The sequence below is a fragment of the Talaromyces rugulosus genome, chromosome III, assembly GCF_013368755.1.
Source record: "Talaromyces rugulosus chromosome III, complete sequence".
In the NCBI taxonomy this organism is placed as follows: Eukaryota; Fungi; Ascomycota; class Eurotiomycetes; order Eurotiales; family Trichocomaceae; genus Talaromyces; species Talaromyces rugulosus.
The window spans coordinates 2,904,198-3,135,086 of NC_049563.1; the positions used below are offsets into that span (position 1 = coordinate 2,904,198).

Sequence of the window (230,889 nt, forward strand, 5' to 3'; positions counted from 1 at the left end):
TTCTTCTTCCTCTTCCTCTCTCCACAACCTCCCCCATTCCGACACCACGAGCTCCCTCTGTGACCGACCGCATCGCCTACTATATATACGTATCGCCAATGACTAGCCGCCCAGCTGATAGCCTCATCCAGCGATAGCATTCAAGCTTACTCGCCAAGTGGATCTGCTGCCCGCTAGCGCCGCGCTCTGCAGCCACTTAGTGACTTGACCGCCTGGGCCCCATTCGAGTCACCAGGTGTGTGAGAGTGTGGGTGTGCGTCACAGGCCGCAGGTCGTCAGTCGTCCTCCATCCCATCTGCCAACGTCCTCGTGTGTTTGTTTCCGTCCTCTCTCATCCTCCCCTCCCCAAGCACTCTCTCCCCTTTTGCCTCGACTCTGCACAGCCTTGCTTGCCATGGATTGCTGAACTGTGCCGCTTCTCACACATCGTGAGGAGGCACTGTTCCCCATTGACTGCGGTCACCACCCAACTGGTGCGGAGAAAGCCCTTGAGTGACTAGCCCCGTCTGCAACTGATCTTTGCCAACCGCACCACCAACTGTTGCCTGGTATCCTGATTGACCTACAATGTGCATCCTTTTCCCTTCTGCCTCCCTCGACTTCGTTTTTGGTTACTCTCCCGGCCACCAACTCGTGCTTTTCTAAAAGCATATCGTCCACAACTCAGCCTCGTTTAGTTAGCATGGCAGGATATTGCACCTTTCCTTGTCCCGCCTGATAGCTCAGTTTTGGCTCCCTTATATCTTTTTTCCTCAGAGTCCTGACAAATTCGGATCTCAACCGTTATCCGTCTGGTCGTTTTCGCTCCCAACAGCGAGGGTGGAAGGCACCCGCCAACACATACAATACAATGCATCAGCATCCACGATCACCGCTGCCCTCACGGCAGCCTAATCAGCGCCAACCAGGCCCTGCTAGGGACGATGCCCCTAGAGATCAGGACGACGATAGGCCGCCCACAGGAACTGCATTGGACACCACAAGAGGCCTGGGTATTGATTCTGGTGTCGAGGCCGTCGCTCCCGCAAAGGAAGCCATAACGAGGCTTAATCAGATCATATTTGTGCGTTGGCCACCTTTCAAGCTACGTGTATATTGGCTAACTATTCCTCCTTTGAATAATAGAATTACCATACGAAAGCCGCCTTGATTATATTACGCGCACGAGTTGACCTTCCACCGCTTTTCAGCAAAGGATCGGACAAGCCAAAAGTCAACCGCTGGGTAAGCCCTTCAACATTCTTGCTGGTTTCCCATCTGCGCTGTCAAATAAAATAGCATTTGATTAACTTCGTTGTTTTGTTTAACACAGTTCAACATTGATATCGACGAAACCGACGAATATCGAGAAAGCATCCGAAAATGGAAAACATGCGATGCTATCGACAATCGGCCGCCGCCAATGGTGATCGAAACATACCTGGATGCCAAACCGTTGACGAACAGCCAAACCTTGGTTCTCATAGACGAGAACGGAAAGCGCTGGGATGTATTGGAAGCTCTGGCCGCCTCGCAAGATCCCGGGGTGATGTCAAGACCAAAAGAAGTCATTCTAGAGAGGTGGAGAGTAGAGCTAGGCGAATCATCGTCAAAACTACCGTCGGATTTGGGTGTCATCTTACCAGCGGTCTATAAAAAGAGTATCGTTCTCTTCCGGTCTTTACATGCATATTCAAGATTCCTCCCAGCCTGGAAGGTGATCAAGCGACCTGGTATTATGAGGAACAATCCTGTGCTACAAATTCGATATCGAATTCGCGAAGCCCGAGATGAAGATCGTCTGTCCACTCTCGATAACCTAAGTATCCCCTTGCAAACAGGAAACGAAAAGATTGTCGATACGTATTCCTTTGGCGCCACCGATTCACCTGCTGGGCCCTTCTCGATTCAAGTGACCTACCGTCGCCATGTTGATTTCAGGGTTGATGACTCCGAAGCTCTCTTGAGTTCTCGGTTTATGGGTGCTGATGACACCTATTTCCTGCCTTCGTTGCCGTCTGAAGAAGCCAATAAACCACTTGCACAAGGATCTCTGCCTATTGCTGGTCGGGGCTTGGGGCAGCCAGATCGTACTCAGGCTTATGGAAGTCTCTCAACCTTTCATCAAGTAGGCCCGACGACCGGCGCCAGCCCCATATCGACCTTGCGGGCAGCTCGCGATCTAGGCAACCCATCCCCGTCTTCGATGTCTCCTCCCCGAAGACTCCTTCCCGCAGCCAAAGTTGGGCAAGGAGGCCGTACCGCCGCCTTGGCCAACGAAAGTAGTTTGAGCATGGCCAGACGACCATCGGTATCATTTCATCCTTTTAAAGCTCCACCGTTGTCTGCATCACCATCTTTAGTGGATCCTCCCCTGGGCGCATCGCCGCGTACAACGACGGGCCGTGTTAATACGACGCCAGGGAGTGTGAACGACCCAAGAGCGATGCCTCCACCAGCTGTACCAGCCTCTGCAGGACGGCTACCAGCCTCAGAACAAGCTATATCATCGTCAGCATCCAGCTCTCCGAGACCTGCCCCTACATCAAAATACAGTAGTTCCTTCAGTCATCGACGGGGGAGGTTATCTTCTGGTGGCAACGTACGTATAGACGAAGACAATACATCGAGCGGAAAAGCCAGTGCAACTTCTTCCAATGCCCAGCCTGGATCTGGGATTTTGGCCGAACCAGCAGGCAACAGTGGAGAATCTCTCCAGACCGATGATGAAAACATATCCGATTTCCTCAAGCTCTTGGACTTAAGAAAAGATCTCTTGAATCCTGTCAAAGCTGCTGCCGTGGATGCTGCAACTCGCAGAACATCTGCTGCTCTCACTCGATTCCAGAAAATGCGAGACTCAAATGCTGCTCTATCCGATTCCATGTCGTCTTCCCTGCTAATGCAACGCTCATCAGCATCGTCTAGTCGACAATTGTCCAGTATCCCACCAATGGTTGCTGGTACATCCATCTCCACGGCTTCATCTCCAGGAAAACCCATTTCACCACATACACCTCATACACCTGCGATTCCCTCTCGTTTAAGCTCGAATAGTATTGTCAGTTACAATGACCGGGAACGAGACTCGCCCTTGCGACAGGCAGGTGCCGAACAAGACTCTCAGACTGAAGAGAGCACAAGCTACGACACAGCACACCGTTCCAATCGTCCAGGTGCAATTGACATTCCCAAATCTCCGAGACCCTTGGGTCCCAGCTACCGACGTTCGAGCTCCGCTGCTCAAAATCGTCGAATTAGCACGGGTGGTGGTGGTGGTGATGAGGAAGAAATATTTCCTTTTGCAATGAGAAGTGTGTCTCTAGGCGCAGAAGAGCGGGCTAGTCTGAGCCTGAGTACTCGGTTACGCCAACAAGATAATGTCGATGCAGGGGATACCACCGGTCAACGAAGCTCAGAAGCAGCGCCACCAACCGACGAAGGAGCTAACAATGCTCTGCAAACACCGAGCCCTGCCCGAGACTTTGGTTCTCAGCGTGGAGCTTTCGTGCCCGGCGCGGCGTCATCAAACCACCCATATCAGACTCCCTTGTCGCACAGTCGTGGACGAGGCTCGTCTGCGGGGCCACAATCACATAGTTCTGCCTCCGGAAGCCTGTCACGTGGAAGTGCAATTCCGTCACACTTGGCAGAACGTGAGCGTGACCGTGACCCGAGTGCTAGTGGAAGCAATAGTGGAAACTCAATGATGGATATTCGACGCGGAGCAGCCCAACGATCCGGCCCTGGAAGATCGACAGCACAGCATGCCATGAACTCTGAAGAGGATGAGCCGCTTTTATTTGCGATGAGTGATTTCCATTCATCGAGAAGAAGTCTTGAAGAAAGTCGACGGGGCAGCGTTGGTGGTGAATCGAGTGCAAACTCTGGAGGATCCAGACGCGGTAGCGGAAGACGAGGTGCTGGCATGCCAAGTTTCCATGCATGGCAATAACGACTGTAGCTGCTTCGATGAATGGATTATGTTATCCTAAATGGCCTATCGCACTCCTACGACTGCCCACGACTTTGCATTACTTCCAAGATGCAAGAAGATTCCCGACAGCACCCCCTCATCCCATATTCTACCCCCCCCCCGGAAATGGGGCTTACTCAGGGAACTGTGGAAACACTAGTTCTAAAATCTATATGTTCACCTCACTAGTGCTCACCCCGTTGCACAAATAGATTGTGCGGGTGAAGAGCACAGAAAGATTGTTATGCCGCATGCTACATAGAAGTTTACGACTCGAAAGACTATTGTTTTTTTCTTCGTTTTGTATTTTTTTTTATACTTCGCATTCAGACAAGTCCCAGCCTCTGTCTTCATTTAGCATTGATTACTGGAGAATGCTGACTTTTTATTTGGGTTAATTACTTTTTATTCTTCGCACCCATGTCTTGAATCAAATTGGTCGGAACTGTGTTTGCATGCTATGTTTTGTTTGAATTGTCACTTTTGATATCCTTTTACCTCGATTGGCATGACTTTTTTTTTGTTTGGCCGGTGTTTGGTTTATTCACTGGAAACCGCATGGGAGGTATAAAAAGGTGATCATTTTTGCATGAGAGGACCCTTTTCGTTTATGTCCTTTTCCTTACAGTTTGGTTGAATTGTCTGAATCTTTACATTGATGAATTTCAACAAATCTAAACGGGTATCTCAATCAATCTATCTCAACTTTTTATCTCTCCACGAAGAACGGTCATCTCTGGTAAATAAATTACAGTATTCAAAAGTTAGAAAGCATGTGATGTCTCGCTGCGAGTAAGGATGAGCACTGTGGGTGCAACTCAAGTCCCTATTTCTGGTTGGATGATACAGATATCATCAGGATTTGATCACGGGTGTGACAGACAGCAGCTGAGACATCTGGTTTCATTATCATATCCACATGCGTCGAGTCTTTTGGAACATCTTCGACGACCCTAGAAATGTACTAATTCATTATTTCTTTTTTCTCCGCTCCTTCACTCCGCTTTTTCACATGCGACGGAAGGCATTCCCTGATGCGCTACGGCGTGCCTTGCTTCGATAATCCTCGGCCAGTCTGACAGGCTCTGCTTCTCGAGACTTGTTGTTGTTAGCCTTTGCGTTATGAGGCGTAAAAGTAAACTCTTTCTCGCCGACAGCACTGCGTCGACCAGTCCTATCCCTATTGTTGGTAGAAGGACGCATCTTTTGCGCGCGAGACTCGAAGGACCGGTCCCGGGAGGCGCCGGGTCCTGCTCGTCTAGATGACGATGATGAGACTTGCATTTTTGTGTATGGTTTTCGGCTGCGTTTGTAGGATATGTCTTCTGTGGCCTGCTGGGGTTTTGTGTATCGTTTATCGTTGTCGTCTACCTTGTTGGCGTTGTCGTTGTCGTCGTCATCATCGTCGTCGTCGTCGCTGCTAGATCCTGGTGTCTCGTCGGCGGCTTCTTGCTCGACAGCAGTGAGACCACGTTCCTTGCGTTCTGCGCGATCTCCGGTGTTGGGGGTTATGTTGCTGCTCGGGTTGAGCATCATGTATTCATAAGACGTTTCGTCCACGGCGAACTCGGTGTCTTCGAACATCTGCTTGAATCGACTATCACCCAACAAGCCCTTATCAGAAGATGTCTCAGTAGTAGTGGTGGCAGTTGTATCCGCAGGAGCATCTTCCATTTTCTCATCGCCACCTTGGTCCAGCACGCGTTTGGCGTTGCGACGCTCGACTTTTTCTTGCTTGTCAAGTAGCTTCTCGGCAAGTTTTCTGTTAACTTTGACGGCGGCTTTCTTCTTCCCGCGAATCCGGCTTTCGCGCTCCAGGTCGATTTTCTCTTTGACTCGCTTCGCGCGTTCTTCTTCCCAGATGTAAGGGTTTGTGATGAGTCGCGCTTCTTCGTACAGTCTTTGGGCGACAAAGTAGCCGTGCATGTATGGTCGTAGCAGGTTGGTTCGTCCAATCAGATGGTCCAGGTTCAGAGTGCGCAGTTGAGCAGTGGTCAAGAATTTATAATTGTCGTACACGGATGTTGCCTGGTTTCCGGTGAATGCTTGAGGATCGTTGGGGTCCTCGGCCATTTCTTCCACAAGGTTGTCCAGGAACGAGCACCATTTGGGAGCTGGGCCAAGCTGGGGAACGAAAAAGGCATGCTGTTGCCTTCCCTCGTTTGCTGTCAATATCATACCGCTATCCTGGCACCACGCAACACTGTTAATGTCCACGGCCGGTTCGACCGAGGTCCACGGGGCTCCGTTCCGAGGGTCCCAGATCTTGATAATTCTCTTATCCGAAGAAAGTATTTTTGGTTCCAGTGTTTGCTCGCGTGTTCGCGAAGATGGGTTGAGAAACTTCAACGTGTGGATCGGATAGCCATAGCCCTGGTCCTTCTTGAGATACGGCACGGGGGATCGTAGATCGTACAGGTGCATGAGCCCATTGGAAGACCCCGTCACCAGATTCAAGCCCGATCTGTCGAATTCCAAAGCAGTAATCTCGTGTCGCATCTCTCCCGGCTGGGACTGTGACGGTGGCAGCAAAATCCCCGCGCGGCCTCGAGCTCTCGAGTCCCACAGTTCAACAGTGCCAATCGAAGTGCCAAAAGCGAGAAGGTTGTGACTCTCTTCAGCAATAGTACCCGTATTAACCGATCCTGTATTAATGCCGCCTTGCAAAGTACCGCCGCCGGTAGAGTGAAAATCGTCTCCGCCCACGTCAACTTCAAAGCTGCGCAAGTATCGACCTGCTTCTAAATTCAGGCGGAACACCTCACCGCTGCCATCTTGATTGACTCCCACTGCTGGGACAAGAGCTTCGGTCGACTGTCGGTCGTAAACGAGATCGCGACCGTAGCGGGGTAGTCGCATTGTATAGTGACATCCTTGGGGGGTGTGGAACTCGAGGGATCGATCTGCCTGCAGATGCAATGACTTCGAGTAATCGGAAGACAGCAAAAGAAACGTCGTATTGAGCGATATGGTGTGGCGGGCGAAAGAGAGCGACAGATGTGGCAAATAATGGGTGTGCATTTGCGGTTTGTATGTACCTGTAATAGGCAAGCTTAGCACATGAAGATTTTTTCTTTTTTATGAAAAAAAAAGTGAAGAACAAATTACCTGTGCTCATAACCCATTGGCCATCCTCACTGACGCGAATACATTGGCTAGCTTCTTCGAATTCAAAATCTTGCAGCAGCTCGACCCTGTTGGCGTATTCTGGGTCGTTCTTCAGACTGCGCTTCCTCCGCCTGGCAAGCCATTCTGGAAGTGGCCGGGCTGTCGAGGAGCCTGAAATCGTATAGACCGGAACAGATGACTGAGTTGAGAGTTTCATTTTTGACGACCCGGACCTCCTCCCATCGGATGCTGATCAGGATAAGAAAAAAAATTCTCTGTTTCTAAAGCTTCTCCAAAAAAAAAAAAAGTTCGGAGATAACCAGAAACTAGAGAGAAAAAAACCGGAGCAGCACTAACGGCAATCGGCATGGCTTCCCCTCCACGTGACTCGGCCTCTCCACACCTTCGTCCACCGAATCCCGCCGGAGCTGATTGGGCGCGTTCTTGCCCCGGGGCAACATCAATAATAATTTGGCGGCGTCGACAGGACATAAAAACAACCCTGCGCGGTCCTGTTGTTTCAGTCTGGGCATATTTTTCATCGCCTTTATCATTTTTTTCTACTAGAAACTGCATTTCGGCTCTTCTTATCCCCTCGTTCCGTCCACTGATTCAGAAGCTGATGTTCCTCCGGCATGGAGACGCTCGGTAGAGGCTCCTGATCTCGGCCTTGATATCGATGTGGCAACAGCACAGTTTTCTACCCTGTTTCCCTCATGTCTCAAGGCCTGCAACAAATGCGCCCGTGGAAATGAAACCACGTGCACAAGTAGAGTCCGGTTTCTTTTTTATTTCGTTGGTGAACGGCCTTGATCGTCCGGCCGGAGAGCCTTTGTCATTGTGATGATGGAATTTCCAGGTGACGCCATCACTAATATCAGTGTTATTGTGAGTATCACATTTTTTTAACATGTCAGGATTTGTGCCGGGGCTGAACTTTTGCGCAGAATGGCTTTTCTGTGATATACTGGAGAATCTACAATGAAGAGACCAACATCAGCACTCAGGCTTCGGAAACTGTCGCAAGCAACGGCTACAGCATTTTAAAGCTCCTGAGCAGACTCAAGGACCTAGAGATCAAACTGAGAAACCTTGGCTGTCTAGTCTCATACTATCCTAGACGGCTTGGTCTATGGATATTCTCTTCTACCCCAGGTTTTGAATGTGTGGATTCGCTTGCCCAGGAATCGCCAAACCAAGACTTAAAAGACCCGGAAAAGTTACTTATTGGAAGCACTTCGCTCAAGGGCAAGTATCTCGCGCTAATCCAAGATGTCTGCCCAAGTTTGCTGACAATTTCAACAGTCTCTGCTTCAGGTAGTATAACGGCTACTGACCTCATTAGGTCTCTATCTGCCGACCCGTCTTCAACTTCCGGTCGGACAAATTCTACTGTTCTCTATGCATCATTTGTATCTGCCGTTGCGGGACTCGTCAGTCTGCAACTTGTGCGTCGTCTTGATGCGATCCCATTGGGCGCTCGGACATTATTTACGCCAATTGAACCGAGCTTTTTCGGCGGTCTGGCAATAGCCGATGGCAACGCAGACACGCTTCCTGCTTTGACTACTCTACGAATAGAACTTTCTTTGACCGGAAAGGTCATCATCTCTCTGCATACCGCCTACCAAGAAGGGATCTCGCGGCTAGGTGGATATGACCTTACAGAAGTAAACCCAGCCGACGTGAGACCCAACACAGATATCTGGCTCGCCCCGAATGGGACAGTCGCTCGGTTAATAACTTTTAATGCTGAAGAATCTAATGTTTTTGCGGAGAGGCAAAAGAACGATGGTACTACCCGTCAATTCGTGGAGGCCAGGCAAAAGATTTGGAAAGACACGGTTGTCGAATGGATGAGAGATGTTGGTATGTCGGTCAATTCGTCGGAGGAAGAACATTGGGTTGAAGTGGAAGTGTCGGAACCATTTTATGCACGGTTTGCAGCTGATTACTTGCGTCAAGTGGACGATGTTCAAACGGTGTCTCCTCTCAAACGAATTCTTTGGCCATCCAGATTTTGCTTTAGGAGGGCTAAGCTCACCTCTGCATCCTTGATCGATGATCTCGATCCTCTCGTTACCGATTGCGATGACCCCGTGAATTTTGCTCAAAATTGGATCGGGACTGCTAGTGCCCGACAGGGAAAGCCCGTACCTAGCACCTCACATATGCAGCAGACGCCGCAGAACAAAGATTCATCAACGCCTAGGATTGATTTTTCCGAACCGATCGAGAGTCTTGCTAGGGTGGCTCAATACCCAGACCTTCAAAGCGCCAGTACAGTGTACCCTACGCCACCAGATGGCGCTCTCGCATCGGCCATGAATCAAACGGCTTCTGAGGCGTTTGGGTCCGATGGACATGACATTAATATGTCACATGCCCCAGGAGATGGCGCATTTCCAAGGCGAGGGGTGCAGATGGCTAGGAACCTGGGTGATGCAACGGCCGCCCGAGTTAAAAGCGAAGCGGAGATTGCAAGCGGTCTTTACGATACTACCGGTGACGAAGATTTGTTTGGGGATATAAATGACAAAGATTTTGGACCAAAAGGAATTACGGATGATGATTTCAACTTTTTTGATGATCCTGAGATCGATGACTTCGATATGGACAAACCTGTCGCTGAACCTGCCCACGAAACACCACAGCAACCGCAACTAGAAGCAGCCGACATTCAAACTCCGCATGCAGTTATTTCTATAGACAAACCCCAAGATGAGGGCGTTATGCAGCCCCCTATAAAGTCAGACCCACAGAGTGACCAGGTGCCCGAGTCTGTCTTGAACGTCGAAAAAATTGAAGCAAATGAACACCAAAATATTGCTACTGCTGCTTCCCCTGGCAAATATTGGACTCTTCCGGAACAAGCCATGAGCCCTCCTCTCAGTCCAGTCGAAGTGAAGAAACTTCTATTTTCAACGGCAGACACAGACACAACAGAAGCGGGGAAAGATTCCAAACGTATCGATCTTGATGCCGACAAAAAGCAAAGTCTTTACGATTCGATCTCTTTCCAACAAGGACTTACTATGTCCGATCAGAAATATTCTAACTCCGGCCATTTCTTTTTCGCGGCCCAGAAAAACGAAAACCCAACAGCAAATCTCGCATCCGAGATTCCAAAAGTGGGATTTCCTCGGGGCCGCAAGCCAATCCCTTCTCATCATTCCGAACGCCCGAATGGGACACAGCAGTCCCCTTCGGCGACACGAATTCCACGCTCAGCATCTGTTTCCAGCAGTGAAACAAGTTTTGATTCTAGCGATGACGACTACGAAAGAGAGTCGTCGCCGGCTCGACTGACCAACCTGAAACGAAAACGTCCACTTTCCGAAGCAGAGCGATCCACAACATCTTCGTTAGAAAGACTATCTATTGCGTCTGAAATGGACACCAACTTGACAAGAGAAGACTATTGCGTGTTCTTAGGGAACTTTTTCTCTGTCATCACTGACTGGTCGCTGGCTGGCTACTTTGCCTTTAAACAGAACCAGTATTCTCCCGTCTTGATTCGAAGAGAGGACCATGTCCAATTGGCACAGCTTATGGTGGATCAGCTTGCTCAGTCATCACTTTCTCATAGAATTGATGGCTGGAAAACAACTCCAGACCTCGAAAACGACACGGTCCCACTTCACACACCTTTAGATGATACCCCCATCCTAGGAGAAAATGAAAGACTGGATTTTAAGACACTGGTTTCTCTGCACGACAACATGCAAATGACAATGGAGACGCCTTCAGCTCGGCCAAATATGCAACGTAAAGATGCCAAAGGATCGATTAACAAGATTTCGCTTCCTCATCTACATGTGCACCGTGGAAAGGATTATTTAGATGTTCTTCCCTCGTCTATGTCGTTTTGGGAAACCTTTGGGTTGGAACCTGCCAACGGACCAAAAGACATTTCTGCTTATTGCATATACCCACATTTCGCAACAGAAGGTGCCGATGCCTTTATGACACGCTTGGGACTCGTTTATTCCAGTTGCAGTTTTGGTCAGCATGTTAGAGGAGATCGACATAAGACGTTTGAAAATGGTTTAGGGGCTTGGAGTATCGCAAAAGGAGATGGGGCATATGTGCGGACAATGCAGTCGTTGAAAAATCTGTGCGAAAATCTTGGTATGCTGCTTTTTCTTTTTTTTTTTTTTGAGATGTAATGATTTTTCTAATTGGTCCTAGGAGCCGCGTTGTCCAAAGCCCCTTCTGCCAAGGAGAATTTTGTCATCTATGTTGTCAATCCTTTTACACATGGAGCAGCCTTTGCCGACATTTCTGCTGCATTTTTGCATCTTTTTCACAAGTACATCGGCGATGTTGATCGGAACTATGCAAAGAGCCAGATGAATGAACTTGTTTTGCAGATTATTCCGATGAGTTTCGTGTATTCTCCAACATCGATAGCAGTGCCCACGCAGTGGCAATATCTCAATCTGGCTCTGGAAGTCTATGGTCGATGCCCACCGAAGGATGCCAGTAGTGGCATTACAGGGTATGCACCTCCAATCGTTCTCGCAGAGGCTGCTCCAAAGAGCCTTCCCTTTAGAGTTACCTCGGAGCGCGTTTCTCCTTTTCAAGAAGGCCGGTGCCTTCATTTAGCAATCTCACGAAGTGTTGATCAGCGCTGGATTAGCGCGGCATGGTCTGACAGCTCAGGTTCTTTTCAAATATTGATGTCGTACTGTCTGCGAGCTCGAGGTTCAAATGTCAACCGAACTCTGTCAGAAGTACGGCAAGAGATATGGGAAACTACGAAAGATATCATGGAGCGAACACAAACCAGATCAAAGGTCTTTCTTGTAAGGACGGAGCCGATTGACCAAGAAGAGGCTGAAGGTATGTCTAGATCTATAAAGTAAAAAGTAGTACTTGGAGCTAATCTTTTTGCCAGCGTGGAATGGACTTGCTGCACGCTACAATCAATCCAAGGCGATGCCAGTCGAACTGACGCTTTTCAGCGTCAATGTCGCACCTGGGCTACATTTGGAACTTCCAGCAGCGCCAATTTCAGCCAACATGATCAACCCAGCGTCAACCCCGGTGACTACACCATACGGCGGAGTCTCATCGCCAGACCAATTTGGGGTTGGGACCCCAGCAAGTGGTGGTCAGGGACCGATGAATGCCGTGACCCCAACAGAGCTCTCAGCTTATGTTGAACCTGATGCAGATGCGGTGCTTATTGATGCACATGACGAGTCTTGGGCAGTGGTCCTATCACACCGTCTTAACAACTCGACCTATATAACAGAATACAGACCAGCCCTTATCAGCGGGTACCTACTACGCCGAAAAGGCGTCAATGACAGCCAAGGAGTTGCAGCCATGTCTGTGAACCTGGTCCACACCTCGAGACCCTCTGGGGCATATGAAGCTGTGCTTAGAGAGGCCCTGAGCAGCTACCGAGATCTGGCGACTCTCGCCCGAGCCAAAGGCACATTAGCCGTACAGCACAACACGCTACCATGGCATATTGCCACTGCCGTAAAGGGGCAGGAATTTTTGAGCTATGTATTTTAAATGATTATTCTACATTGGACAGGCGTTTTTGAGGGTAGCCATACATGTCATACAACAGTTGCATGGGCGTTGGGTATACCACATTATATTTTTGATTTTGTTAAATATATTTCCATTATACAAAATATTAATAGCACCGCTATTGAAATGGTTCATAAGAATTATCGTCTGGTATCAATATTTAACCCAATATTTGAAGAAAAGGGAAACAGAGAAAGTCAGCTATTGATCAACCAAACACGGTGTATCAAAGTATCCAAACCCTTTGACAACACTCATCTCGTCCACAAAAGCGTCTTTGGTCTTGAACGACCACCCGCCAACTTTATTCTTGATCATTTCGCATGTAGGCCGACGACCACCCTCATTAGGGACGGACCTCCAGAGACAAGTGCCAAAAATTCCCAGCTCTGACACGACATCACCGGCGACGATGCCTTCGGAGGACATTAGCACATTGAACACGCCCGGTGGCGAGCAAATCCTCTCCATCAGCACGTATGCCGACCATTCCGAGCGGGGAATAGTGTTTAAGAAATCCGGTATATCATCTCCATAGAGATTGTGCCCTCCACCTTCTAGCGACGGTTTGAGTATGTAGTCTACTGCCGAGACGTTATTAGTCGCGAGCTCAACGCCCTTGGCACCGGCCGGTGTGCCGTCGTCCAATGGATACAATTTGACAAATGTCTGTCGAATCTTGTGTGCGCTTTCGGGCGTAAGCCAGCGCTCTAGCACTCCTCCTGGAGCAGCCAGTGCTTGCTGGACTTTCTTAGTAGTGGTGATATGGCCCAGGACAGATGGGAACTTGATAGCGCGCGAGAGCTCGAGTCGGATCCGCGTTTCGATGCCGTGGTCGCCGGAATACTCCTTGGGCTCGTAGCCCGCGCGATGGTAGACAACGCCGATCTCGATGGATTTTCCGTGTGCTTCTTCTGGGTGGAAGAGTAGCTGGCCTGTCTCGGTCAGAGTGGTGTATTGCAAGACATCCTGCCACTCGACGCGGTATGTCGGGATGGGCGAGCCTCCGTCTTCCCAGTTCCACAGCGCGTATTCGATTGGTCTTTCGTCTGTGGTGTTGAAGTTGTGCGGCTGCACGACCATCAGTACGGCAGTGGGTTGCCTGTAGGAGGAGGAGGAGGAGGAGGAGGAGGAGGAGGATGATGATGATGACCGGTACTCTGTGAGCGCCGCGGCTAGCATGTATGCGATTTTGTCAATCGTCTTGTTTTTGGGTAGCGAGTCTTGCCGAATAGGATTTTCGCGTGTGGATTGCAGGTTCATGTCATCTTCGCCGAGTGGGAAGTCGTGGTATACGTGTCTGCGAACGAGGAAGCGGTGCATATCAGCGACTTTGTTTGCGTGGACGCCGCCGGCGCATGAGTATGAGTTGAATTCAACTTGTTTGAGGGTGACTTTGTTCATCCAGTGCAGGCCGTCGTTTTCCCCTTCTCTATTTTTGTTGTTGTTGTTGTTGTTGTTGTTGTTGTTGGCTTCATCTTCGTCTACGTCGTCATCCTGCCAATGGAGCATATAATCAGACCGAAAGACACCGCCAGACACATTCTGGACCGGAAACTGAGCAGATCCATCTCCTCTCCGTTTCTGCACTTCCTCATACACCGTCCACAGAGCATCAATCAACGACTCTTTATCTCTTAGCGGACTCGTAACTTCCTGTAACCACTGCACATCCTCTGCCACTTTGCTGTACAACTCGTCATATATCCTTTGCAACTCGACCGCCTCATCAAACAATTTTTGTGGAAACAGTGTCGGAAACACGCTGACCCCAACTGGATGCAATCGCACGCTGTGTTCTGTTTCCGAGCCGATGACTTTGATCAATGAGCCGTGGTTGGCTTGGTAGTCCTTGATGTGTGCGATGATGGACTCGATTGTGGCCTCGGGAAGGTCTTCGGGTGGGTATGGTTTTGACATTATTTTTATATTTTAATGTTTCCCACACTTCCTTAATTTTGCCCAGCTGGATTTTAAATGACCATGCGGGTTCATTTAGGAATTATGCAGCAGATCCACTTGGGTGAGGTGGCAGGATGCGAAGAATAAGCTGTACCGTGGCTCCATATGGCGTGCATAAGGTGAAGCGCGGATTGTGGGGGCAAGGCTCAGCAGTGCAGCGGTGAAGCCAACGCATAACAAAGAGTGGAGAGGGCGGAAAGTTATAATAGACGACATCTCTCAGAGTGATGGTCTTTGAATTTTTTTATACAGTGGATATTTCTGTGTATATGTTTGTGTGTATGGCATATCAGGCTTAGGTGGACTAGGGATGGATATAGGGACTAAGGTTGCACTTTTGCCTCATAAGATGGTTACTGCCAAGGCTAACTTTGACAAAGGCATGTTACAAGTATCAAAGACGACAAACAGAGACTACAAGGCATACTAGGAGAGGGGGTGAGGGGACTGAATGATGTAACCCGTGGATGATCATAGCCAGCCTCGGATGAATTTCCAAATGCCTCAAACCGGAACGATGGACGAGTGGCAAGAAAGACAAGAAAGCAAAAGACACGAAACAATATCCAAAAAGAAGCAAAAAGCGGCGCAACCAAGTCCGATCCGGTGTATCAATTGATATCCAAGACCCGTGATCGTCCGAGGCAGAGCGGGGACGGACTCACTCAAGAGTCAGGATTAGGAATCAACCTCCGGAGTCACTTCCAAGAAGAGAGGAGAAAGAACGGGAAGAACGGAGAAGATACCAGAGGCATTTTCTTCCCCTCTCTCTCATCATGGTGGGTGGGGGAGGGAGATGGTATTTTGGCGTGTCTGGTCATGACAGGTACGATACCATCAGACGAGACGAGACTGGCACATATGAAACGCTACAAGGCAGCCGCGCAAGATCAAGCAATCAGGTGAGTGATAAAAGACCACCCTTACAAAAAAGCAAAAGAGCCAAGTGGCATGAAAAAAAAAATTCTGTCCATGACGACGTCCAGTCAGAGAGAGAAGTGGATCGGCAAAAAGTCCACCGATGATTGGATTTGTCAAGACGTTTGAGAGGACAGATTAGAAACGACCAACGAAAATCTCCTCATCGGCCCGTGACCTCGACAAATAAGGCAGATTGATTATGTATTATGGTTGTGACTTACAGGCAGCAGTTCTTCAGCAAGGCTGACTCAACATCTGGAGCAAGACTAGGGCTAATTTGTCGCTAGTCTGGTGTAGACTCGTAGGATGACGCCTGGCGGACTCCAGCTGAACTGAATGCGCCACACAACCAAACATTACTAGTATAAAAAGAACATTAATAATAATAATAACGCAAAGAAAATTCTGACTGCCCCTGTCAGGCTATAAATGAATAGTTATAGCGACAAAGCCACACAAGAGGGGCGAAGGTGGGGGCGGCTGAAAACGAGGACATTTGACGTTTGACAATTAACAAATCAATTGACATCAATTGATAGAATATGTAATATGATCTACAACAAATTCCAAGACTAAGTTTACTGCCAACGGTACATGTAATTCTTAAAAAGGGTGCTTATGAAGGAACTCTATATCCGACATCCGAATATATTCCATTGGCTAAACAGATATAAAATTGTCCACCATGGGATCATACGGTATGGTTTTAACTCTATGTTCATGTAGAAAGTAATTGCAAGCCAATGTTTGCAAATCTTGCCAGATTCCAAAGCCATCTCCTTGGAATCCATACTACCGCCAAGAATATAGTGATGACATTAGCATAGAAAACTCCGCCATCACCCTCGTTATAGTGGAATCAATATACTTATTGACTAACATATGCTATAGATAAATCCTACATACTAGTCAAGACTGTTCTGAATATCTGATACTTGCTGCTCTGTAATCTTGTAAAGAAAAGAGCCTCCCTACGTCATCAGACCAGTTGCTTACAGCTCAGCTGGCAGACACCAGCTGAACGGGCGCATGGATCGCGTCAGCGACTCGTATCACCAGCCAAAACTCCAACAGCCCAACAGCCACAACAGCCACAGAAACACCAAAGCCACAGTGCGATAATGAAGGATTTTTAAATAATATTTTGTTTTTCTTCGTCTTGTGAATAATCCGGACGACGTTATTATTATTCTTCGGCCGAAATGAGCGAGCGCAATCTCGTGGCGCGATCACGTCCCCCGGGGCTAATTATAGAAACGGATCAGCAGCACTTGTCCCCAGTGATTGTCGAGTAAATACTACGTGCTCCATATGGAGTGCTCTGTGCTCTGTGTTCAATTCAATCGCAACATAAACAAAATTAGAAACGGGTGTTCTATTTTCAGTCAGAAGGCCCGAGTGGCAGACCGTTTCACGAGATGCTGCCCCTCCGGATCGGTAGGCTGGTCGTGATCGAAACAGGCTGCATAGCCGCCAGAGCGAACAAGACGAAACGATTCTTTAGAGAGGTTTGATCAAGGAGGTGTTTTCTATATGCGGCGTCTGGAGATCCATAGGACGAGAGAGCTGCTTTTCCCTAGTGCAGGGGCGCGGGCGGCTAATTCTGACACGTTTAATGTCGAGCATCTTGCATTCGTAGTGTGGGAAATTTCTCCGATGGACGGGCGTCTATGCAGGTTGACATGGCGCGATGCATCGTGAACAGGCGGTTTTGGTCCAACCAAGCTGGTTTTCCCACTTGTTCCTGGCAGGTGTTCGTAGGATTCGAGGCGGAGTCGCACCAACTTCGCTTGTGACGCTCCAAGCCCCGTGAGGCTGAAAAGCCCTGATTGGCCGGTGGCTGTTATCAGGTCCCCACCCACCCCGAATGCCCTCAGGGAAATTATATGGTCATGAAACAAATGCCGCCATATTTAGATTTCTATGCAAGCTCCTGCATGGACGACCGTCTCAGCAGTCGCCAGAGTCGGCAAATAGATGGAGGGCAAGAACCAACATGAATTGATGGTATGGGGAATACGGAATACAGAATACAGGCTGCAAAATTACAGCAGAGGCATTTTGGAAGCTTATGAGTGCATGATTGCGTTCGTATACTAAAATTTAGAGTACTTAAAACTCCGTATAAAATAGAAGATTAGTAGATGATAATGGACCAGCCACAGAGTGAGAAATTAGCAGAAAATAGAAGCCACAGCCTCCCCCGAAATACGAAGACGAAAGCCACATCAACTATACCGTTTCGGGCCATAGTGGAGCACATGAGCAGCTGTCAGCGAGTCAGCGCCATGTGCCAGCCCGTAACAGGACTAGCGCGCGGGAATGTGGCGCGTGCGCTCTCTCTTTAGGCTTCGATTAAGTCCTGCTGAGCCCCGTATCCGTTCGTATCGTACCGTTACAGTACCAGACTAAGTGTTGCCTGGGGCCCTCCACCGCCTGCATGTATCATAGGCCGGAGCTTTAAAGAGCATCCTCACCCCCCCCTCCTCTATCATTTTGTTCTATACACCATCTGGTCATTCCACCTGAAAGTCATATAAATCTGCTGATCCCCCTCGACTTTCACATTCAGTCTTCTTCTCCTTTACACTACTCTACGTCAACCCTACTATATCATCTTCCTACTTCTCTTCTCAACAGCTTCCACAAACACCGCCAAGCTGTCGCCCTCTCATAGCCCAAGACGCTCTCTCTTGGACTTGACCATATCCACTCGCCCTCGTAGCGACTCGTTCTACGACTACCGTCCTCCTCAACGCTCGCCCACCATGCCTTTTCTCGGCCACGACGATCCCGTCACGCGCGTGCGTGATCTCGCTGACGACGAGACTTTTGTGCTATCTGAATATGAAGGCCACGCCAGCAAGTGCTCGCGCTGCGTAGATGCGCTCGACACCTTCCGCGAAGGCCGCTCTCTGTGTGAGCGTGGCCTGCAGTACGCCAGTGACGTTGCCAACTACGTTTTCAGCAGGGACGGCAAGGCCTTCTCTGCTGTCGACAAGGAGCGTGACGAGGTGATGCTGGTGCGCATCCCGCGCGGCTTCAAGGCATCGCGTCGTCTTTTGCTCGCCATCGAAGAAGGCTTGCGTCTACACAACCGTGACCGACCCGTCATCAGCTACGACCAGAACTACCTGGTTGAGGCCCGACGCCCCTCGACCACCGAGCCCGTCACTGAGATCATCGAGCGTGCCCCGCGCACTCGCCGCCGCGTCATTGTCTACCCTCGATCGTCTCCCAACCGTGGCTCTCTCTACGAAACCGACCGCGCTGACCGTCAGGAGCGCCGCCAATACGTCCGTGTGCGTCGGTGAATGAATCCATTCGACCGTTTTTACAAGCTATTCTTTATACGCCCTAGACATGGTTTTTCTTTTGAACCTTACTGTCACCCTTGATCATTGGTGCTCCTCCGATCGGTCCCAGCTACATGCGATAGCAACTCGCACTGTGGCTCGTCGTCGACTGTCTACGGCTGGTTTGATCAGAACTGACAAACCAATGCAAAAACGCCGAGACGTCCTCCCTGATATACACGTATATCTATTACCTGATCGTCGACTGCTTAATTGCTTCATCCCCTGCGGTTATAGAGAGTTCTGTATGCATGCATATACGTACTACCACTACCTCATTTCCTTTGTTCCCATTGGCCGATGTGTGACTACAACGGCCCGTGCCGTCCAACCACAACACTGCTTCGATTTACGTTTGTTTACGTTGAAACGTTCTTCATGATTCAATCTATTTACTCCTGTACTTTTTGTTTATGTATTTAGTGTAGCAACAATACATGCACAATCGTCAAAACTACTTTCTATTTTCATCGTCATAGCAATCTCCGAAGTAGTAGTCCTCTGCATTGTAACTCCACCCGAATCAGCCTCGAACTAACAATTGACGCTAAAAGTGGCCAGCCCCATATGCATAGCCAATACACTAGCCTTTTACGGTTAGTCTCCCCGTTAGTCGTGATTACGTATCCACCAAACTAAACTACTTTTGAATTTAGTGTACTATGAATACACAGCCTCCACTGGCCTGGCCCACCACCCTTGTCAGACTTCAATGCACGATTTATTCCTCTTTTGTATCCCGACATGGTTGAAAATGAGTCACTTGTGTAGTTGTTCCTCTTGTAGGGTTTTTTTCTCTCTATTAGTTGCATATGTATTTCCACTATGCCAGTTACATGGTGAAAGTTCGCTGTAATACATACATGTACCCACAACGTAACTACCACCTAGCAGTTTAGTACATTATTGTTGTTATCTGTTATCGATAACTGGCCTGAAGACAATGACTCACACTTATTCGTCTCTGAATTGGATCACTTGATTAGATGGTGGTTTGCTGCTACTGTGCGGGTTCTTGCATATTCAGTTACCCCGCACATGAAAAAAAAATCAATTGTACTGTATTCGATTAGATAGTGAGTCATACTAACAATTCGGGGTCCTCTTGGGGAAATATATATGATTCATCAAATTTGTTTGTTTTCATCAAATTTGTTTATTGTTGTTGTAACACAATACCAGATGTTTTGAAATGTAAATTCAGCTACTCGCTATTAATATTACTAGTACTTCACTGGCAGTATTGATTTACCCAGGGGTGCATTCTTCCCCTACATTTGTTAAATGAAAACCATCAAAAAGTTTAGTAGAGGTTTGTATATATTCCAAAACAACGCTGAAATGATAAGCAAACGACATCAGGCGCAGTTAAGAAAATAAATGTACGTAAAAAAGTCTACAAACAACTACGTAGTTACCAACAAGCACTAGACGCGCATCCCCGATCTTCGGTTCAGCTGCCTCTGTTGCTCTGCATACCACTGTGGCTGGTGATGCCGCTAAGACGATTAAGTTTGTGCGACACTTGCATCATGGCGTCATGGCGTCAAAGATATAGAGCTGAGGCGAGGTCGGCTGACAGGGGGTTTTTTGTCTCCCTTTTCTTTTTTAATGCTTGTGTGTGTGTGTGTGTCGACTGGTGTGGTGCTGTATTTTCGTTACGAAACAGATCTTTGGCTTTACCATGTTCTTGATGACGCGTCATGTCTTATCTTGAAAGTTTCATTCTGTCTGTTTCGATGCTTTTCTATTTATTTCTCCAGATGTCGCAGTGTGTCAAACTAGTGGGTGTAGACTGCAGCGGAAATGACACAGGGCGTATGTTTTGGACTCTAGCAAGTCTCGTGCATCTTGATAGCATCCCCGCATTAAGAAGACATTTCTATCGGAATTAGTTCTCTTTCCGTGGTTACACATGCGACTTTCCCGTTCTAGTGCATGCATCTTGGAGATTTTCTTACGGTTTACCCGTTTTGATATGTATTCTTCCTTTTTTTTCTTTAACCACAACGAAAAGTGATCAATCCTTTCTTCCAATTTATTAGTGGGCTTCCCACTCTATCCTCTGATTCCATTCTCCTAATCCTACTACCATAAAGTATTGAGCTATACCTTATACCAAGTCTTTAGAGCCTTTTAATACTAGTAATTCAAAAAGATATAAGCTAGCGCATCGAAAAGTCCAGAAATCATATAAATATATTTATATAATATCTTTATTAAAGAGCTTCTGAAAATAAAATCCATTTAAATAATATATAATATTAAACGAATAAAGCGGCAAGATAAAAAATAATAGGTGGACTGAGCGCTACTTCAAAGATTGTACCTTACCGCCGACGCCGCCTTGGACGAGCTTCGCTCCTCGCGTGCGACCCCTACTATATATTTTTTTGACCGGATTATCTCTTCTTCCTGTAATCTGATGGCTTCCCTGGCTAAAAAAATCAGAAATCACAACGTTTCAATATGGCGAAGCTTTGTCAATGATCCGGGTTCCACCAAAAACTCCAGGGGCCGCCGGTCCCAGATTCTCGTACCAGGAGAACTCAAGAACGATCCAAAATATGACAACCTTTCAAGAGTGTGGCTTGACTTGGGAAGGTATGCGAGAGATACCCTGGCTGCTCAGGACTCACATCGTTTTGTTTTGGGGCTCACTCTCTGCGGGCCATTCCTCCGCCTGTGGGAATTCGACCGCATGGGAGGGATAGCATCGGAGAGCTTTGATATCAACATAGATGGTCTCCGATTCATAACCATCATTCTTGGGTTCCTCCTGATGAGCCCGGAACAGCTTGGATTTGACCCCACCATCATCACTATTGGAGGCCAACGTTACATTGAGATTGAGAAAGATGGTGGAAAGGAAAGACTTGTTATTGATGGCGTAATTGGGCGGGCGCGCTGTATTGCCGGTCAAGCCACAACTTGTTGGAAGGTACATCGCGAGGATGACCCACGAACCCCGCTGGTGGCCAAGGACTCATGGCAGTATCCAGAGCGTGATGATGAAGGGGAGCTTTTGCGCGAAGCAGCAGAGAGTGGCGTCACCAATTTTGCTAGGTACTACCACCATGAGACCGTTCGTATCGACGGCAAGATCGATAAAATTTTGAGTATTCGAAGAGACCTAAGCATTCCGATACTGAAATCCGGACAGGGTAGCGTGAAGCCAACCACAAGCCGGAACAGGTCGCTCCTAGGGCGAAAGGACCAAAATAGTGCTTCTGGACAGAAAAGGTCTTCTGACTGTGTGGATATCCTGCTTCCTCCTCCTCCCAGTAAACGTACCCAGTGCTCTTCTACCAAATCCGGCGCAAACAGCACCCCACTAAATCGAGTGCACCGCCGTGTAACTGTCCGGGACTATGGGAAGCCAATCTACGAGAGTAGCTCAAGGGTGGCCCTACTTGCTGGACTGTAGGGATGTATCAAAGGGTATGATTCCCTCTATCAAAACGCCGGGATGATCCAATGTGATATCTCCCCGCGGAACCTACTGGTGAACGAAGACGATGATAACCCTTCCTGGCGGGCTTTTTTGGTCGATCTTGACCTCGCAATCAGGGTGAAACGGGATGGTTTCTCCGGAGTCCGAGGTAGGACCGGCACCTGGGCATTCATGGCTTTGGTGTGCTATACGGCGAAAAGCATTCCTTCATGCACGATCTCGAATCATTTTTCTGGGTGCTTTTTTGGATATGCATTCACTTCGAGTCGCCGGGGAAGGGAAGGATTGTCGAGGGCTTTGAGGAGTGGAATTATGTCAACACAGAGAAACTGGCCAATGAGAAGAAAGGGGTTATAGTTGATGAAGAGGATTTCCTTAGAATTGCAGAGGAGAATTTCACTCTGTACTATCAGCCTATGATCTCCTGCGTTAACCGGTTACGCCGGATTGTCTTTCCTGATGGCGGACGCTGGAAGACACCAAATGCGCATCTCGGTTCGGAGATGATAGACATACTTTGCCGTGCACGAAGCGATTTGAATGCCATAGACCAGGGCTCTTAATGAAGTGATAAAGAATTACTATCTCTCCTAGCACCGAGCAGATCCTGAGTTACCTATGTAACTCTACCAAGTCTAAAAATAAGTAGAACACATCCCACTAGGAAAGGCTTCCGAGAAAGCTAAGAAACTTTAAACACTGGGCATAATTCTAAAAATGTATGCCCCTTGGCTTTTTATAGTAACATGCGGCGACTTGCTGATCAACGAGACCATACCTTTCCCAGATCTCTGCGGGATGCTTGCGGGATGCCTGCGGGATACGGGATCGTTAATTATATGGATTATTTAAAAATAATTGGCCGATAATTAATTGATCTAGAATTGTTGGCTTTAGCCCCTTGTGCTATGCTCCAAATGTCACTTTCGCGGCCCCCGGATTGTGTTTTATGGGTCAGCCCAAGAGATCGGCAGAAAGAACATTTAGAAAGACGAATTCAAAAAGAAGTTACTATAAATGCAGCATAAGTACATGGGAAAAAAAACGTCCAAGCAGTTTCCTCAATCCGACAGCAGCAATTATGTTTTTCAAACCCATTATCGCCTTGATGGCGATGGTGGTGGGCTTCGTCTCGGCCGGCGCTGTTAGCTACCCACGCCCATCAATCTATAACAAGTCGGCACACTTTTCATTGAAAGTGAATGGCACGGACATGTACACTGTCAGCTATGCTGGGTTTGACTATGTCCATCTTTCCATGGACGAAGGATATCCCACCGAATTCCGCATTGCGGTCACAGACCAAAAGTCGGTCGACACGTACTATATTTCGCCGCGCAATCTGTCTATCGAGGCCACCAAACAGGGAAAGGAATTGGTGTTCTCGCTGACAGAAGCGCAATACCTGATTGTGAAGATCAATGACGAGAAAGAGTTTGTTATCATGGTCGACCCTGCCGAGGTAGATGTGCCCGATCCTTCGGCCGATGGCGTTTACAATGTCCTGGACTACAACGCGGACGACAGTGGTAAATCAGTGACCAAAGGTATCCAAGATGCCATCGATGCTGCGTCTAAAAAACCCGGTAGCACAGTCTATGTGCCTCCTGGACTTTACCAAATCGGCAACCTCCTCATTCGCAACCAGACTTCTTTATATCTTGCTGGCGGTTCGGTGTTGCGCTTTACTGGTAACCCATCTGACTACAAGACTCTTTACTCCAAGTCAGACATTGGACCCGGTACATGGTGGATTCAAACCGAGTTCGGTTCCACAGACATCAAAGTCTACGGCCGCGGCACCATTGACGGCAATGGCTACAATACTCGCAAAAACAAATTCATGGCAGACCTGCTCGTCCCCGTGGGTACCAAGAACTTTGAATGCGATGGTATTATAGTGCGAGACAGCAGCTTCTGGGCGGTGACCCCTATTCAAGTCCACGATGCCCTCTTGACCAATTTGAAAATTCTTGACCGCCATGACGTTACCCAAAACGATGGAGTCGACGTGGTCGAGTCTCAGCGAGTGACGGTGAGGCGCGCAATTGCAATCGCCAACGATGACAGCTTTTCGGCCAAGACGTGGCCATACAAGGTGGGCACAACTGTGCCTTACCCATATTCTCCAAAGCCGCAGTATGACATCCTTTTCGACAACTGTATCGCTTGGACCACGTGCTTTGGCTACAAGATTGGTCAGGGTGTCTGGGAGGTTCAAGACAACGTAACCTTCCAGAACAGCGTTGTCTATGACGGCGGAGTAGGCATTGGCATTCACCACGAATTTGGCTCCGAGACAGCTAGCAACATCACCTTTGAGAACATTGACATTGAGCATTTGCATGGAACCCCTGGTGGCTTTGGCACTTGGTTAGCCGTGTACGTTCAGGATTCTCATGAAGGCGTTGGACCGGTCACGGACGTTACAATCAAAAACATTCGTGCGCGTCAGAAGGGAGCGCGCAACGCTTTTATCCAGGGCCACAACGAGTCTTCTATTGTTAGTGGAGTGACTATCAGCGACGTTTACATGTACGAAAACACCACAGCGGCGACGACGCTGGAGGAGATGACGGCATACAACACCACTTGGTCTAAGGATATCAAGATTATCAATTCTTGAGGACGACATCTGTACATTCATTAACTTCTAGCCATGTATATAACTTAATTAGTACAAATTTTTATACAGTATAAACTTGTCGGTGCCATAGTACATAAGTTGCGTAGGTTAATGACATGACATCAGTGATATCTGAATTTTTCAGCCCTAACCCTAACCCTACTTACCGTATGGGTATACCGCTTTGCAGGACACAGAAACCCATTTTCTTTGTTTAATCGTCTTAACCTAGTTAAGTCGCACTAGGCAGACTCTTCACTCCATTTTACATAATACTCAACCGTTGGAAAGGCTTGACATAATGATTTGCACATACTAGGCAATGTCAGCCGCTGTACTAAAAGACAGAAACTTTTAGGCAAGCTGATATCTGGTATATGCAGGATGAGTCATGGATAAATTCCAAGGAAAATTCCAGATATACAAAGATTCAATGTTGCAAAGATCGCAAAGCCCGGTATCGACATATAAATATACTATACTGACAACCTCACTCGATTCATCAAATATGGCGCCTTGATTTCGTTGATTTAAAGTCAGTGGCGTTACCAGCGTGTTAGGCGACATCAATAGCGTCGACAAGCCTGCCAAGGATTACTTCAAAGCTAAAAGGGCCAAGAAGGGTTCGAAGGAGAAGAAGCGTGATGTCAGCTACTAAGGAGGTTCTTCGGTCCGCTACACCTACTCTGCCTCCTCCCCCGGCTGTGGTAGTTCCAGTTCGTGTACGTCCCCTGAACCAGGCTCAGCCCCTACGACTCAAGGTCTTTTCCGTCATCCCATTGAAGGTCCTGCTAGTGTAGAGGTGATCGCTAATTTTTTCCCTGCTTCGGTTGCGAACCATATTCAAGGAAGAGGAATGATGGCCACAGATTGAAGGACAATGTTCTTGGTTTCTGGCAGTTCCAAAAACCAGACGAGATCAGCAATGATCGTATTCAAACCCTCAAACTCGAAGCCCTCACCAAGGTGTCCCACAACCCGTTAAAACCGACGGCAGCACCGAACCGTCATTCTTGTTCTCTGAGTATGAGTATGACAAGTGGCTTTTTTATGACGGGACGAGTGACTCACGCCTACGACTTGAATACCGTTACATCGCTGCAGCTAAAATCATCCAGAAACTGTTACGCGGCGAACTCAAACGGGAGCATCGCCAGCATATTCCAATATTGACCAAGAAGACTTCACCAAATTAGTAGCGCCGACTCACGTGGTCCAACCATGGGCCCACCGGTCCTTATCAGCGTACTAAGCATAGTTATCAATGGACATCCTTTTGTCATTCCACCGATTAGCCATAACAGCCGATGAGTAGACAAAAGAAAAGGAAATGGCAATCAATTACCAAATCTATCTCACCCTCACCCAGATTCGGAGAGCCAAAGGCATGAAGATATCACAGAATATTGGAGTCGTTCGACAGACTACTGTCAATTGTGGAAGGAAACAATAACGACATGAATACCGGGTACATCGCCAAGCATTACCTAGGGAATAGCTTCAAATCCAGTCATTCCCAACACATTTGCCTGAAAGTCTTCAAGATAGCATTACCGGGACTTCTGCACCACACACTCCTAGGGTAACAGTATGTATCTCTTTTCAATTAAAGATAGCTAACCATGCTAATAGCTGTTAGTACCTCAACATCCCAGCCATCAGGAATGATTTATATCCTGTAATGTACTTCGGTACATCTAATTGAAACTTGATTCATCGTTTCCACAAACGCATAGGCCTGTCTTCTTGGATATGATGGAGACAAGATAAGGGATATGAACCGGAGGAAGTAGCAGTTGATGCCGATGGTGTAAAGCACTATGAGGTGGAAGCGATTATCGACGAGCGAGTTATACGGTGCAGCAGAAAAATATACACTTGTCAAGCAGTACAGAGTGCGATGGAAGGGATACGGCCGGAAAATTTTTTTCTCGTTCGGTCAACACGCGTGACGAGGCATACGAAGCAGGACTCAATATCAAAAATATGGAAGAAAATAATGACTGATGACAATATCGACGCATCATTATTATTCTCCAACCTCGAATACGACAAATGGATATTTTACGACTGAACACAAGACTCTAGATTCCGACTTGAGTATCGCTCTATCTCCACTAACGAACTTTCCACCATATGGAGAGTCAACTGGTGGATTTAGCGCAGTCAGAGATCGACATGTTCGACCACCACTTGACTGGTAAGAGCTGTCATGAAGGGGCCGTGCTTATGCCATAGTTTGGATACGGGCTGTTCCAGCAACCCTTTCAGAGGGGTCCTGTTCTCTATGTGATTCAACAGTGTCTCCGCAATATCGAAACTGACAGCGATACCATGGACTTGAAGATATTCAGACTTCCACAGCCAGTCCTTTTGGCTCAAGGGGCTTAGAACGAACTTTCTGCCAGTCATATTAGATATCGAGCTTTGTAAAATACCAGCCCGCCTCTGGAGACTTGATTTCACCGCCCGAATTTTTAGAGCTGTGTGGATGGTATCTGTTGAGCGCCTATCGTCGAGGAAAAAACAGGAACTGTTGCTGAATTTGTTCATTTGGCCGCAAACTACGCCGGTCCCAGTCACCTAGGCGAAGCAATACTGCTATAAACACCATGTCATCGACACTCATGCCGCCTATAATGATAAATGGTATCATTCTATGCTGCTCTGAATGTTACCTACGGAACCATGGGAGCTGTGCTACGCAAATATCGTCTCTGACGCTATTAACATGATAGTATTACTTCTTTCTTGCGAGTGAGCAGTCCGATGCATAATTTTATACACAAATCTTGACATCTGGAGTTGCTGAGGCATCCCATAGGTAAAATAGAAAAGCCTGACCATGAATGAGATGAAGGAAGTTACATCAACCTAGCCATATTGTGTAGATCATTCATATAATTTTTCATCAATTATTAGTTCCAAATCTAAAGACTTTAAATGTTGACTTGTATTGCTCAAGTCTCTGTAAACAACGATGCCGTGGATAATAGAATTTGCTTCAACCAAAACTCCTTTTTAAACGGCCCTTATTCTCGTCAAGTAATATTTCTTTGCGCATGTATTATTAGTGATAGAAGCTGACCAAACAAAAGAAAGACGAAGTGATATACAGTAAAACACGCGCTAGTCCCAAAATAGAAGAACACGTGATTTCCTGTCAACTTTAATTCGCACCTTGTTCCTTTGCCAGCACCACAGCTCCGTCATCGCAAACTGTTCTCGAAACACACTCGCGCACATTGTGTTTCGCCCCTTGTCCAGCCTAGGGGATTACTCTTCTCGGCTGACATTTACAATATATCTCTATACGCAGCGTGCCGGATTGAACTCGTCTCCCCCGTGACCGGTACCTACCAATTCAATTTCAACACAATGGCGAAAAAATGTTTGTCCATTTTCTATCTCTTACTGTCCAATTTCTGGAAGAAATATTACTAACTAGTTCTTTTCCTTACATAGCGAAATCCCGAACTATCAGCGTCCGCCTCATCTCAATGGCCATGACCGGCTTTTACCGAACAATGATCCGACCGCGAGTTCATCGACCGCTGAGTATGCTCAAATACGACCCTGTGGTGCGGAAAAAGGTGCTTTTCCTTGAAGCTACCAAGGGTGGAAAGGCCAAATAAAAGAACAACCAAAAAAAGAAAAGAAGAAGAAGAAGAAGAAGAAGAAGAAGAAGAAGAAGACAACCAATTCTGGGCTGTATTTTTAAATGTTTTTTTGGCGGCGCACAGGGAACATTTTTGCATTGGGATTTTATTTGAAAGCATATTCATATACACTATTCGACATTATTCACACATATTCACGATATCCCGAAAAGAAAAAAGAAAAATTGGAGCGATTGGCTGAGAGATTAGAAGCGGGATAAGACATTAGCAACATTATTGGGGGGGGGGGGGGGGGGGGGGGGGGGGGGGGGATTCGGCATGATGTACATATACGGAAAAGCCGATACTTGAAGCAACCAAGTCTAGTCAAAATGACACATTTCTTAATAAGCTTGCGGCTTTTATAAATCCTGGCAGGAATGTAGGAATCCTTTTTTGCGTGGTCAGCAAATAACCGTAAATACTAGATGCCACTACTTACAAACTCAAAGAGATCTTAAAGGTTTAAGCTGTGGACGCGTAATGCAAGGCGATATCCGGGGCCAAAAACTTGGTCCGCGGTAGGATAACGTTGTGGTAGTAGGACTAGTTGCATAGGGCTAACAAGATCAAGGGCATTGCTGTGGATTCACTTATCTCTGCGTTCCATTTGTTCGGTAAAGCCGTTAGCACACGCCCGTGCAAGTTGAGTCAATGAGTGATACAACCAGGAAGACGGGAGTAAGCAGCTTGGGGCATAATGCCGGTATGCCGATGTAAGACCGGTGGTCTATTATTATATCTACGAGAAATTACATTTCTTGTACAACGTACGTCTTGTATCCTGGGGCATTCTAGACGTAGGACAAATCCCACCTGTGGTCGCGTGCCGAGAGTGAAGCGGAGAAGCAGATTATTCTGTTTTCAGATGTCAACTGCTTTGTTGACAAGTCAGTTGAGGGCCGAGCATTCGCTTAGTGGAGCGTATCAGTGTCAGCTAGAGGGGCAATGTCGGTTTGCTGGCATCAAGCGGCGGCAAATGTAGCAATCACATCGTATATGTACTCCGTACTAGTAAAGTAGTCAAGTAGAGCAGAAGAGCATGTGATCGGTTGCCGAGTCACAATGGCGGTGGTACTCTGAACAGATGAGCGGTAATTGCTAGTAGCATTCTTGCGTCACCTTGGTGTTAGTATATGGACCAGCTCGAGGGTGATGGTGGCAGGTAAATGATCGGTAGATATCGTGGCACGACAAAGGAAGTGCAGTAGTAATATCAAAGACCGGATTAAGATCTGTCCGGAGCTACCTACCGAGGCCCACTACGCGATGCCAGATGGGCATGGCATCGGCGAACGAAAGCCTCACCGTTCGGAAAAGACGAACGCTGGTCGGGGTGATAATAAGGAACCCGTCGCAGTCTGCGGTAGGGGGTATGGCCGTGCACGAAGGAGTGCGTTAAATTGCCAACGGTCAAAAAGCTACTGCCATAAGCGAAGTAGCCTCCGCTTGCGACAGAGAATCCCCGGGCAGGCCGTTTCACGTCTGTATAATCATAATCCACTGAAAGCTCGAGCCAGCCAGGGACTGAGTGTACGTACTACGTACACGAGTGACGATACCAACGAGGCTTGCATAATGGGCGCGGAAGGAACTCGAAGGAACCGAGACTGTTAGTTAGGTGGTTGGTGGTTGAGTGGACACGCAGCACAGCAACGGGTCGAAGTTGACTGAACAATGGCGAGCAGAGCAGCGGATGCGAGACCCACGAGGCCTGCAGCAACTTCAAGAACAGACGGTGTGGGACAGGACCAAGTGCTAGTATCACGATGCACGATGCAGCTTGCCGGCGGAAGTCTGCAACGTGTAGAAAGCAGGTGGGGCTGCGTGCCGCCCGCCTATTGGTTGGTGCCGTGTTTGCTCGGTTTGCCAGGCTTCCACGTGACCATAATGTGTGCGTGATTCGGCCAGATGTGGATGGGAAAAGTGCATTAATTAAATAATAATAATAAGAGAGATAATTAAACAATATTAATAAGAGAATTCGTCAAGAGAAATTTCACGTGATTGCCAAGACCGCGAAAGTATGAGCTGGGCGGCCAATCACAGCAAAGGGGCCGTTGAACTTCACATGGCCGGCCACGTGATTGCGGTCGTTCTGCAGCTGCCGTTTCTCTATAATAGCAGCAACTATTATTTTTATTATAGCACAACAATTTCTACAACAGGCTCTAGCCTGCTATAATTTCATCCAGCATATACCCCGTACACAATTCCAGAATATCGTCTTCAGCTTCCGCCCCAAAAGCGCCCCCAGGGCTCGGCGGGCCAGCCGAGAGACTAGCAGAACCGTCGCAGTCCACAGCAGAAAAAGGGATCAAAAGGATAGAATGCCAATCATGATAATAATTACTATATTTTAATATAGCAGATGATAGAGATCGACTGTGACAATTAATTAATATTATTACTCTGTGATAAATACTGAGTAAATACTACTAAATACGAGACAACAAAGCGGCCCAGCAAGGCTCCGCTTTAATTAGTTAGCCTGACATGCCCATTATTACTCCTGCTGCCCGCTACTACTGCTAGCCTCTTGTCCTCGCTCCTCGCAGTCTCCTCTCCAGTCGCCAGTCCTACTACTCCCCTGTCACAGCCGCCTAACAAACCTCACTAGTTGGTTAATCATTAGCTAATACGTGTACGGAGTGCTCGTTGTCCTACCGCCTCATCCTCATCCATCCATCGTGGTTGCTGTCGCTCGTCTCTCGTCCCGGCCCTTAATCACCACCACCACCGTGCTGCGCTCTCCGCCCCCTCCTCGACTCGTCTGTTCGCATACTGTCCTCGTCAAGTCACAGATCGACCTCCCTGCATATTCGGATTGACTACCGCTACGTACTGCTATACCGCCCTCCGCATCGTTTTTCAACCCCCCCTTTCGCCCTCCGCACCCGACCTAACGGCCAACCAACGCAAAGTCAAGCGACTACTTCGTCACTATTGAGTCTATCCCCCTAGCCCAACACGAACCACGCCGAATTGGCTGTTGTCCAAGTCGTTTCCGATTCGTCGCTGGCTTTTCGTCACGCCTGCCACGCCTGCCACTGCCTCAAACTCCTGTTGTCGACCTATCATCATCCAGTTTCGACTCGTCTTAGGCTTCGCTGCATGGTCCGCGGCAAGGAACAATCTGCATAGCCGTCAAGCCACACTCGAAATTCGCCGTTGGAATCGATCTAGCGTCCGATCTCGTTTGTTGTTGGCCAATTGGTTTGGAAACGCCTTGAAAAAACTGTGAATACCAGCAAGCTTTCCCAGCTTCATGACCCTACGCGAGTAGTCTTGTTTTTTCTTTCTCGCCAGTCGAACTTGTAATGCCGGGATTCGCCTATTTCTTTTCAATTTAAGCTTTTTGTACTTTGTTACAAAAGATGGGAAATTCTCAAGGGAAGCCGGTGGTCTTCACCGATGCTGGTTTGTTTTCCCTCATTCCCTACCTCCTTGAACTGTCTGACAATTCTTTCCACAGTCAATCTCAACCACTTTCGTCTCCTTCGCGTCGTTGGCAAAGGCGCCTTTGGCAAGGTCAGGATTGTCGAGCGGAAGGATTCAGGCTTGACCTTTGCCCTGAAATACATTCGAAAGGAAGAAGGTACGTTTCTTTCCAGAGAATACAGACGGTATCCCTCTAACTGATCAATAGTGGTCCGATCTGAAAGTGTCCGGAATATGATCAGAGAAAGACGCATGCTGGAACACCTCAACCATCCTTTCCTATGTAACTTGCGCTACAGTTTCCAGGATATGGAATATATGTGAGTTTCCCACTACAATGTTCCGCGCCACTTATTAATCCGCAATCAGATATATCGTTGTCGACCTCATGAACGGCGGTGATTTACGATTCCATATCTCGAGGAAATGTTTCACAGAGGAGGCTGTTCGTTTCTGGGTCGCTGAATTGGGATGTGCATTGAAATATATTCACTCACAAGGCATCGTTCATCGTGATTTGAAACCAGACAACGTCCTCTTGGACTCCCAAGGCCACGTTCACTTGGCTGATTTCGTAAGTGTCAAGTCAAAAGGGAGCCTGCTGTATTAGTACTAACAGGACGTGTTATTAGAATGTCGCGTCTGATTTCAAGCCTGGAAAACCTTTGACAAGCAAATCCGGAACGTTGGCATACCTAGCCCCAGAAGTCTATGAGGGAAGCGGATATTACAGCGAGGTGGATTGGTGGTCATTAGGTGTGACATTTTATGAATGCATTTACAACAAGGTAAGGATTTTGTTATGCGGCCCTTGCCAATGAAAATGGACAAAACTGACACCCGCATGTAGCGTCCGTTTGAAGGTCGCAGCCAGGATGCCCTCAACGAGTCCATTACCAAAGCCCAACCAAAGTACTACGTCACCAATCCTGCCGTATCGGTCCCATGCTTGCGAGCCCTGTCCGCCTTAATGGAAAAAGACCGAAGCAAACGAATCGGAGCAACTGGCTTCGAAACCTTCACGTCACACCCGTTCTTCGCCGAGATTGACTTCGAGGCTTTAGTAAGAAAGGAAATCGACCCAATCTTCACCCCGTCAAGCGACAAGACCAACTTTGACGCAACCTACGACCTAGAAGAGCTCCTATTGGAAGAGGCGCCATTGGAAGCACGCGCTCGGAGACAGAAACCGCGAGCCGAGTTGCGGGACGATGCCACTGCCAAGGAGATTCGCGAAGATGAACTTCATCGTATAATTGAGACGATGTTTGAGCCATTTGATTACACGCAGATGTCCTATCGCGGGTGCGTACCAAAATCATCCTTCATAACTCGGGATATTCAATACTGATGCCCAATTTTAGCAATGCGGCCGCCGCATTGGAAGCAGCAGGTAATCCGGAAGACCATCTTCCTTTAAATGGCACCAACACAGGCACCGGATCAGCATCCCTACACTCGCGTCAAATGTCTCAGTCGAATTCTCAGAGTGGAACGTCTCCTCCCAACTTAAGCGAGAAGTCGTTCCCCAATCCCAATGTCGTCCCCGCCGCTGCTGGATCTGTGCACGACGAAGAAAACGTATCTCCTTCTTCCCAGGTCCGTCCATCAGTGACTTCGGCACCTTCGCCAGTTTCGCAGAACCCCGGCGCCCCATCTTTCAGTCGTCCACTTCCGCCATTGCCCGCAAACTATCGCCATCAGAGAGGAGGAGCAACGCGGAAGATGAGCAAAGGCGGCGGCGTCCAAATGGTCTTGGAGGAAACGGGCAGTTGGAGCGAGCTTGCGGATCAAAGTTCTACCCTACCTGCCGAAGGTTATGAAGCACTCATAAGCAAGGGCCAGAAACCGCCGAACAGCGGCATGCTGTCGTTTTTGAGCCGCAAGAAGGGACGCGAGCGCAGTCCAAAACCCACGGAGCCTGGAGTACTAGGCAAAGAAGGCGCACGCCACATCATCAGTAGTTGAACGACAGCTTAGCAAAGCTCTCAATGCGCTAGCGAGTCTCTTCCGGTTTCCTTCGCTGGGCTCTTGGCAGGAAGATTTCGTGCATGCATGCAATCGATGTCCGTCGAGCAACACGGCGAGAACATCAGGTTGACTTACCAATCTGCGGTTCGCTGAGTTGTGCAATTCGGTTGTACTGGGGGAGCAGCTGAAATCTCATGTTCTGGGCTCAGAACTTCTCTTCTCCGCTCCCTTGTCCAGAAAACAAAAACACGTATCTGCCCGACTGTTGTTTTACGACCTACTGCTTCTATTCCTTTTGTTCATTGGCATATCTGCGCTGGGTCTATCATCTATCTGCATGATCGCTATGTCTCTGACACTCGAATCCTTTACAAACACACTACGATGCGTTTCCGGTTCTACCAGATGAGGTTTCATGCCTCTTGCTACATTTGCCAATTTCAATTTCTTAGTCGGCATATTCACCGATCTGGACCGACCATATCGGCTGCAATCATAATATCTGCATGGCGGGTCTTTTTTTTGCCTTCTTGTCTTCTTCTGTCATGACTTTTGTCTTGTCTGGCGTCGTATGCTATATTTCACTCTACAATTTGTTGCCTTGGTTTCTTTTCCTTCGTGTTCTCTCTACGGCGGCCACCTGACGATTATGTGCATACCCCGCAGTTGCGCCTTGTCGATGAATATTACTGTTATGTAATTATCGATCTCTTTCTTTTTTTTGTTCAGTTTCTTATTCCCCCTGTAAAACTGATATAGATGTGCTCGACTGCTGGAAATGGAATGTCCCACTTGCGGGCAGGGCCAATCAAAATAATCAATCAATATCCTTCCAATTTCTATCGTGATTCCATTCCTTCGTAGAAGCTTGGCGGTCGATCTTCTCCTTCAACAAACTACTTATCGTGATATTCCGTCTTTATTATTATTCTCGTTGCTTTAATTGTTCCAGCTCACTCGACCTTTCTTTCCTTTGTCAGTGTCTAGTATCTACTGGATCAGTCTCACCCGTTGTCCCGGCAACCACCAGCTAATATCAGACACTTGGCCGAGGGGCCTAGACGTCCTTGGCATCATGGCAGTGATCTTGTGCCTCGCTACGTATTGGACTATTGGTTAGCCAAGGCAAATCGCCAATGCTGAAGCAATCCCCGTCGACGAATTTTTTCCTTGGGTTGTTTGCGTGAAGACCGAGCACGAGAAGTGCCTTTTTTTATTTATTTATTATCGGGGTCTGCATCGGACGCGCGTACTGCTGAGCAAGCGCTGCGCTTTGTTTACCGGGGGGGGGTATATCTATCGTCCAAGGTTCTTTTATCAGCCTGATTTATTCTTATGTTGGTCGCCAGATTCTAGCGTTTTCTTTTCGCTTCGTTTCGCTTCGCTTTTTCTCTACAATTCCATCGGGAACTCAATTCGACGGGTTACACCAAACAACAAAACACATAGCCGCTGCGCTCATACATGCCCAGCCAATCGCGCGCTCGCGATCGCGAGCGTGAGCGTGAGCGCGAACGGGGGCATAGCTCTCGCCGACGATATGATTCCAGAGACGACAATGTCGAAGACGAGGAGGATGGCGGCCATTATCGCCGACACCGTGCTACTACTGCTACGCGGCGGGATCAGTCACGAGCTCACGACTACCACGAGGTGGAGGTAGAAGACCATGAGGATGATTCCGAGGAAGAAGAAGAGGAGGAGGAGGAGGAGGAGGAAGAGGTGATAAGAGTTCCTGCAACGCCGACAAGACGATCAAGACCGCCGAGATCCCCAGAGATGGAGCGCGAACGCCCACGGTCGAGTTCGCGGCGAGGAACAACGAAGACGAGGGAAGGAGCAGGAGGAGGATATAGGAGGGAGGGTTATAGAAGAGAAGAGTTTCGAAGAGAGCGGACGCCAAAAGCAAAAGAGTCGCCGGCCACGTCGCCAAAGAAAAGGATGGATCGTGAGGGACATCGAAGAGGAGCCAGTCGTGTCCGCGATGGAAGTCCAGTCAGGGAGCGAAGGCCGCGGGCTAGGTACGACGAAGGCGGAAGCGATAGAGAACGTGAGCGTGAGCGTGAGCACGAGCGAGAATTACGCAGACAGCGTCGTCGAGAGCGAGAACGGGAGCGCACGGCAGCGAAACATACCAGCACGGACTCGACCAATAGTGCATCTCAGTTGCTCAGTGCCGATGCTCTCGCCAAGTTGAATGATCACTATGAGCGAGGAAAGAGAGACGACTATAAACGACCAAGCCGGGCAGATCGTGATCGCACTCGCAATGTGCCTGATGAAGATATTCGGGTGGAGAAAAGACGACAGCGTCGACGACAAGAAGTTGTTAATGAAAAGACGTATGACGATTATGACGAGCCTCGGAAGTCTCAAAAGAGACGATTGGTCTCGGGGGCTATCATGGAAGAAGGTCGGAGCAATAAACTCCTATTTTGGAAGCGTATGGGAGACCGTCCTCTCTTCGGTAGAGGTGGTGGTGATGGCGGTGGTGGTGGAGACGATGATGACCGCGATGAAGGGGAAAAGGGTGACGATGATGACGGTGTACCATTTTGGAAAAAGCGAAAGAAGCTTTTAATAGCAATAGGTGCCATAGTCTTGATTCTTGTTATTGCTATCCCAGTCGGAGTTGTCGTTTCCAAGAAGCAAAGCAGCAACAGCGACAGCGACAATAGTGGGAGCAGCGGTGAGGATTCGTCTAGCAGTTCATCCAGCTCAGACAGTTTAACCTCGAGTTTGTCGAGTATCTCGAGAGACAGCATACCGGTAAGTCCTACACAGGAAGTGTTCTTTGTCATATAGTAGCTCTGACCCTTTTTAGACTGCCGCACAAGGAACGTACTGGGATCCGTTTACATGGTACGACACCCGGGACTTCAATCTGACCTACACGAACGAGACGGTTGGCGGCTTGCCAATAATGGGCCTCAATTCCACCTGGGATGATTCCGCGAAGCCAAATGACAATGTGCCAGCGCTCAATGACAGCTTTCCGTATGGAAGCAGGCCTATCCGAGGCGTAAATATCGGAGGGTGGCTGTCAATCGAGCCGTTTATCGCGCCGTCCTTGTTCTCAAGGTACCCAATCACAGATGGGGTCGTTGACGAATACACTCTGTGTCAAAAGCTGGGTTCATCTGCAGCTTCCACCCTTGAGGAGCACTACGCCACGTTCATCCAAGAAGAGGATTTTGCGCAAATGGCCGCAGCCGGACTAGACCATGTCCGCATTCCATACTCATACTGGGCCGTCACGACATATTCAGGAGATCCGTACGTCGAAAGGATAGCGTGGCGATATCTGCTGAGGTCTATCGAATACTGCCGAAAGTACGGACTGCGCGTTAATCTTGACTTGCACGGGCTTCCGGGCAGTCAGAACGGCGAGAATCACAGTGGCCAACAGGGCATCATCCGGTGGCTCAATGGTACGGATGGAGATTTGAATGCACAACGCTCTCTCGACATACACGACCAGCTATCCCAATTTTTCGCGCAATCTCGATACAAAAACATCGTAACCATATACGGTCTAGTAAATGAGCCTCCGTTGCTATCCCTTGATGTAGCCACAGTGCTCAACTGGACGATCAAGGCAACGGAGCTTGTGCAGAAGAATGGCATCAAAGCCAAAATCGCCATGGGCGACGGATTTTTGAACCTGGATAAGTGGCAATACATGATGAAGACGGATGTGCCGTCGAATATGCTGCTGGACACTCACCAATACACCATTTTTAACACGAATGAGATCGACCTCACTCACACTGCCAAAATTAACTTGACCTGTTCCTCCTGGTTAACAATGCTGGAGAAGGTCAACAGCACGACCAATGGGTATGTTTTATTTTCCCCTCTTTGAGACATCCATCAACTGACTAAAAAAAAAAAAGCTGGGGCCCAACCATCAACGGCGAATTCTCCCAATCCGACACCGACTGCGCCGTATACCTCAACAACGTCGGCGCCGGAACTCGCTGGACAGGCAACATAGGCTCTACTTCAGACCCTCGCTGCCCCACCGCAGTGAGCAACAGCGACGAAACTACCTCCACTACTACTACCCAATCCTGCAGCTGCAACGACGCCAACGTTGCTGCCTCATCGTACTCTGACGACTACAAGAAATTCCTCCAAACATATGCCGAAGCACAAATGTATGCCTTTGAGAAAATGATGGGCTGGTTTTATTGGACGTGGCAGACAGAATCAGCACCGCAGTGGAGTTATAAACAGGCCTGGCAAGGCGGATTTATGCCCAAGTTGGCGTATCAGCCGGATTTCAAGTGTGGTGATGCTGTGCCGAGTTTTGGGAGCTTGCCAGAGTATTATTAAGTTCTTTTTTAAAGGCTTTGGTTTGCATTTGATGAGTTGGAGTTACGTTTGAAGCCTTGTGTACATAGTTGACTCTTTTTTGTATATAACGTGCATATTTACAGCATCATGACATATCTATATCTGTTTTCGAAAGAATATTGAACTGGTTGGCCATATATTAATTAACATATCACCACGATAACTAATGCCAGAGCCTCCAGCGCCCCTTCTATTCATTATTATGTACATATAAACACAAAATAATATACACGTCTCATCGTATACTGTACAGTGTATGTGCAAGCCAAAGACAACCAGGCAAACATGAGATGATATTGTTAGTCAATGGCGAAAAAAAAAACAAAATCCCAGTCACTGAAAAAAAGGGGGGGGTTCAAAACTCCATGTTTCACCGACCAATGCTGTAGTACCCGTGTATTATACGACAAACAAGATTTTTTGGTTGGAAAGAAAAGAAAATAAGAAAGAAAAAAAACCTTGCGTATGCAATAGTCACCAACCTAGGGCAACCAATAACTAGAAATTCAAATGTGTCGGGTACGGAAGAGGTCAAGGTGGTCGTGTATATAGATAGATCCATTTCATCAAGTCTTTTTGCACCAATCATTTCGTGTCGGTTTGTGGTGGTCCTGAGGATTGCCGTGGAAGCCAACCGCCGTTCTCCCAATTCCCGGGCAAATAGGTAAGAGCTTTTCGTTCCGGTTCGCTTTGAAGGCTGCAAAGAAGCGTGTTGACGCGTTTAAAGTCAATGGGTTTCATTATGTAACCATCAAATCCCGTGTCAATGTACTTTTGAACGTCTTTCTCAAGTAGCGATGCTGACACGGCGAATATAGGTATTCGGTCAAATAGTGCTATTTTTTCGGACACGGTATTTTCGGAAGTGCTCTGTTCAAATTCTCGAATCATTTTCGTTGCAGTCATGCCATCAACAATAGGCATCTGCAGATATTTAGCGTTAGCTGCAATCAGAATTCGGTTTATAACTAAGAAAACTCACTTGAATATCCATCAGCACCGCATCGAATTCCTTCGGATTCGCTTTGAATGCACTGGCACACTCTTCGCCGTTAACAGTCAGGTGCACGGAATGTCCAAATCGTTGCAGTCGTTTCTGGACAATCTTGCTATTGACTGGGTCATCCTCGGCAACAAGCACGCGAAGCGAACAAAAGTGAAAGTTATCCGACGACATTCCTATTGGGGACGTGACCGTCGTAGTGGAACTCTCCGACATCATGGCCGCAGACCCGGCCCTGTCTCGAGCAGTTTGTTTAGGGGAGGGTGGTCTCTGGACATCAACTTCGTCAATTCGTAACGCGCCTATGGGTATTCCCGAGTCTGTAACGGGCTCTTGTCCCGGTTCGGCAGGAGATCCCAAAGGCATCATATGACGCAAACCTGGGCTGGGGAGACTGAGGGGACCGGGAGACTTGGAGATCGAGGGGCTAACAATTGGCTGGTTTGCAGTAAGTGCTTTACTAAAACTACTTTCGCGGCTGCCATGTTTACTCCTTCGAGACTCGGGTGATTTGACCAGTGCCGGCTCTTGAATCGCACTGATGAGACGATCAGCTTCGCTCCGGCCGCTTCGATCACTGCCCAGGCTACCTCCACTTCGGTTGCTGCCACCACTATGTCGTCGCTGGTTGCTCTTCTGGGATGCGTTACTATCCAGTAACATCACTTCGCCGTCTACCACAGGCGGTGTAGCTGATAACTCGGCAATTTCAGGGATAGTCGAATCATCGGGGACAGACATGATTTCATCCGCCGGCACAGGGAACTTGAGCATCATTTTAAACCGACTTCCCTCGCCTTCCTCGGATTTAACGCTCAATTGGCCGTGCATGTTCCGTATAATTCTAGCAACCAATGCCAGGCCGAGACCTAGGACACGTTTCCCATCTCCTTGTTGAGCGTGCTCTTGATCACCGTCTTTGTCGTAGTAGTAGCTTTCTTCTTCTGACGAAACCTGTTCAAAATCTCGGAACAAGGCATCGACTGTGGTCTGAGACATGCCAGAGCCCGTGTCGTGGACAGTAAATTCAACATCTACAGATCCACTTTCCTCGCGTTGCACGGGACACCGCCACATCTCTACTGATACAGAACCAGATTCGGTATAGTGTATGGCATTTGAAATGAGGTTAACAATGACTTGACGAACGCGGCGCTGGTCCCCAAAGACCGATTTTGGAACACCGGGGTGTGCCTTGATGTTGTACGTGATTTTCTTGCGCTTGGCCTCACCGTCGAACATATCAGTAGCTTCCTGAAAGGTAGCAGCAAGATCGAACACTTCATCTTTAATTAGATTCTGTCCCTTTTCAGTGTTAGTTAAATCTAGCAAATCGTTGATAACATAGATCAAAGATTTAGAAGCCGAATGAGATTTGGCAAGATTATCCCGAGTTTCAGCGTCTAGATTCCCTTCCAGAGCTATTTCTAGATAATTGACGATAGCGTTCAAGGGCGTGCGGACTTCATGTGCAGAATTGGCTAGCAGCAGCCTAGTCAGCTGGGTACTGTGCATCGCCGCCTCCTTTTGACGCCACACTTCAATGAATTTTCCGTAAACGAGACATAGCACTGCGGCAGTTTCGATGTCGGTCTCTGTCCACTCTCTTGACCGGCTCATGACAGTTTCACGCCAAGTTTGAAAGCTTTTACGGGGCTCGAGAAAACCAGAAGTGCCTTGCTTCAGCGTCTTCTCATAGGGATTTCCCGCCCATTTGATTTCGGTTAGTTGGCCACGCCTAAAGAAGACAATAAAGTCCCTTCCACCGGTAGAGAGTGGGACATAGAGCAGTCCGGAAATGTGTTTGAAGCCCGGTGGATAGCGCAAATCTGGAAAGTCCCGGCTCACATCGTGAGATGCTAGAACCGAGTTTAGCTGGCGCATTTTCAGATACTCTAACAAAGCCAAGATTTCCTGGGAATGAATTAGGCGTCCCAGAATCTTTGTCTCATCACGAATAGAAAGGGCGCCGTAATCGGCGTCAAAGAGTTTCAGAAGATCATCCGAAGATGCGATAATATAACCAGACGGGTTAGACTCGGTAGGGACAGTATTGATCAACTTGCGAGCCTGAAGACGAGACGCATAGGACAGCCTTTCGATGTTTCTCGAAACGTTGTCACCGATTAAACGACACATTTTTCGGACGGGAAAAGAGACGCGCATGCCAGAAGCTCCGTAGGAGTGGCAAGATATCAAGCCCCATAATTCGTTAAAGGCGTTTATACTGATGGACATTGAAGAGCGCACATCCATATGAGCCAGATATTTGACGTGGATGGGAGACATAGCCCGTAGATAGGAATGGGTCATGTCGAGTGGCGTTTCAAGATCTTTCACCGTCCGACAGACAAGACGAGAAGTTATCATGTCTCGGTCGTATAAAAGCCTAACCTTATTGATCTTGTATAATTCTCGCGCCTGTTTCGGTATATCTGATGCAGGAAAATGAAGTCCCTTGTAAATATCTTTCGTAGCTCGTGGTTCTACAAGCTCGGCAACGACCATGCCATTCCAGCTGCTATCAAACTGATAGATCAAGACGCGATGAAAGCCAGTCAACTCTTTGACTAACCCGGTTGCGATGTTCAACAACGCCTCTAAAGTGGGAGCAGCAGACAATTGCTCTTGTATTTGGGACAAGATGTTGAAAACTTTCATGGCAGCTACTTCACCTCTTCCTTTCCGAGCATTTCGCAGAATACGCAAAGGACGGCTTGTGTTGACAGTACTGCCCGCCAATTCTTCGGGTGTTGGGTTTACTCCCAAAGTATCGGAAGGCTCCTCGGGAGTGGTTTGCCCGGAAACATTCAGAGGGTGGATTGCATCGTCTTCGAGTTCAAACTCGCAGATGATCAGGTTTTTATTCATTTCATTCACATGAATGGCACACCAAAACTTCCTCGTTTCCCCCGTAGGAGTGGCAATGCACAAGATGAAGACTTCTGGACCGTGTACCTTGGGATCACACGATTCATCTCGGATGAAGTCAACATGGTCCAGAAGATTGTCTTCTTGTTCTTCGGTGAGTATTTCAGTGAAGCTTTCCAAGGCAAAAAGCTGCCTAGGCGTATAGCCGATCAAGGAGGCAGAATTCTCGCTAGCAACACGAACGACTAGTTTTCCCTCTGATTCCTCCTCGAGAGCAATTAGCGCACCAAAACTTTGGACCGCACCGGGAATGTGAATTGGCTCGTCTTCGCAATACTGGAAACTGTTACCATCACGGCCTGTTATGATGGCATGGCCAGCGTCGGTCACAACGTGGCGGAAACGAGACGTCATCAGATCCGGGTCATCACTCGCTTGTGGGATGCTCCGAGGAGGGTCCTGGCTGGTAACAGGGACACCACCATCCGTGTTATTTCCATCACTAGAGATGTTATCTACCGTAAGATGGTTGGAGGCCGTCCCCGTCAACTTGTCCTCTGCTTTATTTGCTGCACCTGATTGTTCTTTGGTATTGTCAGACTCCTCCGTCGGCAACTGCTCAAGATCTTCATCCTGCCTATAGGGCTGATACTGCGTGTTTTGCTCAGTAATCGAGAATTCCGTAAATCCCTCATTGCTAGGAGACAGAGCTTGGCCGTGGTATTGCTGGGGAGGCGGCGACCGAGAGACGGAGGAATTCAACACGGTTGGGTCAACAGAAATGACGGATCGAATGGGGAATACCCTATCTGAAGCGTCGGAGTCGAGGCGCGACAATCTAGGCTTTGATTCGGAGGGCAAAGATGCAGTGATATCGGATGATTGCCCTTGTAAATCCTCCGTCGCCACAGACGTGTTTTCGGCGGGGTTGGGCGACGAAAGGGCATCGGCCTGAGGCACCTCAGGCGGAGGAGATGGCATTGAGGGGATCCGTAGACGAAAAAGCCCTTCCTCCTCGCTGCTGTGGGATATCTTTCAGGTAGATAAGAAAATTAGGCATGTGAATAGATCGGCTTGCTCGAAAAATGGTTGTTGAGTTATAGCTGCAATTTCGCAAAGATTGAAAGAAAAGCGAGTCTCGGGTCTATATAGAATGAAGGAGTCGTCCAACCGAAATTCTTCAAATTTTTGTCTCGTAATGACTAAAGAATGGTGCGATCTCGTCTTGAAGGGATAGGAAAGAATATTTCCGGTTGCCCCTCGGCGAATCGAAAGAGAGCGGGAAAAAGCACACAGGTCGAGTGAATGGCGGTTAAAATAATAAATGTTCTTTTATCGCACGACATCGACGATCCAGGCGCGGTGTCGAGGGGTCGAGTAGAGGCAGCGCAGAGAGGTTTGAGAGAAGGCGGGGTGTGTCATCGGAGGAAGAGAAGATGGCGGCAGGTGGGACGGCCAGGCGGGTGCACATAGCTTGGTTCACTGCTGTTGGTGTTCCGCAGAACAACGATGCTAATGATTAGTAGTGGCAAAGACACGACGCCTTCGAAATCTCTTTACTGTCTTGGCTGTCATGCCGTGGCACGTATTGCCTAATATTCCCATCTCCACCACCAATTTAAATGTAGCTTTGGATTTACTACAGCCAGATTTCAGTGTACAGCCATTGCTCATGATACAGTCACTACCCACCAGTTAAATACTGGGATAAGAATTAACCGGTACCGATGTATACTAGATGATTTTCAGATTCATTCTATATCAATATTCTATATGAATAATATTCTACATATATAATACTGTCATGATATAAGACAAAATAGACAAAATAATTGAAGGGTGCAAGCTCTCCTCGACTAGTCTGGAAACGGCATAGCTCACCGTTAAAACAAGATTGAGTACCGATTTATGTGGGGCTAAACTAGAAAGAGCCAATAGGAAGTCCCGTCGGACCTGTTCCGGAGGCTCTATCCAGCCAATCACAATAGTTAAATTTATATTGGAGTCTGGACGCTCTCGCGAATTCCACCAAATAGGAATATAGGAATAGACTGGCAAACATTTCGCCCCTGACTAACTAATACATCAGGTGTTGACACCGAACAGCCTGGCATTGGCATTGACCGTTTTCTGCGGCCGATCCGATCTGTAAAAAGTAGATGCACTTGGCGGGGTTGCGGGGTATATCCGCTTATATCCGCACGATTGGCCATCCATAGGCTTTGTGGCCGTTTTGACTTTAATCTGGAAAAGCTTCGACATGTGCTCATTATATAAACTGGTATTTAACAAATAATCCAGCAGGCCTGCTGCCAGATTGACAAACAAAAAACAAGCAAATTACAATTACAGTTTATTTATGTCGCCCCAATGTAAAAACCCCTCCCCAGCCTGTTTTCGACGAGCTGTCCGATCTGCTATTACTACTATCCACCGTCGTCGATACCGTAATTTTCATATTTCCCGTTGATGCCAGCTCGATTCCGCGCTCTATATCAAAGTTTTCGTTGTCGTGGTGGGGGTGTCCTCCCCACTCCCAGGGCATCTTGTGTGCTTCTTCAAAGCGATCCGGCTGAGGGGGAGGTCTCTGCTGGTTTGCCAGCATCTCGGCCGTACGCGGTGATTTTAGCTTGGTCATGCCCCGTGATGAACGCCTTCTTTGAGGTGTGATGGCTTGTGGTGACCTGGTAAATGGCGATTTGATAGCATCCATGACACGGCGAGCGGACTTGGAAACGGCTTCTCGGATATTCCACTGTCTGCGTTGGGCGATGACATATAGGATGGATGAGCTAACTGGGGGAAAAGTCAGCCTTTCTTTCTTTCTTTCCACTCTTTTTTGTTGGCATTTGTTGAATTCACGCACGCAAAACAAGAACAACCACCGACAAGATGATAATCAGCACCCTCGTTTTGTTGCCCATCGAGCCATCACTTCCAGAATGCGTGTCTGTACTGCTCTGCTCCAGAGGATCGTCGTAATCCGGATCTGATCCGTTTTGTGCATGTGCTCGTGATGACTGCGGCATCAGGAACAGGATCAGAGATATCGACATCCACGCCGACATCCATGTCGACGCGCTGCGCGTAGTTATCATTGTTGAGCCAGGAAAGCCGAATATTAATTGGTGTCTTGACTGACGTCCGTAATGAGAATCGCAAATATTAATACATTAGATAAAAGAAAGAATTTCGGTGTAGATATAACGCCAGCCAGTGACTCTATTGAGCGGGTAACGAACGACGACAAGGAGAACGGGGATTCGAAAATGTCAGAACTATATATTAGTATAAACCCAAGAGAAAAAATAAGACACTTGAAAAAAGAATCATCAGCTGAATATGCATGTGCATATCAAAAGGAGGTTTATTCAGAAAAGCAAGAAAGAAAAGAAAAACATATGACGAAAGCACATCAATCAATACCACCACCACTCAGGGAAAAAAAAAATTAGCAACGGTCGCATTCCCGAATACTACCCTCAAGCAGCAGAGACCCAGAGAACTGGGGCACACCGACGATTATCGCAGGCTATCATCTAATCTCATCGCATCTCCCTACACCCAACCACATGTATGGCCTGCATAGTGGCTGCACGAGCGGCCGGCCAATGACCGCCGGGAAACGCTACTTCGCCACCCAAGCCGGAAATACAGTTTGCCAATCACCAGCCGGAGTTGGCCTTCAGCTCATGCATCTGGCATGTGTCTGTCTTTTTCTTAAACTGTGGTTTCACGTGTCGTTTCAGAATCAATGCCAATTTAAGGTTTTTCTTTTTTTCTTCTCATTGTTATGGCGCAAGGCTGATTTCACTTTTGCATGTGTCCTCAACCAATCACACCCGCCACGTCGCCCTGTGCCTCAAACGGCCCTCAACACCATGTCTCACCCTTTTTTTTTAATGTTTGTGTCGATCAAAACGTATGCATACATCAGTCCCAGTCTAGAAAGCTGACTGGTTATTTGTTGGTGGCGTTGGGTGTTTGCGCTGTCGATGCTAATCTGTCAGCTCTGGGTCCGATCATCCCCAGACCATTTTGATGTTGCATGGTTCATTGCATTATTACATTATTATGTAGCACTGGAAAAAGGAAGAAGTCTATTCAGTAATGAAAAGAATAAAAAGAAGAAATTGAAACTTGACGTGGCACCCAACGCCATGCAGATCGGAGATCTACCCTGAATGCCGCCTGTGAACCCTAACCTAACCATACCATTTCCTCATGCGGAAATTTTCCCTCCGGCAACCATGTGATGTAAATAGATAAGAACATTGAACATTTAACGAAGAAGAAGAAAGAAAGAAAAAAATTAAAAGCTCGGTCATGATCATCACCACCGTCTTCCATACACCGAGTCTTCCCCACGGCTGCTATCCGGGCCTTGCTTGCGGCCCTGCGAGCTCGACTGGCTCGATGGCATCGACCAGCCATCCCCACCATGCGAATCTAGGTCCGTCTCATCCTTTGAGGCGAGCAACCTCGTCTTCTGGCTGAGATCAGGAGCGTCGCGCTCATGCTCGAACCGGGCTTCCGCCTCGCGGCCGAACAGCGCCATCATGTCGCGCATGGTGAGCTTGCCTGCCGCCGTCTTGCCTTCAATTGCCGCGTTGGCCAGTTCTCGTTTTCGTTCTTGGAGAGCCAGGATTCGTGCTTCCACGGTATCCTTGACGGTCATCTTGTAGATTTTGACGTCGAGGGTTTGGTTCAGTCGGTGCACCCGATCTATCGCCTGTTCTTCTACAAACTAAAGCACAGTTAGTACTGAGAATTCAATGATGTTATTTTTTCAGTGACATACCGGATTCCAGAACGGTTCCAAAATAACCACGCGGCTGGCGGCAGTCAGGTTGAGACCCAGCGCCCCAGCCCGCAAACTGCACAGCAAAATTCGCGTGCTTGGCCGGCTCCGCAATTGCTCGAGACTGGCCTCTCGAAGATCGTTTCGCATGCTGCCGTCATAACGAGCATAGCCCAGATTTGCCCGCTTCAAGAACGGCTCAATCTTGTCGAGCATGGTGGTAAAGACCGAGAACACAATGAATTTGAATTCGGGGGCCTCGCGTTTGAGGATTTTCATGAGTGCTTGGACCTTGGTTGAGGGGAGGAGTTGGTTTCCGTCGCCATAATCATCATCGCTAATGTCCTCCTCGTCCTCTTCGTCTTCGTCTTCCTCTTCGCCCGAGTCCGAGTCATGTGAGCTAGAAATGCTAATGACTTCGTTCGCTTCGTTCTCGGTATCCGAGTCCTCGGATCTAATCCATTCGCCTCCGCCTTCGGCATCCTCGTCATCAGAGCCTCCAGCTTTCCCGAGGTCTGTGGATGTCCTCTGACTCTTGGGGACGACCCATTCTCCATCTTCTTCCTCTTCGTCGTCGCTGTCATCTATCACCCTTCTGTTTCTCCTGGCACGATCTTTCCGAGCTTCAGAGTTGCGACGAGCAGATGAAGCTTTAGCTTTCTGTTCGACTTGCTTGTTCGACTTGCTCTTGGATTTCTTCTTGTGCTTCTTTAGGCTTTTGGTTAGATCAACGTCCAGATCTGCGCATTCACCACATCTGTTGGACTCGCTCTGGAATTCTGCCGGAGTGAGGTCTACTTGGCAGATGTCGCATTTCTTGTTGACAACGCTAAGACCGCCCAAGAGATCTGCAACGCTGTCGACGTCGTCTTCCTTGGAGGATTTTGACTGTTTGGAAAGATTGTTCATCAACACGTCTCTATCTTCCGCGAGATCGCCGTTGACTAGCTCGGGGTGGTTGCACGCCTGGCGGAGACGCAGCAACATGACCAAGGCACTCGCATAATTGAGACTTGACCCGCCCATCATCTGAGAAAGACGTCTATCCGTTCGCTGCTCCAGCCGCTGGTAGAATTCGAGCTCTGCTGGTGTAAAATCGGACTCGATCTTGATGACTTCACGCTTGGTAATCTGGAATCCGTTTGAGGGCTTCTTGCTGCCCTCGCCATCACCAGACTTTTCGCCAGACTTGAAGTTGGCGTTTAGTTTGAGGACATCCTTAGTGCGTCGTTTCATGAAGGCTTTCAAATAAACCTGTAGGCGTTTGATGGCGAGACCGCCGCGTCCATTGTTCAACGGGCGAGTGATTTGGTCTCTCCAGGAGGCAAGATCGTCATATGGCTTGATGCGTAGAAATTTAATCAAGCTCTGCAGTTCGTCGAGGTTGTTTTGGAGCGGGGTCCCTGTAAGACACCACCTGTATTGAGCATCCAAAGCACAAGCGGCCTGTGTGGCCTTTGCATTTCTGTTCTTGATTGTGTGCGCCTCGTCCAAAATAATCCGATACCAGTGAACGCCGAAGCAGCCAACGCCGCCTTTGCCGCTAGCAGCAGCATGCTCGGAACTCAGTGTGCCGTAGGTTGTGATGACAACGTCGTAGTCCTTCAGCTCGTCGCTATATTTCGATCTGCTGGGTCCATGGTACACGCATACCCGGAGTCTGTGTGACCGCTCAATCTTCCCCTCAATTTCTGCCTCCCACTGCTTGATGAGAGCGAGCGGGGCAACAATGAGTGTGCCATTGTCGACACCCTCTGGTATCTTTCGCTTCGATTCTGCCTTTTCTCCGTCCTTTGCCTCGTGGACAGATTTCGGATTGGTGAGAATCAAGGCAATGGACTGGACGGTTTTTCCCAGACCCATGTCATCTGCAAGAATACCTCCTTTGGGTAAAACACCTTTGGTTTTCTTTAGGCCATTCTCTTTATCACGCATCCAATCCACGCCTTCGATCTGATGTGGTAGCAATTTGACCTTCAGGCCTTCTCTTGTACCGTCGTCCTCCTCTTCCTCCTCTTCTTCGTCTTCCTGGTCTTCATCTTCGTTCTTTTCTTCTGCATTTTCACCAACAGAAACATTTTGAAGCTTGCTAGCCAAATCGTTGATGTCTGCCTCGATCTTCTGCTTTCGAGCTCTAGTCCTGGGTTTTTTATCTTCTTCATCTTCAAAGGCACCTTCAAGCAATGCCTTAATATTCTCTTGAGCTTGCGCCGAATCAACAAATGAGTGAGCGTCAATCGACCCAAACTCCTCGCGCTGGTACGAAAGCGACCCGCCCGTAGTTGGCTTGGGCCCAGGCCCGCTGCTAGCGTTTGTCAAGTCGATGAAATTCTGTAGAGTCTTGGAGGAACTCGACTGCTTCATGCCACCAGACGGCTTTGACGAAAAGATTTGGCGGGGAGCCTTTGGTGTGGACCATGTGTGGTTCGTCGGGCGCGGAATCTCAATAACATCGTCGTCGCGGCCAAGGGGTGCGCGATGGCTCGTGTAGGCGGACGGGACGACCGGCTTGAACGGGTCAAAGGGTTCTCGTGATTGCGGTGGTCTCTGGATAGGGGCTGTAGGGCGATTGCTCGAAGGCACACGGTGATGCTCGACACGCGGCTGGTTGTTTTTTGGGATGTTGAATGGTAGTGGTGCTTGGCCTGGTGGCTGCATGGCGGTGGGCTTGCCAAACTCGGGCGCAGGGCTTGCTTGGTTTGGCTGCTCGTTGGGCCTTCGTGACGCCAACGGGCCCTTTGGAGGGTTGACCTCGTTCACCATTTTTGCCGTTTGTCTTATTCAAACTATGGTTAGGTGGTGGTGGTGGGAAGGTTCAAAGTGGTGTTTTTTGTTATCGATAGCGAGCAGTTTGTTAGTGTTTGGGCTCCGCTGCGGGGTGCCCCAGCAACGCGCCCAGCACTAGAGCCAGCCAAATAATATTCAATAAACTATGTATCTTTGGTCTACACGATGGGAAAAGCAACTTGTTAATGTTAGTTGTATGTTTGGAATCTGTATAATATGACTAATAAAATCCAATTTTGATCGCTGCAGTTTCGTTAAAATAAAGTCATCCATCAGTTACATGTATATAATGTTGTATATCCCCTTCAAATCTCTCCAATGACGCTTTTCAGCAACTCTGGCACAATCTCACCAGCATCGCCTTCAAAAAACCAGTCGCCCGGTTTCAATCCTCCACCCCGGCCAGGAGTGTCGCTCCGATCCATATTGACTACAGCGACACGCGCGCCCTTTTCTCGCGCAACGTCAACGTATCCCGCCGCGGGGTATACTTGAGAGCTTGTGCCAATGACCAAAATCAGGTCTATCTGAGGAGACTCGGCGACCCACGCCTTGACCGCACTGATCGTAGCCTTGGGTAGAGCTTCGCCAAACCAAACGACACCCGGTCGAAGCAGGCCGCCGCACTGCGGACATAGAGGTAGGTCTTTGGCATCGAGTTTTGGGATGGGTACGTTTGGGTCGGCAATGTCTACCTCTTTGCGTGCGTTCATTGCTCCATACAGCGCCTTTGTGGCTTCTTCGCCGGTTCTGTCGTCCTTTGAAGGGTCCGGGTGAGCTGCTTCAGTAGGGATTGCGAGAGCGGGCACAATCGGGTCTGTGAAATCGTTCTTTCTCGTGTAGTCGCAATAGAAAGATGTGCATTTTATATCAAACAAAGAGCCATGCAGAAGATGTAATTGCTCTGATGGGTGTTCTGCTCGGGGCGATAGACCTGGAAGGAAGTCGTAAATATATGCTAGTATACGAATCGAAATACACTTAAAAAAAAATACTCACCATCCACATTCTGACTCAATGTGACAAAGTTTTTATTCTTTCTGGCCAGCTCCGCCAGTGCGTAATGCGCTCGATTTGGCTTTGCGGTGACTGCCATGTGTCTCCGGAAGCTGTAAAACTGCCATACCAGGCCCGGGTCATTCTCGAATGCCTCAGGCGTAGCGAGTTCAGTAGCATCAAAGGCGCGCCACATGCCCCCAGCACCTCTGAAAGTGGGCAGGCCCGAAGAAGCAGATAGTCCAGCACCCAAAAGCGCAAGTATCCTTGTGCTCTTGTGGAGATGCTCCCTGAAGGACTGGAGGTCAGCTGCGGGAATCAGAGCCATTGCTGCTGGAAAAATATGTTTGGATCCAGCCGATTTTGCGGACAACAAGGTGTTTGTTTTTTCTATGAGAAGATATCCTATACTCGAGGGTATAAAAAAGGAATGTCCACAACGCGCGAGGGCTTTTTATACGTGTTTGTATAGTTAAGCAGCCACCTGGCGCGGTGACGTTGGTTGTCGAGTCGGCAGGCAGCCGCCCCGCCAATCACCCACCAACGGTTACATATCAGCGTATTTACATCAGTCTTTTCCCCTTGATTGATGTTTAGGTACTTCAGTGTTATATATTTATTTAGGCTACAGAGTTTTGATTAGAATATATGAGAATATTTACGAGTCAATACTACAAACCAAGACATTTTTTCATCAATGTCGGGAACATTGAGGGTTGCATGTCAAAATTTCCCCCCACACCTGATCAATTGATGTCGTAAATACATGTATTGATATATTATCCAGTCTTCTACCTACAAGTAGGATTGTCATTTTAGAGCTAATTTTTGAAAACAATATTTAAATTGAGCATGCACTCAGTGCTGTCTGAAACTTCAATGGAATGTCTTTGGTCACAATGTCAATTGATATAAACGAATGTAATTGGCGATTAAACCCATACGCAGTATTAATGCTGCTCCTCCTTGGGCAGATTAATCTTCGTAGCGGCAATGGCGTACTCCCGGCTCTCTTGGCTACGACTGTCCACGTAGGATGTGATGTAGTCTGGGACCTTTGCTACCTTGTTAAGCGAGTCCGGAATAGGCTCGCCCAGAACCTCGTAGACAGGAACCACGCCAGTCCAGACACGGTTTGTGACAGCCTCATCCTGATAATCCTTCTTTTCGTCCGAAACAGCTCCGTCGCGGACCTTTCCGCTGCCCGAGACGATTCTAACCTTCAAAATTGAAGTCGAGGACAGCTCGCTCTTCTCCGGCGGTGTACGGCTGTTGTCCCATCGCTCTGGGACCACGGAGTTGGTAATCATCTTCATCGCCCACTCCTTCTCCTCGTTGTCGGTGACCAGCTTGGCATAGCCATGGAGAACAGCCGAGCGGTAGTTGTAACTGTGCGAGAAGGGTGTGAGGGAAAGGATGAGTCCGTCTACTTTGGTTGCTGAGATGCAGACGGGGAGCCCTTCCTCGGAATCACGGGCGATGTTCGCCATTCGCATGCTGACATACCCATGGATATAGCAATCCAGAGGCTCGCCAAGATCAGCAGAGGGGTATTCAAAAGAACCCATCTGGCCGATCATAGGCAGAGTTGTTGGGAACGGGTCCTCTGGGCCTGGGTTGAAGGAGACATGGAGAACCTGGCTTGAATTGACGATCGAGTGAATGGCGGCTACATCGTACGTTGCTGAGGGGGTTGGTTAGCAATATGGTTCAGCTAGAGGAGGGGTATTGAGATGATACCTCGATGAGCATAGCGCTTGACCGTATTGGTGCTCCGCTTGGGATAAGTAAAGGTCTTGCCCATGATGACTGATAGTTGATTGCTAATCGATTGATATATCAAAGAAACTGATGAATTCTATATATCCTGGTCAATTCATGGATGTTTGACACACTTTATATAGGGCTCAAGTGAGTCACAGGGTCCAACTTACACACCTCACCTCGCAAGCAGCGATCACGACAGCGGATCTTGTTGCGAGATACGTAGGGATCGCAGCCCAATGATCGTATAGATCTCGTCGACCAAGTTGGTGGTTGTCGAATGGATGTCTCGACCGAGTAATTACAGTGACACCGATTGGCTGTTGTCGCCGAACCAGACTGCTGGCAACGCCCTAATTATTTGCAACATTTTTGCAGCTGGGAGCCTCGCACTAGCCCCGCTTTAGGAAGGGCGATGCGGGAGCTAATGTTTTGCAGCTTCCCCGTCGTAAATAATTCCTTGAGCATCTCAGTAATACTACCTGCCTAGCCATCACCCAACCAACTGCTCTCCGACGCACACTCTGAGCTCTTATCTGAGTTCATATGGATTGTTGGCACATCTCAATCTACCCCGCACCATGTTGAGAGGCACCGTCGCATGCCTACGCCAATCACGGCATCGTGGCGCGCAACTCCGACGTTGTGTCGCCCAACTTACAACAACTCCTCGTGGACATCGATGGACAACCCCCGCGCAGACAAGGACGTACGCGTCTGTTTCGGCGGCCGAACTGCAGTTTGGGCAGCCGATCCATGAAACACACCCTCATTTGCTAGGTCCTGGTGAACGTATGTGTTATCGTCTTTTCGACTGTGGAGAAATTTCCAACCTTTTCCGGTGCTGACAGTTGAACCCTCCAGTGACGCCAGGTATAACCGCGCTAGAGTATGCTCACCGTCGCTCGAGACTTGCCAATCGACTGCCGAAAAATGCAATTGCGATATTGTCAGCTGCCGACATCAAGTACCGCGCTTCTGGCATCTTTTACGAATACCACCAAGACTCCAATTTCTTCTACCTGACGGGTATGCGCCTGAAACTGCTACAATTGATTGATGGAGATTGGACAATGCTAAGGCGTAAAGGACAGGTTTCAATGAACCGAATGCGCTGGCTATCATTGGTGAGATATTGATGTGTTCGTGTAGTCGAGACGGAGGTTTTCTGACATGGAGTAGCGAACGATGGGTCCGGCGACAACCATGTTTTTCATCTCTACGTCCAAGAAAAGGATCCGAGAATAGAGCTCTGGGAGGGAGCACGTTCAGGAACACAGGCAGCTGTCGACGTTTTCAATGCAGACGAAGTGAGAAACACCACGGCAACGATTCGTGCTTGAGAATTAGCAAAACTGATACGCGGCGGGGAATAGACTGGAAATATCGAAAGAATAAAGGAAACGCTCCTCCCAATTTTGTCCGAAGCGAGCGAAGTTTATACCGACATCACATCGTTATCTACGTCAGGGTCCAAACTGGCTCGACTTTTATCTGCCAATGAGGGCCAAACCGAAATCCAGAAAATATTGAAAGAGCGGACCGTCAAACCCCTTCGCCCCATACTCAACGAACTGAGAGTTTTTAAAAGTGAGAGCGAGGTGGTGAATCTCCGACAAACGGGCCAGGCTTCAGGACGAGCATTTACGGAATCCATGCGCCATGATTTCAGCATGGAAAAGGACCTGGCCGCATTTATCCAATATCAATTTAAAGTAAACGGCTGTGATGGTAGCGCCTTTGTCCCTGTTGTGGGAGGCGGAAGGGTACGTGCTGGCGATGAGAGCAAGAAATGTCGTGCTGACTGGAATAGAATGGCCTTAGTATTCATTATACCAGAAATGATGACGTTTTACGGTGAATATGCCACCCTAACCACATTCAAGTTCAAAATGCTGATTACTATCATAGAGACGGAGAGCTTGTGCTGGTGGATGCTGGTGGGGTAGGTATTTGCAGTGGCTTCTACAGTACAAAGTACTAATCTGCTTCCAGGAACGCGGTGGCTACATTTCAGACATCACGAGAACATGGCCCATCAATGGCAAATTCACCGACCCGCAGCGCGATCTATACACGGCCGTCTTGAACGTCCACCGGAGTTGCGTGTCTCTCTGCAGAGAAACTGCTGGCCTGTCTCTCGACCGTCTCCATGGTATTGCAGAACAAGGACTCAAAGACCAACTTAAACAGTTGAACTTTGACGTCTCCGGTGATGTATGACCACACGATATTCAAAATTATATGTACAATAGTTGACTGTGAGCTGCAGGCCATGAGGACCTTGTTTCCACACCATCTCGGCCATTATATCGGACTGGATGTGCACGATGCCGCTGGCTATCCACGAACTGGCAGCCTCAAAGCCGGGCAATGTATCACCATTGAACCGTGAGTTCCGGCCACCTTTCCCCCCCTTTGAAGATTAACTGCTAACACACCGGTAGTGGTATTTACGTTCCTGACGACGAGCGATGGCCGGAAAAGTTCCGCGGCATTGGAATACGTATCGAAGATAGCGTATGCGTGGGAGACGAGGATCCTATAACGCTCACAACGGAGGCAGTTAAAGAGGTATGCCAGTGATATTCACAAGGTCTGGATGAAGTATGAAATGCTAACACTAACAATGCTAGATCGACGATATTGAGGCACTCCGCTCGTAGGCGCCGGCCAGGTAGATTTTATGATATCCCACTGTATCAACACATAATTGTATAGTCTGTAAAATATATGAACAAATGCATCTCTATGACATCTGGCATATCCACACTGAAATGAATGAAAACAAACAAATACACATGTAGAATGATACTGGAAGGGTTCCGCGTCCCCGGAAGAACTTGACAGCAGTTCGCACAAAATCTTTTCCCTTATAATAAAAATTCAAAAAAAAAACCAGCCTCGAGCTCAGCAGCACGACTTCATCAACGCGACCAAGAATGTGCTGCGCGATGGTTGCTGGAGATGCCAAGTCGGCGTCGCGCTACTGGTGGTTGTCCGGGCCAGGACGGACCCGCCCAAACAACTCGCGGCTGACTCCACCAAACAACAAGCTTGCGTCCAGCTTCCCGCTCTCTCACCAACTCTGCTCTCGCAAAACAACCCGGTCATTGTGCTCTTGCTTGCGACGCTACACGGCCGTCCAGGACTTTATACGGCCTCTATCCATACGATATTCCACCTCTTGTGCCAAAAACACGTCCCAATTATGGTCCTTTAGACTCGATATTCTCGCGGCGTTTGGTTACGTCGCGTGCTCGCAACACCAGTGACAGACCCAGCCCCTCTCTCACTCGGTCCCGGTTCTCTGCAATATTTGTTATTCTTTTTGCCGTCTGTATCCATTGTTACCACATGGCAGCTATATTTGTACCTCCGTCTCCTCAAACATCCTTCGCCATGTCTTCCCACCGACCCCCTTTGGCCAATGTCCCCAATGCCGCAAACTCTCCTCACCATGGCGGCTCCAACGCTGCTGGAGTAAAACGGGCGAACTCAGTATCTCACTTGGTCACTGTGTTTTCACAGCCACCTCCGAAAAAACGCTTTCTGGAGAAAGACGACGCGGCGTCTCGCTCTCCAACCAAAACAACACGAACGACCATCTCCAGCCAGACTGCCGAGTCCAGAGTGTTCTCACGACGTACTCACCATACCCAGGCCACTGCCTTTGAGAGGAAACTGATTGCCGCGAGAGAAAAAGAACGACAGTCTCAGCCCAGGGGCTCTAAATATGAGAAAACCTCTGCCGAAACCATGGACAATATCAGACAGTGGCAAAGACATTACCGCAAGGCCTTTCCTGGGTTTGTTTTCTACTTTGACAGCATACCTACAGATGTGCGGAGTCGAAGCCTCAGGGAAGTGCTTGCGTTGGGTGCTGTAAGTTTTGACCTTTGATTCGATACCTCCCTTGCCCGTGAAGTTTTCCCCAAGTGCTGATTGAACCGATAATTTAGCGTGAAGAAAGGTTCTTTTCTAGAACAGTGACCCATGTTGTCACCTCACGCCCAATCCCTGACCCAGATGCTCCGAGTCCTCTTGAGAGCCCGACACTGGAACAGCTTCCAATCGATGGTCAAATCCAGACCGTGAACCCGTCGTTGCTAGAGAGGAATGACCACCGCAGGGACCAAGGAAACAACACTGATGTGTTATTCCGCGCACGACAGATGGGTATGAAAATCTGGGCGATCGAAAAACTGCAGCGTATGTTGGCAGCGATCAATGAAGCAGATACTCCTACGACTTATGCCGGTGGCCGGACCGGCCTTTCAACCACCAGGGCGCGTGGAGACACCGAGCTTTCTCAAGTTCTTCGCAACGAACGGCTACATGGCCCCTCTGATCGCGATCCATCACAGCTCATGAAGGACCTGCTCCTGTTTAAAGGCCCGTACATTTATATTCACGACATGGATGAGAAGACCCGGCCTGTCATGGTGAGAGAATATTCCAAAGTTGCCAAGAGGCAGGACGGTACTTGGCCACAATTTCGCAGTGCACCTCTCGGGAAATGCCCCTTCATTGAGGAAGCTCCGTCGAAAAGGGAAATCGCACGCATGAGAGAAGAGAGAAAGAAGTCCGCGATGGCCACCATCTTAAAAGCAGAGAAGACAGAAAATGTCAAGAAGCAACCAGTACAGGAACAGGAAAACTCTCGCCAGCACGATAATGAAGCCATGGTTCCTCCTGCGAAGGTGGACACTGATGTTTCTGCCGTGGCCTCAGGACAAACGGAGCCAAAGATGTTTCCTATTCGGCCAGGTTCATCTCGCAAGAGCTCCGAAAGCTTCATTGCGCCTGCCTTGACTCGGACCGGCCCATTCCACCTTGGCCGCGAGCCCACTGCTTCTGGAGTTCAACCCTCGAATATTACATCGGCAATTCGGTCTCAGATGATTTCGTCCACCACAGCTGCTCCTGGAGCCAAGGCAGGGTTGAGCAAAGAAGTGCATGGGCTGCAACGAAAAGTGCTGGAGAAAGGAAATGTGGGTATACCTGGCGGTAGTTTCTCGTCACATCGATCCGTTGAGATGCCCGCCACTGCCGGAGCGTTGGCAGATGTGCCTTCAAGACCCAAGCAACCAGCAGAGAAGCAGGGCCCTATCTTGGAAGAAGACACAACGCAGTCCGAAGACAATGGCAGCCACAAATTTCAAGTCGCCCAGCGAAAGAACTCTCAACAGGAAGAAGTCAAGGAAAAGAAGCGTGACCCGAAACCGGGATACTGTGAAAACTGTCGCGATAAATTCGACGACTTTGATGAGGTACGGTTGTCATATTTGATAACATTATGAGGTCCTTGCTAATTTATTTGACAGCACGTAATGACCAGAAAACATCGCAAATTTGCCACCACCTTGTCCAATTGGACCGACCTTGACGCACTTCTAGCTAAGCTTAAGCGCCCAGTAAAAGGACAATACGACAGAATGGAAGTGTGACGGCCTACTTCCATTGATTTCTTTGCCTTTTTTTTTTCCTTCGCTCATCATCTGCGTTCTCGTCTTACTTCAACACTTTCTCACAGCGCTGACTGAGCACGTTTTCTTTTTTTCTTCATTTACCTGCATTCTGCTGTCTATTCATCGTATGCAGCATTTTCGAGGCGTTATAGTCCTCTGGCCGAGGACGGGCTGTTAATGTTTTTTTACTCTTCGTTTTCGAACAATCTGGAGATATCAAACGAGGGTTACGATGGCTGACATATCACCATTCGTATACTGTCAAGGGGGAAGGACATGGCGAGACTACACTTAATCTCGCCACAACACATTTAGAGGCATTCGAACATGCATCGGATGGCTCAGTTATCACATAGCTACAGATAAAAAGGCAACATAACATTGAACTCGAGGGGGATTCTTATACGTTGCAGGGGGGGACCACATGCATACCATACCTTATATATACTTGACTTGTCCGTCAAGGACATTCACTCATCACTGTTTTACATGTTTACATATGTACATGTACTAGGAGGGGAAAGGGGGGGAGGGCAGTAAGTACAGATTGTCGATGTACTGTTTGATTACCATTCTCTTCGCTAGCTACCAAGTCTTTTTATTCTTAGTAGGAATATAAACTCTTTTCTACAGTCAGAATAATAATAATTAATTAATAATAATACTCTGTAATCAGCGATGAATTGATGTTAATTCCGCACTTGAAGCGGACCATTTCCGCTCAAACAAACAGGCTTCTATCTCAACACATCCAAACATGACCAATATTGACCCAAGAGACGACACATTAGCAAGTTTAAACCTCGGATTTTGCTAGATTTGGAAAGTTTGCATTATCGAAATGGCCCACATGAGCTGATCCTTCAAGCTTGGAAAAGCAAAACAAACTCTGCTGAATAATAAATGTGGGATAGAGTGGGGCCGGATGGGAGGGAATGCGATTGTGATATTATTATCAGATTACATCTAATCGGCTCTTGCGGGAGGTGACAACACCCGATGTGTGCATTCGTCATGGGGGTCGGGATATGGTGTGCTTGTTTAGTTGGACAGGGGGGGGTGGTGGGAGGGCATGTATTTAAGAGGCGTGGTGAACCCCTCACTTTTGTTTCTTGGATTTAATCAATCAATCAGTCAATCAATCAGGATAGGATTTCTTATAGTACGCTTTTCTACAGCTCAGCTTGTTTAGTGACAAAAAAGATTTGTTTGCAATAATGGCAATCAAAAACGTCGTCGTCATCGGTGTAAGTTAGCCCTTTTTCCCAGGGGGTCTCTTTGGTTGTGACTGATATTGGGTTGTTACAGGGTGCAGGAAATCTCGGGTTAGTTATACTCCCTTAGACCAAAGCAAGAAGAAAAAGAAGAAGAAGTCAAAACTCATAGAAGAGACTAGTCCTGCAATCATTAACGCCCTGGCTGCCTCCCCACATGGATATTCCGTCTCCGTACTCTCACGAGAGTCCTCCACATATGCACCCCCGGCGGGAATCAAGCTACTAAAGACAGATTACACGCATGAATCGCTAGTCGACACGCTCAAGGGCCAGGATGCCGTTGTATCTACCATTGGCGGTGCCGCTATCGATGCCCAAAAGAAAGTCATCGACGCGGCCATTGCTGCGGGGGTCAAGCGCTTCATCCCGTCTGAGTTTGGGTCTGATACGTCCAACCCACTCGCGCTGAATTACTTTCCTGGATGGGCCAAGAAGGTTGAGGTCCGGGAGTATTTGGAAAGCAAGCAGGACCAAATCGAATGGACTGCGATTTTCACCGGGCTGTTCTTTGACTGGTATGTTTTCTTCTTCTTCTTCTTCTTCTTCCTCTTTCCCCTTCTCTTTTTTTTAAAAAAGCTAGTCATGAATAACATTCCATCCGCTTTCTTTCAGGGGCATTAAAGTGGGTTTCATCGGGATCAATGCCGCGGACAAAACCGCTAGGATCAATACCAAATATAAGGATGTCGTATTCTCAGCAACCAACCTGGGCGACATAGGAGCAGCCGTTGCACAGGCGTTGTCACCAGCCATTGCCGCCAAAACGGCCAACCAGATTCTGCGTGTGCACACGGTGACGGCTTCGCAGGCCGACATTCTGGCTGCCTTTGAGGCCGCGAGCGGCAGCAAGTACACCATCCAGTCCGTCGATCTCGACGCGGAATTCGCGGCGGCTCAGCAGAAGCTGCAGCAGGGCGACTTTAGCGGTGTCGGCGCGCTGATCACAAGAGCCATTGTCGACCCTCTCACGGGGAACAATTTCGAACAGGCCGGACTGTCAAACGAGTTGCTGGAGCTGCCGGCCCGGGGCCTGAAGGAGACAGTGCAGGCGCTGGTGTAGATTGCCGGGAAGTCAAAGTCGTACAGGGACTCATGGCCTTTTTGTTGTGTAACAAAGCAGTACCACTAGCCATGAATAAAGAATGCATTGATATTGCAAAGCAGACTGCGCGTTGAAGTAGAGAAATTCCCCGGGCTGCAGGCGCCCTTGGCGCTAGAGCCAAAACAGGCAAGAGCCTCGGCTGTGCCTGAAGCGGACAAGCGGCAAGTGGCTGCCCGCGCCGCCGTGCGACAAGACAAACGCCGCCGCCAAATGCTCCATCCTACGCGGCATATACCAGCACAGTTGTGCTGAATTCTAAAGAGTCTCCCTTCGCCCTTAAAAAGCCCCTCGCTGGCCACAATGGTTCCCTTTCTGCGGCCGACGTGCTTTTTCCCTGCCTCTGGTTGAACTGCCCTTGCTGCGAGTCGTACCTTGCATTCTTGGACATCGGTCTCGTGACATCATCAAAGCTTATATCAAATAACCTCAAAACTGCAGAACCCTTTTTTTTTTGTTGGGAAACGCACAAAAAAAAAAATGAGCCGCCAACGTGCAGTCGGTGGGCTCACCACCTCGCTACAAATGCTGAGACGGCCATGCATCAGCACCATTGCTGGAGAACTGTCTCTCGCTAGGCCTTCCTGGTGTCTTATTCCCTCTACCGCTACCACGGCTCCTGCATCCTTTTCGCAAGTGCGATACAGCGCCCATGCGCCCATGGACACTTCTCCGCGCGCTGCAGCCCGCAAGCCCGTGACCATCACGTCGTTACGCAGCATGTACAAAAAGGGCGAGCCGATTGCCATGCTCACCGCTCACGATTTTCCGTCTGCGTACGCTGCCGAAGTAGCCGGGATGGATGTGGTCCTGGTCGGGGATAGCCTGGCCATGGTGGCTTTGGGCATGACTGATACTAGTGCAGTGACCCTGGACGACATGATCCTGCACTGTCGAAGCGTGTCTCGAGCGGCCAAGGCTGCTTTTGTGGTATGTCAACACCCTTAGTTTTTTTATGAAACGCAACCTTGCTAACATTTTTTTAACAGGTTGGTGATCTTTCTATGGGTTCCTACGAGGTTTCTCCTCAGCAAGCAGTCCAATCTTCAATTCGACTAGTCAAGGAAGGCCAAGTCCAAGGGGTCAAGCTGGAAGGAGGAACCGAATTTGTCCCGGCTATCCAAGCCATCACGTCAGCCGGAATCCCAGTTGTTGCGCACATTGGCCTTACGCCCCAACGCCAGAATGCACTTGGGGGCTTCCGTGCACAGGGAAAGACAGCTGCCGCGGCCTTGAAGCTCCTCGAAGACGCCTATGCTGTTCAAGAAGCCGGTGCGTTCATGGTTGTCCTTGAGGCTATACCCGCCGAGATTGCAGCCATAATCACGAAGAAGCTATCCATTCCTACGATTGGTATTGGTGCCGGAAACGGTTGTTCTGGCCAAGTCCTTGTGCAGGTCGACATGACAGGCAACTTTGAGCCAGGTCGTCATCTGCCAAAGTTTGTCAAAAAGTACGCCGATGCCTGGTCCGAAATTACCAAGGGAATTGAACAATATCGCACTGAAGTCAAAGCCCGCGAGTATCCGGCAATAGAACATACTTATCCCGTTCCCGAGCAGCAGGTCGCCGAGTTTCAGAAACTGGCTGATGCTCGTGGTGATCAATAGCCTAGAGTCCGACTGATTTTTGTTTTTTGATGATTTACGAGAAAAACCGCATGCCCTCTACTGAGATAAAACCTTCACATAATTTCTATGTACATACCCTTGCATGAAAAGTAAATGATACAGTGAAGTTGCATATTGGAATTGACATGACTATTTTCAAGGAATATTTGATTTGATCTAGCCCTCGTAAATTTGCTCTATAATTACTCGTCTCCACTGACTTCCTCATTATTATCACCGACCGATATACCCAATGCAGCTTTCCTTTCTCTCTCTTTTTGCCTTTTTCTGATCTTCTTTTCCCGGTTCTTCTTATTACGCTTCTCAGCGTCCGTCATGCCCGCAGCGGCCGCCCTACTGCGCAAAATGATGCGCCTCTTCTTGCCTGGTTTCGATTTTTTCTTTTCCTCACTCGTAGATATACTTAGTGCCGGCGGCGTTGGCTTGGGCACCCTGTGGTCATTTGGTTTTAAATGGAATACCCGCCAGGGTAAATGGCAACCGGGTGTTTTTGTCGATTGGGCCCATTCAAGTAATTGAGAGCCTGTAACTGCGACATCTTCGTATTCCTTGCGCCTTGTTTCTTCCACGCGGGCCTGTTCTCCGTCGTGAGGTAGTTGCATCACCTCCGGTTTGGTAAAATAATACTGCCATCCCCGAAACGGGACAACGAACCGCCCATCTCCGGCCTTTATATCTTCTGGCGCTGGAGAGTGTAACCGAATCTTGAGTTTTTGCGTTGTGATTTCGGAATCGGGTTTATCTTCATGGTTCTTTTGCTTGGTTGTTGTAGTGGGATTCGTCGGGCCGCTGAATAGTCGGAATTCGAATTCTTGTTCTTCATCTTCTTCTCCGCCCTCCTCTGTTTGCTGCCCATTTGTGTCGTCGGTTTTGTCAATGGTAAATGTCTCAAAAGCTAGCAGCTGTCCGAGTTTCGAAAACGTCTCGTTGTTATCGTCTGCTGAGGGGATTTTGGGCGAAGCTGCAGCGGAAGATGATCCAGAGCCAGCAGGCGAGAGGATTTCGTCGCGACGGACTCTGTGAATTCCTGTCAGTTTGTTTTTTCTATTATTTTAGCCAATTTGAGGGGGCTCGTGCGTACCGCTTTGCTTCTGGTACTTCGAACATTGCGACTCGATGTTCGTTGCTGCAGAGGTGTTGGTTTCAATGTGATTGATGGTGACAATTGATGGTCGGTGCTTCTCAAGAATTAAACCGTGTGGGGTTGCCCGTTCGGGTCGACCCACATCTAATCGTCCTGCCCTATACAGTACATGTACCCCCTGCTACTGAACAATATTTCTTCCAGGATGAAAGATTCTCTTAGTATACTTTGCCGGGTGTTTTGAAATTAGGCCAGAGAAGCAGGCTACAACCAAATTCTAATATCAATGGATGATGGCTTGGTGACGACCGACTTTGGAAAACCACAAGTTCGATGAAAAGAGATGATGTCTTTTCCCAAGTATTTTAACGGTTAACCCAGGTTTTAAGACAGATAACCATGATATTTGGCAGTGATACCCTGGGTCAAATGGGATTATATATTCCATCAGCCATTCTTTGACGAAGGTGGTTCAAGCTTTAATGGATGCAAAAATGCCAATACAGTCATGGCATCGCTATCCGACGTTTACGGGAGCGGAGGCCCGGCATACGACAGGTCGCATGATCTTGTGATAACCGTCGAACGAAATTTAGGAAACGGGGAATGGAGTGATGGGAATTGGAAGCTTAACTGTTGCAACAGCTCAGAGCCAGAGAAGCAGCGATTGCTCCCTTTTGGCGATGACCATCGTTTAACAATACCTAGAACTGGGTTTTAAAATAAGCCTGATTTATACAGTTGTTTCAGACTTGCTTAAAGAGGAGAAGCAATCATGGTCTTGTAATCAATAAATTGCTTTCATCTATGTATCCATGTGTCTGTTACATGTAGTGACATTTCATGACTAATTATACGACAACAAAAAATCAATCATATTTTAGGTCTAATGTCAAACCCCGTAGCAAAAATGCATGTTTTTATATCAGGAGGCGCTTGTACAAGCCCTTGAATTGCCTTTCCGAACTCCTTGAAGGGCGCAGACTGCGCATGGGTCTTAAGTGCATGAACATTTTCATACCTGCAGCAGATTCACCGATTTTTTAGTATTAGCCCATTCACCTATTAAATCAACTAGCAAAGATAAACAGACTTTTCAACAATTATGATGTGATCCTTGCTTTTGGGCTGCACGGCATAATAGAATAGAGTCTCAGGCTCGTTAGCCTGGACATACTGAGCCAGCTTATCGAATGCCTGAAGAAGCTGTATTTATGGTTTCATTAGAATAAACTTCAATAGGAATAGATATAGGAAGGGAGCAATAATATGGGGAAAAAAAAGGTAGACGTACATCATTGAATTTGCCACTTTTCGGGATAAGCGTTACAATGTTATGAATAGCGTCTGAGGACATGGTGAATATGTCTAACTTCTCTTTAAACCGTAAGAGAAAAACTGCGATAATAAAATTAAACGAATTATTATCTAGTATTCGAATCTTTAAGTAATTGAATGGTTGCCTTTTAAGTTAGTTCACTAGTTACTAGTTAAGTCGGTTAGCATCGTTTGTACTACCTCGGCTATATAAATTTTCAACCTATATTCTGGATTTTTATATTTTCATCCAGTGCAGTTAAATCCAATTACTGATTGTGATATTATATAATCTGACGTATCGGAAGAAAACAACCGTCTTCCATTTTTCATATATTTACTGAAGAGTGAGATCGAAGTTTGATATTATAATCATTGATCTACCAAGGTACAGCCGAGGTTCTTGGTAATTCATGATGGTGTGTGGGCAAAGCAAAAAGGTTTATATGTCGCTTGTGATCCTTGTTCTTCATCACAGATAGACCTTAATAAAAATCACAACTACAATAATCGAAGGGCACGAAACGGGGGAATGCGTCTGATACTTTTGCACCTTTATTGTTTTAGGCTTATTTTTACTTAAAACAAAATCTATAAATTCAAATATTTTTTCACAATTTCAAGACCACACTAGTCCAAGCCACATATTACAGCAACCGATGTGAATAATTGAAGGAATGTATTAATTTTGAATGGTGTGGAAATATGAGAGTAGGAATAAGGATAAAATTACGTACATGGCCTCGATTTCAGATAACAGATCCAAGATCTGTTAAGAAATATTGCTACCACTAAGCCTTTAATACTTGCCGAGGAAATTGTTGTATTATCGTAATCTTCATTTACGGAATAACCCAGTTGTGATTATAATATCCGAGACGATGATATAGTACTGTTGATTACATTATCTCGGGACAACTACGTTTTGATAGGCTTTAACTGTTCTATATAACCCCTCCCAGAGAAGAGATTAGGGCTAGATACTGTAGTTAAACATATTCACATTATTAGTCTTATATCGAAGCGTAATTTTCAGAACGAGAGGATACCATGGCAAATCCAACAGCCCTTCCAGAATCGTACTCCTCGCTTCCCTTCAAGGACATTCTGATTTCACACGTCCCAGAAACATGCCTTTCCCCTACGAAGGTTGTCCTGTTACGGCTAAATCGACCGAACAAGCTCAACGCCGTGACTGCGCACATGATCGAAGAACTAATAACTGCATTCCATTACTTTGAGGTCGACGATCGAATCAAGGCTATTGTGGTCACAGGCGTGGGAAAAGGATTTTGTGTTGGCGCCGACCTCGAAGTCGGGTTTTCCGGACTTCTTGAAAATCTGAAGGGTGGTCCTACTGCAATCAATGCATATAGAGATGGGTAGGTATTTTTTCTAAATATGTCCTGTCTTGGCTGTTTCCCACAGGGGCATGGTGTGCTAATGAGCATTATAGGGGCGGCAGAGTTGCACTCGCAATCCATAATTGCCGTAAGCCGACGATTATGGCTATTAATGGCCATGCTGCAGGGTTTGGGATAACAATGACACTCCCTGCTACGATCCGGGTTGTCTCTGCGACATCAAAGATTAGTTTCGCATTTTCAAGACGCGGTCTTGTTATGGAAGCCTGCAGTTCCTATTTCTTACCTAGACTTCTCGGGTTATCGCGCGCGCTGCACTTGGTAACAACTGGTGGTAGCTACGCGGCATCAGACCCATTACTCGCCCAGCTCTTTTCAGAAGTGTTGCCTACACCCGGAGAGACAGTCTCTCGAGCAATAGAAATAGCAAATGAAATCGCAGCTCATACATCTACTGTGAGTACAGCTGTGATGCACGACATGATGTACAGGAGTCCATCGACCCCTGAAGAGGCGCATTTGTTGGAATCGAAAATCTTTCTCACTACCTTGTTGTCGAGAGACAGCAAGGAGGGTATGAAAAGTTTTCTGGAAAAGAGAAACCCTGGCTTCACAGGTACAATGAGAACAGATGCTCCGCAAGGATGGCCGTGGTGGAAAGCCACAAATGTAACATCTCGTATCGGAGCAAACAAGACCAAATTATAAATGCCAATTGATTCCTAATGTGACTATGAAAGGACAGACACAATTTTGACTATGATGTCCATATTCGCAGAGTGAAATTAGAACATACACAGCCTAACGTGGTGTTGAAAATTATGAGACCACGCAAAAAGCAGAAGAAACAAGAATACCTGAAGCGTCTTAGGACACTTGGTGTCTTAGTAATGCTGACTTGAAGGCACTTTCGACATCGGCTAGTCTGAAGCCTGGCGTCCGCCCAAGAATAATAGCGCCCCTCAATAAACCTAATAAGTTAATTATACGAATTCTCATGTTACCAGGTTCATGAACGGTCAACTTACGGCTAAAGAAAGATTCGATGTCTAGAACGAAACGTATACGTCCAAACGCACTAGGTCTTAGAGATCCTGCGGATGATTAATATATTGTCGTTTTTTTGTAGTTGGTAGAGAGTACCTTCATGAAAAACTTCAGGTCGTACACGTTTTACAACTTGAGGGACGGTAGTTCTACCTGTAGGTACGCTGTGAACTGATATTAAACCAGAAGTATCTGTCGGGCTATTATTCCCTAGTTGATGCGGCACGGTAAAATTTGGTGTTGACCTAGGGCATGATACATCCGCATATAGAGAAGAACCATCGAAGTTCACTCCTTGGTCTCTGAGGTAGCCTTCCACATCCGTGCAGGTAAACCACTGACCATCGAGTCCGAACGTCCCAAGGTATTCCTGCGTACCTTGACCAGAACTGAAGTCTCCAATGTCCCTAGTTGCTGATATACCAAGAACTCGCCTTGGTAATCGTGTGTTTGATGGATAAATGGGATTCCCCAAATGATCCTTGACAGGATAATGAGTGCCAGCGCCACCAATACAATACAGTGGAAGGGCCGGGAGTTCCAGAGGATCGTTAATTTTGCTGCAAACGAGACGCTTGAAGTACGGGTACATCTTTGCTCTGTTTTGCATGCACGGGACCAATCTGAACATTCTGTAGACCGCCGTTGGATGAGCACGCGTGTCACTGAATAGAAGGAATGCGTATTCTAGACAGTATCGATGCAATCTCCTAGTGAGTGTAGACTCATGGAAGGAGTAGGAATAGCGAAAGTTGTTTCCAAACGGTCGCTCGATGCTATACCCACACGCAATTGTCTTGCTATCGCTATCTCTAATCCCGACTGGATATGACTCGAAACAATTGTCGGATCGTGCGTATTCTTGGTCAATTTGCATAGTTTGATCTAGACTCTTCCTTGTAGGTTTCTCCAAGGTCGTATATCCAAAAATCACATCTGACGACTTGTCAGATCCATATGGGATATCAGTCTGTGACTGGAGCAGAGTTTTCTCTCTAGTCTTCACAGTCTGAAATATTGTTGCCGGCCTTTGTGACTCTGGCGCTAAGAGACCCCGAATCTCCTCCAGATGACTGACCAGGGCTGCATGGTTGTTACTGCAGTCTGACTGAAAAACAGCATCATAGAGCGCTGTGAAAGATTCTGAAATTCTGACAAGCTTTTCCTCAAGTTCCGTCAAATGTGCCTTGGTTTTTTGGGTTGTAATCTCCTTCTTTCGTCTGTATGTTCTCTGGGCGTGTCGAACTTGCATCCGCCGGCCCTACTGGGTAGTCAGATCGTGATCTATACATTTATGGATGTGTGTTACCTCTGATAGCACTGCTGCGCCTGCAGCATCTAACCTGGGCCTTCCAGCTCTCCTGGTCGAACGTCGTCTCGGCATGTCCACAGATGGTCTCCTTGAGATTTCCTGCTCGGCTATTATGCGTGTCACGGTACAGGAATCTTTGTCAACCGGTGAGTCACTGTCTTCCTGACCGTTCACGATGTCATCTTCACCGGCTGAGGGATAGCGACAGGCCGAAAGGAGCTCTAACAGTCGAGAATCTGGACCGTCCATTCTTGAATCCACCAGCTATCAGACGGGACGCAGTGATGGAGGACTTTGATAATATAAATCATTCGTCTTCCGACAGGACCGAAATCACACGAACGTCGGGCAGTGCATCAGATAATTCATTCCTGTTCCAGACTTTGATATTATAATCAGTATGTGCCTCGGCATGGCCGTAGTGGGGCCCTAAGACTACTGTAGTTTAGTGCCTGCCGTACTGTTGAGTCTTGGCAGACTTTTACCACCAGACAGTCGTACATATTCCAGCTGAATACGGTTATATTTATTCAGCTACGGGGCTGTATATCATGAGAAATAATTGAGGGCTTGGCTTTTATCGTGGAGCTTCGCTCTACTATCAGTAAACTAAAAATGTGCTGATTGGCTGTCAGAACGCCCTAAACTCTAAAAACAAGTAAAATTTCCTTTTTAGGTTAGTTATCTTTAATTTTACAGGTCGATGGGATTTTTACTAAGATTTTATATATTGATGCTAAAATTTGAAATCTCTATTTTTAGTTATCTATTACTCCTTATGATATATAAAGATTATATGTAAATACTAAAATTATCATTTTTTTTAATGAGGTGAGTGAGATGATTCACTGGCAATGAATAGGGAGAAAGGTATCTTAAATCCGCCATCTATCTTATACAGTGTCATTGTTTAATCGGGAGCTCAATTTGCCAAAAAATTTATTGGTTTTCTTCTTTATTTTTATTGTTTAAACATTTCACACCGTCTGTATAAAAATGTCTGTGAAGTCTTTTTTTCTCTCCGGGGCTATTAGGGTCAATGCAGAGACCCATATTGATCGACTATCTGAAGATACCTGTGGGTTACTAGATATGGTTACAATGGAGAGTATTAGGAATCTATCTCCCTCTCATCCGAGTGCAAGGGAAATCTTGAAATTACCATACCCAGTTGTTAGTTTTACTGCAATTACCATACCCATTGATAGCATCCTCCTCCTTCTTCCTCATACATGTATATCCAGAATACATAACATCAAGAAAGCCAGTCTGGCACCCCCTACTAGAAACTCTTTGTTGACACATATGTTTCGTAAGTGAAAATTGCCAGTGCAACACCAGCAAAAAAGTCGGTAAAAATCGTAAAAAGCCAAAACCATGGGATCTGGGGGATCCCTCCGAAGAAATGAGCTGGTGTCCGAATACCTAGAGATGCGTAACTAGCGAGATAGATAATCGAGGTTCGCAAGGTAGCAGGTTTATATAAGTAATATCCACGTATCCCGCAGAACGTGTGAAAAGGGTAGAATACAATGATTCCAATTCGATATGCCTTTGATGACGTGTAGATAAACGGGACTGGGGGGTAGTCTTCAGCTCGCAAGTAATTGTGGGCGTAGTGGATAGTTGTTGTAAGCATCAAACAAAGCAATAGAATTCGCAGGCGACTCAGCCGGAGGGGAAAGGAATGTAGGTCTTGATTTGGCATGGTATAGACGCAAAATTAGATCTGTTTAAGAAATAAAACCAGAAGAATCTGCAATACCACGAAATGGAACGGGTACTTATTTAATTTCGCTTCGACCCAAAAAGCGGAAAATTTTCATCATTGGATATCCGATAATATGAACGACACTTATACCAAAATCACAATGGATTATAATATCTCCACATGACTTTTTATCCCATCCATATTGATATGCTGAGCATGGCGCCGAAATATATGTTGGGATCCTCGGGAACCTACCCAATTACTACTTGACTGGATTATATTATCATCGTTATCAGCTCTCGGAACCTCGGGTTGAAAACACTGAGCTCAGCAATTCGTCGCCAGTATTAAATCTAAAGATTTGTTGGGGGAACTCGTTTAAAGTGACTAGGAGCTCAATTTTTCCCTTCCACTTCGAACTCTTAAAGTAGCCTCGACCACCCTTAGATTCTTCTTCATTCCGAATTGCACCAAGATCTAATTTTGCGTTGAATACCGATCGAGTTGATAACGAACAGCGAAATACTATTTGAATGACTTTCAGAAATCATGTTTTACGCGACCGATTCGTCCAAGGCCCTGTGGCTGAATAATCGCTTGACGATCGTCGTCGTCTTCATCGGCTATATAGCACTGGTTGCGCTTCTTCGGTATCGTCGTATGACAAAGATTGAGGCCTCATTCACCCTTGGCAAGAGAAAATTATCAAGCATGACGGTCAAAGAAGCACATGAAATTATAACCCAATTACAAGAGCTCGAGTTTCCATATGCATTTGCCAAGGCCCGTCAAATAGCTCTACTAAAGGTATGACAAGGACTCGTGACAGTGAAGAATTCAACTCAAATTACAAAAAAAAAATAGGCCGGAGGTATCCCGACCATGTCCAAGCTTTTCGCAGTCACAGGCCAAAACAATAGGCGCAATGCAGGGAAGCGCGCCGTTGACACGGAAATTCTCCTACGAGAGGCTCAATCTAAGCCTCGAGATTCCGATCGGTATGCGTCAGCGGTGTCGAGAATGAACTATCTGTAAGTAGAACTTCCTCGTGAGTAGATACGTAAGTGTCTTGATTTGTTCACTGATCCGTGACACATTATTAGCCACGCTCGTTACCGTCGTGCTAACAAAATCACCGATACTGATCTCCTGCATACCTTGGGTGATGGTCTTGCCGAGATCCTCAATGTTGTTGAGAGAGAAGAATGGCGCAAGTTTACTGATGTTGAGAAATGTGCCCTTGGCGTCTTTCACAAGAACTTGGGAGAAGATATGGAAATCCCATTTAGTCCACTTCCGTCCAATGCACAAGGCTGGAAAGATGGCCTGCACTTCGCGATGGAACTGAGAGACTGGACAATCCATTATGAAGAAGAAGTCGCAAAGCCGACAGCAACGAACGACCAATATGTTAGAGTTTATGTTGATGGGGCGATGTCGTCGCTTCCTAGTTTCATAAGAACACTTGTGCGACAGGTGCTCGGTGCTGAGTTGGACGATGTCATGAGGGCAAGTCTTTGGTAAGTCTAGAGAATGATACTAACGGGGTGTATTTACTGTATCTTGCTCACATCTCCAGTCTCGAGCCTCCCGGCCTTATGTTATCTCTTTTACTGGCCCTCATCCGAGAATTACGAAAATTGTCCCTTCGATACCTTGCACCTCCGCGTCTCTCCTCCCTTGCTGTCAATCTAGTACATGACACAGCAAATCCTGAAACGCATTTATACAACTTCGAAAGGAAGGGCCTGCAACCATGGTACGTCAAACCTACCTTCTGGTCAACATGGGGATCTGGGGCGTTGCTGGTCAGAATATTGAGAGGGAAGGTACCTGGTTCACGCGGAGACCGATATGAACCACAAGGATACAACATAATGACTATTGGGCCAGCGCCACAGAAGGGGAAAGGACAGGAGGAGATGAGGTTGCAAATGGAGGTAATAAAGGCAAAGGGCGTGGCTACATGTCCGTTCTCGCAAGCGAAAACTGGTAACTTCAAGTGAATTTTACACTAGATCTCATACTAGGAACTTGTCAAATAGTCAAACAATTCGCGGGGGTCTTTGTTGTCCACGTCAGAATATAAAGGTTATAAAAAGATCACGATACGATAACAACAGCGATGATAAATAGCGACCTTGGACCCAATTTTTAGACCTAACTCCCGGCCATAAAAATGCATTTTATTATTTATCAGAAGGTATATTACTGCTTACAGCCTTGTAATAAAGCATCTATGAAAGCTTTAAGACGAGCGATTAACATGAATCCTAGATCACCCACGCACCTTGGTCATCTGCGTCTTTGATATTGAATTCGTTCGGTTCCAACATGGCAAAATGTCCTTAATCCGCTATATAATACTGAAAATTGGCCAGGAAAAAGTAGAGCAGGCACACCAATTGGATGTTACTTAGCGTTGTATTTTTTTTTTTTTGGGTTACAAACTCGAGCAAGTGGTAGAACTTCCTCTTATACTTGAATTACTATCTAATATCTATTCTGTTTCAAACAACTTCTAAGTCGTAGCTTACATATATCATATACGAGACTGAAAATCAGCTCGGGGACGTAGAATGGTCTGTTGTGTCATACTAGCAATCAGGTGGCCAGAATCATTCCAAACTCTCCCTTCGCTGAAAGCTCTCGCATTCTCCGCCGCGATTGTTTGTTGCTCGATAGTATGCCAATTCTCAAGGTTCAATTTATGAGTAAATATTCGAAGGGAAAAGTCCAGTGTTGCGCAAGCACTGGCTTCGGAGAGTTCGTATCCATTGTGATTTGCAGGGATATAAGCAAGCCCCTTGTCCAAGTAAAATGCAAGCGCTGACATGTTTTCAGCCTCAGTTTCTAGAGGCCCTTTGACTCGAAATTTCTCTCCAGATATCCGAGACGTGGCTGGTGTTTCCTCCTCATTTCCTCCGATGCTGATGGACTGCACATCAGTGAAGCGTTCAATATATCTATAAAGAACGTGACGTTCCGGGACAGGGTCATGTCGTAAAGGTTCATAGTGACTGATCTGTGGCCCTGACCGAGGCGGAATGGCGTAAACTACCATAGACCTAGGCTCCTCGATGTGAAAATCGGCGGAAGCGATAAGACACAGTACAGCTGATCCATCTGCAGCCTTTTGAATCACTTGGAGATGACGGGTTTCAAAAGTCCTGGTATTGCGAATTCTCTGCACTTTACAGATCAAATTTCGGTCGGTTGTCGCTGGCCGTATAAAATGACCAGATATGGAATAGAGGTGATGCGTGGTTGATATCGTTTGGTAGGCAGCATTGACCGCAATTGCCAGAATATTTCCTCCAAATACAGTGGCAGAGAGCTCGCCCATGCGAGTTGGTTTGATTACTGAAATGTAACTGTCGGGCCCTTGAGGCTTGACCGCAATCTGTTGCTTTAAGGTGATGGTGGGATCCTGCATTTCTGACATCTTTTGTTCATTGTTTTTTGTGGCCGGATTTGAATATCTCTTCACCTAGTCGAACCTGTGATTTTGTAGATACCTTGCTTTTTTAAGGTGCCAGCATCAACTAGAGCGAGAATGGCCGAAGTAGCCGAAACTCCATCCAGATGATAATATCAACAAGTTTGTAGCCGAGGCCCAGCGATCTAAGTAAGTACTTGGCGAGAGCCTCCCGACATGGAGACATCAATGATAGTAATAAATCTATCTCTACTGTGATGGATTCTTTTAATATCACTGCATAACTACAAGTTGTATACATAAAGCCCTAATATTAAACACTTGAAGTATATTCAATATTAATATAGATATCTATATCTATATACAGGTTATAGAAGGCCAACAATCAGGTTAATTATTACCTATGCTATTTATTACTGTATAATGAAGCAATTTGCCTGCTTTCTCATTATACTCTTTCACATAATAATAATAGATTGAAAATAAATAATAACAAACCACAAAGTTGTATAGCTGTAAAAGCCCCACAGGTGCACGGACCACGCGGTGTCCAGCCCCGGAGAAACATCGGTCTCCTGCACAGCAACAACCTCGTCATGCGATAACCGCATTTCGCCGCCAACATTATTTGTACATCCCCTCAAATACACACAGACAACAGGCAGTGGGGGAACGACACACATCTCAGATCGATAACTCCATGTCGATAAAACCCACCTTCCCTCAAATGCGATGAGGTGTTGTGGTAGCTCGTCAATCATAAGAGAAGCCTCTTGATTGCATTCCTTTGTTGTTGTTTTTTTATCGCGTCAATCTGGTGGAAGAAATCAAAACACACACACTGGGCAGTATTCTGCTCGTTTAGGCTGCACAGAAAATGGGTGCTTGTCAGTCTTGTCTCGGCCTAGGAAGCCGAGAGGAGCACGAGGTGAGACTGATTCTACTTTTCTTTGTCTAGAATTTTTTTACCCCGGGCTCACACGTGGGTTGCAGGAGGCGGAACATGCCCGGCTTATGGACGATGATCTCTATCCCGGTGGATTTGGCTATGGATCTGTGAATCACCCAAACCAGGGACAATCAGACCCGGAGGATTTGAAGAGAGAGAGGGAGGCTTTGGAGGCTATTTGCCAACGCGCATCAGAGTATGTCTGCCATGTATACACACACTCATCACCTTTTATATTCTCTAACACGTTTTCAAAACAGCTCGGTAGTCGATATTTGGTCGTCGCACACCCATCTTCAGCCCCAGGCCACTTTACGCAGTAACGGATCCGGAACATCTTCACGAGTACCCAGTAACGAAACACAACAAACAACAACCGCTGACAATACCACCACCACAACTACAACTACAACAACAACAACAACCACGCAACAAGGAGCTGCAGGAACTTTGAAAACTAGTCAGCGACATCTGGCACCGGTGCCCAAGAACTGGGGCGAAGTCGTTATATCGCCGCGTCGCAAGGGCAAGAAACTGGCGTCGCAGAATGATGGCGCGGATATCTTTGGAGTTTTGAACGTTTCATGAGAACTTGAAAACGTACCTACTAGTTTCGTTTCGTTTCCTTCCTCTCTCTCTCTCTCCCCCTCTCTTGTTACTCTTTTATGTTTACCGACTACCATAACCCTGGCGCTTTCCTGTATTTCCTCACGCCGACTTGTGTTCCCAAGTAAATAGCCTTACATTAGCAGAAATTTATTGATTCATATAAAATTAACATTTGGGGAGTGCTTCGTGAATATATGTTATTGTTGAAAACAGCCAAGATAGTACAGAAGTAGCAACATCCAGTAAAGAGAAGAATAAAAACAATCTTCTCCTGGCTCTGTCCGTACTCGGTTGTGCAGCTTTGTTGAAAGAGAGAAAGAAAAGAAGAACAAAAACTCCACCTGGGGGGACGCCCGCTAATTCAAATGATTCCAGAGGTTCCTTTAAAAGTCGTGATAAGAAATATGCAGGTTGGGAGCCATACAAAGTGCTGCAATACAGAACTGAATATAGAATCCGATCAGACGTCGTCCATGGTGCCGGCGGGCTCCTCGCCCTCAGACTCGTAGCTACCGACAGAGCTCAACTCGTCGTCCGACTCGGTCTCTTCACCTCCTTCATCGGCTGCTTCCTTGCTGGCATATTTGGCGACGTAATCTAGAAGAAGAGGAAGAGTAAGCAACACTCTTTTGTCCAAGGTGGCCTTTCACCCACTAACCTCGGACTTTGTTTTCGTAGTTCTTTGGGTCACGCATCAGCATGGCCGCTGCTTCGCCATTCAGCGGGTCGGAAGGGTTGGGGTAATGCAACAGCTGCGGTAGAAACACTTCGAAAATATTGACCATGTCGTACATGGGCGACCAGGTCTGGTTAATAACATCCAAGCACACTGAGCCGGACCTTTTTTTTTTCAACCCGTCAGCGCAACCGTCACATTATCTCAGCTCTTGACATCTTACAGCTCATCGATATTCGGATGGAAAATGCGATTCACAAAGCCAATACTGGGGCTTTTGTATGGGTACTGATCGGGTAATTCGACATGGATCTTCCAGTGGCCTCCTGCAAACGGGGCTAAAGCACGGTTAGCCTTTGTCTGTTCCTTTGCGGTGGCGACGCTCGACGTACTGTCTTCAGGGCCCTTGAAGCGGACGTAGAACTCTTGCCTGTAAATCGAAAAAAAAATGAGTATGGGCTGCGAGCTGTCGACGAGTCAAACGGTTATGGCATTGCAAACGTACACTATACGGCATACAAGTTAGTATGTGGTTCGGTCGGAGGATTGTTGGGGAGGGTTTGACTGACTGTTGTCATTCACCAGCGTCACTTCATAATCGCTCATCAACATCCTAGAAGGTCAATACAACCAAGCAACAAATTAAACTGTCTGCAAAGAATAGGCGTACTTCATCACCTAAGTTGACAATCCAGCGTCAGCAACTAGAACACTTTGTCTGCCCAACAAATGCCTGTAACTCACATCCGTTTCGATCCTCCGCTTTGGGCTACTCATCTTGAGACGGTTGTTGGAAGTTCTTTGGGGAAGGAAGAGCGGTCTTTGACACAGTCTCCAACGGTGGCGAGCGGGGTAGCCGGATAAGAAGGTCTGGACTCAAATTGAAAGGATAGCGGGAGGCTTGACCGTTCAATACTGGGATCGGTCTGAATTCGAGAAGAAGACGAGTGGATTGGCAGCGGTCAGGAATGGCGAAAGACTCAGTGTTGAGGAGGGTTGTGGAGGAGGAAGAGCGTTTGGCGTCGGAATGCGGGCGGGGACCAGGATCGCCGTTGATATACTACGATAAACTGCTGTTGCGGCGGCGGTCATGTGCTCCACTCGTGACCAGACTCGTCATCAACCTTGGGCAAACGCCGTCTGACAACGTCGGTGTTATACGAAGCTGGCTTTGACAACTGGCGCTTTGTTTGCTTGTCGGATTCATTGACTGGTGCTGGCAGTGCGAGGCCAACATTGAACTGCCCAAAGACACGACACCACCACCATACGTCATACTACTACCATCGGGCAGGATTGTTTGCATGTGCCTGTCGTGTCCCTTGCTAGATAATGCAAGCTGTGCATTTCTCTGCAGATCTTAGTTGATCTATTATTATTCTTTTGCTAATCGTAGTATTCACCAAGTTGCTCGGTGAAGTAACTAACTAGTTAGTTAGTTGCTACGGCGGAAGCTAATCGCACCTGCCGCATTCTGCCCCGACTGTTTCTCAACACTGCATCACCTCACGTCTTTTGTTCTTGACATCAAGCAGAAGCCTCACGTCCTAGGGGGAAAAAAGGTCAGACGGACCACCAGAGCCAGCAGACACAAGCTGCCAGACACGGCCAGGTTCGCCAAAGAACCTCCAAAATGGACTCACCGTCCGACGGCTCGCGCCGCAACTCCCCGCAGCCAGCAATCGCACAGCGGCCAAAGATCGTCGGCAGCCATGCCTCGAGCGCTGATGCAGGAACAGCCACTACGGCCGCTCCTATTCCAGACGAGGACCATGGCGTGGATCTGCCTCTGACTATGGCAGCCTCGGTCGTCTTGACTGGGCTTCCCCAGGATGCCCACCGAGCCTTGGCTGATGCCGAAGCCATTGATACGGGAAAAGGTATATAATCCTCTTAAACTCTCTTTTCATCGGTTTATACACATTACGTTGGACTGTCACTTGTATCTTATTATATTCGATTTGTATTTACTCCCTTATACCATTTCGTCCACTAACCCCTCTCTGCCTGACAGTCACAGTTCGGTTTCACCCGCTTCCTTCGGCGCCGATTTTACGAAAAGCCGTCTTCAAAATCTCTGCATCCCAGAAGTTTGAGACGGTCGTCAACTTTCTCCGCAAGAAACTGGACTGCAAGGAGACCGACTCTGTCTTTTGTTACATCAACAACGTTTTTGCCCCGTCGCTTGACGAAGGTATTGGAGGGTTGTGGAGAGTGAGTACTTTTTTCCGCCGACGTCGAGGGGTCAGTTACTGAGTAATCTTAGTGTTTTAAAAACGAGACCGACGACCAGCTCTGGGTGCAGTATTCCATGACTCCATTCTTCGGGTAGATGGAGACGTTTATTCTGGATCATTCTCACCACTGGAATGAAGTATCGGCAATCGAATCAAAGGGTGTGATCGAAAGTAATGAAAATAATGCGTGTGAACACCCCAGAGTGTGTGGCCGGCGTTCCGTTTATTCGAATCGGAGGGAATATGGACATTCCCGTATGGCGGATCACGATAACTGGTGGTTTGTACGGAAGAAAACGTGATCTCGCCAGCCTGGGTAATCGTTCTGCCTTAGTCGTACAACATTGCGAGGGAAAAAAAAAACACATCGGACCGAAATCGCCGTGAAGATGCATATGCTGAAATCCATTGGGTACCGCGCCCTAACGCCACAAATCATGCACAAAAAAAGGAAATTTCAGGAGATGAAGGTCGATTAGTTCTATTTCAGAATCCTGGTTAGCGGCAAAACTTTCGACATTGAAATGCAACCATAATCAGACAGAGAGAGAAAACGCACCTTGTGGTAGTGTTCCATGGCCCTCTGCATGTCCTCCAAGCTGCTCTTGTCGCCGTACGCCTCCATCAACATGGCGTTTTTTCGTAGGCGCTCTTGTTCTTGCAAACTCTGCTGTTGAGCGTGATTTTGGGCTTCCATGAACGTGGAAATGCCATAGCCGAGGCCCACGACGGCAACAACCGGGACGCCTCTGTACACCCAAAAGCATATATATCAACACGCGCACCGCTTCCACGATTATCTAGGCTGAGAATCAGGGAGAAACGTACATCTTCGCGAGACGGCCGAGCTTGAGCATTTGCCTGGTTGCTGGGCTCGGACCAGTCGGCAAGGGAGACGATCCGCTGGGCGAGGCAAATTGTTCCATGTCTGGGTTGTTTTGTATGATAGTGGTTTGTTGTGATATGGCTTCAAGCTCAGATAACAAAGTTATTCCGAGCTGAGCAATGCCTATGACCAGTGATGTGAAAGAAGAAGTCGGGCTGGAAACTTTGAAAATGGTGGAGCCAGGGGGGTTCAACAGGCTATATACCGTATCCGGCTGTTTGTCCTCCGTACTAGTCAAATTGAGTACGTATTATTGGTACGTGCAGACAACATGATGCGGGGTGGAGCAGCCAAGCCATGCATGATGCATCGCCCGTCTGGGGGATTCCAGGTGGGAAAGTGGCGATAATCGGAGCCGAGGAAGCGCCGTTGCGGGTGACGTCGGCTGGCTCAATTCTTGCTTGTGATGTAACGTTGACGGGCAATGATTTTAATTAATAATGTCTCTTGACTCTCTTTTGATCAGCGGCCTTGGATCCTTCATGCCAGTGTCGCGTGACATTGGGCGAACATCAACAGACTGTCAGACTCTGGGGAATATGGAGAAATCCACTTACTCCTACTGGGACTAGTACATCCTGCAAGGACACCACCCTTCCTAAATCGTCGTAGTCTTGAAATCAAATTTCCTAGTAAATTCTTAGCAGTCTTAATCATCTAACTACTTATTTATTTCTTATACCCACAATCCCCATCTTGTATACAGAAAGAGGAGAAAATCAAAATACCGCTACATATTGTGGTGGAAGATATGACCGCCCCGTGGAATGGGCCAGTATTTCTCATCAATTTAGGTGGTTTTGAGGGTTTAGAGGGCTTATATTCAATTACTCGCTCCGTTACATAATATATAAACATAGTAGAAAAATAATAGACTTGAATTTAAACTACCACTTTTATAGAAATAGAAATAGGTAGTAGATAGAATAAATAAATAAAATTAAATCAACAGACTGTCTGTTGCTTTTGCATTATGATAGGGTGGGGTGGCGGAGAGACGGGTAAATTTATTATTGCATATAAGCACGGCCGACTTATTAGCTCCAGAATACAGTCAATGAGAAACTACAGGGATAATAATCCGGGGCAAGGTTCGAGTTTTTCGTCAGTTTCTATAGCCCCGTTCCGTTTGTGCCCTTCGCATGCGTAACTAACACGATAATGTTTACAGTTATCTTTTCATAGTCATTGGATACTTGTATCTAATTACTGTCGCATATATTAATAAATTACGTTGCCTGTAATACGTTTGCTTCTTCGCCCAGGGTTTTGGTGGCTTTGGGCCACCTAGGGTCTAGTCTGACGTATACGACTCTAGAATTCCGACCATCACCCATAGCCGCAGTGGATATATCATCCAGTAGCTAGCTGAACTATTATCGTACCACTCTTTTCATCTCAAATTTCAAAATTCTTTCCTATGAAATGCGTCGCTCCTCCCAGACTCGTGTGATTAATCGAGATCTGATTACATTGCCTTCATTCCTTCAAGAGTGGCGAAATCGCGTGACCCAACCTCTCAACTCTATCTTTTTTTCTATTCTCATATATTGGTAGATAGAAAAGGTCCAGTTGCTGTTTCACAGATATCTTCATCGTGAAAATGATCCGATCCTGCTTAATAGCTAGGTATTTATAGCATGTTTTCTGAATAGGTCGGCTTGAGGAAGCAACTCTTAGTTGTGTGCCAGTTGTGTCTACTTCAACATGCGATATTGGGATAAGCCAGACATTATTAAAGAACAACTCGCCGTCTGTGGCTTTCAGAGCGATGCCCGTATTAACAACAGTAACCCAATCGCCTTATATCATAGAGGTTTGGGTAGAATTTGGACTTGGCATCACTATTGTTCTTATACGGCTGTTTTCAAGGTGGAAGTTGATGGGATTTAAAGGATTCGGTGGTGATGACTACTTCTGCATTGTGGCAGCTTTATTCTGGACGGTGAGTACAAGTGGAGAGCATAAGCTGAGAGTTAAACTAACGTGTACGTATAGTTAGAGGTTACCATAATCTACCTGGTTGGTAAAACAACCCTCCCCACGTCCTGGGATGAAATGTCTTTTGGGGCTCATTCCTTTCTAGGTCGAAACTATGGCGGCAATTCTGGATGGACGCCTCAGGAACGGAGCAGTTTCAGTGCAACTGAAATTAACAGAATTATGTTGGGCTCCAAATTGACCATAATCGGGTGGTTTTCATATATTAGTTTGATATGGTTGTTAAAAGGCTCGGTATTATTTTACTATGAACGTCTCACGTTAGTCAGAAAATATGCCCTTTTATTGTTGGAGTTTTTCTGTTAAGCAACACCCGGACACAGTGCTGGTATCTTTCAACGAAAGACGGTGAGAGCAGCTGCCATCCTCTGTTGCATCTCTTATGTGGTAGTCGTCCTCACGTTTGCCCTTCACTGTCGACCATTTCACCTGATTTGGCAGGTTAATCCGGACCCTGGTAGTAAGTGAGCACCAGACGAAGAGAGCACCTATTCTAACCTTTAATTTAGGAGAGTGCACAATGCACTACAGTGCCTATCCTGTAGTCGCTAGTCTCAATATATTGTATGCTATATCAGTAGTTCTTTTCCCGTACGATATCCTGGTCGGCCAGGACAATACTAATTAGTTGTTAGTACTGACATGGTGATCATTGCAATACCTATCCCAATACTTATTCGGCTGAACATTCAGCAAATAAAGTTACGTGTCAACGTGACCAGTGAAATTTCAAAAATTCGAAATACTAACATTCATGTACTTAGGAAACTAATAATTGGCGCCTTGTTATGTTCAGGCATCTTCATTATGATCTCTGCCTTGCTACGATGTGTTCTCTCCCTTGTGAATATTAAAAATATCAATGTGGCAGCAATCTGGGCAGCGAGGGAATCAGTTAAGCCTATGTCAATTTCCAGGCTTTGGTGACCTCTTTAGCTAATCTATCTCTAGATCGTCGCCTTCGTTGCGGTCAACGCACCCATAATTTACCCGCTATTCAAAACATCAACTTGGGTCAACTCCTCGAGACCAGACAATTCTAATATCAACCACAGAGATTTCCCCTAAAACAATGCGGGAAAAAAAAAGCGCGCCTTGCATCTAGACAGGGCGAAGAGTATCTATATGAATTGGGATGTATCAGACTCGTTAACAGAGGCCGGCAGTCATGTTACAAGAGGTGCTAGTGATGTCAATTATTAGACGGCTTGCAGATAGTATAATATTAGTAAAAAAATATAATTATTATTTTTAAAATTAACTATATAAAAAATACTTATTAATATATATTTAGAATTATGCGATTGGATTAAACTACTGAGGAAAACGCCTATAAAAACCGATCCAATGGCCATGTAAATTAGAATCCCATGCTCATAGATTTTACCAATTTGACACATATTTTTATCCCCAATTTGCATGACAGTAGCGAAGATGGATAAAAGTCCCCTTAGTCTTTTCTGTGTTCAATATGTATAGTTGATAGAATCTGGACGTCTCTTCAAATAGTTCTATCTCTGCCTATGCGGTGTTGATTCCAGGTTGGTCAAATTCATCATCGGTTCTTGAACTAGTCCTGACCAAGCATCTAGGAAAGAATAATTCTCGTCGACCAAGAATTGACCAAACTCGTTCTGCAATGGGGATTGCGTGCTTTCATCAGATATAGAAGGTACAGCGTTATTGGGTAACAAATTGAGAAATGTTGTACCATCTTCGGCTAGTTGCCGTGCAGAAGCATGGTTTCGGACTGTAGGAGAAGTAAGTGTTTTGCTCCATCTGCGAATCAGACAGACGAGCTCACCTAGTAGTGTTGATACCTGAATTATCTTTCTAAGGTATTTTGAACATCTCCTTACAATTCGAGTCTCTTTCCCTACAACATCCAATGCTTCGAGACCGGTCTGGAGGTACATGATCAATTCTGCTGCTGGTCTTGTTTGAACATCTGTCTCTTCCAAGGTTTGCAGGCAGATGACGCCGAATAAGATCAACGCAGAATTGAAAACTGTTTCTCCTATCAGCAATCATCTTTGGCTTGTTTCACGTTCATACACACCGTAGTATGCTGTATACCACCAAGCAGGAAGCAGTTCCGATCTTGCCCCAATCCTACGAATAATAGTAATCGTCTGAATACAAGAGTCTGCGCAGGCTTGTATCATAGTTTCTCCCACGGGTAATGAGCAGTTCATATGGTTAGAATGGACGCTAGGCTTCCCAATTTCATCGAGGGAGTGCTCCAAGACCTTCCGGAAAAGAAGAGCTCGCACGTTGAGGAAGCGAAGCGTAAGTACTGTTTGGACCTTGGTGTGCGCCCAATTCTCCACATCCATATCTTCGATGGAATCCAGGGGTAGTAGCCCGGAGTCCGGGTGCAGCTGACTTTTCCACTGTGTCAAACCGTGATCCAAATGAATTATTTTACTGAAAAGCTCATCCAGGCGAAGAGGGTGAGCAGAGACGATATTTTGGTTGTAAATGTCGCGAATGATATCGCCCTGTATGATATAGAGTTTGCTATAGGCAGTTAGTGGATGATGTGATTTACAAAGGGTATGGGGACGTACATGCTTGGAATAAATATCAAGTCCAATGGCCCCGAATCAAGTCTTTGTGGAAGTTCAAAATTGGAATCGTCTTTTGGTAACTGTTCAAGCTCGATATCAAGCGGCAGCCCAATCTGTATCAATTCGTTATGGATAAGCGGTGGCCTCCCAAAGGTCGTACTGAATATCCTAAGTACAATTAGCGTGGTTGGATGTTTCTATTGACGTACTCGGGACAAACCGGTCAAGTATAATGCATGTATACCAGGTTCTCGTACGTACTTCCTGCTCGAATGCTGGTAACCTGGAGTTGATTTCTTTGGTATGGACACCGACTTGAAATGCAGCTTGCACAAGCAGGCCATGCAGTCTCCAAGTTTGCGCTGATCTTGACGTGCCTTGTAAGTATTGTGTCATGACTGTAAGTGCTTGTACTATTTACGGACATTAGCCTTAACTGCAAGCGATGAAAGGAGTGTATAATTGCCTACATGCTTCAAGGTTAGCTGTATTAGAAATAGTCCAGGGAGACAGAATTAAGGCTCTCTGGAAGAAGATGTCAGATTCCACCTCCCTCGATTTGACCTGATGTCCACTACCCCCGCCGAGAAGACTTGTGCTCATGGCTAGGATAGCGTTGAGGAGGCATAGCCATGATCTTCGCGTACCACTAAGCCTAACCAAGTCGAGGTCTTTAACCATCTGCGTAATATGACATTTTGAGAGATATGGAAAGAATTGGCCTGTGAAAGAGAAGAAAACATCTATAAGTCTTAACATTTCAGTGCGTGATGGTAACTTGTAGGGATTAACAGGACTGCGGTCCCCTCTCCTCTGGGGGGTCGGAGATGGTGGTCGTGACATCCTACCCGCCAGGTCTCGTGAAAAATCTCTACCGTCGGACATTGTGCCTGTCCCTGAAACCAGAGCTCTGGCAATGTTACTGAAAAATGACGAGTTGGACGATGGACCAAAAAATCCTGAACTGGATTCGTCTGCGAAAATGATGCTCCCCATTCCATCCACAGTGTCGTCCTGTGTCACAGATAGGAGGCCAGACCCGGACTCTCCCCACTGAGTCCTCGGTTGCCGCTGTTGGAAAGCATCAAGTCTGGACATGGCTGATATAGAGGCGTCCTGTGCAGCCGATCCTCCCCTAGGGCTGCTGGCAGCAGGTTGGGCTGCGAACCGCACACTGGGCCCGTCGCCATTATCGCTGACCTGTTCCTTGTTCGCAATGGCACGCAGTAGGTCTTCGAATTTCTGCATCCTCTTTTCCATTGACTGCATTTCCCTCGACTGGGCTCGAGGAGTTGGAACTGGACCTTTGTAGACACAGTCGAAGCCGAGATCATTGCATGTTGCACAAATTGGGCGTGCGCCATTGCATCGAGATTTCCGAAACCTACAAGAGTTGCAGGCTAATGCCGTCCGCTGTCGCTTGTGGCCAGGAGCATCCTCATCGGAGGAAGAGGGCCGATTGCGTCTTGTAGCCCCGGATTTAGAGTGTTCTCCCTGCTCGGGTGGCCCGATCCACGAGGACATGTCTGTTTTCTTCTACTGGCCAGTGGTGAAGAATCCCGATTTCCGACGAGGAAGCGAAAATTGAAGCCGACGCTACGGCTCAGGAGGTCGGAAAGCAGAGTGTAACCAGAATACATCCGTCGGGGGAGGTTCGCATTTTATCCCAACCGAACTACGGGGAAAGTTTGTTGCTTTTAGGGTTCGGTGCGGGGAAGCGCTTGTTTCCTGCATTGGACTAAGCGCCATTTTTGCAGCCAGCATCTCAGACTCTGGGGAAGCATGATTTTCTAATTTGCATTATTAGATAGTAAATCTCTCATGAATCCGATCCAATCGCATCCATTCCAGTCAACCAGCGACCATTTGGTGGCCGATTCTCGCTTAGTCAGCTTATGTTTAGGTCGTCATTGCCAAGTCGGAACCGGATGACATCCGGATTGTTCCTCTGGGTCTATCATCGTCATTGCTATTCTGGGCTCTACGGCTCGCACTTGTCAGCCAAACATGCATCCTTCGAAGGATCTGAATCATTTGCTTTGAGTCGATAAAAAACATGCTAAGCTAGTTAGTCGATCTACTGTATTCATAGTTTTACATGTACCGCCTTGCGCTGCGTCAATTCAACCATCTCCTCGAAACAGTCTTCTCTTCCTATACCGGATTGCTTGTATCCCCCCCAGGGCATTGATATGAAATGCGAAGCCGAAGTATTAACCCACACAGTACCCGCCTCGATGCGTCTGATTGCCTTTTGTGCCGTCGTTATATTCGACGTGTATACCGCTCCTGTGAGGCCATATTCGACAGCATTGACGTGTCCAAACATCTCCTCCTCGTCTGACCATTTCAACACCGACATGACTGGGCCAAAGATCTCCTCCATGGCGATGGTCATGCTCTGCTTAACGTCTGCGAAGATTGTGGGGAGTACAAAATATCCTCCCTTCGTGTCTTCAGTGCTGGGCGGTTCCCCTCCAGTGACAAGTCGAGCGCCTTCTTCCTTGCCGATTTCGATATATCGCAGGACTCGGTCTTGGGCAGCTTTACTCACGAGCGATCCCATAGTCGTCGCCGGATTCAGAGGATTTCCGGGTTTGTAAGACTGGTTTAACTGAGCTGTGACCAGGTCCAAAACTTTGTCGTGGAGGGAGTCGTGCAAGAACACTCGTGACGTTGATCCACAAGATTGACCACACCATGCCCAGTTCATACCAGCCACGATTCCATCTACTAGTTTACTAATATCTGCATCAGGATACGCAATCAGCGCATTTTTCCCCCCGAGCTCGAACCCTGTTATCTTGAGCGAGTCGGCAGCTGCTTTCTGAATGGCGCGACCCACTGGTAAACTGCCAACCAGCGTTACCTTTCTGACGATGGGATGTGTCGACAAGGTCTTTCCGCAGTCAATGCCACCCGAAAGCACGTTCAATACGCCCGGAGGGAAGATGTGTCCCACCAATTCCATGAACCGAAGCGCAGACAAGGGCGCTTGTTCGGGTGATTTGATGACCACGGTGTTACCCATGGCAAGAGCAGGAGCCATCCTGTTTCCAGTAAACATCAACGGATGGTTCGACGCCACCAATCTTGCCACTACTCCAAGAGGCTCCCGTACAGTATAATTGAAAGTTTCGTCTCCGAGGTGATTGGTCTCGCCCACAACAGCAGGAATTAGACCGGCGAACATGTCAAGGTGCTCCGCCGTAAAATGGGCATCTGCCGCCATGATCGTGATGGGGCTACCAGTATTCGCCGCGTCAAGAACGGCGAGCTCGACGGCATGGTCTCGAAGTATCTGGGCGGCCTTTTTCAACAGTTTTCCGCGCTGCAAAGGTGGCGTTGCTTTCCACGAAGGAAATGCTGCTTGCGCCGCCTCCAATGCCGCTTCGGTATCCTTTGCACCTGCAAAGGCGACTTTCGTAATCACAGAACCATCACCGGGGCTGAAGGTTTCAACGTACTGCCCGTCAACGGGCTTGTGCCAGGTGCCATTATAGTATAGGCCTAAGTTCTTCGGTAAACACTCCTCGAGCTTTGGCAGTGTGCTTGGCAAAGGGATGTTCATTATGATCGAAAATGTCTGTGGTAGAGTGATTTTGTGGATGTTATTCGTCGCTGCAGTGAGTCGGCCTCTTAAGCCAGCAGATTGATATGTAGAAGAGCTTTTGAAAGGGTTAGGGTTACTAAACGGAGGGCGTTCCGATATACCCGGCCCGCGCGGCTGATGCACTTGAGGCCGAGCCAGGAAAGTATTGCGACGGATATACGCGAACTAAACGTCATGGTACATACTTTTTGCGAAATAGTATGCTGCGGATCACAGACACCTGGAAACGCGCAAAGCGGTCGTTATATCGCAAAGATTCCCTGTGTGGTCAATATCCTTCCCTGCTCTATTAGGCCAGCATCAAGATCTTTCACCCGTTGCCAATTTTAAACACATCTTCTACACAAAATGTCTGCAATAAACACATTGACATCTACCAATGACAATATTGACGGCGAAACGGTGGTAAATGGAGAAACGGAAACCAAAGCATTCTATGAATTGCTGCCCTCTAAAAATGTCGAGCCACTATGGCTCAAACTCGAAAAGTTCGTTCCTCCTAAACCAAATCCAGTCTCCGTCCCAGCCATCTGGCGATACAAAGAGATCCTTCCATCCTTGATGGAAGCAGGCCGCATCGTTCCAGTAGAAGAGGCTGAACGTCGAGTTCTCATGCTCGTCAACCCAGCCATGAAATCCCCACACACTACCGACACCATCTACGGCGGTCTTCAAATCGTCCTTCCGGGAGAAATTGCTCCTGCTCACCGGCACTCGGCGTTTGCCTTGCGCTTCATCATCGAAAGCACCAAGGGATACACTGCTGTTGAAGGAGAAAAGGTTATGATGAAGCGAGGGGATGTTATTCTCACTCCAAGTTGGCATTGGCATGATCATGGTAATGAGGGTGACGATCCGGTGATCTGGCTTGATGGTCTAGATCTACCGCTTTTCGGAACTTTCAAGCTGAATTTTTTCAATGGCTACCCAGAGCCCAAGTACCCGAGTCATTTGGTTGACAACTGTGCTTCACAATTCCCCTGGGAGTCGGTGGAGAAGGCGTTGAAGGAAGTGAAAGGTGGCTATGCGCGATATGATTACAAGCATGCAGACGGACGGCATTTGTCAAGAACCTTATCTGCACAAGCAGAAAGGCTTTCTCCGAACCGTTCATCGCCGGAAATTCAAGAGACAGTATCGTTCGTGTATCATGTTATGGGGGGTGATGGATTTTCTGTGATCCGGGTACCGGGGGAGAATGAGTCGCGTAAGATTGAGTGGACTACCAAAGATACGTTTGCTATTCCTGCATGGAGCAGTGTTGTACATACCAATACCTCTCGGGATGGAAAGGATGCGTTTTTGGCTGCTATCAATGATCGCCCTATGGTTGAGGCATTGGGTTTGATGAGGAATGCCGCGACGTTCACAGGTCTAGTCGAGTAGTCCATTCCTTGCGAATAATCAATATTATGGATGTATTTCACCTGAGACTTCGTGCACTACGGCATAGCCCAGTTCTATAGAGTACTCCATAATTTAATTTTGAGCGACTTCTCTGGGCTTACGGCAGCCTCATGTAGCTGTAGATCGGATTCCATCACAAAGAAACGGCTTGCCAGAGCGACAGACACTCGATGCCCCCAAAACCATATTATAATGCAAAACTACTTCATATGATATTTGTAGAATTGAAATGTGTTCACAGATAACTCGATACACAAAAACACCCCATATATGAGTACTTATTCTTCGTCACATTTGTACAACTCGGTCGCTTCCACTTCTCGACGCCACAAACCCCAAGCTCTGCTCCAAGCGGTCTGAACCATTGCCCCTGTATCTTCCAGCTCATCGTCTCTCAGATACTGAACTTCCGTGTCTTTGCCGCCACTAAAATGTGCGAGCCCTAAACTTGTTGTCTGGATCGCAGCGTTCTCCCTGGCATATACGGCCCTGTATATTGCGTCTTCGGGACTAGACCCGGCAACTGTATAACCATGACCACGCATTAGCACGATCGAATGATCGGGTGCGGTACTAGACGCAGATGTCGATGCAGAACCAGGTTTTGATAAATACTCTGCGAGCTCGCCCCCAAGTCTGGCATTCCGAATTAGTAGATCCCGAACATCGTCCAACGCGTAGTGCTTGGAAATATCAAAGACAGGTACGTCCCGGCCTATTTGAGCAATGTTTGTCAATTTATTGAACTGAAGAAATTATAGAACTATGGAGACAACATGGGACTTACCTATGAACCCGGCCATGTGGATACAGGGCCGTAAGAGTGACGATGTGATTGTGTAGGGAATTATCTCTGGAGCGTGACTGTGAATCACTCCGTTGACCTCTGGAAAACGCTTGTATATCTCGCTATGGATGTAGCGCTCCACATAGCCAGGCGGACTATTTGAGTCCACTGGAGAAGCATCCACCACGCGGTATTGAACCAGATCCTTTGGCGAAGACACATTTGCTGGAGCAGTATTGCGTGGCATTATAAATACTTCAGGATTGGTTGGGTGACGGGCAGAGAGGTGCCCAAACGCGTCTAGAACTCTACACCCAAGAACATTTCTTAATGCCGTTCGAACATGGAAACTGGAGGTTTAGTTCTGTTTCTCACCCATTATAATGCAAAATATGACTGCCTGTGATGCAGGTGTGATAAATGCTTTGTAGCTTCTCCGAGTCAGAAGTCACTGCTAGTTTTGGCTGGTTAGCCATCGGAACCCCTGTTATGAAAAGTGGGTGGGCGTAATAATAATGAGACGGAAAAAGACAAAAGCTATGTGACAGCTGGAATGTGGATTAACATTGCGTCTAATTTGTTCAGCAACTTAAATCATTGTTTCAAGCCAATCGATTTGCAGTCGGGTGTCGCGGGACTCATACCGATACTCGGGGAACATGAAATTATTTCCAGGGAACCAGGCAAAAAAATAGCCGGCCTCAAAATATGCCCCTTGATCACTTTGAATCTATATTCTCATGAATACAATTGCGAGGAACAATACTTTCACACAATCATGGCTGTAGTACTTGGAGCCTGCCTATGCGGAGGCATCACATTCGAAGTATCCGGCTCACCCGAGGCTGTATTGCAGTGCTACTGCAATCATTGTCAAAAGAATGCCGGCGGGCCGTTTCAAATTGTAAGTGTCACGATTCATCCCACGAATATAGTATTTAACGACTCTACAGGTTGCCAAATATGATAAAGACTTGGTTAACATAAAGACGGGCACGGATTTGCTAAAACACTATGTCCTCACGGATACTCAGAGTGGTTACCCCAAGCATAAAGTATTTTGCAGTGCATGTGGATGTACTGTGTGGACGGTTCCTATGAGACATGGTGATGTATATCGTATCGTACGGGTTACTTTGCTTGAGGATGGGTGAGTGAAGAGTTCAGCGAGACTTACAGGAAGAAGACTGACTACAAGACCAGGTTGAAGAAGTTTAAACCGGATAAAGTTTTGTTCGAGGAGAGAAAGCTAGATGAATAGATGGGTCCATAACATATACTGTAAAGCCTTCATATACAAGAATTCTAAATTGGGAAGCCTAGTTTATATATGTCGACATTCTGTTGTCATTTCTACTTACTATTGCTCTATTATCGTGTATAATGTAATCACTCGAACCGCATTCTGTTTTTAATGCTGCCCAACTGTTCAATCTTTACCTCGACCACTTGTCCGTCTTCAAGGAATACCTGAGGATTTCTCCCCATTCCCACTCCTGATGGAGTCCCTGTCATAACTACTGTCCCTTTCTCGAGTGTCGTGCCCTGACTGATGAATGAAACCACCTTTTCAACCCCAAACAGAAGATCCGAGGTGTTCGAGTCCTGCATTACCTCTCCATCTACCAATGTCTGAAGTGCTAGATTATCTGCGTTGCCCAGCACCTTGGGAGACACCAAAACCGAACCCAGTGGCGCCCACTTGTCGAATCCCTTACTGAAGCACCATTGCGGAACACCACCTGCGTATGCAGGATCTCGTTGCCACTTGCGAGAAGAAACGTCGTTAGATACTACATAGCCAGCAACGTAATCGAGTGCCTCGTGTTCTTGAATGTTTTTGCCGGTCTTGCCAATGACAATGCAGAGCTCCCCTTCCCAGTCGATTTGATGATCTTGACAGACCTTGGGAATGGGAATATCTTCGTCGTGGCTCGCTATCGAAGTCTTTGGTTTGATGAAGAATGACGGGAAAGGTGGAGGCGTCCGACCGGCTTCCTGGACTTTTGAAATTCTCAGTATTACTATGGAAGACCATATTTCCATCTCTGTCAACTTACTGTGCTTCACATAGTTCAATCCGATGCATTTTATTATCGGAACATCGTTGGGATATAACAGCGGCAGTAGTAGCTTGACTGTTGTTGTTTCTTGAAATGTAGGTTCTAAATCGAAAGGCCCATCACCAGCCAAAACCTTTGCTGAAAGCCTCCCTTGCTCGAGAAGCACCTTCACGTCATCTGCATTATCAACAACAGGCTCCCCGAATTGCACCCGTCCTGCCTTGTCCTCAAATCGTATCAGCCTTAGCCAGGACATTTTTGTTCTGTTCCTAGCTTGAGAATGTATTCAACACCCGAAATTGACGGAGCGGAAGTTTGAGTCTATTTGTACATCAGCGATAGATGTCGAGATCCTGTAGAAGGTTTAAAATCTCATTTCGGTAAAACGGCAAAGCCGGCAGCCACGTAGGCATGGAGAAAGCAGCAATCGGAAGCCGGTATATGAAAGCCGTTATGCGCGGGTAGTGCTCCAAAATAGTGATGATTAGAATTGAGAACCCGGGCAAGTCGGATATATTCGCCATCTGCTATTACTCAGCCTTCGCGGTACATACTGCATGGCTCGGGGAACTAGATTAGATGAAATTGCAGCTTCCACGCATATAGGGTCAGAATTTCCACCAATGATAATCTGAGATAATTCTAATATGCTCGAATTAAGTGGGATATTAGCACCACAAAATTTGAAGTTCTGCTTAGAGCAACTACTCTTCTCGGGAAATGTGTATTTACAAAGATCATGCATGTATTTATTGGTAGAGTGCTATGGGGTGCCTGGTTCAATGCCGGCTTTCATGTAGAGACACAACACTCAAAAAGTTCCTAAAAAAAACATGGATCGAGCTTCTTAAAATGCTGAAACTGGGCAGTAAGAATATACAGTCTCATTTAAGATTGGTAATGTTGGCTGAGTATGCTGTTGAGATCCTTCTTCCAAGCCTTGTCAGACCACCCATTCAGACTATCCGGGTACTGTGGCATTGTTCCAACCAAGAATGAATCGTGAGCAAGAGCTACGAAAACCTTACCCAGCTTCTCTAGAGTTCGTATCTTTTCAAGAGTCTCTCCTGCGACTTGTGGGTTCTTATGGAAGCATCGTCCCATGGGTCCCGAAGTCACACTCATAGGGCGATTTCCCACCAGCAACGAGCGGTGGTGGCAACAATCTCCTCCAAGAAATACCCATTCGTCCAGTCCCGTCAGCGCGAGGCCACCAAGATGTCCTGGCATATGTCCAGGAGTATCAATCAGGTAAAAACTGCCGTCCCCAAAAAAGTCGTATGCTCGATCAAACGGGCCCAGCGGCAGCCATTTCTCTACCTCAAAGCTGAGTTCATGGTACTTGGGATGTTGGACAAGTGCGCTAGAAAATGGTGATTTTGGATCAACTGGCCATCCTTCTCCATTTGCATCTTTGCTGCCTGGACCAGCGATCATATATGCATCTGGAAATTTAGTGCAATCTCCAATGTGGTCAAAATGCAGATGGCTGAAGACGACCGAGTGAATGCTGGACGGTGACACCGGACCTCGGGAGAGGATATCAGTGGGATCTTCCGCAACAGTTGGCGAAATTACGTGAAAAAGGCTTCTTATGACTTCAGGAACCAGATTGAAGTCCTGACCTAATCAGCAGACGTTCGTCGCGAAAGGATATTGCGCACCTTGGTAAGACCTAGATCGAATAGAATATTTTTGCCAGAACGATGCTGAATGAGAAAGCTGAAATCTGGATAACGGTGCCTGGCCTTCATAATATCCTCGTCGCCATCTTCGAAAAGCCATCGGTCTGGATGATGAAGCTGACCTGTGGCTAGGGCGTGAACCCTAACTGGCTGCACCCCATTGCTGGACGGAAGAGAAACCATGGCTAATTTCAGTTGGATTTTACACGAATGTATCGTAATCAATCAGGAAGTGGAGAGTGGTGAGAAGATAGATTCCCGATACGAATTTTCTTACAATGGTCCTAACTTAATTTTCTAGCCTACCTCTAGTTATCGGCTCGGGGAAAGGGGGTTAGGGTTTTCCATTCCACGGCTCAGCAAGATTGCACCCAAACCCCCGCAGCTCGGCTTGGGGGATGCGCCATCTTTCCGTCCCGCGGATCAGCTGGATTATCCCCGATACACCAAAACCCCCGGCGGGCATCTCAACACCTTTTGTGGCTAGAGGCTCAATCAAGAGCAGGATCTTGCAGCTCACTAACTTGATACAGCGCACTCTCGTATGTCTGTTTCTGTGTTTCTCTCAAGCTAACCCCAAATGTCCTTCAAATATTAATATACAGTATACGGTATATGAATATATTCCAGCAGTGTTAGATTTTGACAGCTGAGTTAGAGTAACTCACACCAACTGATTCAAATAGAAATATATCAATGGCTAGTAGCGGCATGGTTCAAGTTTTTACCAAGTTATTTCGACCTAACTATATTAAGTGAGGCTTTATCGCCTTTGGTCACAGCAACTTTTACCATCTTGGACTGCTTTAATACCGCATAAACCTTCAGCGGATAATGTTTCCCCTTTCATAATTCCTTCTCATTGTTCAGGAGGACTCAAGAGGCCGTTGGTATGTAATAATATTTCAATCTGTCATTGCAGTCAATATGATCCATGCGCAACAAGCCGGAATTGGTGTTTACTGTAACTTATGCAACGACATCGGTAATCTTTAATAGAGCTGCAAAAACAAATCAATCACCTATTTTCTAAGGTTGTGTGAGATGCTTCTAGTAGGTGGATTATGGGATGGAAAAACTTGTCACATAGCTATCTACATCTAGCGTCCATTTACTGATGTGGCTACTGAAGATCCAGAACAACTCTCCCTTTGGCCTGCCCATCTTTCAACATTTCAAAAGCCTCTCCTGTCCTCTCCATCGGAAATAATTGGGTTTTAGGCGTTATGTCATGGAGTGCTGCAAAGTCCAAAGTATCTTGGATATCTTTCAGGCTGCTTGCATTCACACCTGTTATGGTGTACCCGCCAGTGATTATGTCAATCAATTCAAGAGGCAAATAGCAGGAATCCGGTGGAAGGCCAATACAGACGAGAGTTCCTGCGGGTCCTAACATCTTAACCGCCTGTTCGTAAGATGAACGACTACTGGTTGGCACAAGCACTCCCTTTGCCCCACCACCTGTGATTTTGTGAACTTCATCTGGTGCATTGGCCGAAGTACGAAAGTCAATGAAATGATCAGCACCCAAGGACAAACAAAACTCCTTTTTGTCACCCGAGTCGATGCCAATGACTTTGATGCCCATTTTGTTTGCGAACTGGATTCCCAAATGACCCAGGCCGCCACCAGCACCGGAAATAACAATCCAGTCTCCTGATGAAGCTTTAGTCATCTTGATCCCACGAAATATGGTAACCCCGGCACAAAGAAGAGGCCCTGACTTGTCGATCGAAAGGCTGTCTGGAATTTTAGGCGTGGTGAATGCCTGGCAAACAATGTACTGCTGCAATGAGCCTGGGCAAGCAAGTCCGTAAACCTGCCTCTCACGACAAAGATGGTCGTTTCCTTCTTTGCAGTAATGACAGTGCCCGCAGACACTTCGTAGCCATTTTGTACCTACTCTGTCACCGACCTTTAGGTTGCTGACAGTGGCACCGATAGCAACGACATGGCCAACACCCTCGTGGCCGGGTGTGCAGTTGCCTCCCATCATGCCAAAACCTAGCTGATTCCATTCGCCATATGCGAAAGCAACGTCAGTGTGACATATACCGCTGTAGGATAGGCGAACGAGAACTTCATCGTCACTGTATGTGGGAAGTTCGATCTCTTCGATAGAGAAGCTTGCATTTGGCCCAGCATCCTTGACGATGACAACTTTCTGTAGTTTCGGTAGAGACATTTTTGCGTCCATCTAAAAAAAATTCTGGAATCCTGGTATATGCTTCCCAATATATCATTCATCACTAGTTAGACAAAACTCGACTCGAAAGAGAGGTCAGGACTTTACCATGACTCTCGCGGAAATCTCGGAAGAAGGTTGAGACTCTTCGGGGGACGAGTCACCATCCGCCCGGACAGTGGTAGGAAACGATCCGCCGACTGAAAATGGATTTCCGTGAGATAGGCTCGGATATACTGGTTTAGTACCTTGTCACCGGAAGTGTCATGCAGCGCATTGTATCTGGGGGAAGAGATCACGGTAAAGAAATCAGCAAAGTCGCACTAATTTCCTGCCCTTGCTGCCATTCTAAGGGAATTTCTTTCTCGATGCCAATATTTTGGACCTAAGAAGGTCGGCGATATCCGTCATTAAAGCTTGTATCTTTCCATATAGAGCAAATGCAAAGAACAGCAAAATATTCTATGTATCCTCACTTTGCTCATGCTTCGAGACGTTCTGGTGCCAGCGTATATCCCTAGTAAGAGAGAAGGTCAAATCTACGAGTAATACTCGAACGTTCGGTTTACAGACCAACTCTAACAGTTTCTCCCTCAATGCAATATTGGCGCTAAGGGTTCAACACACTATGCCATCTATAGTAACCAGTTGTTGTTTGTTTATTTGGGCTTAATCACATAGAAGATCGTAGCTCAGAATAGATTTGTTTTGTTCATGAACAATACTCATGGACGTAAAAACACATGCTTATTGAACATGAATTCTTCGACTCCATATCCTCCACCATTGCTCCCCCATCCGGAACCCTTATACCCTGTCACCGGAGTCGTCGAGGTCACATTCAAAGTAAACGCATTGACTTGAACCTGTCCAAAGTCAAGATTACGCGCCAATTTCAACGCTCTGGCATAATCCTTTGTGAATATCGACGCCGAAAGCCCATATTCAGTGCTATTCGCAACCTTTACGGCCTCCTCGTCGGTACAGAAAGTCGAAAATGATGCAGCAGGCCCCCAAATTTCCTCTCTATTGATGCGTGACTTGGAATTGATGTTTGATACAATACATGGCTGAAGAGAAGAACGACCGACCATTTCATTCTCGCCAATAATAACTTCGGCACCCTCGACTACAGCCTCAGAAATGAGGTCGTGTGTTCTTTGGGCGCTTTCAGAAGTGATAGCATGTCCTGCAGGGGTTGCCTTCACAGCTTTGACGAGTTCTTCCAGGAATGCATCCTTAATCTTGTCTTGGACAAGAATTCTTTCGGTGCCGAAACAGACTTGGCCATGGTGGATGAATGCTAGACATATGTTCAGATGCAGTACTCAGAAAACCAGTCAAGCTTCTTACCTCCGAGAACACACTTCTCCGCTGCTAGTGTAAGGTCCGCGTCTTCTAGAACTATAGCCGGACTCTGGTCGCCGAGTTCCATTAGGATAGGCTTGAGGTGTTTTGCAGCCACGCTGCCAATGATCTTTCCGACATGCGGGCTGCCAATAAACTCGATCTTTCTAAGAGAAGGGTGACTGATGACAGTTTCTGTGACGGCAGCTGCATCCTTCCGAGAGCTCTGGATTTGATTCAGCACACCGTCTGGTAATCCTGCCTCCTTGAATACTTCTAGAATTAGTTGATGTGACCACGGGGATAGCTCTGATGCTTTCAAAATGAGTGTACAGCCTGCAGCAAGCGCAGCACTGATTCCTCGACAAGCCATGATCATAGGTGCATTCCAGCTGGCGTAACTAGTATGAGCAAATATCACGTAATTTTATTTAGTCTTGGTGGGGAATCTTACGGTGGAATAATCATGACAACACCCACCGGCTCTTTGAAAACAAGAGACAAATTATCAGGGTCATCGGGGGGTGGAATCTTGCCACCAAGAGTCATTCCAGTAGCAGCATTTTGCCGAATCATTGTTGCCGCCAACGAACAGTCGAATGGGGGCCAGTGATCGTCGCTGCTCGTCTCAATGGTGACTCGCTTCGTAGCTTCGCTAGCCTTGCTCTGAAGGATGTCTGCTGCTCGGTTGAGGATGTCTCGACGCTCAGTCATTGGAACCCTCTTCCATAACTTGAAAGCTTGAGCCGCGGCTTCCACCGCCCTGATCGCGACGTCGACAGTCGCACTCTGAGCATAATGCACCGTCTTTCCAGTTTTGCCTTCAATGACAGCAAAATTCTGCGTGTCAGGTAGTGATACTGCTTCTCCATTTATCACGCATGGCACTACCATGCCGGAGGCGGATTTTTGGCTGTACATTGTCAAGAGTCTTTACCACTAGGCTTGGAAGCGTTGTTTTGGTGTTTAGTTCTCAAGTCACCAGGATCTTGATAATGCGATCATCGTGCATGAGAATTTGCCACTATTTATGCAGCCCACCTTTCTACAGGATCCAGGTGGGAGAGCAGCGCTTTGCCACAGCTTCCCCGCTAGGGGACAGAACGGCTTAACCACACTACGAGCTCGACGACAACAAGTCTAGAATTTGGAGCTTCGGTGCAACTCTCGGGTATCCGAAAATACACCGGCCAGGAGTTATTAATACCCTTGAAAGTTTATTTCGTGACAAATGTCCTCGCGGAAACCGGTCAGAGTCAATATCAACCGAACCGGTACGGTATTGGCAGCCGTTCCCCGGGTTGTGGAAGTGAACCCGACATTAAACCGCTTACGGGTAAGTGCTAGTGGTGATTTTGAATCATTTTGTACTTATTTGGCTTGAATAGGCCGAGAATCTGCAGTCATTTCTCGAAACTGTTTCATTGTACTGAACACATAGCGGAAAATAACGCCCAAATGGCGGGTATTAATCATGTCAATGGTACTCCTGCAAGTTGATCCGAGGGCATGGAGATCAAGCTGACTTGTCTTTAGGTGCTGGTAAAACCGAGGGGCATCATAAAACTCAACAGCCTCTAAAGATCATCATTGTGGGAGCAGGTATTGCAGGTCTAGCGCTAGCTGGACTGGTAGGGCGTTCCGGACACGAAGTCATCGTCCTCGAAGCAGCACCGAAAATCGCAGAGGTTGGCGCCGGTATAACGTGCGCCCCTAATCTTTCACGTTTGCTCAGCAGATGGGGGCTCGATAGCCGCTTGAAAAAGCACGTTGATTCACTCACTCATGTCAATCTGAGGCGGTGGGAAGGTGGTCAGTTTCTCGGTGCAGCGCCTCTCATGCCCCAAGCACAAGTCAGGCATGGTGCTCCCCAATATGTGATCCATCGCGCAGAATTACACAAAGCACTGATGGAGGAAGCTGAAAACGTGGCTGAAATCCGTGTCAATAGCATGGTCGTCTCGGTCGATTTTGACAAGCCTTCGGTGACGTTGCTGGATGGAACTATTCATGAGGCGGACTTAATTGTCGGCGCAGACGGTTGGTTCAGGACGCTTTGCTACGAGGACATTGCTGAAAATATTAGGAATGAAGTCTCTTTGTCGAAAACTGATCTATGAGAAGCTTGGGTTGGTAGATAAAGCGACTCCGACCGGAGATGCTGCATTTAGAGCCTGCATCCCTCTGGAAAATGTGACCGATCCTGAACTTCGGGCTTTTGTGACGGAGCCCGTGGCGACAAGGTGGATGGGCGAAGGGAGACATATTCAAGCATATCCTATCCGACAGGGAAATCTTTACAACATGGTTTGCATGGTTCTATTCTCTTGAGTGTGATTACATGTACTGACTGTGGCTGGAAGGTTTTGTGTCACCCAGACCCCCAGATTACGGAGGAATCTTGGACAACTAAAGCATCCAAACAGAGTATCCTGGATCAGTTCGGTTCATGGGATCCGCATTACTTGCAAAAGCTGATAGATCTCATACCGGATGATAATGTTATGGTGTGGCACTTGTACCAACATGACCCGCTGCCTACATGGGTAATGGGTAAAGTGGTCTTGCTCGGAGACGCCTGTCACCCTATGCTACCGTACGTCGCACAAGGAGCTGCGCAAGCTGTTGAGGACGTTGCGGTCCTCCATTTGGCGTTAGATCGGATCTCAACGAAGGATGATCTGCAAGTCCTCTTGAAAACATACGAGCTGGCTCGCAGACCGAGAGCAGAGCATATCATGAGTGTGGCTGGCAATAACCGAACTGTCTTGCATCTTCCTGATGGGCCTGAACAACAAGAAAGAGACACGAAGTTCAAGGCCGTGACGGAAGGAAGCGAGAATCCAGACCTCTTGGGCGATGTTAAAACACAAAGGTTTTTGTGGGATCATGACCCGGAAAAGGCATTCCTTGATGTTGCCGAAGGTAAGTTCACACTCGCACTTTTTAAGTTATCGTATTGTGCTAACTCTCTTGATTAGACTTAATTCAGCAAGCACGCAAGCATTATACAGACCATGGGCTGTATCATTGAGTGTCAAACTTTTCGATCTGCTTCTGTCCGTGATACAACTGGGATGTTTATATTGCCAGAGTGTTTTCTAACAGTCCAGAAAAGACTGCATAGAATAAATAACAAAATTATGGTACTAATAAATATACACTAAGCTTTATACATGATAAATACTAAGATATTTTATACATTTTGAAAAGGATATACTACATTAATATTTATATAAAAAGTAAAAATGAAATTAATAAAACTTTTTACTTGAAGGTTGAAATATTTTAGTATTATTATATTATTAATTAAATATAATAATATTATATCTATTCATAATATAAATTTCATTTATTTAACTCTATAAAGTAACTTAGATATCAAATTTATATTACTTTAGTCTTAGAAACAATCAGTATTGTAGCTTGTTTTGTTTTGCTAGCAATACCTAACACCGTGACCGTGATGATAATAACGGTATGTTCGATCTGCTACCTTTATTGTGCGGATTAAGCATTTCCAGTCCTCTCAACACGCTTCAGCCTTACATTCAAGGCGCCCTTGTCCCAAAATGATAAAATCTTCTGCTTGTTCCATGCATAACTTTCTGGCATTAACTCCAGATCAAAATTCCATAGAACGCGGGTGAGTATCAATCGCATTTCTACGTATGCGAGGCTAGAAAGTAATCAGTATTGTGTCAAGAGTTTCGAAGCAGCCTGGAATCGTACTTTTTTCCGAGACAATTACGAGGACCAAACTGGAAAGGCTGCAGAACCTCTTTGACATCGTTATCGAAGCGTGGATCGTTGAGCCAACGCTCTGGGATGAAGTCATCCGGATAGGCAAAGTTGCGACTCGAATGATAAGAAGCCCAATGCGGCACTGACACAACAGTCTAGATAGTGTCAGTCATGAGTATACAAGAGAGTCACGAATTCTTAACTTACACCTTCTGGCATCCAGTAACCGTCTACAGTGGACCCTCCAGGTGGAGATATTCGACCCAGACCTCCTGGTGATGGTGGGTAAATCCGAAGACCTTCATTGAGAACAGCAAGTAGATACTTCAGATTGTTCACCGATATGGAATTGATCTCTTCCTCTTTCATGAATGTTGAACGAATTTCTTGTACTAAAGTCTGGTAAATTTTAGGATTCCTCAGCAACCAGTATGTTGTGCCACTAAGGAGTGTCGCAGTTGTCTCGCTACCAGCGAGGATCAAAATGTTACTATTTTCACCAATTTCGTCAACAGTCATACCCTTCTCATCGTTATAGCGCAGAATGTAGGTCATGAAGTCGTCCCTATCAGTCCTTCCGCTTTCAAGCCGCTTCTTTGCCTTCTCAAAACTTAGTCGCAGGTGATCGACCTGACTGGTGATAAGACTGCGTGGAATGAACTGTCGGAGAAGAGGAGCAACGATTGGTAATCGTCTTATTGCCTGATTGAATACAGCAAGTCGGAAGCCGTCAAATAACTTCGCAACCCAGGGATGATAGCCTCCAGCTTCAAGGCAACCAAAAGGCTCACCGAATGCCAAATCTCCTATGATGTCAAAGGTGGTGAAGTTGTACCATTGAACCATATTTGCAGCCCTTTTAGACTCAGCTTCTACTGCTAGCTTACTGATCAGAAGATTGAGGTAACCGTTTAGTATATCTTCTTGGCTACGGAGGGCTTTTTCTGAGAAGGCGTGGGAGAGTAGACGCCGTTGGCGACTGTGGTCAACATCATTTGCCAACAAAATATTGTCAGCCGCTGTTAGAGAACTCCGGTAAAGACGCTTGTCCTTCTGGAAAGAGAGTTGTCCGGCCTTCTTGTGACCGTATATTGTATGCCACGCTGTGGGTGTTATATATGATACGTCGTGGGGTGTAAAGCGTACAGCAGGGCCATAGACGTCGTGGAGTTTTTTTACGATGAATGGCCAGTGTCCTGAGAGGAGCCCGGCAATATATGGTAGACTCGAAGCTGCATAAAGTCGCGGCCCCGGGACCTTTGCCAGTGGGTGAAAGAAAGCATTATATATACATTTTGCAGCAACGGCAAGGAATATCTGCAGAAAGTTGTCAGCCGCATGGCTGTTTTCGTGGGCAGAGAAGTACGCTCTCGTTCGATTGGACAATAGTTTGACTCAATTGAATTTAAAGGGAGACCCTTACAAGCAGTATAGTCAAGCCGATGAGACCAAATGCACTGTCGAGAGCGAAAGGCAGAACAATTGAAGCCATTGTGAAAATAGCTAACTCATGTAGTTACCCCGAATACGAGAGTCAAAATGTCAGAAATGTTTAACAACGAATATAATGGATAAAGTCTCCATTTAAAAGACTGAACGATCTTCCGCTCTTACCAACTCTGCATCGGGGCTGAAGTATGCGAGCCGGAGACACCGGGGATGGAGCGGGAAGTTAGGACCGTCCGGCTATAGGAAATTTAAATGAGGGGTGAATCAACAGCGCAGCCCTTGCGGAATGTTAACCAAAGGTTGAGCTACTCAAGGAAAAACTCTAACTTAATGGTATCTCCAAATTTCCCCGCATAGGACCAAATGTAAGCACTCAATAATCACCTCCGCGTGTTGATATCTATGCCGTCAAATAAGTCAATTGTAAACACTCCAACGCCCCAACGCTCCAGATCAGTCGACTATGGTTGGTAGTACCAATTTACCAACCGGTAGCCAAGTATACAGCACAAATATATACTGTAGATCAAAATAATACGGGAGCTCTTTCTAAGGAATGAGAAATTTCGCGGAAATATAGTTTGATGCACTTAATTCTAAAGCTATCCAGAACCGTGTGTTACGAGTACATGATCACATTTACATTTTGCTTGAAGGCCATTATCCAGCACAATTTCCTGAACTCACGATTTTGATCAGTCGATACAATCGACCCCTCAAGCTTATCGCTTGACTGGTATAGGCTTAACCACAAATTTAGCATCCCAAGGCCCTGCAGCACCCCGATCCTTTTGTCTCATCATCTCATCAGTCATGCATGGATCAATCTCAACATCATACTGCTGATACAAATGCGCGAGTGTCAAATGCATGCCAATATCCGCCAAATGTTTACCAATGCAATTTCTAGGTCCATGGCCAAAAGGCTTTGACATACCTCTCATCTCAGCGTTAGGGTTCAACCATCTTTCTGGTATAAACTCAAGAGGATCAGGAAATATCTTGGCGTCACGGTGAGTTGCATAAGACACGGTAGCGACAACAACACCCTTCGGGACGAAGTGGTCACCGATTTGTTTACCAGGGGAAACTCGTGGAAAGCCTACGTTGAATGGACCCCGTATTCTCAGAGTCTCTTCAATGCATGCATTAAGGTATGGCTAGACAGCATCTATTAGTGTCGTAAAACTTGAAACAACAAGTTTCTAACGTACCAGTTTTGAGGCCTGTTCATATGTAGGCATCTGTTCAGGGTCAGGGAACGCTGTGCGAATTTCATCGACCAACTTCTTCATCACCTCTGGTCTCTTGCCGCACTCCCACATCAAGTACATAGATGTGATAGCGGTAGTGTCACTACCAGCAAGCAAGAAAATGACGGTATTCTCCACCAGCTCTTCAAAGGAGAGCTTGCTCCCTCCGGTTTCATCATCTCTAGCATCGATTAGGTTGCGCAGAAAGGTGCCTTTAGCAAAACTATCACCCTGCATCTCGAGCTGTGTTTTAAACTCGCGGACAGTCCTTTGAACGAATCTCACTAACTTGTCGAGTCCACGGTAGGCGTCTTGGATTTTGGGAATCGGGACGTATTTCAAGTAGGGGAAAAACGATTGTACAGGAATGACGACAAAACTATAAAGATGAATCAGATCAACATTGTGTAAGATTAAAAAGAAACGGTTTGTGGCTTACAAGCAATCCATGTCTTGATGGCTGATCTCTCCACGTCCTGAGACAGAATCGAACGAGGTTCCGAAACTAAAGAAGCTCGAGATGTCGAGAAAATGACACATCATCTTACTAAAGATATCCACAGACTCCCCCTTTGCCGCAGCAGGTTTGAAAACCACATCGTCAAGTACCTCAACCCTTTTCTTTACAAGAGTTTCATCCTTGAGGAGGGCGTTAAGGGAGAAAGCATGCGAGAGCAGACGGCGAACTCGGGCATGCTCTTTCTTGCCTTTCTCGTTGAGCACACTGGTGGCTCCAGTGGCGCTCAGGTGATCGTAGAAAATTGACTCTTTTGTACAAGGAGCGGAGCTCTGGCCGTATATATCCACCCAAGACTTCGCGTCAGAAAAGAAAAGTTGGTTTGTGGAGGCCCGAACCGGGCTACCGTACGTTTTCAACATGTCGTATTGCCAGTATACTCGTGTCATCTTGAACATGGCCACCATGGGATAGATGTCGGTGAACTTGCTGAGGAATGGGCCAGGATATTTCGCAAGAGGGTGGAACCAGACTCGGTAGATGATGATGGAGAGCACGTAAATGGCGGGCAGTGTCCATAATGCTGTGACGATGTCCAGGGACTGAAATTGATTTAGCATTGCAATAACCGCCATGTTTGCCTTGAATAAAACGAAACAGTTCATATACAGTATCAGTCCATATACAATATTAGTTCAACCCCATTACCATACTGCGGAGCTAGTATATATTTAGGGAGAAGCTAACATGCTGCATGGGCTCGGAACATCAAACACACCTCTCGTGTTCCGCCGTGGAGAAGTCTGGGGAAGGCGTTCACATACCTAAACCGGGGAACGCCTCCGGAGCAGCCGATATACCCGCGAGTCATCTTTGACTGGTAACCCGCCACGTGAAAGACATGTAGTCGGGATAAGGGTCGACTCAGTTTTATGGTATATAGTCTGAACTAAGTCGTACAGAAGTTTAACTTCAAGATACTCAGCACCTTCCCTCTACTCAACTTTATTCCAGGATGACTACCATTCTCGACCAGCACATTGGTCCGGTGGGCTATGGCCTCATGGGCTTGACAAGACCAGTTGGCCCAATACCCCAGGAAGATGCATTTGCAGCAATGAATGCAGCTCTTGAAAGTGGTGCAAACTACTGGAATGGCGGAGAATTCTACGGCACCCCCGACCACAACACTTTGCATCTTCTGAACGCATATTTCACAAAATACCCAGAAAAGGCTTCAAGCATTGTGCTCGCTATCAAAGGAGCTCGTATACCTGGCACATTGATCTTTGATGGTAGTGAGAAGGGCGTTCGGCGATCGGTTGACGAATGCAATCGGATCCTTGAAGGCAAAAAAAGCCTTGATATCTTCGAATGTGCTCGTATCGATACGAAAACTCCTATTGAGGAGACTGTTAGAGTGCTAGGGGAGTTAGTGAAGGAAGGTAAAATAGGTGGTATTGGCCTCAGCGAGGTCAAGGAAGAGACGATTCGTCGGGCAGCCAAGGTCCACCACATTACTCAAGTGGAAGTGGAGTTGTCACTGTGGTCGCCAGACATTCTGCACAATGGAGTCGTACGAACTTGTGCTGAGCTAGGCATCCCAATAATGGCATATGCACCTTTGAGCCGTGGTGGCCTTACAATGGAACTGCCGGAGAAGGCGGAAGACTTGCCGCCGCACTTGCGAAATTTCCCCAGGTTTCAAGGGGATGCGTTGAAAGCAAATCGACAACTCACGCAAGAAGTTCAGAAACTTGCCACAGAGAAGGGCTGCTCGGTACCTCAGATCGCCATAAACTGGGTTCGCGCGCAGAGTGGAAGGAACGGGAATGGTGTCATTATCCCTATACCAGGCGCAGAGAAGCCAGAGTGGGCGGCAGAAAACTGTAGACAGATCAACCTCACAGAAGAAGACTTGCAAAAGCTGGACGACATCTCAAAACGCATACCTATTCAAGGCGGAAGATATGCTGAGGCTGAAAGTAAATTAAGCGAGGGATAATTACCTGCTTTTGAATATTGAGAGCTCGCTCCGTTGAGTAGAGTAATTTTCCTGTTACTTGCAGAGAATTGCCGAAGAAGAGTGATGGTTTACTAAGGGAGATACTTGAGATGCCTGAATAGTAAAATTCAGCTTTAGCAGAACGGTTATAGACGATTATTTATAGGTGGTAATGTAGCAAAATCGAGCTATTGTTGAGTTAGCCTCCGGAGTTGTTCATGATGTCTTAGAAGATTACAGTTGGCTAAGTAGCCTTAGGTTAGCGATTGAAGTATAAGTCCATGCTATTCTAGTTTTTAGAATGCTTAAGAAAAGTTAGAATAATACTGTCAGCTTCAAGTTATTTTAAGTTATTTATTAATCTACTGTGTGAGAGTGCAGCAGAATATAGAATCCTAGGTCTGGTATAATGATACTTAAGAAAGAGTCCCAGGCATAAGCAAAAGAGTTGGGTTGATATGTATCCGCAGTTCAACCTGGCTCACAGAAGAAGCGGATTAAGGTGGGGATATTGTGAATGATAACATTATCTGATTAAAAATCTTTTTCTGGAGCATGTATTGAGACGAGAAGTTGCAAAGCCAGTCTTTTTCTAGGTCGAGCTGGGTCTGGTCCTACTTCTTCAATGAAGTCTCTGACATGTAAGTACAGTATTTCCGGAAATCGGAGTCACCACCTACACTCTTTCATTGTTTCTCGAACCCTAGAGGACCTTGTGTATTAGGAAATCAAACAGAATATCAATATTTCTGTATATATTACGAATCAGATACCAGTACAGATGTTTACTGAAATACCGTAAGCTACAGTACATACCTTTTGTCTCACAAGTGTGTGGGCGATCAATGATACACGATACCGTGCCCTTTGCTTTGCAGTCGTCCCACACCTTGTCGATGTTGGTGCCTCCCAACGTAAGATCCACCCTCAATATAACTTTTCATACTTTGCTTCATACAAAAGGATCTCCAACAGTATCAAACAGAAAATGCTGTTCAATAGGATTACAGTATTAGAAGGTGGGATTTCGCCTGATCTCCTTTTATTTCCAGGATTTTCTGCTCCTCGTGCTCTTCTTTGGCTTTGTTTCTCCGCCTCCCTTCTCTCCCCACATTAAGTACCGAGTCTTTCTAGAGCTTCCCTATTCTTAGCCTTCCTTTTTGCATCACGAGCCGATAATGCATCAGTAGCTGAGAGCTGTCACTCCGACTTAGGCTACTCACGCTGGGTCTTGAAATTGTGGTTGTGAGCGCGTTGAAGTATAGGTAAAAGATTGGATATCACGATACTATGGGTACTGTAAGGACTTGCTTGACTTTGCGTTGGAAGTCGGGAGTGATCTTATCCTCAGTGTTAAGATGCTTATAGATATTATCCACACGTCCTGTACACTACGAGGTGGTTTTATGGTAGCAAGTTAAGCAGACTTGATGTCTCTCGTGGAGTCTAGTCATTAATACAGATCTAAAATCGGGCACTGGGTCGACCTTCGCTTCAAGTCTTTCTATGACTTAGTCGGGATTAAATAGGTTCTGCTGGAGGATCTACTAGTAATGTATGACATACTAGCAAAATCTCATTTATTCATAGACACTCGATCATAGATAGCCTTGCGGGATTTACTTAGATTGACAATTACTTGGGTTAAATCCGTCAGCCAGGCAATCGACTGAGAAATTGAGAATCCATTGCCGTGTAACTGCATTGTTTGTATCGTAATGCTACGGTGATAGAACAGGTACAGTAACAGAGGCTTAGACCTTCATCTCCTCGAGACCGTGCTTCCAGTACGCAGCAAAAGGGGTATTGCCATCCTCGCGGTAGCTGAGCAGAACGACCCTATATGCAAAGTTATTAGTATAATAGTTCCTTATTTTCTCTATTCGCGCAATGCACCGCATTAATGATAGATATAGTTGAACGTACATGCCATTTTCATCCATGGATTCGCCGGTGTAGAACTCCCAATCTTCAAAGCTATCAAGAATTCTCTTCCTGTGAGCTAAAGCTCCCCTCTGGAAGGTAATAACTTCTTCGTTAGGAACATTCTTCCACTTGAGCGCATTAACGACCTTCCGAAGATAGCCTACTGAGAGCTCTTAGAATAGTCACGATGTCTTAAGCAGTGGCTTTTAGCCCCTTCAGGTAAGCAGAGTGATCCTTATCGTACCTCTAAGATAGTCCTCGTAGGAGGCTTTATCGAAGCTGGAGGGCTGAAGGCGGAAATCTCTAACGATATCATTGACTTTCTGGGCAGCGTCACCTTTTATAGGTATAATAAGCAGGAGAGGATATCGAAGGGGGAAAGGGGACCTCTCTAGGTAATAGCTTTAGCAAGCTAGAACAATGAAGAGGATACGCACCGTTTTTCGACAATATCTACCATGGCGCAGTCAACTTCGTATACAACACCGTCGACTTCCTTAATGCTATAAGTGTCCGACAATCATTCGTCACAAGAATCAGTAAGAACGTCCTGTTGAGTTACAAATATGCACGTATTAGCTTATTTGCCCAGATCACTGACACGCATAGCGGAACAAAAGCGACTTAGGTCTAGGGAGGCAAGCAAAGGGGTTTAACACGCGTGTCTCCTTATGCCTGCCTACCCCTGCCTCTGGGTTTTGCCTGGTGCTTAAGTAGGCGTAAATGGGAGATAGAAGGCGTGAGTTAAGATCAAAACAAACCGTGTAGATTATCATCTTGGTGCTTTTTATATGGATGCTATCAATAGACCGGATGAAAAGAAGAGAAATGTTGGGGCTGAAAAGGAACAGAAAAGAGAACTCCGAGGGCGTGTGGCAAATTTCAACGAGAGACCGTGATAGCAAAAATACTGCTGAGATGCCTGGTTAGGGGATAATAAAGGAGGTGACGTTACGATTCGCGAGGTTCAGCCAGCCACAATATTTTGGCATGTACGTAGCGGGTAATTTTTTTATAGATATCGCAGCGGATCGTGGTGGGTTCTACTCCCTTCACTCCCTTTGGTCGTTTCAGGGCATTCATTATTTTTACTACTACTTACTGTCTTTGTTATATTTATTACTTTTATTATTATTACGGACTGGATGCAGAAAGTCAAGAGAGCAAAGGCATGGTTCAATTTCTAACTAAAATGGCAACTAACTAAAGAATCTATCTAATAAAGAAAAAGAAGTAAGTCTATTTATATCTACTTCTATTTAAAATTTCTATAGAAATTATCTTTTGTTTATTGTAGCTCAGAAAATTAAATAAAAAATAATAAAAAAGGAGTAAGCCTCATTTCAATTAGACATTGAAAAATACGTCTTACAAGAATTAAGACATCTGTAATTAAAGAAAACCAATTCATTAACACATATGTCTTTTCTCTCTAAAGACAAATATCTTCGAAACATGTCACAATATATAACGAACCTTGGCTACGTTTTCGGCAAAAATATAAGTTTCCCCAGAACTATCCATGTACAACCGTGGTTTTCCGGAAACGTATCCACCCGTATACTAAATTCCTCCTCCGTAATCCGCAATCGAGCTTCGCAATGCGGGAACGCACGCCTCCAAATCCGATTCCGATTCTGATTTGATTCTTCACAAACCTTTAAATGGTTGGTACGCACCATGTCGGATGACAGCGAAGAGTATACAGACGGTCTTAGGCGCCTGCCTCCCATTGCGACAGAGGAGACGCCGCTCCTGGAGGACGACCCCCCTCAGGCCGAAGACACCGACGGCACTCCCATCGCCAGGGAACCAACAGCAATTGAACTGACGGTGGTCCTCGGCAGCATCTGGGTAGGCGTCTTTCTCTCGGCCCTGGACGCTACTGTTGTTGCGACTCTTTCGGCTCCGATCTCGTCGTCCTTCAATTCCTTGTCCCTGTTGTCGTGGGTCGCGACCTCGTATCTGATCTCCAATGCCGCCTTCCAACCTCTGAGCGGCAAGCTGACCGACATCTTCTCGAGACGCGCCGGCCTCTTATTCTCCAACTTTTTCTTCGCCCTGGGAAACCTGATATGCGGACTGGCAACGCAGCCATGGATGATTATCGCTGGCCGCGTCGTCGCGGGCATTGGCGGGGGTGGCCTGACAACCATTTCTACGTTTATCACGTCTGACCTGGTTCCTCTCCGGCAACGTGGAGTATGGCAGGGGGTTGGCAATATCTGTTACGGTACCGGCATGGGGCTTGGAGGTGTCTTTGGAGGCTTGATTAATGACACACTTGGCTGGCGCTGGGCCTTTCTCATCCAGGTCCCCGTCATTATCTTCTCCGGCATTCTGGTCTCCTTTACTGTGAACATTCCCGTCAAGGAGACTGACCGTTCGCGCATCAAGCGAGTCGACTTTCTCGGGGCTTTAACCCTCATCGTTTTCCTTGTTTTACTGCTACTCGGCTTGAATGCCGGTGGGAACTCGGTGCCTTGGAATCACCCACTGGTCCTGACGAGTCTACCTCTGTCCGCCGTCTTCTTTTTCATCTTTATTTATGTCGAAGATAAAGTGGCATCCGAGCCAATGATACCCGTCCGTCTATTGCTCGATCGAACTGTCGGCGGCGCGTGCATCACGAACTGGTTCGCTACTATGACTGTGTTTGGATCACTGTACTATGTACCCATCTACTTCCAAATCCAGGGTTATTCGGCAACAGCTGCGGGAGTGCGCCTGATACCTCAAGCTGTTGGCACCGCCATTGGGTCCTTGAGCACAGGTATGATAATGAAGAGCACTGGCCGGTATAAATTCTTGAGCCACCTCACAATGACCCTAATGGTCGCCGCTTCGGCTGCCATCTGTACATTCCGCGTGGACTCGCCGGCATGGCTACCATTTGTGTGCCTTTTTGTTCTAGGCTTGAGCTATGGTGCTATGCTTACGATTACTTTGGTCGCCCTCATTTCCGCGGTCGACCACCACTACCACTCCGTCGTCACCTCCGCCTCGTATGCATTCCGAAGCACTGGGAGTACGATTGGCATCACTATTGCTTCGACCGTGTTTCAGAATGTCCTCAAAAAACAGCTGTGGGCTCGATTCGGCGATCGCGACGGCGCTGAGGAGTTGATTCCCCAAATCCGCGATAGCCTGGACGAGATCTGGAAAGTGCCCAGCGATTGGTACCAGGGCGTGCTCGGTTCCTACGAGACCGCTCTTCAAGCACTGTTTGCGACACTGCTTGGCCTGGTTATCTTGGCCGCGCTGACGAGTTTGCTTATGAGACAGCACAAACTACACAACAACCTCGCTCGACGTTAGCCCTAGGAAACTTTGCTGCCAGCGAATCCAACGAGATACATATTGTTTTCGCCACACAGGAAGGAAATGTATACATTAGAGTAGCATAATTATTCACAATGAAAAAAACATATCATATTGACAGCACACCAAAAGACTTTCAGTCTCTTAGGCAATCAATCTATGATTTATCCTCAGGCACCGACATATCATGATCCCATTCATTACGTTTAAAACATGACCAGCAAATAATAATAATAATATTTCCTGCAGGGCCCTCAAAAGTACATGTATGTGCTTGTCACATGTCGGAGGCGGTGAACCCTTGGCTAGTTCCTTAGCCACTAGATTCGGCCTCATTACTCTTCTTTCCTACAGTTGACCTCAGATGACCCCAGGTGACATGTCTTACGCCTAGTCTACTGCCAAAGATGCAGCAAATCGATTATTTTACTAATTAACTAACCATTTGTTCCCTGTTCTTCCCCGCTTTCTTTTTTGGCTGCAGCTGGGTCGGTCACCCACTTCCAATCAGAGCCCTGCAACCTTGTGGCGATTTGATCCACGTATGACGGCTCAACAACGCGACCAAGAACAGCACAAGTGACAAGAGGAGAACAGGTGGCAACGCATAAGTCCATAGCGGTCTGGATTCGCCTTTTTTTTTCCCGAGTTGTTTCAATAGGGGAGGTTTGGTGGATTCGTTTTTTTGGTGCGACGGTCCAGCTTTCTTCGACAAACACCTTCTTTTGACCAACGTTTTGCGATAAGATACTTTCCAGCCTTGCTGGTATCACGTTTGTGCAATACGAAAAGGAAAACGGAATTCGATTCGTTTCCAGGAGATATATCGGCTGTTTGAGATACACAAGTCTGTTTGGTTACCTCCGAATCGCCACGATACCCAACACGATACTCCCATGTTTGACAAACACACCCCGGCACAAATAATTCTGGAATGGCCATCGCTTTAAAGACCGAATGCTTCCCCGCATCAGCAGAATCAAAAGCGTCCGGCACACACAACCTACGAGTCGAGAAGATTGCGATGGACAACGATGACACTGCGAGCACACTAGAGAAATCGCCACAAGGAACTTCCTCAGAAACAAGCCACTATGCGCCCAACCAAATCCCTAATCGCCGAAAACGAGTGCTACTCTCGACCGAAAGTGCCTTCGCAGCCAACTTTTTACCGCCGTTGATACAAAGCTCAGAGGTCGAACTGCGCCTGATTACCGATGAAGAGCCGTCGGCGATACTCACGGGAGCGAGCAAGGTGCCACACTATATGGATTCGGTGGATAACCATACCTTTGACAGCAGGACTGGTTCACGGAAATGGCTAAGAGTCAAAGCAGCAGAGCTGAGCGAATGGGCCGACCTTCTCATCGTGGCTCCGATTGACGCGGGTACGCTGGGCTCTATACTCTACGGCCTAACAAACACTTTAACGCGTTCGCTTCTTCGAGGTTGGGACTTGAAGAAGCCGGTTATCCTTGTTCCTGGGATGACTGTTTCGGAATGGAAGAATCCGCTTACCAAGTGCCAACTGGATGCGCTTGCCCGGGATTGGCCCTGGATTTTCACCATATCGCCTCTTTTGTGGGAGCTTACGGGACCGGAGGAACTGACAGAACTGCCATGGGAAGGCAAGGAGTGCTTTGAGGAACTGCTTCACAAGACGCTCGGATTAACGCCCATTTCGGCAGCCCGTTCAAAGCCAGTCCCCCCTCTATCAGAGAAGCTCGAATCTAGCCAAAGCAGTAGCTCCCTCGCAATTCCAAAGCTCTCTCAGCAAGCTGCCAAAAGCCTTGACGAGTCGCGAAATGGACGTCCCAAATCGTTGCCGCTGGAGCTCTGGTTGAATATTTTTGAAGACCACCTTAGCGACTGGGAAATTGCGAAGGCAGTAGGTATCCCAACAAGGCTTCCTGTGCCCAAACAGTGGCAGCCCCATATTCTGAAAATGTCTGCGCCTGCCTCTCTCGAATATACAATTCTCCGGGGCTCGTTCACTGCCATCACATCCAAGATCAAAGAGCTCACACCTTATACACCCTTGCCCAACCTGGCATGCCATTTAATCATCAAATTCTCGCGAACCGACATCTTGACGTACTTGCTAGAAAAGCACCCCAGCCTCTACAGCACAACCACACGCTTCACAAACCTGCCGTATCTCGCCTCTGCAACGTACGGAAACCCCGCTATTTTAACATGGTGGCGCGATTCATCAGACTCGTCGACAAAGGAACACAGCGCCGATGCCATAGACGGAGCATCCCGTTCGGGTCATACCAACGTCCTAGACTGGTGGCTATCATCCGGCCTACCACTCCGATACACCGAGCGCGCTCTAGAATCCGCCAGCGCCGAGGGCCGAGTCGAAGTTTTGGAATGGTGGAAACAAGCAGCCGCATCGAAGAAGAAGCGCATACAACTCAAAGTTGGCAAGTCTGTTCTTCTCGCCGCCCAGTCCGGACAGACCGAATCCCTCGCATGGTGGGACGCATCGGGGATTCCATACACACATTCCGAATCCGTGGCACGCATCGCCAGCACCCACGGCCACCTACACGTTTTGCAGCTCTGGCAGAAACTCAAAGGCGCCAAAATGATTTTTGACAACCAGGTTCTTGTCGGAGCTACAAAGAACGGGCACGACGAGATCCTAGAATGGTGGCGCACAAGCGGCCTGCGCGTCGAGTTCAAAACTTGTGACATTGAAGAAGCGCTCGAAGACGCAGACCCGGCCTCTGGCGCAGAGCAGCGTGTGAGGCAGTGGTGGTCGCGCAACGGGCTCAATCTGGGTGTTGGCACGAGCGAGTGGATGAAAGTGAAGGTTTTGAGTTGATCTCTCTCTCTCTCTCTCATATACACATAAAAACTCACATATACTTACTTGAATATATACCCCTTGTTCATTTTGTACATGAATTGTTGATTTCTGGAGTACGAGGGTATATTGCATAAAGGTGAAAAGGCGTCTATTGTCTTTTCTTGAATACTTGGTTTTGCATTAGCATGGAGAACAATTTTAGGATTTAGTTAACGTCTATATTGGATATACATCAATTGATGAGTTTGGTTTGTACAGTTTAATCATAACTATCAAATATATACAACATACTTGTTTACAATATGTATACATCTTAGCTAAAAGTCCAAGCTCATCACCCGACAGTGGTCCTGGTCAGGTATACTGTCATACCACGGCTGCGGCCACTGCAGTTTCGCCAGCTGCCCCGTCTTGGAGCCGTACTCCTCTAACTGGAACCGGCCAAACAGCTCTGCCGTTGAGTTATACCCTCTGGCTGCGAGGTATGCCTTGTCAGGATTTGGGTTACCAGTCCTCGCAAACGCGGTCCATATATCCTGCACAGCGTTCGTATAGTAAATATCATCGGCCACGCGCACGGGCTGGTCGAAGAGGTAGTACGTGCCAAAGACTTCGTATAGGTCGCTCGAGTGGCAGCGGTAGTACGGTGTGTCTGGTTTTCCGACAGGGAATGTGCACAGGTTATAATAATCATAGTAAGAAAGTGCATAGCCGCGCTGGTGCTCGTATACCCATAGACTGTCAAAGGCATCGGGGTTCCCTGCTGGAGACGAGCCAGCGCTGACGAACTCGGTTGAGTAGCAAAGAATAATAGCGTCTGTGACTAGATTGGCGGTGGCGTTGTAGATGTTGTTGTAGTCCTTGGGCACGTCCCAGAGGCCGGAAGCTGCGATGTCGTTGATTTGCGTTTGGTTGACGGCGTTCATCTCAAGGAGAATATCGAGCGAGGCGTTGAAGTTGGTTGCGTTGGGGGCAATTGCGGTTGCCATGAGAGACTGGCCTTCCTCGGGCATGAAGCCCAGCATCAGGTTGACCGAGTTGATCTTGCCCTGGCTGACCAGAGATAGCGGCTGCTCTGGCATGTAGACGGTGTCAATCACCGTTTGCCAAGAAGCTTTGCTGCTGGCATTGAGGAGGGTCTCTGTTGGAACACCTTGAAGGCATTTCAGCATCGCCTCGCCCGTGGAGTTATGGCAGAGGGGTTGCAAATAAGGCGAGATTTCTGCTGCTGCCACGCTTTGGTTTTTAACAAATCCACCGATTGACTGCGCAATGGCACCGTTGAAGAGGCCCTTTGCCTCTGGCGAGACAACCAAGCCCATCACCGATGCTGCGCCTGCAGACTGGCCAAAGATGGTTATGTTGCCAGGGTCCCCACCAAAAGCAGCAATGTATTTCTTGACCCATTGCAACGCAGTAATCTGGTCCGACATGTGGTAGTTTCCAGTGATCGTGCCGTCGTTGAGAGTTAACAGACCGAAGATGTTCAACCGATAGTTGAAGGCCACAACCACAACGTCACCTCGACTCGCCAGACTATCACCGTCAAAGGTCGAATCGCTTGATGTACCAGTAGCCAAACCGCCGCCGTATATCCAGACCATCACGGGTTTCAACCCCTTTGAGGGAACGCCCCCGACTGGAAGGGATGGAGTAAAGACTTGAAGGCTCAAGCAGTCTTCGCTGTTTCCCCATGGATTAAGACCTTCAGAGTTTCCATCGAATTGGCCAGATTGCAAGCAGGCCGGTCCGTATGCTGTCGCATTCACCTTGGCATCTGTGTATTCGATGGACTGCGCATACTTGAACCGTAGGTCTCCAGTGGGCGGCTTGGCAAAGGGAATGCCCATGAATCGGAAAGCCATGTGATCCCGTAGACCCTCAAATGAAGTGCCTTCAATCTGAGGAGTTTGTACGCGAGGGAATCCAGAATAGTCCGTGTCGACCTTTTTGACAAACGGGGCCGTGTTGGTGCATAGAAACGGAAGTTCTAGACTGTCTGATCCAGCATGGTCTTTTTCCAGCGCTCCCTTGGAGTTTATTGGCGCTGATGAGTTGCATTTCGACCAAAACAACAGCCCACTGGCGTCATGGTTGTACTCTTGGTACGCCAGATCGTTGGCAAAGGCACCGAATTGGTCACAGTCGAGTAGCGTCTCGCCATAGGAAGCGCAGGTAGCGACTGCAGCCTTGTGCGTGGCAGGCTGGTTCACAAACAGTGCACTTTGCTTTTGCTCGTGGGTTGTCCAGTCTCCATCATTATGGAAGAGCACCGTGACTGAAGAGGCGGTCTTCGAGGCTGTCGCGGATAGCAAGCATAGCCCTAGAAACGAGGCGAGATGCATTTTGACCACTTATCGATCAACAAGCAGATGGAAGAACTCCAGCGGCGAACGACAGGCTATATATACACCAACACATAGTACCCCATAGTCGCAGCCCCATTTCTTTTCTCCACATGGAGAACGGCTGGCTTCGCAGAAACATCCGCTAAATCCGGTATTAGCCCACTACTAAGCATTAGCAAGCAATGTTGTAGCGCGATTTTGAAAGTCGGGGTAAACACGAGGATTAATTTATTCAGAAAGCTGTGTTGGTAAAGAACCATAGCAAATCATAATGACTCTTCATATGTAAGTTCATCATTCCCCTAAATCGAGTCAATTGACAACTTCAGCAACTTTTCTGTCGCTTCACGTCGATGGCGTCGAAAAAGAAACACGGGATAAATTTGCGCGTGTTTAGTTGCGCAGGAAGATGTGGGGCCAACTTTGGATTGAGGAATGAACAGTTCTCAGCTAGTTTTTTTTTCCTGTCATGGTCTCTTGGAAAATGTCCAATGCTGATTCAGAACTAAAATGATAGACTAAAATATGCGATATGACCAAATAAATACACGACGTATAGAGCGCAACGGACCAATAAAATATGCAACCATTTTCTGATGCTCGGCCTGTATAAATCCTATAGTTTTCAAAGATGATGGGAATAACATCGAAAGTAGATATGAAATACCTCGTGAATCATAAAACCAGACCTTCTTCAGGCACCAGACCTGATGAAAGCCAGCATTGTTTCAAGTTGCTACCATGGAATAATGGTTGCTATAAAATTCGACGAAACCCTGTAAAGTAGACTGAGGCCTGCAAAAGTCATGTTAGTGAGAAACCCCAAACAGAGCTGTTGCGGCTCGCTAACCTGCTAAAGCAAAAAGAGGCATCACCCATCTAGGGTTTTGGACGGCAATAATGGATAGCAGCAAAGAGGAAATTGTCCAGGCCGAGATTTTTATGCCAAACAAATTGTTCAGTGCCGAGATGTCGTCAAACCTAGCTGCCGTCTCTTCCAGTGCAGTCTCAAGTTGAGTTGCGCGGGTGGTTAGTCTGTCAACCATTGCATACGCGACCCTTGTACTGGATCCCAAAGCCTCTTGGGCTCGGGCTTGTGTAGCAATAGCTTCGGCGTGCAAAGTCTGTGTTTGAAGAAGCTCTTTTGCTTGATCATTTGAATGTTCCAAATGAGCTTCGAATGCGTGAAGACGCTTAGAAGTTGTTAGATTCTGTCTTGATCAAAATACAGGGGGCTTACCTCAGCTAGATGGCTTTCTTGTTGCTGAATAGTCGCAAAGCGCCCAACTAACCATTCCTATGTAACCTCGTTAGACTATTCTAACAGCAGTGACTGTAGAAATACCAAAGCTCCGTCAACGCCAGATACTGTCTGTCCTAGGTCATCAAGGGACGATCGGATAGTTAGGGCCAATTCGTGATTGGACTCCATGTCCCGAACGTCCCTTTCAAAGGAATCTCTAAACCTAGAATTCCGTAATTCGACATCGTTGTAGAGGTCGCGTATATCGGAGCGTAACTGGCTAATGCCGTTTGTAGAACCTCGAATTTCCTAACCTAGTTAGCGTTTAGTTTATGCGGTCTGTCCACGGGCATTACCTCGTTCAAGCTCGCAGAATTCAATTCCACGTCCTTCAGTTGTGAAAGTATTCTGGATATACTGAAGCCTACTGTTGCTTCAAGCTCTCGAAAAAAGTTCGCAAATGTACCTCGAACGCGACTCTGGTCTTCTTGAAGGTCGCTCACTGTTTGAGCTCTCAAGTCGCGTACTGCGTCGACAAATGCTTTGTGCCGGGCTCCTTCCAAGCTGGCATTACGTAAAGCATCCCGGAGTCCCTTGTTCATGTTTGCCATATTTTCGACGAGTGACTGGTGCAGGTTGAGCATTTCTTCTTTTTCCACCTCAATGCGTGCTGCTTGACAAATCACGAGGGCATTTTGCCTGCTGTTACTGTAACTAGTCCACCATTGGGGTCTCGATTCTAGTGTATTGAGGCAACTTTGAAGCACAGTCGACGATGTGCTGTCTTCAATGTTCGGAGAATTTGCTGTGTTGGGCCTGTTTGTGGCGATGTGAAGCGGTGAGCAAGCCGTGGGAATCGGCGTGCCAGCTCCGGTGAGCTCACATAAAGCTAATCTGACTGCGTAGATTGATTTGATCTGATCGAGGGTAGTCATGATGTCCGACTCTTGCGAATTCTCAGGCGCATTTAAGCTTTGACAAGACGTGAGGAGCTTCGTGGCGGCGATTTTACTGCAAGATGGCGAAGACTTCATCGATTCGAGTACTTGAAGAGCATTTGAAAAGACCCGGTCATGCTGCAATGTTCGTGACTGGATAAAGTCAACGAGATCCAGGTTCTCCCCCAACTGAGTCGGGTCTGCTCGGCGCAAAGTCCACTGTGTGTTGGCACTCTCATTCTGCACTTCTAAATTGGCCTTGCCCTTCGGTATGAGTGTTGTATACGAGTCAAAAAATGATGCAGAAGCGGGAACCACAAATATATATAAATGCGCCAAAGAAAGCTTCAGCTTCATTGTGTTCTGCTCACTACTGTTCCTTTGAGCGAAGACAAGGTTGAACTCTCTGTTGCAGGATCCAGCGAGGTCTGGCGTAGCAAATGTGTCTAGAAGCCAGATGGCAACCAAGGGATGTAGACAGTCATTAATAGCGATCAAGTTCAGAAAACATAAAGGTGTTTTGAAGGAGGAAGAAACAGTAGTGATGGCAAGGCGAGGCCGAAGAGGAAGGAGCTCCAGGTGAGGCCCGGTTGACACGAGAGAGACAACACCACGACATGCTGCGTCGCGTGACTCCAGGCACAGCGCGCCTGTCTACTACGTTTGGGACATCTTAAATAAGTCAAATATTATGTTTTCATTCATGCACTCTAGATGCCTGCCCATCAAAGGATGGCCCTGCAGATCATGATTTATATGATTATATCAAAATACACCACGTGACCTACTTGTCCCAATTGGGCAGCCGCGGCGGAAGAAACAATTTCGACCAGCTTCGGGGCTACAGCTCTTCCTACAACAAACCAGCCAGCCATGAATTGTCGCGCTTCACAACGCTGCCTGTTGCAGCTTTTGCGGGAACCGGTGCGCTCGCGCTCCGTCCCAACTTTTCTCGTTCCTGCGCTTTCTCAGCCATTGAGATCGCAATGTTTTTCGACTACTCCCGCAACGCAGTCCAGAATCGGGAGCGCTCCGGTTTCTGTGCCCGCAGAAGTCAACTTGAAGTTCATCGACCTTCCTCACGCAAATACTCGCGATCGTTCAAAGGAAATTCCGAAGGTGGCTATTGAGGTGAATGGACCATTGGGTATGTCGCCTTGGAGTACTGCGTTCTTGGAATCTCGACTAATAACGATACCGTGTTTACAGGCCAATTAACCCTCAACGTTCCCCCCTTTGTCACAGTCAACCACGACGAAGAACTCCGAAAGGCTACTGTCAACATTCAGGATGCAGAAATTGCGCACCAACGCGCCATGTGGGGTATGTTTTTTTTTTTCTGTGTATGATGCCGTGTCGCTGGTTCTAATATATTCTGCGTTATCCAGGGACGACACGCGCGCTTCTTCAAAACTACATCCTTGGTGTTTCCGAAGGCCACATTTGTATCCTCAGTCTGGTCGGTGTCGGTTACAGGGCAATGATCGAACCCACGGCAACCACCAAGGAGCCGGAATACCCCGGGCAGCAGTTTGTATCGTTGAAAGTGGGTTACTCTCACCCAATTGAACTGGGTGTGCCGAAAGGAGTGAAAGCTTCGACCCCTCAACCTACTCGTATTCTTCTCGAAAGTATCGACAAACAAGTCGTCACCCAGTTCGCAGCCGAGATTCGAGCATGGAGGAAACCAGAACCGTACAAGGGCAAGGGTATTTTTGTGAATGGAGAGACTATCCGCTTGAAATCGAAGAAGATCAAGTGATCGCTTTTTGGGTGTGTTTTTACTTTCAGCCTGTATGTTCTGGTGGTTGTATATCTAGGTATGATATGTGCATTAAATTCGGGAATCATGTACACTATAGCTTCTTTTGCCACAAAATGTTAAGATTGCGATCTATTTCAAGTTCAGAACCACTTGCACAGCATCAATGACTTGGTCTTGGAGGGCAGCTGGAGCAGCGACAACTCCCTTGTTATCAGCCAAGGTTCTTCCCTTGCTGAAATCAAGGCGCTTGCCATTGACATCAGTCACCTGCCCACCGGCTTCACGGACAATCAAGTCCCCGGCGGCATGGTCCCAGATTTTTTCCTGGTAGTCTTTCTTGACGGGCAATCGGAGGTAGATATCTCCAGCGCCTCGGGCGATCGAGCAGTATTTAGCTTGAGAATCCAACCTCACACTCGGAGCAGTGATTCCAAGACGTTTTGCCACGGCGGCATTGTCACCCTGGTTAGAGTGGCCAGCTTCGACACCTTCACAGAAGACAGCCTTGGATGTGTCTGGGACTGGGCGCATCGATATGGGGTTGCTCGGTGCAAGGGCGGCGTTTGTGAGGGGGCGGCTCTTGGAACCTTCTCCTTTGACAGCAGAAAACAGAACACCTTTTCCTTCTGCGTCTGATTGCTGGCCTCCGATGTCGGCCGTAAGAGATTGGGCATTGTCGACTGGCAGGTTGGGACATCCAATGACGCCCACCTTCACGTCGCCATCCACGATCAAGCCGAGACACACGGCGTACTGGCCTCCTCTCAAGAAGCCCTTGGTTCCGTCGATAGGGTCCAGGGCCCAGATGCGGCCCTTTGGTCCGCCGGGAGAATTGCCTTTGTCGATAATATCCAGCATCGCTTCCTCACTGGGCAACGGGCCACCGAGCAGTTCATCGCTGGCCTTGTCGTCCAACTTGATGTCCTTGACTAGATCCCAAATCTCTGCCCGGAGAGCAGATTCTTGCCTTAACTCGCTCGCTTCTTCTTCTCCCACGATTTCGTCGTCGGGGAAGTTCTGGGCAATGGCCTGGATGATAAGAGCCTGAGCGCCAAAGTCTCCCTTTGTGACAGGAGACTTGTCGTCCTTGGCCAATTCACCCTTGGCCTTCTCGTTGAAGACCTTCTTGGTGAGCAGAGAAGCTCTCTGGACGGCGAGTTCAGCGACTCGAAGTTCCTGTTCGTACGCCATGCTGACAGTGGTCACGAGGGGTCTTGGAGGGGTGATAAGATGCGAGGAGATAGCCTGGAGACGCGGTCGAACTCTGGCGATAATTGCCAAGGCCAGGATTATTACAGAGAGTATGAAAAAGGTAGAGAAACAGTTTCTTCTCTTTGCAATGGCCAGCATGCAATAAATAGGTCAGCAAGTAGTAAATAGGGCCAAGTATTCAGCAGAGATTGGCAGCGGGGGGGCCAATAATGCGCATTGCGCAGCCTTGGGGTGTCCCGCCCTAGGCTGCTTTAGGCAACGGCACGAGGGGCTGATGACGGCATTGGCGAAACAGTGACCGGCCGCGGTCTGTTTACTCCCTTCATTATTCTCGCTGTCTGAAGCTGCGACTGTGTCTCCATCCACTGGTGGTGCCGACTGCCCCTTGCGTCAGGTCATTCTGTCGTGTCGAGTCATTGAGGGTATCGCGGGGTCACCACCTGCGTCTTGCTTATTATTCATACCTCCGCCGCAGTGAGCTGCGATTCCAATCCACAGCTCCTTTCAATTTCGACAACAATTTTGGCTCACTTTACCACCAACGCATTCGGTAAATATTGCCGTTATTACTGAAATACCACCATGTTCAAATCCGATGTCAGTAACATTTCTGTTTGGAAGAGCCCATTTGGCCCGAGACTGATGTTGTCACCTGCTTTCTAGAAACCATATTCGGCGGTCACCGTCCAGATCGAGAGTCTGACGAGCGAGCAGTATGAAGTTGACGACTCGAGCGGTATCGTTGACTTGATAGAAGTCGTCCAAATTCAAGCAACCGGTCCGACAGAGGCCAGCCGTGCATTGCGGAAGAAGCTGTCAGTTTACTACATACACCCTGCTGCGTTAAACATTTCTTATTATCGTGTAGCAAATATGGCACCGTTCACAGACAACTGAGGGCTCTGACCATTCTCGACTTCCTCATTCAAAATGCCGGCGAGCGATTTCTGCGCGTATTTGCCGACGAGCCTTTACTTGAGCGCCTTCGAATTGCCGCAACCGATTCCATTTCGGACCCAGAAGTCAGAAAAAAGGCCCAGCAGCTTTTTGCACAGTGGGCAGCAACCCATAAAGATACCCCGGGCATGGCCGGCATTACAGGACTGTACAAACAGCTTCCAAAGAGGAAGCAACCGGCACAACAGGCACATGCAAAAGTCTTGAGAGAGCATGCTCCAGTAGCGGAGCAACCGATGGGCCACTCAGTTGCTGTGGCCGTAGGAGAGGGCCCGTCGACTCCGCTATCATCTGCAAAGGCTAAAAAGTCAAAACGTTCTTCAGCTTTTGGCTCTTCCAGTTCGAAGAGTACCAAGCGAAGTAGCTCGAAGCCATTTAACATGGAGAAGGAGAAGCCCGAGATCCTGCAGACCATTGCAGCTTCGTCAGTTGCTAGTACAAATCTACAAAACGCCTTGAAGTTGGTGAACCGAGAAACACACCGGGTTAGCGAGAGTGAAGATGTCATGGTCCAGTTTGAGAAGTGCAAAACTCTACGGCGACAGATTCTACGCTACATTCAAAACATCGAGAGTGGCGATCTTCTGGGTAGTTTGATCCATGCCAACGAAGAGCTAGTCACGGGCTTAATGGCCTTTGAGGTTCTTGACAAAAGCGTGGATTATGATAGCGACAGTGAAGATGAAGACATCATCCTTCGAGGCTTTGATGAAAATTTCGCAGGCTTATCCGTTGTTCCTCCGAAGCCACCTCGCCCGACAAGCCTACCCAATTTTCCAGATCCTCAGAAGCGCTCACCTTTCAATTTGGATGAACTAGAGAGTGCAAGTGAATCGGAGGAAGAAGACGAAAACAATCCTTTTGGAGACATCAATGAGGTCGCGACTCCGGGCTTGGAAAAGCAGCAGCCGACATGGTAAGGAACCCAGACCATCTTAAATTTACCTAAACAAGCAGAATAGAACTGACGTTTCAGCAGGCGAGAAGTTTGATGTCCAGAGATCTGAACAACATACCTTTTTGTGAATTTTCAGTGAAGAAATTGACGTGAGAATTTGCTTATAACTTTCTGCGCTGGACTAGGCAATTCAAGCTTCGTTATGCGCTATTGGTGCTTGGTGATGTGATCTCACCATACAACAATTGATATACCCCTATTTTACATGATATTTCAGATTATTTGCTTTACAATGCTAGTTTAGCCAATTTCCTTGGTTTGTTGCTAGGCGTTTATTTCGTGTAAATATATGGTTTTCTTTGATAGCATGGTACCTGAAAGCAGACAAGCAGCACACAGCTCATATTTCACTCCAGATGTTTGTTTGCTTTTCAACAAAAAAAGAAAAGAAAAGAAAATGCCCCCCCTTCAAGTGCAACCTTGATAAAATAATAGTCCAGACCAGTCCATCCATCTTCACAGATCACCGAGAAGTTTTTATTATTGCTGCCAGAATGTCGTGGAAACAGGACGAGTTAGGATACTTCTACCCCGGTCTCAAAGACGAACATTCATTCCGCCTTCCGCATTTGGCACCGGCAAGAGACAGAAGATTGTCACCTTCTTTATTTACCCCGCTCCATCTTATCCCTCCCCATCATCTCGTCGTCCACCGACGATCCCGCTTCATGCGATGCCTGTCTGCACTTAATATCGCTGCATTCGATATGGCTTCTCGATTCGCCCATGAGTTAGTTCCCTGCAGTGGAACCGAAGCTCAAGGTGCCAGAGCACATCTGCGACGCTGGGGTGACAGCTGTCGCCGGAGAAGGGATGAAGAAGTTCGGCAACAACGTTGGCACGCGGAAGAAGAAATGGGATGAGGCAAAGGCTATAGCAGAGTAACTTGGTTTCAACGTCAGCAACCTGGACGACATGATCGAGAACGAGAAAACTCCAGCGTCTCGCGTCTTCGACCCAGATGACTACCGATCCTGGATCTGGTACAACACAACACAGCACAGCACGACTCCTGGAAGAAGGAACAACGCCTCCTAGCTGCGACAGAAATAGTTGCGAATCTCCCAGGCGTCGCCGACAAGCTTTCGAGCAAGCCTCAGAAACCGACCACCAAGATGGCCCGACAAGTTCTGCCTAGCGACACCGAAAGACTTATAACTTCCGCCAAACGGCCTCCGACTCACAGCAACGACACTCCCGCACCGAAGCGACCGCTTATCCCGGGCCTTGTCGCCCAAATAACCGCCAGTGACCAACAGCCTCTCGAAGCGATGATGGATACTGAACAACCACTTCGAGCGACAACGGTTACCGATCATCCATCTCCCACAACCGCATCTCGTCGCCCTACCTCTACTTGGATGATCGCCAACTACATCGAGCTAGCCCTGTCCGAGATGCCAGACCATGACGGTGTCATCGAAGTCAAGGAATGCTTGCAACGCATGGCTCAAGGCACCTACGCAGCAGACCTTCCCTTCTTGGATGGCGATGACATCCCCATGTCGATTCGAAACGAATGGGAAGACACCTACCGATCGGAGCTTCGTCATGCCAGAGTCTGGGAGTGCAATGAGTTGCAACGAGAAGTCTTCAACATCCATTGCAAGACTTGGCTATGCGATCACTGGGCCATCAAGGAGGAGAACGGCCCTAGTGCATCTCGCTCGTTGCTGAAACTCAAGGGAGCAAACTGGGCCCAGTGCGTGCTGGTCATGTATTTAGCAGCTTAGCTACGGTCAGTGAGGACACCGGCATTTTTTTTTTTTCGTTATGTAGTGGGATTTGGAACGCCGATAGCTTTAGTCGTCCCGTACTGGGACCGGAATAGGATCATCCTTTCTCTCCCATACTATGCCTCACAATATGTTAATCTAAAAATAGTTAATTTTTATCTTAGAGGTACTCTTCTTTAAAATAATAAGTATCAAGAAGGAATCTATCTATTAAGATTATAAATAGACTTTATTTTATAAGCTTATATAATAGGCTTAATTCTTTATAACTTTGAGATAAGGTTATTTCTAGATCTAATATTGTAGGTTAGAGTTATTCCGTTGTTGTAGCCCACTATTAGCGCGTTGGAGGAGCCACCCAACCCAATTCGATAGGCCAAAACAAACAGCTCTGGTTATCATAGAGAACGAGTCTTCTAATGGCAGAGCACATCAAATTTTTGACACCGACACTGACACTGAACTGACACTGACCTGACGGAGGCGGTCAAGTTTTTGATCACACACTAGGGCATTGAGTTATAATTAGGTGGTTCCCATCCAATTCCATGTCCGCATGCGCCATTTTAGAAGCAATCGAAGCCACATGACTGGCGCGTTCGCACTACTCCAAAGAAACATTTCGTTGTTTTTTTTTTGTCTGTCCTAGGAGCTTCGTGCTTCGTACAAGATAGGGGGATTTAAGTTTTATGCTAATTCTTCGGTGCTGTCGTCACTATTCCCAGCCCACTCTAGGCTCCAGCCGTGGCTAAGAAACTCTAAAGCACACTAACCATCGAGCAGCAGCCCTATTTGGAAATGGAGCGGATTCCTTGGCACGGAGGAAGACTGCCGCCCCGTCCCGCGTGCCCGCGGCTAACTCTAATTTTATCCACCCAACAATATAAAATGTGATACATCACAAAATGCTCCAGGCACAGCCATTATTGTCCTTTTGGTTGGCAGATCTTGCCTATTTAGGGGTAACAATAAATACTCTCTTATCGGTGAATATTAAATACGCATTCAGCTTGTAATTTAGCGTGGAAAACAAAATGAGTACCTTCAAACTATGAGTCAGTATTTCCAGAAAACATTGAACGATTGGTGAGGCTGAATTTTCCGGAAGAAAGCACGGATATATCTAACCGGTCGAAATTTAATCCCTGCATCTTCCAAATTTTGAGTATAATAATAATCCACTACATGCCGAGGATTTAAACTAAACTGGCAGTGATAATGGATGAATTCGGCCGATTTTATACGCCACCTAGTAGGAAAAACCAAAATGTGGCGCTATTCTATCTGCAGTAACGGAGTGCTATCACACATAGAGATTGTCCTAACCCCCATTTACAGGTCTGAGTCATAGAAGAGTTGTGGGGGGGGGGGCTTATTAAAAGCCGCAGTGGTGAGAAACTTCCCTAGATAATAATTATCCAAACCTGTGCTATCCACCTATTTTAACATTGGTGAGAAGACTGCCTGAGAGCTCACATGTGCAGTCGAAGCTATTCCCAAAAAAAAACCAATCATGGAGCGAGATCAATACCAACATTCCCTTCCGAGGTTTATTTTACGGCCATTTTCTAAAGATGATATCCTGTTTGTGACACGAATCTGCTTTTCTCTAATATCAATGTTTGAAGGCATATAAGACTAACCACAAACTGCACCATGGAACAAAACAGCAACGTTTATAATCTCTCCCTCAATAAAACACGAGAGCAGAACCTAAACGAAACATTTGGAGAAAAGAATCTTTACCGATCAACTTCTGGAGACGAAATCGAGAAATTGCTCATGAATTTGGAATCGGATACCAGTCGTCCATTTTCTGCCATGAAAAAGGAAGTAAATTCGTCAGGGAACGATGGGGAAGATTGCTCGATCACATTATCTGACAGGGACATCGTCTCGATCAAAAAGTTCTTCGCTGTTTCAGCCTTCAGAACACGGTTTTTTCGGGATCATTTGGCCGATCCACATGGTGTGCTCCAGACAACACCGTTCATGGAGAGGAAAGAGACCTGGATCAACCTACTGCGCTTGATTTTGAAGGGTTCTTTGGAAACTCTTTCAGAGTGGAAGGAAACCGAAAGACCGAGTGATGATGGTGCAAGTAATGAATTCTATAAGAAAGCCACACACGCGATTGAGCTTTATCAGACCATTAGCAACACGCAGCTGCATATCTGGAAGACAACCGGTGCGGAAGAGTTCCTACTAGGAGACCATCTTGTACATATTGAAGGTTTTGTCGGGGAAACAAATGACCAAAGTCGGCCAAAGGCAGCGCACCTACTCATGCCTATTAGTCCATCTGTCATTGTGGCCGCTTGCAACAGCCAGTACTGTCAACAAGCGAGTATGCTGTCTAAATGTCAGCATGCATCACCGAGAGAACAGACTTTACCTGGCAGAAAAAAGCCAGGCAAAAAGGGGTACCAACCTCCAAAAACTGTTTGGATATACCCAATTACAAAATGTGAGGAGCATCAGGTCTTTATCATCAACAGAACAGTCTTCGCATCCACACGGATTGTATTCCGCAATGCTGCAGCTTTTAGAAAGGTTGTTGACGGTGTTACGGCCTCTCACCATAAATCCGATTCTCGCAATACATCAACCGCTACGATGTGCGAGGATCACTCTGAATTTTCTCAGCCCAACCTAGCTGATACAACAAGCAAGGCCTTGGGATTACTTCTTTCATTTGCCAAAGCGTACACAGAACGCATGGACAGCCCGCTTCGTGAAGAGGCCATTGGATTTTTGCGGTGTCTTGTTTACGCCACTAGATTCTATACTTCGATGGACTCACATTTTGGATGCCAGCATTGTGCTGATAACATTATGGCCGAAATCAAGGCTCTGTTGGGATAATTTCGATAATTTACCTGCGGATTAAAAGTTTAACACGCAACTTTTGTTCAATGGCGTGGTAATTGATACAAAGGACTGTTCCCATATCCAACACTAATAGGGGGAGAGAGAGAGTCCGGTTTCGAGGTTGGATGGATGCAACGACATACGACACATCCTCTATTATTAACTGAAAAGGAAAATGGAATTTGCACAAGCAGGAGGAAAAGACAGTGGACCAGAAATAGAATGTACCATATGCTTATTTGGGTTCTACACGAAGAAAAATTACATATTGATACCCTACTTGTTTGATAGCTATACGGTTGGTATTCGAATTCTATTGTACCATCCCAAGCTGAAAGCTATTTACCAGTTGACCCATATAAATCTGCAATCAGTAGCTATTGCCCCTAGTTACATAGACGGTGCTAAGTGGTTCCAATGGAAGACAGGGGCCATCCATGGTCGTCTCATATGGCACTTAATACAGTGCTCGTTTAGAACAGCCAGTTTCAGTAGCATAGAACGCGACGGAAAAGTCTATTTCGATCACATGGGTTAAAAGCATACCAACAACACCAAACGCGCTTTATAAGCATAAAAGAGCTAGACAAAATCTGTCTAAAAGACTCTCCATTATATTAATAAAAATATAAAGCATCTTAAAGCCGAGTTTATTATTAGATTTATTATTGGAGCGTGATTAACTGATTATATTGAATAAGAATACAAATCTAAGATGTGATTTGTCAATTGATAAAATAGCTAAGTTATTCGCTCTATTTTTTCAAGTAAGCTTTTTATAAAAGAGAAAAAAAAATAAAAAACTCAAAATAGTAGAGATTACTTTATTTTTATAAAAGCTTCTTGGAATTATCTTTTAATCTATCTCTAGGTAGATTACCTATGACTCATAAACAAAGAGATGGGGACTATATGACGATTCAATATTTACATCTGTTTCAGTCGACACACTTCCACGCATTTTCATCCGTGTAATTTCCCGGTCCAACATAGATGTTGTGTTCAGGATACTTGCAGTGCTTGCGAGACCACTCCACAGACCCATTAGCCGCCACCGAGCTGCCTCTGACAAATTCGGGGGCAATGCTCTTTTCCACCCATTGAACTAGTGCCATCAACACATTGTCCTGGGGATCGAGGCTTGTTAAATAAGTCAACTGATTGCCTATTGCAGTTGCTCCATCACCCCCTCCACAGTGGCCCATCCCGCTGATCCGGAAATATCTATAAAACTCATCCAACTGAGAGGATTTCAGGTTCATAGTCTCCGATACCCGATCGTAGTATGTTTTTGAAATATCAGAACTGATTATTTGATCGGCCATTCCGTGGTACGTCAATACTTTGCCACCGGCTTTGCGGAATGGCTCTAGATCTCCATTCCATGTTTCGATATCGAACGGGTTTTGGGCTAAAGCAGCCTCGGCATCTTTGGAGGTGAGGCTAAGAGGATCCCATTCCGGGTTGCTATAGACCACGTAACGGTACCAATCAGTGCTGTAAGAGAATGGCTGACCACCGTACATAATATAGGCTTCTTCGGCCTCGACGCCTGGTTGCATGCGTGGGTAGAGAGCTTCACCGTGGACTCCACGGAGAGGTTGATATGTTGATTTGACGGTATGAAGCTGGGCATCAGACAGGCATGTTGAGGTGGTAGTATTATTAGAAGCACATCCAAGGCTGTCAATCTTGGGGAAGCAGAAATCCGGGTCCTCTATAATGCCGTCCTTGGCACCGTCAAGACCATCGCATTGATCAAGGACCAGCTCGCCCACAGCTGCCCATTGTGCCGGGGTTACGAATGTCGAGGCATTCGATGTCCCAGTCAACGGATAAAAGTGGCCGCTCCATGAAATCAGGTTGACGAAATTGAACGCTGGTGAGCCGACTAGTACGCCATCGAAGAGATCAGGAAAGCTCTGAACCATCTTCCAACCCTGACGTCCACCAGTCGAGCATCCCAGATAATAGGACCTGTTAAATCCCTCATCATAGAATTGGTCGGTCAACTTCTTGCCTACGTCGACCCCGGTATACAAAGATCTCCAGGCAAAGTCCTCGACAACATCGGGGTTTTTATAAAATGCTTCACCAGAAGTACCGTTGTGGCCATTATTGGCGCCAACGGTGGCGAAACCCAAAGATGCAGTATAGGCCAAGTCATAATATTGAATACCTAGACACGTATTAGCTTTTCTGGTCTTTTGATTTCCATTTGATAAGCAAGCTTACATCCAGAGATTCCTCCATTTCCTGTACTCAGAAAGCGCCCGGTGTAGTTCCTCGGAAACCATGCTTCCAATGTAATCTGACTCCTGTTCGATGTAGTGACTGCCATTGCCACACGGCATGTATCTGTCAATACCTGCTGACTGCTCTCACCACAGGAGGGGGGACTATCCGCCAGAGACAGATTAGTGCCCCCAGGAATATAGGATGCAAAATTGACAGTAACATGGGGAAGATTAATACGATCTCCGAACCCAAGGCATTTTGTCACAAAGGCATCTTCTGCGGCCGTCACTGAGCTAAAGCCCAGCCACAGGCAAGCTGACAGGTATAACAGTAATGTCGACAACATCGGAAGGTGAGCGGTCGCGAGCGTTCTAGGTTTTAGTCAAAGACTTTCAAAAATGGATATCTCTGCAGTAAAAGTCGAGTGAGAAGCATGTGGTCTTTTGACAGCGGGTGACTACGTTATGTATCCATCGAGCGGAGATGTAGGATGGTATATGTCTTTCTTCAATTGATGGGATCCTTCGAAATCCCATCAATCAAAGCAGACCATGCAAAGAGGGCAGATGCTATAGATAGTCAGGCACACAGAAAAGCGAGTCTGGGGATCCAATTAAACAACACCGTCAAAGTGTGGGGTACCCCAGATAAGTCGATTCTTGCGCCGATCGGGAGATTCGGTATTTCCAATCGGCAACCATGGCGATAGTGGTGGCCGCGATCCTCGGCTCTCTTGTCGTAATCTGTTCTTCAGTCGCAAGTTGGTGTTGTTTTCTGATGATAGCTGGTATGACATCATTAGGGTTATAGTAAGTGTAGCTTTCTCACTACATATTATAATACGAAAAATACATGTTATTTCTATATAAATTGTTATTTAATTCATAATGTATCTAGAAATATAAACGTCTCAAAATTTCTGTAACGTAGGGTCATTTTTGTAACGTCACTACATTCTTGGTACGTCGCAGGATGTCACTACGTATAGAAATCTGTTACGCCGCGACATTTGCGACGGCCCAGTGTATGTAACCAAGTTGGTGACCTGACGAATTTTTCAACGTCAAGGAACGGTAACCGGTACTAGATCAAGTATGCATATGTATAATCTTGACAGCTGCACCCCTAACCTCATGGGCAGTCAATCTACGGCCTATACTCCCCGAGCTGGAAGGCTGACAACTACCTCGCTTTTGCCTTTTCCTCCAAGTGCTCCTGTTGCACATCAAAGGCTTGATTGAGGACCCATTCTCTTCATAGACGACGTATTCTCGGTCAGCGAAATTCCAAACCTAGCGTTCTTGACCATTTTGCCGCCAATATTGTCGGTCTGGGTTGCCCAGTTACGGTTTGGGCTCTGGATTAGACAGCTTTGCCTGCCAAGAATAACTGAATTGACGGTATAGGATAATTACGGGATTTGTGGGAGGATCACCTATAAAAACTGTTTTCGTCATTAGCTTGCAACCGACCGCAGATTGGCCAGGGGCATATAAGCCAACAAACATGAATAAAGCCAAACCCATCAACGCCCACAACACCTCTATATGGCATTAAAGCCATATACGCCTTCAAATCGGTGCCTTCTGTTGCCTCTTACCAAAAATGACTAGCCCGCCCTTTTGTGATTTCGTAAAATAGAGGCCGTAATCATTAATCAACCATTACTCTGATAATCAACTCTCTGCAGTCTCGCGACCATGCGAGGCCGGGATGCGAGCAGGTTTTCATCTGGGCGACGAGTACCGGTGGCAGTGCTGGCGTCCATGATGCTACCATGCGAGGGCTGTCGGTGTAGCACCTGTGGGCGAACAGTGATTGTAGTTGAGGGCGAAGTTGTGTATTGCGTTGAGGAACGGTCGAGTTATTGGCGTTTCGTGTACGCTTGGGGGTGGGTTCCGAGGGCTTATTTTGGGCGTTCTGGTTCGGGGTGTTGGCCTAGTATCCAAGTGATCGCCTGCTGAGCGTGAGATAAATGGTGACCTGAACTATGTGCGCACTTTCTTTCCACTTTAGGGCCATCTTTGTCCAGATCCACAACTTGCCTGCGCCTGGTAAAGTCGTAGCTTTAGTCAACAGGCGCCGTAAAGCCGACGACCCGGCCAAGTGCCCCAGCAAAAAGGCCAAAACCTGTAGCCCAGCTGAAATAACTCCGGAGGACGATTTCGATATGAGTGCGTGTCTTGTGGTTTTCTATTGTAAGAATGCTGAGTTCGCCATCTGCGAGGACCACAACCCTACCTTGCTTGTCTTGAGAGGAAGCCCTGAAACATAATCCCAGCCGCTAGGTAAATAGTGACTGTCGACACTGGATATCTGAAGAAGGCTTTAGGCAGCCCACACCTTACTGTGCCGATCCAGCCTTCGTGGAGGTGGGATGAGTACAAACTTGAATGTATTTCCCTTTACCGACGTCACAAAAATCCCCCCTTCCTGCCACAGTGAAGCGAGCCATGGTTAAATCAGTTGTGTTGGATATCGGGCGTGCGGAGTGAAGGTATAGGCGACGAAGAAGATGTCGAGGTCGAGTCATCATCATCACCACAAAACTAATCATCGCTGTCCTATCTTCCCTAGGTCATTTCTGTGGATCTCTAGAAAGTGATATTCTCGCGCCGGAAATTGGTAGGTCACAGAATATGATTGTAGTCATAGTTGAGGTGACTAGTATTCAACATCAAGACGGCTAGCATTCAAAATCGCAATGGCTGGCGTTCAGCCTCGGGATGGCTAGTGTTCAACATTGGGATGACTAGTATTCAACGTTGAGATAGCTGGCGTTCAATGTCGTTAAAATTTGCTTAAATGGCACTCTCTTTCTGAGGGCGAAACATGGCGAGGGTATTTGACTTCTCTAAACGATCCTGGACTAGTCACCCCCTTAAATTCACCCACTTATAGATTTGTCAGTGTCAGTGTGCAAAAAGAGGATGGAGTACGTACTGGTCGTCTTCTACTCCAGATTACTCTTGACTAGCTGGAGCAGAAACATGGAGAGAACGACAAGAACAATTGAATACTGAAATACAAGCGATATCTCTTGAGTTGTGAGCCACCATCGTGACTTCTTTAATACATAATACATAAATACCTCCTCATTAACGACGCTGTCTTCATTTTCGGTCGGTCCATCTCTTTTGGCGATCCTGATCATGGCCATGGTCACAAAGGTGGTCACGGAGTTCCTAATGGAAAATGTCACGAATGTTTTCACGTATGTTGCCAATAAGATCACGTCATAGGATCGCTCTGGGCCCCGTGAGCAGAAGATGGCTCGACTGGGGCAGGTTTAGGCAAGTCGGACTGCTTGACCTCTGGCAATGTACCAGGAGAAGTTGTTGGCGCCAGTGTTGAACCGTAGAATGACTGCCCAAGAGATCGCTAGTCTTTCAGTGCAGCTGTCACCACACAAGTCATCTGAAATCAAGAGGTCGACTGATGTCAGATCCATAGTCAAATTCTGACGAGTCAGAGCTAGGTTCGACGGGTTCTTGGGCACGGTGTAGATCCAGGTGCTGGTCATTGTCCCGTCGGTTCGCTTGTGATCGTAGGTAGCTGAACGCGAACACATTGAAAGCAATTGATAGAGGATGCATAACTGCGGTGAAATGCTCGAAAAACCGTCACGCCTCTGTGGAAAAGAGAAAAACATCGGCGTATCAATGTACGATGAATGAGTGAGGAGAAGGGAGAATGTTAGTACATGAAGAATAATGGCATCATGTTCGAAGATTGACCAGGCCATTTTTGAAAGAAAGAAGATACTGGCGTGACCTTCATGGTAGCCCCTTCGACCATGTCGGAGCCTTGCGCGAGGAACTGGTTCATCTCGTTCTTTAGTGCTTCTAGAGAGGCAAGTTCTTCAGAGTCAAGTGCTTCAGGAGTCGGCCTATTGCAGAGCAGAGCATCCACATTCATTACCAATAGACAATCCCCGTCGTAACACGAAGGATCCATTGAGGACTAGATGAGTGATGTTCTAGAAGATCTACTATCATCGGATGGAGCATCTAGATCCCACATACTATTCGGCCGGCGTTATAAAATAACTAGATGCCAGTATAAACATAGCGAATAATCATTAGCCCATGAAAAGATACAAGAAAACAGCATCAATATGCTATAACACTGCGTGCGTGTAAGCCAGTTATAATTCAATATGCTCTCTTACTTCCCAAAAGAGAGCAAGCTTTGGCGCAGGATAACCCCCAATGAGGGCGCACAGAGCCCCACTCGGACGCCTTTTTTTGGCTAAAAAGGAAGTGGGTACGAATCCGACACTGACTCACCGCCTTTGAAGCTGGGGCAAAATCAGGACCACTGTGGGCCGCATATATCTTTATTCTTTGCTCGTTATTCAACCTATTATTCTTACTATTGAACATAGCGAACCTTTTTGAATTGCAAATTCTCGTTTGCTGTACTTCTTGCGGTAGTACCGAGATATATACCTCCACAGCTTTTTGCGCTCCCATTCAGTGAACTTGGAAAATTAGATATTCGCCGCCGCGCAAATAATCCCCCTTTGGCGCGCCTCAAGACGGCCGATCTACACCGAAAAAAAAACGCGCTCGAAATGGCTGATACGTTAGCTGACCCTACTGTCGCGGTCGACGAATTTGCCCAGACACGAGGGGCGGACGATCTATTCGATGACGAGATCGTCCCTATCTCTGGGGAGCAACAAATCCAACATGTGCATGATGATGAGCCATCCGTCGAAGAACCCAAACCGATAGAGCCTGCCACGCAAGAACCGGCCCCGTCACGACAGACTCGAGCACAGGCTCGCGAAGGCGCATCCGGCGATCGTGGGCGCGGCCGAGGGCGAGGGCGAGGGCGTGGCGGTCGAGGTGGCCAGGATGCTGGGAGCAAGCATGCAGCTGTCGCGAAAGAGGACAAGGCAGAGTCTGGGCCAAAAGACAGCAGCAGTTCCAGCGAGCAGCCTGAAGTACAGGCAGCCGAAGAGACCGACGAGAATGCTAGCGAAAGCAAAGGCGCTGCGGCTAAGACAGAAGCCAACCATGTACAGGCAGTGCGAGGAGACCGCAGTAAGACCGGTGGCATCAAGAAGGTATGGGATGAGTTTTCTACCCAAACAAGCTATCCAACAGCCAGTACCACTGACACTTCACACAGCCGAAGCTCACCGACGAGGAACTAGCTGAACGCATGGCAGCAGCCAAACTCAACGCTGCCAAGCGATCAGCTGCGCATGCTCGCGCCGAGGCCGACGAAGCTTCATTCAACGAGCGTGAGAAAGCTGCTGCCGCAAAGCGCCGGCAGGAAGTGTTGAACCGCAAGGTCATGGACAACGAGCGCGAACGGAACAGAATGCGCAAGTTGGGTGCACAGACAGGGCGTGAATGGGACGCCGAAAAGAAAGAAGAGGATTACAGTGGCCGCCGAGGTGGCGGCAGTCAGTTTCGAAGGGGCATGCATGGTGGTGTTACCGGCACCCCACGGCGCGAAAACAACAACGATTATCCCGAAAGAACTGAAGAAAGTCCTGGTCCTCGAGGCCGTGGACGAGGCAGAGGTGGTCGTGGTCGGGGACGAGGAGGCCGCGGTCATCAAAATCGCGACGAGAACCCAGCTACGACAGAAGCCCGTTCGGCACCCGGTGTTGATAACGAAAGCGAATTTCCGTCTCTTCCAGGAGGCTCTTCCAACGATGCTCCAGCGAAGCTTACGACAGATACTGTCAAACCGCCGGTGGTAGATCCGTTTGCTGCCCTGGACTCACCGGCTGAAGGCACTTGGGCAGACCAAGTTGACTTGGCCGAAAACAGTTAATTTACGCCCTTATAAACCCTGTACTTATATTGTTTATACCTCTTTTTTTTTTTTATGGCAACGATCGTCACGTAATATTTTTTACTATACATGGAACTATAGAGTTATTGATCTTGGCTCGACTATAACATCCCTTTGTACACGCAAGAGGAATTCGATGTTTTTTATATCAATTGATAATCTCTAGCCCTGACCCAGTTCATGAAGGCCTCATTCCAGTTAATCGCGAGCGATTATTGGATGCCATACCCTATACGGTCTCTTTCGAATTTAGTAGCCCATTAGAAGTGGGTTATGTTAAAACATGATTCTATACTGCGTTCTGCGTCCCCCTGGCGTTTATGCGCCATCAGACTTGTACCTAGTATCACAGTCACTTTGACCGTGTTTTCTCTAATTGTTTATTATATACTGGATTTGGCAATAAGTTTTGCCGACCATGGCAACGCGGTTGGTGATTAACTGATGACATAGCCTGGTGTCGTTCGCTCACAGTGATATCACCGTTCCTTGTACGCCACAATCAGGAAACATGTAAACGCTGGATCCGACCCCATTTTTTACAAAAAGTAAAACCCCCGTTTTGTATCAACTATCAAAGCGTCAGAAATAGAGCCCCCCGAAAAAAACTTCCAGCACGCACCACTAGTATTCAAAGATGACGCTGGGCGCCGGCGAAGAACAAAACCACCCCAGGACCTCGATCCCAGGAGGCACCAGTGCCTTTCCCACCCCTGCCAACAACACCGACGGCGGTTCTGGAATTGGAGATAAAGGGTTTCACAAAGGTGGCGGCAGAGCTGTCTCAAGCACCGGTCATGGCCTTGGACACACACCATCGCCGAACCCGGCAGCTTCGTTTGGTAACTACTTGGGACTGAGTCAGCAAAAAGAAGCAGCAGGGAACAACGCGGCTCGACAGTTTGCAGAGGCCGGGGGGTATAATCGGACTACGTCAACAGGAGAACCGACATGTGCAACGGAAGATCATAGTTTCATGAGACATAAACCTGGGTGTCCGGAAACGTTGACGGGAACTGAATTCCTCAAGGGAGTTATAGGGCGGTGAGTGTTATTTCCTTGAGTATAGCAGTTTCTTGAACTGATTTTGTTTAGAATCACCAAGTATGACCGTGGAGAATGATCCAAAAAGAGGAAGAAAAGGGATTCGGGAATACTTGAGATATTTTTTTTTTTATCACGTGGAAACTTGGTGTAGTGTACAATAAATTACTATAGTATTTTGACATCATCTGTATAAAGCTTATGATTAACGCTTTTAATCTTAACTAGTCTGTTTGGATGTTTTCCCTTTAAACCGATCACGCAGCACGACTAGTCTGCTCAACAGTCGAGCTTTAAGACTCTGCGCACGAAGAGCCGGTTCATCAGCGGGAATAAAGCGACGAACGAGCAAGTTGAAAATGCTTCCGAATCCCAGCGCCATGACGGTGCTAGTCAAGATGATAACGTTATAGGGCATACTAAAGTCTGGCGTAGGAAGTGAAAGTAATAACCCGGTTGTCCGCAAGTAGACAGACAACTGATCTTCTTTGCCCAAGATGCGTATCACCGCAGGGGCGACATTGAACCCTCGGTTTGCATCTGGAGGATACTCGGTGTATCGCAGAATAGCTTTCTCGATGTCGTATATCAAGGTCACAGTTGAATCGGCGGGAACGGAGAGGACCAACTCAAGCTGGGTGCCTCTTTCACGATCAATAGCAGGCCGGTAATAGATGCCTTTGATGATCTCTGAGAATGGCAACTGGCGCGATACCCCATCATTCCCTACTACTGTGGCCTGTAGAGTGTGGAGATAAGGACGCACAAACCAAGGCAGCGACTCGAAATAGATAAAATCGACCGAGTCAACAGGAGATGGGTTCCTGAAAATCACCCGCATGCCTCCCCGTTCCTGTCCATGCCCGATAATGGTTCGCTCGGTGTGCAAGACTTCTTGCTCCAAGGGAACATGAGTTTTGATTTCCTCTTCCGGTAAAATAAGGTCGAAATCATTAGAGGGTGGTAAACCGTAACATCTCGAAAACTCGTCGGAGCCTCTTATCTCAGACGCGCCCTCTGTGACAAACACGGATCTATCACTAGGCACTTTCATACAAACAGTTAATGACCCATACCCTTCGTCAGTCAAGGGACAGTGGCCTTTCACTGAGCGTCCGAAGACCTCGGAAAGCGTCCATCCAATTTCGGATTTCCTCTCAAGAGGATAGCATGTATCGTCAGAGTTGTATGGTTTGGATGGGTCGCAAACAAGTTGTTCTGATGGAACAGGGCGAGGAATTGGGTTATCTGAGTAATTTATCAATGTTAGAGGCAGTTGCACATTTTCATGGTCATCATATACGTACCACGAGGGCGTTTAGATCTGTCAATGTCCAAAACCATGTCCACACTCTGCTGGATTTCAACCAGGCACTCCTCGTTTCCGGACGGACAGGTAGGTCGGACATCGATAGACATGCTTTGCCAGGAGGCATCAAATAGCTTGTGTCCATCAAAGAGACTAGAGATGCCCGCCTTCCCCTTGCACGGAAGCATTTTAAGGAACGGTGTGAGGTTTTCGGTGCAAACCACCTCGCCAGGCAGTGTGCCGTGAAGCAGGTGCAGCTGGCTAGAATTGGCATGATCTCCACGAGGCTCAAAGGAGACGACAGGGCGAGTTGTCCGTGTGCTATCGATGAAATTCAAAGAGGAACAAAACAGGCCGGAGAGGGATTGCGTCAAAGATATCCACTTGGCAAACGCACTGTATGGTTTGCAGCATTAATACATACACAATCCCAAAAGCTATCGAAAATTGGCTTGCACTCACTCTTTTTCAGATTCGGCCTCGACCCATGCCCACAACTCAACACCCGTTGCGCCTTCTTTATACCCTTCCCAAGGTCTTGTACCCCAACTCTCAGCATCCCATCGACCGGTCGTGAAGCGAATGTGAAGCTCCTTTGTCTGCGTATGTTGTAGGATCTGGCCTAAAGAGCGAGGGAGATAGCGAAAATGCTGCTTCTCAAACGAAGACACGGACGAATTACTGCGAAAGTTGAACGAGGCCAGCAGCGACGAGCCGGGCAGGGGCTGTAAATCAAGGCGTTCATGGTAGTCGGACGCTCCCAGACAGTCGGCGACAAAGACCGCGAGAATCGCGAGAAACGGGAAAAGGAAATTCATCCCGGCATTGTATGCGAGGTGGTGTTCTGGGACTGGCCCACGAGGTTGTTATTGTTATTGTTGTTCGTAGTATAATAATGACACTGGAGAGAGTTGGATGGGGTAAACTAGCTGAGAAAGCTCCGATTGGGCAGAGCCCGCCTTGTACTATGCGCTCACCAATGTTTCTCCTTCACCGAAGAGTACTCAGCAGAGTATTCTAATAAAACATACCTGTCTTATAATTCAAGTATATTCATACCAATCCATCTCTTGATGGTGTTCTCTTGCCCAAGTGTAAGCGCCAATCTGATTGGCTGCCAGAAGCGCAACCGCCACTAGCGCGCCGAAAAGGGACCAGGAATCTTTTGAGGTCGCGCTTTCACCTCTTGTCACAACCAGTTCTCTGTCGTCCAGCTGGAAACTCAAAAAACTACAAGGAGAGCTTATATACAGTCGTCTCAAAATGGCAGCGGAGCAGAGGAAGCTGCTGGAGCAGCTCATGGGAGGTAAAGTTTCTCTGCGATCCTCAAAATCATCACAGCAAATGTACTGACTTTTCCCCCTCGAACAGCCGACCAGCTCATGGGCGGGGCAGCATCTCGCAATGCACAGCTCACCATTAGTGATCCAAAGGTCTGTCGATCATACCTCGTCGGCACGTGTCCCCATGATCAGTTCACCAACACAAAACAAGATCTGGGCCCTTGTCCGAAAGTCCACAGCGAAGGTCTGAAAGCGGAGTACGAAGCTGCTTCTGCAAGCGAGAAGGCGAAATGGGGCTTTGACTACGATTACATGCGCGACATGCAAAAGTATATCGATGAATGCGATAGGCGTATCGATTCCGCCCAGCGTCGGCTTGAGAAAACGCCCGATGAGATCAAGCAGACAAACAATTTGGTATTGCTCCTCAGATCCACCTTTAATAGCTTACCTAGGCCTATTGAACTAACACCCGTCTAGTTGAAACAAATATCGGAGCTTACCAAAACGATTAACTCCGGCCTTCTCGAAGTGTCTGTGATGGGCGAGATGGGTTCCGTATCACTGGCAATGAACGAACTCTTCAAGATCCGCACCGCCAAGCATCAAAAGGAAACCCACGAACGCGAACTCAAAAATCTATCAGACACATCAGGCCCGTCTGGCCACCAGAAGCTGCAAGTCTGCGATGTTTGCGGTGCATACCTGAGTCGACTAGACAACGATCGCCGGTTGGCCGATCATTTCTATGGAAAGATGCATATGGGCTACTCGGACATGCGCAAGACCTTTAAAAGGCTCAGGGAGGAGCTGAAAGGCCGTCCACCACCAGCAAGACATGATGATGGCTATGGCGATGACGGTAGCTGGGGAGGACGTGGAGGAGGCGGCGGTGGCAGAGGATACGGAAGATCTGGCGGTGGAGGTGGAGGGTACAGAAAGAAAGGGGGTGGTAGATGGTAAGGTCAAACTTTGTACAGCAGAGATTTGATTTTCTTTTTCCACTTGACGACTCCGATGTTCTTTCTTATATACCTTCCGTTCAAAATGTTGCATAGCGCAGGCGTTTATCAAAACAGCAATTCAACCGTTTATTACTACTTTCTTTTTCCTTTTTTAACTGCGTAATTCAATATTTTGAAAACTAATATCAATGTTAAACAACTGCTTGTCACGCTGAAGTTACTCGTCGAAGCTTTGTTCACTAAAAAGCCAACCCGACCAACTCCTAAACGACAATGAACTACATACAACATATTTATGTACAGGCATAAAAGAAAAACACAAAATAACCCGACACGTTGAGCGCTATACTTTTTAAATATTGCTAGTAGACAATAAAAAATTGTAGTCATTTCCATAGTTGCTGTGCATATCTACTTCACGACTCCTGGTGGTCCACCTTGTGATATAGGTGAACCAACCAGAAATGTTGTTGTGATTCGACCCTTCAATGGAATTATGAATGTCGTTTGAGATAGCGCAGGTAATAGAAAGTAATACGCTAGTCGGACAACCAAGATTAGTGTCCTAGCTGGCCATTTTGACCAGGCGACGTGTATTGCTGGATAGCAGTCATCAACGAGGCATAATCATTGGCAGCAGAGGGATTCTTTGCGATTATCTCTCGAACTATGTTCAATTGTGCAACATCTGCCGAGGGAGCCTTCTGTAGAAGCTCCTCAATCGCCGGCGATTTTGCCTGGGGTCCGAGAACATAAGCTGCAGCTGCAGCCCCGGTCAAGGGCACTTGCTGTGGCTGGCCATGAGCTTGCTGCTGCTGCTGTACTTGATATGCATTGCTGTGCCCCTGTTGAGAGAGAGCGTGGGATAAGGGACTGGCGTTGGCAATTGAGGGATCAGGTGCTGGTCCGGTCACCGGAGTCGGTGCCTGCGAAACCTGCCGCAGTGCTGGCGAAGGAGAAGCGTACTGGCCATGCTGCTGTGTAAAGGGGGTTGAATTCAATGGGCTAGCATGGTAAGGCGTAGCTTGTTCAGACGGTGGGTGGTCATCGCTCTTAACAACGAAAACAACGAGAAACATTTGATCAGGCGTTGGATCCTCAATCGAATTGTTCTCAAGGAGTTGAAGAAACTCCGGTTTCTGGCTCGCTCCAGCCTCGATGGGGATGAGATATGTGTCTTTCACGGCTGCAATGGGATGCTGGCCAACGACACCATACCTTTTGCGATCAGTGAAGTAACTGAAAAGTTTACCGAATTCCGCTCGTTCAGCCGGGGAATCCGGGGCTGGAATTGCCACCACCGATACATCGGTCGAGTTGCTGAATCTCAATCCACAGAGATATTTGCTGGCAAGCTCAATAGAAATGCGCCCATCTATTACGAGATTTGACGGTATCAGCTCGTTCCACGGGATTTTGCCACTCAAATCGGCGCCTGCAACATGCTTGGCAGTCGAGCCAAAGTCAGCAAGGGAGTTCATAGACACTCTTCCGCGCCAGATATCACTGCCTTCGAAATCCTTAGGGGAATAAGGTGGAGATTCCGTTCCTTCATCCTTAAGAAGATCGTCAATCTCCTTGTCGGCCTGGACTTTGCCACCAGGGGGTGGTGGGTGGTGCAGTTGCGGTGAAACCTCCGGGAACATGTGGTCTTGGTTTGTCGCTCCTGGAGAATGAGAACGACCAATATCACCATTCGCTCCGTTTCCTTTTCCGTCGGCATTGAACTCCTGTGAATGCCTAGAGTTGGGGTTCACGAAGCCTGGTGCAGACGGGCTCTGAGGGCTGGGGTTTTCAACGTCGGCGGCAGCACGATGAACAGCCGTCGATGAAAAGATCGATTCCGACGTACCAGCCTGGCCATCCCCTTCAATGACCTCCTCGCCCTTGTGTGTACGTCTGATCCGTGGACCTTGCTCTTGCATAATGATGTGTTGTTTTTCGGCCTCCCGTTTGATTTCGGCATCCTTCTGCTGTTGTTCTGCACTAGCCATGTCCTGGGAGCTCATAGTAGCAAGAACGCCGGGGGCAAGGCTGCCAGTGAGTAAACGATCACGTAAAACAGAATTCTTCTTGACGTTGAACATGATTGTTCGCAGCTGGTTCCTGTAGACGTCATTGGGGTCGCCAGATCCGCCGCATATATTCACGTACATAGCATGCTCAATCGCAAGGCCGATTGGCCGCGCGATATCCTCTGCTTGCTTGTCGGCTGGTAGCTTATAAGCACCTTGTTTCTGAGCCACGGCGACTTGGTCTAAGAAAAGATTCACCAAATGGATGGCAACCTTCTTGCGAGGCTCGCTGTCAATGTCCTCTGGTTTCTCAACAACATCCACAGACCCTTTTTCTACAACCGAAGCTTTGCGAGAGTTGGGTTCAGCAGAACTGGTTTTCCGAGAGTGGGCTGGTGAAGATTTCTTCGCCTTCTCGACAAGCTTATTTGGCTCTGAAAGCTTCTGTTGTTTTGACTTGGGGCCCTGTATTTGACAGTTAGTTACGCAATCACATTGTAGGTTTTATCAGGAATATGTAATTACTCACCACATCAGGCGTAGAGGGTTCTTTTTGGTCTTCGAACTTCCGTTTCTGCGTGCTAGGGGGCTTTGATTCACCGGCCCCCGAGGCCAAGGCTGGTGCCGGGCTCTTATGGTCTTCGGTAGCTGTCTGTGATGTCGCTGTAACAGAATTCTCCTTAGTAGGGCTCGGCGAAGTCGGACCTGGTGCAGGAGTTGACGGCGCACTCTGTTGTGACTTGACATCACTTGGCCTGGCACCACCTCGCTTGCCCTTCTTTCCCTTCTTCCGTTTGGCGGCCCTCTTTTCCTCGATCTCTCGCTGTCGACGCTGTGCAACTTCTTCCCAAGGCCTCTCTCCACGGTTCATCTTTTCCAGAAGAGCTTTGTGGTCCTCGGGCTTGCACTGCTCGCAATAGTATTCGTCAGGGGGCGCGCCTTTGTCGAATGACAAGCCCATGCAATCATTATGCTGCCAGGCTAAGCAACGGTCGCAGCAGATCATGTCCCGTTCAATGTCTTCCTCTTCCTCATATTCGCCACAGATGCATCGAATAATCTCTTCCTCCTCCTCGCTGGGGCCTGGCGTAGGTTCGGTGGATAGCTTTGAAGACCGGTCTTTGCCTTGGCCCTTTGTCCTCGACTTCTTCGAAGGCATATCTTGGACTAGGTCGAGGTTTTTGTGTTGCCCTTTCGTGGCTCGTCCCGATCGTCGAGGCTCATCTATTAAAATGCGGTCAGCTCGAGGTTCCAACAGAAAGGAGGTCCCAGGTCATATTATTAGCTCCTCGCTAGGACCTGGGAACTGGTGGGGAATGCGGTGCTCGATGTTTTGCTTACCAGCCATGGTCGATATATTGTAGTTGTCAAGAATAAATTGTAATTCTACGTGTAATTTGAAAAGCTTGTTTGCGCAAATTGCGCTGACCGCGGTTTGACCGGGCTTTCTACGTCATGAAATTGCTAGACAAATACAAATTGCAATCCTAAAACGCGGGATTCACACTCGGGCGAACAGGTATATTACTTGATGCAAGCCTGTCCTTTGTGATAACCACACGCTAAATTGACTGCAGTCTGTTGCTGACGCGCCTCCGACCTTGCCGCTGGGTAGTATTTAGGGCTAAGTGGGTGTACTTCGAGAAGAAGACGGTCAAATATGGGTGTCTGCGCTACCGCGATATTATATATGGCGCGTGGTCGGGTGAGTATCGGTTGTGTGGCGAGACGGATGGATGAGTAGCAAGAAAGAAGACGGTTGAAGGCGCTGGAATCTCAGGCGCGAGGAGCAGAGTATTATTAAGGCAGCCTAGCGCGGTCATGTGACCCCAGAAAGTGCGGAGAGCACCAGCCACAAGTCTCCGGCATGTAGCACCAGCCACAGGGTGCGTCCATTCCTCTTCTGGCAGTGGTGATGGCCCGAGCGCAGCCCTTCTTAGCGCCACATCTCGTCATAGGCGGCTCGGTGTTCAGCTGGATACGAAAATAATACCACCACCCCCCGTTTGCTGTGCTGTTTCCACCTCATCACCGACTCTTTCCAGTCTTGCAAAATTGTCGACATTCTCATTCACAATCATGGCTGATGTCCGGTCTTTACTTCGAAGCGAACTCGCGTCTCGATCGTCTGCGCAGAGTGGAAGTTCTGGAACGCGAGTGACAAAGAAGAGAAAGATCGAGGCCAGCGATGATGTGACGCGCAAAAAGTCGCGACCTACAACTCCTGGGCTTGATCAGACTCCCGAAGCTGCTGATAACGCGAATATACCGGGACCAGACCAAAACATCGAAGTTACGACGGCGCACGACAGCCTTTCAGAAGATGAGGAAGCCGGTCCTACGCTCGAAAACGAATTCGATGACCAAGACAAAGAAATTGACTCGTCTTCTACAAAACCTCAACAACAAATAAACGAGGATGAGTGGGCGGCCTTTGAACGCGAGGTCGTTGCACCTACACATAGAGCGCCACTTCCTGCTGCCGCGGTGGCGGCTGCGACTATATCTGCAGCGCCAGTCACTGCTGACGAGCTCGCCGCCGAACAACAAAAACGAAAAGAAGATCAAAGCCTAGAAAATGAGGATGCAGAGGGCGAAAGGGAAGATGCTGCCCGACATTTAGAAGAAGAATTCGAGGAAATGGAGCAGTTGGAAGAGCGAGTAAAACGGCTCAAGGCCAAGCGCGAAGAGTTGAGGCAACATGTACCCGGAGAAGATGGTCTTGCCAATGCCACTGTCGAAGCCCAGAATACCACCCAGCAGGAAGGATACGAAAGTGAAGAAGAGGATGAAGCTGATGCTGACGGTGACGCCGATTGGGATGACTGGAGGTTTCGGTGAAAAAATATACGAGCATGAGAATTCCTGCTTTTGCATCTACACATCGATCTTCTGTATTTTATGTTGGAAGAAAAGACTCAGATACCCAGTTCACATTTGAACTTAGTTTGTAACGTAATAAGTTGACTTCAGTTTTGGCCCGGGTGACTCGGTGAACCGTTTACATCAATTCAAAATTTGAGTAGCTGGGACAACTATACTATTTAACTTTCCTTTTCGTTCACACCTTCATCCATGTATTTTCTTAATCCCTCCTTGCCCCTAATTTGCAATGCATCCTCGATCTCAGCTGCTTCTTGTCGCAACATACTCTTCCCACGGAGCAGATCACCTTTCCGACGCCGCTTCTCTTCTTCAACTCGTCGCTCTCTTTCTGCGAGAGCCTTTTCACGTCGTTCTCGCTCTAGTCTTTTCCGTTGACGCTCTTCCTGTTCCTCGACAGAAAGAGCAGCCAAGTCCTCATCCGGAGGCGAGGGTAGAGTAGAGATATATGTCTCTAGCAATGGGTCGCGAATCTTGGATGGAAGAGATATATATCGAATATCAGTCAAGATTGCTGAAGGGAGAGATTCCAGGTTTGATGCGTTATTCAGTTGTTGCGGTGGGATCGATTTTAATAGTGTTGACAGGTCGGATTTTTTGGTACTCTCGCTGAGTTTCACTCGCGCAATGTGATCGCGGTAGAATTTCTCGCGATCTTTATCCGACATCTGAGTGCTCTTCATCTCGTCTTCCTTCCGGTATTTACGCTTAAATTCAGGCCAGTACAACTTGGGCGTTGCACGTTCGTGAAGAAAAGCGAGATACTTTATCCGTGGATCTTTCTTTTCCTCCTTTTCCTTGCGCGTTCTCGCTTCCTGGATTCGATCACGGCTCCATGCTGAAAACACTTCTCGTCGTGATTTCATAGTAGGCAAAACAGTGTACCTGGTATCCTCAATGATACGGCCCTCCTCGATAACTTTTTCCCACGTAGTAAAAGGGTTGAGGCGGAAGTCATCAAGCAAATCTCGGAAAAGTGCCGTGGCTTCTTCGTCTGTTAATGAAATTCCTTCTGCTCCCTCTTCCCAACCCTCCTCGTCAGGTTCTCCGTACTCGCCGGGGTCCAACCCGTATTCTTCTCCCATGGCCCTCAGCTGATATTCAATGTCGTCCTCATCAAATTCAAGGAGTTTATTTTCGTCATCACCCTCACTTCCTGTTCGTGGTCGTTTATTCGAGTGTTCCCCTTCTTCTCCTTCGCTATCAGTCACTTCCACTTCCTCATATTCATCGCTGTCTTGCTCATTAGCCTCGGCAGCCTCGGCAGCCTTGTCCAAGTCTTGAGCTTGTGGTGTATCTTGTGGTGTATCTTGTTTTTCTTGGTTGGTGACAGGTTCTGGTTGGGGCTCTTCTCGATCTTTATGTGTCTCTTTCTCTTTATTCTCTCTTTGCAAGCGGTCAAACTCTACCACTCCCTTCAAGACATCTTCAGGAAATTTCCAATAGCTTTCGTTGGTTTCCGGGTTATAAACAAAGCGTCGACCTAGCTTGGTCATAACCAGAAGCCATGGGCTGCAGTCTGGGATAACATGTTTCTTTTTCGGCCGATCCTCTGGCTGGCGATGTCGCCGATCTCGAGTATCTCTCCCACCACGGAAGCCACCCCGAGACTGCTGGTTCCAGTTTTCATGAGTGCGTGCGCCGGGGAAGTTACTCGCTGCAGGTCCATATGGAGTGGAAGAGAATGGAGGAAGGTTTTCGGGTTTGTAAGTAGAGTCGACTTGGACTGGAGGCGGTGCCGGCGCAGGCGCAGCGGCTGGACGTTTATAGGTGGATTGCTTGGTTTCGGAATTATAATAATATAAGTGACCTTTAATCAATAGAAAAATAAATTAGTTTTGCGTCCTCTACTCATTTTTTTCAGTTTAAAGGATGGTATCTGACCGGATGGAGCTTTATGCTCTGTCCACCCAGGTGGTAGCGGAGGGGGCGCAGGATACGTGGACTTGAGCATTCTCAGGACTTTGGGCAAAAATCGAGTAGAATACCAATTAGTATAAAATTCCTGAAAGCCGCTGTTCAGTCATCAATGGTCATATTTGGCGTAGGGCTCTGGTGCGAGACTGGACTGGCATGCGCAAGGTCTTCGTTACGACATTTGATGCGGAAAGCTAAACCTACAAGGTGGTCCGAGCTTGGCGGACGCGACTCCCAAGTTGCCTAAGCCTACGGGAGCTCCGCAGCTTTCCATCCAAACCAACCCCCCCAGAAGCTCGTCAGCATTGAGAGATTCCAGAATTTGCTTGTTCAAAATTCCCTGTATTGTTTGTGAAGTCGCCATTCGACTATCAGAATCATGTCCAGACGCTACGACTCACGGGTGAGCATCCCGACCTTGCATATTGAACTTCGCATCGGACTGACTGTGATGTAACTTGCAGACTACGATCTTCTCGCCCGAGGGACGTCTCTACCAGGTCGAGTATGCCTTGGAAGCCATATCTCATGCCGGTACAGCTCTTGGAATCCTCTCCAAGGATGGAATTGTGCTCGCCGCCGAGAGAAAAGTGACCAGCAAGCTCCTGGAACAGGATACCTCTGCGGAGAAGCTTTACATCTTGAATGAGTATGTCGTGTTGGCAAAGCTATTGCTTTAATATATAATAAATGCTGACTTGGTTTTGCTCGACAGTAATATGATCTGTGCTGTCGCCGGTATGACAGCCGACGCCAACATTCTCATCAACTACGCCCGACAGGCTGCTCAGCGGTATCTGTTAACATACAACGAAGAAATCCCGTGCGAGCAACTCGTCCGTCGTCTTTGCGACTTGAAGCAGGGCTATACCCAACATGGTGGTCTTCGACCCTTCGGTGTCTCGTTCATCTACGCAGGCTATGACCCTCATCGACAATTCCAGTTATACCAGAGCAACCCAAGTGGCAACTATGGTGGTTGGAAAGCGACTAGCGTGGGCGCCAACAATGCTGCGGCTCAGAGTCTTTTGAAGCAGGACTACAAGGAGGATTGCGATCTGAAGGAGGCGTGTGCTTTGGCAGTCAAGGTTCTCAGCAAAACAATGGACTCCACAAAGCTGAGCAGTGAGAAAAGTAAGCTCCATAACCCCAGCAACTCATGGCATATATGCCCTTGCTAACTTCTTTCTTCCTCTTCTAGTTGAATTCGCAACCGTGGGCCAAACCAAGGACGGAAAGATTTACCACCACCTCTGGGGCGCTGACGAAATCAACGCATTATTGAAACAGCATGGCCTGGCCAAGGAGGAGGATACTGAAACCTGATAGAGAGATCAATGAAGTTTCGATGTCTCCCCCCCCCCAACTATTTCCGGCATTACTACTCCATTTGTTTCGAAGTCTTTAGCAATAAGATATATGAACTAGCAGCCTATGAGGTTTTGAATTCGCCCGATAAACGGTCACGACAATAAGCCCCCAAGGCAGCCAAAGCGTCTTTTCTTATAGATAGTATTCCTGGTAAATGTGACGTGGCCACTACTGTCCTATGTATTGGACGATAGACAAATAATAGAGGGCTTTCAATAGACCTCCGTAGGAGTGAGAAATTGGTTGTAGTAGTAGTAGTAGTAGTAGTAGTAATCAAGTTTATTGTCCCATATGCAGCCTTAGGCTACGACAGACACCTCACTAGAGGCCCAATTTATTATATATAAGCGGCCTTCTCAGAGCTATGTTTGTTCAAATAATCTCAGATTTAAAAAAAAATGGAAGCCTTGCACCCGTGCCTAGAGCTCTCTGCAAATTTCAATAGTCCAGTTGTAGGTACATCTGTATCTAGTCTATATTGCAAGGTCTATTTTTCTGTGATAGGTTGGAGTCAAGATATCTAAAACTAGCCATTCTTAATCTCCCCAACCCTACTATATCATTCCAACATGCATGAAGCTTCTGTAACGTTAGATATAATAAAATTCTTCCAAAACAACTGCGAAAACCAATCTAGATAACTCGTAATTTGCCCTGCTGACAGTACTGATGCCACACAGATAACGTGTGGACCGCCTTGAAAAAATTACCGATCTTTCTAAGCTCCTCTCTCTCTTTTTTACGCCACACAGTACCGTCTGCGGCCTTGACTAGCTATTTCTAGGACTTCTATCCTACTGACTATCTCTGCAACTCTACAGTTCTTTTTCTCACCTTGACACGGTCTCGATAAAGCCCTCAACACTACCAAAGATGACGCCATGAGGAAGAGAGCAGCTACTGCCAAAGGAGGAAACTAACGTGAAGGGGTTTATAGCCCCAAGGGGTGTTGGCGCCCCCCTCGAGGAACTATTCATCGAGCCTAATAACATCCAAAATCTCTCCAATGGCCATCTTGCTTCTGGTAGTCATATTATAGAGAGACAACTCATTGGGTTACATATTACATCCCCAAACACCATTCTACCGGACAAATTTGAAAAACACTTGGTCATATTTGACCTCAGCGGTGTTTGGGAAAATCCAAAGCAACTCGTTAATGCATCTAGTGAATTTAGTGCATTACTTCGCCTATTGGGGATCAATTTCCCAGTCACCAGCGTTTTATGAAAACGACACAAATTTCCCAGGGTCATTCAAGCCAGCCAAATGTGCTTTGGAGCGGACCAAAAGCGTCAAAGTGCAGATCCAGCCAAACATATCCTGTCAGAATACCGGAAGACTGCCATTTACCGAATCCCCAAAAAGGGTTCCCTTTTTGGCGTAGTGGTTACAAAGTCTTACATATCCTCTCAAGCGCAATATTCCTATTCGCGATTAACCCGAAGCGGCTCTCAGCCAGCCAAAGTGCACAAACCAAAACTGAGCCTGAACACATTGACCAGAAATAGTGGCAAGAAGCTTGCGGAGGAGCAGGGCCAGCAGCAGGAGTACCAGCTAGGGGGAGGGGAGTTGGATCGTTCGACCCAGGTTACGCGGAGGGCGTCGAAGAAGCGGCAGATGAGGTCACTCCCAACACGGCCATCATACTACTACTACAAAGCATCACAGACCTAGTGAAAATTCCACGAATGAATGGATATTCGATTGTGAAATTTACGGCAACGTTTCGCAGAGGCCACTATAATGCTTGTACAGACGGGGTCTTACGACAAACATCACGCGAGAACATTCTGGCAATCGTCGAGGCCAAAAGGTATAGAGGTTGGAAAAACGCGAAAAGATAATGAAGCAAAATACTCATCTCCCAAAACTACGACGAGACCTGGGTAAGTTTTATGCACCATCATACGGACTATATTCAGTATTTGGAGACGGTGGGACAAGGTTTAAGAACATGTCGCCATAAAAATATGAAGAATATGACTAAAACATCATAATCCCCACTAAGGGGACCCTTTTTGGCCTGGTGGGAATTTTCAGGTCGATAGAACAATTCCGTTTCATTAGAGTAAATAAAAGTATTAAGGAGGAGGTTCTGTCATAATAGCCGTGTTAATAAAATGTTATTCTGTAGCCCAACACGTGATTCGCAGCTGCCATTGGGCGGCACCTGACGTCTGGACCCACCATCAGGTTGTCTTCAGCTTTCCCCGCGTTGAACATGAAGATGTGCACTTGCCCACCTTTTACCATTTCCGTCCACAGTATCCAAGGATTCCCACGGCTTCCAAACATGTTTGAAACTGCTACTTGGCAAGGACGGACCACTCGCTCGCTCGCAAGCTTGCAAGTTGCCGCCGACCTGAACGACCGGCGACGTTCTTTGGTCCCTTTGCGAATGGGCGCCCCGCTCTCCGATAGCAGGGCGCTTACTTGCAACGACTCTTCGACCTAGGACTCGCCGAGTGTATCCAAACATGTCACAAATGGTATGTTTCATTGGCAGAGACTCATTAAAAAACAATATTATGATGTAACAGATTTTCCCCATACACCCGTTCTCCGACGCCGTGAAGACATCCTCCATGTCGGATCGGACCGTCACAAAGCTTGAACGAAGATAGTGAAAAAAAAAAAAAAGGGCCAGACCCCGAAATAACAAGTGAAACAAAATAAAACAACCAATCATCAACCAGAAATGACACCTTTTGCGCCGGAAATGATACTACTCCTGCCCACCCCCTCGGCGGGCCCGCCTGCGACTGGGTTCCTCAGCACAGGGCGTTTCTCTTGCAATCTCGCTCGGTTTTGAGCTGGTAGATCTCCCTTTCAAGATCACAGACTAGCTTCTGTGACCGATTCATGGTCGCCACCAGGCTACCTCCTTCGCGCTTCCAGCGGTCCAATCGTTCCAGTTCTTGACTTTGCCGACGATACTTCGTTTCGATTTTCTCGCAGAGCCGGCATTGCTTCGTCTCAAACTCTGTTTTGTTCACAAGTTTGATACCGCATGTTTCACCAGTGCGGTACTCATAGTTGCACTGGTGGGCAAAATTGGTCCAATTCCAGTCGCCGCACGCGAATCGTTTCTGATTGTAAAAGCACATTCCTTGCGCATGCGTCAGCATCGTAATGGTTTCAGCTTTTGATCAGGACCTACTGGAAAGTCGCAAATGGCACTTCTTGAAGCTTGATTGGTTTCACTGCTGCTTCTCCTTCGGTAATATGGTGTGGGCTAGGGACTTGGTGTCGGATCGTTGTGGGTTTGACGCCTCAGATTGAGACCTCTTGATAATGATTTGAACTTGCTATTCGCCGTTTATTTTGAGGATAGACCCTTGAAACTGAACTGAAGCAATCGAGGTTCGACATCAGGGAGTAACACGCCATATTTATGTCCCATGGAATCCTTAGGTGGTGGTCCCTCTGGCTTCTGATCGACGCGTGTCCACTCTTGACTCCGTCGTTTATCAGTGACCATAAGTTGGCCTTGCAGATGTTTGTTGCCCATATCCCGGTCCACTGCACTGGTGGCAGACGCGTCACAAGACTGTGCTCCGAAGTGGTCTTCGGCTCGCCACCGTCGTCTCACCGGCTGCGTTGCATATGCATCCATAGGATGTTTAGACTCTATCTTGTCCACTCTTTACGTTGCTCCGCGTCTTGAAAATCCCTCACCGTCTCTCCGGAGTTTCGGCCTCGGTGCATGGTACGACCGTGGTAACATGGCCAGGCCATATCTTCGCCAATTTAATCCAAGGCTACTATCGACCCTAGTCCGTTAGGACGGTTTGCATTCAAAGCTAGCCCATTGAAGGGTTACCCCTTCCTCCCGAGCTTGAGGAGCTTGTTGTCAAAACAAACGATATCCAATTGACTTTGAAGCTCTGAAGCTTTGTGAGATATCTTCCCCTCTCTCGGCATCGGGTGACAAAAAGTGTCTGCGGACAGGATGAAAATCTCAAATCCCCACCTCCATCTCCCTGGCCTCTTTCTTGGGTTCCTCCCTATTGTGGTAAGTGTACTACATAGTGCTCGCAGGTCGGCAAAACTAGAGCTTAGCTCCATCAAAATCTCTATGCTCTTTTCCAATGGATTCTGGACATATGCAACACGCCCCAAGCTCCGTCAGCATCAGACACCAACACCGATGTTCACTTCCATGCATGCGGTCCGACTACTGAATTGAGTTATGACACCACTTTGCCTCCAATCAGCTAAGGCGACGAACGGCCTGGCCGCACGATGTGGTCATCACTATCGTCTTCAGTCGTCATCGGGTCGGTTATCACGACTGCTAGATGCCTATAGCTCCCCTGATCCCAGTCCCGGAGGGTAATCTCTTTCCAAGCTTCGTTACTCACTTACTGTATTTTCCATCGAGGGCCAATGATGAATACTGGAATTGCCCTTCTCGGACATGGCAGCCGAATTCATTCAGCTGATCAGCGACACCTGCACACAGCTAGTCCCGCATTGACTTGAACTCAGGTGCACGGTCTCACTTCTTTCCTGGCAGACTGCGTACTATCTGGGTCCAAGCGGTCGTTATCGTCTCTTTGAGTAGAAAGATGGCGTTCCTTTCATATGCAAGCACCCTTCGGCTTGAATCTTCTCTGACGTGGCAAACTGCGTCTGGCCCAACATATGTGATTCCATACTTCCTGGTCGCATACAACCATTATCAATTGAGGCGAAAACCCATTTCATACCCGTCTTCGCAGCTAGCGAGCAACACCCTGTGGCTCCCATGCAGGGTATTACTCGCTTCGCTTGGATGAGTTTACGTGAAAGACATTTTGTGCAAGTGCTCAAAGCTCCTACTCCACTGGATCCTTGCCAGCTTTCAGGCCTTCATCATTGGGCATATCCTAGTTGGCTCCTGCATGTTTGTCATATCCAACAGACCGCCAAACTTGAATTTTCGCGCTATGCAGAAGGCGAGCACCCTCTAGCTCTAGTGCTACCTTATTGATTTGCCACCACCATCCGAATTTTCAACACTTTGGCCCTGTGTGCTCCGTGTATTTTATTGAGATGCACTTCGTTTCTGCTAGTGTCTTTTATGGCTCTGTTGGACCATCAGTTAGTCACTGCAACCTCCACCTTAGACAAGGGGAAGCGAACGTGTTGGATGGTGGAAGTACACTATTTACGAGAACGTTGGATTTGAATTTGAACTCCACCTGCATCTTTCCCGAACAGTCGGAGCTGGTTGACTCTCGTGACCGAGACGTGACGGGGCGTCCCGCACTTCCGCATACGGGGTTCCTCACTTGCGACAAATAGGGTGATACGGCAGGGACCTCATTGCAATAAGGTACAAACGCACTCTCTTTCTCAATGGTTCTTGGCCAAACATTGGTTTCCCACGCATGTCGCCGCATCTCTTGGCTCCACTATTTCCTCCAATCACTTGGTGGTAGTCAGCCTACTTCTTGACCTCTGACTACGTACATGCTGTGTACTTCGGGTCAAGTTTTTCTCCCTCCTTTAATTGGAGCTATTTTAGTGTGCTTCTGACGCTGATCCGTGAAGCATGCTGGGTTTTCAGCTTCCACTACCATGCATCTTGTCGTCAGCCCTCAAAATTGCACGACGGGTCACAAAGCAACCAACATACCTCGGTGTGATGCCTTAGCTTATCAGCTATGGTTTGTCAAAGTCCGTGTCCATTACGTGTTTACGAGCCCGGGCTATGTCCTACATTGGATATTGGATGGATTTCGCCCCCTTGAGGTTGCAGCAATCCCAGTCAAAACAACTCTCGCCGTACATGCAGGTGGCGCGGAACACATGATATTCCATAGCTGCAGTGTCTAGGATCAGAGTCACTAGCTAGCGATGAAGGACTAGCAAAGCTAGTTGTTGTGTCCACCCGGCGGAGTCTTCGGATATGCAAGGATGAGTTGATTCTCAATTTTTCAAACCTGCATTACTTTGTTCGCTGCTAACGCAATGGACTGCTAAGAGATAGCTTGAGAAGCTGACCTTGGCCTGGCTCGAGCCTCGCCAATTGATTGCAAACTAACTTTAGGTCTCGTTCACCCTGTACGGCTCGTCGATTCAATGTTGGCATGACGTGGCTGATGCTGGTCGTTAGCGGCCACCACATTGTCACGCCTAGTAAATCCAATTTATTATTCGTAAGAACGGTTGAGACTGTGTCACACTCGACAGCTGTGGGAAAGCTATTGCTTTTTTTTTTTACCCTTCTCGCGTTCCCAGGTAACGATTACGCGTTTCTCGACAAGCGTATGTGACATGTAGAAACGCTCCCTCATTTTGAAAAAGTAGCACACGCACATTTTAATCTTACTCATTTTTCGGACTTCTTTTTCTGTAATAGGTAAAGGGCAAGGTACGGTTGGTATATATGGTCATGTGATCATATACATCGATTGAATCTGGGTTGGGCCAATGACGTCAACATGACGGATTCCCAAGAGCTCATATAAAGGAAAGGGGATCTTATTTTAGCTCACGAATGGAATTTTTTCAAGCAGTATTGGATCAATTTTTTCTAACAAACATTCATTGAAACCGCATAACCATTGACTGGACATCAAAATGAGGCCTTTTCTTCGTCTTCATCATACTACCAAGAATGTCACACGACACTTCAATTGTCAATCAAAACCACAAGGGACTACTACTGTTTCCTCATTGTCTTCACAACAAAAAAAGTGTAACCTGACAACATCGGCAATACTGTCCACCGAAAGGCACAATGGCGACTCGGATACCCTCCTAAACCGCCATTCACTCAACCCATCAAGGGGAGAAAACTCCCAGAGTGGCACAGACAACGAAGTAGCCAGCCACGACGCCCCCTTTGATCCCTCCAACACAGCCCCCGAGGCTGAGATGGAGGCAACGGCCAGGGAGTCCTCGCAGCGGAATAAACAGAGTAACCCTCTTGACGTCAGTCCGGCCAATAAAGATGTCAACAAGGCACGCGATCCTTCAGAGGACAAGGCTGAGCGCGGGGTTGAAAGACCTCCAAGCGCGCGAGGATTCACTCGCAAAAACAAGCCAGTGAATTAAAAGAGGACTCGTTGGACGGTGCTGTTATTCGGCTTGTGCAACTGATTAGAAGAGCTGGCATACTAGAAATGATCGGTCTGGGATAGTGAATTTGTTCGCATATTAATTGATTGGTGACATTGGGGGTATATGGCATTGCATCTCTACATGTATGGATAAAACACACGACACTAATTGACTCATAAATATAATTCTTAACCCTCCGAAAGTCATTAAAACGTAACTTTTCCCCCGATTATTTGACGTAAATATCAAATATCTCACTTCCACTCAGTGCGTCCAAGACGAACAACATCAGCTTGCTCTAGAAGCCAGACTTTCTCACTCCCTGCAGGCACGTCTCCGGCCAGAGCCTTGAGGCCAGAGTTCACGCAAGCCTTGGCAATAACATCGGCGTCCTGCGCCCATGGGTCTTTCAGTGAGGCGTGTAACTTGCCAAATGAGCCAGCAACAAAGCGTAAAACAGCTTCAGCGGGTCGACTGCCTTCACGCTGACCAACGATCACGCCTGGACGGACAATAACCGTGCGCTCAAAGCCCAGCTCCTTGGCTGCCTCTTCGCACTCGCCTTTCAACTTGGAGTAAGGTATATATGAAGTAGGATTGGCGCCTGAGCTAGAAACAAGGACAAAGACCTTGGCGCCGGCATCACGGGCTGCTTTGGCACACTCGATGTTGAGATCAAGATCCAGCTTGTATTGGTTGGCCAGCCCCCCTGCCAACGCGCGCGTCGTGCCCAGTGCAGATATATAAAGGGATGGCGGAGGGGAAAGTTGAGAGATTTGGCTTGCCCAGCGCGACGACTCTGGTTCAACAAAGGTAGTTAGTTTCACTTGTGGCGACGAGCCGGCGGAAGTCGGCGTCCTTCGAGATACGGTATCGACTCGTGCGACGGATGCGTGAGCGAGGAGGTTGGTCAAGATGTAGGATCCCTAGTTTATCGCAGGTGTTAGAATCCGACGTTCAAATAATAAATTAGCTAGGGAGCTGGTCGGTCCTTACCACCAAGCCCGTGGAGCCCAACAAGGCAACTCCGACAGCATTATTAGCCATTGTCAACGATATATGTGGTTATCAGGAATATGGTGAGGTGTCTTATTCGTGATGAATTGGAGGCGTAGCATACCACATAAGTTTGGGAAAGTGGCGATGACGACGTTCGCCAAAAGAGGAAAGCTGCTAGCCGCTGCACGTGATTTGGGGGGGTATACAAACATTGAGTGATACAATTACAAAACGTGGTACGCTTCAAATTGTGTTTAATATTTATTGGTTTGCTATAGATTATTCGATTTGAGTATTTATATTTTCACTAGACTTAAAGAACGATTGATTCATAGGTTTTCAACTATCTTTCCATCAACATTGGCCATGTGTTAGCTATGTATATATATCCGCCGACACCATATACCACCGATCACAATCAACTTTTCATGTTTTTATCCCATGACAATAAGTCGCACCTACATTTCCATATAAAATGGTAAAACCTTAACAGGCTGATAATTTAGCGGTCTACTCCGTAGGGGTTTGCGGCGCAGCTCAAACAAAGCAATGCGGTATCTAAGGGGTTAATCCATAACAGCTATAAAAGCCTCCCGAACGCGACTTTTCTTCTTCCTTCTTCTTCTAACAACTGTTTTCTCACATTGGTTTTCAAACGACCATGCCTCCCAGACGTCAACCTAGCTCTGCCAGGCCCAAACGCGGCGCGCAGAATATCGAACTGCACAACACTGACACGAAAACTGCTCCGAAGACTGTTGGGCGCAAAAGGAAAGCCCCAGAGACCACCCACAAGAATACAACAAGCCACAAACGACAGAAAGGTAATAACAAGCATATCTATGGTAGTGATATTACTGGCTAATAGAAATCGTCAGAATCTCCTTCAACTCTAAATAGCGCGCCGAACCAGCGACTAGATGTCTATGTATTTGGGACCAATTCCGGAGGCGAACTCGGTCTAGGAGATGCAAGCAAAAATATTGCGATATCGAGTCCAATTTGTAACCCAAGCTATCAGCAGAGACTATTGGAGTTGTTCACATCGCTATAGGTGGAGTACACTCTGCTGCGTTGACATTTGACAATCAAATCCTTACCTGGGGTTCAAACGACGATGGAACACTGGGTCGTGATACAGAACAAAAAACCAAAACGACCTCTATAGACGCTAAGAGCGATACTAGCGAGGACGAGGACGATGAAGAGGACGATGAAGTGGATCTCAACCTCAAAGAAGCCAGTCCGTTGCCTGTGGATCCCTCGCATTTCTCAACTGGCACCTTTTTCACACAGCTAGTTGCAACGGATAGCACAACCTTTGTTCTTACTGAAGAAGGACTGGTATATGGTTGGGGGACATTCAGAGTAAGCGATTATTCTAAAATAGTTTAGAATTTACTAACGAATTGCTCTAGAATAATAATGGCTCTAAAAGATTTTCTCCTGAAGTCGAAACGCAAGCTGTTCCTATCTTGATTCCTGGCTTGCATCATGTTACGAAACTTGCGGCTGGTGCTCAACATGTTCTGGCACTTACATCAAATGGAACTGTTTTTACATGGGGCTCTGACGAACAGAGCCAGCTTGGTAGACGCCCAAACAGTCGTCTATATAAGCTTCCATGGCTTATTCCGGGACAATGTGCGCTTCCTCGCAATATAATTGATTTTGGTGCTGGATTATACCATTCACTTGCAATCCAGAAAGGTGGCAAAGTATATGCATGGGGATCAAACAACTTTGGGTAGACTGGGATTTTCAAAAACGCTAGGCAAAATGATGCTATAGTTCTCTATCCCACTAAAGTTGAAAGTTTAGGACAAGCAAATATTACTACTGTATTTGGTGGAAAGATCACAGCTTGGCATTGACTGACCAGGGTCATTGCCTGACATGGGGGCGCATCGATAATAAAGCTCTCGGCCTAGCGATCAAGGATATACCGTCATCTGATACTATATATGACACTTATGGAAAGCCGCGAATCCTGAAGACCCCAACACGCATCACTGACATTGACGAAAATATCACTTTAATCACTATAGGTACAGATCATTCTATCGCTATAACTAACGATGGAAAGGCATATAGCTGGGGGTTTAATTCTGACCACCAAGCTGGACACCCAACCGGAGAAGAGATTGAGAAACCAACCCGTATCGAAAACAAGCATGTGAGTGGGAAATATCTAGTCTCAGCCGCTGCTGGTGGGCAGTTTGCTATGGTGGCCGGCCAGAGCGAATTTCAAATAAATGGTTCATGCAACTATGAATGAGTTGCCCTCTGGTACCCCAGGAAGCTTTTCTATTGTATATGTTTTGCTTCAAGAAGTTCAACCATGGTGAAAAATCACGTTACAAGAATGAAGTGGGGCCACCTAGTCAGAAAGTCATGCTTAATTCGGGAAAAAGAAGGTTCATATTCTGAGATCGCCGGGCTACGATCAATATAGGACATGATATCTAGTCAAAAATAAAAATTTAAGCTCTAGCAAAATCTTGGCACAACTCAAAATAGGCAAGTGTTTCCAAAAATAGTAAAGCGTACAGGTAAATCACGTGCGTGGCGGCGCTAACCCCAAATGTGGATATTTGCCTTATCGATAAGAAATTGAAATTGCGTGATTCACGCTAGCCGAATATGGAAGGCGTGCCTGTTCTCGGCCGACGAAATTGGAGAATATTTCGTCTTTCCCTCCGGTGCTGAGTGATTTCACTTCTGTCATCTCTGTTTTCGATTTCAGTATCTTCATACCTGTCTTGTTCTTCGAATTGTCAGAATGGGCAGTGTTCCGGAGCTGGCGGCCATCAGTGGCCCGACATACGCCACGGCGCAGACCCTCATTCAGCAGGTATCTTACGCTCTGTCGGATAAGATCTTCTCATACTCTCCGGAATCATTCGACCTTGATTCTGCCGTCAAAGAATGGGCATCCAAAGGTGAACTGAACGCCAATGGAGAGAAGACAACGAGCCAGTCTCTTCAGACTCGCCAGGGAGCTGGATCTATTGCCCTAGGCTACCTGTTCTCGAGAGACTTTGACTTGAAGAAGCGCCGCATACCGCAAGGAATTATAGCTTCTTCCGCCACATTGACCTATCTTCGAACATCTCTGGAACAGCTGTCGTTACTTTACGCTGTTGCCAGCCCTGTAGTCGCCCATGTTGCTGCCGTTGACTACGCCGGAGGACGTCTAGTTTCGGATTATGCAACTGCATTGAACCTGGCCGAAGATCTGGGCCTCGGTTTGATCTCCAGCTCATCGCCCCATGAGGCCCAGCACATGGCCCTTTTCTCAACCCTCGTTGCTGCGATCCTGCCTACCATCCATATCTATGATGGCGTTCGCGTCGGACGTGACAACACTCGTGTTATTGACGTCCTTGACCAGCCCGGCCTCAACCGCATATACAAAGCCGTTCAAAAGAGCCTGGAAGACACCCGCTCAAAACATCTCGATGACCAGGGAAAAGTGCTCGAAGTTTTGCAGAGTCTCAATGGAGAACTTGGCACGGATTATGGTTTGTTTGAATACCACGGCCATAGCGAGCCAACCTCGGTCTTGGTGGCTTTCGGCACTGTTGAAGCTTCTTTGACATCCAAGATTGCTCGTACTCTCAGTAAGGATAACGCACGAATTGGCGTCATCAACGTGCGAGTATACCGGCCGTTCGTGGAAGAAGAGTTCCTCCGTGTTTTGCCAAAATCTGTCAAGACAGTGGGAGTCCTTGGCCAAGTCCGTGACCAGCAATCTGTCCAGGAAGAGGGCATTCACTCTGCTTTATACGATGATGTCCTCGCAGCTTTGACTTTCGCCAGTGACCGAGATGATGTTCCTTCTTGCGTCGATATCAAGTACGAGCGGTCTCACCAGTGGACAGCTATCAATGTCGCTGCTGCGTTTCAGCGTATTGTTGACAAACCTATTTTGCAAAATGCACACCAGCCGGCTCCTCTTCAGCTTCTCGATCGGGTCAACGTTCAGGAATATACTTTTTGGGACTTGGATGATGGACGGTCTTCTGATGCCTCTGCGGCATTGACAGATGCCTTGGCCAAGGACCCTCTTGCCAACTTGACCACTAGTACCACCTACGACAATTTGGTTCAAGGCGGTGTCGTTCGCATCGATGTCCGTAAGAGTAAGAAAATTCTGGACGCTCCATATTCGATCACCACCGCAGATGTGGCTTACGTCGGCGATATCAAAATCTTGAGCGAGGTTGATATACTGGCTTCTGTGAGAGATAGCGGTGAAGTCGTTATCAAGGCACCAGGGCTGAAAGACGACGAACTCGAGAAAAAGTTGCCTGCTGTTGTCCAGCAACAAATTTCCAAGCGCCGAATTGTGCTTTCTGTACTGGACACCTCAAATGCCAGTGAATCTCTTTCAGAATCTAGCATCACTCAAGCTGCTTTCTTGCAAATTGCCAAGATCCCACTGGACTCTATTAAACACCAAGATTTGGCCGGACTTGAAAATGCTCAAAAACAGCTTGATGGCCTATTGCGAAAAGTTGAAGTTCCGGAAGCATGGGCTTCAGCGGAAATCCCCTCTGAGGCGCCACAGCTCGCCCAAGATATCACTGCAACTAGCTTCGCTCCCTTCAACAAGAATGAAACCGAGCCCGCTTCGTTGCTCAAGGATTGGAAAACGGTTGCTAAGGGGATTGCCTTCAAGGAAGCATATGGTGCCCAGAGCGCATTGCGTCCCGACGTCAATACCAAGACATTCACTGTCCATGTCAAGGAAAACCGCCGATTAACCCCAGTTACTTACGACCGTAACATTTTCCACATTGAATTCGATCTCGGTGACTCAGGTCTTAAGTACGATATCGGTGAAGCACTCGGCGTCCACGCGGAGAACGAACCTGAAGATGTTCAATCGTTCATCAAATTCTATGGTCTAGACGCCGACGAAGTTGTCGAAGTCCCTAACAGAGAAGACTCGAACATTTTGGAGAATCGCACTGTATACCAGGCTTTGATCCAGAACATCGACCTCTTTGGTCGCCCTCCTAAGCGATTCTATGAAGCACTTGCAGACTTCGCTACCGACGAGAAGGAAAAGAAAGAGCTCCTGACATTGGGTGGTCCCGAGGGTGCCGTTGAGTTCAAGAGACGCGCAGAAGTCGACACCGTCACGTACGCTGATATCTTGCTGGAGTTCCGCTCGGCTCACCCCAGCTTCCACGATATTGTGCGCATCGTGAACCCGATGAAGCGCCGTGAATATTCTATTGCATCCTGCCAGAAAGTGACACCAAACTCGGTTGCTTTGATGATTGTCGTTGTGAACTGGGTTGACCCGAGAGGTCGTGACCGATTTGGTCAAGCCACCAAGTATCTCAGTGCTCTTAGACCAGGCGCCCCAATCACTGTCAGTGTCAAGCCTAGCGTGATGAAACTGCCGCCCCGCTCGACGCAACCAATCATCATGGCTGGTCTGGGTACAGGCCTCGCACCGTTCCGTGCCTTTGTGCAACACCGGGCTCTCGAGAAGGCCCAGGGCAAGGAGATTGGCTCCGTTCTTCTGTACATGGGATCGCGTCACCAGCGTGAAGAATACTGCTATGGTGAAGAATGGGAGGCTTACCAGGCCGCCGGTGTCATTACTTTGCTAGGACGTGCCTTCTCTCGTGATCAACCACAAAAGATCTATATCCAAGACCGCATGCGCCAGACTATCCCAGAAATCGTCGACGCTTATATCCGCGAAGAAGGCGCATTTTATCTGTGTGGTCCTACTTGGCCGGTACCGGATGTCACCGCAGTCTTGGAAGAGGCCATTGCTACCGAAGCTAAAGCCACTGGCAAGAAGTTGGAACCCCGCAAGGAGATTGAAAAGTTGAAGGAGCAAGAAAGATACGTTTTGGAAGTGTACTAGAACGCACACAGCGTATGTCACGTACATAGATAGCATGATCTTTATGTCTTTTATAAGCAAATATTGAAGGCGACGCATTCAACGAGCGATTGTTTCCTTCTAGTTACGCGCTACTAGTAGATGAAAAGCATTGAAATATATCCAAACCTTCAACCCCATAATATACACCTCTATAAACTCCATGTCGCTAAACTTCCCGGGTATTATGCAGATAATGATGCTTCGTAGCATTGATATATAACCTTAACATCATGTAGACATCCGCATTGCAAAATTTCAGCCATCGTATAAAAAAAAAGGGGGGTTCAAGCTCGGCCCATTTGACCTAATTTGGTCTTGCCGTAAGCGCCACCTAATTCTTTTCTCATCTCCAACGCTTTCTTATATGGAGGCGCTGTTGGAGGCTGAACTGGGTCAAGAGTAACGTATCCCTCTGGAAGGGCGTACGTTGCATCGGAATCCCATGCAGAGAGATCTCCACAAGCGATAAAGGCAGGAATCCAGCGAGATTCGTCTGGCTGTTTGTGTTCGGTTGTTTCAGAAATGCTAAGTTGTTCGAGAAGTCGTGTTTGGACTATACGGTTTTCATCGGCAGATGTAGTTGTGTCTGTTATAATAGGCTCGACTTGCTTCGATTGTTGGTCATTTTCGTCATAATCTGCAGGCACCTCGGCTCCAACGGTATCGTCTTCGTTGACTTGCGGATTAGCGGCGCCTCCAAACATAGGATTCTGGAGCGCGCGAGCCGGGTCACTGTCTGCAGGCGGCATGAATCCTTCACAAACGACAAAGGCCTCGAGACTACTCGCACGGCTGCTGCGAGGTTTGGCAACGGAAACTTTTCGAAACACCGTTCGAAGTTGGGCATAAAGTAGGTCGACATCACGGCCACGGAAGATTTTGGCAACGAATTTGCCGCCAGGGCGAAGAACTCCGATTGTCAGGTTCAGCGCTGCATATAGTAATTGTGATTGAATGTAGATGTCTAGGTCATGGAGACCGGTGACATCTGGAGCGCCATCTGAAATAACTAGGTCGACAGGATGAGGATGTCGAGAAGGGAGGGATGATCCGGATTTCTCCTGTTCTGTGGAATCCTGGTCATAATCTTCCGGATCTAAAGCGCGAAGTAGTAGTGGAATTGTCGAAGGATGAGTGATGTCTGCCTTTAATATGGTGATTCCTTCTAATGGAGCCATTGGCTGGAGGTCGATCGAGACGATTTTCACATTTTTTCTAGGCTTTAGGATTGTAGACTCATCGGCCTCATCCTCACCGGTTTCTTGCCCGCTAGGAACACTGCCGTCAGTCTCCAGCTGTTCCAAAGCTTTCTGGTCTCGCCGGCGCTTCTCCAGCCACGCTCTACGCCCAAAGCTTTCTCCTTTGATCAGCACTCGACTGAGGACTTGACTCCAGCTCCCAGGCGCGGCACAGAGATCAACGACTCGCGTCACACTCTCCGGATCTGTATGAGAAAATAGATCGAATTGTTCGTCAATCTGGATCAATTTGAAGGCCGAACGGGCTCGCCAATTCTGCTCCTTGGCAAGTCGATAATAAGCATCTCGCTTGTCTTTGGAAGCCTTCCCCATGGTTTTTCGTTTGAAATGACAGCAGTGTGCTTCTAACCCTATATGCGAATTGCTCGTGCAAAAATAGCGAATCTTTTTTTTCTCTTTGGCTGGATGGTGGTGGGGTACGCATAATTAATTCGTTTGCTGATAAGATCGGACGGAGGGCGGAGTGGGCCCCAATTTTTTTTTCTGCCGCCAAAAAACCGAGCTCTCCTCCGCGGACACCTTGACTACCAACAACAATTGATTTAATCGAGTTATTACCATGGGCTTGAAGCGCGGAAGAGAAGGCCGCGGCCCGGCTGATAAATCGAAGAAGAAACCGAAAGTCCAGGCGCAATCTGGCGCAGCAAATCCTGACCCAGCGCCATCCCAGATTTTCGGAGTCGATGATCTTAATTGGAAATCCGTGCCGCTCCCAGACCGACTCGATGATCTAGGTGGGTTTTTTGGGTTGGAAGAGATAGACGGGGTCGATGTTGTCCGACAGAAAACCGCCGGAGACATCAAATTCAAGGTAGATACAGCCCTAGCCCTCGAAGAAGAAGACTTGGACTAAGAGCTAACTACATCTCGTGAAGGCCGCTGCGAACAAACCAGAAAAATCCATACTGAAGAAAGATCCTGTCGTCGAAGAAAATGGGAGCAACAATGACGACGAGTGGTCTGGCTTCAGTGATCAAGAAGTGGACGTCCAAACACAGGAGGAACAAAAGCCAACACCGAAACCTAAAACGGATACCCACCAAAAAACCTCTACGGACAATGTGAATGAGAAGAAGACTAAGAAAGAGACTGTCGCAAATAAGGTCGAGAATGAACAGGATACCCAACAAAAAACCTCTACGGACAATGTGAATAAGAAAAAGACCAAGAAAGAGACTGTCGCAAAGAAGGTCGAGAATGAACAGAAAGAGAAGCTACCCTCACTGTCATTTACCGTACTTGAAAATGAAGAAGAAGAAGACGGAGTGGATGTTTCAGCGTGGGATTCACTGGGGTTGTCAACGTCGATACAAACAGGCCTTTCGAAGTTGAAATTCTCTAGCCCGACGACAATTCAACAAGCCACGATCCCAGAGGTTCTTGCCGGCCACGACGTCGTTGGCAAAGCTTCAACCGGTTCTGGCAAAACTTTGGCCTTTGGCATACCTATTCTGGAACATTATTTGAGTACAAGAGGGCAAAGAGATGCCAAAAAGGATAAAAAGTCCTTTGCACCACTAGCGCTGATACTGTCGCCGACGAGAGAACTGGCCCACCAATTGGCAAAACATATCGGAGAACTCAACACGCATACCCCGGCCGCAGATGCTAGGATCGCCCTCCTTACAGGTGGATTGTCTATTCAGAAGCAGCAACGTCTCCTAGCGGAAGCTGATCTCGTCATTGGGACACCGGGTCGAGTATGGGAAGTTCTCAGCTCTGGTTCAGGACTGATCCAAGGAATGTCGAAAATACAATTTTTGGTCGTCGACGAGGCTGATAGACTACTGAGTGACGGGCACTTTAAAGAGATGGGGCAAATAGTAGATGCTCTTGATCGAAAAGAATACGACGATCGCCCAGAAGACAATGAGACCGAGGAGGAGGATGAAACGATACGAGAAAGACAGACACTCGTCTTTTCTGCGACATTCCATAAAGGCTTGCAGCAGAAGTTGAGTGGAAAAGGAAAATTCATGGACCAAAATCTCTTGGACAAAAACGAGTCCATGGAATATTTGCTACAGAGGCTTAATTTCCGTGAGCAGCGGCCTAAATTTGTCGATGTCAACCCAATTTCACAGATGGCAGAAGGCCTCAAGGAGGGGATCGTTGAGTGTGGTGCCATGGAAAAGGTTTGTACTCAAACTTCTATTGATTGTACGGACGCGAACTGACTTTATTCTTCAAAGGACCTCTACCTCTATACACTATTGCTCTATCATCCGGGGCATCGGACACTGGTGTTTGCAAACTCCATTTCAGCCGTTCGCCGCCTGTCACAACTACTTAAAAACCTTGGGATTCCAGCACTGGCTTTGAGTTCAAATATGGAACAGAAAGCGCGCCTGCGTTCGGTTGAGCGTTTTTCGTCTCCGTCTGACGCCGGCTCAGTTCTGATTGCTACAGATGTTGCGGCTCGCGGTCTTGATATCAAAGGCATTGACTTTGTGGTTCATTACCACGTCCCGCGCACTGCAGACATGTACGTGCATCGCTCTGGTCGTACAGCTCGTGCGGGGGCTTCTGGTAAGAGCGTATTGATCTGTGCCCCTGACGAGGTTGTTGGTATGGCCCGTCTTGTGGCCAAAGTCCATGCACAGGCAGAGGCCAAGAAATCTACCAACCGCAACCCCCTTGAATCCCTGGAGCTTGATCGACGAGTTGTCTCACGTGTCAAGCCACGTATGTCACTGGCCAAAAAGATCACAGAATCCACAATCGCCAAAGAGAAAATTTCGTCAGAGGACAACTGGCTTCGAAACGCGGCGGAGGAACTGGGCGTGGATTACGACAGCGAGGAATTCGAGAAACAAGGGAGCAAAGCCAAAGGACGCGGTCGTGGTGGTGGACGTTCGCAAAAGGAAAAGGAAGCTGGCAGTATAAGCAAGGCAGAGATGGCCGGCATGAAGGCAGAGTTGAAAGAGTTGTTGTCAAAACGTATCAATATCGGCGTGAGCGAGAGATACATTACGGCAGGGCGCGTCGATGTAGAGGAATTGTTACGCGAACAAGGGAACAATAAGTCATTTATAGGCTTGTTAGATAAGCTCGAATTTTAGTTACGTGGTACATGATAATGGATTCGTATATAATTGATCTTGATCTTGGTTTCTCTCGGTATAGAACGCGTTCGATTTGGTCTAATACACTTTTAATAGGTTAATAAGATATTCTGATGACTTCTGATGACTTCTGATGAAGAGAAAGGGTGTAATGTATGATCCAAATCGCACTCACGAATACAATTATGGTGTCCAGGGGGTCGGCGATGGTGTTTTCAATACCCTCTTTCGCGACCCCTGGTCGTTGGCCGTTCTGAAATGTTCTTTTCAGCCAACCACGTATATAATCCCCAATTGCTGGACGTATCTAACATGGCTTAACGCGAAATGAGTGTCATTGTGTCGCAATGTCATGAATCTGCCAACGGTTTAGCATCAAAACAACGGGCCGGGGAGCCTGAAACCGCAGCCTCGCCGAAACCTGGTCCGAGAGGTTTTCGCATGGATCTGATATCGTTAGTTGAGTGGAAAAGCGACACGTAGGCCGTAGCTGAGCCCATTGCCTTGGATATTTCGATGGAATGTGATGGAGGGTTGGACGAGTAGACGCAGTTCAATGATGATGGACATGCAGATCCTGTTATTTCCGGAGTGATCGTTGGACCGCGTGTTACGAACGCGTTCTCAGAGACGGAGTAAAGTAGAAATAGACACAGGACAAAATGGGTGGGTATGTTCTTGGAAACTCGTTGCAGAGCCAGGGCGAAGGCTAGGGAATCCTTTCCAGCTAATCATGGCTACGTTGTGGTGCGCTACCATGAAGGCGCCGGGGTGGGAAATGTCCGTGATCCTGGAACAATAACAGACAAAAACACATGAGATCATGCCGATACGAACTAGTAGTAGAACCTTGGAAGCAGTCCTGATGGTCAAAACGCAAGCCGTTTCTGTCGCTTTCTCCCGTCAATAATAGTGGAGCAGGTCAAACGACCTGAGTCACACTGGCTGGTGACTGAGCCCATGATTAGCGAGATTAGAAGATCATACCCAAGCTAAGGTGAATTCCAGCAGGCTTAACCCTTAGGAGAGCAATTGCGTCCTCTTGCCCTTGCTAGTAAAGGCCGATTTGTGGAACATCCAGCCTTCATGGCCCATGCCCAATGCGTTGGGCTCGGCAAATATCAATTGTTAGACCGCGATCATCGATGGATTGCATCAAACTAGCGGTTAGTACTTTGTATGTATCATTAAATACCAATCTAGGCCTGGCTTTTCGTATTCATGCTGCATGCAAACCTGTTCATGGCTCAATGGAGACATCCATTTCCATTGAGGCGGGCAGCGGAACGATTTCACTCCCCACTAGCTTTGCCTATGACTGAAAACTGCTATCAAGGATAACGATCGAATGAATTTCCTGGGAGAGGTGAAAAGTTTGAACGTATATCGAGCCGGTGTGTTGCGTGGAACGGGCCTCCGGTTTTTTTTCCCCCGGAATGCGTTGCGCTGTGTAATCCTTGACGAAAGTACGCAATCAATGCCACCGATGCAGATGGCCCCTGCAAGTTATTCAAGCAGCACTTTCATCGTTTCGGCCTATTCGGTCCGGCTCCTAGGTGGCCTGAGTCGGGTGCGTTTATGCTAGCGCACGTTGATCAAGGTCACCCTATTCGACGAGGCCATCGTCACATTGATCCAGCTGCATAGTCTTCGATAACACAGCCAGAGAGATGCGGAACATGCACTGATACCCAAATTCAAAAGATGTTCGCTGCGACAAAGGTCCTAGTTTTGACGGCTGGGTGCACTGACTGGCTCGGATGTGGGAGAGACGGCTATCAGATGACGAGGATCTAAAATAATCATTGACGTATCATCCACCCGATTAAAATTTCGGTGTCTGCGATAGCCCTCATGATGGAGTGGCGTTAAAACGTTCCTTGTGAGAAAACCTGGGACTGATGGCTGGCAGCGATCCTTGCTTTGGTCGCCAAACCGGGTAACCTTTCCTCGACGCTCCTTGCGAAAAGAGGAAAAGAATAGCCAAATCAATGCAGCGTAAACAAAGCGTATGAACATACCGCTCTGGATAGTGCGTCCGTCATGAAGTAAGAATGAATGTTGATTAACGGTGGATCCTGATCTGTCAAATGAGATTAGCAGTAGTCTGTCTTGACATATAAAAAAAAGAAAAAGACACAGAAAAATCGTAGCTTGAAGGTAGGATTTATAAAAGATTGGCACAAATTGTTCTTTTTTGCAATGCATTAATTGTTTGACAACTCTACATTCGGGAAGGTCGTAACCTTGAAATGTTGGACTCAATAGACAACATTCGAAACATTGGGGGAGAAAAAGGTCGCGACCTGTTTTTTTTTTGCACACAATTAAGCAAACTGAAAGGGTTTTACGTTGTGTTTTCATTTATCTGAGCAACCGTGGCAATTTTGTGATGTTGAAGGTTGAGGTGAAGTCGTTAATAGTGTGTCGCGAATGGACTCAAAAAGGCAAAGCGGAATCACGTGCGGCGCGCAGATAGCTAATCATAGCTTAATACATAGTTTCTTTGCCAATAATCAACGCGAGAACTACTCCGTAGCTCATCGGAATATACCAATTTGTACGCTAGAGAGGTAGTATTGCCACTAGCAATATCGACGCATTGAGCCTCATAACTGGTAGGGCTAATTTGATATTACCAAAAGAGGATATTCTCTGATACACCAGTTGACTGACAAAGGCCATAAAATAATATCATTCGAAACAGTTACCATGGTGCTGCAAATATCTCAATTTGACTATAATTTGACATGGTAAAGTGCCGCCCTCATTTTATCTACCTTGGTTTTTGGTTTCCTTCCAAATGTCATCTTGTGGTACTTTGTCCAGCACCAGTCTACGAGTGAAAATATTCTTTAAAAAAAAAAAGAACATACATATTATATTTGTTTAAAACAAAGAACCCGAATTGAATGAAGAATAACGTCCCACTTTATTGTTCTTAGAGCTGACCAATGCCCGGATGTTCGATCATATTCGATCCAGATCTCTCCTCGAAGTCTCGGACAACGACTTAATTGACTCCTCGTCTAAGACATGACATCTAGAATCCTACGATACGTAATATACTTTCCGGTGTCTAAAAGGTGCCTGGAATGTCGCGCCTCTTACTTACACAAGAATAATGCCGAGAGCATTGATGTGACTATTTCGCCCGGGAAATCCTCGGGAGCTCAATTTTCATCTCAAACCTTCTTTTCCATGAACCTACGCTCTTTAATAAGGGGTTGGATTCTACGAAAAGAAAGGTAATATAGAACCGCGCAATCAGGACGAGTTACATATCGTGTCAAAAAAAGTATTTACTATTTTGCCGCATACCTCAATGCGATCCTGCCGTCCAAGGCCTATTAGAATCCAGTTTTTTTCGGGTAATTTATCCTTGGAGGATCTCAGACGCCTACTCGTCCGACGAAAAATGCTGATCAACTACGTAAAAACGGTGCTGTGCTGGGCAGAGATGCCATTGACGGGGTCCACTGAAGACAGGTTAGCGACAAACTAGCCCAACATTAGCCTTATGCACTCGCCCAGCAACTGTTCCCACTTATTTCCAACCATTGGGGATGGATGTTACTTTTGTGAGTGCAATCCCGTGTGATTCGCGGCTGGAGCGTCTATGCCTGGCTTTCTTTTCAAAGTTCCATGTCCCTTGACGGCCTACTATTCGCCGCGACAGCACGCTTATATCATGCACAGGTGGATGGAATACGTCGGCACTAATTATGCCGTCCTCGCGGTAAGGAAAGTGTTGTAAGTTGTTACAAAAGTGGCATTGTTCTGTATCTTTTGTTGCTGCTGCATGGCTCGGAAAACAGTGACAGGCGAGAGGTGCCTAGCTTCGCAGCCTGTCTTCCGTGCAATGGACTGTCCTCTCACCAGCCCGGTCTTTCGATGACTCGCCCTTTGATTAGATATCCCGATCGAGCTCGCCCTAAACCATTTGAAAGGTGGCATCAGCACCGTCAAGACCCCAGCCGATCCGACCCATAATACACTGTGATTACACCCGGAAGTAACTCGCCACAACCATGGAAAGACAACTGGGTCGAACACGAAGCTACCGGGCTATTGCTCCACGACACGATCTACAGGGCGCTCAGGTGCCGGTATCGTCCGCCCCAGAGGAGAGTAAGACTAAGCGTGCGTCGATGGCATGTCTCGAATGCAAGAAACGACGGATAAGGGTATGCGGTGTTACTTCATCCCCCTCGATGTGCTTCTTTTCTTGCATGAAAAGATTCCTCGATAGATCGTGCCGTTGAAAAAAAGATTCTGATATATCCAACTTTCTAGTGTAGCGCCACAACTCCTTGCGCCGAATGCCTCTCTCACAGCCGGGATTGTGTTTACGATCAGACCGCCGACAAGCGCCGCAAGGAACATGCGATGACAACCAAGAACCAACTACAGGTCACCCAAGAAAACCTTGACTATTACCACAAGTTATTGGAAGATCTTCTGGAATCCGTACGTCGTAGTGATATTGATCAGCTCCGGCAGCTGGTTGAAGCAGTTCGCCAGACGCCGAGAACTCCTCGGCACGAAACGCAACCCAACCATGCTACGATCTTGAAGGTCATCTACACAATACTCGGAGAGTATGAAGATGCAGAAGGGAGTGACACCATGTCAGACATCGGCCAAGGTACGCATTGCTAGGCCCTGGTGAGACAAAAGAAGACGGCGAGGAAAATGGGAAGAAGAATAAACGCAGAAAACTTACGAGAACCCAGAAGTTTCTTAGAGCCTTCGATATACAACCCCCCCCCTGGTCATTACGCCGATGGCCTCGGGTCAACCCGAACTTCCATCGAACTGCACCCTCCATCTTCTCTCATGCCTAGAGACCGCCCTAGTCATATGTCGATGATACAAGCCTTGTTCAAGAAGAACCAAATGGCAACGATAAACGATTCTTTCTCAAAGTGCATTCTATCGCTAGAGTGAAAAGAGAATTTTAAGGGATTGAGCGACCTCACCCATGGTCAGTACCATGCCGCCACAAACTCAAAACTCAAAACTCAAACTCAAATTCAATATTTATTTTCATTTTGGATCGTGATGATAACAATTATGTGGAACGTTTCACTATATACTTTTTCGGGTAATTAAGTGGGCATTTTCGGGCATTACATTGACTTCTTTCGACCTGTCAAATTGTGGTTCAATGATAGTACCTTGGTGATATTGCATTTTGGAGCCTGCAAAACCCATACGGGAGTAAAACCAGAGATTGGGGGGAGGCATTCCCCCCTCCGTCATTCGTTCAGGATATAGCATCGAGATTGATTCTACCTTGTGGATAGATATTCAAGAACAGTGATCGCATGGACTTTCACGACACTTAAAAACTCCTCAATCAGCACGCGTTCGTTCTCTGTTCCCATACTTTGAGGCGAAACACCATAGACAAAAGCAGGAATCCCTTTATAGCGCCAGAATTTACAATCAGTAGCCCCGAGCCCCGGAATCGCCACTGGTCGTTTACCAGTCACCTCCTCGGCCATATTGGCCATCGTTTGCGCAAGAGGATGGTTTGCATCGCAAAAGGAGGCTGGGTTGCTTGCCTCCCGCTGGATAGTGTAGCTGACGTCAGGGAATGAAAGCAAAATGGTATCTATGTGATCTAACACGGTTTCTGCCTTCAGCCCGATCGGCAACCTGATATCTGCTTGAAAAACACACTGCTCAGGGATCATATTGACCTTGAGACCACCATGGATCACTCCGATGTTCAAAGTGGGCACAAGCACATTATCTGCTGCCCCTTGGCCCATAATGGTATTGATCGTGTCACGCACCTCTGGTCGCTGAAGATAATCATGAACCGTTGGCGGAAGGTCAGTTGGCCGAATTGACTCAACACTCTTTAGTTCATTGATCAAGCGGATTGCCATGAAATTGGCTCCTTCGGCAAGATTTGTGTAAGCCCCGTGTGCACCCTTGGTGTGAATGGTAAAAGTCATCCGGAGGCTTCCTTTCTCGCCAAAGCGGACTGATTGGAGGCCACCTGGCTCGGCATTGATCATACAGTCACCTCCCCATTGCTCCTTGGATGTATCCAAGAGCCACCGGCTACCATGCCTACCCCCTGTCTCCTCATCTGACACGACACTAAGTGCAATGCTGCCTTTCAACTTGTCTCGCAGAGAATATAGATACGCATAAGCAATAATTGAGGCGACAGTCCCGGCTTTCATGTCGACTGTACCACGCCCGTAAATTGCGTTGCCGTCATTGTATCCGGACCATGGACCGCCGTGCTTCCACCCAGAGTGATCATTTCCTACAGGAAAAACATCCATATGGCCGTTCATAGCCACTCTGGGTCCTGTACCTGCCGCGCCGGAAAATTCACTAACAATATTCGGACATTCATCCTTATAAACCAGTGTATCGAAGGGTATATTTTTCTCTCGCAAAAATTTGGATATCACTGATGCAACCTGAGTAGTGTCGCCAGGAGGGTTGGGAGATGGAGCCTGAACAACCTCTTGTAAAAAGGCAATGTGTGAGTTCCTGTCCGACTCAATGAGATGCAGTAATGATTCACGATCCATTTCCTTCTCCCTTGTGTTTGCTGTACTGCTTTGCTTCTTGATTCTTTGGTCTATCGATTATTTGAATCGTAGTTTGAGAAGATGGTGCTCAGAAAAGTCTCCGATCCTCACAGTAGAATGAACGAGAAACAATCAAGACGCGACTAAGCAAAATGCCACTCTTCTTTACGTATCATATATAGTACCCTCGAGTCATAGCAGTAGGGGTAGGCGTGATTATCTCAACGTCTTTGAATGCAGCTTATCGACCCTAAGCGCAATTGTATACTATTGGCTGTTGATTCAAGCAGTAGGCGTAAGCATAATTATCTCAGCGTCTTTGAATGCAACTTATCAACCCTGGGCGCAATTGTTTGCTATTGGCCTAACTGGTGAGGCTAGTTCGGACTGCTGTCCGGGATGCAACAAGACAGCGCATTGGAGTATTGCCGCGAAGGTACATGTTCTGGCTCGAGATTCGTCGGTCCATTGAGCGGTCCTTCACGACGAAGGAAAGGAAATCAAAAAAAATAGCCGATTAGAAAAGAGATGGAGAACAAAATATCGCGCGACGTTCTTCAAAAGAGATTCGGAGATCGAGCGATGCGGGGAGGGGAAGGAGCCCGCCCCGCAAGCCCAATCTCGCTCTTTTCCTTTCCTCCACTCCACCAGGAACGACTGTTCTTCTCCAGAGGCGATCAGTCGACTACAATCGATGCAGTCTCAGTCCATTAACAACGCGAAGCCGGCAGGCCTCAAACGCAAGGCTTCGGACCAGCCGGCGAAGGAGAACACCGCTGAGCGTCGGAAGATCACCCGAGCCTGCGATTCGTGCAAAGAGTATCCCCACCCCCGCAAACTTGGAGATTGCTGTGCAATCCATCCCTTGAGGATCCATATAGATGCTAATATTTGGGACCTAGAAAGAAGACTAGATGCTCCGGCACGCTACCCTGCCATCGATGCGCCAAACTGTCGCGACCTTGCGAGTACAACGCCCTGTACACCCGAGGAACGCCGCCATCTCCACTGCCCGGCCCTGACTCACCGGCCCGTCAGAATGCTGTACGACGCTCAGCGCATGCTCATCGCTCCCCAACAGAAGCCCTGGCTTCGCCTCACCCTGTCTCGGCTTTAGAGAAACCGTCGGCCACCCCACGGTTCCGGAGCCCCCAGTCGATCGAAGTGCTCTCACCGAGAAGTACTTCCGCAGAACCGGAGGCGACCGATCTTGAGGGGAATTATCTAGGGCCTTCATCTGGGATATCTTTTCTCTCAAGAAGCTGGAGGCGGCTCAAACAAGATGACATCATTTCAACCAACCCAAAGATCATTGAGAAGGAGACCCCGAAGAACACACCCGTCTTATTGTTTGGCGATCGGCCGTTTTCTACCAAGGCAGACTGGGAGAGCTTGAAATTGCCTCCAAGAGAACGGGCAAGGAACCTGCTGGATGTTTATTTCGACTTTTCAATTGTGACCTACCGCTTTCTCCACAGAAGGAATGTCGAATCGCTCATTGATATGCTCTATGTGAAGGATATCTCGCCGTCTAACCCCCCACCGAGTGAACTAGCTGCCAAGGTCGGGGTAATATTCATGATTTTTGCGGTTTCGATCTTAGCAGAGGAGCGGAGTAGTGGGACGGATAAAACACACACAGGAAGCGAAAGGTATGCGCATATTTCCACAAAGGCAAAGAACTGCTTCCTGGTCAGTCGTCTGATTGTCAAGATATCTGACATGTTTTAGTGAGCGGTGGTACACAGCAGCCCGGCATTTGATGTCGATCGAGACCGGGCCACCCGCCTTGGAGACAGTCCAGGTACGACTTGGCCTTTGCTTATTTCTTCTCTCTTCTTCCCGAGCAAACCAATGTTGGTACATGTTTGGAACTACCATGCAGCTGGTGACCGCGCTGGGTCTGCACCGGAGGCGACTATCAAAAATCAACCGTGGCGGCCCCGCCTACGTCGAGCAAGAGCTGCGTAAGCGCATCTTCTGGAGCGCATATACACTAGACAAATACCTGAGTGTAATGTTTGGACGCCCCCGATTGCTAGACGATGAGGACATTGATCAAGATATGCCGGACGAGGTTAATGATGAGGATATGTTCCTGGAAGCGCCACCAAAATTCCAAGGAGCCGCAGACTGCATGATGACGGCATCGGTCTTGCATTTCAGGTTGCTTGCTTCATCCTTCTTTTTAAGTTTCTCTTCTAACTGCTGGCTTAGACTTGGGCATATTACGGGCGAGATCTCTCGAAGAGTATATCCGACGAAATCGACATCCACAGTAGCACCCTATAAGGCAGCTATTGAGCTCGTCGCGGAACTGCAAGAATGGAAGAAAAGCCTTCATCCGCTATTTAGCAGTGTCCAGGCCTCAAGCTTGATTCAACCGCTATGTAGGCAAAGCCATGTCTTACAACTAGCATATGACCACGCCATGATACATGCAACTCGTTTGTTTATTCTCAATGATTTCACCGATCTAAGCCGTCGGCCCCTGATGCCTCTTGACTTGGTTGCAACACATGTACGAAACTGCATAGATGCTGCCAAGGATATCATGCAACGAGTAGATGCAATGGCTGGGCGAGGATCCATGCTAGAGTCTTTCTGGTTCACCCATTATATATGCTTCTGCGCGATTCTCGTCGTATACATCTACACCATTCAACAACATCAATCGTCTCAGAACCCGGCATCTCCAAGCCTGTCTGGCTCGGGAGACGAAGGCCAGGATTTATTCAGCCTTGCAGAAACTTGTCAGGTTCACCTCGCAAAAGCTACGCGCAAGAATTGCCCTAGTCGACGATACGGTATTATTCTCGAAGAATTGAGGCTCGATGTCCACAGACAGCTTGCATCAGACCCTAATCCGAGTCAAATACGACGACCACACGGTGATGAGCTCTCCCAACAATCCCAGCCGGAAATTATTAAAGACGCAGCCCCGAACCTTGATCAACCATCGGCCTCTTTGTCCTTGAATCCCAATTTTGAACAATATACCGGAAACACGGCTATTCCCGATCTGGATTCTAGCGACTTATTTGGTGATGATGGGTTCAACTTCTTGGATAATTTAGATGGATCTGTTTGGTGGACGCAGCTGGACTCCTGGGTAAGCTATTTTCTCGTTTTGTTGCTGAGGATCGAAAGACTAATTTATTTTTATCAGGCCTTTTCGAGTTTGAATAATGACTCATCGGGAATAAATTTTTAAGAGTGAATATTCTACCTCTTTGTGTAAGTAACTTATGTGTTTCATTTTCAGACTATACCCAATTCGACCTTTCATTTTCAGTAGCATCGTCAACTTGATCACCTTGAATTTGTTGTAAACAATGCAATATACATTAACTCTACTTGACATAATAAAATAAACGTGTTTATAAGCTGGTGATATTCCTGGACGTCTTACTTTGACCTTTATGTCACTTGTAGTGGGCTTTCTTCACCTGTAGCATTTGAACGTTGACGTCAAATCCAATTTCTCCCGCTCTAAGAGTTAAAACTTATTTTTCAACTTGCAAATAACCAGTACCAGCTGACTCAATAACTTGTGCGAACAATGCAATACAGACTGTATCCGAAAATGGAAGTCTCGAACAGCGCAGTCTTACCGCATCCAGCTTAGCGCCAGGGTTACCAGTAATTATCAATGACCAACAGGCAATCATTCATTCATAATGGTAAGTCCCGAAGCTTTTCTAGGAATCCCGGTTTTGTCTGGCGCTGAATTTCTTTTTTGTCAAGCCGGTGCCTTGTTAGCTCAAAGCATTCGATCTAACGTTCAAACCATTTGCTATTCGGTGGCTGTACTGCAGAGTTTCAAGTTCTTGACCGATTAAAGCTTTCCTCTAAGAGCACGCATATATTCTTTATTTTCGGCTTTCATAGTTAGCTTGGTGACTCAGCTTTATTGCATTTCAAGAGAAGTATTAGTCATTTTTGTCATTTTTGCCATTAGAATGACTCAACATTTGACTGTACCTACGACTATAAATGTACATAAACGAGGTCAGTCATTTCTTCCTCCCAGATTTTCAATTTGCAAATCTTCCACTATTTCATTTCAAGATTCGTTACTCAATCCCCAAAGCTTTCGATATGGGTGACAAGATTCAGAGCTATATGGTTTTTATAGCCGTGAATACAGAAACCAACGAGATGTGGGAATCCAATCAACATCAAGGGGCAACTAGCGACAATCCCATTCCCCTACCAGGAGGCAAATACAAATTATACCTGGAGTTGAGATCGGAAACTCCTCCGTACAAAAACTCTCATTGGCTTGTGCCACAAGAATCTAATTCGCCCCTTTTTTGGAAGTTTTCCGATGGTCGTGTCGATATCACGCATGATGGAAGTGAATCGGGATTTTTATTCTCAGAATGCGAGATGGAACCATCAAATTGTTACGTGCTAGAAGTAGAGCCGAAGGACTGGGATGAGAAACCCTTGTGCAAGATGCAATATTACCTCACTGCGCGTCCAACAGGTGCACTTGGTAACCGGGTGCCTAAACCTTGCCAACCTCCCTCACGCGCGGTGACTATTGACGGGGATAGCGATCTGACAATATGTATAAGCTATAGCCAGCACCAATAAATAGATTTATCTCCTTTATTTATTCAATTACAAACTGAATGCTACATAGTGTACGTGTATGTAACTATAATTACGACTATGACTGTATCTTTATATGTATGCACGTGAGTCAATGTAGGATTATGACTACAATGTAGGCAGGCATGACTCAGTCGGTAATGACTGTACAGAGAAAAATATAAATTGATCGCTGACCTGGTAAATTCAAGGATTATTTCTCTCTCTCTTCAGGTGTGAAATACTATCCAAAAGATTAGAATTTTACTGACGACTTTTAATTTTCCACTTAAGGTTACCATAATGACAGACCAAAACTCAACAACATCTTCTACCAGTCCTAATGGTCCTGAATACGCTACATACAACCTAGCCTTCAACAAATCCGATGGCGACGTCGAGAAATGGATTTATAGCAGCGTATATGGGTCAAAAAAAGAAGATCCCGTCATACTACCGGCAAGTGGGAGATACAAAGTGAGGTTGGAATTCAACTATGTCTCCAAACCAGAAGCTTTTGCTTGGCAACTAGTGAAAGGCCAGCCTACTGATGGAAATTACTTGGCCCTGCTCTCTGGAGACCTTTACAAGCAAATTATCTACATTCAGTGCATGGAGACTGGAAAGCATATAGCTCATCCCGTCGAACTCGACGAACCGCGTGCAGAACTTGAATTGGGTGAGTTTGAACTATATCCAGGGTCCTATGAGTTTTTACTTCTCCTTTTGAAGGTGCAAATACATTGGTTCCTTGAAGAAGATGAAGATATTATCAAACTCGTTGAAGAAAAGGACCGAAACATCAAGTTCTTCGTGAAGGTGAAATAGGCCTCTGTCAGACGCCTGCCTATAGACGAAGCCCTTGGGGTTCAACTGAGACATCATGGTTAGGGTACTGGTGGCATTATTGATGAGCGAGATCCGATTTTCAAGTTGTTCGTTAGATTAGAGCCCTCCACTATAATCTGATAACACCAATCCACACATTCATCCAGACATAATTAAGCTCTACGATACGAAACACGTAGTCAAGTTTTCGATATAATCAGAATCTATATTAGTATTAAATATAACCAATTAGCTGTAGAGTCATGGTATAACTCGAATTTATTTGTGTTTTCCTTCTCTTGTTCTCCGACTACGGCGACTGGCATCTAAACCTAGAATGGACAAATAACCTGTCGTATATTCATGATTTAAATATCCTCAGTGTATCTTGTTTCAGTGTAAAATGTGTAAAATACCAAAAAATGCGTCTTTATTTTGTACTACTAGTGTTACTCATTTGGGGGGGAAAGGTTGAATTTGTTCTACCTAAGACTTTTTATAGAAGGCTGAAACGATGTATGCAAGGCCTCTTGACTCCTTGTAAATATTTATATTCCGTTTTCTGATAAATTATAACTAGGATAAAAAACAATCTCTAATCGGTGTGTTCCCTTTTTATGTGTTTGAAATGCCTCGATCGGGGTTCTTTGTCGTCCCTACTGTTTGCTTTCCTTCGGTGACTCCCATCTCCCTTCGGTGACTCCCATCTTCCTTCACTGACATTTATATTCTTTCTGCGTCTCCCATTTTCCTCCTGCGTCTCCCACCTTCCTTCTTCGCAGTGGCGTCAAAAAGCTCCACCACAAACCATCAAACATGAATACCAGCGATGTCAACGAGAAAGGCACAGCTGAGCCTTGCTACATGCTGGCCCTCCTGGACGAATCAAAAAATGAATCATCAACGACTGAAAGCGGCTGCACACCCGATAATCCCCTCATCGTAAAGAAAGGAAGCTACGGGCTGTGGATCAAGATGATAGCAGACTACCAGCCTTACGAATATCCACACCTACACGTGAGAGCAACCAAGCCAAAGCGTATTCCTCGTTGCAAGCTTCCATTTTTCAACAAGAAGGAGTCAACCAGGATTGCCGTCGTTTTTAAATCCGAGTCTGGTCCTGAGAAATCGGAGAAAGTGGAAACAACACCACTTCACGACGACCTAATGTCTTTGGGAAAACACAGCCTAGGCCTGGGGGACTTACATATACTTCTCGTTGGGTACATACCTGTAGATATTATCGAGTATAATGCCAAGGGGGATCCGGTTGACCACCTAACCGATTTTCTCTCTGTGAACTTGGATTTTTGGCTGCGTGTTGTGGACTAGAATGGTCACTCTCGGTGATTATTTTATCTCTGTGATGGATCATCAATATGGGTTCTGTCTTTTCTGGACATCCTTCAGTAACAACTTGGATGAAGAAGCGTCGTCTGGGAACCGCTGCAGGATGGTTATTGATTGTGCATGGCTAGTTTCTTATGGGTTTTATTATATCTTCTAGACTACGAAAATAGACATTATTGGGATTAAAAGGTTGAACTCACTATCCAGGCATGTATTAGAACTATAAAAGCCCTAATGTCATCACATAGACTAAAGTTCCTGTATAAAAACGAATAGACATCCAAATACTGTAAAAACAATGTTGTCTGCGACAGCCAGTCTAGAGTTTTCACGAATATCTCCCGAGGAAACTCCAACTTTCATGATTCATTCCAATCAACCCATGGCTAAGATAAAAGAGATCATGAACAGCGGGCAAAAAAAGAGAAGAAAAACAAGATAAACGAAAGGAAGATCCATTTTTCAGGGCACAAATAGTTCCTCACAGGAGAAGCTCGCGGTATGCCTTGTCAAAAGTCTCGTCTTCACCAATGCAGACTCTGTATGTAATTTTGGCATAGGCCTTTGCTTGACCTTCAAGTTCTGGTGCAACCAAATGATAGGAAAGCGAAAGAAGAGCCCAACACCTCAGTACAAGAGGCATCATCAATCCCCATTGTATGACTTTGAGGGTAACTGATTCGCATGGAATTTCGCCTCCTTGTATCACGTATCCCAACGACTCCAAACTTTTCAGGCCGAATTCCACAATTTTCTCGGGTTTGAAGTAGATAGAGTACTTTTCTGCAAGCTGAAATTGTATATCCCATAACCCTAGACGAGGAACTTCGAGCGCTGGTTTGGTATAACAAGCGGCCAACCTTTCCACAATAGCTTCAGCCTTGGCTGTTTTTGATCTGGTAAGACGTTCGATTTCCTCGGAGGCCGCAGCAATTAGACGGTTTCTTTTGATGTGAGTTTCCTTGTCCGTATCCCGGTAATCTTGACATATGGCGCAATCACACTCGAAGCCGTAATGCTGAAATTTCTTCTGAAGTTCATCGTAACCATCAGCGCTAGGCATGTCATATCCCGTAAAAACTTCGGTGTCAGGTGCGAGATCGCGGCTGGCACGAACGATTATCATATCTCCGATGAATGAGCGCTGGGCGTTGATATTGCAAGAATGGTTGATGTAGGACGCCACTTTCCAGAGCCCGCAAGAGCCCAACTTTGCGTTAGACTTGTTAATACGGACGTCATTCTTTGTTATGGAACCGAACCAACAGTCACGAGTAGTCAATGGGCATGCGAAGATATTCAACGATAAAACTTTTTCGATCAAGAAACTATTATAACTTGATTAGTCCTTGATAGTAAGTGGAAGATCAAGGATCAACTTACGTATCAACCACTGGAGCATCATCGACGAAGGAAACACCAACAGGTTCGTACGAACCATGGTGAAGTTCAGAGATAACTGGGATCAAAGATGGGTTCTTCTGAAGCTTCTGTATCATGATCGTCAGAAGGTCGACCTGTCCCCCTATAGTGGCAGTGCCCTGCTGAGCGTTGACCAAGAGTGTTCCTCGATAATTGGGGGCTGATGTATCGACAAATGCAAGCCCAAGCGCTTTTTCGCATAGAAGAAGATCTCCAGCTTTCACCTCCTTGGTGGTAAATAGACCCCGTCCCCGATGATCCGCAGATTTGACCGCCACTGGGCCAATGTAAGTAGCATGATCCAATACTGGTGGGCGAAGCATTGTAACCTCATCGTACAGCTTGCTAAATTTGTATCTACCTCTTTCTTGCTCAATAAGTCGATCAATACCTCGTTGCAACTTCTTCCTCAACTCTTCGTTTTTCGGGTCTTTGACTGCCAACGGCTTCAAAGTGTCGCAGTATTCACGGAATTTTTGCATTTCATAAAGCACTCGAGCCTTGTCCAATAACAGGTTATCCTCCGGCTTTGACATTTTTTCTACAGACTCGATGTCGAGTAGTGCAGATTCAAGATGATCTGTCATGAAATATGCCTCGGATCTGTTGAGTTTAAGAGTGCATAGTTCTTCCTCCGTGGGACAACGGCTGAGACCTTCAGTGTAGCTGCTATCTGATTAGACGATCGTTAACTTGAAATTTTTTTTATAGCAAGACATACCTGCTTATAGCAGAAAAATGCATATTTTCTTTGGCAAGCTCTTTTCCGGTGATATTACAGGTTGTTGCTTTTTCATAGCACTCTGGGGGCCTCTCCTGCCACCGATCCGGCGTGAGATTGTCTTTCATTGAAATGTGCTTGTAGTTGGAGACATGATCCACGATAATTCCGTTTGTCCCATCTGACATACGCCTGAGATAGGGCTCTTTCACAGCTAGTATCATCCCGCATCCCAGAATTTCATCCCAAGAACGAGATTCGTCTTGGTGGCGTAGGGTAAGCATGATCACATCGCCACACTCGTCTTCTACGATGGACATAACATTTATCAATCGATAAGACGGAACAATGCATCTCAGAATTAGATACTTGCCTTTGTGGTGAGTCTCAAGCCGTAGGTCCTTTAGCATGATTTTGGTGAGAGCGCTGAAGGGAAGTGTGCATGGCGGGTAAGCTTGGGGGACAAATGCTGTGCGAAACCCGACATTTGGCTTCGATATTGCATTCAGTCGAGAAAATATATGACGCATAAGAAGACCCTCTCTTGATTCTGTCCATGTGAGGGGTTGACCTTTCTGTGCTTGGGCCGCAAGAATCATCTCCATCCTCTCCATTACCCCCTGGATGAAACTGAGAGGAACGGACATATCTTTGAGGTCCATCTTGACTAATTCAAGACGCGCGGAACGCCACCTGAATGGAGATAGAGAGGCTCCAGAAAGAGAAAACTGGACGAGATGTGGAGAAAAGGTGAAATGTGTTGTGCAAGGCGGGGGCCTGACTGAGCAACCCAGGGTCAATACATAACAAGGGTCACGTGGGTAGCAAACAAAAGCGTTTAGAGGGCGAGTTTTTCCTTTATTTCACATTATATCTGCCCCACAGTCAAGAAAGACCTCAAGCTCAGCCTAATATGGCAGTTACCTGGTCACACACTGGGTGGCACTCAACTGCGATTAACTGATAGTAGAAAACCTCAACATATCAATCATAAGCGAGAACACCAAATGGTAGAATCACCAGCCCGGTGATCCAACACGTCCTTGAGGATGATTAGGGTAATAAAAAGAAAAGAAGAAGAATGGCACGTGGCTCGATCAGGATTTTATAGAAACCAATGAAGGCGGAAGAGGACAAAGGAATTTTTGATAGCTCGGTACCAAACAGGGACACCTTTAATGCGGCCCGGGGCATAAGTAAGGCCCGTTCCCCTATTGCTCGCAAGGATCTTTACTCGTTCTATTCGCTACCTGTATTGGTCCTGGGCCTTATTGTCCAGTTCCATAACAAGAATGGCTAGTTTTTATCTCCAGCATGATTATTGAAACTCTCCAAGCCTCTCAAGATCTATATACAGCAGGATTACTGCATCTACACTATGCGAAGGAATCCTCGACATGGTTGAATATGCATATTGTGCATATTCAGAAGCCATCCTAGAATAACAACTCCTTTGCGGAAGAAAGACACTTTGCATTACCACATACTCGACTAAGATTGTCACACCAAGTGACACAAACAACTCAAGTAAAGTATGACTTGGAATTTCAAAGGTTCTATCTTGCGTTACAATTGGATATTTCTATTCGCCTATCAGTTCTCGCGGCTTGAGTTTTGGCCTGTATAATGTTTCAATGCGAGCATCTCTTCAATTACGGTGCTGCGTTTAGTTTTACGTTCTTCTTTGTAGTCAGTTTTTCCATCTCCATTTGTATTTTATAATAGATCTCAATATAAATCCAAGGATAGGCTCTATTTTTAATAGAAGGGATTTAATACTTTAATTAACGTAATCGGTAAGCGAGCCGCCACTGCAAGCGAGCCGCCACTTCCGCCCGAAAATGCAATCTATATAAATTTCAAATCTCAATTTTATACCCAAAATATTAATTATATATAAAAAATTAATTACCAGTACGATTAGGACATCCAGTTATTCTATGTCCTGCAATACCACAACCGCTGCAGCGAAATTGACGTCGTACAGGCGGTTGAGAGACTGGAAGCTCTGGCTCGACCGGAGCAGTAGTAACAGTTTGAGATGCCTCAATCTGACCCTGTATAAGCGCCTGAGCTTCTTCTCTGGTGATTTCTTGCTCATGGGATATCTGCTTTCTAGATCGTCTGCGTTTTTGCTTCTCTTTCTCATGTGCAGCTCGTAGATCATGAACTTCCTTTCATACAATCTGAAGCTCATTAATACTCATCTCATAAGCTTTTGACATGCGATTAATTGCCTCATCAATAACTTCAGAGGGACTCCTTGTACGCCGGCTTATCCGCTTTTTTATTGTGCTTAATTGGCGCTTAAATTGACGTGGATTTTGAGGTGTTTGTAAGCAGGATGATTGTGTATTACTTGATCGACTTAGAGGGGGTGTAGGAGTCCTTAATTAGATAGTAAGCTGTTAATAAACTCGATTTGGATCAAATAGCATTAATCCAGTTGCTGCAAAGCCGTTCCGAATAGTCTCAGCTTTATATGCCACCGTACGGGCCTCTGGAAATACAGTAAGAAAGTCGATTTTATCGATATAATTAAATCCAAGCCTCATCTGCTGTTCAACAAGCTGTCCATATTACCGTTTTAAAACCACAAAACAGCTGACATCAAGAGACTGTAAAAGGTGTAAAGAATGAGGAGGCATACAGACTGGAATAATACTATTCTCAGTGCAAATTTGGTCAAATTCCGCAGTCAGATGGCTTCCATGGCCATCAAGAATCAACATTCGATATCTTCCCATCATGCAGCCATTGGTAAGAGGAATGAAGTGATTAATGAGCCAATCTATTCCAATCTTATCTGTAGTCCATCCGTTGTCGCTAATATTAATTCTCCAATCCTCTGGAAGAGTCTCAAACCAGCCTTCTTAAGAGTATTTTGTTGCTTTAAAAATCACATATAAAGATAAAGCCCACCCAGTAGAATTAACTACCTCAATTAAAGTTACCCATTCTCGATTGCCAGGTTATAATAGCTTTGGACGAGCATATCAATCGCTTCCAGTAATGACTTTTGCAGTTACACAAAGTCCCATAGCAAAGCCAGTCTCATCAAAGTTGTAAATATCTTCCGGTAAGATACCATATTATAATATAGCCTCTTGTACAGATCCAAAATATTCTTGAATTATCTTTAGATCTTCGCATTTAGCGCGCTCATAGTTATATCTTCGTGAAAATCTTGATTTGAGCTCTGAGCGACGTTGAACTAGATTATATACCCATTTCTCTCCAACCTGTTGATTTCCATGTTGTGCAAGTAAAATATTGGCCATATCTCGTACCATAGATGGTCGGGGAGGTAATCCTCGCTTATCTAGGTCCAATATCCATTGAACAAGCGATTCCTCTTCAAATTTATTCAATTTATGGTTATTGGCGCGTGTTTGAGATCTTTGTTGAGTGCCGTTTAGTCGATCTTGTAGAGTTGTCCGAGGAACATTATAAATCTTTGCCGCTCGTCCAATAGTCGAGATTTTTTTATTTTGTAAATCGGAAATAGCTAATAAGAGTCTTCCCTCTTGTTCCTGAGAATTTGACTGGTTTTCATTGCGAATTGGTGGCATATTGGCGTGTTGAACAAATTGGAATTGTTATGGGACGCGTTTTTGAGCGGAAGTGGCGGCTCGCTTGCAGTGGCGGCTCGCTTACCGATTACGTTATCCTACTTAATATTAACTAACTAATATTAACTAATTAGGTGGGATAGACATAGGCCAATCAGCGGCCCGCAATGCAGCATGCAACGAACGCCTGCCCGATTGGGACAGCGAGTTCGCGACTGCCCGGAGCGATGTTTATTACTAACATCTCGCCAACTGCTGCCACTCTATCACCACTAACTTATACTCGCCAAGATGACATGGCTCAATAGGAACCAAGACAGCCCCGCTCCAGCTGCTGGCGATCACCAGTCAGGAACTGAAGAGCAAAGACAGTATGAGCAGGAGATACTATCACACCAGCATTATCTGCCGCATTCTGACGGCTCGGAATTTGAGGACGAGAAGCAGGCCCATGGCCACCGGTTCAGAGGCAAGATCCGCAGATTTTGGGATAAGACCGTCAAACCGGCCTTTCCCGAGGCAATCGCCGACATCAGTCTCGCGAGGGATGTTTTCACCACAGAAGCGCTGATTCATAAAGATATCCAGGACGCCAGCCGCTATCCGGAGATTGAAAAAGTTGCACATGTCCGGCGTGGCCTGGACTTGGGACCGGAAGAGAACGCTTTCTTGGCTAAGAGGAAGCTCCATATTCGCGACCATTTTGCAAAGTACTTGGATTTGGATGCTGAGCAAGTTCACCCAGATGATATCCCCATCATTGGCTTTGGTGGGAGTGGTGGTGGTTATCGTGCCATGATCGGCTTCGTCGGCTACATGGCAGAGATGAAAAAGGCCGGACTTTGGGACTTGCTCACCTATGTAGCCGGTGTCAGCGGCGCTTGCTGGTCTATTTCGGCTTATTACACTTTCGCCGATGCAAATATCGATCACATTATAGACCATTTCCAAAAACGGTTATCTCCATATCACCCCTTATCAGATCCAGCCATTCGCACGACATTGACTGCTGTTAATGGGACTTACGACACATTGGGTCCATTGATGCTGAAACAAGTCAGCAGTCTTCATGTTGTTTTGATGGACTTGTATTCTGTTTTTACAACAGGGTATCTTTTCCTCCATCACAGTCAGGAATCTGGTATACATCGCCAGAAGCCGAATGCCAACCGAGGCTGGTGCAAGTGGTCGAGTGCAAGCAAATGGTTGGATGAAGGCCAGGAGCCTCTGCCTATCATGACTGCCATCCGCCATGAAAGACCTTGGAAAGACTGGGTGGATAAGGAACATCCCTTTAAAGATGAAAATCCTCTGTTAGACGAACAGTCGACGACCGTGGATGCCTGGTATCAATGGTTTGAGATGACACCTTATGAGATAGGTTGTGATGAACTCGAAGCCTGGGTGCCAACATGGGGGTTTGGTCGGCCTTTTGATGAGGGGAAATCTACAATGCAATTACCTGAACAGTCTCTGGCGCTGTTGCTCGGCCTTTGTACCAGTGCACCCGCTGGACCGCTGGATGCGTATCTAGCCACAATCAAGCGAAATCTTCCGCCGGGCTCGCTGGGTAATGTTGTGCATGATCTGGCGCTCAAGATCACACATATGTGGGGGAAACAGAAGACAAAAGTCTTTCAGCAACATCATCCATTGCACGCATGCAATGAGCATAACTTTACGTTCCATATCAACAAAGTTCCCAAGGGGCAAGCTCGTCCCCCTGGCATTGAGAACTCTCCCAGGATACATCTCTTGGACTCGGGGTTGGATAATAACTGTCCAACATATGTTTTACTGCACCCGAAGCGGGAAGTTGATGTGATCATTCACATAGATGCATCTAGTGACGTCCAGAAGGACGTATTCCAACAACGTGCGGATCAGGTTGGTAGTCGACGGGGTATTCGATATACGAAGCGACCAACAGATACTACCAAACAGGTATCAAAACTTGAATCAACGTCATCTTCAACATCTGATTCTTCTCAGGCTAGTCCTACAACGAGGCACTCTGATGACGAATATGCCCAAATATATGACGGCGACCTCTGCGAGCGGCCAGCCGAGGTCATTGATTCCTACGGACATATAGTCACCAATCCTCCCGCTCCAATCTGCCACAAAGGCAACTCCATCGTCTATATGCCGCTGCTCGACAACGAAGATGCCGTTCCTGGCTACAATCCTTCGACAGCAAAGTGGTCTGGAAGCTACAATCTTGTGTGGACGCCTGAGCAAGTAGAGATGCTGATCAAAGTCTCTGCGGCAAATTTTACCAAGGCGCAGGCAAATATCAAGAATGTTTTGCGGGAGACGTATGAGAAGAAGAAGGCTCTACGAGAATCTTCCGCTTTATCAAGTTAAACCTTTAAATTTTTGGAACATTTTCTTGTACTTTCAAAGCAGCATTGCATAGAGGCGTCTCTGCAGCTTGTTCAAATGTTTAGGTCAATGTCAGGATAAAACTGCGCAGGACGCAGCAACGGATCAATCGATATTTACACATGCAAGTTTAATCTCTTGAATAGTATCGTTATAAAGTCCTGCATCAATTGATCATTTAAATATGAAAATGCATTCATAACGTTCTCGGCGATGCCAAACAAATAGCCGGTTCCGGAAAGCGACAACCCCAAAATGATTAATTACCCTTTACGGTAGGTCATTACTGCATTCGTCGAAATTCCGTCTTCTCAACTGATCGCTTTCAATATTGTGTTTCTTGCCATTGGGTCTGAAGAAAGACAATAGCGATCGAAAGGAGGTCTTAGCATGAAAATTGCGGGGACTAGTATATTTTCTACATATACAACGTGTATTGTCCAGAACAGACTCGAATCAAAGGCTGCAGTGTACATTAAAACGTACATCACTTGATTTTCTCACCAAAAAATAAACCACACACACCGCCAACTCCAGCTTTTCTTTTGTCCCCAATAATGGCCTTCCATCGCGCAGCAGCAGCGTCGTCTTTCCTGCGACCTGCAGAATGGACTCGCCACTCACACTGTATTCTCGCCTGGCCGGGCCTCAACAACCCTACATTCCAAACCCCAGCATCCCTAACAGCCGCAACAAACGAAGTATCTGCGTTGGCCCGCGCAATCGCTGCGTTTGAGCCAGTTACTCTAGTTGTCGGTCAGGAGCGACTTGATGAGGCACGTGAACTGTTTAGCACTGGCTTGGCCACTAGCGGCTCGTCCGCTGCGACTGAGAAGTATAAAATTAGGATTCATCCCGTTCGAGAGGATGATATGAATCTATGGATGAGAGATATTGCGCCTACGTTTACTGTTTTACGGCAATTTTCAGCACGAGAAGAAGAAGGCAAGCTGGTTGGGGTGGATTTCAACTTTAACGGTTGGGGAAATCGGCATGCTACAGCTGGAACGGTCACTTTGGCGAAGACGCTTCTGAATGATATGAAAATTGCGCGTGAAAATGCGAGTATCGTCACGGAAGGAGGCGCACTGGAAATCGACGGTCAGGGGACCTTGCTGGCAACGGAAAGCTCGATAATCAACGAAAATCGAAACCCTGGCAAAGACAAAAAGGAAATTGAGCAAGACCTAAAACGTTACTTGGGTGTTTCGAAAGTGCTATGGGTTCCTGGTGTCAAGAGTGCCGATAGCACGGATTGCCATATCGATGCTCTAGCGAGATTCGCGCGGCCTGGCCTGATACTTCTCAGTCGACCCACAGGACCCAGAGCCAAAACCGTGTGGATGAAAGTATACGAAGAGACGAGAGAAATCCTTCTAAAGGAGTCAGATGCAACAGGGCAAAGTCTCCAGGTCATCGATATACCCGAACCAGACATGGATTGTTTGGGGTTGGATAAAGAAACCATGGATGAAGTGGTGTCTGGTGGTGAATGGTCGCCAGTAATGAGCTATGTGAATTATTATCTGCCCAATGACGGGCTTATCGTTCCCAAGTTTGGTGACGAGCAGGCTGATGCCAACGCTTTTGAAATTTTGAAGGCCGTGTTTGGTGAGAAGAGGGAGATGCGGCAAGTCTATATTAATGAGCTGCCTTTGCAAGGGGGCGGGGTTCATTGTGCGACGCAACAAGTTCCCTTGGCTCATGAGGGATAATAGTAATGAACAATCATAGGTATCCAAATATGTACAATAGATATTCAATTCAACTCCACTATATACGCGCCATGTACAGAAGCATTCAATCGTAAGATAAACATGAGACTATGGTAACAAGTATACCATCATAAATCGTACAACCACCTAGGCCGAGAAGCTGGGTGGAAGAAGACCCCGTTCTTCAAACGCTGCAGCAACGCTATTCCGCACTATCTGTAACGCCTGACCCCATGTGGTCTCGGGCTGTGAGCTCTGGGATGCCTCTTGAGATGACATTGTTTTAACTTGAGGCGTAGCATCATCACCAGCACTGTCCTGGATTAACCAATGCAGCCAATCAGCTACAGAAATTGCCTTTTCAATATCTCTTTCTTCGAGAACAACCCGCTTCAGATATATTGCCAGAGCTTCTACGTCTTCCAAGAAAGGATTTTCAGGCGAAAAAGCTGCGTGCCAGGCCGCAATCGCTTCACGAAGGTCGGGAAGAGCTGACAATTTTTTGGATGTAAAAGTTGGTCTTTCAGGATGAGGAGGTAGTTGAAGTCGTTTCTCTGGTACAATGACTGGCTCCCCTGGAGTATTTGCTCTGGAAGATATTGGCCTCTCAGGTTGAACGTTTGCCTGAGGTTTCTTTCTCATTCGCTTTTGTCTCTGCTCCTCTAGCACTTCACGCCGGATATCCTCAGGCAGAGCTGCCAAAAAATCTTCTGAAACTTCATCCGACTCCTCCAAAGCGGGAGAATCTTGCCGTATGCTCTCTGCAGATGCATTTTCACTCGCTATCCGTTTGTTAAAATTGAAAGTGGACTGCGACAAGCCAGAACGGATCTGGGACTTGGCAACAGTGGACGACTTGGGAGGCCGACCACGCCGTTTCTTTGGCGGCGAAGGTGGTTTCTTGGTGGTAAAAGCGACGTTTTCTAAGCGAGTCGGAGGAGGCTGAGGTGGTAGTTCAGGCTGATGACGAGGAGGCCCCGGTTGATTAGATTCTCCTTCGCTCGACGGACGCGAATAGTAGCCTAATATCTCAGATCGAATGTCTTCTGGCAATGCTTCCAGAATTTCTAGATCTATTTGCGACTGTGGAGGGAGTTGGCCACCACTAGTGTGAGCATTTCGGCGTTGCGTTGGAGATGGCGAGGTTTCTCGGGCCTGTGACTTGGGGACCAACATTGACCGAATATCAGCAGGCAGCTCTGCAACCACTTTGGGATCTGGTTGTGATGGCATTATGAACTGCGTTCCAGAAATGTTCAAAGGCTTATGTGATGAATCAAAGGCCGGCCGGTTGTCAAGAACTTCAGCTGCATCGGTACTGGTCCCATCTCCTTTCATAGGGCTCTCGATCAAGTCTGTGTCAACTTCCTGAACCTGTTTCTTTGTCACTGGGGATGCTTTGAAGTTCAACTGTCGTTGGCTACTTTCTGCCACTCCTCCCCCAGTGGACTTGATCGGTTCCAATTTAGTCATTTGAACACCGAGGCCCCGCAAGTCACCGGGTGTAAAGCCAAAGCTACGCAGCATTGCAATAGCCTCTTTTCCTATTATTTCGCTCGCGTTGGTAGCAACACCGAGGAGGACACTCTTGTTAAAGACATCGCATTTCCCATGGCCAAGATGCTTGACTGGTTCTAAAGGGGCATCTAACGATCGCCTCATAACGCGAATAGTAAGTTGCTTTCCTTTGACCAAATTCTCAAGCATACGGCGGTGCAACTCATCTGACAAGTTCTGCACGAATTCCTCTGCCTGGCCCTGGTTGATAAATCGGATGCCCCAATTAATTTCCGCAGAGACCGATTTGCGCACTGTATGCAATCCTACTTCTGTCTTGTCAACACCTCTAGCATAGTCCCACAGCTTCGCGCCAGTCTTGGGGCCGAGATGGGACGCAAGTCTTTCTTTGGATATATCGTGTACGTCTTTCACGAATTTTACTCCAAGCTCTTCAAGTTTCCCACCCAGGCTATATGCAAAACCGGGAAGATCTTGAATCGTTAGGTTTCCTATGAATTCCAAAACCTCATCGGGTTTGAGCTGATACTGCCCGGCAGGTTTCGCCTTGCGGAGTGCCACTTTGGCCTGGAGAATGTTGCCCCCAATACCCACCGATACAGCACATTGGGTCTTTTCTTTGACCGCATTCCGTAGATCGTTAGCAATTTCGTCGGCTTTTGATTGCTCTCGATAAAGTGACCCTTCAGATATACCCTTCCCGTCCGAACCACCGGCTCGCAGACACTGCGTTGTAATATCGATCAATGCTTCATCAATGCTAACGCTCTGCACGATTCCATCGACGGCAAGTAAACAGCTATAGAACTGGCGACTGGCGTCTTCATAGCCAGGAAAATCGTATGGTAAAACTTTAAGCTGAGGACATTTTTCCAGTGCACCTTTCATCCACATCCCGTTCTTGATACCAAAAGCACGGGCAGGGTAATTGCAACTCGCAATCTCCGAGCCACTGCCTGTGCCATGGGCGATTGCCACTGGCTTGTCTATCAATTCCGGGTGATGTCTTTGAATAGATACAGCTGCGAAGAAGCTATCAAAGTCGACATGCAATATATATCTTCGAGCGCCAGGAACACGTCGTTTTGCATTTGCGTGGCTTTGTACGTTTTCCTGGGTGGCTGCTTGGAGCTTTGCTTTAAGCTCTGCTTTCCAAGTTGATAGATGGTGAAGACGCGATTCTCTATAATATTGTTGCACAAAATCAGGGTTGACGACGCTGGATTTCCTCATGCGAGGGTCGGATAGTAGTAGGGCATTGTACTCTTCTGATGTCATACCGGGTTTCACAGGTATCGTTTCTCGGACAAGTTCGGCACCTTTTGAAGTATCCGTTTCTTCAGCCATAGGTTCAGGAGGGTAAAAGTCATCGGGTCTTTCATCAGAATCGGCTTTCTTATCCCTTATTGTATCCTCTTTTAGGCTGGCGATGTTCGAATTTCCAGCCGCTTCAGGCATGGACCCCATGGATGGAAAATCGCCATAATCAGTATCAGCGCTTAAAGTAATTTCGGAAGAAACTAATTCGCGCTTTTCGCTCGGAGGCTTTTGCAAAATAGGAGAATTTTGTGCTTCGGTTGCTGCGTCTTTTACTTGCGATGTATACCAGCTGTTCTCGGTCTGGTCTTTGTAGCTATGCTGATAGGAGTTGGCTTGGGTTTTCAGAAGTCCCTGGTCAAATTTCAAGACCTTCTGAGATTGCCCTTCGTCAACTACACGATATTGGTCCCATGGTAGCAATCGGCCGGCCTTGACACTCTCCACGACCCAAGCGGGTTTCACTATGCGGTATTTGCGATACTCCTCTCTCTTCTTCGGGGTTAAATCGCTAGCAATGATATGAGTCGCGCTGGTCTTGCCATCGAGATATTGGAGGAAGCCTCCTCCATGGCTCACGACGTAGTGATGTATATCACTCAAAGAATGCTGGGTCAAACCACTGTTCACATGTACTACCACGCCACGGAATATCGGAGGATTGTCCGCGGTGTTTGCACGGGTTTCCGCATCTAGATTTTGAAGTTTTATCTTCTTGCGCCGAAAGTAATCCGGGAAGCCTCCAAATTTCGATGCCTCGTACTCCTCGCCATCTTCGCCATCAAACGTATCTATAACGCCGTCGTCGATGATTAGTATTCGAAATGCGCGAGTAGCGGGCAGCAGCTTACTTACGGCTTTGGATCCTCTTGCGGACTATATTAGAGTTTGCGTCCAATCTCGTGCCCATCATGGGCGAAACTGCGTGATCATTCCTAGGCAAGGACTGAGTAAGACGGGGTCAAGAATCACTTCATTGATGACGTGTGGCGACGACAACGCGACGCGGGAGCACGTGATCTGTATATTAATTTGATTACCTAATTAAGATAGCGCGCTTTTCCTAAAATGGAATGCATGTCTTCTATGTGAATTCTCGACAACAATGATGCAATGCAATATCAATAAATACAGTAATAAGATCCCCGTCATATTAGAGACTAAAATTATTATTCCCCGTTTATTCTTCTTATTCCTCTTCGCGTAATAGTAAGTAATGCAACGTAAGAAAAATTCAACCTGATGAGGATTGTTCCATGGGCCGGTAAAGAGTGGGGCCGCGATAAAAAAAAATTAAAGCTCCTTAGCAACCAACAGCTTCTGCCGCCGCGAGTTTTTTGACCGCTTTTGTTTCCGAGTGCATTTCAACTTTTTTCTCTCTCTCCCATCCAGTTTCCTCTCCTCTTGCAACTTTCTTGTGTCTAATAGTGGATCTTTCTTATCGACAAGAGAAGGTGTCCGCATCAACGAGAGACAGAAAACAACAATCACAGTGATCATTCCACCCACTCACAATGTCTGGAGTTCAACCCGTTGCCCTGTATTCACTGCAGGTGCCTCCTGGAGGCATAATGGTGCCTGCGCTGCCTGAAAACATCGGTGCTATGGTAAGTCTCAAGTCCTTGTGAACACCAAGTAATTGGAGTCAAACCCAATTTCTAACCAGCATCTAGTTCCGTTTGAGCATGGCTGCCATTGATCCCGATGCCAGCCCCGAGTATGAAGATGATGCCGATTCCAGCAAGCCACCTCGTGCTACTCTCAAGATCATCCGTATTCCCGACGGCATGGAGGAAGACGAGGACTCTGACGATGACGACTACGAAGATGAGGATGGCCTGGACAGTGAGGAGGATTCCGATGATGAAGAGATCAACGGCGGGCCTAGCGACAAGGAGAAGGCCAAGCAGCAGAAGGAGGCCGCTGCTATCAAGGATCTTGCCGACGCTATGGCCGACGATGATACTGGAGACGATAGCGAAGTTGATATTGCGTCCGTTATCTCGAAGCTTCTCAAAGGAAAGGCCCCAGCTACCGGTGACGACGATGATGATGAAGATGATGACGAGGAAGGTCTTGAATTGGAAGAAGTGGTCGTCTGCACACTAGACACACAGAAGGCAAGTAACATACCTGTGGCAACCCTTTTTTTTTTTTTTTTTGGTCTTCTAACATACGATTGTAGCAATATCAACAACCGCTTGACATCACCGTCTCCGAAAATGAACGACTCTTTTTCAAGGTCACCGGAACGCATACTGTGTACTTGACCGGTAACTATGTGATCCCTACCGACGAGGGTCGTCAGTTCTACGACGATGAGGATGAGGACGATGAGTACGACCTTTCGCCCGACGAGGATGAGGGTATGGAAGACTTTGACATCAACGCATTGATCGGCGACGATGACATGAGCGACGACCTTGATGATCTGCTGGATCCTAGTGAGCCTCGCATCACCGAGGCGGACTCCGATGAGGAAGTCCCCAAATTGGTCTCTACCAAGGGAAAGAACAAGCGTGCTGCAGAGGACGAGGCATCTAAAGCCCTGCCTGCCACGAACGGTGACGCCGCCCTAAGCAAGAAGGAACAGAAAAAATTGAAAAAGAATAACGGCGAAGCCGCTGCCGTTGATGCCAAGAAAGATTCCAAGAAAGAATCCAAGGAGACTGCTTCTGCAAAGACCGACAAGAAGGTCCAATTCGCCAAGAACCTGGAGCAGGGCCCGACTGGCTCTACGCCTGCCGAGAAAACCACCGGTTCCTTGGGAGTGAAGGAGGTGCAGGGTGTTAAGATCGATGACAAGAAGCTTGGAAAGGGACCTGCTGCTAAGAGCGGGAACACAGTCGCCATGCGTTACATTGGAAAGTTTGAGGATGGAAAGGTGTTTGATTGTAAGTCATGACAATTGTTTCATTTTTTGGGGGCACTCGAGCATTCTAACAGTTTCGATAGCCAACAAGAAGGGCAAGCCTTTCTCATTCAAGCTCGGCAAAGGAGAAGTCATCAAAGGCTGGGATATTGGTATTGCTGGCATGGCTGCTGGTGGTGAACGTCGTATCACGATCCCATCCCATCTGGCCTATGGCAAGAAAGGAGTTCCCGGCATTCCCGGAAACTCTAAGTTGACCTTCGATGTCAAGCTCTTGGAAATCAAGTAGAGAACTCATCCATATAGCGCTACGATAAAGTTTCCTCCCGACTTCTTGCAGTTCGTTCTTTGCTACCATTTTCTTATGTACGCGTCCCGTAACATGAAAGACCATTTTTCCCTTGCTCACAGTTACCCCGATATCTGACTTGTTTCTGTCTTTTCACATTCCAATGCATTTGGCAAGGATGAGGATATCACCTACGGAGTTGGTTTGTTTGTTTGATCTCGTGGTTCAGTATTGTATCTCAAAAGTTTCAGTTTTGTCCGATTCCAGTGGTTTTATTATATGGCTTGTATGATACAGTGAGCTTATTAACTCTCGCTATATAGAAATTTATGAACTATTTCCACAGAATTGCCTTAAAAAGGTACACGTACAAGCCGCAGCTCGGTTCAGAGCACGTGTACGTACTGCGCTTTCCCTGCGGCAGTAACTCTACACATCCACGCTTTCTACCACAAGTCTCATTTTTGACACTTCATTAGTCGAAACCGTATCGATTCGTACATCATCAATACATAACCTTGGACAGTTCCTTATTACCATTCGGGCCATATTCCTCATTACATTCACTACAATCGCAAAGACATGTGCAACGGTTCTACAAGCATGCCAACACGCAAGATGAGAGCCTCTCGCTTCAGGCTTTTTACGTCATCAAAGACCGTCGCCAATGATGACCCTGGGGAAGAAGCGATGCCGACATCTCACTCTGCTGCGGAAGACCAAGCCCACGAGAAGCGAAACCGTAGTCGACTTCGGCTGCAGTTGAGGCGAAGTAGTGCTAAAGTGTTGTCGAAGCTTGGATTTTGGAGTTCTGGGACTACTGGTATGGTTCCGAAGAGTCAATAAAACCAATAACTGATGTGACGGGATTTTATTAGACTTAGGCCTTGAAGATGTCCGCGAAACTGATATCCTGTCCCCTCCCACTGCCTTCGACTGTGGGTCAACAGAACAGCCAAACCATACCCCTACGACACAGTTAGATGGATCTTCTTCCATTGACTACCCTCAAAATTCGAACGTGCTACAAGCATCGCCGTCGTCTTCTTGCGCTCGTTTCGAAAACTTACACGCTGATGAGACTGCCGAAACGCTTTCCAATGATGGTGACAGTACGTGGTCAAAGGATTCTGAAATCTGCGTGCCACCAGCACTACCTCCGCGATTCCCGCGAAAATTTTCCATCTTTGGACCATGCACTGTGATTCACCGTAGGAAGACTAGGCCTAGGGCATGGATTTCAAATACTGATGGACCTCAACCTTTGATATCTTTCAGTCGTTCGGACAACATCACGCAAGGCAGCACCGACCAGTCAACGTGCATATCGACTGTTTTCAGCCAAGCTAGCCGTAGCAGCTCATCAGATGGTGTCTCGACTTCTCCCCTCCTGACGATGTCAGAGGCTCCAAATGGCGTTCAGGTTCCTCAATTTTTATCTGGCCAGTGTTGTTCGTCCGCTCAATCAGTCCCTCAACTGAAACTGCAGCCATCTATCGTCACAGTCGAGGCAGCTGCGGCGGCAAAAGTATTCCTAGAAACTCATTTCAATGCCATTATTTCGGGTCGAGATGCACGTGGGCAGAGACACCGTGAGCTTCAAGAACATCTGTGCACTCTTCCATTTACCCACGAGGAACGAAAAGCGGCAAAGCAAGCATGGGTCGCTCAGGAGACCGAGTATTTAAGACAAACTCGAGTCATGAATAGTTACTCAAATCGATTCAATCACAAGGAAACGATATCAGCTGCAGGCTATGAAACAGTCAAACTTCTAGGTCAAGGCAGCTTTGGAGTTGTTCGCCTAGTCAAGGAGAAAGGTAGCGTGGACACGGCACCTGTCAGCAGAAAAGAAGCAAACACAGACGTCGACGGTATTCGAGATGGTCCAAGTTTGTGGCTTATGCCAAAATCAAAACGTCCTGCAAACAGTCTTGCCGTGAAAAATGAGAGGAAGGACGTTTATGCAATGAAAATAATACGCAAGGCAGACATGATACAACTTTGCCAGGAGGGGCACATACGAGCTGAAAGAGAGTTCTTGGCTTCTTCCGAACAATCCAAATGGATAGTGCCTCTAATTGCAAGCTTTCAAGATACAAGTCATCTTTATCTCATCATGGAGTACGAAGTCGGGGGTGATTTTTTCGGCCTGCTACTTCGACAAGGAGTTCTTTCTGAAAGGGACACGGTGTGGTATGTAGCGGAAATGGTTTTGTGCATTGAAGAAGCTCATAGACTTGGGTGGATTCATCGTGATGTGAAACCGGAGAATTTCTTGATATCTTCTTCTGGTCATTTGAAAATCGGTGATTTTGGACTCGCTTTTGATGGGCACTGGTCACACAACCAAGAGTATTTCCATAGCCATCGCTATTCACTCCTAGACAAGCTAGGTATTGAAGTCGAAGGAGACGCCAAAGATCAGTCAAACGAACGTGGATCAGCGAATTCCTCCATGAATTACGTTCATCACTGTGGAAACCGCCCACCTGGACTCAAGCCAGGCGAACGCGTACTCGATTGGCGTGATCGCAATGAACAGAGACGTCTTGCGCGCAGCATTGTTGGCACCAGCCAATACATGGCACCTGAGATCATAGCTGGCGAAGCTTACGATGGCAGGTGTGATTACTGGAGCCTTGGAATTATATTGTTTGAGGTATGTTAAAATGGATGGAAATGATAATATTTTCAATAAGCTTACATACATGAGTGTCTCTATGGAATGACCCCATTCTACCGCGATAATCGTGACGATACAAAGAGATGTATATTGGTCAGTACTCTAGCAGCCTCATTCACGACACTGCTAACAACACCCAAGCACCATCGGACAACACTGAGTTTCCCGCAAGAGCGATTTAGCGACTTGGTGATATCGCTCCATGCAATCGACCTAATTCAGCAACTTCTACAGATCAAGGAATTCCGATTGTGCAGCAAGCAATACAAGATCAACGATTGTTTCCTTTGGCCGTCTCTGCATAGTACAATATATACCAGCCCTGTCGGTACATCGGGTGCATACTACAAGGGACACCACGTCTATCCCAATGATGCCAACGATATCAAAACACACCGATTCTTTCGTGATATCCCCTGGAATGAGATGTTAATTCGGCAACCACCTTACATTCCCAATGTCACAGGCTATGAAGACACCAAATACTTTGAAGACGAATGTCTAAGCAGTACAAATCAGGAAACCCAAGCAACAACAGGAAGTGAGTCTGAATCGTCTATCTCATACATGGAATTCCCAACCGCAGAAGATACGTCTAGTTCAAGCTCGCGCCCAGTTACTGTTGTCTGCCAGGGAACAACGAGAAATGACAATGTCAACGTCGATGCCAAGGAAAATTGTGCGAAGAAAAGGGGAAAGGACAATAAAAGACCACGCGACAAGATTCTTCGAGACAAAAACGTTGGCCCAACAGCCCTCGATGTTCGTACGAAGAAAGCATTTGTGGGTTATACTTGGCGCCGACCAACACCTGTAAGAAATGTCCTTGAAACGGCGAGAGGGAGAAGCTTGTTCCACGATTAGATTGTTCGGCCTTTGTAGGAGTGAATTGTGGGTAGAAATGGTCTGTTACACTTGTTACTCCACAGTACCCCAAAGATTATTCATTCACTTTTCTATTATGTTTTGTTTTTATTGCCATTGGCAAGGGCATATTTATTTTTAGACTCGCGTCTGTTTTATTCAGACTATCTGCAATCGTTCCAGACAAGTGACAGTGTCACATACATTATAGAATATAACAATGCGATAAAAATAGCCCCTCGGGGCACTCCAAAAAGAAAAGGAAAACGCCTGGTATCAAGTGTACATCAATGATAATTAAACATAAAACGCCCACTCAATGCCTTTGTGATGTGATGTGATTATTCAAATGTTTTGCTCGCGCAGCCCAGTAACGGGGTATTTTGTACTTTCTTTTGCGAGATTTTATTAAGATTCTGCGTTGGTTGGAAATGGTTTGATGTGTCGTGTTTTCCCCATTCGAGTAGAGTTTCTAGGACGATAGCTAGAAGGTCGACAGGCTATTCACCATCGGCTTCGGTGAAAGTATAGTTTGCGGAGCTGTTGTGCTCCATCCACCAGCTACCCCTGGCGGTTTGTCGCGTGTCAGAAATGTCCATCAGTGCTCCTAGTTGGAATAAAAATTCCCCAGTGAAAGCCTAGCAGTGCACCACGACTACTCAGTATGACATAAACTCCATTATTTTCATACTGTGCAGCGGTATCTTCATGAGACATAACAGGCATGATACCGGTTCCAAAAATTCCACAATTTCGTCTGACTGACGGGAATAGAAATGGCGAATCTTGGAAGAATCCGTTTAACGAAAGCGGATTTCCAAATGAGATAGGAACAGATATTAATTTGAAGCTGTGTGAAGGTGGGATTAAGAAAAGTTGCATTTCTTTTTCTCTTACTCCCACTTCACAAACAAGCTCCGAATAGGTGTCCAGGCGGTAAAATATCCTGCCCAAAGACATGGTTGGGTTGTCTGGATTGTTTTGATCCGATATTTGAGATGTTGCACTCTGAGACCGGTGACGAGGTAAAAATTCCGAAATAGGAGAATGGAGCATCAGTGAGCCTGACAGCAGAGCATGGAGCGTTCGTAGAGTTGGTCGGCTTCTGAAAGTTTTCCCAATTTCGTCCAAGATCTCTAGAAATGTCGCGACACAAACAGAGAAGTAGGAGGTGGCATTTGGCGATGAGGCTGGAGTAGACTCAGAGACGGCAGCCCATGGGACAATGGCATGGGCGACGAGACGAATGAAATTGGGCTTGCCAGAGGGACGCCCATTGTGCTCCAGTGCTTGTCAATCCCATCTCCAGTTGGAAAACGCTTTTCTCTGTGGATTAGGTTTTCGACAGTCACCTCGGATAGAACCTTAGGGACTATTACAGTCACGGTCTGATAGAAAGGTTCAAACACTCGGAGATGTAAGAAAAGCCATCCTACTCTGGAGACTATTAGCCTAGTAATATTTTGAGCTAGTGCGGTCTCAATAAAGGAGCGGAGAAAAAGAGACTCGGTGATATCATGTTGAGATATCGGTATTTTCTTAGAATAACATGCGAGAACAAGAGCTATTAACTCATGACGCAAAAAGAATAGCCGGGAGAAATACCCACAAAACAGATACACACACAAATCCCCCCTTACTCGACCATATTGATGTATGTGTATATTGTTCTGTGTGGTAACCCCTGTTGGCTCGACACCACACGACATTTGCTAGAAGATTCGTAGGGTAACGAGCTAGCTTTTTTAAAAATTTGCTAGCTACCTTGGGAATGGTCCACTTTACCATGTGTATTCCTTTCCAAGACATTCACCAAGACAAATGGGGCTAGGTAAGTCCACTCGATAGGAGTGGATTGCCCTCAAAAGGCAGGTGGTGCAGCCACCGCAAAAGCCGAGTCATTGAGGGCTTCATCTGGTGGAGCACTCCCGTTAAGCTTTGGGCATAGCCTTTATCGACAAGTCAGCACAGGCATCTTCTTATGGTGTCCTAGATAGGTATGCTGGATGTGTAGGAAGAAAGAGTGGGAAGGGGGAGACTGTACTTCTTGTTTGTCTTTATATGTCCAACCATGCCGCAGCTAGCACATTTTCGCGTGGTGCTTCCGCCAGCTTTTGAGGGAGTGCCGGTTTCTTCCGAATCCCCAACAGGAGTTCGCCCTGCTCCTTTCTGCTTTTCGCGGGCAAAGCGTCTCTCCTTATTACGGTTCAACCGTGTCAATTCCGCCTCGAGCCTAACAAAGAAGTATTTTGTTAGTCATCTTCAAGTTACGTGATTGGAAATGCCTTACAGTTTTCTGTTACGAGCATCCACTTCGGGATCGCCGGTCGGTAGAAGTTCCGTAAGTCTAGAAACATATTAGTCTGGTGGCAAACAAAGTCGAACAATAGAAAGTACGTACTGTGTGTTGACGGCTTCCACCTGGTGCCGCAGCTGCACATACTTGCTGATGACGCGAGGATCCCAGATTACCTGCTCTTTCTGGTAGATGTTTCCACTTTCGTCCTTGAAATCTCGAACGATCTTCAGGACTTTACCGCGTTGGCTGCGACTACTCATCCTGCTAAACTGACTCATGCTCTCATCATCGCGGCGCATGGAAGGGGTTGCAGCTTCTCGGGGTGTGGGTTTGTTGAAATCGTCTTCCTCCTCTTGCTCGTGGTCGCTTCCTTCCATGTCGGGGGTTACCTCAGCACTGGAGGACAGGCTAGCTTTCTGGCGATTCCAGATATGAGCAATTGAAGCGTCGTAGGCCTTTTGCTGCTGAGCTACGTTGTAGCTATGGCCGCTAGAGTCTTTTTGCTCTCGCTTTTCCATCTTTTCTTGGGCACTCTCGCCAATGGGCTGGAAACCGCCTTTCATTGACGTCTTGATGAAGCTGAATGCTTCTCCTCGTCCAGTGGGATCACCCTCGCCGTGTAATTTCAACATTGCTTTGCTTTGAGATGCCATCATGAAGTTACGGCTAACACGCCAAGGCGCCATTTGTTGCTCAAAGTTGACCATACCCTCCCCTTCGACATCGGCATCGTCATTCTCATCTTCTTGGGTATTTGCATGGCCAGTATCGTGAAGGTGTTGCAGTCCGACCTGCATGGATTCCAAAAGGCAGACATCCTCCGGGTGAATCCAGGATCTGATTGTTTCCGAATCTGGAATTACCCCAATCGGCACCCACATTTTGGTGTCTTTGTCGTGGTGAACAAAGTCTTTCATCTTTTGACGATTTTGCATATCAGAAGACCCCGGCAAATGCGCTGTGACTTGGTGGATCGATACTTGCATGTTGCCCTCTTTCTTCATCAGGCGGAAGGTAAGCATCTTGAGTCTGTTCTTCGCTACCGTTGTGACCTTTCGGGAATGCGGTCCAGGAATGTCTGTTGCGGGAAGCTGCTGTCCTGCAACATAAAGATTTTCAATGTTCTTCAGGTAGTAATTAGATCCGTCATTCTGGGTGGAACCTCGCACCACTAGGAAATCAGTGGACTTTGGCTTGTGATTGAAAACAGGAGCGCGATACATTGCGTTTGAAATAGCGGGGGTTGTTTCGCCTGGTTCGACATGCCCAAATAGGGAGAAAGGGCTCTTGTCCTGCGGCAACAAGACATTCGTCTCACCTATTTCAGCCTTCGGTCGAGTTGACTCGTCAACGTTTTTTCGGCGGTAGTAGTGTATTAATCGATTTGCCATGCCAAAGTTTGACAGACTCATCGGTGCCTCTTCTGAATATTCGACCAAGAGCATAGTGGAATTATCTGCCATAGATAGAGCCTTTGTGGAATCAAAGAGGGTTTTGGCATCTTTCCCTTTAATGTGTTTGCGCTTGACAACAGCGGGGTTTTTGAACCAACAGTTGACCATAGGTCGGAATGATATGGCTGGGCGATGAAAGGATCGAGCTTCTGCTGTGGCGAGTTCTGTTTTGTAATAAGGCCACTGTAAACGCAAAGCTGGCATGCTATGTTCGAGAGTGGCACTTCCCAGAGTACTCCGAATCTTGTTCTGGTGATTCTCTTTAAGCATGTCATAGGCATCGTCATTGGAAATGTTGTAACGTTGATTCAGACGCTTTGTGGCGTTAACATCCATTTCGTCACGTTCAGTAGTACCACGCAAAGTCTTGGGTTTCTGCGACACAGCCTCAGGTCGGGTATCAAGTAATAAGCGAGGATCATTCATATCAATCACAACTTTCTTCGCAATCTGGGAAGTCAGACGTGCGGGGTCGTCGAGGATGGGTACATCGATATGAGAAAGCTCCAAGATCTCGCGTGGGTCTCTTCCCATTTTGCGCTTCTTAGAAGGACGGGTCACTTCCATGTCTAGGGACCAAGTGTCTCCTTCAATAGCTTCAACTCGTGCTTCTTGCTGGTCAAGATCATCATCCAGATCCATCTCAGAAAGATCACTCTTAACATCCCAATCTGTGCATAAGACACGAAGGTCCTGCATTGTGACTCCGCCGGGTAGAACCTCATTTTCATCAATTTCTGCTTCGATAATCTCTTCGGGCTCGGTTTCGGAACTATCAGTTTGCTGTATGGCTAAGATGCTTTGGTTTTCGAGGTCGAAGGCACGTTTTGTACCCTGGCCGCCCGTCCTGAAAATCCGTTCCTGGTCTACGCCGAATTCCAAGTGGATCTTGCTAGGAAGGACAGGTTTAGGAGGTTTTGAAGGCTGTTTACCCAAGTAATAAGCTTTCTTGTGGCGGAATAGTTCGACGAATCGAGGAAAGGAATCTCGGTCGAAATTGGGCCACAGTGACTTGAGCAGTTCCTCGTCGTTTTCTGGAGGAGCTGGAATATGATCGGGACCAGGGACTGCGGCAGCAGCAGATCGCGCGAATAAAGCCTGTTGTTCCCTCCATGCATTGAATGTGGCTGGATCCATGGTCTCTTCGAGGGTTGTCATGGGCTCCTCCACCTCCCCAAAGAGATCCATCTCGGCGTCATCGTCAGGACCAGTGGCCAAAGGCGGCAGTGTTGTATCTGGTAGCGTACCAGTTATGGCGCCTTGTTCGAAGAAAGGATCCTTGGCTGTGATATCGACGTTTTCTGCGGCTGGAGAAGACGGGCCATCGCCGAATAAATCATCGACTTCATCACGAGCTGCGTCTCCTGCAGCCGGTTCGTCATCTCCGAAAAGGTCGCCGGACCAGAGGTCATCTTGTCCTACATCGGTAGAGCCTATCTCTGGTATATCTGGTATCTGAGTAGTAGACGCGCCCGGTCCGTCTTCTTCATCTGGGAGGTCGTCGTCGTCGAAGTCTTCGAAATCGATAGCATCGTCGGCCTTGTCACCCGTGTCCAGGTCACGTCCCATAAAATCAAAGTTTCCCCCATCCGGTGCGTTGATCTGAGCCAAGACATTCTGAAAGTCGAAGTCGTCGGCGACACCCTCGCCGTTCTCTGTGGCGTGAGGCATGTCGTATTATCAGAGTTTCCTCGGCAAGTAGGTAGTTGCGATCGGATATAGCGGCGAGTGGTTTGGATTCCAGTGAGTTCTGCGTGAGGTTTCAAACTCTCACTTCTGAGGGCTTGATTCAGCGAGTAGAGGTGTTTCCCATGTCAGCTGTGATGACTGGGGAGTAACTGAAGGTGAGTGATGGCAATCCTGGCGGGGACAGATTCATCGACAAACGAAACTTGAAAGGCGGCGGCGAGACGCGGCGACCATCACGGAGTCTATTGCGCTAGTCCTTAAATAGTATAGTGCAGCTCCGGACTTATAAATTCCATATACGAACGACTCTTGAAGTGATTTTTTTGATGAAATACTTTGTGGCAATAAATCGAGATTGGTTATTTTGGTTTTTAATTGTGTAATCGTAGCTACAGTTCACTCAGTTGAGGGGAGGCTCTAGCCAAACCCAAAGCACCAGCAGCTCATTTCTAACATGAAATGAAATATTCACTCGAAATTAAGACTTTGACTTTTCCATATCAAAGGATCCATAGTAAGCGCAAAGGGCTTTACTCGCACCCTCAATGCAATAATGTCTCACATTCACCTTCTCATTGTCGTCAATGACCTTGGCTAGCTGCCTAAGATCCGAGGTCCTTGGAAGATACAAGGCTAAGAATTTGGAAAACTTCGAATATTCTTGATACAAGAAATCTAACGAGTAAGGTTCCATGGTTTGAAGGTTGAAAATTTCATCAGATCGATATCCTGGACCTATTGAGGTGTGTCAGTATTGCACTAGTTTTCTCCGTATCATCAGCGGACAACTTACCTCCCCACGGCGGGCTAGCAAAGACTATGCTGTACGGGCCCAAGTCACTCAGTTGGTTCTTTAAGATATCGAAACAATCTCCTTCAAACCAAGTAATTCCGGTCTCGACGCCGTAGATTTTGGCATTGTGCTTGGCGCAGGCGAGCACCGCCGGGTTCTTCTCGATGGCATACACGCGCTTCCACCGTCCCGACTTTGCAAATGCGATGGTGTTGCCACCTGCTCCAGCAAAGGCATCTACCAGAACAACTTTTTCCTTCGGCACAGAGGCAGCCAGGTCCTCCGCGATTTTACTACGAGAACAAGTCAGTATATTGACTGGGGCATGATAGAATTGCAAATCTTACTTTGCGACTGGTTCTGGGGTGACGCCAAACCATGCATCGTCGGTCAACCAGATGCCTTCCTCGTATTTTGAAAAGATGCGGTGGCGTTGATACCAATAGCTTTCACAGGTCAGTATCAATATATATATTTTATATCAGCTAGACGTACTTTTGAATGTCCCAAGGAACTTCACTTTTGTCACTGTAATGGTGGACCTCTGGAGGCGCCACTTCTTCGGTCTCCCCACTCATGACAGTAGGCTGATGACTCTTTGGACCTTGATCATTGGCATGTCGCGGTCCATTATTCTTCCCATATGGTTTTCGTTTCTCTTCACATGGGCCAGGAAACAAAAGTGGGGCGAGAAGCTAGCTCTGTTTGCACTGTTTGTCAAGGCCGCCTGTACCCGTTCTGGACAGCTACGCATTAGATGCAGATCGGGTTTGCGGGGGAAGTAAACAACCCTTTGAGAATATTCTTGACATACGCTCTAGCAGGAAACATTTCGTGTTGCCTCCGCAATTATGTTCGGGGCTCTCAACAGGTTTATAAGCAGGCTCGATGCCGAATCCCCGCAGCCGAATTCCAATGACTCTGCAGACAACTCGTTTGGCTTCCAGGTACTCCGCAACAAGGATCCCGACCTGCCACTGGAGCCTTGGTTTGATTTTATCATTGGCATAAACGGTCGCTTGATTGTAAGCTGATAAACCTACATTCCTTAAAGGAAAAGTTTGCTCACATGTGTGACACTAGGAGAACCCCGATCCCAACCTCTTTGTGGCCGAGGTACGCAACTGCGCCGGATCGAGTGTATCTCTGGGGATATGGAGTGCAAAGGTAACGTCTCATTATTATATCTCTTGCTGCCGGAGATAAAAACTAATGACAGTTTCCTTTTCCTAGGGTCAACGAACGCATACAATCTCAATTCCCGTCTCAAAAGACAATTTGTCACTAGGACTTACGCTACAACTTGCGCCCTTGTCGGCTTCGCAACACATCTGGCATGTTTTGTCGATACCATCACCTCTGAGTCCCGCGTACTTGGCCGGTCTACTCGAGCATTCGGATTATATCCTGGGATCGCCCAGCGGGACCCTGCGCGGAGAGTCCGCCCTGGGTGAATTGGTCGAAGATCATTTAAACCGCAGTCTGGTACTTTGGGTCTATAATAGCGAGTTTGACGTGGTTCGGGAGGTTGAACTGGTTCCAACGAGAGGATGGGGAGGTGAGGGTGCGCTGGGCGCTGTTCTAGGGTATGGTGCATTGCACAGATTACCTGTGGGCTTGGGTGAAGAAGTCGAGGGTCCCGGTGAAGTTGTCTTTGAGACTGTTGCAAGCGATGGCCAAGGGCAGCAACAGCAGCAGCAGCAGCCAAACTATCCTGCTGCTTCTGCAACCGGGCTTCCTCCATCTTCTACTACAGCCGCTGCAGGAAACTATCTTGTGCCTGCAAACATTTCCTCACCACCTCCACTATCTTCTCCTACAGCCGCCCTCAATAACAACGCCAGCATTGCGCCACAACCCAGGTCAGCCAAATCAACGCGAAGGAATCGACACGCAGCAGTCTCGCCCAGCCGTACCTTTGACGAATATTTTGCTGAAGGAGAGCAGAAAAGCAAAGAACAGGACTTTGCGCCATCTCGAAAAGGAACACCACTTGCTCCACCGCCAAAAGTTGGAGGGCCACCACCTAGCGCGACTCCAGAGGCAGAAAGCGAAGCGACTTGACAAGCTAGAGTGTCTATCTGATCATTTTGTATTATTATGTGAGCGGCCCCTTTTTTTTTAAACTTACGCGTATAAATGAAATCCATGAAAAATATGCGAAACCATTGCATTCGTACAAGTAAAGTTCGTGTGTACCAAATTTGACATGACAAAAGAAAATATTTTTGATGTCTAAAAAGAAATATCTCTAGGCAGGATACTAAGTCTGGTCCGCTTCAAGCAACAAAAAAATAAATGTACATAGTATCCAGGGCTGATGTCAAATGAAGATGAAGAAAGAAAAATCACCGATCTTACAATGCATTACGCTGTAGAGCATGTTCCAGCATTAAGGATAAGATCGATCACCGTCCCTTCTTAATCCACCCTTCAAGGTTCTCTCGGTACTCTCCGATCTTGTCCTCCAACATATAATAGCCCATTTGGCTGTGGGCAATGCCAGTGGTGTAAACGTGTGCAATGTAGTTGTGGGTTTTGAGATGCTTGTCAGCCACGGCGGGCACCTTCTTCTCGTATTCCCAGATAAAGTCCGACACATTCCTCATGGTCACGGGCAGCAGACTCCAGGCGGCAACGGTGCCGAACGCAAGAGGCGTGGCACTGCGAAGGAAGATACCGCGGTTTCGAGACACAATCGACCCGGCCATGGCCGACACTACGACATAGACGCCGCCTGGCATTAGTCGCTCGCCAGACTCAGCCGAGGGGGCAAGGGATGCGACGGTGTTGGTGAAGGCATTCTCCACGCGGAGCACGCGAGACAAAAAGTCGTTGAACGAGTTCTCGGCGGCGAGGGAATGGGCATATACGAAGAGACGGGCCCGGCGGACTTGTCCCTCTAGAAGTTCGGTCACACTGGGAGATTCTGCCGCAGCCTCCTCCTCTGCTGGGGTCGAGAAAGAGAGAGTGGGAAGTCTGGTGGGTTCGGGAAGTGGCTCGGGAGAATAATCCTCGTAGATGGGTTTTCTCTATTGAACGGGGCGGGTTCAGTCAGAAATGGCCTAGAATATGATTAAGCAGAAACAAATACGCACAGCATTCGAGGGCGCTTCCGCGTGGGCAGTCCGTCTAGGGTACACTGCAATACCTCCAGCGAGGAGGGTCGCTGCTATGGGAGCAACAGCTCGCTATCAAATGTCAGTTCGGAGTCACTAGAACCACGGAGAGTAAAAAAACACATACTCGCTGGAGCATTGGCCGGAACGACATTTCGAATTGGAACAGAGGTCCAGGGCCAATGGATGCAGCGGCGCGAGAAAATCGAAGGATGGAGTGAGGCGTCTGGCACCGATGAAGGTCTTTTGCGCTGACGTTGATGCCGCTCGGGAAGGGACGGCGCCGAGCCAAGCCTTTTCCGGCCTCTCGGCTACGAGAACAGATAGGAACCTCAGCGCTGCTTTGCTGCTTTTTATACCTAGACAACAAGTTTTTTTTTTTTTTTTCTCCACCGGTCTAGAAACTCTCTTCAGCATTTATTTCAGAAAACCATGCTGAAGACCGTGCGATACCGTCCTTGGACCTGCAAAGACTGCCTGCAGCGCGTCAAGTCCAGGCGCACCCTTGCAACCGCCGCCGTATCGCCGAATCACGTCGATTATGCGGCTGCAAGCAAATTTACAAAACAGCGCGACGATGACACCCTCCGGCGCGTCTTTGATTCTCGTCCCTTTTGGCGAGAGTTCTCGCAGCGACGCGCAAATACTTCGAAACGCAGCGGTCTAGTACAGAACCAATACCTCACTAGCCCCGAGGGCTTTCGACAGTTTGCGCATACTTCGTTGCAGAAATGCCAGCGCATCGTTTCAAAAGTCCTAGCGGTGTCGACGCTCGAGGGATACCGGTCGATGGCGAAGGATATGGATCGACTGAGTGACCTGTTGTGCCGAGTGATTGACCTGTCGGACTTTGTGCGATGTAACCACCCGGACCCGAGAATCCAAGAGGCAGCGACGCAGGCGTACGCGCTCATGTTTGAGTATATGAACATTCTTAATACTACGACGGGCCTGCATGATCAGTTGAAAACGGCAGCGGGCACTCCGGAGGTTGCATCTTATTGGAGTGAGGCCGAGATGACGGTTGCCCAGATCTTGATCAAGGATTTTTCAAACTCGGCGATTCACATGCCCCCAAAGGACAGGCAGCGATTTGTCAACTTGTCTAACGATATAAGCCAACTGGGGTCTGACTTTGTCAACAGAGCAGAGCCTGCCAAATCGCATGTGGCATTGAGAAAGAACAGTGCTCAGGGCCTAGATCCGGTTGTGGTTCGCCAACTACAGAAATGGAACAGTATCTCTATACCGACTTTGGGGGTAGAACCCAAACTTGCTCTACGGTCTATGCACGATGAATCCGCCCGAAAAGAACTTTATCTAGCAACTCGGACGTCGAGCAAGCGCCAGATTCATCGGCTTGAGGAACTTCTTTCGAAACGAGCTGAGCTGGCTCAATTGTCAGGATATTCCACATATGGCCACATGGCTTTGAGTGACAAAATGGCCAAGACCCCCGAAGCAGTGTCTAATTTCTTGACCAGTCTCATTGACAGCAACCGATCTCACGTTCAGGATGAGCTTTTCAAGCTGCAGGCGATGAAACAGGCGCCACCACTACAGCCTTGGGACCATGCATACTACGTGCAACAGCGCTTGACAGAATACTCGATGTCTCGGCGGTCTCGAGAACTAAGCAGAGTGCCCGAGTTTTTTTCTTTGGGTACTGTGATGCAGGGTCTGTCTCGGCTGTTTGATCGTCTCTATGGTCTTCAACTAGTGCCGCAGGAAACACTTCCAGGAGAGACATGGAATTCAGACGTTCGACGGCTTGATGTTGTTGATGAATCGGGTCAGCACATTGCTGTCATCTATTGCGACCTGTTCACACGACCCAACAAAAGCCCGAACCCAGCACATTTCACGCTTCGATGTGCTCGTGAGATATCAGCAAACGAGATTGCCGAATCAGCAGCTATGGACCCTCCGTCACACCCAAACGATGGAATGGCCACGGCCATGAATGCAGGATCCAACACGCTCCGCCAGCTGCCGACAATTGCTCTTGTTTGTGATTTCCCAGAGCCGCCAGTCTCCGGAAACGGGCCCCCGACTCTGCTCAACGAACACAGCGTCCGAACACTCTTCCACGAAATGGGCCATGCCATCCACTCTGTCCTGGGCCAGACACCGCTACAATCCATCTCTGGCACGCGCTGCGCCACCGACTTTGCCGAGCTGCCTTCAGTCCTCATGGAAAACTTCGCCACGGCCCCCGAAGTCTTATCGCTATACGCACGACACTGGCAAACCGACCAACCTCTCTCAGAAAACATGATCCGCAGCATGGAAGCCGACCGCTCCGCACACGGCAACATCTACGGCGCCGTCGAAAACGAAGCCCAAATCCTCATGGCCCTTGTCGACCAGGCCTACCACTCCTCTGCCAACGGTCCCATCAACAGCACCGACATCTACCACAAAGTCTTCTCCGCACACTGCGCGCTTCCCGACCCGCAGGAGCACAGCCCTGGTCATCTGCGCACCTCCTGGCAAGGGTTTTTCGGCCATTTGTACGGTTACGGCGCAACGTATTACAGTTATATCTTTGACCGCGCGATCGCGAATAAGATCTGGCAAGATGTGTTTCGCGCGGGTGCGTTGTCTGTGGATCGTGATGCGGGCGAGAGGTATAAGAATGAAGTGCTGCGTTGGGGCGGTGGGCGCAGTGGATGGAGTTGTGTGGCTGGCGTGTTGGGGAGTAATAACCCGTCGAATGCGGATGGGCGTTTAGCGGAGGGCGGCGAGGAGGCGATGCGCGAGGTTGGGCGCTGGGGATTGGGGCGTGATGGGGTGTCGAACTAGAGAGACATCACTATCAATGTCAGGGTAGAACTAGAATTGTACAATATGGGGGTGGTTATACATAGAAACATAGATGATTGGTTTTTATCAACTATATTGAAATATACCCTTTCTATTCACCTCGAATCATTTTTAAATATGCCCATGCAAGAAATTATATTCAAAAGGTTTCAAATATGTCATCGGCCACGTAATGCTGCTCGTCTAAATGTAGGTCGTGAAATCCGTCTGAACCAAACAAATGCCAAGAAAATGTGTCAAATATGTATATTATTCCAAAAAGAAAGAAAAAAAGCAAGTCCGGTTTTCCTAAACACCCCAGGGATATGCGAAATTATCATGTGACCAACTCCAAACCTATATGTATGGTGATATCGAAAGAAAAGAAAAGAAGAAGAAGGGTTTTGTGCAATGAAATCGAATCCAAGGATATTCTTTTGCTTGGCTTGATCAGACACTGTGAAAAGGCGACACAAGCCGTGAAGCGAGCATGACAATTGCAAAGTCACCTATTAACCCGGATACGGCTTTTGTCCAAACACGACGTGGAAATTGTGATAGGTGTGGAAACGGCGATTGCTGATGCACTTTCGAACCGATACCATAAAGACTTCGATCTCAGGCTTCGACCAGCCCAGGGCGAGCAGCGGCTTGTAAGTGTATGCCGACAACCCGTCCAGCCAGTTGGCCTCGTACCACTCCCCCCACGTCTTGAGCTGGGGATCTCGTGGCCATCGATTCATGGGCACCTTTGTGGTGTTATCTTGAATATTTTGAACCCTTCCGCTCTCATCTTGCGGGCCAGACGAGGAGCAATAGTGAACTCTCGCGTGGGTTCTACTTCTGTAGCTGCTTTCTCATTCAATTCAACCCAGTCATGCAAGGCGTACGCGCTGAAGCCTTCCTCGTTCGGCGGCGGCATGGTACCGTCGTCACAGCGTGGCGTCGGGTCGATCTCGTGCCATTCAAACCAGCCGCCGGGTTTGAGTACTCGCATCACCTTCTTCATGAGTTCAGCCACAGAGGGCAGGGAGCCAGTCATGTTGCCCAGACGGACGTAGTCGAAATAATCAGACTCCCACAGCCATTCGTCTTCTGTGGCGTCCTCGACCAGAAAATGCACATTTGGAGGGACTTCGGTTGGTTGGACCGGGGACAAGTCTGTCCCAGTGATGTTTGCTTCTGGAAACAGAGCGGCTGATAGATGCCAGACATGTAAGGATAAAGAGGGTAAAAAAAAAGGGGGGACGAGGAAGCTCACCCATTTCAATGGGCCATATGCCGGAGCCGGTGCCAATGTCGAGAATCCGCTTGGGATCCCGGAGAGGAGCGTGATATAGCCGGTTTTGGTTGACCTGCTTCCAAATGTGATGCTGCATATCTAGACGATCAAGCTCCTGCTCGTCGTTTGGGTACGGGTATACTGGCCATGGTTAGCATTTGAGGAGAAAGTCAATGACGGACGAGGCAAACTTACAACCCTCATGGTAGCGATGATAGGTGCGACCATTCTCCCTCGGATAGTCTGTGACACTGGCCGTGAGAGACTGGGTATCACTATAACGGGGGGAGCGATGGTCAGTTCAGACGAAAATGTAGATGATGGGAAATATGGATACTAACCAATCTCCAGAAGAGTCCTACGGATAGATATTCGCATTAGTCAATTCTCTTTTAAACCAGTGCGCCCAAACAAGCACGGAATGATAGATCCAAGACAGGGAGAAGAGAAAAAAAAAAAAAAAAAAAAAAAAAAAAAAAAAAAAGGCAATCACTCACATCCGGCGTCATTGCCATTCCTGGCGGTCCAGGCGTACGAAGCGGAAGAGCAAAAGAGGAATCATACGTGGACGAGAACAAGTGTTATTATATTTAGCGGGTTCGTATGAAGTGAAATTTATGAAAAAGCGGCCAAGTCTCACAAGACGGTAGACGGGGCATGCCGAGACTGGGGAAGACGAGCTGTTCTTAACTCGGCCTGGAGTGAGTGAGCGCGCGAGAGAGTGAGAGGGAGGAAAAAAAGAAGCCCGGGTCCCAGGGTGGAGAGCAGAACGAGAGCGGGCCGCCAGTGGCAGACGAGGGCTGATTCCGTGGATCTGGTTCTCTGGGAAGGTCGACGAACTGATTTTGGGACTAACTCTAGGCTAACTAAACCGGCAGTCCGTCAGCCAGCGAGAGGCTCGCCCGGACGCCTGGGAAATTTCACATGGGGCCTGCATGAATGAGTGCAGCGGCTAAGACCATTGAGGGAAAGAAAAGACATGCAGCCGACCACAGGAAAACGGATGCAAGGCTGCGCCCTTTCTGAGCTGTCAAGTTGTCAACCGGTCAACTGGGAGGCCGTCGCTCCTTCCTCCTTCCTATTACGACAGGCGGTATCCGCGGCAGAAGGAAGGCGCGCGCGTGCCTGCTTCGTCGTGCCTTCCGTGAGAGGAAATCGCGAGGGTGGAAGGTGCAGGGCGCCAAGACGTCATACAAGTTACTCTTATATCGACTGATAGAGTGAGGTCGTATTGTTTAAACTCATTTAGATCTACAACTTCATTATTACTACGACAGCATCCATCAACCGCCTCCCTCATCAATGGTAAGTTGCTGCATGATAATCATCATCATCATCATAATCATCATAATAAGAACATGAATAATATAACCGCAGTTTTCCTGATCTCTTCGCTCCGTAGCGCACCAACCCTGTCGCCCCCGCCCTACCCCTGTTCCTACTCTAACCTCTTAGGGTCGTCAGTCGAAGCGCTTGGCGAAACCATCCCAGCGGGATCGACGGAGGTTGATGCGCAGCAGCTATATTTTTTTTAATATTCATTTTGTTTTTCTGTTTTCCTATGTAATCTTATTGAATAATACTAATCCGTGCTACTACTACTGCGTATGATTCCTTTTTTTCTCCAGGAAACAAAAAATATGGGGCAAGGGAACACGAACACTAAGTACTAGTAATGGTACGAAGTACGCCATGGCGTCTTTTTCCTATTTTTTGGGAGTTGCACCCGGAAACTTTATCGCCGACAAGCGGACAAGAAAAGGGCGAGTCAGACGGACCCATGCGGAAGACCAACCACCAGTCAGTCGGCCGGCGGGGGGGAAGTTGCTGCGATGGCACGGTGGCACTGGGCTTTAGCTCTCTTTGATGGGCCAGAAAGGGTGCAAGAGCCCCACTTCGTGCCACGGTTGGGCCCTCGGCCCAACCGCGCGCCACTCCTTATTCTCGGCCAATAACACGCGCCGCATGGAGCCCCGGCCCGCCCTGACACCGGCAACTAGAGCACGGGCGTTCCATTGCGCTGGGATTTGCACGCTGGTTTTCAGTTTTCCGGGACCGGGACGGTTACTACTGTACGCCGTACCACTGAATCTTATTTCCTTTTTCCTTTCTTTTTTTGGGATCCGAGCGGATGGATGGATTAGACTGCTAAACAATTCTTCTTCTTCTTCTTCTTCTGCCTCTTTGTTCAATGGATTTACCTCGCCTCCCTCGGTCTAGTACTGTACATATTTAGTATAGGCCGCTGGGTCAACTGAAAAACTAAACTTGCACCCCTTGCAGATGTCAACCAACCCGTGCCGATACGTTTTGTGGCTATTTGGCAATTGCGATCGGGGCCACCATCCCCAATAACAAAGGCGGGACCGTTGTACAGAGTCCCGAGTCCAAACTGGGACAACACATGACCCCCTCCCCATAGTACGACGTAGTACTACATATTATTACGTTCGCGTCGACTTATTTCTAGGAAATTACTAGGAACAATATATTTTGCTCAGGGAGGGAGGGGGGCCGCACGGCTGAATTCTCCGCGCTCTGGGCTCTGGGTACGACTCTGCGGCGCAAAGTAAGCTTCGTTGTTGTCCTCAATAACCGCACATGTACCTAATTCGTAGTGGCTACAAGTATCCCAGATTTACCTGCAGCGGGCATTGTCGCGAATAGGATAGTTCGACGTTCAAAAGATTAGCCATGCATGGCAAGAAATACGTGAAGCCTTTGATTAGTGGGATTGAGACTTGCTGCTGCACGTCAGTTGCATCTTCGTATATACCTACTACATGTACTGCTACGGTGTTGGCGAACAATCCCTTCAGGCAGCCAAATAGCGCTTTTCGAGAGTAACAAACCAAAAAAAAATAAATGTCGATCTTTCAATCTGAGTGGCACGAAATAATAGTGCTTCACCGCTTGACAATGGTAGATAAAACAAATTTTGAAATGGCCGCCCTTTCCTGGCAAAAATCAATTTCCCTTGATCCCTTGCTTTGACCTCGTGCTAATCACATGGTCCGGAGCAAGAACGTAAAAGTCAAAATAATAAAATTAACAAAAGTGAAAAAAGAAAAGACATTTGGCGACTTTTTTTTTTGTTGTTGTTTTATTCTTGGCTAAATAGTCGTATATGCTGCGCGATGCAGTTTCAATAATAGTCGGCGTTTCAACTGGAATCCTAGTAGTACTCCGTACTACGACGAATACTGCCAAGTGCAAAGAGATCATCGCCCTTCTAAAAACTGATTGTGACGTTGACGTGGTGTTATTTATTTAATATTATTACTATTACCATACTATTATTTGTTGCCAAGCCGGCAGACCCAGCAGGCCGGTTTGCAATGGGGACATCGGAATCCTCTAGAAGACATACGGTGTAGTTCTTCCTGCTCTCCCTATCATTTGATCGTACTACAAAGTAGAGTGGGCCAATATAATGCAAGTGTGTGCTGCAAATATTGCTCAAGCAATGCGTTGGTGTTTCCCCCAAGTCTTTCAAAATGTTCTTTTTGTTGTCCAGAGTTGCTGCAGTCTGTCGTGTGTGACTTGTCTGTGTGTCTTTTGATTACTGTTGTTCCTATTAATAATACCAATTATTATCGCATCTACGGAGTACCGGGCGGATGAACGCGACAAAAGATCCCGCTCTCCACTGTTGCGTGCAGGACTGGGCAATTTGTCTCAAAAATAGGGACAAAAGGACAACGCCGTTTGACTATCAGTTGGCATGCATAAGCGTGTCCAGTGGAGGAGCCGGGACCCAATCAGCGCTAACAAACACACAACATCGACGTCTAGAATCGCGTAACTATTGAAAGAAGGCCCTCGGATGAAAAAGAGCAAACGCAAGTCACATCACATATTACTATTCTCGAGTGAGCCCTAAGAAGCCTGCAGCAGTGGCTCGTGTTAAGAGTACGACGCACCCGTCATAAAAAGAGTCCGGGTTTCCCTCTTGGTCGACCTGCAGTATTATGATAAATTAGCTCCGGAGCAAGAGTGGCGCTATCCCAGAGCAACGGGCCCCAATTGTGGAGCTTTCTTGACGCTTTTCCTCTTTTTTTTTTTGCTTTGCTCCGGTGTTCATTGTTGGGGCTTTTTTTTTCTTTTTCTGTTGAGCACTTTTCCCTGTTTGTCACGGCTGCGCGAATCAGTTCCGAAGCGGAGAATTTCCCGCGAATTAGGAGCGGCGCGATCGTCATGGTGCAACCAGACATTCGGGTCCTGCTCCCAAATGAATAATGCAGCCCGGATTAGGATTTGCGAATGGCATCCTCGATAGCAACACACAAAGCGACGGGTTGCTACTGCTGTGATGCCCTTTTTTTTTGACAGTTCAGTGCTGGTTATTACTACAGGCTTCTTTTTCTACGCATCTGGTGCAGACTGATTATTACAGTATCTCCGTGGATGTCAGTATGGTGGGTGTTGGGCCCTCCCTGACTCTTGACAATGCAGCTGCATCCTTCGTGGCCATCTAGAGAATTGCTTATTCTCAATGCTGTGTCCCTTTTCATCCGGACTCATTTCCAATTTCTCGGTTTCATGGTACCCACCAATTGGCCTGTGCTGTGCAGAGTCATGCTCCATGCGAAATCGCCGTCGAAGGGATCCTCCGGAGCCCGTTCAAAAGGAACGTATATATGGGCCAGCGAGTTTACCCCCGATTCTGGCGAGTCATTCTGGAAGCGAATACGCAGGCTGTGGGATACGTCAGATGACCAGCAGGAGCACAGCCGGGCAAAATCCTAGACATCCATCTGACGACGAATCGAGTCAAAGACTGATGCAGACAACACATCAGCTGGGTTTCGGAGATGCGTACGACTTACTATCTTCGCCCGGGTGAACTCGGCTATAGAAGGTTTATCCTCCGAGCCCAAATAATCGAGTACTTGCTTTGTCGCCTTCAGACACTGCTATCAGCCTGTGTGGTCGCCTGATCGTCGTCATCCATTCCCATATTTGAGTCCGCAAGGCTAACCAATAATTGATAGTAACTACCCAGTAGAGCATTAACAAAGGATACCCCTGTCTATTGAACACGACAAATCTTCCAAGAGCATGTCTGCCTGGATCCTGTATCCAGCGCGAGTAAAAAGCGAGATAGCCAATGGTGAAAAACTTGTCCGTATTTGTGTAGCTTGTGCTAGGAGAGGCATCCTTTCATGACTCGTGTTTGGGGGGATTTTCATCTCAGCTACATGCTATCTATCCTCACCGCTTCAAACCGAGTGCATTTCTGATCTTAGTAATCGACTTCATGGTGCACGTTGTATCGAGGTTCAAAAGACAATTCATAGCACAATGGCGCTAGTCTGCAAATGAAAAGGCTAGTTGGTTTAAGGTTAGAATTGCTTAGTAATTATGCCAAGACCGAAGCTTCCTCCGGCTGCGCGAAACGACAACACAAGACGATGCAGTCAAACGAGAGCTCCATCACAGACCCAATTGGATGCAGTTTAGCACCAGATGTCCGCCACCGGCCGTGCCTATCGCCATTCCCTTCGACAGGCGCCCTCCCGTCCCGAGTTTATCTGGATCGGCGACGACCTGCTGTCTTCGACTTTTCGTCGTTTTGTGAACGGCCAGCAACGTCGTTACGAAAGCCGGGTTCCTGGTCCATTGGAAGCTAGGAAGCGACTCGCAAGGCGTCGTAATACGGCTTTAGCGACATCTGGACAGCCCTTGGACATTCCAGCTAATGTAGCCAATTTATTCGGAGCTAATGGCAGTGGACACGTGCGTCAATGGGACGACTCATCCTGGTCGCCTAGGTGGCCGGAACCGTTGGGTGAGTGATTTCTTTCATGATGAAGGTTGGTACTGGGTTATGGGCCTCGTAGCTAATGGATGCTTAAAGAATTATTTTCCTACTCCAATCCCCCTCCTGCGCCACAAGTGCCATCTTTTCTCGACAATGCCGACGTATGGAGCGAACCCCAAGTTCCTGACCTCCCCGCGTTCAACATTCCTTTAGAGCGGGAAAAAATAACTCAGAAAACGAAAAAGACCAAGGCAAAAACTCCAGACCCTCAAACGTTTGAAGCGTCATTGGCTCGATGCAGCACTGTCGAAGATGTGCGAAAAGCTTTAGAATGGCACCAAATCGATATCCGAAAGGTCCCAGAACACAGTCGATTGATTCTCAACCACTTTTGCCATGTGACTTTCCGTATCGGCAAGGATTCTAGGATATACGATCTCATAGAATTCTTAAACGATACAAGTCTGAATGTGTCTGGAGTGGGGAATTACCGGGCCCTATTCAGCTACATCGACGATGCAGAAATGCATGTGGCTTACAGGGAAATGCTTATCGATCAAACGACTACAGCCATACAGCTCGGCCTTGTCCCAATTGCAGAAGTCAATGAGATTATCCAATGCTTACCGCAAGTTGTCGAAACTCCCGATCGCCCATTCAAATTCCAGCAAGTTGAGGAGCTTTCCTACTTATATTATCGAATCTGGGAATCTCTGCGAGCAAGTAAAGTTTTTACATTGTACGAAATATATCACGAAATTCTGGATCCGTGGTTAGGACAACTGCTGGACCTAGACGATGAACGATATTTGTGTCTGGCAAGGGATATCACGGCTGCATATTATGCGTCCGTGCGATCATTCGCTGATTCTATCTCGGCCCGGGCTCTGAAGTTATTGACCACAGGAAAGGCGCCAGTCGATACCGAATTTCTTGAATCATGGCTTGATCGCTGTTTTGTACTTGGGGATAGTCGTTCTTTACAGCTGGCAAACGAGGCGATTATTGCATATCATTCGACTGAAAGGCGTCTTTCCGAATTTGTCACGAACCAGCTATTGAAGTTTCTGACTTTGCCTGGCGAACTCGCGGGTCACAAGCAGAAAACCGCCGAAGCTATCCGAAGCCTAATGCAACAACTTGATGGAGATCTCGCTACCCGTTATATTGTTTACATTACCGAGAAGTTGGTGTTTTCCATACCCGACGATAGTCTTCGCAGTCGCACGCTTGTCATTTGGAAACACTGCTTAAAATATATGAACAACCAAACCGCGTTTTCTTTGCCGGTCTTGTCTGAAACCCCCAAGGCTGCCCATTGGAAAGGATCTCCTGGGTTGAGAATCGCTCTTCGCCTTTGGATCTGGAGTGCGCTGAGATCTCCAATTGACCCAGCGACAGCTAATAACCCGCGTGTCGAACAATTGAAACAGAACGATAAAACTGCCATAACGTTGTTGAAACTTTTTGATGGATTCACGACTGTCACGAGATCACCCTGGTGGAACAGGACCGAGATTTTGCCAAGGCTGATCTACAACTTGCAGAAGCTCAATGTTCCTTGCAACGACACATTAATGAAAACCCATGCGCTCCTGACCGGAATACAGATCACGCGCGGTGCGACACTGCACGCGTTCCGAAAATTAGAAGAGGGAAAAATCTCTCTAAAGGATGCCGCCTTGCACAGAGACACATTCAACGCCACAAAAGTGTACTTGCTTTCTTCATATCTTCCTTACATCCAAGACGTGGATATCACCAGTCCGGAATTTGTTGAAGCAATGCTCCAGTCGATTGAACAGGGCAGAGAAAGCATCGAGGCCATCTTTACCCTCATGTCTTTCCACACGCCACTGAAAATCGGATTAGCCATAGCCAACACCCCACAAGGGCGGTATGGACATCAACAAAAGCCTTACAAACGGCTCGTGCTGCGCAATCATCCAAAAAGGAAGGCCAATGAGCCTAAACTTGCGCTCGACCCTCAAGCCTGCGTGGCCTTTGTTGAGCTAATGGCTACTTGCATCGCTACATCTGAAAAGCTGACCCCAAGGGCGGCTTTTAATTTGGTCACTCATCTGTACGCATTCACTATACACCACTTTGGTCCTGTGCGACCGTCTCTGGTACGCGCCCTGTATCATTGTGGAGTGACTCGTTTCCGGCAGAACGGTCAAGGCGTATCTCGCGTGCAAGAGGCTTATATCATGGGTTTGGTGAGACGGTTCGAGGATCCGCAAGCTGTGAAGGGGTTGATGAATGGATCATTTATCAAGATAGGTGATCATGGTGTATAGAATTTTCAACGGCGTTGTGCTGTGTATATAGATGTAGATATATGTATATCAATAAAATATTTATTGTATTAGTCATTGTCTGATGGAAATGGTATGCATAAAACTGTTACTACCGTAGTACTTTCATCGATTTCTTAATGTTATATCATCATCTAGAATTGAATCAAGCTTGTAATATTACTACAGCGGAATCCCTCTTGCTCCTTTGATTAAAGAGAAAAAAAAAGAAGTATTCATTTCAAAATCAAATAAACAAAGCCTCTATGAGTCGACTTCCATCTGCTCAACCACAACCACATCCTCAACAGTGTTGAGTTCTTCCACCGTAACGTATTTGCCAATGTCCTCCTTTGTGATGACCTTCTCCTTGAGCCAGTTGGTAGTGCCACGAGGGAACTTGTAGTCGCGCGCCTTCTGGCCACGGTCGTTGGGCTTCATGTAGTTGCGGAGCAGCTGCGACGGCTGATCCTTTTCGATGACGCAGACGTCGACATTGCTACCGGAACCCAGATCGTTGAAGATACCGGCAAGAATGGCCTCGGAGCAGAGGGCAATGGCACCCTCGCGGTCCAGGTTGGGCTTCCACATCGATTCAAAGACGGACATGGCAGCCAGAGATCCAGAACCCATGGTCACGTACGGCAGCTTGTCTGTCGAACCGTGCGCGTGCACGGTGAATAAATGTGTGCCGGTTGGGTCGACGCCCGCAACTACCAGGTATGCTCCAATGTGTCCTTGGTATCTGAAGAGGTGCTGCTTCAGCATAGTCATGCAAGTGGCCACGCGAGGGGGTCGTCCGGTCGACAGCGAGTGCAGCTCGACATTGGAGCTGATCAGAGACGTGGTGAACTCGGTGTCTGCGGCCGTACCGGCTCCGGCACACCAGATCTGAGGCGCGATATAGTGAAGCTTTTCGCAGTTCTTATCGGCGACGATAGGTCCGCTCGTAGCACGGGTATCTGCGGCGATCTATTACAAAAAATCAAGGTTGTTAGTCAAAAAAAAAAAAAAAAACACTCCTTTTTCTTCCCCTCTGTTTGGTGATGGATCTCAAAAGCCGGGTGCTGAGAGAGAGCTCCCCCGTTTGGGTTACGATTGGAGCACCACCACCACCACCACCAAAGACAAAACTCACCACAACGCCTTTGTCATATATGCATCCGACAATAGTTGTACCCGTACTGGTAGCCTGGGGCAAAGGAGCACCTCTGGCGTGCAGAGCCGCATTGCGGTTGTAGTTGGAGAAGTCGAAGCCCGGCATAATGACAGATGAGGCTCGGTGGCCAGACGCAATTCAGTGAGAAACAAGATTGCAAGTCGGGAGTACGAAGACGACGACAGGACGCTTATCAGAAGCTGAAGTAGACGGTAGATGATGGTAAATTATGAAAGGCGGTGGGAGGTGAAGCTGATGGGAACTGCGGGTTGAGGTGATGCGCGACCTCTGGAGAGCTGCCGGGCGTGACGAAGCTCCGGCAGCCTTGCAGCCGCCTTGGTGCCTGGAAACGCAGGCAGCAACGAGCTAGTGCCCGAAAACCCGCCTCCAAGCTTCACCGCGCGGTAACAATAATAATACAAAGGCAAGCTAAATAAGAACTAGCTGCACTCGCGACGATAATCACCAACTATTCCCTTTTTATCCGCCACAGCCTCGTGCCACTTCTTGCTTTCTTGCGGCCCTGATATTAGTTGCTGGGCCTGCGCGCATTATCAACTCGCTCTCTGATCCTGTCTCTGCGCTCACCACTCCTTCCTCCAGCTCGAGGGAGGCTCAAGAAACATTTTCGACCGTACCTTGCAGCTATTCCACCGGAGCCCTCAGCAGCAACTCCGGAGTCGCTCCTTTTCATCGCCTCTTACAAGCTCTCCGTCGTCTCCCAATGTTACTCGGCATCGGTCTTTTCTAAGCGAGAACAGGTCGCGCCCAGTTTCTGCCGATTATACATCTCTCAGGATGGCTTTTGGATTTGGTGGCGGCGCAGGGTCTGCGCAAGCAGAATCAGGTCCTGAACTGCCTGAAATAACCACCTCTGTATGTTTAATAGTGGAAAATTTTTTGATGGTTGGATGCTAACCTCAACTCTCTTGCAGGATGTTGGATTTCTGGGAGTCGACAAGGATTGCAATATTCGTTTTCTTCCAACACCCTGGCCTGCCGACGCCCTTCCTCAACCAACCAGCTCCTTATTGGCAATATCGTCGACGAATGGGTTAGTGGTAGGTGGTGGTCCAAATGGACTTGTTGTGTCTACGACAAAGGCTGTTCGCGACGCCATTTCAACCCCAGTCGATGGCGGTGTGAAAACAAAACCTTTTGAGCCTCAAGCTCAGATTGCATTGCCCAGCCGCCCGACACACGTCGCATTCTGCGCTGGAGATAGTGCGCTGGCTGTGTCTACAGAGTCGAATAACCGGCTTTTCGTCTTCAATACTACTACTCTTACGCAGGGGAACGCTCAGCCACAACTGTCTATCGAGACCAACGCAGCGCTTCGCACTTTGGTACCAAACCCGGCCTCAACAGACGAGCAGCTTTCTTCGCTTGCTGCTTTGGTTACGGTAGATGGCAATCTTCTGCTTGCTAACCTCAAGACTTCATCCCTCGTGAATGGTTCTTCGGGGCCTATCTTTAGGAGCGGGGTGGCCTCTGTGACTTGGAGTAATAAAGGAAAGCAGATGGTAGCTGGCCTTGCAGATGGTACCTGTGTTCAATTGGATCCGCAAGGCCAGGTCAAGGCAGAAATCCCGCGTCCACCAGCGTTGGAAAGCAATAAACACGGTGAGTTTACCATCATGGATCTCTCTTGATGCGTCCCGCTAACAGCAGTTAGTTTCCTCGTTATCGTGGCTCGAAAATAACATATTCTTCGCCGTCTATACGCCAAATGAAGCACAAGACGAGAATGGAATGATTCCATCTTCGGATTTTTTCATAATTCAACGACGCCAGAACGCTCCATTTTTGTTCCAGAAGCTGCCCGAGGTCTGCGCACCATTCGGACTCAGTCGAGCACCAGCATACCATTTCATTTCCCGGTTTGCCAATTATGAGCCTGGCTTGCAGGATGCTTTGGTCCTTTCGTCCACTGCTGCTACTGATCTTGGCTTGGTCACACGCGCGAAAACACCACTCAAGGAAGCAGAAGCAAACACTGCAGGCGTATTCACATCGACTTCAATTTTGGACGACGTCAAACAGGCTACACTACCTTTGAACGACGATGCTACGGACACGTCTACCATCGGTATTGGTATTGACTTGTCCGCTACAGAGAAGGTGACATATGATATAGAGAGAGAAACGCAAACGCCACAGCCCAACATAATGGCTCTAAACAACGAGGGCATACTCATGTCGTGGTGGTTCCTCTACATGAAGGCGGTCGAGGCAGGCACGCCCTATACTGCCGGTCCGCCGACCCAAAAAGCTCCTGCCCCCCAGGCACCTCCGGCTCAGGGATTCGGATCGCCCCAGACCTCACAATCAGCATTCGGCCAGCCAGCTTTTGGACAACCCAGCTTTGGCTCTGCAGCCCAGCCCAGTGCATTTGGAAAACCTTCTCTACCAGGTCCAACTCCTGCCTTTGGCTCTACGTCAACTCTAAGCGCTCCCCGCCAACCCGCCTTTGGGTCACCCTCGGCCCTCGGTGGAGGTACAGCATTCGGATCAACAACGCCCATGAAGCCTCCTGCGCCGTCCTTCGGAAGCCCTTCATTTGGAAGCACTGGAACGCTAGGGCAACGAGGTCCCCAGATTGCACAAGGTGGCTTTGGCGGGACAACAACATCGGGTCCAGCGTTTGGCCAGGCCTCAAGCATAGGTGGTAAAGGATTCAGCTCCTTTGCCTCGCCTGGTGCAGCCCAATCCAATTTCGCCATGGGTGCAGCTGCTGGTGCTGGCAGTGGATTTAGCTCTTTTGCTAGTAGCGGATTCGGCGGCCTTGGATCCAATAAGCCAGCCGAGAGTTCATTTGGGCAACAAACAACACAGTCTCCATTTGGGTCTTCTGAGGTTAAGTCCGCTTTTGGCGCTCCCCAGACAACGATGGATGCCAAACCTTCTTTTGGACTCCCATCAGGCGGCTTTGCTCTCGGCTCCAGTTTCAAGCGAGATGACAAGGCGGCTGAAGATAACGAACCTGCACAAGCAAAACCATCTGGTCCTTTCTCTCTAGGTTCATCATTTGGCAATCTCTTGGATGAAGGCTCTAATAAGTCTAGTCCAGTCGAGTCAATGGATGACGCTGAAGATGCGGGGCCACAACAACAGCAAAAGCCGCTGTTTGGCCAACCCTTGGCTTTTAACACAGCCCAAAGCTCTGTCACGCCACCTGCTAAGCCGCCTGGCTCTTTGTTTGGTGCCAACCCCCAATCGACTGCCGCATCCCAATTTAACCGTCCTTCACCTTTGTTTGGACACGGGAATGGAACGACTAGCTCCACAAGCCCTTTGTCCTCGCCTTCGGAAAAAACTGTTGTCCCTAGTATGTCATTGGCAAGCGAGTCGAGCATTGACCAACCCCTTCCTCCGGACGCCACAAGTCGGACCGTCTACGGACCTGGAGATACATCAGCCTCGTCGAATGTTTCCAAAAGCTCATACGATGACGCTCCTTTACCACCCGATCCTGTCCACAACAAACCCACTCCAACTTCCAAGGCCGAAGCGGCACCTCTTCCACCAGATTTCCTCAAAAAGCCCACGAAGAAGACCACCGAGCCAGAAGATGCCCCGCTGCCTCCTGATTTCTTAGCGCCGCCAAAGAAGACAGCAGAAGACGCACCCCTGCCACCCGACTTTCTTCCTAAGCCAAGGAAAAACAAAGAAACTGTCGAAACACCATCACTGCCCAAAGACGAATCTACCATTACGCTTCCAGCCGGGACAGACGGTTCGGATGGTGATTTTGAAGATAGTGGTGAAGAAATCACCCACGACGTCAGTCCTCCAAGTGAACCAGCAGAGAGTGAGTTCAAGACTTCTCCTGAGAGTTCCTTTGGAGGCCCTTCTTTGAAGAATTCTACAGGCGGCCTATTCACCAAAGTATCGGTGCCCGAATCCAAGACACAGCCACCAAGCTCTAGACCTTTGTTTGGAGAAATCTCACAGCAGCCCAGTTTCCTGCCACCCAAGCCTCGAAACGCGGACAGAACCCCTCGCTCGCCCAGTCCTGTTAGACCAGGATCAAAGAAAGATTTCCTTCGCCCCGACCCTGTCCGTTCCATCAGTGCTCCTGGTGGCCCTGGGGGGTTCCGTAAGGCGACCATTGGACGCCCACCAGCAGCGTCGAGGTTTGAGGAGCCGCTTACTCAAAGTGATCTCATTGAGGAAGAAGAATCTAAAGCAGCAGCGGCCGAAAGCAAGCGACTTGCCTCTGAAACACAAAATCTGTCCTCTGACGACGAAGAAGAGACACGACGAGCGGAGCTGGCGCAGCCACTTTCTCCAGTGCCAACTCTCGATCCATTCATGCCACGACAAGAGTACACAGGGGAATCGCTCAAACCCGGTATTCCGGGGCAAATTGAACGACTTTATCGAGATATCAACTCCATGGTCGATACACTGGGCTTGAATTCACGGTCTATTTCGTCATACCTCCTACACGAGGAGCAGGCTCGTAGCTCCAATGGTGATTCTTGGAAAGAGATTATGCTTGGTGACACGCCATTGGATATTCTTGATCAGGATTTATCAGTCGCTGACATTGAGAGCATTGGCCAACTCCTGGGTTCTCTAGAAGGCAGCCTTGAGGAGCAACGTCTACAGGGAGTGCAAGAGAAAGTAAGCGCATGCCAACAACTGTTAAGTCACGATATGATAAGCCTCCGTGATCAGTGCGCTAGTATTCAGAGGACATTAGACTCGTATACGGATACCGTCTCTATTCGCTCACAACTCCTATCAGCGGAGCAGGAGAGTATGCAACATGACCTGAGAAAATCTTGCACGGAAATCCAGTCAAGGCTGGCAAATTTTGAAGAGGAGATATCTCTCTTACGAGCAAGGATTGCCGATTCTTCAGGGTCCACGTCTAGACATGTGACTAAGAGGCCTACCGTTGAAGCCGTGACATCTACAATTTCGACTATGATGGGCATGGCAGAAAGCAAGAGTGGTGATATAGATGTCCTGGAAGCGCAGATGAAGAAACTGGGCTTGAATCTCCAGAAGCCAAGCAGCCATGAAGATTCGCCAATTTCGACTCCTGCCAAAAAGATCAGCTTTCGGGTACCCGAAACCCCTGATTCTGACGGCCCTCGCAGTTCTTACCACACTCCTGACTCTAGTAGTCGGTTTCGGTCCAGCGTGTCCGGCTCAGCAAGACACAGTCGGCTACGAAGTGTCACTCTTGAACCAGACCTTTCTACCGAAGCCGGCCGCGAACAACGAAAAGCACGCACTCGACGCCGGAAGGAGGTTCTTGGATACCTAAAAAATGTCGTTGGGGAAAAGCCGATCAAGGTGCGGACTATGGACGACGTGTAAAATGGGTTTATTGGCCTGGAATGGGGGGCTTCAACTCTTGTTGTTGCTGGTGTTGTTTTGAAGAAATTTGCCACTAATATCTACTACTTTTGTTGTTTCTAAGTTCCAGTAGAGCCACGATGGAGCATTGGGGTGGCGCATTGGCGCTTGTATATAGTGTTACTGTCGATCTTCTTATGAACTGTCCGTACTGATAGGGCCATGTTTGCTATTAAAATATACTGAGCCACTACTTCATTAATGCTTGAAACAGCTCTTCACGAACACGATATAGATATTACACGCTAATCCTCATATAGCATAGTGTCGATTCGCCGGCGGGTTTTTCCTTGTGAAGAAACCGCCCGAGCGGGCCGTTCAACATTCAGCCCACCTATCATCTCGGTGCTGAGTATCGTGTCGCACTTTCAAGACTCGATTGTTTCAGTAGACATCCCTCTCTCTGGGTGTCCAATCTCTCAGTGCGTGGTCTCGCAACAAGCACTGCTAATAGAACCGAAATACCAGCCTGGCTGCCCGGCGTGCGCAAATCTATGAATACTGCGGGCGGACCAACAGCAGATCTGCCTCTTAACAGTGCGTCATTTGATCTATACACGGATTCCAGATGAGCTTCCTAAGAGGAAATTAGACTTTCTCCATCTCTAATTATCATTACTGGGGCTGGATCTTTGATATATCCGCTAAAGCGCAAAGAGGCGCATCGGCTCACGCGGTACATTATTGCTGTGCCTGCACAGTATATATACCATTAAATACCACCAAAGAAAAAGAGAAATGACTCCCCCAAAAGATGCACCACAAGGGTCTGTGCGTAGGCGGAATCGAATGATCACATCGTGTTTGGAATGCCGTCGACGAAAGCTCAAGTGTGACCGTCTGCACCCATGTACGAATTGCTCGCGAGGCAATCGCGATTGTCTCTTCCTGGCGCCGTCGCTTGATTCTGTGGCACGCTTGAAACTGACAGAGCTCAAGGAGCGCGTGGGCTCGCTGGAGCGGTCTCTCGGAGAAGAAGTTGCAGGGGCAGCAGCAGCAAATCGTGGCTCATCGGAAGCGAGCACTGAGTCGCCATCGGATTGGAATGTCCCGATTAAAGAAGAGCCGACTACTGGCTTCGGGTACGATGGGCAGATTGTCCCGGAGCCATCACGTCTAGCCTTCTTGGATGCGGCGTACGATGATGAAAATGACGATATGATAGCTGATGTCGGCATTCAACTAGGGAAAATGCAGGTCACGGATCGAATTGGCGGCTACGTCCGGCCGCGCATTGTTGATGAGGCTTCTGCTAATCTGAAGGGGCCATCCGTACCCTTATTCAATGATGATGTCGAGGATGGCAGCGAACTGTCCAAGCTATTAGAACTTGCATCTACTGGGGCACCGATTCCATTCCTTCAACCTGGGCCATCATTTATTAGTCCCTGTTCGGATATGCTACTAGGGTCACCGATGAGTGATGCCAGCCTATTCGATTTGTTGCCCACGAGGGCAACAGCTGACAAGCTTGTGCAACGGTATTGGGATGCTTGTCACCCAGTTGCAAGAATACTTCATCGGCAAACATTTGAAAAGAAGTATGAAATTCTATGGGACAGTGTTAGCCAGGGGATAGAGCCGCCTCCATCCATTCAAGCCATCGTATTCGCAACCCTTTTCACAGCAGTCGTCAGCATGCCAGCTCCTGAAGTCGTGCATCATTTTGGCGTCGACCGACAAGGTCTTATTAAAAGATACCAAATAGGTACCGAGACCGCTCTTGGAAAGGCACACTTTTTGCGAACTAGCAAAACCGAAACACTTCAGGCATTCGTCATGTATCTGGTGAGTTCTCTATGTCATATGTCACTGATCAGAAACCTGACCTTTCCCAGATTCCAATGTGCCGGGATACCATATCTAGGGCGCATTCCGCTTTGGTCGGGGCTGCTGTACGACTCGCAGAATGCATGGGCATGCACCGGGATCCCTTGGAGTATGGCTATGGGCCGGTGGAAACTCATATCAGGCGCCTGACGTGGTATCAGCTGTGTTTACTGGACATCCGAACGACAGAAACACAGGGACCCCGTGTAATCATTCGGCCCGAAGACTTCTCGACAAAGCTACCCTTAAATATCAATGATGCTGACCTCATGGAAGAGTCTTTTGAGGAGGCTACGGGATGGACAGACATTACATTGACTCGCATACGCTTCGAATGCCAGGAGATGATGCGGGTTGTGGTCATTGACCGAGCTCGTCTGGAAAAGAAAGAAATGAACATTACTACTGCTTTTGGAAAGATTGAAACATTCAGAAAAACGATGATGGAAAGATACGGGCCCATTGTCAACATCGCCAATCCGACGCCAATTCAACGAGCTGCATCCGTGTTACTGTCATTCCTGATGAATCGTTTACCCATTTCTTTGCTTCACCGGTGGTACAACAGTTCGCGAAAAATGCCGGACCGCCTCACTCAGATAATTATAGCGGCAGGAGCCCAGCAACTAGAAGATGCCGTGGTATTGGAGACATCGCCTGATCTTAAGATATGGTCCTGGTATAGCCGTGCATATCATAATTTCCATATTGCCTTTCTCCTTTTATTCGACATGAGTTATCATCCGCTGCGTCGGGAAGCCGATCGGATCTGGCGCTGCTTGGACTACGTGTATGAGATTGAACCGAACCCACAGCTAAAGAATCCAACGCGACAAGAGATAATCGAAGATCGACGGAGGAAAACTCATAAAATCCTTAGTCAATTTCGGGATCGTATGCATGTTTATCGAACAATAAGGAAAATAAAGCACTCTGAAGACGTCAATGAGATAGAGCTAGGGAAATTTGTCCCACCGAAGAAGCCGCAAGAGGCTTCATCCGAACTAAAAGACCTACAACTGAATATAGGTCCCATGAACTTTTATCCAAACATGAAGGGAGAAGTGACTCATCAGGGATCTGGCGATCAGTACCAACAAGTGTATGGCCCTTCTGCATCCAGCGGTCCTTCACCAAACATACAACCACCACCATCAACCCATAACCCATACGAAACCATGTTACCCTTAAACCAAGGCTATGAACCAACACACAGCCGTGAAACCCTTCAGCCGAATTATATATCTGGTCCTAGAAATACTTCTTCCCTTTCTGATAGACCATGGGCCGTTCAAGAACGGTATTCACCCAATTCCGACGATCTCCCGATGTTGGATATTGACTGGGTAAATTAATCTTCACACTCTCTCTATTTGTCTTAAGATTGACTAACGACTTTTCAAGACTGAATGGGACAAAATGTTTCCGCCTCACCTCAATGATGGAAATATTGATCTATCTCCACAGTCTATCTATGATAGAATACCCAACATCGTAGACGCGAATATTGCGCCGACGACAATTTATGCACAGTTTGACGCCAACCAATTCGATAATATCAACGTGCAACCACATTATCATTAGGCCAGTTGTGATTGGATGACCAAAATACGATATATCCGCGGCTATTCACACTCAAGCTCAAGCGTAACGACAACATTTGAATATTATATGACTTGTTACATGATTGTATCAGAATACGCGTCCTCGCCGTTTACCATGAAATAACAAAATGACAAAGTATGTAATCTGGTGGCTGTCTGCGGACTATAATATGCGTTGTGCTAATCCTTAAGCTTTATCAGAGACACGCAAGTCGTTCACCATATTCTCTGTG

The 230,889-nt window shown here is 47.5% G+C and overlaps 88 protein-coding genes across 88 annotated transcripts; 47 read left to right on the forward strand and 41 right to left on the reverse strand.

Annotated features, from left to right (window-relative positions):
- Positions 1-850: 850 nt before the first annotated feature.
- On the forward strand, positions 851-3,934 carry TRUGW13939_05859 (uncharacterized protein; the record flags this gene model as incomplete). Its single annotated transcript, XM_035489017.1, has 3 exons — positions 851-1,063; positions 1,126-1,224; positions 1,313-3,934. The coding sequence occupies 3 exons, from the start codon at positions 851-853 to the stop codon at positions 3,932-3,934; spliced, it is 2,934 nt and encodes a 977-aa protein (XP_035344910.1).
- A 1,029-nt stretch (positions 3,935-4,963) lies between these two features.
- Positions 4,964-7,280, reverse strand: TRUGW13939_05860 (uncharacterized protein; the record flags this gene model as incomplete). Its single annotated transcript, XM_035489018.1, has 2 exons — positions 4,964-6,993; positions 7,064-7,280. The coding sequence occupies 2 exons, from the start codon at positions 7,278-7,280 to the stop codon at positions 4,964-4,966; spliced, it is 2,247 nt and encodes a 748-aa protein (XP_035344911.1).
- Positions 7,281-7,924: 644 nt separating this feature from the next.
- Positions 7,925-12,592, forward strand: TRUGW13939_05861 (uncharacterized protein; the record flags this gene model as incomplete). Its single annotated transcript, XM_035489019.1, has 4 exons — positions 7,925-7,951; positions 8,011-11,194; positions 11,255-11,908; positions 11,964-12,592. Coding segments are annotated over 4 exons (4,494 nt in total), but the record flags the coding sequence as incomplete, so codon positions are not given.
- Positions 12,593-12,814: 222 nt separating this feature from the next.
- TRUGW13939_05862 (uncharacterized protein) lies at positions 12,815-14,533 on the reverse strand (the record flags this gene model as incomplete). The annotated part of the gene is made up of 1 exon (XM_035489020.1): positions 12,815-14,533. The coding sequence occupies one exon, from the start codon at positions 14,531-14,533 to the stop codon at positions 12,815-12,817; it is 1,719 nt and encodes a 572-aa protein (XP_035344913.1).
- A 3,731-nt stretch (positions 14,534-18,264) lies between these two features.
- TRUGW13939_05863 (uncharacterized protein) lies at positions 18,265-18,810 on the forward strand (the record flags this gene model as incomplete). The annotated part of the gene is made up of 1 exon (XM_035489021.1): positions 18,265-18,810. The coding sequence occupies one exon, from the start codon at positions 18,265-18,267 to the stop codon at positions 18,808-18,810; it is 546 nt and encodes a 181-aa protein (XP_035344914.1).
- A 2,467-nt stretch (positions 18,811-21,277) lies between these two features.
- TRUGW13939_05864 (uncharacterized protein) lies at positions 21,278-22,279 on the forward strand (the record flags this gene model as incomplete). The annotated part of the gene is made up of 1 exon (XM_035489022.1): positions 21,278-22,279. One exon carries the CDS (start codon positions 21,278-21,280, stop codon positions 22,277-22,279), a length of 1,002 nt encoding a protein of 333 aa, XP_035344915.1.
- Positions 22,280-23,387: 1,108 nt separating this feature from the next.
- Positions 23,388-24,932, forward strand: TRUGW13939_05865 (uncharacterized protein; the record flags this gene model as incomplete). Its single annotated transcript, XM_035489023.1, has 1 exon — positions 23,388-24,932. The coding sequence occupies one exon, from the start codon at positions 23,388-23,390 to the stop codon at positions 24,930-24,932; it is 1,545 nt and encodes a 514-aa protein (XP_035344916.1).
- Positions 24,933-31,968: 7,036 nt separating this feature from the next.
- On the forward strand, positions 31,969-34,000 carry TRUGW13939_05866 (uncharacterized protein; the record flags this gene model as incomplete). The annotated part of the gene is made up of 7 exons (XM_035489024.1): positions 31,969-32,011; positions 32,067-32,189; positions 32,241-32,352; positions 32,402-32,606; positions 32,665-32,820; positions 32,883-33,337; positions 33,397-34,000. 7 exons carry the CDS (start codon positions 31,969-31,971, stop codon positions 33,998-34,000), a joined length of 1,698 nt encoding a protein of 565 aa, XP_035344917.1.
- Positions 34,001-35,467: 1,467 nt separating this feature from the next.
- TRUGW13939_05867 (uncharacterized protein) lies at positions 35,468-38,341 on the forward strand (the record flags this gene model as incomplete). The annotated part of the gene is made up of 3 exons (XM_035489025.1): positions 35,468-36,772; positions 36,828-37,843; positions 37,900-38,341. 3 exons carry the CDS (start codon positions 35,468-35,470, stop codon positions 38,339-38,341), a joined length of 2,763 nt encoding a protein of 920 aa, XP_035344918.1.
- A 606-nt stretch (positions 38,342-38,947) lies between these two features.
- Positions 38,948-43,217, reverse strand: TRUGW13939_05868 (uncharacterized protein; the record flags this gene model as incomplete). Its single annotated transcript, XM_035489026.1, has 2 exons — positions 38,948-39,286; positions 39,345-43,217. 2 exons carry the CDS (start codon positions 43,215-43,217, stop codon positions 38,948-38,950), a joined length of 4,212 nt encoding a protein of 1,403 aa, XP_035344919.1.
- Positions 43,218-44,589: 1,372 nt separating this feature from the next.
- TRUGW13939_05869 (uncharacterized protein) lies at positions 44,590-45,334 on the reverse strand (the record flags this gene model as incomplete). The annotated part of the gene is made up of 2 exons (XM_035489027.1): positions 44,590-45,032; positions 45,103-45,334. 2 exons carry the CDS (start codon positions 45,332-45,334, stop codon positions 44,590-44,592), a joined length of 675 nt encoding a protein of 224 aa, XP_035344920.1.
- A 1,235-nt stretch (positions 45,335-46,569) lies between these two features.
- TRUGW13939_05870 (uncharacterized protein) lies at positions 46,570-51,148 on the reverse strand (the record flags this gene model as incomplete). Its single annotated transcript, XM_035489028.1, has 4 exons — positions 46,570-46,983; positions 47,038-49,813; positions 50,161-50,758; positions 50,824-51,148. 4 exons carry the CDS (start codon positions 51,146-51,148, stop codon positions 46,570-46,572), a joined length of 4,113 nt encoding a protein of 1,370 aa, XP_035344921.1.
- A 622-nt stretch (positions 51,149-51,770) lies between these two features.
- On the reverse strand, positions 51,771-52,624 carry TRUGW13939_05871 (uncharacterized protein; the record flags this gene model as incomplete). Its single annotated transcript, XM_035489029.1, has 2 exons — positions 51,771-52,504; positions 52,561-52,624. 2 exons carry the CDS (start codon positions 52,622-52,624, stop codon positions 51,771-51,773), a joined length of 798 nt encoding a protein of 265 aa, XP_035344922.1.
- Positions 52,625-53,165: 541 nt separating this feature from the next.
- Positions 53,166-55,250, forward strand: TRUGW13939_05872 (uncharacterized protein; the record flags this gene model as incomplete). The annotated part of the gene is made up of 11 exons (XM_035489030.1): positions 53,166-53,376; positions 53,449-53,613; positions 53,679-53,711; positions 53,767-53,894; positions 53,961-54,350; positions 54,398-54,441; positions 54,496-54,529; positions 54,580-54,801; positions 54,857-54,975; positions 55,032-55,158; positions 55,221-55,250. 11 exons carry the CDS (start codon positions 53,166-53,168, stop codon positions 55,248-55,250), a joined length of 1,503 nt encoding a protein of 500 aa, XP_035344923.1.
- Positions 55,251-55,986: 736 nt separating this feature from the next.
- TRUGW13939_05873 (uncharacterized protein) lies at positions 55,987-58,034 on the forward strand (the record flags this gene model as incomplete). Its single annotated transcript, XM_035489031.1, has 3 exons — positions 55,987-56,469; positions 56,547-57,857; positions 57,912-58,034. The coding sequence occupies 3 exons, from the start codon at positions 55,987-55,989 to the stop codon at positions 58,032-58,034; spliced, it is 1,917 nt and encodes a 638-aa protein (XP_035344924.1).
- A 1,238-nt stretch (positions 58,035-59,272) lies between these two features.
- Positions 59,273-60,392, forward strand: TRUGW13939_05874 (uncharacterized protein; the record flags this gene model as incomplete). Its single annotated transcript, XM_035489032.1, has 4 exons — positions 59,273-59,302; positions 59,364-59,380; positions 59,452-59,847; positions 59,945-60,392. The coding sequence occupies 4 exons, from the start codon at positions 59,273-59,275 to the stop codon at positions 60,390-60,392; spliced, it is 891 nt and encodes a 296-aa protein (XP_035344925.1).
- Positions 60,393-60,911: 519 nt separating this feature from the next.
- TRUGW13939_05875 (uncharacterized protein) lies at positions 60,912-62,041 on the forward strand (the record flags this gene model as incomplete). The annotated part of the gene is made up of 2 exons (XM_035489033.1): positions 60,912-61,361; positions 61,421-62,041. 2 exons carry the CDS (start codon positions 60,912-60,914, stop codon positions 62,039-62,041), a joined length of 1,071 nt encoding a protein of 356 aa, XP_035344926.1.
- Positions 62,042-62,244: 203 nt separating this feature from the next.
- Positions 62,245-63,169, reverse strand: TRUGW13939_05876 (uncharacterized protein; the record flags this gene model as incomplete). The annotated part of the gene is made up of 2 exons (XM_035489034.1): positions 62,245-63,079; positions 63,144-63,169. The coding sequence occupies 2 exons, from the start codon at positions 63,167-63,169 to the stop codon at positions 62,245-62,247; spliced, it is 861 nt and encodes a 286-aa protein (XP_035344927.1).
- An 850-nt stretch (positions 63,170-64,019) lies between these two features.
- On the reverse strand, positions 64,020-64,503 carry TRUGW13939_05877 (uncharacterized protein; the record flags this gene model as incomplete). The annotated part of the gene is made up of 3 exons (XM_035489035.1): positions 64,020-64,167; positions 64,240-64,352; positions 64,441-64,503. The coding sequence occupies 3 exons, from the start codon at positions 64,501-64,503 to the stop codon at positions 64,020-64,022; spliced, it is 324 nt and encodes a 107-aa protein (XP_035344928.1).
- A 1,010-nt stretch (positions 64,504-65,513) lies between these two features.
- On the forward strand, positions 65,514-66,535 carry TRUGW13939_05878 (uncharacterized protein; the record flags this gene model as incomplete). Its single annotated transcript, XM_035489036.1, has 2 exons — positions 65,514-65,845; positions 65,920-66,535. The coding sequence occupies 2 exons, from the start codon at positions 65,514-65,516 to the stop codon at positions 66,533-66,535; spliced, it is 948 nt and encodes a 315-aa protein (XP_035344929.1).
- A 159-nt stretch (positions 66,536-66,694) lies between these two features.
- Positions 66,695-68,435, reverse strand: TRUGW13939_05879 (uncharacterized protein; the record flags this gene model as incomplete). Its single annotated transcript, XM_035489037.1, has 4 exons — positions 66,695-66,798; positions 66,856-66,921; positions 66,971-68,135; positions 68,184-68,435. The coding sequence occupies 4 exons, from the start codon at positions 68,433-68,435 to the stop codon at positions 66,695-66,697; spliced, it is 1,587 nt and encodes a 528-aa protein (XP_035344930.1).
- Positions 68,436-70,446: 2,011 nt separating this feature from the next.
- Positions 70,447-71,903, forward strand: TRUGW13939_05880 (uncharacterized protein; the record flags this gene model as incomplete). The annotated part of the gene is made up of 4 exons (XM_035489038.1): positions 70,447-70,704; positions 70,762-70,928; positions 71,001-71,417; positions 71,477-71,903. The coding sequence occupies 4 exons, from the start codon at positions 70,447-70,449 to the stop codon at positions 71,901-71,903; spliced, it is 1,269 nt and encodes a 422-aa protein (XP_035344931.1).
- Positions 71,904-72,439: 536 nt separating this feature from the next.
- TRUGW13939_05881 (uncharacterized protein) lies at positions 72,440-73,342 on the reverse strand (the record flags this gene model as incomplete). The annotated part of the gene is made up of 1 exon (XM_035489039.1): positions 72,440-73,342. The coding sequence occupies one exon, from the start codon at positions 73,340-73,342 to the stop codon at positions 72,440-72,442; it is 903 nt and encodes a 300-aa protein (XP_035344932.1).
- Positions 73,343-74,213: 871 nt separating this feature from the next.
- TRUGW13939_05882 (uncharacterized protein) lies at positions 74,214-74,873 on the forward strand (the record flags this gene model as incomplete). Its single annotated transcript, XM_035489040.1, has 3 exons — positions 74,214-74,264; positions 74,330-74,481; positions 74,546-74,873. 3 exons carry the CDS (start codon positions 74,214-74,216, stop codon positions 74,871-74,873), a joined length of 531 nt encoding a protein of 176 aa, XP_035344933.1.
- Positions 74,874-75,354: 481 nt separating this feature from the next.
- Positions 75,355-76,347, reverse strand: TRUGW13939_05883 (uncharacterized protein; the record flags this gene model as incomplete). The annotated part of the gene is made up of 6 exons (XM_035489041.1): positions 75,355-75,491; positions 75,553-75,734; positions 75,794-75,908; positions 75,963-76,036; positions 76,241-76,248; positions 76,315-76,347. The coding sequence occupies 6 exons, from the start codon at positions 76,345-76,347 to the stop codon at positions 75,355-75,357; spliced, it is 549 nt and encodes a 182-aa protein (XP_035344934.1).
- Positions 76,348-77,203: 856 nt separating this feature from the next.
- TRUGW13939_05884 (uncharacterized protein) lies at positions 77,204-77,902 on the forward strand (the record flags this gene model as incomplete). Its single annotated transcript, XM_035489042.1, has 3 exons — positions 77,204-77,450; positions 77,585-77,784; positions 77,837-77,902. The coding sequence occupies 3 exons, from the start codon at positions 77,204-77,206 to the stop codon at positions 77,900-77,902; spliced, it is 513 nt and encodes a 170-aa protein (XP_035344935.1).
- Positions 77,903-78,282: 380 nt separating this feature from the next.
- On the reverse strand, positions 78,283-78,733 carry TRUGW13939_05885 (uncharacterized protein; the record flags this gene model as incomplete). Its single annotated transcript, XM_035489043.1, has 3 exons — positions 78,283-78,288; positions 78,367-78,556; positions 78,636-78,733. The coding sequence occupies 3 exons, from the start codon at positions 78,731-78,733 to the stop codon at positions 78,283-78,285; spliced, it is 294 nt and encodes a 97-aa protein (XP_035344936.1).
- Positions 78,734-82,205: 3,472 nt separating this feature from the next.
- TRUGW13939_05886 (uncharacterized protein) lies at positions 82,206-84,788 on the reverse strand (the record flags this gene model as incomplete). Its single annotated transcript, XM_035489044.1, has 6 exons — positions 82,206-82,444; positions 82,499-82,702; positions 82,754-83,214; positions 83,265-83,432; positions 83,485-83,677; positions 83,735-84,788. The coding sequence occupies 6 exons, from the start codon at positions 84,786-84,788 to the stop codon at positions 82,206-82,208; spliced, it is 2,319 nt and encodes a 772-aa protein (XP_035344937.1).
- Positions 84,789-85,350: 562 nt separating this feature from the next.
- On the reverse strand, positions 85,351-86,835 carry TRUGW13939_05887 (uncharacterized protein; the record flags this gene model as incomplete). The annotated part of the gene is made up of 1 exon (XM_035489045.1): positions 85,351-86,835. The coding sequence occupies one exon, from the start codon at positions 86,833-86,835 to the stop codon at positions 85,351-85,353; it is 1,485 nt and encodes a 494-aa protein (XP_035344938.1).
- Positions 86,836-87,225: 390 nt separating this feature from the next.
- TRUGW13939_05888 (uncharacterized protein) lies at positions 87,226-88,263 on the forward strand (the record flags this gene model as incomplete). Its single annotated transcript, XM_035489046.1, has 1 exon — positions 87,226-88,263. The coding sequence occupies one exon, from the start codon at positions 87,226-87,228 to the stop codon at positions 88,261-88,263; it is 1,038 nt and encodes a 345-aa protein (XP_035344939.1).
- A 299-nt stretch (positions 88,264-88,562) lies between these two features.
- On the reverse strand, positions 88,563-89,318 carry TRUGW13939_05889 (uncharacterized protein; the record flags this gene model as incomplete). Its single annotated transcript, XM_035489047.1, has 2 exons — positions 88,563-88,999; positions 89,072-89,318. 2 exons carry the CDS (start codon positions 89,316-89,318, stop codon positions 88,563-88,565), a joined length of 684 nt encoding a protein of 227 aa, XP_035344940.1.
- Positions 89,319-89,849: 531 nt separating this feature from the next.
- Positions 89,850-90,332, forward strand: TRUGW13939_05890 (uncharacterized protein; the record flags this gene model as incomplete). The annotated part of the gene is made up of 3 exons (XM_035489048.1): positions 89,850-89,975; positions 90,025-90,221; positions 90,275-90,332. The coding sequence occupies 3 exons, from the start codon at positions 89,850-89,852 to the stop codon at positions 90,330-90,332; spliced, it is 381 nt and encodes a 126-aa protein (XP_035344941.1).
- A 128-nt stretch (positions 90,333-90,460) lies between these two features.
- Positions 90,461-91,390, reverse strand: TRUGW13939_05891 (uncharacterized protein; the record flags this gene model as incomplete). Its single annotated transcript, XM_035489049.1, has 2 exons — positions 90,461-91,074; positions 91,132-91,390. The coding sequence occupies 2 exons, from the start codon at positions 91,388-91,390 to the stop codon at positions 90,461-90,463; spliced, it is 873 nt and encodes a 290-aa protein (XP_035344942.1).
- Positions 91,391-92,022: 632 nt separating this feature from the next.
- On the reverse strand, positions 92,023-93,002 carry TRUGW13939_05892 (uncharacterized protein; the record flags this gene model as incomplete). The annotated part of the gene is made up of 2 exons (XM_035489050.1): positions 92,023-92,754; positions 92,799-93,002. 2 exons carry the CDS (start codon positions 93,000-93,002, stop codon positions 92,023-92,025), a joined length of 936 nt encoding a protein of 311 aa, XP_035344943.1.
- Positions 93,003-93,942: 940 nt separating this feature from the next.
- Positions 93,943-95,004, reverse strand: TRUGW13939_05893 (uncharacterized protein; the record flags this gene model as incomplete). The annotated part of the gene is made up of 1 exon (XM_035489051.1): positions 93,943-95,004. The coding sequence occupies one exon, from the start codon at positions 95,002-95,004 to the stop codon at positions 93,943-93,945; it is 1,062 nt and encodes a 353-aa protein (XP_035344944.1).
- Positions 95,005-95,729: 725 nt separating this feature from the next.
- TRUGW13939_05894 (uncharacterized protein) lies at positions 95,730-97,272 on the reverse strand (the record flags this gene model as incomplete). Its single annotated transcript, XM_035489052.1, has 3 exons — positions 95,730-96,307; positions 96,358-96,752; positions 96,806-97,272. 3 exons carry the CDS (start codon positions 97,270-97,272, stop codon positions 95,730-95,732), a joined length of 1,440 nt encoding a protein of 479 aa, XP_035344945.1.
- A 537-nt stretch (positions 97,273-97,809) lies between these two features.
- TRUGW13939_05895 (uncharacterized protein) lies at positions 97,810-99,385 on the forward strand (the record flags this gene model as incomplete). Its single annotated transcript, XM_035489053.1, has 5 exons — positions 97,810-97,834; positions 97,888-98,391; positions 98,438-98,658; positions 98,715-99,276; positions 99,333-99,385. 5 exons carry the CDS (start codon positions 97,810-97,812, stop codon positions 99,383-99,385), a joined length of 1,365 nt encoding a protein of 454 aa, XP_035344946.1.
- A 476-nt stretch (positions 99,386-99,861) lies between these two features.
- TRUGW13939_05896 (uncharacterized protein) lies at positions 99,862-103,889 on the reverse strand (the record flags this gene model as incomplete). Its single annotated transcript, XM_035489054.1, has 8 exons — positions 99,862-100,030; positions 100,084-100,250; positions 100,303-101,437; positions 101,710-101,781; positions 101,929-101,944; positions 102,482-102,704; positions 102,759-103,176; positions 103,237-103,889. The coding sequence occupies 8 exons, from the start codon at positions 103,887-103,889 to the stop codon at positions 99,862-99,864; spliced, it is 2,853 nt and encodes a 950-aa protein (XP_035344947.1).
- Positions 103,890-104,269: 380 nt separating this feature from the next.
- On the forward strand, positions 104,270-105,259 carry TRUGW13939_05897 (uncharacterized protein; the record flags this gene model as incomplete). The annotated part of the gene is made up of 1 exon (XM_035489055.1): positions 104,270-105,259. The coding sequence occupies one exon, from the start codon at positions 104,270-104,272 to the stop codon at positions 105,257-105,259; it is 990 nt and encodes a 329-aa protein (XP_035344948.1).
- Positions 105,260-107,013: 1,754 nt separating this feature from the next.
- Positions 107,014-107,645, reverse strand: TRUGW13939_05898 (uncharacterized protein; the record flags this gene model as incomplete). Its single annotated transcript, XM_035489056.1, has 4 exons — positions 107,014-107,098; positions 107,186-107,345; positions 107,430-107,572; positions 107,623-107,645. The coding sequence occupies 4 exons, from the start codon at positions 107,643-107,645 to the stop codon at positions 107,014-107,016; spliced, it is 411 nt and encodes a 136-aa protein (XP_035344949.1).
- A 1,220-nt stretch (positions 107,646-108,865) lies between these two features.
- TRUGW13939_05899 (uncharacterized protein) lies at positions 108,866-110,503 on the forward strand (the record flags this gene model as incomplete). The annotated part of the gene is made up of 1 exon (XM_035489057.1): positions 108,866-110,503. The coding sequence occupies one exon, from the start codon at positions 108,866-108,868 to the stop codon at positions 110,501-110,503; it is 1,638 nt and encodes a 545-aa protein (XP_035344950.1).
- Positions 110,504-111,440: 937 nt separating this feature from the next.
- Positions 111,441-113,339, forward strand: TRUGW13939_05900 (uncharacterized protein; the record flags this gene model as incomplete). Its single annotated transcript, XM_035489058.1, has 1 exon — positions 111,441-113,339. One exon carries the CDS (start codon positions 111,441-111,443, stop codon positions 113,337-113,339), a length of 1,899 nt encoding a protein of 632 aa, XP_035344951.1.
- A 302-nt stretch (positions 113,340-113,641) lies between these two features.
- TRUGW13939_05901 (uncharacterized protein) lies at positions 113,642-115,669 on the reverse strand (the record flags this gene model as incomplete). The annotated part of the gene is made up of 1 exon (XM_035489059.1): positions 113,642-115,669. The coding sequence occupies one exon, from the start codon at positions 115,667-115,669 to the stop codon at positions 113,642-113,644; it is 2,028 nt and encodes a 675-aa protein (XP_035344952.1).
- Positions 115,670-116,408: 739 nt separating this feature from the next.
- On the reverse strand, positions 116,409-118,210 carry TRUGW13939_05902 (uncharacterized protein; the record flags this gene model as incomplete). The annotated part of the gene is made up of 5 exons (XM_035489060.1): positions 116,409-116,467; positions 116,523-116,865; positions 116,913-116,969; positions 117,018-117,224; positions 117,272-118,210. The coding sequence occupies 5 exons, from the start codon at positions 118,208-118,210 to the stop codon at positions 116,409-116,411; spliced, it is 1,605 nt and encodes a 534-aa protein (XP_035344953.1).
- A 516-nt stretch (positions 118,211-118,726) lies between these two features.
- On the forward strand, positions 118,727-119,615 carry TRUGW13939_05903 (uncharacterized protein; the record flags this gene model as incomplete). The annotated part of the gene is made up of 3 exons (XM_035489061.1): positions 118,727-119,000; positions 119,063-119,176; positions 119,242-119,615. 3 exons carry the CDS (start codon positions 118,727-118,729, stop codon positions 119,613-119,615), a joined length of 762 nt encoding a protein of 253 aa, XP_035344954.1.
- A 132-nt stretch (positions 119,616-119,747) lies between these two features.
- TRUGW13939_05904 (uncharacterized protein) lies at positions 119,748-120,809 on the reverse strand (the record flags this gene model as incomplete). The annotated part of the gene is made up of 1 exon (XM_035489062.1): positions 119,748-120,809. The coding sequence occupies one exon, from the start codon at positions 120,807-120,809 to the stop codon at positions 119,748-119,750; it is 1,062 nt and encodes a 353-aa protein (XP_035344955.1).
- Positions 120,810-121,412: 603 nt separating this feature from the next.
- Positions 121,413-122,707, forward strand: TRUGW13939_05905 (uncharacterized protein; the record flags this gene model as incomplete). Its single annotated transcript, XM_035489063.1, has 3 exons — positions 121,413-121,427; positions 121,494-121,645; positions 121,699-122,707. 3 exons carry the CDS (start codon positions 121,413-121,415, stop codon positions 122,705-122,707), a joined length of 1,176 nt encoding a protein of 391 aa, XP_035344956.1.
- A 532-nt stretch (positions 122,708-123,239) lies between these two features.
- TRUGW13939_05906 (uncharacterized protein) lies at positions 123,240-124,478 on the forward strand (the record flags this gene model as incomplete). Its single annotated transcript, XM_035489064.1, has 2 exons — positions 123,240-123,507; positions 123,745-124,478. 2 exons carry the CDS (start codon positions 123,240-123,242, stop codon positions 124,476-124,478), a joined length of 1,002 nt encoding a protein of 333 aa, XP_035344957.1.
- Positions 124,479-126,137: 1,659 nt separating this feature from the next.
- TRUGW13939_05907 (uncharacterized protein) lies at positions 126,138-127,346 on the forward strand (the record flags this gene model as incomplete). The annotated part of the gene is made up of 1 exon (XM_035489065.1): positions 126,138-127,346. The coding sequence occupies one exon, from the start codon at positions 126,138-126,140 to the stop codon at positions 127,344-127,346; it is 1,209 nt and encodes a 402-aa protein (XP_035344958.1).
- Positions 127,347-128,290: 944 nt separating this feature from the next.
- On the reverse strand, positions 128,291-129,936 carry TRUGW13939_05908 (uncharacterized protein; the record flags this gene model as incomplete). Its single annotated transcript, XM_035489066.1, has 2 exons — positions 128,291-129,531; positions 129,588-129,936. 2 exons carry the CDS (start codon positions 129,934-129,936, stop codon positions 128,291-128,293), a joined length of 1,590 nt encoding a protein of 529 aa, XP_035344959.1.
- Positions 129,937-132,879: 2,943 nt separating this feature from the next.
- TRUGW13939_05909 (uncharacterized protein) lies at positions 132,880-133,161 on the reverse strand (the record flags this gene model as incomplete). Its single annotated transcript, XM_035489067.1, has 1 exon — positions 132,880-133,161. The coding sequence occupies one exon, from the start codon at positions 133,159-133,161 to the stop codon at positions 132,880-132,882; it is 282 nt and encodes a 93-aa protein (XP_035344960.1).
- A 1,005-nt stretch (positions 133,162-134,166) lies between these two features.
- TRUGW13939_05910 (uncharacterized protein) lies at positions 134,167-135,386 on the forward strand (the record flags this gene model as incomplete). Its single annotated transcript, XM_035489068.1, has 2 exons — positions 134,167-134,664; positions 134,730-135,386. 2 exons carry the CDS (start codon positions 134,167-134,169, stop codon positions 135,384-135,386), a joined length of 1,155 nt encoding a protein of 384 aa, XP_035344961.1.
- A 658-nt stretch (positions 135,387-136,044) lies between these two features.
- Positions 136,045-136,530, forward strand: TRUGW13939_05911 (uncharacterized protein; the record flags this gene model as incomplete). Its single annotated transcript, XM_035489069.1, has 2 exons — positions 136,045-136,451; positions 136,503-136,530. The coding sequence occupies 2 exons, from the start codon at positions 136,045-136,047 to the stop codon at positions 136,528-136,530; spliced, it is 435 nt and encodes a 144-aa protein (XP_035344962.1).
- Positions 136,531-136,671: 141 nt separating this feature from the next.
- TRUGW13939_05912 (uncharacterized protein) lies at positions 136,672-138,578 on the reverse strand (the record flags this gene model as incomplete). Its single annotated transcript, XM_035489070.1, has 3 exons — positions 136,672-137,699; positions 137,759-138,156; positions 138,223-138,578. 3 exons carry the CDS (start codon positions 138,576-138,578, stop codon positions 136,672-136,674), a joined length of 1,782 nt encoding a protein of 593 aa, XP_035344963.1.
- Positions 138,579-139,023: 445 nt separating this feature from the next.
- On the forward strand, positions 139,024-140,006 carry TRUGW13939_05913 (uncharacterized protein; the record flags this gene model as incomplete). The annotated part of the gene is made up of 3 exons (XM_035489071.1): positions 139,024-139,066; positions 139,132-139,460; positions 139,524-140,006. 3 exons carry the CDS (start codon positions 139,024-139,026, stop codon positions 140,004-140,006), a joined length of 855 nt encoding a protein of 284 aa, XP_035344964.1.
- A 559-nt stretch (positions 140,007-140,565) lies between these two features.
- On the reverse strand, positions 140,566-143,371 carry TRUGW13939_05914 (uncharacterized protein; the record flags this gene model as incomplete). The annotated part of the gene is made up of 3 exons (XM_035489072.1): positions 140,566-142,488; positions 142,553-143,247; positions 143,365-143,371. 3 exons carry the CDS (start codon positions 143,369-143,371, stop codon positions 140,566-140,568), a joined length of 2,625 nt encoding a protein of 874 aa, XP_035344965.1.
- A 731-nt stretch (positions 143,372-144,102) lies between these two features.
- On the forward strand, positions 144,103-144,864 carry TRUGW13939_05915 (uncharacterized protein; the record flags this gene model as incomplete). Its single annotated transcript, XM_035489073.1, has 1 exon — positions 144,103-144,864. The coding sequence occupies one exon, from the start codon at positions 144,103-144,105 to the stop codon at positions 144,862-144,864; it is 762 nt and encodes a 253-aa protein (XP_035344966.1).
- A 203-nt stretch (positions 144,865-145,067) lies between these two features.
- TRUGW13939_05916 (uncharacterized protein) lies at positions 145,068-146,860 on the reverse strand (the record flags this gene model as incomplete). The annotated part of the gene is made up of 2 exons (XM_035489074.1): positions 145,068-146,716; positions 146,791-146,860. The coding sequence occupies 2 exons, from the start codon at positions 146,858-146,860 to the stop codon at positions 145,068-145,070; spliced, it is 1,719 nt and encodes a 572-aa protein (XP_035344967.1).
- A 342-nt stretch (positions 146,861-147,202) lies between these two features.
- TRUGW13939_05917 (uncharacterized protein) lies at positions 147,203-148,149 on the forward strand (the record flags this gene model as incomplete). The annotated part of the gene is made up of 4 exons (XM_035489075.1): positions 147,203-147,226; positions 147,288-147,472; positions 147,539-147,957; positions 148,025-148,149. The coding sequence occupies 4 exons, from the start codon at positions 147,203-147,205 to the stop codon at positions 148,147-148,149; spliced, it is 753 nt and encodes a 250-aa protein (XP_035344968.1).
- A 1,314-nt stretch (positions 148,150-149,463) lies between these two features.
- Positions 149,464-149,871, forward strand: TRUGW13939_05918 (uncharacterized protein; the record flags this gene model as incomplete). Its single annotated transcript, XM_035489076.1, has 1 exon — positions 149,464-149,871. One exon carries the CDS (start codon positions 149,464-149,466, stop codon positions 149,869-149,871), a length of 408 nt encoding a protein of 135 aa, XP_035344969.1.
- Positions 149,872-150,968: 1,097 nt separating this feature from the next.
- TRUGW13939_05919 (uncharacterized protein) lies at positions 150,969-151,325 on the reverse strand (the record flags this gene model as incomplete). Its single annotated transcript, XM_035489077.1, has 1 exon — positions 150,969-151,325. One exon carries the CDS (start codon positions 151,323-151,325, stop codon positions 150,969-150,971), a length of 357 nt encoding a protein of 118 aa, XP_035344970.1.
- A 191-nt stretch (positions 151,326-151,516) lies between these two features.
- TRUGW13939_05920 (uncharacterized protein) lies at positions 151,517-151,813 on the reverse strand (the record flags this gene model as incomplete). The annotated part of the gene is made up of 1 exon (XM_035489078.1): positions 151,517-151,813. The coding sequence occupies one exon, from the start codon at positions 151,811-151,813 to the stop codon at positions 151,517-151,519; it is 297 nt and encodes a 98-aa protein (XP_035344971.1).
- Positions 151,814-154,767: 2,954 nt separating this feature from the next.
- Positions 154,768-155,244, forward strand: TRUGW13939_05921 (uncharacterized protein; the record flags this gene model as incomplete). The annotated part of the gene is made up of 1 exon (XM_035489079.1): positions 154,768-155,244. The coding sequence occupies one exon, from the start codon at positions 154,768-154,770 to the stop codon at positions 155,242-155,244; it is 477 nt and encodes a 158-aa protein (XP_035344972.1).
- A 260-nt stretch (positions 155,245-155,504) lies between these two features.
- Positions 155,505-156,297, reverse strand: TRUGW13939_05922 (uncharacterized protein; the record flags this gene model as incomplete). Its single annotated transcript, XM_035489080.1, has 2 exons — positions 155,505-156,176; positions 156,247-156,297. The coding sequence occupies 2 exons, from the start codon at positions 156,295-156,297 to the stop codon at positions 155,505-155,507; spliced, it is 723 nt and encodes a 240-aa protein (XP_035344973.1).
- Positions 156,298-156,910: 613 nt separating this feature from the next.
- Positions 156,911-162,142, forward strand: TRUGW13939_05923 (uncharacterized protein; the record flags this gene model as incomplete). The annotated part of the gene is made up of 6 exons (XM_035489081.1): positions 156,911-157,073; positions 157,128-157,253; positions 157,304-157,617; positions 157,668-157,996; positions 158,071-158,425; positions 158,996-162,142. 6 exons carry the CDS (start codon positions 156,911-156,913, stop codon positions 162,140-162,142), a joined length of 4,434 nt encoding a protein of 1,477 aa, XP_035344974.1.
- Positions 162,143-162,447: 305 nt separating this feature from the next.
- TRUGW13939_05924 (uncharacterized protein) lies at positions 162,448-163,734 on the reverse strand (the record flags this gene model as incomplete). The annotated part of the gene is made up of 1 exon (XM_035489082.1): positions 162,448-163,734. The coding sequence occupies one exon, from the start codon at positions 163,732-163,734 to the stop codon at positions 162,448-162,450; it is 1,287 nt and encodes a 428-aa protein (XP_035344975.1).
- A 247-nt stretch (positions 163,735-163,981) lies between these two features.
- On the forward strand, positions 163,982-166,484 carry TRUGW13939_05925 (uncharacterized protein; the record flags this gene model as incomplete). The annotated part of the gene is made up of 3 exons (XM_035489083.1): positions 163,982-164,233; positions 164,298-165,557; positions 165,615-166,484. 3 exons carry the CDS (start codon positions 163,982-163,984, stop codon positions 166,482-166,484), a joined length of 2,382 nt encoding a protein of 793 aa, XP_035344976.1.
- Positions 166,485-170,518: 4,034 nt separating this feature from the next.
- TRUGW13939_05926 (uncharacterized protein) lies at positions 170,519-171,149 on the forward strand (the record flags this gene model as incomplete). The annotated part of the gene is made up of 2 exons (XM_035489084.1): positions 170,519-170,674; positions 170,784-171,149. The coding sequence occupies 2 exons, from the start codon at positions 170,519-170,521 to the stop codon at positions 171,147-171,149; spliced, it is 522 nt and encodes a 173-aa protein (XP_035344977.1).
- A 632-nt stretch (positions 171,150-171,781) lies between these two features.
- TRUGW13939_05927 (uncharacterized protein) lies at positions 171,782-173,050 on the reverse strand (the record flags this gene model as incomplete). Its single annotated transcript, XM_035489085.1, has 1 exon — positions 171,782-173,050. One exon carries the CDS (start codon positions 173,048-173,050, stop codon positions 171,782-171,784), a length of 1,269 nt encoding a protein of 422 aa, XP_035344978.1.
- A 694-nt stretch (positions 173,051-173,744) lies between these two features.
- TRUGW13939_05928 (uncharacterized protein) lies at positions 173,745-176,264 on the forward strand (the record flags this gene model as incomplete). The annotated part of the gene is made up of 6 exons (XM_035489086.1): positions 173,745-173,860; positions 173,953-174,702; positions 174,782-174,854; positions 174,936-175,216; positions 175,268-176,162; positions 176,220-176,264. The coding sequence occupies 6 exons, from the start codon at positions 173,745-173,747 to the stop codon at positions 176,262-176,264; spliced, it is 2,160 nt and encodes a 719-aa protein (XP_035344979.1).
- Positions 176,265-177,952: 1,688 nt separating this feature from the next.
- Positions 177,953-178,477, forward strand: TRUGW13939_05929 (uncharacterized protein; the record flags this gene model as incomplete). Its single annotated transcript, XM_035489087.1, has 1 exon — positions 177,953-178,477. The coding sequence occupies one exon, from the start codon at positions 177,953-177,955 to the stop codon at positions 178,475-178,477; it is 525 nt and encodes a 174-aa protein (XP_035344980.1).
- Positions 178,478-179,293: 816 nt separating this feature from the next.
- Positions 179,294-179,809, forward strand: TRUGW13939_05930 (uncharacterized protein; the record flags this gene model as incomplete). Its single annotated transcript, XM_035489088.1, has 1 exon — positions 179,294-179,809. One exon carries the CDS (start codon positions 179,294-179,296, stop codon positions 179,807-179,809), a length of 516 nt encoding a protein of 171 aa, XP_035344981.1.
- Positions 179,810-180,308: 499 nt separating this feature from the next.
- TRUGW13939_05931 (uncharacterized protein) lies at positions 180,309-182,632 on the reverse strand (the record flags this gene model as incomplete). The annotated part of the gene is made up of 3 exons (XM_035489089.1): positions 180,309-181,155; positions 181,211-181,918; positions 181,971-182,632. The coding sequence occupies 3 exons, from the start codon at positions 182,630-182,632 to the stop codon at positions 180,309-180,311; spliced, it is 2,217 nt and encodes a 738-aa protein (XP_035344982.1).
- A 3,201-nt stretch (positions 182,633-185,833) lies between these two features.
- Positions 185,834-187,909, forward strand: TRUGW13939_05932 (uncharacterized protein; the record flags this gene model as incomplete). The annotated part of the gene is made up of 1 exon (XM_035489090.1): positions 185,834-187,909. The coding sequence occupies one exon, from the start codon at positions 185,834-185,836 to the stop codon at positions 187,907-187,909; it is 2,076 nt and encodes a 691-aa protein (XP_035344983.1).
- A 575-nt stretch (positions 187,910-188,484) lies between these two features.
- TRUGW13939_05933 (uncharacterized protein) lies at positions 188,485-189,642 on the forward strand (the record flags this gene model as incomplete). The annotated part of the gene is made up of 1 exon (XM_035489091.1): positions 188,485-189,642. One exon carries the CDS (start codon positions 188,485-188,487, stop codon positions 189,640-189,642), a length of 1,158 nt encoding a protein of 385 aa, XP_035344984.1.
- Positions 189,643-189,789: 147 nt separating this feature from the next.
- TRUGW13939_05934 (uncharacterized protein) lies at positions 189,790-193,387 on the reverse strand (the record flags this gene model as incomplete). The annotated part of the gene is made up of 2 exons (XM_035489092.1): positions 189,790-193,268; positions 193,333-193,387. The coding sequence occupies 2 exons, from the start codon at positions 193,385-193,387 to the stop codon at positions 189,790-189,792; spliced, it is 3,534 nt and encodes a 1,177-aa protein (XP_035344985.1).
- A 604-nt stretch (positions 193,388-193,991) lies between these two features.
- On the forward strand, positions 193,992-195,638 carry TRUGW13939_05935 (uncharacterized protein; the record flags this gene model as incomplete). Its single annotated transcript, XM_035489093.1, has 4 exons — positions 193,992-194,084; positions 194,151-194,612; positions 194,663-195,371; positions 195,433-195,638. 4 exons carry the CDS (start codon positions 193,992-193,994, stop codon positions 195,636-195,638), a joined length of 1,470 nt encoding a protein of 489 aa, XP_035344986.1.
- Positions 195,639-196,241: 603 nt separating this feature from the next.
- Positions 196,242-199,188, forward strand: TRUGW13939_05936 (uncharacterized protein; the record flags this gene model as incomplete). The annotated part of the gene is made up of 4 exons (XM_035489094.1): positions 196,242-196,461; positions 196,523-198,300; positions 198,355-198,417; positions 198,466-199,188. 4 exons carry the CDS (start codon positions 196,242-196,244, stop codon positions 199,186-199,188), a joined length of 2,784 nt encoding a protein of 927 aa, XP_035344987.1.
- A 1,989-nt stretch (positions 199,189-201,177) lies between these two features.
- TRUGW13939_05937 (uncharacterized protein) lies at positions 201,178-204,612 on the reverse strand (the record flags this gene model as incomplete). Its single annotated transcript, XM_035489095.1, has 3 exons — positions 201,178-201,421; positions 201,479-201,535; positions 201,590-204,612. The coding sequence occupies 3 exons, from the start codon at positions 204,610-204,612 to the stop codon at positions 201,178-201,180; spliced, it is 3,324 nt and encodes a 1,107-aa protein (XP_035344988.1).
- Positions 204,613-205,108: 496 nt separating this feature from the next.
- Positions 205,109-206,001, reverse strand: TRUGW13939_05938 (uncharacterized protein; the record flags this gene model as incomplete). Its single annotated transcript, XM_035489096.1, has 4 exons — positions 205,109-205,365; positions 205,424-205,716; positions 205,771-205,869; positions 205,919-206,001. 4 exons carry the CDS (start codon positions 205,999-206,001, stop codon positions 205,109-205,111), a joined length of 732 nt encoding a protein of 243 aa, XP_035344989.1.
- Positions 206,002-206,274: 273 nt separating this feature from the next.
- TRUGW13939_05939 (uncharacterized protein) lies at positions 206,275-207,487 on the forward strand (the record flags this gene model as incomplete). The annotated part of the gene is made up of 3 exons (XM_035489097.1): positions 206,275-206,448; positions 206,507-206,590; positions 206,657-207,487. 3 exons carry the CDS (start codon positions 206,275-206,277, stop codon positions 207,485-207,487), a joined length of 1,089 nt encoding a protein of 362 aa, XP_035344990.1.
- A 344-nt stretch (positions 207,488-207,831) lies between these two features.
- On the reverse strand, positions 207,832-208,696 carry TRUGW13939_05940 (uncharacterized protein; the record flags this gene model as incomplete). The annotated part of the gene is made up of 3 exons (XM_035489098.1): positions 207,832-208,455; positions 208,522-208,614; positions 208,670-208,696. The coding sequence occupies 3 exons, from the start codon at positions 208,694-208,696 to the stop codon at positions 207,832-207,834; spliced, it is 744 nt and encodes a 247-aa protein (XP_035344991.1).
- A 278-nt stretch (positions 208,697-208,974) lies between these two features.
- Positions 208,975-211,347, forward strand: TRUGW13939_05941 (uncharacterized protein; the record flags this gene model as incomplete). Its single annotated transcript, XM_035489099.1, has 1 exon — positions 208,975-211,347. The coding sequence occupies one exon, from the start codon at positions 208,975-208,977 to the stop codon at positions 211,345-211,347; it is 2,373 nt and encodes a 790-aa protein (XP_035344992.1).
- Positions 211,348-211,859: 512 nt separating this feature from the next.
- TRUGW13939_05942 (uncharacterized protein) lies at positions 211,860-213,144 on the reverse strand (the record flags this gene model as incomplete). Its single annotated transcript, XM_035489100.1, has 6 exons — positions 211,860-212,184; positions 212,238-212,544; positions 212,609-212,770; positions 212,825-212,904; positions 212,971-212,987; positions 213,127-213,144. The coding sequence occupies 6 exons, from the start codon at positions 213,142-213,144 to the stop codon at positions 211,860-211,862; spliced, it is 909 nt and encodes a 302-aa protein (XP_035344993.1).
- A 4,954-nt stretch (positions 213,145-218,098) lies between these two features.
- TRUGW13939_05943 (uncharacterized protein) lies at positions 218,099-220,693 on the forward strand (the record flags this gene model as incomplete). The annotated part of the gene is made up of 2 exons (XM_035489101.1): positions 218,099-218,420; positions 218,490-220,693. The coding sequence occupies 2 exons, from the start codon at positions 218,099-218,101 to the stop codon at positions 220,691-220,693; spliced, it is 2,526 nt and encodes an 841-aa protein (XP_035344994.1).
- Positions 220,694-220,954: 261 nt separating this feature from the next.
- TRUGW13939_05944 (uncharacterized protein) lies at positions 220,955-221,954 on the reverse strand (the record flags this gene model as incomplete). Its single annotated transcript, XM_035489102.1, has 2 exons — positions 220,955-221,662; positions 221,829-221,954. The coding sequence occupies 2 exons, from the start codon at positions 221,952-221,954 to the stop codon at positions 220,955-220,957; spliced, it is 834 nt and encodes a 277-aa protein (XP_035344995.1).
- A 693-nt stretch (positions 221,955-222,647) lies between these two features.
- TRUGW13939_05945 (uncharacterized protein) lies at positions 222,648-227,183 on the forward strand (the record flags this gene model as incomplete). Its single annotated transcript, XM_035489103.1, has 3 exons — positions 222,648-222,725; positions 222,785-223,472; positions 223,525-227,183. The coding sequence occupies 3 exons, from the start codon at positions 222,648-222,650 to the stop codon at positions 227,181-227,183; spliced, it is 4,425 nt and encodes a 1,474-aa protein (XP_035344996.1).
- Positions 227,184-227,960: 777 nt separating this feature from the next.
- Positions 227,961-230,636, forward strand: TRUGW13939_05946 (uncharacterized protein; the record flags this gene model as incomplete). Its single annotated transcript, XM_035489104.1, has 3 exons — positions 227,961-229,010; positions 229,061-230,398; positions 230,457-230,636. The coding sequence occupies 3 exons, from the start codon at positions 227,961-227,963 to the stop codon at positions 230,634-230,636; spliced, it is 2,568 nt and encodes an 855-aa protein (XP_035344997.1).
- Positions 230,637-230,889: the final 253 nt, after the last annotated feature.